At 35.9% G+C, this 227,892-nt stretch overlaps 15 protein-coding genes and 6 long non-coding RNA genes across 34 annotated transcripts; 12 read left to right on the top strand and 9 right to left on the bottom strand.

Annotated features, from left to right (window-relative positions):
• Nucleotides 1–7,328: 7,328 nt before the first annotated feature.
• LOC149690423 (uncharacterized) lies at nt 7,329–10,251 on the top strand. Its single transcript, XR_016383884.1, has 5 exons — nt 7,329–7,588; nt 7,656–8,059; nt 8,142–8,498; nt 8,839–10,078; nt 10,130–10,251. It is a non-coding gene; the product is annotated as an uncharacterized LOC149690423 (long non-coding RNA).
• A 1,845-nt stretch (nt 10,252–12,096) lies between these two features.
• Nucleotides 12,097–15,780, bottom strand: LOC149690422 (uncharacterized). Its single transcript, XM_089869959.1, has one exon. The coding sequence runs from the start codon at nt 15,493–15,495 to the stop codon at nt 12,139–12,141; it is 3,357 nt and encodes a 1,118-aa protein (XP_089726085.1). The 5' UTR covers nt 15,496–15,780; the 3' UTR covers nt 12,097–12,138.
• Nucleotides 15,781–16,196: 416 nt separating this feature from the next.
• Rad1 (Radiation insensitive 1) lies at nt 16,197–17,181 on the top strand. Its single transcript, XM_089869955.1, has one exon. It carries the CDS (start codon nt 16,312–16,314, stop codon nt 17,146–17,148), a length of 837 nt encoding a protein of 278 aa, XP_089726081.1. The 5' UTR covers nt 16,197–16,311; the 3' UTR covers nt 17,149–17,181.
• Nucleotides 17,182–19,146: 1,965 nt separating this feature from the next.
• LOC149690420 (START domain-containing protein 10-like) lies at nt 19,147–26,509 on the bottom strand. Its single transcript, XM_089869957.1, has 7 exons — nt 26,242–26,509; nt 25,519–25,598; nt 25,301–25,448; nt 24,379–24,482; nt 24,165–24,279; nt 23,008–23,060; nt 19,147–22,927 (listed from the first exon to the last, which is right to left on the bottom strand). Exons 1-7 carry the CDS (start codon nt 26,315–26,317, stop codon nt 22,703–22,705), a joined length of 801 nt encoding a protein of 266 aa, XP_089726083.1. The 5' UTR covers nt 26,318–26,509; the 3' UTR covers nt 19,147–22,702.
• Nucleotides 26,510–26,769: 260 nt separating this feature from the next.
• eIF3f1 (eukaryotic translation initiation factor 3 subunit f1) lies at nt 26,770–27,815 on the top strand. Its single transcript, XM_089869956.1, has 2 exons — nt 26,770–26,971; nt 27,125–27,815. The coding sequence occupies exons 1-2, from the start codon at nt 26,792–26,794 to the stop codon at nt 27,761–27,763; spliced, it is 819 nt and encodes a 272-aa protein (XP_089726082.1). The 5' UTR covers nt 26,770–26,791; the 3' UTR covers nt 27,764–27,815.
• Nucleotides 27,816–28,959: 1,144 nt separating this feature from the next.
• RhoGAP15B (RhoGAP_ARAP and RA_ARAPs domain-containing protein RhoGAP15B) lies at nt 28,960–49,375 on the bottom strand. Of its 7 annotated transcripts, none has more exons than XM_089869948.1 (16): nt 49,196–49,375; nt 40,027–40,158; nt 39,849–39,920; nt 33,002–34,281; nt 32,472–32,533; nt 31,821–31,894; nt 31,430–31,752; nt 31,042–31,362; nt 30,823–30,957; nt 30,645–30,750; nt 30,257–30,578; nt 29,931–30,182; nt 29,741–29,860; nt 29,595–29,677; nt 29,461–29,520; nt 28,960–29,355 (listed from the first exon to the last, which is right to left on the bottom strand). In XM_089869948.1, the coding sequence occupies exons 2-16, from the start codon at nt 40,155–40,157 to the stop codon at nt 29,214–29,216; spliced, it is 3,483 nt and encodes a 1,160-aa protein (XP_089726074.1). In that variant the 5' UTR covers nt 40,158; nt 49,196–49,375; the 3' UTR covers nt 28,960–29,213. The 7 variants fall into 7 exon arrangements, with proteins under 7 accessions (XP_089726074.1, XP_089726075.1, XP_089726077.1 ...); XM_089869949.1 differs by lacking the exon at nt 49,196–49,375 and adding an exon at nt 41,925–42,369; XM_089869951.1 differs by lacking the exon at nt 49,196–49,375 and adding an exon at nt 42,035–42,369.
• Nucleotides 45,757–48,895, bottom strand: LOC149690418 (carboxypeptidase Q-like). The gene is made up of 4 exons (XM_089869954.1): nt 47,573–48,895; nt 46,737–46,986; nt 46,505–46,608; nt 45,757–46,439 (listed from the first exon to the last, which is right to left on the bottom strand). The coding sequence occupies exons 1-4, from the start codon at nt 48,194–48,196 to the stop codon at nt 45,870–45,872; spliced, it is 1,548 nt and encodes a 515-aa protein (XP_089726080.1). The 5' UTR covers nt 48,197–48,895; the 3' UTR covers nt 45,757–45,869.
• Nucleotides 49,376–50,104: 729 nt separating the features above from the next.
• LOC149690416 (alpha-tubulin N-acetyltransferase 1-like) lies at nt 50,105–52,934 on the top strand. Of its 2 annotated transcripts, none has more exons than XM_089869945.1 (8): nt 50,105–50,605; nt 50,666–50,714; nt 50,791–50,876; nt 50,944–51,121; nt 51,182–51,344; nt 51,424–51,523; nt 51,602–51,648; nt 52,238–52,934. In XM_089869945.1, the coding sequence occupies exons 1-8, from the start codon at nt 50,343–50,345 to the stop codon at nt 52,366–52,368; spliced, it is 1,017 nt and encodes a 338-aa protein (XP_089726071.1). In that variant the 5' UTR covers nt 50,105–50,342; the 3' UTR covers nt 52,369–52,934. The 2 variants fall into 2 exon arrangements, with proteins under 2 accessions (XP_089726071.1, XP_089726072.1); XM_089869946.1 differs by having other exon boundaries at nt 50,405–50,605; nt 50,680–50,714.
• A 728-nt stretch (nt 52,935–53,662) lies between these two features.
• fwe (calcium channel flower) lies at nt 53,663–61,057 on the bottom strand. 2 transcript variants are annotated; one of them, XM_089869943.1, is made up of 8 exons: nt 60,990–61,057; nt 60,681–60,850; nt 60,532–60,604; nt 60,317–60,442; nt 60,123–60,230; nt 59,472–59,550; nt 59,202–59,225; nt 53,663–56,361 (listed from the first exon to the last, which is right to left on the bottom strand). In XM_089869943.1, the coding sequence occupies exons 2-8, from the start codon at nt 60,781–60,783 to the stop codon at nt 56,185–56,187; spliced, it is 690 nt and encodes a 229-aa protein (XP_089726069.1). In that variant the 5' UTR covers nt 60,784–60,850; nt 60,990–61,057; the 3' UTR covers nt 53,663–56,184. The 2 variants fall into 2 exon arrangements, with proteins under 2 accessions (XP_089726069.1, XP_089726070.1); XM_089869944.1 differs by having other exon boundaries at nt 60,681–60,919; nt 60,990–61,028.
• Nucleotides 61,058–68,756: 7,699 nt separating this feature from the next.
• On the top strand, nt 68,757–71,845 carry Ddc (aromatic-L-amino-acid decarboxylase). The gene is made up of 11 exons (XM_089869942.1): nt 68,757–68,986; nt 69,887–70,000; nt 70,064–70,318; nt 70,379–70,522; nt 70,604–70,670; nt 70,745–70,839; nt 70,909–70,976; nt 71,038–71,128; nt 71,204–71,302; nt 71,379–71,480; nt 71,569–71,845. The coding sequence occupies exons 1-11, from the start codon at nt 68,786–68,788 to the stop codon at nt 71,842–71,844; spliced, it is 1,512 nt and encodes a 503-aa protein (XP_089726068.1). The 5' UTR covers nt 68,757–68,785; the 3' UTR covers nt 71,845.
• A 132-nt stretch (nt 71,846–71,977) lies between these two features.
• LOC149690410 (uncharacterized) lies at nt 71,978–116,467 on the bottom strand. Its single transcript, XM_089869941.1, has 4 exons — nt 111,263–116,467; nt 77,100–77,348; nt 76,143–76,499; nt 71,978–76,038 (listed from the first exon to the last, which is right to left on the bottom strand). The coding sequence occupies exons 1-4, from the start codon at nt 116,337–116,339 to the stop codon at nt 75,002–75,004; spliced, it is 6,720 nt and encodes a 2,239-aa protein (XP_089726067.1). The 5' UTR covers nt 116,340–116,467; the 3' UTR covers nt 71,978–75,001.
• LOC149690413 (uncharacterized) lies at nt 94,001–99,631 on the top strand. The gene is made up of 2 exons (XR_016383731.1): nt 94,001–95,384; nt 96,939–99,631. It is a non-coding gene; the product is annotated as an uncharacterized LOC149690413 (long non-coding RNA).
• Nucleotides 101,196–102,743, bottom strand: LOC149690412 (uncharacterized). Its single transcript, XR_016383730.1, has 2 exons — nt 101,989–102,743; nt 101,196–101,508 (listed from the first exon to the last, which is right to left on the bottom strand). It is a non-coding gene; the product is annotated as an uncharacterized LOC149690412 (long non-coding RNA).
• Nucleotides 104,100–107,422, top strand: LOC149690411 (uncharacterized). 4 transcript variants are annotated; one of them, XR_016383728.1, is made up of 4 exons: nt 104,100–104,818; nt 104,898–105,064; nt 105,184–105,286; nt 105,375–107,422. It is a non-coding gene; the product is annotated as an uncharacterized LOC149690411 (long non-coding RNA). The 4 variants fall into 4 exon arrangements; XR_016383727.1 differs by having other exon boundaries at nt 105,184–107,422; XR_016383729.1 differs by having other exon boundaries at nt 104,898–106,599; nt 106,664–107,422.
• A 4,042-nt stretch (nt 116,468–120,509) lies between the features above and the next one.
• On the top strand, nt 120,510–127,272 carry LOC149690409 (uncharacterized). Of its 3 annotated transcripts, XM_089869939.1 has the most exons (5): nt 120,510–120,827; nt 120,903–121,634; nt 124,531–124,627; nt 124,698–124,814; nt 125,424–127,272. In XM_089869939.1, the coding sequence occupies exons 4-5, from the start codon at nt 124,785–124,787 to the stop codon at nt 125,799–125,801; spliced, it is 408 nt and encodes a 135-aa protein (XP_089726065.1). In that variant the 5' UTR covers nt 120,510–120,827; nt 120,903–121,634; nt 124,531–124,627; nt 124,698–124,784; the 3' UTR covers nt 125,802–127,272. The 3 variants fall into 3 exon arrangements, with proteins under 3 accessions (XP_089726065.1, XP_089726066.1, XP_089726064.1); XM_089869940.1 differs by lacking the exons at nt 120,510–120,827; nt 120,903–121,634 and adding an exon at nt 123,534–123,713 and having other exon boundaries at nt 123,781–124,627; nt 124,715–124,814; XM_089869938.1 differs by lacking the exons at nt 120,510–120,827; nt 120,903–121,634 and adding an exon at nt 123,544–123,713 and having other exon boundaries at nt 123,781–124,627.
• LOC149690408 (uncharacterized) lies at nt 126,251–127,961 on the bottom strand. Its single transcript, XR_016383724.1, has 2 exons — nt 127,314–127,961; nt 126,251–126,669 (listed from the first exon to the last, which is right to left on the bottom strand). It is a non-coding gene; the product is annotated as an uncharacterized LOC149690408 (long non-coding RNA).
• A 1,043-nt stretch (nt 127,962–129,004) lies between these two features.
• LOC149690407 (uncharacterized) lies at nt 129,005–130,255 on the top strand. The gene is made up of 3 exons (XR_016383725.1): nt 129,005–129,077; nt 129,149–129,266; nt 129,884–130,255. It is a non-coding gene; the product is annotated as an uncharacterized LOC149690407 (long non-coding RNA).
• Nucleotides 130,256–133,792: 3,537 nt separating this feature from the next.
• Nucleotides 133,793–152,455, bottom strand: LOC149690406 (nose resistant to fluoxetine protein 6-like). The gene is made up of 15 exons (XM_089870506.1): nt 152,097–152,455; nt 143,285–143,520; nt 142,217–142,331; nt 141,809–141,896; nt 140,317–140,429; nt 138,877–139,050; nt 136,810–136,903; nt 136,655–136,744; nt 136,423–136,588; nt 135,977–136,056; nt 135,797–135,919; nt 135,345–135,465; nt 135,042–135,228; nt 134,836–134,978; nt 133,793–134,594 (listed from the first exon to the last, which is right to left on the bottom strand). Exons 1-15 carry the CDS (start codon nt 152,401–152,403, stop codon nt 134,217–134,219), a joined length of 2,415 nt encoding a protein of 804 aa, XP_089726632.1. The 5' UTR covers nt 152,404–152,455; the 3' UTR covers nt 133,793–134,216.
• A 9,990-nt stretch (nt 152,456–162,445) lies between these two features.
• Nucleotides 162,446–167,293, top strand: LOC149690405 (nose resistant to fluoxetine protein 6-like). Its single transcript, XM_089870505.1, has 14 exons — nt 162,446–162,796; nt 163,021–163,247; nt 163,306–163,420; nt 163,761–163,848; nt 163,915–164,009; nt 164,071–164,247; nt 164,361–164,454; nt 164,687–164,948; nt 165,416–165,495; nt 165,563–165,685; nt 165,747–165,867; nt 166,352–166,541; nt 166,604–166,746; nt 166,829–167,293. The coding sequence occupies exons 1-14, from the start codon at nt 162,502–162,504 to the stop codon at nt 167,039–167,041; spliced, it is 2,223 nt and encodes a 740-aa protein (XP_089726631.1). The 5' UTR covers nt 162,446–162,501; the 3' UTR covers nt 167,042–167,293.
• An 18,629-nt stretch (nt 167,294–185,922) lies between these two features.
• On the top strand, nt 185,923–190,693 carry LOC149690404 (nose resistant to fluoxetine protein 6-like). Its single transcript, XM_089870429.1, has 9 exons — nt 185,923–186,220; nt 186,287–186,543; nt 186,599–186,713; nt 188,253–188,340; nt 189,182–189,282; nt 189,711–189,884; nt 189,947–190,136; nt 190,285–190,453; nt 190,524–190,693. The coding sequence occupies exons 1-9, from the start codon at nt 185,923–185,925 to the stop codon at nt 190,605–190,607; spliced, it is 1,476 nt and encodes a 491-aa protein (XP_089726555.1). The 3' UTR covers nt 190,608–190,693.
• Nucleotides 190,694–221,896: 31,203 nt separating this feature from the next.
• On the top strand, nt 221,897–223,493 carry LOC149690403 (O-acyltransferase like protein-like). The gene is made up of 6 exons (XM_089870428.1): nt 221,897–221,928; nt 222,044–222,209; nt 222,404–222,483; nt 222,561–222,683; nt 222,881–223,001; nt 223,125–223,493. Exons 1-6 carry the CDS (start codon nt 221,897–221,899, stop codon nt 223,404–223,406), a joined length of 804 nt encoding a protein of 267 aa, XP_089726554.1. The 3' UTR covers nt 223,407–223,493.
• Nucleotides 223,494–227,892: the final 4,399 nt, after the last annotated feature.

Genomic DNA, 227,892 nt, shown 5'->3' with positions numbered 1-227,892 from the left:
ATTTATAAATTAATTAAAATAAAATACTTAGACTTAATTGTTCTTAATCAAACTTCAGAAGTTCAACATTCAATAGTTGCTTGATAATTCAAAAGTGTTCCGAACCTTAACTTCGCAGTAGTTTCTGAGTTATTCGATGGAGTGGACCACCAAAAATCCCATGCTTTTTCTATGGGACGCTAAGCCTAAAATCTGTGAATTATTTCTTTAACATTACAGGAGGGTGTGGGTTCTTATCTAGAAGGGCCTACCGGCCCTCTAGAATAAACACAAAGTTTCAAACTGCCTTGCCGTATTCAGTTCAATATCTTCGCAGCCGTGACGTAACCTTAGAAGTCATACATGACCTAATACATCGTTATCCATCGTATAAACTACTAGAAAATAAAAGTAACTTCCGGAGCGAAAGATATACCAGCAAGCATCCGAAACGACGTCAGAACGAACGAAGAAAAATAAAAAAATATTCTGGGATATTTATTCTTTAGTTATCGCTTTATTTGTTCCTCTTTCGCCCTTGGGAAAGAGTGGTAGTGTAACTTGAGCCTCATAAAGTCACGTCACTCGCTCGCGCAGTCTATTTATTTTTTTTATCTCATTCCTTTTCGGATTATACGTACGCCCAAAAAAAGGAATGGATTTGCGTTTACCAATTCCGATTGACTTTATTAGCAGCGACATCCCAACTTGAGTTTGCATTACCAGCGAAACTGCACCCATAGTTGTTTTAGAAACAGCTGCAGAGTTGATACAAATTCCTTGCTATTATTTATGTTTAATCAACATTGATTTTACGCTATATGCCACGTGACGTACATACGAATGTACCAAAAAGTATGGTAGGACCAAAGTATACAGTGTGATGGTTTAATGGGAAATCAATAAATTTTGAGTGCAAATGTAACTTCTATGATATTTTGCCCATATGGTCACCGAAACAAGTTATTATTGATGAGAGTATTTTGCAGATAACCCCTTAAATTTAAAAAAGTAAAATATCTAATTTAATTAAGGGGTCATTCCTAAAACAAAACTTCAATCATAACTTGTAAACAGTAGTCCTTGGGGTAAATTGTCATAGAAGTTACATTTTTGACTCAAAATTGATTGATTTCCCAAAGAACCCACTGTTCTTCGGTCCAACCTTGGAGAAGAGACGTTTATGCTGGAGATAAATTGCAATCATACTCTATAGCGCTAACACGAGAGGGTCCTTCCCATGAATGGCAGTAAAATTTACACATAGTACCCTGGGTTTAGGTTGCGGGCATATTAAACTTTAGGTACCACATAGTTACAGCAAAAATAACTACAATTTACACTTGACTAAGCTAGCAAAATATTTCAAACCAAGAGCTGGTTGCTTGAAAACCATGCCACAATTTTAAAACAACCATGGATGGCCCCCAACAAACCTCTCCAGTATCCCTCCTCCAAGGTCTTCACCCTGCATGAAATTACGTACAGGTCTCCAGTTGTGAAAACTTAGCATGAAACGATGAACTTAACCACCGAGTCGAGTCCACCATCACCCCTGGCCTCACTATAAAGATAGTCCGAACTTTCGATGGATTCGGAACCCTCTCTTTCATATCTTAGAAACCAATCAGCTGGGGAGAAACACGATCCCTGGAAGCTATATAGTATATATATATATATACTCTACATTCGAATAATATAGCTAAAGTAAGATATCGACAATATATACATTGGAAAGGGGATTGGACTCCTTTCCCAGTTCTACTAGAAGTACAGCCGAGCACCATGTAAATCATTCTGTAAGCCTAATTTCATCCTATATTCATCAATTATTCGTATGTATCCCGGATTCCCGAGTATAGCCCTAGTATTTTGTTTCCCTTGGGCGTATTTCGGAGTACAACATTATCTACGCGAGACTGAGCTGAGGTGAGTGAACGAGGAGGTTATATTTCCATACGGTTATTTCAATAACCATCCATATTTATGATTAGGCCAATAACATGTTAGAATAAATGTGTCTGTAGATTGAAGCCAACTTTAGTTAAGGCCAAAAATAAATAACAGAAATAGAGATAATGTGGTGGAAGGAAGACTGTATGATGTTGTTTACAAGAGTAATATCGCCTTCTATCTATTTTTGGTCAACCAATCAGCGCTCTATTTTAATATTAAGTAGCTTTTAAGCTAAGGATCTTTTTCAGTATTGTTTGATCTATTTTAAGTGTTGTATATCAAGAATAGGTTAGCTTTGGTTAGAATTAGTATTAGGTTGACTTAGGCTAAGGTTTGTTTAGGCTTAGTATTAGGTTGATTTAAGCTTAGGTTTGGTTGGGCTTAGTTTTAGGTTGGTTAAAGCTTAGGTTAGGTTTGGTTAGGCTTAGTTTTAGGTTGGTTTAGGCTTAGTTTTAGGTTGGTTTAGGCTTAGTTTTAGGTTGGTTTAGGCTTATTATTAGGTTGAATTATGCTTGGGTTAGATTTGGTTAGGCTTAGTATTATGTTGACTTAGACTTAGGTTAGGTTAGGCTTAGTATTAATTTGACTTATGCTTAGGTTAGGTTAGGTTAGGCTTAGTATTAATTTGACTTATGCCTAGGTTAGGTTTGGTTAGGCTTAGTATTAGTATTAGGTTGACTTATGCTTAGGTTAGGTTTGGTTAGGCTTAGTATTAGTATTAGGTTGACTTATGCTTAGGTTAGGCTTAGTATTAGGTTGACTTATGCTTAGGTTAGGCTTAGTATTAGGTTGACTTATGCTTAGGTTAGGCTTAGTATTAGGTTGACTTATGCTTAGGTTAGGCTTAGTATTAGGTTGACTTATGCTTAGGTTAGGCTTAGTATTAGGTTGACTTATGCTTAGGTTAGGCTTAGTATTAGGTTGACTTATGCTTAGGTTAGGCTTAGTATTAGGTTGACTTATGCTTAGGTTAGGCTTAGTATTAGGTTGACTTATGCTTAGGTTTGGTTTGTTTGGGCATAATATTAAAGTGGCTTAGGCTTAGTTTAGGGTTTCAATTTCAATGGGGGGGGGTCACCTTGCCGTCTTCTAACCCTTTACCCATTCATATCTATCAAGACACACTTTTTCATGTTTTTAATGCTGAACATTGTTGCGTAGAAGACTTAACTTAATTTTTGCTGCATCAAACATTTACTTGAATTAATTTAAAAGCGGGGTAGAAGATCTTCCACAACGGACATGGGCTAAGAAATATTTCGAACAAAACAATTCCCCGCCTAGCGTACAAAAGCATAGGGTGGGGCGCAAGAATGCAATTGGGTGGGCACCATACACTGTCAGTATACATTAAAAATCCTCGACCAGCAAGGTTTCTATCTCAGCGGGATATGGGCCGAGTTGATGTCGGCGGAAGTAACCTAGTATCCGGTCTTTGCGCGGTGCCGAGCGAGCGCCACGCCGTTCTTTAGATTAAAAGATGCCAAAGAAAAGAAAAGCACCAAGATATCCCATCCATACAAGTCTGGCTTGCTCTTTTTAGTTCGTTTCATTTTCAATTTGCAATATTGAACAACGCTAGTTAGTTTACAGTTTTACACGTAAGTTAAAATTGGAATGCGTTGTATATTGATCATGGGACGGATTAAAGTTTGTTCCGGTAAATTTAGTCAATTGGGTCTTAGGCTACGTTTGCATATGCATGAATCTTCGCCAAGTTTGGATCATACTTGTAAACCAGATTATCTCAATTCGATTTCAAAATACAGGCTCATTTTCTTAAAGAGCTACATAGTTGGAACAAAAAGGGTTAGAACTAGATGAACTGATAATTCAAGCATTGAACTAACAATTGTCAAATGAACTGACTGAAATTCTAGCTCCCAATTTTGAAAACTAAACTAAAAAAATCTAAATGAAAACCGTGCAAAGCGAAATGATGATAAACAATAGAGCAATATTCAGGTCGTATCTTATCCATGGGCCATATGGGTCCCACGAACATAAGGTACTAGGGAGGGAGTTCCATTATGGGGCCCAGTGTACTGCCTAGTCCAGGATCACTGTCTGTATTTTAAGATCTTGAGTTGGCCTTGCAATATGGGGGCCATATTTTAAACTAACTAAAATATACTAACGAGATAGCATCCAGATAAACTCAATCAGAACAGAGCTCTAATCCACTTCGTTCAATCTGGCCATGCCCTTGCTGTGCCATCCCTTTATTACACCCACTTTAACGGACAAAAAATACTTATGAAGACGGAAGCCTTGGAATAAGAGGGGGGAGGGGGGTAAGAGCTGGTAATTTATGAGGCCTCTAGATCCATCATTACATGGCCATGGCATCTCTCTATCTCTCTCCCGTCTGGCAAAAGCAACCCATCCACCCAAGTCTTAAGATTGATAGTGAGACATACAAATTAAGGAAGAAGGCCGCTTGCTGAGAGTTTCTTAAGCCTAACACGTAATTAACAGGACAAACTGCCACTCTGCTTCGTAATAGACCTTCCCGCATTGGAAAGTAACGTCTGCTTATCTTGAAACTATTAGCAGAGACGGTTTCTTACGGAAATCTATTCAACGTACATGTCTTTCACTCAGGTTCGATAAGGAATACATTCAGCTAATAAGAATCATTGTATTCCATTTTAATTTCAATGCGTGTTTCGTGGGCCGGGCTTGGGAACTTGCTATCCGTCACGCCTAATAATTCTGACGTCTTTCTTACTGTAATTTCATTGGTTGGTAGCACCGCGAGATGAGACACGCGCCCAGAGAAATAGATTATTCGCCAGGTGAAATTCATCACACATTATGATTAGTCTAGTTCTTCAAACAAAATCCGCCTGGATACGTTGATAAAATGGCTGGTACACAACGATTCCAATTAGCTATATTTATTCCTGGTTCGACGCACTAAACCTCCTTAGGATTAGCATATTTAGTCGACTTTTAGTTAATGAAGCAATACCAAAACTACGTGTCTATAAAGAAGTCCCTATCTTTTTCTTAAATAAAATGAAGATTAGATTACATTTCGTCAATAGGTGTTGGAGGTTAATTTTTCCTGACCTTGTAGATTAATTTAATTTGGGAAATTGAATCAAATTTAAAGTAGTCAATCTATTATTATTTATCAAGTTGTTTGCATAGGTTCTTGAGAGGAGTTAAAATTAAAATAAAAGGATTAAAATTAAAATTAAAAAACAAAGAACTTTTTTCATTATTTCTAAAAATAAACAATTTTTCAAATAAATAAAAACATTTAGTTGAGTGTAGGGGAAGCCAGCATACAGGGGTAAATCCGTAATGTATTTTCTACCCAACGCCTGTAGAAATGTTTTACCCGCAACACACCAAAGCTCAGAGAGAAGCTACCCCACAGGATTCACATTTAAAATTCATATATATATATATATTTTTTTTAATATAATCTTGATTTTTTAACTTCAAGCATTTAGCATCTTTAGAAAGGGAATAAATAGCACCATGAAACATTGAAAGTAATATAAAACTATAGTTATTACAATCCCAAGTGGCAATTCTATGAAACCACCGAAGTTGTTTACCATTTAACTCGATTCTGACAGTTCAATTCTGGGAAAACTAACCGATATTGAGGGCAACAATAGGCCAATTAAGAGATTTACATTACTGGCTTTGAGAGAGTTTATCATTAATTAACATTAATTAACAAAAAGAAAAAAACCAAACTTTAAAAACATTCCTAACAAGATTTCACCAGAAGCAATTTCTGCATTTTACTAATTCATCCTAAACCGCTAATGCATTTACACTTAATTAAAAGTGCTCTTCAAACAAAAGTGATTAAATAGTAATAATCAAACTAGAGTACAATACCGAATAGAATCGAATGAAAAGAATGAAGAAAATTAGATCTACGCCATAAAAGAAACAAAAAGAAAGACGCTAAGTAAAACTTCCATAGAAAATAAATATACGCTTGAATCAACACGGGATCCCTAGCTATAGACTGTTTCCGTAAAACTTGCGTACAAAAATGCAAACAAAACAAAATAGAAAAGAGATATTTGAACTGCAGAGATTTTTCAATTGTCACGTGAATATTGTAAATGAAGCTATGCATGCAATAACTAACGTCATTTTAGTTCAATTGCTTAAATGAAATTTTCAACATTGGTATAAAATAAGATCAAGAAGTGATATCAAGTTTATTAGGGAGAAGGTATACGATGAATAAGTATTGAAGTATTCTCGCGCCATAGTGCCAGTACCCCTTTCAAAATACAAAGGGGGACGTAAAAGGAGGCCGGGCTATTTCGCCTCTCCTCAGTCGAAAAATATGACTGTAATTTTCGTCATTCGCGTCGTGCTGACGTGAGTTTTCAAGAACCAATGAGATGCTGGTTGTAATTTAGAGGCGGGGATTAACTCCGGACTTACGTTTGGACTGAAGATAAAGCTGGAAATGTGGCCAACTTATACCTTCTCCTTAGTAAACTAGATATCACTTGTGAGTTTCATAACAAAAGGGAATAGCTTACGGGATCTATTTTTAAATTGCAGTTAAATATTCATAAGCTAATCAAATCAATTCTTAAAGACAGTACTAAGGGGTCCTCTTCCATTCGACTAAAACTGAAAATTAAGTACCTTTGAATTTTCGTACTGGCCCACAAAAGACGAAACTTTCGTTTCGTATCTAACCCCCCACGAAATGTTCACCGAGTTAGGCCTATCTCTATTCAGACATACGTCTCTCCAGAGACAGTCCAGCGTCAAGTTAATGAGATATTTCATCGAATATCGCGTCTATAGAAAAGTAAGGTTGATTTCAATGCCAAGTTAAGACGGTAGTAATGGGAGGGGACTTAGTAAGAGTAAGGAGCTAGCTTTATTAATTACCCTCAGTATTCATGGCGGCGAACGAGTGTTAATTTCGATTAGGGGCTCCTTCTAAGTGGGGACAAAGGAATAGTGGGCTTTATATACAAGGGCGGACCCGAGGGGACCCCCGAAGCTACACCGAGGTTAGGTTAGAAAAAGATCGCGCCGAGAACTAACTGAAGGAGACGAAAATCTTAGTGGAAGAACCGTGTAACTCAAAAATAACGTACGACCAGTGTGTTGTAAATGTTAATGTTAATGTGGAAACCTCAATAATATCGAGAGTGATACAAGGAAAGCTGCGCGTGAAGTAATTTCCTTGAATTTCTAATATTGACCATCAAGCTAAAATGTGAGGGTCCGTGATGATGTCATTTGAATTATGTTATTTAAATGCAACGGCAATGTTAAAAACTACCAATTATGGCTACGTAATTGAGGTAATTCAGAGAGAGAAGGATGTGGCCTTTAAGGCACTTTACAGGTAGATATTACCAGAAGGGTATAATAGAAGGATAACACCCAGTATCCTATTAAAACTTCAGTTATGTAACATAATTCTTCCCAGGCTCACCCCCTTTTTGTTTGCTCTCCCGCTCATCAAACTTCAGATGGACATCGCACCGTGCTTGGGTGAATTTTATAACTGTTTGGTACTAAATTCTCAGCAGTCAACCCACAAACCTTGATTGTCTTGACGTGTGACAAAAACGCACAAGCACATGCGCCTTGGCAAATACTTAAGCACTAATAGAGTAATGATGAGGGAGCTATTTATCGCGTATGTTTATTTGGTTTAGTAACCTTGCTCCAAATGTAAAATTATGTTACAACTACCCCACTTTTAGGCAAACCTCTCTCGAAAATAAGTATTGTTTACTTAAAACTGTGTGAGGATGAAACTTCGAGTTATGTGCATGTACTCGAGTAAACTCACGACGCTTGGGTCATGACGTCAATGAAGGGATATAATTCAAGCTCCTCCCACACCTGTAAGTATCATCGCGCTACCACAAGAATTCCATGCACTTTTACTCCTTAATTTAATTACTTGGACCGGGAAAGCCCCATCCATGTTTGACCTCGGATAAAGTTCAATAAAACTAAAAGATACAATGTTTTCACACTAAGGTGAGGTAGAGTCTAACCCCTATTCGAAGACAGTCGTGTAAGAGAAATAGAAGAGTTCCAAGGAGAAGGAAGAGTATATATAGAAAAGGATATCTGGTATCAGCTTCCGCCGGAGATAGGGGTAGGGTTCGCCACGCTTACACCCTTCTCACTGGGGTTAGGAGTTGATATTTACGGGCCATTAACTTTTATTACGTATCCAGAAGACGATAGACATTGGGAGAAAAGACCCTGAGGCCAAAAGGCTACGCTAAAAGGGGGGAGGGGGAAGCCGGAAGAGCCCGCTCAAAAACAAAAACACGTTTGTATGGTTAAAAGGGCTCCCAAGTTCAAATCTTATAAGATATCAGATTTTAACCTTTCATGGGGGAACACTAGTAACATAGACTCGTATTCTTGGATAGCTTAGTTGGCCAAGGAGCTCAAAGACTATAGGGGAATGTAGCTCCATCAACATGGATAAATAATGTAATAGAATGAAGAGTGAAGTAAAAGTTGGTCATTTTAGCTGAAGATTCAGTAGCGTTTGTATATAACGCGAGGCCAAGGTTCGAACTCAGGTATTTACTGCCACTATCATAGGTTTATAAGATATGTTCCGTAAGTGTGACTCTACTTATACAAGTTCGTAATGCTAGAGACTTACAGCTCGAGCTAGTTCGAGAACGACAAGCGAGAATTGAAGTCCTACACTCAGTGGTTAATTTTGCAGTCTAACTAAATCTGTACTAAGCCTTTGACAGCGCCTCACCAGGTTTCGCTTTACCTCGAATCTACGACCTAGGTCACATCATGATAAGCTCCAGTTTGTAACCAGTGACCAAACTTATGATAGGAACATATCTTATGAACTTATAAATTCGATATATTTGTTAATTTATGATTCAATTAATTTTCTAGATAAATATTTCTTATTCTGCACTTGGACCCAGTTACACCACGAAATATACTGGTATAGAAAGGGAAAAGACAGAGTCAATGACGCATTTGAAGCCTAATCGCAAACAATGACTTGGAAGAAAAGACACATCCCAGTAAGAGAGAGAGACAGAAAATATCTTTTATAAGGAAGCAAGACGTATTAAGTTTGTCCTCCATTGACATTGGTATCTGCAACAGGAAGTTACACAGAAGAAGCAATATTTTTTTCCTTTACTATATAACCTACATCCCAATCCAATTTTTATCTAACAAGCAAAATAATGAAAAAAAAGGAAAATAATATCCCTTATTTTCTTCCGGGAAACCAATACAGGAGTTAGATCCCAACCAGTTAAAGTTTGCTCAATGGACAGAGTTACGCCCATGTCTTAAATACGCTATGTCTTTGGCAAACTATGGTTGATACTTATGAAGAGGATAAGAATGTCGTGCGTCTGACTCTGTGTAAACACGACATTAAAAGTTTGGCTTTGACTGTTCCTTGTTTACCATTGAAAGTAACTAACTTCCGTTTCATTTCAAGCAATATTGATCATATAGAGAAATAATTTGAGTACCCATTTAGCGTTAACTAACAATTTAACCTTTAAACTTTGAGAAATATTCTAACTATTATTATTTGGTACTCAGTATCTTAACTAATGGGCAAACCAAACTATATTGGGTGTGTGCTTCTAGACTTAGATAACTTCACTAAATACTTAGAAGAAATACCATTTTCTCCCTAATGGAAAGCAAACATAAGTAATTCGACGCCCGCCTGTTTGTTCATTGGATAATCCAAAGTTTATATGATACAACTCCCCTTCAGTTTATATAAAAGATTAACATTACCAGGGACACTTGGAAAGTACAATGGTGGTCGTGCAATAACAACATACTTATTCTTTACCGTTTTAACAGTTGAAAATGGCCACCAAAAACTTCCAATTTACAAACTGTTAACCTAAAGTTAAACACTGCCCTCCCTCTCCACAATGGTTACTTGAGAGAGTTACATAAAACAGTACTACATGTTTTACATATTAACTAACAGAAAATGGCCACAATAGCTTCAAATTTGCAATACAAAAAAAACGAAGGCAATATATGCAAATGTATGGTGCAAACATCACGCCAAAAATTGGTATACTTACAGAGTTCTTTGAAAGGTTCTATGATGATTTATATCATTAAGAGTTCACAGCCTAACAATTAGGTAAATCACTTAATTACCTAACCTAATTAAAAACGAATTATGGAGCAGTAGAATCTTGTAGTCGCGCCGAAACACGCAGATCCACCGGCTCTAATCAGTAATGAGTGATGACCTCAAAAATGGCGGCGCGATTCCCACGTGAAACGGAAATAATCAAAAATGGCGCAAAAAGGGTGAGGGAGGGGTGCTTCGTCTGCTAGAAATCTACCACCATGGAGTGATAGTTCTGGAGACCTGGATAAAAATGGTTTATTCCATGGAAAATTATAGACACGAATTAATTATTATTCATCGTTATTCATAATGGTCGGAAATAAACTTTATGCTATGAAATATTCTTAACCACTACTGTCGCATCAATGAGAATTTTCATAAACGGTATAAATATAAACTTTTGACTGCACTGAGGGCTACATCAAACTATAAGAATAAAACAGCTTAGATAAGGCAAAATAATGGCCCAAAATATATCTAATTTCGATTCCATAACATGCCCATTCCCGAACTTTAGCCTTATAAAACAGCTCTAAATAACTTTAGCTACAGTGCTTTTGGAAATATAGTGAGGCAGCAGATCAACGTCTTTGATTTTATTAGGACCTAGGGGAAGAGCGCGTGGTGTGTCACTTCTCTACAGAAAAATGGTTTGCGATATAAAAGATGAAATCGGTCTTCTTTACGAGAACGCTATTCCGGGATCTAACGGCTGTTTAGAGCACTAAAAATCTTGGACCAAGACGTTTCGATAAACAACCCTAACGAAATTGCCAATAAACGTTTCTCTAGAGAATTTTTTCCTAGCCAGTGACACGATATACCCAAGGCGTTCTCCTCTTAAACCCTTTGAAACCCAGTTTATTTCAGATAGAAGCATACGCTAAAATCAATTTCAAGGAGTTTGGCCTGTTTGGGTCCCTTAAAACAACTTTTTAGATCAAACCCATCCCCAGCTTTATAGGCCATTATCATGCCACATAATGTAAATAAAATAGTTGTCGTAAAAAAAATCTGTGAAGAGAATAATCTCTATCATTAAGATGTTATAGAATGTTTGTAAAGTAACGTTATATTCATCCCTTAAGGCTAAGGTGTTTCTGACTCTCACTACTATATTATTTCTCCATGGTGAACAAAACTATTGTAAAATTAACAGCTTATGTCCTGGTCCGAAATAAACTTTCGAAATTATTTGACAGTTGGGAAATGTTTTGGACAGCGGTTTGATGAGCGAGTTTATCCCGCCAAATTTTAATTTTATGTAATTGTTTATGTATTTAAGTCCGATTTAAGCCTTTTGAAGTTATTCTAATTCTTATCCGATCAAGTAAGGCAAGTGTTAATATAAAAGAAACAATTGACACTTTGAGAAACTGGATTTGTGTGGTGAAGAATAAGCCTAAGCTTAAATGCAACTTTGAACTTTGAAGCCTTCAAATTGAAGGTGGTGTAGAAAGGTATAACAATGACTTGAAAATGAACTCTCACTCAATTGACAACTTGACAACGAAAGTTAATGAAGAAATCGAGGATAAGACAACAATATCTGTGTAGTACCAACCTGCCTCAAGTTGAAGAATTTGTGATAGTGTAGAAAGGTAGAACAATGACTTAGGAATGAACTGTCACTCAGTTGACAACTTGACAACAAACGTTAATGAAGAAACCGAGGATAAGACAATAATATGTGTACCAACAAGCCTCAAGTGAGTCAAGTTGAAGAATTTTATTGGATATTGCTATGGATATGGACATAATGGACACTTTCACAAGGATGAGAAAAAATTTGAAGTTTACAAAGGTTCTGGGTAAGTAAATTATTCGAGTCTTGTTTGTTATGTTAGATATTTTGTTGTCTTCATTATTGGGAATGGATGGGAGTCCAGCAACCATAGAACTGTAATATGTTCACTGCAACCTGTGGATCAACAAATTTTAATCAAATTCTTACATACTTGCACTTGGGTCGTGTTCCCATCCATGGTCCTAAACAATGCATAGTTCATTAATGACAAATCGTGGACTTTACATATGAATATTTATTAAGAAAAATACAATAAACTTTATTTCAACATCTTTGATAAAAACTTAAGTGCTGAATCGTCAACAGTCAGGCTATTTGCATCAAAATAATGATGAAACCTACGTGTTCTCGTTGTCTGACTTTCATGCCGAAAATTTTCAGTGTTGTTTATAATTTTAAGCGCGCTTATATATTCTATTTTCTCGAAATTATTGTTTACGTGTTGGACTGGTATAACTGTAGAACTTATTAGATTCACAGCATTTAAAATGTATGGATCAAATGAGCCATAATTTGTCAGACGAAACTCAGTTTCTGTTTCATTCAAATGTACTGAATCAGTTAAGGCTTCATCTTGGTCGCCAATTACCAAAGCTGCAGTTAAGTCATTTTTGGCTTTCTGGCATGCTGCTTGTTCAAACCAGGATGATATTTCCAAAGACAATCGGTTAGAAGATTGTTCATCTTTGTAGGACTTGTAATCCGTGTAGATTTCTTGATTTGCGCAAAACCCTTGATCCAAATCGGAATAGTTGTCAAAAAACGACGAGAACTGGTCCAATAAGGCTCGAACGAGAGGTTCCTTTTTAAAATCTTTCTTAATATCTTCAGTCTTGACTTCGTTACCATCACCTTCTTCACTAATCCAACTAAAATCCAAAGCATTTTTCTTGGATTTTGTTGTATTTTCAACAATGGTAGTGTTGCCAAAGTCTTTTTTGGGTAATGGCAACCAATTATCTAAGTTTGCGTGTAAGGGGTAGTACCCTTCACTCTTGAAATGTTGTAAACATTGGCAACAATCATCGTAGTCAGAACTAAGGAGAAAATCCAGTACTCCTTTGCGCAATTCCTTATCGAGGCAGTATTTTACAACAGGGGAGTTGAAGTTAACCCCATTTTCCGTTACACTGTTACTATCAGACCAAAACTGAGTTTGGATTAGAGTCTTACGAATATCTTTCTTGCAATAACGAGTTATCAACTTCAAGTCTTCTTTACCGTAATTTAATTTCAAATCTTCAACAATTTTTCTTAAAAACTTGGCGCATTGGTTGGCGGTAATATCCAAATTCAACGTTTCAAAGTTAGAGTTTATGCAACCCATGACAAAGTCCAAACTTCGACTGGCGGTTAAAATAACGGGTTTTTTCGTTGTCTTTATGAAATTATTTACCGAACTCCAAAATCCTTCGTCTTCGTCAAAAACTAAGTCCACGTCGTCAAATAAAATTATGGATGAGCTGGAAAATTTTAGGCCCTCTTGATTTTCACCAACAGGAGTTTCTTCAGTTGCAATTGGATCGGAATCTTCAAGTAATCTAGGCTTTTCGGACTCTTCAATAGATTTGCTGCTGATTTTGGATTTTTTGAGCTCATTTTGTTCTTCAGATAGTTCAAGAACTTTGCTGCTGATTTTGGATGTTTTGAGTTCATTTCTTTCTTCAGACGGTTCAATATCTTTTCTGCTGATTTTGGATGTTTTGAGCTCATTTCTTTCTTCAGACGGTTCAATATCTTTTCTGCTGATTTTGGATTGTTTGAGCTCGTTTTGTTCCTCAGCTGGTTTAAGAACTTTGCTGATTTTGGATTGTTTGAGTTCATTTTGTTCCTCAGCTGGTTTAAGAACTTTACTGATTTTGGATTGTTTGAGTTCATTTTGTTCCTCAGCTGGTCTAAGAACTTTACTGATTTTGGATTGTTTGAGTTCATTTTGTTCCTCAGCTGGTCTAAGAACTTTGGATTGTTTGAGTTCATTTTGTTCCTCAGCTGGTTTAAGAACTTTACTGATTTTGGATTTTTTGAGCTCATTTGGTTCCTCAGATGGTTCAAGAACTTTACTGATTTTGGATTTTTTCATCTCATTCTGTTCCTCAGATGGTTCTAGAACTTTACTGACTTTGGATTTTTTCATCTCATTCTGTTGTGAATTTTTGGATACTTTCGCTTTTTCATCTTGAACTGGTTTCTTATCAACAGATTTCAACCAATTTCTTATGCTGTTTAGTTTCGTTTTTTCAACATGATCCTTAACTTCAGGAACAATTATCTCCGGCTCTTTTTCTTCATTGGGTTGTTGCTTCTTAAAATATGCAGCAATTCCTTTAGGTTTCTCATAGTCAATTTTCTTTGGTCTACCCCTTGGTTTTTTAACAACAACCTCCTCCTCCTTCTCCTGGGATTTTTTGGGATTTTCGACATCTTTTTTCTCTTTCACTTCATGTTTAATTAAGAATCTCGTTAAGGCATTGGATGCTAATCCTTCCACGTGATGTGATTGCGTCGCTTCTTGAAGTTGGCTTATTATTTGCTTACTTCCTCTTACAGATGAGGCGTTAACTTCAAAAACCTTGAACTTGTATTCTTGAGCAAGCGCATAAACGAGGCTCGTTTTCCCAAAACCAGTTGGGCCTGTTATTAAAACGCATCTAATCATTTCGTCATCGATATCACTCCACGCGTATGATGAACAGCTTGATTCGTTATCTTTGGTTGCGGATCGTTGTTTGTTTTTCCATTCCAAAAGCCATGACGCCAAAAACTCGATATTTATATTGTTGCCGATAACTTCAGAAGCTTTTGAAGGTTTATACAATACATTCCATAAAATATTACTAACATTATTTTTATTCTTAGTTATAACTGATTTAGCGTTTCTTTCTACGTTTTCCAAAGAACATTTGTCAAAATTAGAAATTTTAGTTAAGGGAGAATATGTTTTTGAAATTACAGGTTCGTACGTTAAATTATCAATGTAATTAAATGACATATCGCGTTCCCTTACAGTTTCAACGCTTGGTAAACATTGCACGTGATTTGGTAGTAAATTATTATAATAAAGAAAATTATCTTCATTCCATATGGATGGGGTTGGAACAGTCCATACTGATACAGTTTCTTTAACACAATTATTTTTAGCGTTACAATTAACATCTTTAGAGTTTTTGTTAACTTTAGGCTTGGTTTCAATTTCAAAATCAATAAAAACTACCTCGTCGTCATTGTTTTGATTAAGTTTCTTAGACGATTTTGTTTTTCCTACGATTTTGGAGGCGTCTGATTCATTTGTAATAGAAGTTTTTCCTTTCTTTTGATGCTCGCTTGTTGTAACTTTAACTTCTCTTTTCGTTGGTAAAACCTTTGCGTCCTTTGACGGAATAGTAGTTTTCTTTGGCGCCTTCTCTCCCTCATTAGTAAAAGCACCAAAATAATTTCTTCGTCCGTGCTGTCCATCCTTCTTAAGTTTGGTTTTCTTAATTACCGGAACACTCTCTGTCTCTACGGGTTCGCTATTATTTTCTAACTTTCGTTTGGCGATATTTTGTATTCGACTCGATTTTCGTTCGACAGGGATAGTATTATGTTCTTGAGAGACTAATTTAGTCTGTTTCAACATTGTTTTAAGATGATTAAATAAGAATGTTCATTTTTAAGTTAGTTTATTAGAAATTATAACACATGGCACCAGCCTAAAAACGCGCGGGTAACAGGATATTACGAGTTGAGAGCCAAAATAGTTACTTCTCACTAAGTGTGATTGTCTAAGATTACGTACTATTTAACATAAAATAACGTAACGGTTTTAATTAAACAATTAAAATAAGTAACATACGTTTGAGCCACTCCAACGTTTCCCGCCAAATATCCGTGATTTGTTTACGTCGACTGCTTAAATCGTGTCAGTAAAAGGAGTCCGCGGCGCTGACACCAGGCTTGGAAATAAGGTTTATTTCTGAACTAGTCCTCCGGACCAGTGTCTCCTGATGTCTTAAATATGAAACTGGTCCCGGGACCAGTGACCCTTCCCCTAATTATTTTTCTACTGGTCCCAGGACTTGTGGTCGTTCTCTCTTCTAAAAAAATCTCTCTCGGCTTAGGGTTGTATACACAACTGGACTCATGGAGTCGAAATTTATGTTAAAATGAAAATAATTAAAGAGGTCCCCATATCAATTTTTAATAAAAGTAGGAATTAATAAACTAGTCATTGGGACCAGTGACCCTCACGTTTTGAATAAAAAAAGTGGTCCAAGCTATTAATAAACTGGTTTTTGACCTGTAAACCTGTCTTATTTCCTAGCCTGGACACACGTATAAACTCCAATTTCGTCTGCTTATAATTTCGTAAGTGGGTTCAAATTTTGGCGCGACAGTTGCTTTTGTTGACAAATTATCCATTTACTGTTTTTGTAAAGTGAAAAATAATAATAAAATGGCGATAAGGTCAACATTAGAATCGCAAAATACTGAACAAGACGAATATCTATTGATAGCTAAACTTGATAGCACAAAGAATTTGGTTCGTGTCTTACAATCCATTGGATTTAAAGAAAGTGTAACGGTATATGCCAGCGAAAATGGCTTAAAATTTACGGTAGAGGATTCAAAATGCTTGCAAGCTTCAGCATTCATTCAAAAAGAACTGTTTGAAACATTCACATTGAAGGAAGATACAGTTTCATTCAAAATCCCCTTACCAATACTATTGGATTGTTTAAACATCTTTGGTAGTGCCAATGTTCCTAACACCTCAACTGCTTTAAAAATGTGTTACGAAGGTCTTGGACATCCAGTTATACTTTATTTGGAGGAAAGCGGAGTTTTGACTGATTGTCATATTAAAACTCATGACGCGGATGATGTCCTTGATTTTGAGTTTACCGATGAAGCTTGCAAGATTATTATGTTATCCGATGTTCTAAAAGACGCCTGGAGTGATTTGGATCATAGCAGCGAAGTTTTGGAGCTGACCGTATCGCCAAAGAAACCTAATTTTCGCTTGTCAACTTATGGAGCGTATGGAGAGGTTAATATTGAAATTGACAAAGATTCAGATGCAGTTGATTCATTTAAATGTACCCAAACATTGTCAAACAAATACAAGATGTCATTGATGAAGCCATCCCTCAAAGCTTTAAATGTATCCTCAAAAGTTTCCATTAGAACTGACGAAAGAGGAATTTTGTGTATGCAGTTTATGATCAAAACTGATGATCAAAGAACATGCTTTGTTGAATATCTTTGTTTACCAAATGAAGATATTGATTGAATAAAATTGTTTGTTTTGTATTGTAAAACCAAAGTTTATTTTGTAGTATTTATATATAGGGATATAACAATATGGGATAAACCCCTCCTACAAAACGTCACACCTCCTCTTACCCAATCATCTTTACTCCCCCACTACCCTTCTACTTCAGAAAATCCTCCGCATTGTAGATGTAAGTGGGAGGAGCCTTGTTGAACCCCGCCCCTTTTGCTATTTCTCTATTTTCTTCCTTTTCAAAACCCGAATTAGGTCATTAAAATTCACTAATTAGTATTAAATAAACCTTACTAAGTATGAAACCCCTCCCACAAAACGTCATACCTCCTCTTACCCAATCATCTTTACTCCCCCACTTACCTTCTACTTCATAAAATCCTCCACAATGTAGATGTAAGTGGGAGGAGCCTTCTTGAACCCCGCCCATTTTGCTATTTCTCTATTTTCTTCCTTTTCAAAACTTGAATTAGGTCATTAAAATTCACTAATTAGTATTAAATAAACCTTACTAAGTATGAAACCCCTCCCACAAAACGTCATACCTCCTCTTACCCAATCATCTTTACTCCCTCACTATCCTTCTACTTCATAAAAACCTCCGCAGTGTAGATGTAAGGGGAGGAGTCTTCTTTAACCCCGCCCCTTTTGCTCGTTCTCTATTTTCTTCCTTTTCAAACCCCGAATTAGGTCATTAAAGTTCACTAATTAGTATTAAACAAACCTTACTAAGTATTAAATAAGGTAAAATAAAACTTTATTCATTCACAATTAGTATAATATATAAAGTTTATTTTGCAGTATTTAGATGTAGGGAGGTAACAATATGGGATAAACCCCTCCTACAAAACGTCATACTTCCTCTTAACCAATCATCTTTACTCCCCCACTTACCTTCTACTTCATAAAAACCTCCGCATTGTAGATGTAAGTGGGAGGAGCCTTCTTAAACCACGCCCCTTTTACTGCTTCTCTATTTTCTTCCTTTTCAAACCCCGAATTAGGTTATTAAAGTTCACTAATTAGTAATAAATAAACCTTACTAAGTATTGAATAAGGTAAAATAGAACTTTATTCATTCACAATTAGTATAATATATATATATACATTCATAACTTAACATTTACACGTTAACCTTCAAAGTACGAAATAAGATAACACAAACCTATCAATTAAACTTAAAATACTTTACCTTTACACAGCTAGAGATCAACAACCATCGTGTAATATCTCTTTTATAGAAACAGCCTCCGAAGTTAATTTAAAATAATCATAAAAATATAGATTATTTATTTTCTTCGTTCACAATCTTTTTTAGGGGATATTTTTAGGTGGTGAGCTTTCATTATATTGTGCATTTAATTAATTGCCAATTAATTAAGGGACTTTTGTTATTAATTTACGAATATATTTATTATATTGCTTAATTTGCTTCTTGTGCAAAATGGTTGGTTGGGGGAATGTGCTAAAAATGTTTTATTTAAATCTATAACAGATTTTAAATATAATTATTGTCATTAAACAGTTAATTTTATTAATTTATTTTCTTTTCGAATTTATATATATATATATCTATTTTAATACTAAATATTCTACTTATCACCTAGTGAAGGGGTTTTTTATCAACAGGTGGTTTATATTTACTCTATTTGTCAAACATTATTTAATATTTACTTTCCTGTTAATAGAGTTATTTCAATTCGGGGGAAAAAGAGAGATTTTGAGGCGGGGTTTCGCTAGTCCCCGCCTAGGCGCCATATTGTGCGGGCAATTAATCATAGAATTCTTCAGCGGCCCGCAAGTAGGGAGGGTGAAAACCGGCTCCGTTTATTGGCAGGCCCAACTGTGACGTTTCCCCCCTTCAACTGATATAGCTCTATAGATAACAGTTAACTGGTGGGTGTGGCCTAAGTTTAATTTATGCATTTATGAAAACTACTTTTTCCTATTTTATATTTATTTTTTATCTCTGGTTCTCTTCTTTCTCACGTATTTGTGTAATTATTTTTATCTCTGGTTCTCTTCTTTCTCACGTATTTGTGTAATTATTTTAGCTCGTCTGACTCACGTTGTTTTAATTATTTTTTTAATCATTTTCGTAATTAATCTAATTAGTAATTTAATTAAATTGAATTGAATTCAAGACTTGCGATAAACTGAATTGGTTTGGAATGGAATGGAATGGAAGGGTTGATAATAAGAAAATTATATATAAAGGATTAATTGCGATAGGTTTATTTTTTTTTAAAGATAGCATTAATTAATTTAATTTTGATAGATTAATTTGAGCAATTATTTCCTAATCTTTTTGATTTTTAAAAGTTGTTTTTAATTTAACATATTTTTTAATGTATTTTAGATAAAAATGAGAGATATAATAATATTGTTCATGTGAAAAAAATAAACAATACTGTTTAAATTAAAAACTAATACTGAATATACAGTTATGTACAAAGTACAATCAAGAAGCGATATCTAGTTTACTAGGGAGAAGGTATAAATTCGCGCCACATTTCCAGCTTTATCTCCAGTCCAAACGTATAGTAGGTCCGTAGTTAATCCCCGCCTCTAAATTACAACCAGCATCTCATTGGTTCTTTAAAACTCACTTTCAGCGCGACGCGAATGACGAAAATTACAGTCATATTTTCCGACTGAGGAGAGGCTACGAAATAGCCCGGCCTCCTTTTACGTCCCCCCCTTTGTATTTTGAAAGGGGGACTGGGACTATGGCGTGCTAATACTTAGGCATCTTATACCTTCTCCCTAATAAATTAGATATCGCTTCTTGGTACAATACTAGCTTACTTTTACGTTAGATTTAAAATTATTCAGCAACTAACTACATTTATACAGAAATTTGGCAAAGTTTATTATTTAATTATTTTTAAAGAATACTTAATATTTTCTCTAAGCCAAGGAAAGAATTAAAATCTCATGATGTTAAGCGCTATTTGAAGTTTCTGGAATGTATAGTTACTGTTTAGGGAGATTATTACATTGTTATTTGGCCATATCTGCTTTTTTTTTAATTAGGGAACTATAAGGGAATCTATTTTTCCCTAACTCATTTAAACATCGGTGTCAAAATATTTGAATTAAATGATTCACCATGATTTTGGTTCCCTTAAAGCAAATGTCGGCTCCTGTGGTGCCCCTAACATGCTGGGTAATCTTCTACACACCAATTTTAATTCAGGAACCAATCAGAACTCGTTACAGTCGAGGGCGGAGCTAAAACTAGCCTTCCCTAAGCTTAGCGGGCCAATCAACTCCACCCTCGACAATAGAGCTATCTTAGTTGTTATTGTGACGTCAGTGCCTAGGTAAAACGTCGCGGGCTTAGCTTTTGCAGTGGGCGGCACCACCTTGGTTCTATTGGCAAATAGCATGGGTGACGTCACTCTAAGGCAAGGATAGCCGAGACTTGCTTTAAAAATCACCGTTAAATATGAATTCTTGGCTTATAGAAAATGAAATCCTTGTTTAACAAATTAAATTATCGTTAATTTCAACATTTAACAAGTAATAATCGAAATATATTGATTATCTTTATTAATTTTAAAATTTAGTTTTTTAAAAGCTGCAAATGGTATATTAATCAAATGGGCTAATTGATATATACTTTACTAGTTAAAAATGTTCACAATTACTAATTAATTATCAGTTACAAAAATTTAAGAATACGAATTAAGAAAGGCAATTGAATGGAAGATGGTTGGCTGTTTGTTTGTTTGTTTGTTTTTAATTTGTAATTTTTAAAAGCGACGTATGAGGTATATCTGAAATATTTTGGGTCACAGTTGGACTTTTCGTAATTAATTAATTAATTAATTTTTTAATTCCCTTAGGGAAGGAGATTAATTTTAATTGGTTTATTTATTATTTTTTTTAACCTACGCCTCATGTCGTCATATGTTAGGTGGGATAATAAAGTTCATTGTTATATTAGGTATAGTAAAAAAAAAATAAAAAGAAATACTAAATTGGTTTCCAACATAATTAAGAGATTCAAATTTTAAATTTCTAGGCCTCAATAGCTTTAAAAATGGACTAGTTTTTAGTACCGTTGGCCTTTTTTATGATTAAAACATTAAATCCAAATATGAATAAAAGACAGTATAAAGACTAGAAAGAAGCATTACAAAATAATACTGAAGCTCAGAATAAAAGTTATTGTGTCTAAGAAAAGTTTTTTTACCAAGGGAATTTTATGTAAAGCCCCCTTTCTTTTACGCCACCCCAAGGTTCAAATAATAATGTAATGTTTGGGGGTGATCCATAAAGAAAGCACGTCATGTTTGGGGGTAATCTATAAAGAAAACATGTAACGTTTTGGGGGTAATCTATAAAGAAAACGCGTCATGTTTGGGGGTAATCCATAAAGAAAACGCGTAATGTTTGGGGGTAATCTATAAAGCGAACGCGTAATGTTTGGGGGTAATCCATAAACAAAACGCGTCATGTTTGGGGGTAATCCATAAAGAAAACGCGTCGTGTTTGGGGGTAATCCATAAAGAAAACGCGTCGTGTTTGGGGGTAATCCATAAAGAACGCCTGTAATGGGGGTGATCCATAAAGAAAACGCGTAATATTTTGGGGTGATCCATAAAGAAAACCTGTAACGTTTGGGGGTGATCCATAAAGAACGCCTGTAATGTTTGGGGGTTTCCCATAAAGAAAACGCGTAATATTTTGGGGTGATCCATAAAGAAAACGCGTAATATTTTGGGGTGATCCATAAAGAAAACCTGTAACGTTTGGGGGTGATCCATAAAGAACGCCTGTAATGTTTGGGGGTTTCCCATAAAGAAAACGCGTAATATTTTGGGGTGATCCATAAAGAAAACGCGTAATATTTTGGGGTGATCCATAAAGAAAACGCGTAATATTTTGGGGTGATCCATAAAAAAAACGCGTAATATTTTGGGGTGATCCATAAAGAAAACCTGTAACGTTTGGGGTTGATCCATAAAGAACGCCTGTAATGTTTGGGGGGTCATCCACAAAGAACGCCTGTAATGTTTGGGGAGGGGTCATCTATAAAGAACGCCTGTAATGTTTGGGTGGGTCATCCATAAAGAACGCCTGTAATGTTTGGGGGGGGGTCATCCATAAAGAACGCCTGTAATGTTTGGGTGGGTCATCCATAAAGAACGCCTGTAACGCTTGGGGGGGTCATCCATAAAGAACGCCTGTAACGCTTGGGGGGTCATCTATAAAGAACACCTGTAATGTTTGTGGGGGGGGTCCATGCATAAAGAAACCGTTGGGTCTCATAAAAATTCCATTTAAACGTAAAAAAGGGATGACTGCATCATTTGCAGAAATTATTGTAAAATTCGCTATAGTTCTTCACTAAGTGGTTTTGATTTGCTTTTCTATACTACATTAAATTTTCTGCAATGCATCATTTACCACGAAGCCTAATAACATAACAACTACTAGTTACTAAATAAGTGTTGTTGGAAACCAATTTCCGCAAATAACGTAGGTAAATTTAAGGAAGTTGGTATAATTCAACCTCAAACGCTAGTTATATTGCCTAAAAGACGGCCCCTCATACATCATCGTCAAACTCCGTTCCCCCATTAAAAGATTTTTCATCTAAACCACTCTCGTCCAATGATTCGTTGGATGTGCTAAGTTTACTTTGAACGCATTGCGCTAAATTTAATCTAGGGGTGACCATTTGTTCCGGATAGAGCCACGGTTTGATTAGGGGGTTATTTTTTCGTTTCCATGATTCGTAACCCTGACACGCTTTCGATAAACGTTTCACCATCTGTACATACAATTAATAAATAAATAATATGTACAATGTATGTTTACATTGAGGCAGCTGCAGGGTGTTTGTTTACGTACCTTTGGCGCGCAAATTTGAGTTATTTTATTTACAACCCAAGCTGGCAGGGATCCTAAGGTTTGAAAGGAGAATATGATATATTTCTTGTATCATAAGTTTATAAGTGATATGTTCCTTCCATAAGTATGACATTTCCTATACTTCGTAATGCTACTGAGAGACTTGCAGCTCGGTGGTTAATTTTGCAGTCTATCTAGTCCTATCAAAAACGGATTTATGCGAGAAGAACGTTGAACGTAGCAAATTCACTACCCATCCTCGCATACTTTATTGAGAAACTTCGTCTGCTTATATTTTGACTCCACCCACAAATTCTGTATATAACTACTTCTAGAGATCGAATTTGTGGGTGGAGTCAAAATATAAGCAGACGAAGTTTCTCAATAAAGTATGCGAGGATGTTACTAGAGGCTAAAGCTACGATCCGACGTTCTTAGTACATAAATCCGTTTTTGGTCCTATTTAGTCTGTACTAAGCCTTTGAGAGCGCCACCTTACCAGGCATCGCTTTACCCTGAATCTATGACCTACTTCAATCACTTCATGACAAGCTCCAGTTTGTAACCAGCGACAAACTTATGACCAACATTTTTTATGAACTTATGTTGTTTCAGGGATAGATTTAATTTTAGAAGTAGGAATGGAGAACAGAGTAATATGGGCGCGCGTCACAGTCCCGGACCCCTTTCCCCGGGACGGGGGGGTATGAAAAAAGAGGCGGGTCATAGCGACAGAGGTAAAAGGGATTACGTATTTTTCACCATCCCCGTCAGCAACGTCATCAAAACGTATAGTTGAAGTGAGCCAATAGGGAGAGGGCGTTTGTCAGGGAGGGAAAGAACATCCGACGTCATTTTATACCTCTACCTAGGGGAGCGTTTGTAGGCGCGATACTGAAATTCCCCCGTTAGGGGGATGGAATCGAGGTAAGAGATATAAGCCTATGACGTAGCAAGAATGGGTTTGCCCTCTCCCTATAAGATAATTTAAAATTTTCGTTACGTGTTGGAGGGAGGGGATCTATACTGGGTGGTCTATGAGTCTGACTGAAGTAAGTACTAACCAACCGTTCTCCATTCCTACTTCTAAAATTAAATCTATCCCTGGTTGTATGAAATGATTATTTAGATTGAATTTTTCGACGTTATATAATTACCTCTGGGGTCACACTGCGTGACGTAATTGAATTCGCACCCTCTATCACAAGGACGTATCACAAAACCTGTTAAATACGAAATGCCTCGAACAAAGTTTTTCTTTGGTGGCACTGACTGGGAAATACAAATAATTTGACAATGAATGATGTGTCTGTCTGTCTTATATCGACACACCTGCATCTCTATCTCCCCCATGAATATAATAAACTGTACCTCATGGAAAACGGAATGATTTAAGATTAGAAATTCTTTTCCAGTGTCTAACCAGGATCTTTGTAATACAAAATCCCTGTTTTTTAGGGGTGACGGGCATTTAACTGGAAATTTACAAATTAGTTACGTTAATTTTACGTTCCATCAAAAGTATATAGATATAAAAGCAAAAAGTACACTTCATTAACAATTCCCTGCCTTTGGCTGTAGACATAAACTAAGAATCAAACTACAATCCACTCAACCCCCTACACGAACTAACAAATCAGGGAAGAGATTCTTGACGCCATAGGATTAATAGAAAGTAGTACCAAGAAGCGATATCTAGTTTACTAGGGAGAAGGTATAATTATTCGCGCGGCCATAGTCCCAGTCCCCCTTTCAAAATACAAGGGCGGGACGTTAAAGGAAGCCGGGCTATTTCGCTACACACTCCTCTGTCGGAAGATACGTAATTTTCGTCATTCGCGTCGCCCTGACGTGAGTTTTCAAGAACCAATGAGATGCTGGTTGTAATTTAGAGGCGGGGATTAACCCCGGACCTACTATACGTTTGGACTGGAGATAAAGCTAGAAATGTGGCCAATTTATACCTTCTCCCTAGTAAACTAGATATCACTTCTTGGTAGTACGCGATGCTGGCGATCCAAACGTTAATATATGGTACTAGAGCTAGCATCTGCTACTTTTATGAGCCTATTCACGGCTCGTTCCCTGTGCCACGGTTGGGAAGGTAATCATCCGCAGAGGGGAGGGGAGGGATCAACACTATTCTAAGATAAGGAGGGCTTCTCATATTAGGCCTACACGGTATGAGAAAGTTTTTTTAACGAAGTGTACTTTTTGTTTTTATATCTATATACTTTTGGTTCCATTGTATATTTTGATTAGTCATTGATTAGAATTTTTTTTATTCGATTACCTGCGTAGTAGCCAACGTCATTGTTTGGGTTTAAGCAGCCAATGTCGTAACTTTCCAACATGTACGAATCCCACATTTTTCTATAAACAGGGTCCAAAAGAACGTCAAAGAGCAATGGACCTTTGATGTCCTTATAGTGTGACTTGATCTATACATCAGTAAAAAATATTTAACCTAGAAGAATAATATTTAATCGTAATTTATTTTAATTTAATTACTTTAATCATTTTAAATTCCGTCTCCGGAGTAGTTTTTGTCCAAACAAAAGTAGTCGACTTTTGGTATTCTTGTTTCCAACCTTGGGAAAAACCCAAAATTGCAAAAATATCAGATTTGGGAAAAACCCAAAATCTCAAAATATCAGATTTGAGTTTGGTTTAGAATTAAATTTTGAACAAATATGGATTTAGATTGTCTTAAGCTTTCGTTTGAGTACCTACAAGTCATACTTTGAAAATATAATTTTTTAGTGATAAAGCAGTGGTCATCTATGTTCAATTACACAAGGAAATTGGCTCAAGACTAAAGATTAAGCTTATTTATATTATTTTAAGGTATAAATGTAGTAAGATTATAGTAGTACTTTGTGTCCCCCCTCATAAATTAATTAAAGAGATAAATTAAAATAATTAACGCAGATTTTAAATATTACCCCTTCTTCCCCCTCCCGCTCCAGTGTAGCCAAGACGTTATAAATTAAATATTAATTTTTTGTGCAGAAAACTGGTGCCCGAGTTAATTTAAATAATTATTGTTGCTATTTTATGCATTTAATATTGTCCACCAACGTGAAATGCACAATTTATTTATTTTTAATTATGACGCATAGCTTGCTAGTAGTAGTAGAGAGCGCAATTCGAAATTCGAATAAGCAAAAACATGATCACATCATCCCGGTATTCTTACAAAATAGTTATTTTACATTGATCAAAAAAATTTACCTTCATTGACGTCTACTAAGTACTTCAATTTGTTAAAATCTTCATCTTCAGCAACTCTAACATCTCCAATATTCATATTGGTTATTTATTAAGATTAATTTAATTAAATTAAATTTATTTTATCGCATTTGCTTTTTATTGTGCCTACTGGAAAAAGCGTTAAAAAACGGTAGCTATGGAAATATTGCTAAGGCTCTAAACTCCTTTGTGTCAAAGCCCGCACTCAAAGAATAACGGTATTCTGTCGGCTTTTTTTCTTTTGATCATTGACATCAGAATTCCCCTTTCCCCCCCCCCTAGCCCGGCCCCCAGCTGCTAAAATTTGCATAAAGAGGTGAATAACCACGCCTCCACCCACTTTGCTTTTGGCGCCCTCTGTTAAATTTTCTTTAGTCTAAATATAGCCCATTCGATCACGGGCCGATGGACGTATGCTGGTAGAGTTCTATAGAGAGAGAGCAGCTTACGACCGTGCGCGACTGATTTATTGGGCTACGTTTTTATTGCTTCCACGAGTCGCAGTCGGTCATTTCTAGTTTCCAAATTCAAAATGGCGCCGTACCAAGAAGTTAAAGTACATCCTGTTGTATTATTTAGTATTGTTGATTCTTATGAAAGGAGAAATGATGGAGCTGAAAGAGTAATTGGAACTTTATTAGGAGTTCATGAAAAAGGTGGTGTGGAAATTACCAATTGTTTCTGCGTACCACACAATGAATGCGGCGATGAGGTAACTAGCCAAGGCTTAAGTTTATCTTTTCTATTCCCAGTTCCCACACTTCAGAATCCCGATCCTTAATTGCCATGTGGTCGCAATTTAAGAGTTATTAGATCACTTTTCTTGTCTTAAATTGCCTGAAAAGTTGAAAAATGAACGTTTCAGGTCGCTGTCAATATGGAATTTGCCAAAGATATGTACGATCTTCACAGGAAAGTGAACCCAAGTGAAGTCATAGTTGGATGGTACGCTACAGGGGTGGATGTTACGGATCATTCCCTTTTGATTCACGAATACTACAGCCGTGAAGCGAACAACCCCGTTCATTTAACCGTAGACACAAAATTAACGGGACAGATGTTAGGAATTAAAGCTTATTGCAGCACTCATTTTGGAGCTCCGAGAAAGAACATCGGTACAATGTTCACCCCTGTTAAAGTCAACATTGTCAGCTATGAACCAGAGCTTGTTGGATTGAAATTGACTCAACGTACTAGGTTTAATAAGCAAAGGAGTACCGAATGTATTCCAGATTTGGATGAAATTAGCAATGCCACTTTGAAGATGCAAGAGATGCTCGATGTAGTTATTGGCTATGTTGATGAGGTATTGGCTGGAAGAGTTGCCCCTGATAACAATATCGGACGGTTGCTTATGGATATGGTACAGACTGTACCGCAAATGGATGGAGAGGAGTTTAAAGAGATGCTTAATTCAAATATGAAAGATTTGTTGATGGTAGTTTATTTGGCACAGTTGACCAAAACTCAACTTGCTTTACACGAAAAATTAAGTTTACTTTAAATTAAAGATAATCTTATTTGGTATGGCTAATAAATATGGAGGAATCTTGAAATGGACTTGTTTTCTGTGTCTTAACTCACCTACTTCGTAGTTGTGTATTTGAAAGTACTTGTTGTCTGGGATAAATTACTAAAGATTTTGGTTTGAACAATTTATAAACATGGTTCTTAAACTATGTGGACATGATGACCCTAGAGCTAAGGGGGCTGTTTGAGGTCATGTACTGGTTTATGGGATGGATGGTCTTGAAGTACTTTAAATTTTCACATAGTATCGGTCTGACATTGTAATAGGGAGCTAACAATAGGCTAGGGGGAAGAGATAGTCTGACATCACGCAGCCCCTCTCTGGTTGGCATTTTTGCACGTAGAATACTGTTTCCAACCGTTAGGGGGGATGAAACTCCAGCAAGAGATAGAAGGGTGTGACGTTTCAGGGTCGGAACTGTTAGCTCCCTATAGACCTTATGGGTGATATACGCATACTTATAACTTGGGACATAAAACTAGTGTAGAATGAAAGGAGAGGTTGTAGTTCAGGGTTCATACAAACCTGGAAAAATCAGGGATATAAATAGTTGACAAAAACCTCGGGGAAATTTAGAATTTTTAGTAAAATTCAGGGAACTTTGAGTCAAACAGGGGCCGAGTAATTAAGCGAAATTTTCATGAACATACCCCCTCCATAGGATTAACATTACACCCAACTTTGGAGGCTCATAACTATGGTTCTACTAGAGATACCCCCTCCGTAGGATTAACATTACACCCAACTTTGGAGGCTCATAACTATGGTTCTACTAGAGATACCCCCTCCGTAGGATTAACATTACACCCAACTTTGGAGGCTCATAACTATGGTTCTACTAGAGATACCCCCTCCGTAGGATTAACATTACACCCAACTTTGGAGGCTCATAACTATGGTTCTACTAGAGATACCCCCTCCATAGGATTAACATTACACCCAACTTTGGAGGCTCATAACTCTGGTTCTACTAGAGATATGGGGATGTCCTTTGCCCCCCCCCTCGTTAACATTTTCTCCATAGGATACCCCATATACGGGAAAAACCTGGAAAACTCAGGGAAATTAGTTTTCCAAAAGTTGTATGAACCCTGTAGTTGATGCAGAATCAACTGTGGCTTTGAAGAAGTTTGTTTAATTAGTAGTAAATATAAGAACACCACCATTAATTGCAAGATACTTGATTATTTAGTTTTATTGTATGAGGCTCATTACAAAGCTTCATTCACACATTTTAATTCTTCAAACAATGCTAAAAGCAATGCATACTTCTACAACAAAGTAATAATTTTCTTTAAAAAATTTTGGGTAAAATCTGAAGCGATTTAAACAATCGCAAGTATAAATTCATTTCATTAAATCGAGATTTCATTTTTATAAAAAAATTTTTTGGGGGAAAAAAACCATTTGAGTATCACAAAACTTATGATAAAAGATCAGGCATGATGACTACGGGTAATAATCCTTCAGGATGCTTTCCAACTAAGAATGCAGCAATCCATTTATAAAGCTCATCTTCTGATTGAAAGCACATTGTTGATCCAAAATATGGATTGCTTCGAGTTCTGAAAGAAAATTCATGTTTATTTTCAAGCATTTAAAACATCAATATGTTATTATGGTAGAAACACATCTATCATGCAAGTGAAAGTTCTATTAAAATTATTCACCTTTTCACTGGTGTTTCTTGAGAATTCTTTTCCGTCTTAGGAATGAAAGTAATGGCCCATCTGTTTCAAATTAATGAATTTAATAATTAGGAATATTGATTAGTGTAGACTTAAAGGATTTAATTCCGAATTACTTTGTGGGTGTTGATCGTTTTTTCTCTGAACCGATGTACCACACAATATCTTCTATATTCCATTCATTTATCTTGTGAGCATTCTATTTGGAAAAAAAATTACAATTAAGCATTCATTAACTTCAATTTGAATTCGCGCATATTACCTTGGAATTCTTATAACACTTCAATTTGGCACTCGTAAATTCAAAGGAATACTTTTTAAATGACTTATTAGATGAATCAGCGTATGATATTTCACCAAACGCGCTTAATGGTTGAATATTCTATTGAAAGAATGATGTAAAAACATTAACGTCACGTCAGGTTTAATTTCGTAAACTATTATAGACTCACCGATATCATTGGCAAAATGGCATCAAAAACGGAGTTATGCTTTATGCACAAGTAGTTTCCTTTAGATTCTTCAGAACCCCATAATGTCCATGATAGAGTGACGTCCAAGACTGATTCAGTGTGGTGTAATAATCGCTCCAACTCCCCATTACAAACCACTTCCATCAAGACAATCTTCGTTAATGGTTCACGCACATTTCCAAAACTTAACGCGTACTCGCAAACTTCACGTGCTGTTGAACTGGGTGTCAACTAAAGTAAACACCACACAGTGAGATAATTATTAATTAACTTTAAATTTAATTAAATTAAGTTTCTAAACTTACCTTAACGTTGATACAAGTTCCCCAATCTTTACTATAAATATAAATTCCCACTAGTAAATCACCAGCCGGTTTTTGGAAGGTTTTGGCTTCTTTCATCTTTTGCAAGGCCAATTGGATTTTTCGTTCTTTTTCAAGTTCGGCATCCTCGACGTTAAATAATTTCGTGTAATGTGTAATGAGATCAGAAATCGTGTCGGAAGCCCATGTTGTTTCATCGTAATTATGAAAATCCCCATTTAAAGATTTGTATAGTAAAGTTGGCCCAAAAACGGGGGCCAAATTGATAATTGGCATTAAATTAGTATCACTATTTTCTGCAATTCTGAAATTAAAAGATAAACATTTAGTGTTCGAAGATTTGGTTGATTTTCTTTTCTTTTAGACTTACATGCATAGATGACCAATTATTTTTCTAAGCGTCTGGTAGTTAACATCAGGTAGATGACTAAGTAGATGCTCTAAATGACTGATTCGATCGTCTTTGCTTTCTAACACTGCGAATAATGACGTATTGTTAAGATTAACGTGACTTTAAACTGTGCGTGGTCTTAAAGTTGACGACTTACAACTCGTTTCAACCCAAAGTTTGTACAGTTTGTCTGTTAGTAGACATTCGGGTAACGTTCTTAAATAACGTTTTAAAACAGAGGTAACATCATGGGCGCTGTACTCATCAGGGTTTAGATGAACTGCCCAAACATCTTTAAAATTAGTTAATTCATTAGTAATGCAACATTACCTTCTCTCTGCAATTGCACAACAGACAAAAACAAAGGGTCACTCACTCTCTGAAAACTTTTCTAGTAAGTGCTTGACTTTAGTGGATGAACCAGATAGTCTGTAAATACCCTGTAGTGTTGTACCATGAGTGCTGATAAATTTAATGCATTTATCAACCACGACTGGAACATTATCTAATGTTAGATAGTGGTCTTCCAAACGAGCATTAGAAGGCATGGCATATCCTAGCTTTACCGCGCTAAGTATATTATTAGTCAAAGCTCGAAAATCGCTTTGAAAATATAGAATCTGCTGGGGTAATTCCAAGTGAAACGATGGTCCCATTTCTTTGGCTCTTTCACATCGTAACCTAAATGATTCAGTTGCTAAAATGATAATGCGTGGAAACCGATTAGTTTTCGTTCATATACGTTTCTTGTTAAGGAAACTTACGATTTTCGGAAACATTTTGCAAGTTGATTCGTTTGAAAGTGTTTTCTTCAATAACCCATAATGATATCAATCTTTGGTGAACTATTACGTATCCTCTTTGCCAATTTCCGGCTACACCAATTTTAACAAATAAGAGAGCGGCCACTTGAACTCCCTTCAAAGGAAGTGTTCCGGCTCCTTCAACCGCAAATGGTGTCAAGTGGGACGCGAGGTTTTGTAACCAGTCACTTCGTTCTGATGGGACTTTGGTTCCAAGTAGCAAGTTTTTGCCGTCATCAAAGTATATTTTAAAATGCCAAAGTTCAGATACTGGACAGTCCAAACTGTGAAATTTGAGAATTATTGATTATTGTTGAGATATGAATGAGTTTAAAATTAAGGGAAATCGTACTTTGTTATGTTTGTCAATATGACACTAACTCCCATGATATTTTTGGTGAGATAAATAGTTTCTGGACTGTTGGTCTGAAATAGTATAGTTTTAATAAGTGTTGGAAGATACGCCATGTATCAAATAATTGAAATTAAGGTAAAATTAATGATCCGTTAGATTTGAAGTCCAATTTATCATTTTTGTGGGAACAAACTGATAATTTAATCAAAAATCACATTTAATATAGTAAGCCCATTTTAGGAAAGTAACGTTTAACAAATGAAGTTCTGACGAATTTTCTTCGATGTTCAAAAACATTATTATATCATCAATTAGAGATCATTAAATTTCCACGAATAAAAATTTAATTGTATACAATATATAGTAATACCTTGTACACTATATTATACCCAAGGAAGCATTTTAAAAATATCAACAATAATTAGCTGAGGAAATAATATCAACTATATAAATTTATCCTTCAATATTTTTGATAAATGTATGACTGTATTCCGTTTCATAATAAGATAAATTAGTTTAATGAGCACAAGTTCTATACTAAGCTAACACTTTCTCTAATCTAAAGGAATTGAAAGAGGATGCAATTTTTTTTTTCCAATTTCCAAGAGAGGAAGTCATTATTGAGATGATAAAGGGAATAACACTCACCGTAGTATCGCGATAGAAGTTCAAATATCCTTTGCTCAGCGTGACCCATTTCTTGGTAACATCTACCAAAAGATTATTAATAGATTAATAATAAATAACATACGATAAAGGGGTAAAAACTGGCACAGATAGATAGTGTCCAGCTGGAATATTTGATATGCTAGTAAATATTATGAGTAGCATAGTAAATTTTATTACTAAATCAACTTGATGCTAATATTCTCATCTTTCAAATGATTACTTCATGAAATGGACTTTTATTTGATTAAGGAACGGCTGGTTAACGTACTATTGCGCAATAGTATGGCAATAGACAAACTATGACACATGCAATATATTTCGCAGGATTTTCCTTAGTACAAGAAAGTAAATGGCCTTCTACCTAAGGTTACTGTATCTAGTTTTAAATGTCTATCCCTCATCTAAACCCCTATAAAGCGTCCAACAGAACTGCTTGTTTGACGTAGTCCCGTTGTCTCTCTAAGGGTAACTGACGGGTTAAGTAAAGCGTGAAAACGCTTGTCACTTACCCTTATTTGATCCAATCTGATAAACATATCCACTACATTTTATCGAAGAAGTCGTGACCTCGGTCGTCGCTGTTGTCTTCGTTTTAGGAGTTATCTTGTTACCCACAAAGGTGTAAGACCTTAACCATCCACCCGATTGTTCTTCACTCGTAGCGGGCTCAATTTCGTTAGACACTTTCATGGGAACAGTATAATTAATCCAAGTTGAATTGTCTTCACTAGTTGTTGGTAACAACAATTCGGGCGTTATTGTCTTTGATACATTAGTCGGGGTAGTTGATCGACTACGTCCGAAATTGTCCTGATGACTATTAGTTAATGGTACTTGAACATCCAAATTGGTTCTTTTTTCACTTGGTTCCTCATCCGTTGGTCCTAGGTCGTAAATATGTAATTCTTCTAAACGAGACTCCGTTACAACGGTCGTCACTGGAGTTGGCGTATTACAACTACTTCTTTGTATCGGTCTCGACGGTACATCGGGCGGTGAACCAAATATACTTTGAGCTACAGGCGGGGCAGCACGAGCTGGTATAACTGGAGGGTCCTCAACAATCGGAATTGGTATACTACGAGGTGGAATGCTAGGGGGACATTCAGTTTCAATTGGGGGTAACGGAGGTGGTGGGTAAGATGGTGGCAAAGATCCTGGCACGTCGTAAGTGTCATTAGGGTACGCTTCTTCCGAGCTATCGTCGGATAGCGTCGTACTGTTACTAGACGCGATGGATGTACCATACAACGGCGACTTAAAACTCATGGTCTGAAAAATATCCACAAAAGCGCGTTTGTTCGAACCAGGTGTCTCGTAATTACTTGTTATTTTAGCGTCACAAGCTTCGTAAACGTGTTCTAAAGTGGTTTTGTTCTGTTTACGGAAGACAAAGCTACCCGGGTTTTCAGAGTAACGCTCAGTTTTGGTTAAAGATGGGCTGTTTTTCTCTAAGAAACAAATTGAGTCCGTATCATTGTCACGCTTGATCTTGATGGATTGCGTCGATGTCTGACGTTGCGGTACTTGTTCGTTGACTTCCGAGGAATCGCTGCTGCACGTGCTGACCGAATGGCGTCGTTCATCCCCGCTACTGTCGCTCTGTCGACTACCGTAGTATAAAGGGTTGAGAAAACTCGCCGGAACTCTAGTGCTATCGCTGACTTGTTGGCAAGAAACGGCGTGGTGATAAAGGTCTTCTTCCGGTTTGATACTTCCAAAAATCACACCATCCGGTACTGAAGTTTTGGATTTTGATGGAAGTTCCGTTGGATTTGACATTCTACGGCTGTAATTAGAAGAAAAGAAATGGTTATTATTTATATTACGGTGTTAGTAAACCTAAGACACCATATTTCAATCGTGTTTTTTGTGGTTTCTGTTCAAGCATACCTTAGTCTTCTTAACATTTTGAAGCAAAATAATACAATATCTTCAAACAATTCTTGAAAAGCTTCTAAACTATAGTCCTATCATACGATAACTCTTGAACCTCTTCAAAATTTTCACTTCACTATTCAAATTTTCACAAGAAAATGAAGTGCTAAACACATTGAATTTCTGATAAGTTTTTAACTATACGATAATCTCAAAAACTGTTCGAGTTTATAACTTCACAGTTCGTCGACTTACTACGTACAAGTACTTATCAACTTAAGGCTTTGTTCTGGTAGTTTAAAAGACAAGATCTTATAAGGGATATTATTATGTCACTTTTCTAAGCCCCCAAGGAACATCTCGACTGTTCCCCATTGTAGTTCTTGTCGATGTTAGTTCTTGTCGATGTTTGCGACTTACAGACGCGCCTACCACCCAGTATACTAAAAACATCAAAACAACCGTGCTAAAACATGTGAATTTAATCGTGTAAAAACACGTGAATCGATACCGGGGATTTATAAAACCTTTACATAAGGTTGTTTTTCACGTAGGAATAACGTGTCACATGGCGTCAGCTTTTGCAACGACGCACTAAGTCTGTATAATCCCCGGTTTTTCATAACAGCTGTTAAATGTTTTTGGGTTTTAACGTCAATATGGAAAGACATTAAAATCTTTAATGTACTACTATTGCATAACTTAACAAAGGGATTATGGTTTTGGCGTCACTTTGACTATAATACTAGAAAGGTACTGTCATAGTACAATTAAAGTAATATCGTGAAACACGTCATAATGGATTAAGAATTACCCTACAACTGATTAAATTTTTGACATTTCTGTGTTCACGCTTGACTTCTACATCTTCACTATACTTTATATTTAACAATTTATAGCGTATGCGATTCGGTTTAGTAATCTTGCTATAATAAATGTTAATATGACGTTGGGAAGAACCATGTTACAATTACCCCGCTTTGTAGTACACTACTACTACTACTACTACTACACTTCTCTCGAAGAGAAGTATTATATACTTCTGGTAAGAGAAGGCCTGACAACACTGCACTGAAGTTGAAGCTGAGATAAAGGGGGAGGAATTTCTACATCCCCTTTAGTGTAATCGATCTATAATTTTCAATCATAAATATCATACAGTTGTATGGGTTCAGGTTACAATAATTTGTTTTATAAATTTTATGACTCTTTTGGAATGTTTTATTACGTATGGGGAAAGAGTATAAAGTCCAAATATCCCCGGACCGTAATTAAAATATCAAAAGCAGGAACTGAAGATAAGGCATTCTACAAATTACACCGTTACTGTAATTACAATCTTCGTTATCTGATATGGAATAATGCAATTAAGGAACTACTTATTAAAAAAACATTCACAAATCGAACTGGTGACCTATTAATTGATAATTAAATTAGTGACTCATCTAAATTCTAAACGTATGATAAAATGTCCGGGTCTTTTAAGATTCGTTACCTTGTATCGTCTTAAAGTTAATTTACCGGTAATATCGCTGGTAAATTACCATGGTTAAAATGACTAAATTACCGAATCGTTTCGCTGGTAAATTACCTTTTTAAAAATAACTGAATTACCGCATCGCATCGCTACCTCTTATAAATTAATTATACCATTTTTTTAAATTAATATTACTAAGTAATATCCGAAACTGTAGTCAAAGTTAGTCCCTACTTTATAAATCCAGAAATATAACTTATCTTTGGACAATAAAGAAATCAGAGAGTTTCATACGTAACGGGATATTTTCATGCCATATAAAAGAATACAGCTGTCAAACGTGAAATTCAACAAAAAAATTTGTTGTTGTTTATAACCGTCTATTTTTAACTTAAAATTTAGACCATCGATCCAAACATCCTCTTTCACTTAAAACAACACCAAAACTTTCGTATTAAAATAAAGAAAACTAGAACTTACATTTATTAAACAACACAAGAGACTTTCGTATTTTACTCAAAATGTTTTCAAAATTGAAATTAAAATAGAACTTACATTTATTAATATTATCCCATGCATATAAATCATTATCAGAAAACACCACGACTACATTTTTCCCCAACAACTGGTACGGTTGTAATAAACAAGTTATAGTTCTGACTTATAAAATTGACTTTTACCAAAATATCCCAGCTATGACTAAGTATTTGACAACTATCCTAAGCTATTCATGGATTACGCCGAATGTATATGCGTCGATAAAATGGTATGCCCTGTATGAGATCACACGTAAAATAGAATGGCAACCCGAACCCGCAGTCGGGCGTGTAACAATTTTTATCGTGACGTCACTGACACAAACCGGAAACCTTGAATGCTATAACCACGCGCACGTTAAAAACATCCAATGGTTTTCTCTCTTTTTTTATTGTTTCCTTGAAATTTTGAAATTATGGTAATCGTTTAAGTCTGATGGGAAGAAACGAATTTATTCGATACCCTCATGAATATTGCTTAGTTTTATCTGAAGTATAGAGAAGTGTATCACAAAGTGGGTTCTTCCTACCCAACATCAGAACATTTGGAGGGGCAAGGTTACTAAACCGAATCACACGCGATAAATAATTCCCTCATCATTACTCTATTAGCGCTTTTAAAACTATTTAACAAGGCGCATGCATGCACTTGCCGATTAAGTACCACGTCAAGACAATCAAGGTTTGTGGGTTGATTGACTGCCGAGGGTTTAATACCCCAAAACAGTTATAGAATTCACCCTAGCACGGTGCGATACCAAACCCCGCTACCATCTTTGGAGGCCCTTAAAAGTACCTGCACATATAGAGCTACCTCAGAAGCCCTAGTGTGACGTCACCCATACTATTTTGACATAGAACGAAAGCGGTACCAAACATGGTCGCCCACTGCCAAAACTAAGCCCGTGACGTTTTACCTAGGCACTGACGTCATATCTGTGATAGCTCTATTTCAAATTAAGTTTCATCTTTAAACCGTCCATAGCTTCATTATTCATGTTATAATATGAAGCATTCATGATCTATGGATGGTTTCTAAGGATTTTCGGCTTAAATGGTTCGGTTTCTCTCGAGTTGTTTTAGTCAAGTCGAAAAAGGGGGTAGTTAAAACCAACCAGGAGAGAGTTCTCAGATGGCTAGAAGGTTAAAACCACATAATGGCACCTCCCAGCCTTTGATTACATAAAGTTCTATGGGAAATTAACACGGAATGCCACTACTCTACACAAGGAAAGCATACACTAAAATAAAGGAATTTTCTTAAGACTCCGGAATTTATAAATTCAATTTCGATTAAATTACTTCTTCTCACGCGTTCTTGACTTTGAAATTGCAATTGTAATGTTTATGTAGGAACTACTTAAGCGTAGTCCCCCGTGGTGTTGGACACTAATCGAACTATTTTTATATGAAATAAGCCCCTGAAATCGAGAAAAGGTGGTGAAATATCCAGTTACTTTTTAAGCTGCATAACGTTCTATAGAGTAATGGTAGCCCTCTACCTTCGACTGTATTAAGCTTTAAGGGGAAATAACATGAGGTGCTATTAGTCTATAGAATGTTCTTTCCTCAAAATTCGTATACTTCTTTTTAGAGTTCAAGGAAGGTTGCTATTATTGTGCCTTTAGTAAACATGATAATCAATATTAATTATAGTTCAAATTTTCAAGGTGATTTGGGAAAAATTTTTAATCATAAATTTCTGGGAAAATTCTAAGGATGTACTGGTAAATACCCAGAACACAGTTACCATTCTTTTTAGTGAATAAAGGATTAAGTATTATTACCGTTAGGGAATTAAATGGTAACGCTACAAGGATAGAACTAGAAACTTATGCAAGTGACCAAATTAGTTATCTTGTCGGACTCAATTTACGTCACTAATTCGAATTAGTAAGATTTCATTTGTATACTCTAATGGCAGTCAATGCAAACTCAATTATAAAAGGAAAGGCTAGTGGGCTAGAAGCTGCTGTTACTATTTTTTAGAACTGTGATGTAATTTCCGTTTTAACTATTTTTAAATTTCCGGTTTAGTTTTTTAAAAAAAAATAACTCCGGATAAGGGAAGGCAGTTTTTTCTTTTGGAAAAAACACTTTTACACGTATGGGAATTGTAACACAAGGTACAGGGTGATACATTTTATATTTAAAAGTATAATTCTAAAATTTCAGAGTCAACTATTATTACACCATATTTGAAATTTCTTTCGTAGATAGAAATAGAAAGATAGATATAGATGGGTTTTTCCTACATTTTTTTCCCTGCATTTTTTATACAAACCGTGAGAATATCATGTATTCCTTAACTTGGGCCTTCGGGTTCCTTACGTATTAAGGAAATTCAATTTAAAACCGAATATTTGACAAACTTAAAAATAATTAAATTTCCTTCCGATAAAAAGTATTTTTAAACTTTATCAATGCGATAATAAAACAGAAAAATTTCTCGACCTTGTATTAATAAGAAAACTTATTAGCAGCTATAGATACCGTTTTAAATAGGAAACTATTTAAATATAGCCCGAGGTTAATTCAAAAGAATATATATTTTAAGTCTTATAGAAAACGAAAATTAAATCTGGTTTTTGAACTTGGGGTGTTACTTGGGCCAGGGTTCTCTTCTTTTAATATTTACTTAATTTGAATATCTAATTTAAAACTAGGGCAACACGGTATTGCCATTGTTTGAAGCAATTAAACCGTGCAAGTGGGATTTTTTTCTTAAAGAGAAAATGAAATGGCATTTTTTTTTATGTTGCAGGTCTACTGAAAATCGCCTCAAATCAGTAGGCCTAAATTACAGCCCAAACCAAGGAGCAATATTTAAGGATACCAAAGTTCAATCTTCATTATATAGCAGGAGTGTATTAAACCTTTGATTATAGCCATAAATATGGTAATTAAGAATTAAAGATTGCACAAGTACACGTGGTAGGATCTAAAATTCTCAAAATTACGTTTGATTACGAGTGAAACCGAAAATTGTCAGTGTTTTTCCTTCAGTATAACCTAATGATTTCTTACATGTTTCGTACCTATCCTGGAAAACCTGGATAGGGTCAGATATTTTAAAAATGGGGTGGGGGGTGGTCAGGATTTAGTTTGACATATCATATCATGCTTCTAGCAATACTAAACATGGGTCAAGTGTAATTGTGAAGTGGGCTCTAGTAAACACCTTAAAATAGTCAGGGATAACCTGGAGAAGAGGTGGATTTTCAATAAGCCATTTTAGTCCGAACGTTTTTTTTTTTCTAACTCTCATTCTAAACAAGTAATTAATACCTTGACAATATCTCAGTCTGATATAAACACATAATTGACGTATGCGATATTCTTAATTTTAAACGAATTAAAACGGCTACTAAAGGTTAATTATCCCTTTAATGGGGTCAACGCGCCACTTTTAAAACACGACGACCACCTGGCCAAACGACCGATTAGCTAATTTAATTCGCTTACCTTCGATACACAAAATCCTTATCGACGACGTCACGTTGAGATTCATTGGTAAAAGCATGGGGTATACCGAGTCTACATAAAAAATCGATTTAAGATAAAGTTAAATTAATATTTAATCACAAACAAAAACTAATAGCTAATTAATAATTTGTAAAGAATGGAAGAAGAAGCCACGCACCTGTTTTTCTTCAAACTTCGATGTAAAGAGCTGAAAGTTTGAGTTGAAAACAAAGAAACAGCTCTGTTGGGTTTTTTAGTGGTTGGTTTCGGGGGAACTCCAACAGGCCTTCCACTAGAGAACTTATCCATGCTGCAAAGAAGTATAAAATGCGGGAAAAAATGTAGTGTATAAATTGTAAACCTTGGACTGTTTTGAAATTTGAAGAGCGTATGCTGCTATGCTTTTGAACCCCGGCCGTTTTTGTTTAGATAAAAATTATCTGACTAAATAAAAAACCCCGCACCTAATTCGCCAAGCAAGGACTTTTAAATATTTATTTCGTTAATAAGATTTATGATTAATAGTTTGCTATTTTTGCTAAGTTTAGTTAGCTCAATTGCATTCTTGCAAACGAAGTATTGCAGTGTTTGAAGCTTTATTTCTTACGGATTTGTGGGCCTTTTACATTGCTAAAATTCGGTAGAACACTTTTCAAAGTCTATTTTAGTTACCATAAGTTCATAAGATATGTTCCTTCATAAGTTTGTCACTGGTTACAAGCTGGAGCTTGTCATGAAGTGAGGGAGGTAGGTCGTAGATTCGAGGTAAAGCGACGCCTGTTGAGGCGCTGTCAAAGACTAGTACAGACTAAATAGGAGAAGATGGACTGCAAAATTAACCACCGAGTGTAGTACTTCAATTCTCGCTTGTCGTTCTCGAACTAGCTCGAGCTGCAAGTCTCTAGCATTACGAAGTAGTATAGGTAGTGACATACTTATGGAAGGAACATATCTTATAAACTTTGGTTTTACCGATTTTATTTTAAGGTTTGTTTTATATTAAACTTTAGATAAAGCTCACCTGTTATTGGCTGGTTATGCCGCGAATGCGTTAAAATTTGACAAATTAAGACGCGATACAAAACTCTTACATTTTTTAAAGAGAACCATTTGATAAACCGCACGTTTGGGCGACTTGTTCTTACTGCCAGCAAGAGCCAAAAAAAATGCTTACAGGCTTTTGGAGTTCTTCTTCTACCACTATTTTGCCTCCCCCACTACAAACACAGCTTTAAAGAAACTCATTCTTCCCTATGAAGATAGAAGAGAATCTCCCCTACCCTATTGTTAAACAGTTTGGGAGATCCCTGAAACTCTAGGGTAAACTGTCAAGAAATTGGGGGAAATTAAAGAGACAATGAAATCCTTTAATCTTATATAGTTGAAATGTTTGGAAAAATAACTTCACAAACATTAACTAACTACTGGAAAATCTGAAACTTCAGCTATTAGCGTCCAATGCAATATATATACTAAAGAATGTACTTAAAACACCCTTAGAAAAACCGGTTTTTCTAATGTTAATGTAGATCCCTCCAAAGCTGAACTAACTATACATAGTTTTCACTTCAGACTAGGATTAATAACATTTACACCAGGAGGCCACGCAATTCGGTTTTGCACTTTATCCCCAAAGTACCCCGATCTCCATGTGTAAATGTTATTAATCCTCCTTGTCTAAACACTATGTACAATACCATAGAAAACAAAGGCTGTCATAACAAATACCTTCAAAGCCGGCAACGTAAGCAACGTCATAAGATTTATCAAAGCTGCATTATTAATTTTTTTCAAAACAATTAATACAATACAAAAAAAACTACATCCAAACAAAAAACCCTCCTTATACATTAAGAGCAGTATGAAGTCTTATCTAAGAGAGCAATCGCTCTCTCAGAATTCAACAATAATTTTTTAAATTAAATTATAATTGTTGGGTAGTGGCACCTTATGTCGTTTTTACTTAAACTTTAATATAACTAAAGGGAAGAACTGCCACTAGTAAATCTTTTAGCTTAATATTGTACAGATAAACTACCAAAAATAAAGAATAATCCAGTATTATTATCAACTTACATGTAACGAAAAAAACTCCACAAATTTCCACAATTTATTCAACACCGTTTCACAGTCCCTTTTAATGTTTGTCGATTGAGGGGGGCCAAATAGATGAATGAGGCACATACCTGGCCAGTTGTTGAACTAGGTCGGGGACCCGGAGGACTTAAGCTCCCTCCTCCAACAAACAGTAAGCACTTTTTAACAACACGACACTAAACCCGGTCGGTGATGGTCGCGTCTCCGAGGAAGGTACAAATGAAATGAACTGTGTCGAAATAATTCGGAGGAAAAGGATTGTTTCAACAGCAGCAGCAGCGAAACCTTCCTACTGTACAACCTCGCGGTTTGAGGACTAGCTAGACACGATACAATTATTGTTAATTTATTATAAAATACATCAGCGTGTTAAGAGTCGATCTCCGCGCACCCAGTGTCGTTGAGCTTTCTAAACCGTTTTAAAAGATGCGAGTGAGTTTAGCTGCGACGTAGAGAAAAGTTCTCTTTACTTTTGGCCTTATGCCATTGGACGTGTGTAATTTGGGTGGAGGTATAGACGAGTTAAATGTGTACACAAAGATATTTTCCTACCCCCGGGAAGGTTTAAGGGTTAGTAATTAAGAAGTGATGATAAGTTTTTAATAAAAAAAAATTAGGCCTAACTCAAGTTTAAAAACTTGTCGGGATAGAATCTTATTTTTTGTTTTTGTTTTTGTTATGTTTCACTTTTTAGTGAGTAAACTTATGTCTATACATAGTTTACAGGCTAGGAGCATTCATATCATTTACACAGGGAGGCCAAGCTTCAGGTGTTACACAAGGAGGTCTGACTCACTGGATGAGTCTAAATCCAGGTCTCCTTGTGTAATGGTATGAATCCTCCTAGTCTGTAAACAATGTATAAGTTGGACAAAATTAGCGTCGAAGAGTTTTTATTAGAGTTAAGTTTTGTTGCGAAACAAACCCTAGCTCCAAGACTGTAAACTGATTTTGTATTCACATATATTATTGTAATGTTACCCAGGCGTCTTTTGTGTACTTAATCAAATACCTAAGTTAATATTTGCGGTATTATTCATTCGTTAGATTGCAAAAATGGGTTATTTTCCTTACGTAAATTAGTATCACAATTTAATAATTTTCTTAAGCTATCACGTAGAAATATGTAATCTATCTATATCTATATAAATCAAAGTCCTGACTGACAGACTGACTCACAGCTCGAGCTAGTTCGATAGCGACACGAGAATTGACTATACTTGGTTTTGCAGTCCATCTAGGTCCTATTTAGCCTGTACTAAGCCCTTGACAGCAGCGCCTCACCAAGCGTATGTCGCTTTACCTCGAATCTATGACCTACCTCCCTCACTTCATGACAAGCTCCAGTTTCTAAGTTACCAGCGACAAACTTATGGAAGGAACATATCTTATGCATACACATGTCACATGATACCATTCGCGACGATTCTAATTTCGTAGATGACGTTTTTCCCCAAAAATATATGTAATTACCATGCACAATATATGGTAATAATTAGGCAAGTTTACCAAGAACTCCCTGTAAGCGTATACCCAGTTCTATTCCACGATAAAGCCTACGCAGTTAGAAGAAAAAAATTAAAAGAAACATTTAAAACTGAACTAATTACTTTTATCTTAAATTCTCTTCTTACTCTCCCTTCTAACTCTAAGTACTAACGATTCTATTTCAACATCGTGGGTCGTTTAAAACTCATCTTGATAATCTAACTAACAACTGTAATCTCTCAAAAATGAATCCCTTGAAAAAGAAAAAATAAAAAACTAAATAAAACAGAAAAACTCTTTGCAATGAAGTTGATGACTGTTGTTAAAAATTAATCACTATAACGTATGACGGAAATTAAAACTCTAACGACCCTGAACCCTAATATATTTATAAATATTGATATATTAATATTAAAATGTGCCTATTAATCAATCATTTTACTCTACTTTATATACAGGCAGGGATAGATTTAATTTTAGAAGTAGGAATGAAGAACAGAGTAATGTGGGCGCGCGTCAAAGTCCCGGACCCCCTTCCACGGGACGTAGGGGTATGAAAGAAGAGGCGGGTCATAGCGACAGAGGTAAAAGGAATTTCGTATTTTTCGCCGTCCCCGTCAGCAACGTCATCAAACCGTAGTTTAAGTGAGCCAATAAGATAATTTAAACTTTTCGTTACGTATTGAAGGGACGGGCTCTATACTGGGCTATAAGTTGGACTGAAGTAAAGGTTAACCGTTCTCCATTCCTACTTATAAAATTAAATCTATAACTGGTTTAAATTAACTTCTGGGAATATTTTCGTATTTTTTTTTTAAAAAAAACTTTTTTAGTAATCTACTTCCATATAAGAGTTTAGTAACCGATAACTAGAAACGCAACGCGTTTATATTTTTTCCAATAATTGATAATAAAATTGTTTATTATTAATATGTAAGCATCCCTGGATGGTAAATATTATGATTCGAGGAAGGGTTTGTTTCCTAATTTAGATTAAGTCAATCTAACCCGGAAACAAGATGAATGTATTACAAAGGTTTCCCCGCCTTTATTACCGCTTCCAATTGACATTGAACGCGTGTAGAGTGACGAGTTTTTGGATGTCACGAGACGCATCGAGGTACCGCTTTTGTCTTCCGCTTTTCGCAACTACCGCTCAAATTACTAAGCTAGTTTATATATAATTATATAGAAACCGTATATATATTTATAACATAAGCTTATAAGATATGTTTTCCACAAGTATGACACTTCCTGTACTTCGTAATGCTACCTAGAGATTTACAGCTCGAGATAACTAGTTCGAGAACGACGGAAGCGAGAATTGAAGGACTACACTCGGTGGTTAATTTTGCAGGACTTCCATCTAGTTCCTATTTTTAGTCTGTACTAAGCTTGCCTTTGACAGCGCCTCACCAGGCCTCCCTCGCTTTACCTCGAATCTATGACCTACCTCACTCACTTCATGACAAGCTCCAGTTTGTGACCAATGACAAGCTACAGTTTGTAACCAATGACAAGCTACAGTTTGTGACCAATGACAAGCTACAGTTTGTAACCAGTGGCAAACTTATGGAAGGAACATATCTTATGAACTTATGATGTTATAATCCCATCTAGTAGTTTTTATTCAACGACATAAAGGGGCGTTGAACTGAAGTATCTAGCGGATTAATAAATTTTGTGTAACTGATGTCCTTTTGCTGCCAGCACCCAACATTTTATGATAACTAATTGAGCAAGGGGCCCCTCATCTCTTGACTTTTAGAAACACTTTTAGCTCTCAAAAGGATCTTAATGCTAGTGTGGTTTTCAAATTATGAAAGAAAAGAAGAAAATTGTGTGGGTGAGCTGATGTTCATGGTTTTATGGAAAGAACACTAGGAAATTATAAATTGTAGAGAATAGGGTGAATGTTGTTGTGTTTCCTATGGTTTCCTATTTCGGAAGAAGTACTTGTCGTCGCCTTTAAATGGCCCCCTTTTCCTCCTTGATACGTTTAACCATAGCATAAGTTGATAAGATATGTTCCATAAGTTTGTCACTGGTTACTGAGACCTTGTCATGAAGTGAATGAGGTAGGTCATAGATTCGAGGTAAAGCGACGCCTGGTGAGGCGCTGTCAAAGCCGGGCTTAGTACAGACTAAATAGGAAGATGGACTGCAAAATTAACCACCGAGTATAGTCAATTCTCGCTTGTCGTTCTCGAACTAGCTCGAGCTGTAAGTCTCTAACATTCCGAAGCATAGGTGTGTCAGACTTATGGAATATATCATATAAACTTATGGTGTAGGCTGAAAGAATGTTTGCAACAAACAGATGTTGAGTATTTACTTCTTTTAAATATATAATACGTATACATAATTTTTAGGATTACAATGTTAATTAGTAGTAGAATTTGAAAAATAATTTCTTCGTAACTACAATTACATCTATTATCTTGGCAACATATCATTTAAGTCGGCAATGACAAAAGCAGTAGCCGCCCAGAAAGCAGTGCATAAGTCCAACGTGTGAGAATCTTCCACAGTCATGGTATCTCCGTTAGAATGGTGATAGTAGAAGTACTTCTCATTGTCATTGATCAAACTGGCACCAGGAACTCCAGCTTGCATCCATAAGGTCGTATCCGAACCTTCCTCCATGTATTGGATTTGAGAGGAGTTCATGAAAGCGAACTGGTCCACTAAGGTCTTCATGGTACATTTAGCCGCCTCGTTTTTACCAGAGAAAGTCAAACCTCTTGGCGTGAAGGTACCAATGTCAGATTCCATGACTATACTGAAGTTATCGTTCTGAGCGCGATGTCCCGTGAAATAGGCTTGGGCTCCCCATAGTCCTTCCTCTTCACCAGTCCATAGTACGGCTCTCATAGTTCTTTTGGGTCTTAAACCTAATCGGTTCAATATGGACAATGCCCTCCAGGAGATAAAAGCTCCAGCTCCGTCATCCATGGCACCTTGACCTACGTCCCAACTATCCAAGTGACCACTTACCAAGACAACCTATGTTGGTTTTCGTTATGGTAAAAGTTAGAATGTTAAGGCCTGTCGTGTTGAACGCAATTTACTTGTTCAGGGTGGGTTTTTCCATTGATCTCTCCAATGGTGTTACGGGACACAACAGGTGGTAAATTCTGGGCTTCCATCTTTATTTCGATGACGATTTCATCACCTATAGATTAAAAACGTCAGAGATGGATTTTTAACCATGATCTTCAATCTTGAACAACTTCCAGCGTCAACAATTATTTGACCTGTCATAACGTCGTCATTATCGTGAACGACATCGTGTTACAGTACCTCTTTGGTGCATTCTATGCAACATTTCCGCATCTTCCACTGTAATGCAAGCGACAGGTATTTGTGTGACATTATCAGCGTAATCTTGCCATCCTGTATGGGGGCTGTTGATACTATAGGGTGTGACAGATCTGACTAGAGCAGCAATGCCACCGAGTTTAGCTGATTCTTCAGCGGCGTAATCTCTGTATTCCACTGTAACTCCGTAACTTACGAAATCCTCATTGAATACCACAATCTTTCCAGGAACCTTTAAGAGAGTTCGGTGATGTTTAACCATAAATATATATGCTTCTAAATTAACCTTCGTTTGAGTATCACGAGCACAGGCGAAAGTACAATTACAAAGTGACAAAGCAGGGCCTTATAGGTAATCACAGAAGGGGATAATAGAAGAAGGATGACACTCTGTATCCTCTTAATACTTTAGTCGTTTAACATGATTCTACCCAGGCTCACTTCCCCTTTTGTTTGATCTCCTGCTCAACAAACTTCAGATCGACATCGAACCATGGGGTGAATTCTATATCTGTTTGGTACTAAATCCTCAACAATCAACCCACAAGCCTTGATTGTCTTGACGTGGGACAAAAACGCACAAGCGCATGCACCTTGGAAAATAGTTAAGCGCTAATAGAGAATAATGATGGGGAACTATTTATCGCGTACGTGATTCGGTTTAGTAACCTTACTCCAAATGTAAAATGATGTTGGGAATAATCATGTTACAATTACCCCGCTTTGTGAATGGTACACTTCTCTCGAATAAGAGAAGTAATATATCCTTCTGGTACTCATTACAAAGATTATTCGACGTAAAAACTTAATAAACTTACTTCTTTGGCCCTTTTCTTCAATTCATCGAAAGACTTGACGACAATGGCTTTTCCCCTAATACCATTTGGAGGCGTACCTATACTTCCGCCCAAACCCATCATAGCCAAATTTTGTTCTCTAGGTGATACCATTCTCGCTGATTCGTTACCCCTAACCCAATGGGGCACGATAGCGGGTTCGGTATGTACATTTTCCAAACCATACTGATTCATCAAATCAACTGCATAATCAATAGCATTCTCTAGGTTATAAGAACCAGCGATTCTGTTACCAAACTTGTCGATAAACTTAGCGAGTTCGTCGTAGGTTACGCCCTTTTCTGGTCCATTCACGGTGTAATCGAAGATTTTTTTAATTGTATCCGCGTACTTTGTGACTTCGGCGACAATTTTTGGGTCGCATTGGGGCTCATATTGATACGCCACAGATGCAGGACTGGGTGTAACGCTGGGTGACGCGTCAATTTTTATAAATTTAGGGGTTTGGTACGGTGTTGTAATGCCCACTAATACAAAGGACACCAAACAAATGGCCAAAAAAGAAAGTAAAGTCATAAGGGCCATCATGGGGTTAGTAGTTTTGTATTTAAACCAAACTGCAGTGTACGAAGAGCGCTTATACATAGACTTGTGACTATCAGCCTCAAATTTTCAGGTTGTTATCGAGACTATAGTACTATTTGCATGGAAACATCTGTTATCTCAATTTAAGAATTTATTTTCTCTGCCCAAGAATATTTAACAGTTTGCATTTTCCCGCCATTTAGAGGATAAAGTCAATATCCGCATAAGTTTATAAGATAGGTACCATAAGTATGACACCACTTCGTAATGCTTGAGATTTACTGAGAGCTAGTTCGAGAACGACAAGCGAGAATTGACTACACTCGGTGGTTAATTTTGCAGTCCATCTTCCAATTAAGTCTGTACTAAGCCTTTGACAGCGCCTTACGAGAATCTATTACGTTTCACAAATTCACCCACGTCACTTCATGACAAGCTCTCAGTAACCAGTGACGAACTTATAGAACATATCTTATGCTATCACTTCATGAGAGTATTAAGTAAATTCATGCTGTGTATATAAAGCTTTGGCTTTGTTAAATAGGTTCTTGGTGCGCAAGCGCATCAACCTTTTGGAAAAATTCAATAATCAGACACACGGTGAACTGATTAGATACTGAAAGGCTTTTATCTCAGACTACTGCATTTCAAAATAAATTTGGAATATTATATCTCTAAACAACCAGTGTTGAAGATGACTAGACGTGTTTGAAATAGGACAACTTAAATTTGCTTCTGGTTTTGATAATTTTAATGTAAAGCTTAAAATTTTACAGATATCTATGGAAAAATTTTATACGTTACACACACTAACACACACACACAAACAAAACAGACAAACATACATTGACGCGTACAACCACACGTAGATATAAGCAAGAAGTATATGTGTGGTTTAAATTGGCTTTCGCGTCCCCTCAAAATGAAAATCTTTGACCCCCATTTGTCCACCCCCTTTATATATATTATTCCACAAGACTATTTTGCCCATGTCCAAGAATATTCCTGGAAATTCATGGGTTTATCCATCAGATACCCATAAAAAATGCCTAAACTTACCAGTAAAAATCGTGTACTCCTCAATGGTCTTCTCAGTTATCAAATATTTATTGTCACTTTCACAGTAAATCCAAAAGGTTCTTCGAAGCTCACACCATTTAAAGCACCAAAATATAATGTCACCACTTGACCTTGAGCGTAAGAAACGCTCATTAACTCGATCGAGTAATACTAATCCCCCTTAATAGTGTTCTAATGTCTATGCTTCCACCACATAGATATATATACGGGTCTAGATACCCTACTGAATCGGGGGAAAATACGGAGATGACAGCTAGCAGTCGACGCGATTTTCCCGGGGGAAGATACCTAGTGCGCCATCTATCGCTGAATTTTGAAAGCTAAAAAATTGGATAAATAACTTTTGCCAGCGGGCGTGCTGATGCTTTGCAATTGTATTTGGTAGTTATAATGTTATTATTTGGTTTCGAGGTGGTAAACAAACTTTTAATCATACTTATAAAAAGATATTCCTTTCCAGAAGTTGATAAATTATGACAATGTGCGAAAGAACAACTGTTAACCATCTTTAATGCCTTATTTCACTAACATTTCATTAAAAACACTACTTCTTTTACGTAAAAACTATTTATTTCACTTAAGAACATAATTACACGTATAAAGGAGATCAAAAATACGTAAAGCTATTTGAAAAGTTAAGCCTAATTTGAATTTCCCGCTCTTTTCATATTCGAATTTTTCGTTTTTTTGTTTCTTGAAACTCTCAATAGATGGCGTTTGGATCTAATTCCCCCTCCGTAAAGCGTCGACTGCTAGTTCTCACCTCCGCATTTTTTAAAGGGCCTAACAGAGGGGAAGTGTATCTAGACCCGTATATATATATCTATGTTCCACCATTTTTACGCGCCATCTACAGCTAGTGTCATGAACTTTGACATGGGATTCGGAAACTCCGTTTTCCATAGCGGTGCCAGCTGTTAAGTTTGACTTTAATTAATTAGGTTTAGGACCGTATTAAATTAAAGTTAATTATGGCACCACTAACTATTTATATTCCTAAATTAAGATAACAAAGATATTTGAATAGGATAGAAACACCGGGACAACTGTCAAATACTCAGAACGGTTTGACAGTTGCAAAGGCTTAGGTATTGAAACCGCGAACTTTCATTTTTATGGCCTGCACATGGAATTCCCATTTAATATTAATACCATACTAAATGGCGGTACTGGTAATTCAATATTTGTCGTAACAAATACTCTAAATCCTGTTATTTTGGATGAAAATTTCCCTGTCAATGAACAAAACGATCCAAATTACCATAGTAAAGTATTAACCCTAACTGATACAACAAGTCCAAGACCATCTTGCACACGTAATCCAATAACACATAATGTATTTTCATCACCAAATGAGAATGGCATTGTTAAAAAGGAGCAAATTAAGTGGTATGTAAATATACTTGAATATTATTTTGTTATTTTGACAGTACACCTCAAATATTATAGTGATCTCTTATCAGAAGTTATTGATCAAATTGGTGAGGCTTCAGGCAGGGTGAGTTGCAAGGGATTGTGGGGTTTTTATTAGGTCCAAAATTATAAAATCTTGCCCTGCAATTAAAACTTATTAGGCACAATCCCTCAATTTACCTGTTACAACAACTCAAAAGTTGATCATATCAGATCATTTGCTATTTATTATGAAAGATGATGAAAGGTGAAATGGGACTTTAATTAGGTCTTGGGTTAATTATCAGGGTGTTTATAATTATAATTAATTACAGCTCTAACGGAAATGGTAGTGTGGTTGGCATACTTAAATCTGGTAGAAAAAAATTGTTTCTAGTTGATGAAAGGGGGAAACTACATGAAATAAACCCGGTTTGTGTATTGGACTTTTATGTCCATGAATCTCGGCAGAGAAAGGGTTATGGAAAACAACTCTTTGAGGCATTGCTCAAAGTAAAAATATGACAATCAATTCTGAAATATACATTTCATCATGACCTATGACCTTTTTAGGTTGAAAATATTTCACCTAACGATCTGGCTATTGACAGGCCATCTTCAAAGTTTCTGGGGTTTTTACGAAAACATTACAATATGGTGAAAACAATCCCCCAAGCAAACAAATTTGTTATATTTTCAGGGTTTTTTGATAATGTTGTCAATGGGTTGACACCAAGTAATTATATATAAATTTTAATTTTATTTATGTCAATGCCCATTAGGAGTTAATTAAGTATTATTGACAATTTTCTTAGCTCCGTCACCAGTACCCAATCAAAGGCATAGTTTTGCTGGAGTTGGTTGTAGCTCTAATGGTTATAATGGAAGGCCTCATTCTTTAGGGGGGATTGAAAGGTGATAAAGAAAAATGTGATCAGTTTCTACTCTACTTATGATCAAAGCTGACTAATTTTATATTTGCTTCTAATTAAGTTGTTTTGTCTGGAGGACCCCAAAAAGTGAGGAAAATGTATCAAGTGGTGGGTATAAATCTCATATTTTCTAGTATTTTTCCATAGGTGGCGCTAATCAGGGTATCTAGTGATGAGTGGGGCTAATCAGGGTATCTTCTAGTGATGGGTGGGGCTAATCAGGGTGTCTACTAGTGATAGGTGGGGCTAATCAGGTGTCTACTAGTGATGGGTGGAGCTAATCAGGGTGTCTACTAGTGATGGGTGGGGCTAATCAGGGTGTCTACTAGTGATGGGTGGGGCTAATCAGGGTATCTAGTGATGGGTGGGGCTAATCAGGGTATCTAGTGAGGGGTGGGGCTAATCAGGGTATCTAGTGATGGGTGGGGCTAATCAGGGTATCTACTAGTGATGGGTGGGTCTAATCAGGGTATCTACTAGTGATGGGTGGGGCTAATCAGGGTATCTAGTGGTGGGTGGGGCTAATCAGGGTGTCTAGTGATGGGTTTGGCTGATCAGGGTGTCTACTGAAAGGTGGTACTGAGCACCATTTTAAAAAGCGCCATCTATGATTAGAAACAATCCAAACACACATGGTCTTACTCCCAGTTTAAAATACTTAAATTGAAGTTTAACTCTTCTAAAAAATATTTATCAGAAACAGTTCCAACTCGAGATGTGAGAACTGGAAAGAGAATGTCTGTTGATGGCCAAAAACGCAATTCCTCATCATGGAATGTTTTTGGGGTACCGTCACCTGATTATACTCAAGGGCAACCTAAATCTTAGACTGCATTATATAAACATATATACATATACACACACCTTAGTTCTTAGGTCACAAGTTAAAGTTTACTTTAATTAACTTAAATCTAAACTTTTATGTAGTATTAAATGAAAGAACAAGTTTTACGTACCTTTACACTAATTTAGCATTTAAGTTATTAATTATACTGGTTAATATGATTTATTTTTGGCAATGATGTAAGCACGAGTGAATTTATTTTAAAGAGAGTATTTATGAGTTTGTAAGGCCTAGATGGCGCAAGTGAGTTGACTGTTCGAAAAAAGCAAACAAACTTTCAAGGGAATATGAAATTGCTGATGTTCCCTTTAAATTAAAATTAAATGGTTTATTATTTTTCTGGAGAGAAAATTATGAAAGAAAGTAAACCAATGATATTTCAAGAGTGAGGAAACCAAAGATAGTATATTGTTGCTTAAATTAATTAATTAAATTAATTGTTACAGTTATATAGCTAGTGTTTCATAGATCAAATTTAATTAACATATTTTTCGGGACACTTAACTTTACTTTTTGTAGCACAATGTATCAATTAAAAAGTTTAAAACAATGGTGTTCATTCATTTGTATTGTATTTTGTCTGAAATTCCTTGCATTATAAAGCTTCCAACATCGTTAAAGCTAAGGTTCATACAAACCTGGAAAACCTGGAGTTCTGATTGGTTCCTGCATTTGTCAAGGTAATATTTGTGTGTAGGTGATGAACCAGAATGTAAATGGTGACACAGGAGCCAACATTAACTTTAAAGCGAGTATAAACTACTACCGCTAGTTCTTCAAATATATATATATATATATATATATATATATATATATATATATATACTAGCTGTTACCCGCGGCGTCGCTCGCTTGTAATAAGAACTTCCTTAAAAATGATATAAAGAATGGGTAGATTTTACTGATGACTAATATTTTTGTAGCACCCTAGGAGCAAAGGCACTCGGCGTTGCCCGTCAGCCCGTCAGGACATTTTTATTACTTTTTTTTCACTCGGTGTACTAAATGTTTACAAAATCGGTTGAAAAGCGCGGACTTTGTTGCATAGAGAAGATTTTTTACATTTCTGGGCGCCATTTTTTAAGATGGCGGCGGATTGGGGGAAATCTTTCTTAGTACGCGCCTACTATTTATGAGTAACGTTCCTGCAAATTTTCAGCCTTCTATAGGGCAAGCGGTTTGGGCTGGGCGTTGATTATCAGTCAGTCTGTCAGTCAGTCAGGACTTTGATTTATATAGATATAGATATAGATAGATATACACATCTTACAATATATATTCACTCAAAAACATTTATTTCTGATTAGACGCAAAAGAAATTAAATTAAATTACCCTTTTAATACTAATACAATTAATCATTTGCAAGTTTTACAACATCACATTTATTCTTCTGGTTGTTTGTTTTTTTAAAATGTTATATAAGATTTATTCTTTTTGGTTTATTTCATTTTTACAAAATTATAATTATTAATTAAACTAGTTGTCGACGAAGATTAGATTACACAAGTTTATTTATACATATATATCAATTTTTTAATCTCGTTTAATTGGGTTTTTTTTAATTACTACAGTACACAATTAAGAGGACATTTTTTTTTAGCTAGCTACGTTTCAAAACCTTTAAAAGTAGTTTATCGCGTGACTAGATGTATCCCACATTAACTAAGTTGCTTTTATGTTTATTTGTTTATTTGTTTGTTTATTTATGGTTTTATCGTTATAATTAAACCATCAAACACCTCGATCATCTGTCGTCTTTCCCACGTGTTATTGTTTACAAAACCGCCTATAACTCTCATACAACATTTCTCCGTTAATATGTTTTTAATCCCTGTCATTAAACAATTAATCAACTTAGTTAATTGAATTATTTATTTATATAATTATGGAATAATAATTAAGCAGTTAAATATATAGGTTTTGATCATGTTCACACAGTTATGTTTACGCAGGTTTATAAGATATGTTAATTTTAACTTACATTGGGGGGTTTTACGTTGTCCTGAAAATTAGTAACACCAAAAGTGAATAGCCTACTACGTACGTAGTAGCCTATTCACTTTTGGTAACACGATGTGCAAATTATTATACATTAACGTGCAAAAGTGTAAATTAATTATAAAATACCAGTAATGAGTGACTTAATTAAAATTAAAACTAAGCTAAATAAAATTGAGTTAGTATATAATTTTTAACAGTTTAATTAGTTTTTGTATTGAAAGAACTTATTTTACTAATTTAAATTTACTAATTTAAATTCAAGATTTATATCAAACTATAGGTAGATTAAATTCAAAGTTTCAACAATGATATAACAATATTAATAACGTTTATAATATATGCTTGGTTAATAAGTGGTAGCGAATTATTATCAGTACATTTATGTACTATTTCAACAAATTTATTTGAGTAGCTATTAAATTTATATAATTACAAAATTTTATACATAATTCTTAAGACATTATTTTTTAATAGATATGCAGAGTATAAGGGTTCTGTAAAATGGTGATACCTTTAAGGGGTTCTCCCAGAAGCTTGCAGCACCCTCTCTGCCAGTTCTAGGGAAAACACTGCTGGTTCTCTGAAAATTTGCTAGCTCTCAGAAAGATCCTGCTAATTCTCGGAAAAATCCTGCTAATTCTCGGAAAAATCCTGCTAATTCTCGGAAAGATCCTGCTAATTCTCGGAAAAATCCTGCTAATTCTCGGAAAAATCCTGCTAATTCTCGGAAAAATCCTGCTAATTCTCGGAAAAATCCTGCTAATTCTCGGAAAAATCCTGCTAATTCTCGGAAAAATCCTGCTAATTCTCGGAAAAATCCTGCTAATTCTCAGAAAGATCCTGCTAATTCTCGGAAAGATCCTGCTGGCTCTCTAAAAAAACTCTGCCAGCTCACAGAAAAACCCTGCCAGCTCACAGAAAAACCCTGCCAGCTCACAGAAAAACCCTGCCAGCTCACAGAAAAACCCTGCCAGCTCACAGAAAAACCCTGCCAGCTCACAGAAAAACCCTGCTAGCTCACAGAAAAACCCTGTCAGCTCACAGAAAAACCCTGCTAGCTCACAGAAAAACCCTGTCAGCTCACAGAAAAACCCTGCTAGCTCTCTAAAAAAACCCTGCTAGTTCTCCTAAAAATCATGCTAGCTGGCATGATTTTTTCAAGGCTGTTTCACACCTCAAATTATCACCATTTTAACAAAACCCTGTACACTTTCAATACAAAAACTAATAAAAAAATATACTAAAACTGTAAAATCCATTCTAAAAAAATTACTTTTACTAGTAAAAAAGGACTAAAAAGTTAATGTTAACAAACAGTAGGCCTACTTATTTAAATTTAGTTAAATTATTATGCTATGCTTAAATACATACATATATCATCATTAAACTATTAATTAAAGCTCCTGATTTAGTTAATTAAGGCCTATTAACAATCAAGGGTGTGGTTGTCTACACTTCAGGTTAATTAATTATAATTACCTATTAATTTTAATTTATTTGAAGGGAAATAAAGGCGGTGGCGGAATGTTAATTGATCATTATAGTAATAAATTTCTTATTATTAATCACCCCCAAAAATTAATTAGAAAAAATAGGCCTATAAAACATTTTGCATACGAAAATAAGTTTGTATTAATTACCCTAATACTCTTTTTGTTTTTATATATTTTGTTGTTGTTGTTGTTGTTGTTGTTATTTTGGTGTATGAAAGTTACAGATTTGTAACTATTTTGTTTGTTTTTTAATCCAAATGCTAGAAATTTCTGATTGTTGTTATTTTAGGTTACTAGATTTGCTTTTACGATTTTCTATAACCACCCTCTATATCATTGTAGGCAGGTGGAGCTTCCGAGCCACCATAACCTCCTCCACCACCCCCTGCGACATATTGGTTAGCGCTGTTCACAAATTGACCAGGGTTATTCATAAATTGCTGAGTGCCCGCTTGAACTTGGTTTGCCACAAATTGGTTAGCCTAAAAGGGCCGGGTTATTAGTTAAGTCTGTTAATCAAATAGGGGTTATATTTGCAAGACAAATTTAAGTGTGAAAGACATTTCAGCAAATAATATTTAAATGCAAAACTCAGGGGAAACAAAACCAGGAAAACTCTGGGATATTTGTGGGAAAAAAACCAGGTAAATGTATGGGAAGAAACCTGGGAAAAAAACCAGGGAAATGTATGGGAAGAAACCTGGGAAAAAACTCAGGGAAATGTATGGGAAGAAACCTGGGAAAAAACTCAGGGAAATGTATGGGAAGAAACCTGGGAAAAAACTCAGGGAAATGTATGGGAAGAAACATGGGAAAAAACTCAGGGAAATGTATAGGAAGAAACATGGGAAAAACTCAGGGAAATGTATAGGAAGAAACATGGGAAAAAACTCAGGGAAATGTATAGGAAGAAACATGGGAAAAAACTCAGGGAAATGTATGGGAAGAAACATGGGAAAAAACTCAGGGAAATGTATGGGAAGAAACATGGGAAATTTTATGGGGAAGAAACCCGGGAAATTTTAAGGGGAAGAAACCCTGGGAAATTTATGGGGAAGAAACCCTGGGAAATTTATGGGGAAGAAACCCTGGGAAATTTATGGGGAAGAAACCCTGGGAAATTTATGGGGAAGAAACCTGGGAAATTTATGGGGAAGAAACCTGGGAAATTTTAAGGGGAAGAAACCTGGGAAATGTATGGGAAGAAACCCGGGAAATTTTATGGGGAAGAAACCCGGGAAATTTTAAGGGGAAGAAACCTGGGAAATTTTAAGGGGAAGAAACCCTGGGAAATTTATGGGGAAGAAACCCTGGGAAATTTATGGGGAAGAAACCTGGGAAATTTATGGGGAAGAAACCCTGGGAAATTTATGGGGAAGAAACCTGGGAAATTTATGGGGAAGAAACCTGGGAAATTTTAAGGGGAAGAAACCTGGGAAATGTATGGGAAGAAACCTGGGAAATGTATGGGAAGAAACCCGGGAAATTTTATGGGGAAGAAACCCTGGGAAATTTATGGGGAAGAAACCCTGGGAAATTTATGGGGAAGAAACCCTGGGAAATTTATGGGGAAGAAACCCTGGGAAATTTATGGGGAAGAAACCCTGGGAAATTTATGGGGAAGAAACCCTGGGAAATTTATGGGGAAGAAACCCTGGGAAATTTATGGGGAAGAAACCCTGGGAAATTTATGGGGAAGAAACCTGGGAAATTTTAAGGGGAAGAAACCTGGGAAATTTTAAGGGGAAGAAACCCGGGAAATTTTATGGGGAAGAAACCCGGGAAATTTTAAGGGGAAGAAACCCTGGGAAATTTATGGGGAAGAAACCCTGGGAAATTTATGGGGAAGAAACCCTGGGAAATTTATGGGGAAGAAACCCTGGGAAATTTATGGGGAAGAAACCCTGGGAAATTTATGGGGAAGAAACCCTGGGAAATTTATGGGGAAGAAACCCTGGGAAATTTATGGGGAAGAAACCCTGGGAAATTTATGGGGAAGAAACCTGGGAAATTTTAAGGGGAAGAAACCTGGGAAATGTATGGGAAGAAACCCGGGAAATTTTATGGGGAAGAAACCCGGGAAATTTTAAGGGGAAGAAACCCGGGAAATTTTAAGGGGAAGAAACCCTGGGAAATTTATGGGGGAAGAATCCTGGGAAATTTTAAGGGGAAGAAACCCTGGGAAATTTATGGGGAAGAAACCTGGGAAATTTTAAGGGGAAGAAACCTGGGAAATTTTAAGGGGAAGAAACCTGGGAAATGTATGGGAAGAAACCCGGGAAATTTTATGGGGAAGAAACCCGGGAAATTTTAAGGGGAAGAAACCCGGGAAATTTTAAGGGGAAGAAACCCTGGGAAATTTATGGGGAAGAAACCCTGGGAAATTTATGGGGAAGAAACCCTGGGAAATTTATGGGGAAGAAACCCTGGGAAATTTATGGGGAAGAAACCCTGGGAAATTTATGGGGAAGAAACCCTGGGAAATTTATGGGGAAGAAACCCTGGGAAATTTATGGGGAAGAAACCCTGGGAAATTTATGGGGAAGAAACCCTGGGAAATTTATGGGGAAGAAACCCTGGGAAATTTTAAGGGGAAGAAACCCTGGGAAATTTTAAGGGGAAGAAACCCTGGGAAATTTTAAGGGGAAGAAACCTGGGAAATTTTATGGGGAAGAAACCTGGGAAATTTATGGGGGAAGAATCCTGGGAAATTTATGGGGGAAGAATCCTGGGAAATTTGTGGGGGGAAGAAACCTGGGAAATTTATGGGGAAGGAACATGGGATATTTGTGGCAAAGAAACCTGGGAAATTTATGGGGGAAGAAACCTGGGAAATTTATGGGGAAGAAACCTGGGAAATTTATGGGGAATAAACCAGGGAAATTTATGGGGAATAAACCAGGGAAATTTATGGGGAAGAAACCTGGGAAATTTATGGGGAAGAAACCTGGGAAATTTATGGGGAAGAAACCTGGGAAATTTATGGGGAAGAAACCTGGGAAATTTATGGGGGAAGAAACCTGGGAAATTTATGGGGGAAGAAACCTGGGAAATTTATGGGGAAGAAACCTTTTCCTGACTTTTACAAAGATAATAAATTTCCCCAAGTTTCCTTGAATTTTTGGTCTACAATTGATTTCCCTGACATTTCCAGGTTTGTATGAACCCAAATATATAAGGGAAAGTTGGGAAAGACACTGTTATTGCAAATGAGAAGGCTATGATCTATTTCAACCTTAAAAAAGATCATTTAAAAGACCTTTCTAACATTGAAACAGATTCTATAAAACCTTCAGGTTAAAATTAGTAAAATTATTCTCACTTGGTTAGCCACAAACTGATTAGCCTGCGTAAAATCAAAAATTTCCCATTAGATTCATCATAATTAAAAATCAACCTCCCAAATAAAATAAATAAAAAAGTTTTGACTAAAATTATATTAAAACTTTTAAATATTTATTTTTATACAAACATATTGAAAATAAAAATTTCTGGGCTTTTTTTTTAAGGACACTTTAGGAATTATTTAAATCATCGGAAATAATTTAATTAAGATCTTTTAATTTATTCTAAAGAATTTGGTGGCTTATACCTGGGAATTTTGGTTGGCACCACCCCCTATCAAATTTGACGTGCTAGCTGCCCTTGTTCTCATGACTGACAAATCCGCCCTGAAAATAATTAGAAACAATTGTTTTTATTTAAAAAATGATCAATTTAACCGTAAAAATGATCAATTTAACCGTAAAAATGATCAATTTAACCGTAAAAATGATCAATTTAACCGTAAAAATGATCAATTTAACCGTAAAAATGATCAATTTAACCGTAAAAATGATCAATTTAACCGTAAAAATGATCAATTTAACCGTAAAAAAGGATCAATTTAACCGTAAAAATGTGATCAATTTAACCGTAAAAATGTGATCAATTTAACCATAAAAATGTGATCAATTTAACCATAAAAATGTGATCAATTTAACCATAAAAATGTGATCAATTTAACCATAAAAATGTGATCAATTTAACCATAAAAATGTGATCAATTTAACCATAAAAATGTGATCAATTTAACCATAAAAATGTGATCAATTTAACCATAAAAATGTGATCAATTTAACCATAAAAATATGATCCATTTAACCATAAAAATATGATCAATTTAACCATAAAAAATTAAAAATCATCAATTTAACCCATAAAAATAGTCATTAAACACTTAAGATAATCATATTTAACTTACTTCTTTCCTAAAGCCAATACTCCATATAAACTACCAGCAACAAAAATTAGACCCGAGCCAAAAATTGTCGAAAACCCTGGGCATGTTATGATTGGAAGAATAGCCAAGCTGTGACCAAAATAGTAAACAAATCAATAATTGTCAAGGAAACAGAACTAATTTACTTTTAATGTCAATTAGAAATAATTACTTACACCACATAGATTATAGCTCGCATCCACAGAGGTTTTTGATCAAAAAACTTCCCTGGTGCTTGAGCAAAATCTAAAAATGGGCACAGACAAGGGGATTCCACGACTACCACAAAAAGTCCAATACACCTAAAAACAAATGTCAAATACTTGTGCTTTAATTTAATTAACAGGTCTAATTAATTAAATCTTAAAGTTAAATTTAAGATTCTTCTTACATTTGCATTATTCCAGCCAAAAGACAGCTAGGGTAAATGGTAACACAAGCAAATGCTCCCAAACCAATGGCAACTTTATCAAATCAGGAAACTTTTAAGTATTGATCCTTTCTTGAGATATTACTATAGATATCAAATTTGTGACTTACTTATTGGTCCCGCAGTGGCTACAAATTTGACCGTATGTTTTAGCCACCATGGGGAATCATCAGCGGGAGCTGGGGGTTTGTTATCAAGAGGTTGGGGGTCCATTTCTTAACCTTTAGAGGTTTTCTTAAGATCTTTAAAGATTTTTTTTCAACCAAGGCTTAGATCCTTCCTGTAAAGATTTCAGTCCTACCTTCAAAATAAGTATACTTTTTCGCGACTGTCGTTCTTGACTACACCGCTAAAATTATATTAACCCTAATTTGAAGTCTCACATTAATTAAAGTGATTAAAATCCAAGGAAAACTTACGATTTTGCCAAGGATCTGTCCGCGATCACGGGGCCATAAATGACGTATGACGTCGTAAAAATAGACGGGGGTAGTAGGGGGTTTCAGGGATTGTATAATGTAAGCGTCGCCATCTATATTCCGCTATAGAAATTTTAGGCGCAATTCAGAAAAGGCGCGAGTTTTCAAATTTTGGCGGGAACGTGGAACGGTGGATGTTATAAAATTTTCTATTCAATTAAAGTAACCACGTTAACTCGCTAATTTTTTTATTTTTTTGCCTGATTCTTGGAAGAAAGCTTTGGTTTTAGAGGTGGGGCTGCATAGTTTTTCGCCTAGCAGCAAGAGGGTTCCAGGCAGTCTTGGAAATAGCACAGGTCCACAGGTCAAAAACCAGTTTATTAATTGCTCGGACCAGTTTTTTTATTCAAAATCCGGGAGTTACTGGTCCTTGGGACCAGTTTATTAATTGAGAATTTTTATGAAAATTCAGGAGGGACCAGTTTAAAAATTCTAGACATTATAAATTTCTACTCCATGGATATAGTCTCCTAGCCTTGACATTTTCTAATTCTTTCTTTCCTTGCTACAACCACTGCCCACTCGATCACGCTTTGGCTTCACACGCTTTGCTATAGATTATAGAAGCCCCTCCACACAATGTTTTTCCTATGTAAAAGCGCGTGTTGGTAATTTTGAGCTTTTTCGCTCGAAAAATCCAAGGAGCCAGCTTTTAACATGACCGGCTATGGGAGGAACACCGTTATTTTGCCCTAATTTTGAAACTATTGGTGCAAACCTCTTGAAATTTTAAAGAGATGTGAAAAAACAACGTTTGCTATGTTTTGGAAATTTTGAAAAGTTTCCCTTCTTTTTTTTGTATAAATATTAGAACGAAAATTAGCCCTACTTAAAGGGCTTGGTCTTGGAACGGTTTAATAAGTTTCTTCCGTTTCACTTGTTCGAATCTCTTGAAATTTTAGTGAGAGGCACATTGAACGGTTTTAAGTTATGATGCAAAGTTTCGAAGTTTTCAAAGAAACAATTCACTTCCAAAAAATTCATTAAAATTGTGTTTGTGCATAATCCTACAACCTATTTAGTCGCTTAGGGAAATTTTAGGAAAAGGACTATTCGTTTTAAAAGTTCGAAATTTTCCACAATAATTTAAAAACTTTAAATATGCCTTTCACTAAAATTTCAAGAGACTCGAACCAGTGAAGCTGAAAGAAACAAATTTAAACTGTTTGAGACTAAGCCATTAAATTATGGTTCATTTTCGTTTTAATGTTGTTACAAAAAGCTTTGTAAGAGAAAAACTTTGCACAAAAATACCAAACATTATTTTGCAAATCTCATTAAAATTTCAAAAGATTTCAACCAGTATTTTCAAAATTAGGACGGAAATGTTAAGAGTTAACTCTGATTTTTGACATAATTTTGCATCTATAGCCCGATCGAGTGGGCTGTGCGTCAACGAAATACTCCCTTAATTTTTCAATAGGATTAGTAAAAAATAAATTAGGGATAGGGTCACTGGTCCCAAGGACCAGTTTAATATTGTAGACGCTGGGGGTCACTGGTCCCGAGGACTAGTTTCAAAAAAATCCTTATTTCCAAGACTGGTTCCAGGATCGATCCCGGAATGTGGCACCATCAAAACTTGCTGAGGTTAACGGTTAATATAGGCCTAGTGCATTGTCGGTTATCTGTGGCATAGGGGCTAGCCACCTGTAAAAAAGCTAGGCAAAGCTTAGATTATTATGGTGAAAATGGTGCTGTACTTTAGAAAATGTTCCATAACTTTCCATATCAGGTTGATATACATCCTGCATTGTTGGTATCTGTTTTTAGAAGCTGTGAAAGTTCCAGAAGAGGCCTTAATATTGTTTATAAACCAATTATGACTTAAAAGTACCTCATGGCATACCCATTTTAATTGGTCGGCGACATAGCGTTTGGGGAACACTGCTCTAACCCATAAAAGTTAGAAAGGTCAATCTCTTAACCACTCTATTCAGATGATATTTAATCCCAAGAGGTACTACCCCTCTTATATCCCTATCAGCGGTTTTTTTAAGGAAAAGCTTTTAAGAACCTTATAAAGCTCGGTTGCTCCTTTCTTAACATCCCTTCTCTCTCAAGGGAAATCTGACTTCCGGTGGTGAAGATATTATAGTAAAGTAGTCTCCTCAAGTCTTCTATCAGTGTGATCGATGGCGCCCTCTGCCATTGACGGTCTCTCTAACTTCTCCGTTACCATAACTACCAGACTCTTACCATCCTCGTTACCCAGTTACTCCTGTTGCTCGAAACTTTTCTCTCTACATGCCTCCAAAAAGTTGGACAGAAAGATCGAAGGCCATAATAATCTTTCTTATCGCTTTCATAAGGTCGTGGGCTAAGGCTTATCAAGCAAGAACCCTTGAAATAACTATTTATTTAAAGGCAATATGTGCTCATGTCATAGCCCTTGAGTTTTCTTAAAATACTCTGTGACTAAAGTTGGTCCTCATCGCCCAATTACTAGGTCTGTTGACGACACAGCGCTCCCCTTTCGACAGTGTCTATAGTCTGCTACCACGAACTTTCTCGTGACGTCACCCCCCCCCCTATCTCTTCCCTCGGTTTTAGCAACCATATTGGAAGTTGTCAGCTCAGGCCATACAATTTAGACTACCAATATTGACGTCACGTCCCCGTAGCTTCTCCCCTCTCAGTACCACTCTATTACAAGACCAAACAAATAAGCACAAATACTGATCAACTGTTGACCATGTAGTTCTCAGTATCGTGACGATTTCACCCTTTGGGTGACCCATAATGCATTGCATCTTAACGGTTCTTGTTTCACAGACCATGACCCCCGACCTAGAAACGACACCCACATACGTCCTTATACAGTTTCAACTTTGAAATGGCCAACGCACTAGCTTTGCTACCTGGTAATAAAGACGGTAACCCAAGTGCAACGCGTTTATAGGTAAACCTAGATGAACTGCAGAGGAAAGGGATCGTTGCTGGGTAACCGTTTATCCAAGGTATTTCTCGCGTATCTTGGTGCTTTAAAATGTACAGTTACTATCTCTGCATGGCCTTTCTTGACGCTAACGAGTATTCCAATTTATTTCTTGTTTCGAAGTTTAAAACCGAAAGAAAAAGAAATTACAATTATTATGGAATTTTTCTCTAGTTGTCTGAGAGAGATTCGATTTCAAGCAGTAATAGAACCATGGACCAATAAATGCGGGACATGACTCTGGTACTAAGAGAGACACGTTAACTTGTAGAGGCACGCACCTAACGGCAACAAATTAGAAAATTTGAGCTACGTCATATCGGTTACGTGGAATTAAATAACACATATGAGACATACATGACTTCGACGTGAACCTTTTTTGACAGAAATAATTTTTAACCACGGTGATAGAATGCTGATTATTTAATGTTTAAGTGAGGTTAATTTAGTGGGGGGGGCGTTAGTTTTGTAATTCAAATGATTTATTTATTTAATAAACTGATATAAAAATAATTAATCAATCACACGAAAACATTTTTGCATTCACCATTCTGTTTTAACCAGCTTTCTCTGAAAAATTATGAGAGAGTCATGTCCCCTGATAGTACTTTCGTACATGTAGTTTTTATCACCAGTAATTGGGTTCTATGCACTCGTAGAACTGTTCTGAACGTTAAAAGCCGCCTTTCGTAGTAAAGGTTTCGCGTTTTTGTCGTTTTCGGAGCTGTATTGTTTACAGCTCATAAAATCTACGAATTCAGATAGTAAGCTTTTCAATTTCATTCTCTTTTTTAAATTTTATTTTGAGGGGGTCCAAATATTCCGTATTTTAACAGTGTTCTTTATCTTGGAGAGACAAGTTTTGCTTTTCTTATTTTGAAAAATAAAAAAAAATCTAAATGACTTTAAACTAGTTTTGATAATATTTAAGGTATTTTCTTCGGGTCATACGATGTCTAATCTTAAAAACAAACTTCAGTATTATCTTACACGGCAAATGTTTCTACGTGAATTTTCTTTGATAACATTAATTCAAGCAGTCTTTGCTAAGTACCTTTATTCTGCCATTTTAAATTAATTAGTACAGGGTGTTCAAAAAGGTTAATTATAGGATTTTAGTACTGTTTGATGGTTCTATGGGAAGATTTAATTTCTATAACATTTTGCCTAAAGGGCCACAAAAATGAGTTATGATTAGATGCCTTTTTATTAAATTAGGCATTGTCCTGTACAGTTTCTTACTTAATTATAAGGGGGTTCAACTTCACCCTTTATGTAACACCTTGTATACAAAATCCATTTCAATTTCATAATCCCTAATTAATTCGAAATTAATATTAAATTTATCCACCTGTTTAAAGAAATTGTTATTACACCATCGTAAAAACTTTATAAACTAGTTTTGCTCGGAACCAAAATTGAGTTCTATTAAATTCTAAATTTTATAAAGTCTGGTCACTATGTATCCCCCTATCCCTCCCCCATTTTTGACGTAAGTCGCTTTCTCCTCCAATCAAAGGCGCTCGATTATCCCATTTGGCCCCCTTTTACTCTTTGATAGTAAGGGGGAGTTTTTACCGTTTTCCTTCATTCCGACACTATCCGTTTCGTCAGTTAGTTCGCGACCCGAACGAAACAAGACATTGTTATTTATTATATAAGATACACTCATTTGATAAAGGTAAATATATATTTTATTAAACTTGATGGTTTTCCTTGAATGCTTTGGCTAGTTCACCTTCGTATCTTCATTCGTTTGAAGTGTAAACGTGTCTTCATTCGTTTGAAGTGTAAACGTGTCTTCATTCGTTTGAAGTGTAATTGCATCTTTATTCGTTTGAAGTGTAAACGTATCTTCATTCGTTTGAAGTGTAAACGTATCTTCATTTGTTTGAAGTGTAAACGTATCTTCATTCAATTGAAGTGTAAACGTATCTTCATTCAATTGAAGTGTAAACGTATCTTCATTCAATTGAAGTGTAAACGTATCTTCAATCGTTTGAAATGTCATATATTTATGATTTTGTTTAATTGATAATATTCCTTATTGTCTGCGTCTGGGATATGCCCATATATATGTGTGTTGTATATGTGTGTTTTAGGTGTATAAATAGATGGTTTATTTTTTTTTTCTTGTTTTAAACCGCGATCCCTAATTTATTTCTTGGTGAAATTAACGCATATTAATTATTAATCACTTTCTATAAAGATTATATCGCGTCAGGGCGTTCGTTTTTAATAAATAATTTTCAATGTCGAGATTGTCGTATCTATATTGAAGATATCGCTAATAATTTGTTTGATAAGTTTGAGACAATACTGAATGACACATTGTCTTATGAATCTATCTGTTTACGATTAAAATCCCCCTGCTGATATAATAACTAAATATAAATGATAATGCAGCATGGTGTTTTCCAAGAAGGATTTTAAGATTTCAGGGCCAAGTACAGTATGTTCTATGAGTAGTAAATTTTGAGTCGAAAATGTAACTTCTATGAAATTACTAGTTATGAATGATTAGAGTGTTTTACGGACGACTCCTTAAAATTAACATGAGAAACTAAAAGACAATAGTTAGAAGAAGGTTCAATAATGTTCTTAGATTGAAACCTATTGAAGGCTGATTTGTTTTAGTCCTTGTTTCATTGGCAAGTCATTGTTTTAGAGCCCATATCTGCGTAGCTAAATGTTCCTTGATACTTTCCACTCAGTTTGACCCTAAGAACACATCCTTTCGTTTATGGCAGACTTATCAGTAAGACCCTACCAGACGGAAAAAAGATTTGCGGGCGGGTTGGTGTTATGGGGTGAAAAGAGATTTACAGGCGCTTTTAGTGTAATTGAATATAGAGACTAATCACTGGTCGCCGGCGAATGTTTCTACCCTGTATATAGATTAGTTTTTACTTATTCTTTAAAAACAAATTATACTGGTATTGGGCGATTCTTTTTAATAGACTTGTATCGAGATATTGCCAATACGTGTATTATAAATTGTCTTGCCCTATTTTAGAACCAATTATGTCAAATTATATAATGAGGTTTAAACGTAGTATAGTGGAGTCGAACTAGACTATAGAAATGAGTAAAAACTCGAGTTTTGTCGGTCTGGGCCGTATTTAATTTGAATCTAATCGGGTCTCCCTCCGGAGATGTTATGTAATTATTTAAAAAAAAAAAAACTCGTCGATCGAAATTGAAATTTTCTTTGATGAGACCAACTGTTCATTAGCCCTCATGAATTTAGTTGTTGCAATGAGGACATAGTCTGCGACACTTTGGTTAACTTATGTCAAGTGAAATCATTCAGTTATGGTTAGAGATGTTACAGATGTTCATCGGTAATTTATTGCCACTATAAGTTACCGTTTTATAACATGGCGAAGTAAATCTTTTAATTTAATCAGAAGTATATAATACTTCTCTTCGAGATTATCCCCTTCTGTTTTAATCAATTGATCGAAAAATTTCGATTATCGCGTTAATTGAATCGAAAACGTAAAATCGAATTCGAATAATGATAATTATCAACAAAGCCCTGAGGTTGTTTTGTGTAGCACTTACTAACTTAATAATTTCTTAAAAATTCCCCATGTTATGAAAGATTTATTTCAAGGTTAATTACATGTAAAATGTTTCATGATAGATTACCGGGAATTGTTATTGCAAACATTGTGTTATTTTTAGAAGAGGAAAATTAAAATTAATGTGAAATTTCATAGAAACTTCTTGCCTCAACGATTCCGAAATATATGTGATTATTACCTTGGGTTTTCGTAACATTAATTCGATGAATTTCTCCTTTTTCAAAACTGGTTTTAATTCACTTTCAAATACCTTGAAGAGCCTTTTTCTATAGATAAGTAGTTCAAGTTTAAGATTTTGTGGTTTTTTTAAAAAAGGTTATTAGGTAGGATATTGATAATTAAGCCCTTAATTATCTATATAGGCCTAGGAATTTTTAATTTAGAGGGTTTTCTTATATAAGTGTAAAGGTATGGATTTAAAACCTGATATCAATTTGTGACGAAATATTTGGGTTGTTATAGGGGTAGTATTTTTGGCAAATATTTCACTGGAATATTAAACGTTCTTGTTACTTTTTATCTTGGAATCTGTGAATTAATTTGATATTTAATTTTCTCAATGTTTTAAAAAACAATATTTGTTGTGTGTTTTATTTACTATTATTCCGTAAATGTTTTGCATAAAACACGTACAGGTACATCAACAATCGTGTAACGTCAACAGAATAATTACTACCAAGCTTACCAAAACAAAACATTAAAAGTCATCACACGAACATCTAAAGCCAAGTCGCGGGGTTCACATTTAAAACTAAATAGAATTTAGTCAAATATCCGTTTTCTAGTGAAAGAAGAAGTAAATAATACTCACAGAGCCAGGGAATTGTAACATGATTCTTCCCAACATCATTTTACATTTGGGGCATAACTCTATTAGCGCTTACCTATTTGCCAAGGCGCATGCGCTTGTGGATTTTTGTCCCACGTCAAGACAATCAGGGTTTATGGGTGATTGCTGAGGATTTAGTACCAAACAGTTCACCCTAGCACGGTGCGATGCCCATCTGAAGTTTGGTGAGCGGGAGAGCAAACAAAAAGGGGTCTCTCGCCTGGGAAGAATCATGTTTCATAACTAAAGTATTAAGAGGATACAGAGTGTCATCCTTCTTCTATTATCCACTTCTGGTGGAAGTGATTAGCGCTACAAGATTTTAAACCAAAACGAGTTAAGTTTTAAATTTTTACACGTTCCTGTTTAGAAGAACATCATGGACGCTGAAGAATTTCGCAAGTACGGCCGGGAGATGGTCGATCTGGTAGCTGACTATTTGGAGAATATTCGCGACCGTCAAGTTACGTCCAGCGTCAAACCAGGGTACATTTGGGACACTGTTCCCGGTGAGGCTCCAGAAGACGGAGAAAACTTCAGCAACATCATTGAAGATGTTGAGACTGTCGTCATGCCAGGCGTAAGTCAATTACTTTTCATTATGGCAGAGGACTTTAGATCCAAAGCACTTGTGGTATATAGAGGATTTTAGTTCCAATGTACTTGGTATTAGCTCATCCTTAATAATTCTTCCATGCTACTGCTTTGATTTTATGGACGATTTTAAGACTTAAATTTCGAAACAGAGAAGTTCCACTGTTGTTGATAACACGAGAAGATATAAACTTACCTTATGAATTAGTTTACTTATGGTTAACGACCATACCTTTGGCAACGAGCGTCCCAAGCTTTAGAAATTGAGCGGATATTTTAATAAAGCTCATTCTTAGCGGCCGACGACCCGTTAAATTGCTTTCTAAAGCTCTTTACAATCTCTTTCAGTAAAATTATAGCTTGAAAAGGGTTTGAATAGTCTTTTTACACTCTGTCCCTATGGTTTTAGTGTGTGGCATATTGTGTGAAATTATTCAATTACGTGAATCGTGCAAAACAATATTCGGCGCTGGGAATCTTTCTGCAACCCTTTTTACATTACTTATGCTATTGCCCTAGTAGACAGTCACACTGTCAGTAAGATATAACTACAGTAAACCAGCTTTTATTCATGGAGGTATAAGTATTAATTCATAAACACAGGCAACACACTTAAATTATATTCACTTGCCCACAATAATAAACTGTTTATTCAAGGTTACCACTCTTCCTATAAATAATATTTTTTCCTAGATTTTTAAGTCCTTCCTATATTTTCTCCCATAATTTCAAAATAATTCCTATATTCTCCCATAATTTGGTATGGTTTTTATAGTCAGATACTCAAAATTGATAACGAAAAACACTATGAGCTCATTTAAAATTTTCAATGATCACCCTGTGTATGTTTACAAACCCTGCTACCATATTTACCAAATTATTTCAGATGACCCATTGGCACTCCCCACGATTCCACGCCTATTTTCCCACGGCCAATTCCTACCCAGGTATTTTAGGCGACATTTTAAGCGGAGGCTTGGCCTGCATCGGTTTCAGTTGGGTAAGATAGTCGAAACGATCCTGAAATCTATCGACTTCAACATGTACCCAATTTTATCTAAAGGAATCGAGTCCCGCTTGTACCGAACTCGAAATGGTCGTAATGGATTGGTTAGCCAAAATGATGAACTTACCCCGAGTATTCCATTTCTCTTCCGGTGGTGAGGGTGGTGGTGTCATTCAAGGTACCGCCAGCGAAGCCACATTGGTGGCCCTTTTAGCAGCCAGGACAAAGACGATTAAGAAATACAGGGAAAGCCACCCTAGTTGGTCCGAGGCTTTTATAATGGGCAAATTAATTTGTTACACCTCCGCTCAGGTACCCTTTTAAAGCGAACGGACGATGGTCAAGATATTAAATGCCTTATTTAATGTGTAGGCCCATTCGTCCGTAGAACGAGCTGGTATGATTGGCGCCGTCAAGATGGTTATGGTTAAAACGAACGAAGATTTTCAGCTAACTGGGGACGCACTCCAGGAAGCTATTAATGCTGATAAGGAGAAAGGCCTCATACCATTCTTTGTAGGTGTCTCGTCACTTTACTCGCGTATTTCATTAGTTTTATTAAAATTAACCTCAAGTTACATTGTACCAACCATTTAGGTTGTGGGTACACTTGGTACGACTAATACTTGCGCATTTGACAAGATACCAGAGATTGGTGCTGTTTGTAAGTTCTAATGAATTACCTAACCTAAGGTGTTTTTTATATTGGGAGATAAGTATAACGTCTTCACTTTGAAGGTGAGAAAGAGAATATTTGGTTGCATATTGACGCGGCTTACGCTGGAACAGCATTTATCTGCCCTGAATATCAACATTATCTTGAAGGAATTGAAGTAGGTTTAAAACTTTATAGAGTGACCTATTCACAGTGACTTATGACACGATATTGTTACTCTAATTAGAAAGCTGATTCATTCAATTTCAACCCTCATAAATGGATGTTGGTTAACTTTGACTGTTCCGCCATGTGGTACGATTATACTAATACCACGTGGTTTCAAATGATATTTAAAACAATTTTAATGTATTAGGGTGAAGAATCGATATGATTTGGAAGGTTCCTTTAACGTTAACCCCGAATACTTGAAACACGACCAACAAAGTGTTATAACAGATTATAGGGTATTTAAAACTTAAACGAAATTAAGCGCTAACTATTAATTAATTAACTAATATAATTTCGTTAATACGTCAAAGCATTGGCAAATTCCACTTGGCAGACGATTCAGGTCCTTGAAGATGTGGTTCGTAATTCGTTCCTACGGTGTTAGGAAACTACAGGAGCATGTCCGAAAGGTACACGTGATTTTGTGGTGTCTTTCTTTGTCACAAAATACACAAAGCTTAATTAATACGTTTTTTACCAATTCAGCAAATAGCTCAAGCTAACCAATTCGCCATACTTCTAAAGCAAGACCCCAGATTTGAACTTTTCTGTCCCATACAGATGGGTTTAGTTTGTTTCAAACTTAAGGTTAGATTTCTTACTTGACAATTACAGTTGGTTTCTGAAGAAAGGTCTGTCAAAAATGTACAAGTTTGTTTTGGGGTTCCTCATACAGGGCTCCAACGAAGACAACATGGAGTTCTTGAAGACCATTAACGCTAGAAGGAATATCTTCATGTCACCATCCAAAGTCGGCGGTGTTTACTTCCTGCGTTTCGCTGTCTGTTCTAGGTTTACCACTTACGAGGACATAGAAATTTCATGGAAGGAGATTCAAACCGTAGCTAATGAGTTTTTGATTAATAAAGCTAAGACAAAGATAGGAGATGCGAAATTAAACGGCAGCGCTATTACAGCCAATGGCGCTTCACCTAAAGTTAATGGACTTTAAGTATAGCTTATAATTCCTATCCAGGATTGATTCATAATCCTTGCTTATGTCCATCTCCATTACGTTTGTCCAAACCCTCTCCTAATTCAAGTAAGTTCAGAAAGAAATTAATTAATTAACAGTACATACTTAATTTCAATTAAATTAAATTAAATTATTTACAAAATAAACCCAGTGTACATATACTTATATAAATTAAGTGTACTTGTAAAATAATATATTTTTTAAAATATCTATTCTTTTAAGTACTATTTTTTTGAACGAAATTATATATTTTTTAATTAAAATGTTTCTTGTAATTACACACCCTCCCCACCCAAACAAAAACAAAAACAAAGTTGCCAACCAAAAATTGTTTGAAAAAGCGACAGCAATGTTGTGATACTAGCTATATTTTAGAATTAATCGTGGTCACGTGGGTAAAATTGTATTTTCATACAGTGAAATTATTTTTAAAATTAAGACAATTGAATTTTTCAAAGTGTTTTCTTCTTTTCTTTTCTGTAAACTTTACATCGTATTTTTTATTTTTTTACAAAGAATTTAAAATACAACTTAACTTGACAATATTTTTATTTTAACAAATTTTTATTTAGTTAAAAATTAACAATAACGCTTTTTTTAAAATAGGCAAAGGAAGGAGGGAAGGGCGGAACTGTGTTTTAAATATATATATATATTTACCGTAAACATATGACGTGTTTATATATTGTATAGACATAGAACAATCTATATAAATACGTACGTTAAACAACGTATTATAATAAATATTAATATAATGATTATTATAGAGTCATAATTGTTTTTTTGTTTTGTTTTTATTTTGCAGGTTCGTTTATAAAGGGTTGAATTAAAGGTTTAACCAAAAACATAGAGTACAGTAAGTCTAACGTATTGTTATATATAGACTGGAAAGATAAGTTGGAAAAGTTGGCGTCTTGCTTTTGGCAACATCTACGATGTGAGTATTTGTTTTTCCAAGTGCTATCGCACTGTTTTAGCCCACTTTTTGGGGTGGTTCATGGTTGTCAATAGCTACAGGGTGTTTTTGATAGATATGTGGGAAATTATGGGAGGGGGGATGTGTTCTTTCGGAAATTTTGAGTCGAAAATTTTCTATGACATTTTGCCGTCCGGGTTACCTCTATTCACAAGTTAATATTGGAGTATTTTACGGATGACCACTTAAATTTGATCAAGAAACTGAAAGAAGACGGTGCTTGTTAAGTTCAAGGGGTCACCCATAAAACACTTCAATGGTCACATAGAAATTACATTTTCGACTCAAAATTGCCCAAAGAACCTCCTTCATAATTTCTTACGTAACACCCTGTATAATTTAAGTCGCGAAACTGAAGTTAACAATGCAAGGCTAGAGATATGAAATTACCTACTAAACTTTTTACTAGAATGTAAATTAAATGACTGTACTGGTTTGTTTATAATTTGTACTAATTATGTAATAATATTACCGATGGTTCTGAGCGTCAAGAATACTTAAATAAATTACGAATGTGATTGGTAATTTACCTGTAATATACCGCGTAAATTACCATAATAAAGTTACGATACTATTTAAGTCCGTAAATTACAGCACGGATGCTCTTCAGAGTAAACATTTCTACAGGGGCGTATAGGAAATACATGGAGTTGTAAACCCCTAGATGTTGGCTTTAATTATAATTTAACTAATTAAATATTTAACGGAGTATAAATCAAGGACCCATCTCTATGCAAGGCTGAATGAAACTTAATAAATAAATCTTCACCAATAATTGGAGCTTGTATTGTAATCACATCATAAAACCTTTCCAGTCCATATATATTTGGTTGCTTGAACTTCTTGCCACGAACTTTATTTTCTTTTTAATTTATTTAAACACTTAAAAATATTATGTTAATTTTTGTCTTTTAATAGAGAGTATACAGAATTATATAATGTTGAGGTTTATTTATTTTATTTTAATTGTTTGTTTGTTTGTTTTTAAATATGAAAAAGGACACATCCGGTTATGAGATCACTAGAAAAGGAAGGCTGAAAAAGTTTCGTAATCTTCTTCGAAATTTATTTAATTCTTTTTTTTTTTCTTCTCATTTTTCGATTTAATTATTTTTAGTGTTCAAGTTTCATTTGGCACTCCCCTTTATAGGCCTAAATCCCTTCCGCCCCAAAAATCCGTTTGTTTTGCTCCATCACAGGATTATCAAGTGTTTTCTTTTATCTATTATACAATTCTAAAGATCCGGGACCAATTTTTCTCTATTCTGATTGGATGGCTAAACGTATCTTTTAATGAGCACTCAATTTAATTATTCTGTTTTGTTTCCTTATAGTTAATTTTTAAATATACCATAGACGACAGCGAAAAACTAACAGAGACTTTTTCCAGGAAAAAACCATGCAAATATTTTGTCAAGGGTTTAAAGTAATACAGGTCTTTTCTCTCATCTTTCGACATTTTTGGGATTAGATTTGAAATTTTTTATCCTATTCATTTACACATTTACCTAATTTTTTTTTAATTATTTATTTAAAACCGTTCGATTATTTTAAGTAACATTAGCGCTGCGCTGTGTTTTTGCACCTTGCGTACATGTTATTAGTACCAATATCCTTTCGTTTTCCATTGAATTACCTTTTTAATTACATTTAAACACAGTTTTCATTAAGGCTAAAACCATGGATAATCCCAGGCTCAAAAAATTTTAATTTCTTTTTGTTTTTTCAAGGTTTTTAATAGGGAATGTGTTATCGTTATATCTGTTGTTATGTTTATATATTTACGTAAGACTCTCTCGCTTTTGATGGTAAGTGTCTGTTAAGGAAATTGAAATTAGTTTTAAAGTATCCCCAATGATGGGTTGGTTCAGCAATAATTGAATAAGTGCCACGTGGTTAAGTTATAACTGGTGGTAGAAAGGATGATTCTGGTGACGAGTGGTTACCCAAGACACGCCAGTCAAATTCGGTTGATTTGGCAAAAATATTTAGTTTAAATTAAATTGAAGTTTGATTACATTTTTCTTTGCCTCTCGGTCTAAAATCCTCTTTGTCACCAATATCATGCTTTTTTCTGCAAATTTTCTTGTTTTTAAGTGTACAGAGCATTTTATGACGCTGATACCATCGATTAAGGATAAACTTTCAATTCCCCTTTCAGATTATCCACTTCCTTCGCGAACGAGATGCTGTGGTTTTCGAGGAAATTTTCTTAATGATTTCGCCATCGGCCCACGGTAATAAAATGCACATGAACATCTTCCCATTTCGTTTATCAACGGGAAAAATATTGAAAGGTACGAAAGGTTCCTTTTTATCGACGAATTTGATGATTTTCGCGTAGACTTCCGGGTAACTCTCGGACAAATTAACCCCGCGCTCTTCCATCTGCGAGTTGATGACGTCTAAACCCTTTTGTAAGTCCTCGGACGAAACGTCCATTTTGCCATCGATCGGAGGGTCGTTCGTAACGGTACAGATTAAAGTTTGGACTTCGTCTTCCGGTAAGGGTGGGGCCAATCTCATTTTGACACCCCTGACGACGACCTCTCTCTCAATATTGACCGTGACGAGTCCCTCCGGCGTGTTGGTCTGCACCTCGGACATCACCGATATAGCGGCCAGTAAGATGAACTTTCTATCGGTATTGTATTTGTCGCACAGTATCCGAACTTGCCCGAAAACTTCGGGTCCCATTTCTTGGGGCATAAGTTCGGTACGGGGAACGTAGAAAGTTTGTCCTTTCAATGACTCCCAGCCGTTACAGAGATAATCCAAGGCGTCTTCCGCGTTCAGGAATACCAGTTTGACCACCCCGCGACCCCGGGAAAGCAATCCCCGGGTGGCGCATATCGACAAGTGTCTTCGCGAGCAGGGATCCTCGCGTACTTTCATCAATACCTGAGTACACAAATTGGATATTCTAGTACGGGGACATTGGCTTTTGTGGCGCTCGTAATGAGCCTTGCGACATTGACGACTACAATAAAAGGTATAACAATTGGAACAAGTCCGGAATTTGACGCGGGCTTCTTCCGTCGGTAGAGATCGTTTACAGTTGGGTCTTCGACATCGAATCGTGCTGGCGTTTCGAATGGATCCTTGGCGCAGGTCACCCGGGCCTTCGGGTCCGTCTTCGAAGTCTTTTCCCGGGTCCTTCTTGCTTTTTCGTTTGTCCTTTTCTTTCTCGGGAGCTGCTTGTACAAATAACAATTAAATCCGTGTCATTGACATATCTTGCCGATCGAATACTTTAGCGTCGCGTATTCGATTGACAAGACAAGATGACGGTACTCACTGGAGTCATCCATGTTGAGCCTTATGAAACCTTGTTCGTCTTTTTCAATGACAGGACTAGTCAATCGTTCGTCCGCTACTTTCTCTTGTGGCGCGTTTTGAGAACTGCGACATACAGGAAGGTCAGTGAATGAACCCTCGGTCGACTCCTGAGTGACCGGCGTTGGTGGTGGCGTAGCGGGCAGCGTTGGCGTCCGAAGAGCATCAACGGGTTCGGACAAATGCGGCGGCGGAGGAAGAGGATGAGCGGAGGAGGCGGGATAGTAGTTTCGGTACATGGGCGGGAGAGGAATCGGTGGCGAAGGCGGAGCGGGGGGAGGAGAAGGAGAAGCTGGTGGGGGAAATAGTGCTAGATCGTCTGCAAGCGAACCCATTGGAGAAACTTAGCCTTACTATATGTTTAATATAAATTACTTACGTAAGTATATGTACAGAGACAAGTATCGCGTAACGTTCACAACAAGGTCAAACTCCATTTTTGCCAATCATCTCCTTTATACGGCATAAGCAATGCTCGGCCACCTCTTAGTCTTGTCGAGAGCTCCAAATCAAGTTATTTGTAACTAAATTACAAGTGGTCAAACCATTCAGAGCTCTCGATCGGACTGTCTCAATAGCGAACGAGCCCTGGGGTCATGGACATGATTCGCAAAAATTCCTCATGTACACGTAAGACATTAAGACAAGCTTTGTAGCGGTGCCTTCTCTAAGCGAAACCAGACCAGACAGTGCACGGATCATGTGCGTATTGCATGCAACTTGTACTACATTTTGAAAAATCTACCGTGAGGTATTTTTCTAGCTACTGTGCCTAGTATGGTATGATTCTTTCTTGACGTAGGACATTCCAGCTTTTCAGGCTCTTAAGCGGATGGGTAAGGCTACGTCTCTCCAAGGAAAGCGACGCGTTGCGTAGCGTTGCTTTGCCGTGATTTCCGAGCCTGTTTGTTTCTTTTACCTGAATCGTAGTGCAGAGTCTCGGAGTGAGGTTCCTTGAAGGTGACCGTCTTCTCGTGACTCGGACTGGACGACTTAGTTTTCTTGTCCGGAGACGTCGTGGTATCCGGAGCGGTCTTGATCTGAACAGGACTTTCCCTCCTTGAAATGAGTGGACTAGCCGAACGTGACGTACAAGGGATAGCCAAAAGTGAGTCCAATACTTCTTCCATCGATGTGGCTGAGTCACCATCTCCACCTCGACCAGGTACTAACGATCAAAAATGGAATTTTTTGCGGGTTAGGGGGTTAATTGTTAGTCAGAAAGAGAGTTAGTAGGGTACAACTGGACAGGAAGATATTTATTGGTGCGATATTAAAGTATCTACTCTTCCGTTGAAAGCTTTTTGGACCGCTCATAACCTTCAAAATATTTAAAAATCAAAATTAAAAAAATGGAAAATATATTTGATATATAGATCGAAGATTCGTATTGGTGTAACGTGAGAAAGACGTTATCATAATTTATTTATATATAATACAAAAGAGATCTTTCGGGGTGAATTTTGTAGTGACTAGTAAAAAATACCATCTTAGCAACTTAGGAGACTCGTACTACATCGAGGAATAATTGTATTCATTGAAAATTATACCGACTTCAAGCTATACCAAGATGCTAAGAGGGTCTAGTCACTCTAGTGTGCGTAAAACAAAACAAAAAAGTGAAACAAACAAAAATATACAATTATAAAGTGCTTTATTTAAATAAAAAGACAAAAATTTTAAAAAGGGAAAAAACAAAAACCCATAATAATACAAACATAAAGTGCTCTCGTAAAAATTTTAAAATTCTAGTTCTCTAAATTGGCAATTTTTAAGGCATAGTAAAAACTTATATTAGCATATATAACTTATATATTTTAACATTATTTCTAAGCACTTATTTCGCCCCTAACTATATCCTTTAATAGAGAAAGGCACGAAAGGTTTTTTGCACATTCTGTTGTCCTTAAATGAAGCGCGGAAGTTAATCACTAAATCAGCTGCATTAAAATTTCATCTTCACTGTTAATCCCTTTTTAACTTTATACAAGTAAAGATTACGCAAAAGTTGAATTTGATAAGTTTAAATTAATATACTTTTGATACATAATAATTAAATCATAAGTTCATAAGATATGTTCCATAAGTTTGTTTGTCACTGACTTTAGGTCATAGATTCGTGGTAAAGCGACGCCTGGTGAGGCGCTGTCACAGGCGGTTAGTACAGACTAAATAGGAAGATGGACTGCAAATTTAACCGAGTATAGCCTGCAATTCTCGCTTGTCGTTCTCGAACTAGCTCGAGCTGTAAGTCTCTAGCATTACGAACTTGTATAGATAGTGTCATCCTTATGGAACATATCTTATAAACTTATGATTAAACTAAGAGATAAAATCCGAAACGTAATTTCTTTTAAGTGTGGTGTGTGGATTATTCCTGCCCCCTTTATCTTAATAAATCGACCGCCTTGCTCCAACTCAAATGTGGCTTGCCCATGTGGTTACATGCCAAAAGGGATTGCCATCTCTAAACCAGCATGGTCTGCTTAAAAAAAATTGGGAAGCCTTTTTTACCGCAGTTGCGGGGGTGTTTCAGTTCATTTTAATATCGCGGGAGGGCGCTTGTCAGTGAATCTGTAACGGAACGCAGCACATGTTACGTCTTTCGGGGGAACCTAAGAAAATTAAAGCAAACAAAAAAGAAACATAAGGAGAACGATACAAAAATAGCTGAACCTCTTACTGAACTTTCAATATAACCATAAGAATGTAAACAATTTTCACCTTCTCTTTATAGAGATCCTACCTTGCCTTGCCACGTCATGGCGGCACACATAAAAGGGAAACCGAAAATGGTTTATACTAAGTGGCATACTTTATACTTATTGAACTTTATGAGATAATTATTGCATCAAAAACATTTTTTTTTATGTCAGGGATAGATTTAATTTTAGAAGTAGGAATGGAGAACGGTTAGTATTTACTTCAGTCTTACTCATAATGGCCCAGTATAGAGCCCCTCCCTCCAACACGTAACGAAAAGTTTAAATTATCTTATTGGCTCACTTAAAACTAGGTATTGATGACGTTGCTGACTGGCACGGCAAAAAATACGTAATTATTTTTAACCTCTATCGTTATGACGCGTCTCTTCTTTCATACCCACCGGCCCGTGGAAAGGGGTCCGGGACTTTGACGCGCGCCCAGATTACTCTGTTCTCCATTCCTACTTCTAAAATTAAATCTATCCCTGGTTATGTTTAAAAAAAAAAGAGAGAATTTACAAAAGTCCGAGGAAACAGAGTTTGGTGTTTGACCACATTGTTGTCTTAAGACATAAGACTAGACATGATTTCAAACCATACGGAAGAAATAAGTCAGCTGGTGATTTCATTATGAACAAATTATCTTCTATTTGAAATTTAGTTAATCGGTATCAACATAATTCATAACCAGTTTCAAGTATGATAATCCTATATAGTTTAGATTGCTTTTAAAAGCTGAATGTGAAATTCAATATTTTAATTGTTTGAAAAACTCGTTCTTTAACGGCGGTACAGTTACAAAACAATTGCTAAAGCGAAGCTTAATCGTTTCCGCCCACACCCAACATTCCTGGGAAGTAGAGATTTATCTGCTAGTACAACGCCACCCAAAAGACACACGAGCACACTTGTAAGTTGAATTATTGTCACTATTTTTGGCCTGAAAAATCACTTAAGAAAAATGTGTTTTTAAAGGTGTTCCTAAAATAATTTCCCCAAGGTTTTTAAAGCGATCGTGAAATGTATCTATGCATAATTTAAACCTACAATTAACTATAATTAATTAGGAATATAAATTTGGTCTGCTGCTTAAACGGTGCTCCTAAGTACTTGTAAAGAGGCGTGTTGAGTATAAAATAGACCATTTCGATGTAAATAAAAGTGGGTAAAACTTTGCCTAATTCCATCTCGCTTTTTGGCGCCTGCGCTGTAGTAATTTTGTATCACGAGAGAGCATGCGCAGAGACGGATGGCAATGTATGTACCCCCTTGTACGTCACGATACTGAGGGTTGCCTACCCCATTTTTTTACGTCATTATACTTGTTTGGGTAACATTTCACTGCCCATTTAAGAAAACATTTCCAAACCCACGCTCGAATTTAATTCAACCTCAATTTATTTCGTAAGAAGGCAGTAATAGTAGGCGTTTGAAGGTGTATACCCATTGTTTCTCTACAAACCATCCATCCATTCCAATTGATTGTAATTGAATACTTCTAAATTGCGCATCTGCCAGAAAAAGATAACTCTATTAAATAAATAGCCGTGTTAACTCTATGTAGAGAGTTTAATAAATAAAGGTTTAAAAGTCTTATTGATAATGGTATCTCTTGGCTCTAGAAGCAGGAAGTTAAAATTCTCTCAGACCTTTTGTTTTTCTCGAGATTAAAAATCTAAGACTGTCCCGGGTTTCTTAACATCGCGCGTGACGAGCGTAAGAGAAAGAAAAGACATAGTGGTAATTAAAAGGAAGCCTTATATGAATTATCCGCTTAACGGGATGGGTGGATGGGATAACCTAATGAACTTGTCATTCAGTCAAGTTCAAGGTCACGTAATATAATAATTACAAAAGTCGAAGCTTCGCTGCTTGTTAAATGTTATTTATCTTTGTGTACGATACCGAGAAAAGTTAACCCTTCCGTAACTGTAAAATGTTTTTATGAAGTCTTGACGCTTGAGATTTGAGAATCCAATCGAATTTTATGGAAGGTTAGCGATGGAGTTGCACGATTCTATGTCACGTGACCCGGTAGTAATTTATTGTTAATGGAGGGGGGTGAAATCATTGCAGGACCAACTAAAATAGTTCTTAAGGCAAAATAGTGTGATATGTAATTACTGAAAATGTTGATTTGCATAGAGACATTTCGCAAAGACGTTTTCACTAATTTTTATACTATCTCTGACCTTGGAATAATTCCAGACCCAGGGAAGGTTGTTTATTTCTGATCTATCTATCCGCAGTATTTTAACGATCAAATTTTATTAACAAATTCCACTGGGATTTATATAACTTGTCACAAGATTTAAGCCAAGAACTCGTGATTTCCAAAACTTGTTGGCCGTGGTGGATTCGCGATTTACAAATGAAGACGCTACCTGCTTATCACGTATAGAGCATGCGAGGAATATTTGCTGGTTTGTTTTCTTAAGTTTAAACTTTCGAATATATATGTACGTAAAAAGTACGGTTTATTTTAGAAGATCGCCAGGCTACATACATAAGTAGGGGAAGTTTCGTTTTTTTGGCCCATTTTCAAGATAACTTTTCTTAAGGGAATCTCACGGGAAAAACCTACCAAAACTCGGAGGGATATGTACAGGGTGTTGCAAAATTGGTCGTAGAACCGACTGTACTTTGGTCTATGGATGATTTTGAGTTGAAAGTGTTCTATGACGTATTTTGCGTTCGGAGCACAGTTTTCTAGTTATTATTTGAGTGGTTTACCATGGAGAAAACCTCCCAACCTCAGAGAAATATGCACAGGGTTTTCCAAAAACGGTGGTACAGCCAGTTCTTTGAGTGATTTTTAGTCTAAAATGTTCCATGACCTATTTTTCGCCAGAACCACCGATTGCAAGTTATGATTGGAGCGTTATGGCATTGTCTTTCATGCAGTTTCATAAGGGGGTCATCCGTAAAGCAAAATGTCATCGTACACTTACTTCCCATAGCACCCACTGCATTTTGGTCCAACTACCCTTCTTTCACACCCTGTATATATAATATACGCATATACAGTAGCTCTCGGAAGGAATGGTTTCATATAAAAAATTCTGAATGAAACCTTGCAGGCCTCTCTGTAACAGACATACCATTCCTATGAGGTTTCTATCTAGCGTTATGTCTTAAAGAAACTTTTCTTTTGGCTGATCTCTTCTGCCTCGCATTGGTAGATGATGATATTTTTGCCCGAGTTTTGAAGTTTTTCTAAGCTAAGCTAAGCTTCATTTCCACTATAGTTAAACTTGGATGAAATATCATTAAAGTGTCTTTAACTTTATCTTACTTCTAAAACAAACTTGCTTGACCTAGTAGCATATGTTCTTATCTCACTAACAGATCACCATACGTATCTCCATCCAGAACCGATTGTCCTCTACAATGCTGAAACTTGTTTTGTATTGAAGTTGATTTTAACATAAGTTTATAAGATATGTTCCATAAGTATGACCCTTCCAATACTTCGTAATGCTAGAGACTTACAGCTCAAGTTAGTTCGAGAACGACAAGCGAGAATTGATTGGCTACACTCGGTGGTTAATTTTGCAGGACTTCCATCTTCCCCTATTTAGTCTGCATTACCATGGAAGAACTAGGCGAGTAGTTCTTCCATGGCATTACTAAGCCTTTGACAGCGCCTCACCAGGCGTCGCTTTACCTCGAATCTATGACCTACCTCACTCACTTCATGACAAGCTCCAGTTTGTAACCGGTATCAAACTTATAAATGGAACATATCCTCTGAACTTACGATATAATTAAAACAAATTTTTAGTTTAGACACATAGCTGAGTTGAGTTTAGCCTTTGAGAAATATTTCTAGGTTTACGTCCTCTGTCGCATCTCCTGCACTTATTTCCACGTAGCTTTTTCGGTCTTCTTCAAACTAATTTTAACTCTTCACCCTTCTTCTAAAAGGTGAGTCACTCACGCGCCTGCCTCAAGCTCTGCCCTTTTGCTCTAGCTAGCTTGTTTTCATATTTTTATCAAAATTTAAAGACTCGAGTTTATTAAAAGTCTCAGATGTTTTGGAAGGGATCGTGGACTGGTGTCTAAATAAGTCCAGTGACGCGCGAGACAGCTGCTACCACTATACCTATTTTTACATAACTTCATAAATGAAATCTTCCACATTGAAGACACTTCAGAGATATAACGTTTAAGCAGCAATGCATACATCTATTAAGAATAATTGTGTAGGCTGATTTTGTAATAAGAGCAGACTTCTGATAAGAGGTATGACGAATTTTCACCTCTTGCTACTTTGGTGTTGAACCTAGGGCGCGTTCCACCCGACCTCGCGTTGTTACCAAGCAATGAAATCACAGTAAGAATGATAACACGTGACGGATAGTGTTCAAGCCCGGCCCACAAAATCCGCACAGAAGTTAGCATGTTATATATGGGGTTCCAATGGTTCCTGTTGGCTGTATACATTCCTGATTTAAGATTGTGCTACATTTCCTTAAAGCACAGGTGTGCAAACAAATGTATGCAAGGTTTGAACTGTCAAAACTAATTAAGTTTGGTACTAATTTAATAGAACCTTTTCAAAAAGCGGGGTAAACAGAGCCTGGCGTCTTACCAGGCGTCACTTAACAAGAATGTATGACGTATGAAATACGTCAATCCACGACTAGCTAGCTCTTATAGTAACCAGTGTCAAACTTATGGAATATACCTTAAGTTATTTACCAGAAAGACGTACAGTACGTAGGCAATGTTTTTCGAAATCCTTAATACCATAGCATGCCTCATACATTTTAAAAAAACCGTACCTAATCTTATCTATTGACCTTTATTTTTGACCCCATAACATTCCAGACTTCAAAATACCACGAAAACTATAATTTCTTCACTATAAATGCGAATGATTTCGGGGTATCTATCTAGAATCGACCCTAAACTGAAAACCCCTCCATTTGGCTGGGGTTTTCTGGCCCTCGGGGTGTACCAGGGCATCCACGGGGACCTTCCAGGCAAGTCTGCAGTCCTACAGTCTAACATTTTACCATAAAATCGATGGGAGCGTCTTTAGGATTTGTTGGAACCAGGGAGTGGGGCTTTGGGTGGTGGTAGGATGCAGTCAGTCAAGGGAATAACAAATCGAATTTGTTCTATGCTCTGAACTCTGGAAAATGAGGGTTTCACTTTGTCAGGTTAATTTAGGAGAAAATCAGGAAAAAGCGGCAGCCCGTGAAACTGCTTAGTTCGCGCCAAAATGCGCTTTATGCTTATAGGTCAAATATAATTTGGGAAAGGGCGCAATTGGGTGACGTAAAATTATAAACTTATCTTGAAAAAATAAGTTTTGCAAGCATATTACTCCTTGATTAATGTCACCTTGATGCGAAAACTAAATTAAATTTACGTAACAAATTATTAGAACCCATAGTAGTCCTAAGAAAGTTTGAATTACTAAAGGAATCACAGTTAATTTCGTGAGGTCATAATTTTGAACTGGGACATTTTAATTCATTCATTCATTAAGATTAAAAACAAAATTACACAATTGTGAGTATATAGTAGTAGGGTTTAATTTCTTTCTATAATATATAAGATTGAATGCCAATTCAAGAAATAACGTTGTCAGAAATTAATTTAATGTGTTAAAGATAATTTTTGCTAACTCTTTCCAAAAGTTTCTATCATACATCAATCATAATTAACGTCAAAAACAAACAAAATTTTATAACTTAAAACATAAGTTCATAAGATATGCTCCATAAGTTTGTCACTGGTTACAAACTGGGGCTTGTCATGAAGTGAGTGAGGTAGGTCATAGATTTTAGGTAAAGCGACGCCTGGCTTTGGCGCTGTCAAAGGCGGTTAGTACGGACTAAATAGGAAGATAGAGTGCAAAATTAACCACCGAGTGTAGTACTTCAATTCTCGCTTGTCGTTCTCGAACTAGCTCAAGCTGTAGTCTCTAGTATTACGAAGTACATGTTGTGTCGTACTTATGGAACATGTCTTATAAACTTATGCTTAAAATTAAACCTTTTCCAATGCAACGCTGAAGCTTTGCCTTTAAAATTTCAGTCTGGGAAATTATAACCATTTCTCTCTACTACTATTAAGTCCATCCCATATCTCCCCTCTTCAGAATAAGCCTTAACCTCTTGAACTTTGCGGCATTAGCGTGCGAAAAATTCGTCTCGCGTGCGAGTCTCTTGAAGTACAGCGTTTTCCTTTCTTTTATAAGCAGAATCTGGGTTAAGTAGTTATGTATTACGGTCGATCAGATGGTGGGTCCGATCTCTAACAGTGTGACGTTACACAGTCCCTAAGTGTCAATTTGTCCATTTTTATTACACGACTCGTTTCTTGTTTTATTAATGCTGAATTTCAGATATATCCTTATCCCTCTTGAGATTGATGATGAATTACACACCGCGATTGATTGGTGCGGGGGTGTCTTTTGAATCATTCAATGTCACGTCTTGCGCAACGTCGTTAAATTGTACTCAAGGTTTTATTTACGTTTTTAACCCTTTGATTAATTGTTTTTGGAACAAATATGATAGTTGAACGCAAAATATTAGCTCACTAATTATTGAAGTTATTGGGAAGATTTAATCTTAATTATTGCTTCTTGTCAGTGGTTTACCTATTGAGTTGTATCAATAATTAACTAATTAGTATTGTTAAGTTTCTAAATAGCCCATGTAATAAGTAATATCAGAAGGGGATAATGGAAGGGAATTATTATATACTTCTGGGAATATCTAGTGGGATAATGGAAGGGAATTATTATATACTTCTGGGAATATCTAGTGGGATTATTAAGGCTTTAGTAACGTGAACGTTGATATCAAGAACATTGTTGTGTTCTGGACGGTGTAAAACTTAAATGTTATGGGTGTCCAGGTCTTAATGATAGCAACTACCTTCTTTTACTCATAACATCGGGTTTAATATTCGTTATCAGCGCGTACAAGAACGTAAAAGGTCAATAATAGGTCATTTTATTTTTATAAACAAACGTACTGACTTTTGTTTTTCTTATAAATGAGTTTTATTTATGTTAGCACTTGCTTGGCCCAAAATAGTTGTTTTCTTAATGATTCTATTTATTACTTGTGTAGCAAAGTAATTCGGGCTATTTCAAACCAAATTTGTTAAATATTTGATACTGTTAGAACTAACAATACTAATTAAGAAATTCCGGTATTTTGTAAACAAAATTTGCTGAGTACATAATATAACTAACTTAATTTTAGTCAAAATTAATGATTTACAAGCACTAATTCCGGGAAATTAAGATAAATAATATACCAAAATAGAAAATGTTTCTTTTAGATATTTTTATAGGCCTATATAAAATTCTTATTTTGCAATGTTTGCTCTGTAAAAATCTTCTTCTTAAACTAACAACTTCAAATCTAAGTCTCTTTGGCAAACTCTACGGGATTCTTTGCCATGCATTCGTAGATGTAGTATAGGACTGTATAGGGTGGAGTAGGTAAACTTGAAATTGGTTTTAAAATATCTTATAAAACGTGAAGAAAGAATGTTTTTGGCGTGACTTCTTTAATAATCTTTTAAACTCAAAACTATAGCAACGATTCAGTATAAATAGTCTTTAAACTACATTACTATACACGCTTTTAATCTAACAACACAGAACCGTGAACTTTCGAAAGGTTTTTAAACTCTATATATACTGTGTGAAATATGAGTATGCATTCTAAGCTGTCAGAACTTTAGTATTTCCTAGCGTGGAGACGTAATGTACCTATAGTAAAAGCATGGTAAAACGAATAATAATAGAAAAATCACGAGCTAGAATTCCCCCTTCTGAAAGCCATTTAGAGTCTAGACTATATATCGTAAAAGCTAAGCTATATTTTAGTTTTGTTAAAAGAAACTCAAACTGTAAAAACACACTCCCTAACTCTTTATGAAGTTCAAAACAGAAGAAAATAACACTGAATGTATTCTACAGGGCCGGTAGGCCCTTGTAGATATGACTTGATACTCTTTTGTAACGTTAAAGCAAAATTCACATGCTTTTACCATTTTTCCTATGGAGATTAACATGGGGTTTTTCGTGATATTTAGCCACCTCTAACTGAAAAACTAGAGCGAAGTTACTTTTCGGAATACTCTTAATTTAACAATTATGTATGCATGTATGTTTTCATCCATTTCAAGAAGCATAAGTTTATAAGATATGTTCCTTCCTTAAGTTTGTCACTGGTTACAAACTGGAGCTTGTCATGAAGTTAGTGAGGTAGGTCATAGATTCGAGGTAAAGCGAGGGATGCCTGGTGAGGCGCTGTCAAAGGCTTAGTACAGACTAAATAGGACCTAGATGGACTGCAAAATTAACCACCGAATGTAGGACTTCAATTCTCGCTGTAAGTCTCTGGCATTACGATGTATTGGAGTGTCATACTTATGGAACATATCTTATAAACTTATGGTTCATATGTATCTATAAAGGTTACTGTAAACGCTTATCAAAAGGGGTGGGACAGTTTCATCTCCTTTATTGGGTATGTGGACACAAAGACCTAAAATTAATAGTCCTGCACTAAATTTGGATGGTCCGTATTGTTTGAAGCCATATCTTAATTTACGTTTTCGTTGTCCACATACCGATCAATATTCCGTCTTAAGACAACAAAGGAGTCAAACACCCCCGACTTGAAGAAGGTCAATTGATTGATTGGTAATCACTTCCCATCCCAAGCCTCTTTGCTTACAGGGAGTTAAAACTAGTTGCCTAGATGAATCCTAATGTTATGTTTACTTCCGCTTAATTTAATTCCGACTGGGAACTAAAAATAACAATACTTATCAACATATTGTGTTTCTGTTTTCAGTATAATGCCTTTATGTCTAAATATACCCAAGATTAAACAGTAATATAAAATTTAAATATTGCTTTACCATATTTTCAAAATCTTCCCAAAACATCACGACTGCAGTTTGTATTCCATTAGCTAAGCCAATATGGCGCAGTCGTGAGGAATTACCCGAAACGAAGTTACACCTGCGTTCTTTAAATTAACCAGGAAGACCCTCTATTTTTTCTTCTTCAATGTGTGTTTAAATCCTTCATGATGATCTGGGTTTTCAGGGTTACTTAAACCATGAGCTCGTAAGATATGTTCCATAAGTTTGTCACTGGTTACAAACTGGAGCTTGTCAAGAAGTGATTGAAGTAATAGATTCAGGGTAAAGCGACACCTGGTGAGTTGCTGTCAAGGCTTAGTATTCAGACTAAATAGGACCTAGATGGACTGAAAAATTAACCACCGAGTGTAGTCAATTCTCGCATGTCGTTCTCGAACTAATTAAAACTTTTAATTATATAGATTTACTATTTATTTTTATTGTTTATAGCAGAAATATATGCTTTTATTTGGTAACAACTATAGGAAGTGGACAAATGGGGTGAAAATCTCCCTTACTAAGCGTCAGACCCTCACTTAGCCAATCAGGAGCTTTCCCCCAGTAGCCTTTCACTATGTGAAGTTTGCCGCCATTTTGGTGGAGAGGAGAGGAGCCATTTTAAGCCACACCTCACTGGCAGCTACCTATAGTTAAAACATGAACTTGGTAAAGGTTTTAAATAAGTCTTGCTGATCTTGTTAAATGAAAAATTAGAGGCGTCACTGCCGGCCGGCTGGAGGTTATGTCTTTTCTATTCCGCAGTGGATCCTTATGGATTTTTAAAACAGCTAGCTTTTCCAAAAACGAATTCGCCCTTCTACGCCTAATTCATTTTTTAAGCCTTTGTATAAATATAACTTCTCCCCAGCTTTTACGTTGGTTTGTATTTAGGGAAGTAGTATAATTATCGCGCCCCGGAAACCCCCGCCGATGTGGCTGGCAATAGCCGGATGGGTCGGATCAACTCTAGGTTAGAACTAATGGACTATAGTGGGTGTATAAAGTACCTCCAAAGTTTGGACACGCCGAAACCGATTAGAATGGAGAGTGTATTTAACGATTATTGCGTTAGCGGGTGGTTATAAATTGGTTACGGTTGCTTTCATATTTTGAATTGTTAATCAATCTCTTTCGAGATAAAATCCTCAACTTTAAATCGGTATAGCAAATGGCAATTTATAGATAATGTTCTGATTAGGGTTGCCAGTAATTTCTGAGAGCATCTCGGGTTCGGAACTGAGTTATCTATTGAATCGAACAGAACTCCAAGCATTTCAGTCTTGAACTGCACGAGTTCACATTTGGAGATAAAAATCCTCAACTTTAAATAGGGATAGCAAAAGGAATTTATAGATAAAGCGAAAATCAGAGTTGCAAGTCATTTGTGAGTGAAGTTCAAGACAGAAATACTTGCAGTTCGGTTCTATTCAGATTGATAATTCAGTTCCAAACCTGCAGATTGAGATTCTGTCACAAATTTCTGTCAACCATGAAGCTCACGTCGTTTAAGATAAGCAACGACAGAGGAAATTAGTGCACATATCTTTAGACTATTTCTACAGAGAACTGACCTGCATTTTCCATTATCAAGTTTATTTTAATCAATCTTAATAAGTTTCAAAATTAAATTAACATTTCATGATAATTAAAAGTTAAAACAAGTCAAAGAATTAAAAAGAAACAAAAACAAAAAATACAAGGTTCATTTAACAGACCCAGATGATTAACTGATAATACGATCAAATTAAAATTTATATATATAAAAAAAGGAAATCAATTTAGGCTTTAATTAATACTTTTAAAATTAAAAATAAACCGTTCTAATCATTTCGAACAATCTTTTCGAGACGTTGTCCTTTTTTTAAAAGGATCTAGGCCATGTTTCCGTCTGAACTCTCTCCAGATTACAATAAAATCGAGTATAAAAAGACCGGCAGTAATGAAACTCAGCTTCGCCCCGTTCCTACTAGGATTATCTCAACGACAAGTGGTGTGGATGGGGGCAAGCGCACCACACTGTTCTTTCAACGCCTTTTTGAAAATGAAGGCGAACGCGCCTTGCAATTTAGTTAAGAATTCGATTGTGTCGGCCAGCTTAAACCCAAACACCCTCGCACCCTTCCTTTCATAGCTTTTAAAAGACGGCGCGGACAGGATTAACTAGGAGTTTGCTGGCCTAGAACGACCCTCCAGGGAGTTATCTGGGGCGGCACCGCCATGCAAGAATTTAAGGCTTAGCTCTTCGTCTCGTTCTTACTTTAACCCGTTTTTCAATTCGAGCAAAGCTAGTGCAATCCAGAGCTGAACTATGTGTGTTGTACCAAGAAGTGATATCTAGTTTACTAGGGAGAAGGGGTTAAGATGCCTAAGTATTCGCGCGCCATAGTCCCAGTCCCCCTTTCAAAATACAAGGGGGACGTAAAAGGAGGCCGGGCTATTTCGCCTCTACTCAGTCGGAAAATACGTAATTTTCGTCATTCGCGACGCGCTGATGTGAGTTTTCAAGAGCCAATGAGATGCTGGTTGTAATTTAGAGGCGGGGATTAACTCCGGACCTACTATACGTTTGGACTGGAGATAAAGCTAGAAATGTCCCGAATTATTACCTTCTACCTAGTAAACTAGATATCGCTTCTTGGTTGTACTAAAGGCTATCTCCTCGCGGAATTCCAGCATTTGAAGCTAGTGCAACCCAGAACTGCACCGCACTGTATTGTAGTAAACGGAATTGCACTGGATAAAACTGCTCAATAATATTATATTGTTTTGTTGATGGTCCCCGGCCGGTAATTGCGTAAAATTCGGTCTGGTTGTATGCCCTGAGAAATTCCTGGGTTAGTGATATGATTATCAGAGCATTATAAGTTTATAATGAATAATTATCCATAATTAGTTAACTAGTTCCTTCATAAATAGTATACATTTATAATTGTCTCATCGCTGCTCACGAAATTACCTGGGCCTATTTACTGCCAATTGCTAAACGGAGTCGGCGCGGACTTTAAGATGTTGTTAGGTCATTTATAACAGTCAGTTGAGGGACTACGGGGACGGACGTACTGTTTGCACGCAACAACTTTGGGACGAGTTGGGACTTCGTCTATAGCTACCAGACAAAGCTTAGTTAAATTATGAGATTCAATTAAGGTTTTCCTAATGCCAGGCTTAATTGGCGGCTAGGTTCCCTAGATCTAAATATAGAGAGAGTACTATCATGCACAAACAACTAATTGTTATTTGTTTAAGCGATAAGCTGTTTCAAACTTAAAACTAATTCAAAAGAAAATAAAGACAACAACAACATGCACCTTTGAGACTTCAAAATATAATTCAATTGTGAATCTTTTAAAATATTCATTATTTTTAAGATAAAATTAACAATATTAATATTAAATCCCCTAGCTTTTAAACTTCCCACGTAGAGGCACGCGTGTCTGCATCGTCGCGGTTTACCGCCCATAATTGAATTACCCCAGAGGTTAAAGGTTATTATTAAGCACATGGCTTCAGTTAAAAGCCAACGAACTTTACAGAGAGTACACCCATAGAAACGTCTCTGACAGAATAATATTAATGTATTTCTTTTTCTCAATTCGTAACTAGTATTGTAAATGGGGTTAATAAAATGCCTTAACGATGAAAGGTATTAAGTTACGCACGTCTTTAACAGCGACAAAAAAAATCAAAACAAAACTGAACGTTAATATTTCTAGTATGGAAATTTCTCTGTTCTCTCTTTGATGAGACGATGTAGGCCTAGAAGGAAAACAAATTAAGCTCGTTTTTAAAGAACAAGTCTCAGACTAAAGATCGAATTGAATTAAACAGGGTGTTTGTGATAAGTCTGACGTAAATTAAAGGGTGTGTATTTAGGGTTAAACTGAGTGGAAACTTTCATCAAAGAACATTGTTATTTAGTTACGTAGATATGGGCTCACAACGAAGGCTCACAAACATTGATTGTCCCGTAAACAAGGAAATAGTTACACACATGTTTAGTAATTAGCGTTACTTTACCAGCATAGGCACACTTCTACCCATTTAATAATACACTTCTGCTAGATAAAGGTTCAATAACGTTCCTAGATTGATATGTCTTGAGAATTTTGTTGTTTTATTGGTCAATCAATGTTTTGGAGCTCATTTCTAAGTAACTAAATGTTGTAGACCCCCAGTGTTCTTCGATGAAACTTAAAACTGAGTTTGACACCCTTTATTTTATGGCAGACGTAACAGAAAAACCCTGTAGATTTTCCTGAGACAATGCCTTTAAGACTCAGACATAATAACACTAGTCTGCTATAGAAGAAAACGGACATAATTAATTCAAATCTGTATTTTGCAGACGCATATTAGCATAGAAGCTATTCATTCATTCTGTTGAGGATGCAGGAAATCTAGAGCAAAAGTGTGGGTTGATTAAAGCAAGCCACCTTTAGGGCGGTGACGTATGAGTTATTATGAAATAGCTTAATTTTACGCGTCTATATTTGAAGACCGGCGATGTAGCCTTAGAAGCCTCGAGGTTTCTTCCCCTTTATGTGGACGAAAAGGATCAAGTATTCAACCTCAAATATTTGCTTACGTCCACTGATTGGTTTAACGATGAATCTGGGGAATTTAGTGCTTTGCCAAATAATAATCCCTATAGCGGTTTCATTCTAAATATAGAATATAGAGTTCCAAGAAAGAATTTAAAATTTGAATCGATTTCATCGTTTAGTCTATAGTGACAATTTAATGAACTCCCAACTATAGATAATTCAAATTAAATATTGAAACCAAGAAGCGATATCTAGTTTACTAGGGAGAAAGCATAAGATGCCTAAGTATTCGCGCGCCATAGTCCCAGTCCCCCTTTCAAAATACAAGAAGGACGTAAAAGGAGGCCCCGGGCTATTTCGCCTCTCCTCAGTCGGAAAATACTTAATTTTCGTCATTCGCGTCGCCATGCTGACGTGAGTTTAGAGGCGGGGATTAACTCCGGACCTACTATACGTTTGGACTGGAGATAAAGTGAATTTATACCTTCTCCCTAGTAAACTAGATATCGCTTCTTGTTGAAACTCAAATTTAATAAACTCAATTTTAACCGAATTTTACTGAAAAACAAAATACAGGTATAGTTGAACTCTAAGTAACAGTTCAAACAAGTTTATTCTATGCAGGCCTATATTGACAATTTAATGAAGTTCAACTAGATAACTCTAGGTTTTAAATATTTAAATTCAATTTAAACTAAATTCTACTGAACTCTACGGGGTTTTCTTTTTTATTTACAATTTCGTATACAGGTAGTTGAATTCTTCATGTCAACTAAGACTAGGAGACGAGATTTAGAAGACACTCCAAGCTTTTGACAGTGATGTCAGGTGACAGTGTCTGGTGGTTTTTATGCCTGCTAAAATATTAAGATAGACAGCGTACTAAGCGTAGCGAAAAAATTCCCTTATCCAATCTCCAGTAAAACCCGAAAAACCTCAGACATTTTTAAAAAGGTCAACGTTCAAAAATGTCAAGTCGATAATGTCAATTCAATTTTTGAGAAGGTATGTATGTACTGTGTACAACGAGGGGATAACCACTCTTCACCTCAAAACATTTCTACAGCGATTAAGGGATGCATGTTATCAATTTAGCATTGTCAAGGGTAAGCATTTGTACTCTTTAAAACACAGGTATATCGTGAATGAAGATTATTCCGAGTGGCGTGCCCCTCGAAGTACACGGAGATTCCTCGCTGCCTTATCTCGTGGCCCACAAAAGCCAATACATTTCAAAAATTTGGAGAAAAAACAACGAAACTTGACATTTTTTTTAATCGTATCTTCTAAGTCATCTTTTCAACCGCTTTCTAAACTCATTTTATCTTTATGAAAAAATTCCTCGATTTTTACTTTTCTGATAGTTTGGAGATAGTTCCGCAGCTGAGAAAGTTTTAGATTAACTTTTGCTTTTAGGTTAAAAGTGTTGTTAAGCTTATCTATTTTTTTTTGAAAAATACTACCATCCGTATCTTTATATCAATTAAAGTGCAAATGCTTCTTTGGTGTACTTGGAATGTGTAGATCAACTTTTGTTTTAAAGGCAAATGTTTAGCTACATCAACAACGATGGGCTGGCTATTAGTTTCACTTGGTCTGGAGAAGATGTTGATGTTGTTGCTGTAATATTCGTTCGTCTTTTTAAAGGGAGAGTGAAAGGAGGGATTGGTGATATTGTAAGGGAGAGGATTATGATTAGTCTATGACAGTGCATTGCGAATATATTATGCTAATATTAATGAACAATCATTGGTATCTGTATGCCTTTAATGAACACACAAACCCCTCATATCATATTGCTTTATATAAAATGGGAAACATCATACTTTCTTTAAAATTTCTCACACTGAGCATTCTAAGAACCCGAATAACCTTTCTCAACAATGAAAACTTCAGAATTTATGTAGGGAACGCTTCTTAGCCTTACAAACGACGTGGCTCTAATCTGTCCTGTACCATCTTGTTTAAAAATGTCTTTAGCTGAAAATAAAACCTAATCTCTTTCTTCGATGAAACTTTTACTTTTAGAAAGTCCAACTATATAGCCATAGGATATCTATAGTTAAGTATCATCCATGATGAAGGGGAAAAAATGTTTATACCCTAGCGAAAAGTTGCAAAGAAGCAATGGATTCGCAACTTATGGCCGAGGACTAGCTCAGCTGCAACTTAGCAGAAGTCTCAAATCTACCACCAGTCTGGAATGACGGGGTATTCCACTTTTGTTCGAGTTAGATAAGCCCTTTTATCCGACGCTAGTTCATCCCAGTTTCAGTTTGCATCTTAAGAAAACGGGGTCAAAGTTTACCAAGGCTGTCGTTAAGGGATGTAACGTCGATCTACCCCATCTTGGGAATAAAGGGGACCTAGCATTGTTGGCGTTGCATTTTCCTTTGGAAATGAACTAGAAACTATCGTAGCGTACTCCGTCCCGAGTGTCTCGAGTCTTCAACGGTTCGCCAAGATTCATTTTCAAAGAAAGTGAAAGATTCTTCGTGGAGCTGTTGGTGCATGGTTCACATCCATATTGACCCAAGGCGCATGCGCTAACCCATCGTCTGCCCTTGCAAAACTCTTGACTGCGCTCAGTTACTCGGTGTTTTGGAAAATGGATCGATACTCTGGTATCCACTCTGTTAGATTGAATGCAATGCAAGGCCGGAACTTCCCAGGAAGAGCTAAATTACTTAACATATTTCCATTACATTGAATCTCGCCTTCACTCCATTCATCCTTGAAAAGTGGACATAGTTCAGATGCTAGAGAAGGGTGATCTTACACTGTGTGTGTGTTGTTGGAGCTTTAGATTTGGTTCAAGCGGAGTTTGCAAACTCAAGAAAGCTGAGTATCTATGATAAACCTGAAGCAGTCGATGCAAACTAATATTGAACAGGAATATATATACGGCGTTCGATTAATTTTAAACCACTTTTCCTCCTCCAATTTCTCGGATGTGTTTGAAATTCCCTGCTGTTTTGGAAAGATATCGTTTCATTTAAAGGAGTAGCCAACTAAATAGGAACCAAAATAATAAATGGAGAGGTATGTATTTCGAAGTAATAGAGCTTCCAATCGAAATTAAGCGAGTTTAAAAACGTAGATAAGTCAAATTTGACATTTTAATCTTATAGAGTCGCAATTTTTCAGTCTGAACCGTTTATTTGTAATATTATTTCGACTATTTTGAATATCCAAGTTAGGTTTTATAATTTTGATAACTTAAAAATGTCAAAGGTTGTTGGAAATCCGGTACATCGTTTTTAAGACTAGAAGGATTTATACCTTTTACACAAGGAGGCCTGGCTACTTGGAGTGGACATTAATAAGTCTACATTTTTGTCCTCCATGTAGCCTGGAATTCTTGTATGGAATCCTTCTAGTCTTCAAACAATGTATTGTACAGTCGAAACGTTTGTAAGTTTAAGCATAAGTTCGTAAGATGTGTTCACCATAAGTTTGTCACTGGTTACAAACTGGGGTTTGTCATGAAGTGAGGGAGGTAGGTCATAGATTCGAGGTAAAGCGACGTATGGTGAGGCGCTGTCAAAGGCTTAGTACAGACTAAATAGAAATTAAGATGGGCCATGCAAAATTAACCACCGAGTGTAGCCAAATAATTCTTGCTTGTCGTTCTCGAAGTCAAACTAGCTCGAGCTGTAAGTCTCTAGCATTACAAAGTATAGGTAGTGTCATTCTTATGGAACATATCTTATAAACTTATGGTTTAAGAAATATAAAGGGTCAGGAAACTCATTTAAATATCTCAAATTTGACGCGACGCTCGTAAATGTCGTATTTTTAGTTTTTTTACTAAGGTCATTTCGCACCAGATTTTGAATTTCAAGACTCGTTAAATTTTGACAGATTTATTCATTTCAAGTCATAGAAAGTTTTTTTTTTGCCACAAAGTTATTTTTATTTTTTATTTTAAAGAAATCTTTCTTACACTAAGGATAAAAAATTAACCATATTCATATTTAATAAATTATAAGTAGTTATAGTCATAGGTCTAGTTCAAATTTTACTTTATTATTCAAGCACGAAACCCCTTTGAATAAAATATTAATTAAAAGTTTAAAAGGTCACGCCCAACTATGCAATCATAACCTAAAATTAATGGCGATGATTTTTAAAAATATTTTAAAAAATCACGTTCTACTTTCGCTTAATTATAGCTCAGTACAGGTATTTTCCCGCTATATTATTTGCATATGGTGATTGTGTTAATATATTCATATAGTACTAGCATCATTTTGGGTGGTGACTTTTGCAAAAAGAAAAAAAATAATGTACTACACAAATATTTTTCAATCGCTTCGTCATCCGTCTTTTGATAAATAACTATACAAGTTCTTGTTTGAAATTCAAAACGGGTGTCCAAAACAAAAGAGATGCCATACATAAAGCATCCTGTCATAATAATATATAGCTTTAGGATAGGATGTGAAGTTTCCGATCCCATGCGCTATATAATACCGAGGGTCGGACACTTTTACTTCATTTATTGATATTTTTTTTAGGTTTGATAATTTTTATATTTATTTACTATAGATATTTCAATGCTAATTAAAAAGGGATTTATTTTATATATTTTAGCAAGTATCCAACACCTCTTACAATATTTTCACGCGCCAGTGATCACGTGAAATTCGAAACAATAAATAAAGCAAAAATAATAAAAAAAAATGGATTTTTACGGTCTTATCAGATCAAGGTTAACTTTTCGACGAAAATAATTGAAAACCCCCATATTTTGAGGATATCTGCGGTAAATTTCGAATTATGTAAAAGAGTTTTGTTACGTTTTTGGTACCCTACCTTAAAATAAATACTTTTAAATTTTGTTTTAGCAAAATAGGGCATACACTGTATTTTAGAAATTTTGTATTTGTAAAATGTATTTTTAGATCGAGTTCAAAACACAGCTTTGTTTACCTCTGTGTACTTCTTCTAATATATGTTTGTAAACACGACTTTCTAATTTTTTAAGGGATGTTTGTAAACAATGTGTTCCTTACATATAAACAAATTTAAAAACATAACCCGGAAAATTTTAAATCTTTATTAGAGTTGAGATATAGAGGGCATTCCTAGTGTACCGACATGATATTTATAAATCATTGACGTCATTATGTCACGCCTACGTCAAGGGGATTTCATTCTTATACATTTGAGACAATGGTTCCCAGTGTTACTTCTATAACTTCCCGTAATTATTGTAAAAATCCACTAATAATTTTTCAAATGTCACTAGACATTAGACATGTTCAAAATATTGACCCAAATATGACACATTTTTCACGATTCAGGGCTAGACAAAGACAAGTCAAAATTGCAGTCTGGTATTTTTAGAGATAAGAAAATGACCCTTGGGGTCATCTAGCTGGGTCAAGACGTGTTTTTCTGGCCGTCGTTTGATCTAGCAAATAAAAACACGAAAAGTTCGTTCCTCACGTCCAAAGCAATCTAGATCAAATATTAGGGTCCTGTTGTACGATTCTTTTTTCAGTTATAGTTCAGTCAGTAGCCTATTCCACCATAGAGGATATATAATAGAGGAGTAGATAGTTGTTGTATTCAGTTCTCGTTACAGTTTATGGAGCTACATCCGGATGTGTACTCGTTTTCTTGGTAGACACGTAGTTACCATAGTAAAGCTGAAGGCTACAGTGTCTACTCCTCTACTGTATATCCTCTATGATTCCACGAAAATATAACTGTCGTTTTCTTGGTAGACACGTAGTTACCATAGTAAAGCTGAAGGCTACAGTGTCTACTCCTCTACTGTATATCCTCTATGATTCCACGAAAATATAACTGAAGTATACCTGATGATAGTGGCCCACCTAGCCTAAATGGAGCGGCAAAAGTGAAATAGGCGGCTCTTTTGATGTGGACAGAATGAAATTGGTTCGTGCTATGGTCAAGCGGTATCTTTTTCATAGACCTCTTTCATTAGAAGTTTACGTGCCAACTCGTACGTGATTTTAAGTCCACCTAGGTTGTGAAATCAAAGGCAGGCTTTTTCTTGCGTAGGTGTTTTATTGGGATACTCTATTGGTAAGATGCTCGGAAATTCCAAAAAATCGATACTGTTTTTCTTCCGGGGAATTTCATATCTTTCTGTATGTATTGCATCTATCATAAGTTTGTAAGATATGTGAAGCATAAGTTTGTCACTGGTTACAAACTGGAGCTTATCATGAAGTGAGGGAGGTAGGTCATAGATTCGAGGTAAAGCGACGCCTGGTCAGGCGCTGTCAAAGGCTTAGTACAGACGAAATAGGAACTAGATGCAAGTCCTGCAAAATTAACCACCGAGTGTAGGACTTCAATTGTCGCTTGTCGTTCTCGAACTAGCTCGAGCTAAGTGTCTAACATTACGAAGTATAGTTAGTGTCATACTTATGGAAGGAACATATCTTATAAACTTATGATCTACGAAAAGATATACATTTAGGAAAGTTTTCGAGAACTTAAATGGAATGACAAAAGTCATTACAGAGTAAGTATGAGATGAAGTGTGACAGTTCTAAAGAAATAAAAATAGACAATCCGCATATTGCAATTAACGGTTCATTTCCTCTTTAAAAGTATCATCAAAAGTTTAAATTAATTAAATCCTGTTTAGAAAATATTTAATTAAAACATTTAAAAAAAATCCTAAAAACAATTTGAATATTTTTTGACCTTACTCTAATTAATTTAATCTTAAAACCAACCACATCACGCACTAAATTATTATCTAAACTATAATATAAAGTTTTTTTAAAGAAATGTTTATTCAAGGATATATCTCTTTTGATAACTGTTGTACGAGTTGAAAAACTGCCCATTAAAGTAAACAACAAAAATAAACGCCACCCGATAACTTCCTGTTTATTTTTCTGCAACACCCAGAGGGAAACAAATTTATTTTGAAATTCTTCACGTTTGACGGAACACTGCATGGGGACATGCTTTGCAAAAACATCACTCCCAAAACTGTTAGCTAATTAAAATATAAAAATTATTTCAAGTTCTATTTAGTCTCGCTGTAAAAGAGTTACGTAAATATCAACTTTAAATATTTTAAAGGGAAGATGAATGAATTGACCCCATAAATTGTTACCAAATAATTAGGCAAGAAACTGCAGCGTTACAAATTGAGCGGTTTATTTCAAAAATCGTTGCGCTTGTCTACCCAAAAATTTAAACTTTATATCCAAGTGATAATTTATAAAATATCAAGAGAGATACATATTTTTATGTTTTTTGATTTTATGAATAAATTATTATTTTTACCAAAACATTACTCTATTTTATTATATGCATACAGTTTCAAGTTTCCCAAAGCATCAAGAAGTTATATCTAGTTTATTAGAGAGAAGGTATAAATTCGCCACGTTTCCAGCTTTATCTCCAGTCCAAACGTAGGTCCGGAGTTAATCCCCGCCTCTAAATTACAACCAGCATCTCATTGGTTCTTGAAAACTCACGTCAGCACAACGCAAATGACGAAAATTACGTATTTTCCGATAGCCCGGCCTCCTTTTACGTCCCCCCTTGTATTTTAAAAGGGGACTGGGACCATGGCACGCGAACACTTAGGCATCTTATACCTTCTCCCTAGTAAACTAGATATCACTTCTTGAAAACATCTTATGCCTTTCCCCATTTGTACTAATGCATAGAGTAGTTTTATCAGAGTGATAATGATAGTTTTATTTGAATAGAATTGCGTGGTCTCATTAAATATTACTCCAAGCTGGAAGACACCTACCATCCAATGAAAAATTCCATAAATAAATTATTTTTTCCCTGAACTTTTAAAAACCTTTATAAACCAAGACCAAATTGAAAACGAAACCTATTCGTTCCATTGAAACGTTTTTATGGAGTATAGCCCCGAACTTCTTTTGACACGCGGCGAGCAAGCATGGTTTGTGGAGTAAACACGGTGACCGTGAATAGCTTGGAGGTTTCATGAATGATCATTAGAGTATACAAAGTATAGCCTTAATGGTGGTTACGCGAATCGGCTACTAATGAGTTCCGTTCCGGCTACAGGACTGGTTCTACAGGGTGTTTCTGAAAAGTCCATCACAAATTAAGGGGCGTGTTTATGGGACCAAACTGAGCGGAAAGTACCAAAGAACATGGGGTGTACAACATTTTGTTACGGAGATATGGCCTTCCAAACATTCGCCCCTAAAACAAGGAAATATCCAAAAATGAGGAGTAACACTTAAGACCGACTAACCAGCTTGTTTAAAATTACTAGACAATTTCAATAGCCTTTAATCGAACAATTGATTTCTACCTTTACTAATCAGAAGCGTATAAATGAGTAGAAGTATGCCTACGGTGGTAATGTAAAATTAATCCCAAGTGACATGATGTTTCAAGATCTTCCCAGCACCAAGTAAAATGGTTCTGATTGAAGGGACTTTTATTAGCACAGCGTAAACAACGTTATTTTCAGGAATTAGTCCAAATGTCCACGGGCGGCATTACAAAAACGAGGCAGTCTTTCGAATGATACTTGGACATGTTGGAAGATCCCTGGCTTGTTCCTGTTATCTCAAACCGTAAAAAGCTACGCAAATCTTCATCATCACGGACAACACTCTTGTACGTTAGGTATGACCTTGAGAAAACCTAAAAGGACATCTCGAATGTATTTGAAAAACCCATCTCCAATTAAGGGGCGTGTTGTTTGTTTCCAACAGAGTAAACTCGCCCAGAGAACAATTACAATGCAGAGCCACGTTTCGGCGTTAATGGCCCACAAAGGTGGTCCCAAAAACAAGAACAAACTTTAATTTGTTTCGTTCAGTAAGTGTTTCATGTGTCATAGATAAAACGCCATGATTAATGCACGAAGAAAATGAATTTATTGACAAGTTTTAACATTTAATTGCAACTAGTTACAAAAATTGTTCAAAGTGTTCACCACCCGCGTTAAGGCACACATTAGCACGTCTTACAAATGATTCCCTTACACGTTGAAAAATGCCTGGAGTTTCGCGAATTGTTTGACAGCCGTGAATTATTCGTCGACGTAGCTCTTCAACATCGGGCACTTCAGTCTGATAAACTAAGTCTTTCAGGTGGCCCCAAAGAAAGAAATCACAAGGGTTCAGATCGGGTGATCGAGCAGGCCACTCCACAGGTCCACCTCGACCTAACCACCGCAAAGGGAAGGTCGCGTTAAGATAATTTCGGACCGCGATGCTGAAATGTGGTGGTGCACCATCGTGCATGAACCACATTCTGTTTACCAAACCTAAGGGTACGTCTTCGAGTAGTTCCGGTAAATCGTCCCGTAAGAACTGCAAGTAAGCCACACCGTTTAACCTGGGCTCTAGGAAATATGGCCCAATTAAATTGTCACCCACAATACCACACCACACGTTTAATTGGTGACAATTTAATTGGGCCATATTTCCTAGAGCCCAGGTTAAACGGTGTGGCTTACTTGTAGTTCTTACGGGACGATTTACCAGAACTACTCGAAGACGTACCCTTAGGTTTAATAAACAGAATATGGTTCATGCACGATGGTGCACCACCACATTTCAGCATCGCGGTCCGAAAACTTGTCAATAACATTTTCTTTGTGCATTAATCATGGCGTTTTATCTATGACACATGAAACACTTACTGAACGAAACAAATTAAAGTTTGTTCTTTTGTTTGGGACCACCTTTGTGGGCCATTAACGCCGAAACGTGGCTCTGCATTGTAATTGTTCTCTGGGCGAGTTTACTCTGTTGGAAACAAACAACACGCCCCTTAATTGGAGATGGGTTTTTCAAATACATTCGAGATGTCCTTTTAGGTTTTCTCAAGGTCATACCTAACGTACAAGAGTGTTGTCCGTGATGATGAAGATTTGCGTAGCTTTTTACGGTTTGAGATAACAGGAACAAGCCAGGGATCTTCCAACATGTCCAAGTATCATTCGAAAGACTGCCTCGTTTTTGTAATGCCGCCCGTGGACATTTGGACTAATTCCTGAAAATAACGTTGTTTACGCTGTGCTAATAAAAGTCCCTTCAATCAGAACCATTTTACTTGGTGCTGGGAAGATCTTGAAACATCATGTCACTTGGGATTAATTTTACATTACCACCGTAGGCATACTTCTACTCATTTATACGCTTCTGATTAGTAAAGGTAGAAATCAATTGTTCGATTAAAGGCTATTGAAATTGTCTAGTAATTTTAAACAAGCTGGTTAGTCGGTCTTAAGTGTTACTCCTCATTTTTGGATATTTCCTTGTTTTAGGGGCGAATGTTTGGAAGGCCATATCTCCGTAACAAAATGTTGTACACCCCATGTTCTTTGGTACTTTCCGCTCAGTTTGGTCCCATAAACACGCCCCTTAATTTGTGATGGACTTTTCAGAAACACCCTGTATACGTCAGCTCGCGTTGGCAAGTGATTATATAGTGTCATTGGGTCGATAACCCAGGGGCTAAAAGCTAGGGGGACCCTTCCACGCTAGACGTCAACTTTAAATGCGCCAGTGTAGCGTCACGTTCCATAGAAATTTTTACATCCAACATGCAAGGAAGCTTTTGGGACACGTGATATTCTCTATGGTATCAGAAGCGGATAACAGAAGAAGCGTGCCACTTATGTAACATGATTCTTCCCAGGCCATTTTTTTGCCCTCTCGCTCATCAAACTACAGATGGGTAACCATCGTACCTGGGGTGAATTCTATAACTGTTAGTGTTTGGTATACTAAATCCACAGCAATCAACCCACAAACCTTGATTTTCATGACGTGGGACAAAAACGCACAAGTGCATGCGCCTTGGCAAATAGTTTAGCAGCGCTAACAGAGTAATTATGAGGGGGAACTATTTATCGCGTATGTGATTCGGTTTAGTAACCTTGAGTACTCCAAATGTAAATGCTGTTGGGTAGAAAGAATCATGTTACAATTACCCGCCCCGCTTTGTGGATGGTACACTTCTCTCGAAGAGAAGTATTATATACTTTTGATGGTATGTAAGGACACGATATGAATAAATTACTCGCATGCACGAAGTTCCTGTATTAGTTCCGTTTAGGAAATGGGGAATTTTGCATCATGAGGTTTTAGATTATTGTGTCTTGCCTGATACGGTCACTATATCGATCGCGATCTGTTAATATATCCATGTCTAGGGTTGAAACGGCGTTGGGTTACGATGTATTGATTTTGGTTGTGAATTTACTGTTGTTGGAAAAATGATCTTAAAGAAGATACGCCGTGTTTGGGTTATTTATTTATTATGTAACTTAGCACAAAATTTGTTGTTATTTATCCCCTGAAGCTACTCTTGAAGATGTTTATAAGACATTACAAGAAATCAAGATTTATTTCAATCTTAAGTGTCGAAGCAGTCATGCGATAAGGCGATTAAATTTCGATTTTCAACAACGATTATCATTTAAAACCAATATAATAGCTGTAATGTAATTTTCTTTTACTCTCATATTTCCAGCTTTTGAGCCTTCTAAGAAAACCAATGTTAAAGGATATTTTTTATTGTATATTGAGTGAGCACTTTCCTAGCTCGCTTTGGTTTATAAGTAAATATAACTTTCCTTAGGCCTAAGGGTGACTTTTAATTCTCGAATAACAAGTTATTGTACATAAAATATCGTTTTAGAAAACTTAATTTGGATTACACGTCGAAATGTGCATGGTTAAAGGCGATTAGGAAGAAATTTGAGCACAGTTTGTATACCTAACAGCTTTGATAACTGGCTAGGAATTAAGGCATTTTCCAGGACTATTACCTCCCGAATGTTTTAAAGGTTAATTGATGAGGAAATTTCCACTAATTTGACTGACACGACATGTAACCAATCTCATTACCAATTAAAAGAAACCTCGAATTCTATTATCATTAAGGTGCATTCCGTTCCAAAGGGGCACTGATTCTTTCACTCCCCATAAGACAATTTACGACTAACACAAACTGAAACCTTAACCTTGAACCCCCTACCAGGAGACCCGTTGACGTCGACAGACGTATCAATTACCCTGTATGGTGCCATAACCCAAAGGAGACGCAAAATGTCGCGCATAACATCACATTACATTCCTTGGCTTTACCATGGTGGATTCCTCCTCTCAACTTTCCCCTCTAAACTCTTCCTCGCGTGCCATGCCATGCCAGGAGTTTTCCAATAGACGTAATGGTTCTAAATTCGATTTGCGGTAGTGGGTGGATAACTGCTATACGGGGAAAAGAATGGTAGTCGCCCCCTTGAGAGGCAAACAACCCCAAATGATGTCCTCTGTTTGGAAAATGGTATGGATCATTTTTTCCCACTGCGGCTGGGAAAAGTCGACGACAACGCGTTCCTAAGAAGAAAAAGGCCTAAATTTAGGCACTTGGGTTTCAGATGAAAAAAGAACAAAGATGATGACAGTAGTCTGTTGCGCCTGGAATTGTATTTTTCGCCTCATTCTTAAAGGGAAAACCATGTAAGTTAGGCTTAGAAATTGTTATTAGCTTCAATTTTGTGAAGCTTGAAATCATAAGTTCATAAGATGTGTTCCATAGGTTTACTGAGAGCTTCTCATGTAGTGCCGTAGGTCATAGATTCGAGGTAAAGTGATACCTGGTGAGGCGCTATCATAGGCTTAGTACAGACTAAATGGGAAGATGGACTGCAAAACCGATGGAGTGTAGCCAATCAATTCTCACTTGTTCTCGAAGTAGCTCGAAATGTAAGTCTCTAGCATTACGAATACTTATGGAACATAACTTATAAACTTATGATGTTATCTGATCAAATATGGCTTCCATTCGGACATACTTTGTGTCTTCAACTTTATCATGGAACCAGCGACCTTATTGGTGGTTAACCCTACATTTAAAGGCATTAGTGTTGTCTTTTAAATGACTTCACGTCTCATAGATTCTTTCACAAATGGTAGCAATTCTTAGAGGTCAGATTTGGTCTATTCCCGCAATAAATTGAAGGTTTTATAAGATACAATTTAAGTCATTTAAAACATACGCTGTTTTGGATTCCAGTTGGCTTTATTGGCGCATCGATGGCGCGAAAGTCTGGCACGTGGGCCTAGTTTTTCGACGGGGGTGAGATATGTGTGTGTGTGTGGGAAATGCTTTTTGGAACTTTTGTGGGGGGAGTTCGTTTCATCCTGGAGATTCCATAACCACAAGCGATGGTCTAAGCCAATTACGAGCTCAGCTGGAAGTCAAACCTAGAGCTATATACTTCCGTTCCTGGTTGCATTGTACTTAGTTTGTGAAACGACGTACGCAGTTCCAAGGAGGAAACAGGAAATAGGGGGATGGCGTAAAGGATCGGTGGAAGCTTTCTCTATGTCACATTGTCACTTTAGGTGAGTACTGAAGAGCAACTAGGAAATATTACTTTCAGAATGTATTTGATGAAAGTTTCACTAAACTGCAAACTTAGCTTGAAATATGACTCTGTGCAGAAATATATGACCTGCTCTGTGCTGTATGGGGAATGCGAAAGATGGAAGGAGTTGGTATGGGTCGCATGAGAAAACGGGGGTAGCTCCATTGAGTGGTCGGAAAATTGCCTCAACCTCATTTCGTAAACAAAATGATTTGTGACGTGTGTGTCGACCAAATTCAATATGATAAAGATCAAAACGGACATCGTGTAATAGTCCTTTTCGATGTAAATAAAGGGGGTAGGCAACCCTTAGTACCGGGACATAGGGCGTTGATACATTGCCATCCCATCCGTCTCTGCGCATGCACTCTCATGATACAAAATGACTACAGCGCAGGCGCCATAAAGCGACATGGTAGGCGGAGTTTTACCCCCCGTTTCTTTCCCTATGGTCTATTAGGTTATGACTTTTCGAAAGGGCTAATTCTCAACTTCACCAGTGAAAACAACAAAAGGTGAACACTTTTACAGGGAGTCGATAGAAAGAAGTATTAAAATGGAAGTATCCAATCCCTCATAAGTCATTCCATCGAGGGATGTGAAGGAGAACCTTGCGTACAAGTGAATGTCAAAAGTGAAAATTCCCGGATTTTACTGCATATCCATCTCTCATAGGATTTTTGGGGCCGTTCACTCATGATTGAATGTTCCGGCAGGGGGCAAAAAAAATGTTAACCTAACGCGTTACCATGGGATTTGAACCAAACTTGGGAGTTAAGAACATGTGATATGCTAGTACACGTATAGGGATTTTGACGGTTGTTTGGCACCAACACGCTTCCGAAAGAATTTTGCAGTTTCCACAGTGTGGTAAGATTTAAAAATTTGTTGGAATGTGTTGTTTTTGAAAAGAAGTTCGCGTGAAATGTTCTAGATTATGGGGGTTTTGTTTCGGTGCCTTCGAACCAGAGCAACTTTCTGGCAAAACGTGTCTTTTTTTTTGGAAATTCTTTCGTAGAAGGCCTGACGTAATTACAAGTATTGATGTGTCGCGGTTCAATTACATTTCTTTACCCAAACTTCCACCCTTGGAAACTTTAATCCAATGTAACAACCTATTCAGTTTCGGGTCAAAAACTATCTAATTAATTCCCATTTCTGTTGAAAGAGATGCCAACTATTTTAGCATAGAAATTTCTCAATGAATGGTTTCTTCATCATTGATTTATGCTAATTTTTGTTGAGTTTATTCAAGATAAATTGCTTGTGTTACAAGTGTTTTGTGCATAAGATATGTTCCGTAAGGTTGTCACACAAGATGTGTTACATAACTTTGTCACTGGTTACTGAGAGCTTGTCACGAAGTGACGTAGGTGAAACGTCATAGATTCGAGGTAAAGCGACGCCTGGTGAGGCACTGTCAAAGGCTTAGTACAGACAAAATAGGAAGACGGACTTCAAAACCGAATTATGGAACATATAAACTTAAGCATCGCGTGTGAAAATTTACTTTAACATTTATTATGTCTATCAAATCGTGTATAAAAACATACCTTCCATTATATATAAAAAATAAATTTAATCTCTAAACGATAAGATAAACACAATTTACATCTATAAATACGATGTGTTATACCGGATTGTTTGTAATGTAACTTTTAAATTTGATTAAAATAAATACTGTTAAGTCTTATTACTGAGTGTTTTCAATTCAAGACGTCAAGCATATAAGGAATTTCCATTTCGTAGCTAAATTGGCGAACCAAATTAAGTCTTGAATTAATAAGCTTACCAAATTTAATGACGTATTTAACGATGACGCATTTTAATTTTGAACAACGTACTTAATGTATATGGGACATTACAGGCGCAAAGACACTAATTAATCCTTCTCACTTCCCACCCACTTAGTTTAAAAATAAAAACGTGCAGTTTTTCTCAAGGCTGTCAAGATGGAATTTAACTATACACAGCGTGCTATCGCAAAAACCAACCAACGTAATTATCCTCAATTTGAAAAAGTAAGAAAATCTGTGTTTTGTAAAGTATCGTTTTAACAATTGTTATCTTTTTGTATAGACTATACAGTATAGTGTCATATTTCATTTGTATAAATTAAACTAAATTAAATTGGATTAAATTGTTTTACACTTCTCCAAAAGGGGGCTTTACGTTCCTCCACCTAGTCTTATCAGAACTTTGGTAAGCCTAGAGAATATACAGAATAAATTACTAATAGTTCATTTCGAATCAATTCTTGACTATAAAATTGATTCGCAAAAGTCTAACAACACTGTACACTTAAGTACAAACCAGGGATAGATTTAATTTTAGAAGTAGGAATGGAGAACAGAGTAATCTGGGCGCGCGTTAAAGTCCCGGACCCCCTTCCACGGGACGGAGGGGTATGAAAGAAGAGGCGGGTCATAGCGACGGAGGTAAAAAGGAATTGCGTATTTTTCGTCTTCCCAGTCAGTAACGTCATCAAAACGTAGTTTAAGTGAGCCAATAAGATAATTTAAACTTTTCGTTACGTGTTGGAGGGAGGGGCTCCTTACTGGGCTATGAGTCGGACTGAAGCAAATACTAATCGTTCTCTATTCCTACTTTTAAAATTAAATCTATCCCTGGTAGAGTGGTATCTGAGAGTGGATGAATTTTTTTTGACTATCTAAACGTTTTTATAAAACAGAACAGAAAGAAAAAAAAAATCCTATTTTTATTAAAAAGCTTTTATGTTTTGAGCAGAATTAAATCTTCTTTCTATATTAGATTAAGTCCATTAATTATGAAATGCACGATATCAAATCTAGACCGTGGAATCTCTAGAACCGTTGCCAGTACGTGACTTGTGTAAGGGTTTTCCTTCATTGTTAGTAGCATGGCTTGAATGCACGTTGAGACAATGGCCTTATCAATCGATAACGGTATGTTTTAGAAGACTATATGAGAGTCTAGCTCTAATTTACGACGTAAGTTTTCTTCCATCCGGCTTTTGCTAAACAATAAAATAAAAAAAAAAACTGTTCTCTTTTCTTGTGTGCTGAGTCTTTCTAATGGATGATTGAGATTTTGGGATTCTCTCGTTCTGCAACTGAGTCATTTTGCAGTTATCCGATGTCATAAATCTTTCAAAATTAGGTATTGAGATAAATTTGCAAGGTAGACACTATAATAAACCTGAGTAGAGTTCTTATTCTTATATACTAATTATTGTTTATAATTTATTATCATAATTTATCTATAAACCTAATTATAAATTATCCAATTATTAGTTTTATTTATTAATTAATTTTCAGAAAAACTAAACTGTTTTTATCGAAATTTGAGCCAATTAGAATTGACCCGACTGTATTTTTAGGTAACACAATTAATTAAATGTTTTAATCTTTTAAAGTCTTTTTAAATATCAAAAGAAGTGTATTATTTGAAGTAAAAGGTATGTGTTCCAACGATAAAGGTAAATAATTATTGTGTTAGAGAATAATTCATTATATGAGTAATTATTTTTACTCATATAGCAGCTAATTAATGCTTTACCTCTAATTAAAAATAATTTTAATTCATCTTCATCTCGAGTCTTTTTAGACTAAAATTATTTTGATGTTCACAAAAAATATAATAGATACATTCACGTTTGATATTACTAGTTAAATGAACAATTATTCTTTTCTCTAATCATCAAACTCTTAATTGGTATTCAAAATTCATACTAAATTAAAAATTAAATCTTCAGCAATTAAGAAACACGTCGAAAACAAAATTCCTGGCGAAGCATATACCCGTTTAACTGGTTCAAATTTCATTAAAACTATTCCAGTTATTTAATTAGCATTCCTTAATGCGTATGTTTTAAATTTAAAACCTCGCGAACATTCCAAAGTACAGGATTAATCGAAAGTAAGGACTTCGTATAATAGACGTAGGAATATATATAGAGGCGGTGAGAGGCGAAGGTTCCTGACCTAGTTACATTGCGTTACCAAAAGCACTCGAGCAGATGCTTTGAGCCTAATTGAGATTACTAGCGTTCCAATTTTAGGATACTATAATGAATATTGGTTCGATTAAAGGGATGGTAAAATGGAAAAGAAAGTAATTTCATAATTGATTCTTCTACAAATTATAAAACCTATTTGCGTAGTGAAATATTCAGTAAAATTCTCGGAATGATTTTAAATTTAAAATTAGTTTAAAATTTAATATATTTGCACTAGAGCAATTTTTATCAAATCTCGTGCCAAATTTAATTCGACATTTGAGCGTTCCACGAGAAATATTTTCACTCTCCCTTTAAGATAAATATAGACCCGTCTACCCTTTTATCTATACTTGGAAGCGGTCATAAAAGTAACTGCAATTAACAATTAAGCTACAAATTAAATTAATATTTCAGCAAAGTGTTTTACTTCGTTGAATTGACTTATTACTACCAATAGTAATTTCATTTACTATCTAAGCAGAAATTATCGAAAACACTTTATATAAATTGAATTGGAATTCGGGTAAATAATGTTATTGGTTTTTATAAGCCCTTGGTCTAGTTTTATAAATCGATTATAGCGTAAAACAAATTGTTATTAGAAACACTCCATTTTCTACCTGCTACACTACACAAGATAGTGAAAAATTACCCAAACTATACATCTACTTTTTGAACCTTTTCAAGGGTTTTTTCAGCGCCACGTAATAGACGTAGTATATATATAAACTCCCCACTGTTTTGTGGAAAAAATATGAAAAATTATTATACTAAGCAGATGCGATCTTCAAAGTGTCACTCAGTAAACCACTACCTCTTTTAAAACTCTACTTCAGAACAGGATATGCTTCGTTTATATTTAGGAAGCGCTATGGCGTTAGGTAATTCAAGAGGAAATTGGGTATATTATATTTCGGAAGTAATATGATATTTGTGTTTGGGCTGGGTTGTTTTTTTTAAAGGCCTTAGTTTGATCATTTGCATATAGTGTAGCGGGGTTATTGTGTGTCTTCATCGTCAAAACAAAATAGGGTATATAAAGATCTATTTGAAACTAATTAAGTTTTATTAATAAAGGGATTTACATATAAAGGGTAAAATATTTAAATAAAATATAAAATTCTTTTTAAAGGCAAGTACATTGGCGGGAAGTTTTAAAGGTATATATGTAATGTATGTATATATTTATATATTAAAATATCATGCTATTATTATATTTATCATTTTAAAAATAAACGGACGTTTTTAAAGGCATATTAAGACGTATTACAAAAACGTAAAACATTAAAATTCAACATGGTTTTTCATGCAAGGTGCTATTCGACTACACTATAACTACATAACATATATTAAGGCACATTTTAACCAATAAAATTACATATTTTTTTTTTGTAAACATGGAATTATTATCATGCTGGTTTCGTGCAAACTGTTCTTTTTTTTTGGGCCGTTACACATTTTTTTTCCACGATCCGAGGTCAATGGTCAAGGGAGTCTGTTTTTAGAGGGTGATACCGTACCTACAGAATATTCTGGTAGTATCGTACTCACCCAATCTCTCGGAGGTGGAACTACGACTCAGCTCCCCGCAGTTGACCGAGGGCGACCTTTGGTTGGCGTTGCCCTGTCCATTTTCAATTGGTGAACCAGCCTGGCGTTCATCTTCGGATTTACCATCGGGTAGAAGTACCACGGATGTTGTGCGACTGCCCACAAACGACGATTCCATCCAGAAGACTTGTGGCGAGGCCGATGACGAGGATAGTGGCGATTTAAGACTGCCATCCGTGGCCACGGAATCGTCTTCGTTAGCTGGACTCGCGCAAGAACCCTTTAGCCGTTCCAATTTGGGGTCACTGTTGTAGATGCTTTGAATATACGAATAGCGGTCTCGCGACATTTTGCTACCGGCACTGTTACCCGCGTACTCTTCGTCCGGGGGCGCGAACCCGCGGCGTAAGTTGCCAGGGTCGTTTTTTAGATCGTCCGGGGACAAGTCCTCGCGACTGCGGTCTCGCGATTTCCTCCTCCTGCGATGAGGAGCCACGGGCGCGTCCGAGTCGCTTTCCGGAATGTCTTTGGGCTTATGAGGGTCTCCTGGCATCCAGTACTTGGGAAAGGCCCAGGGCGGTTGTTGGAAACTGAGATCGCCCGGACTTCGACCGGGCGAAACTGGTCGACTTCCGGTTTGTGGCGTGGATGGCGCCGGTGAGGGGGACGGGGAAGGAGCTCCTGACCTGGAACTGCACGGTGTTTGGGCGCCTTGAGAGGACGCCACTGCGTGTCTCCATCCAAGATACGGTTGCCGGTAGGAACGGTAAAGAGACCAAGAGGAATTGGCCGGGGTGCTGCTGGTTGAAAGACGAGAACTGCTCCATCTTGATAGAGGGTCGGACGCGGCGCTGACCCCGTACTGAAAACTAGCCGCGTCCCGAGGAGAAGCAGACTCCGCGGACGAAGGAATGCTGTCCCTCGACGATCGCAACGAACTGACGTACCTCCAATCGGGTCTGGTCACTCTTTTCGGAATGATGACGCTGCGAGTGGACGCGTTCGTGACTGAGCCCACACTGGTCAAACTGGTGCAGGACGGGGTACGGAATCCGTCCCATCTCTTTTCGTTCTCCCGTTTTAGAAGGAAACCCTCCTTTGGTTTTTTGCTCCAGTCGGATTGCTTGTACCACTCGGGTAGGGTTAGATTTTGCAATGATCTTTCGAACCTGATTTCATGTTCGGATTTTGATTTTCCATTTTTGCCGTTCTCTCCTGCCGCTTGGTTCTGTCGGAGGCTGTTCTCCGGCGGAATGATGGCGGCTCGGTTATCGTCATCGAGTAAGAAATCCATGCTTTTGGCCCTATCTTCCGGGAGGACGCCATTGGTCTCCTCGTCCTTTCTGGCTGCCGTTCCCCTCTTATCGTTGATCGTTAACATGCTGGAAGCCCTTTCGACACGTTCTCGCTGTTGGTGAAGAAGTCCCGCTATCTCGTAAGCGACCCGCGCTACGGCTTCGTCCAAATCGGTTTCGAGGACCTCACGGGATTGAAAAGTGTCTATATCCGTTTCCAGGAAACCCAAGCTCTTGCTTCTACGACGAAGGTCACGCTCGGGGTCGCGACCAGACCCTTCGTGCGGCTTCTGACGATAAGAAGGCCACGCGATTTCCGCCTCGCGTTTCTCCTTACGACGATATGGCGACGTTCTTAACCCGATTCCTTCGCCGGGCGATGCGGATTTATCCTCCACCGGGGCCCGATCGATGGACCGACTCCCGCGCATCGAATTCTCCACCTCGGCCAACACGTCAGGGGTGCTCGTAGCCAAGCGAACTCTCTCTTCTTGAGTTTCCTCGCAAAATTGCTTTAAACGATCGTGAACGACAGAAGCGGGAGATTCGCTCCTAGAGTTGGAGCTTTTACCGTTTTTCTCGAAATATTGCTTGCGAGCGCTGGCTACTCGGCCCTTGACCCCGAGACCTATTCTGCTGGACGGTAAGGGGGGAAGCGGTGGCTTTCCGTTCATCATTGCGGGTTTCGCGTGAGTCGCCGCTTCGTAACCCGTTATCTTTTCTTTCAATTCTTCCGGGTTAATTTTTGTCGGCGCGATTGACAGCGGTTTATACACGAACGGCTTCCTCGGATGACCATTTAAATTCAAGTGCACGGGCTTGTTTGGCGGGACTGGTGGTTTAACTCCGAAAACTGGTACTACTTCTTCGTACTTGTTGCTTCCGTTACTAATATAACTGTTGCTTAGTATCGGCTTTTTCGGTATGATCGGTTTATTCGAGACGGGACTAGGGGAGGAAGATTCCTTTATACTTCCTGTCCCAGAACTGGTGCTTTCGAAGGACACGTTACGCGCCGGAGAAGACGACATTGGGCTGCGAGACGGGGACCTTAAAATGGGATGTCTACCGTCGGAGGACCCGCTTTCGCTTCTCTTTCGGGGTGGTCTTGAAGGAGGACTCAGCTGCAACGTTTCGCATGTCCTGGCGAGGAAAGGGGAGCACGGAGAAGTCGGTCTGATTTCCAATTCCCGCACGTGGACCGAGATAATCCCTTTGTTATTGGGGGAAGTAGCGGGACTTTGAACTTCCATATCAAAGTTGGTATCTTCGCGTCCCGCTAGTTTCAAGGAGGAAAATGTACTGTATTTACTTTTACTCGGAGAAGCGGTTATCTTTTTGGTAACATCTTTAGGGGTTGACGTCGCTGCCGTCCTATCGATAACGTTCTTATCTTCTTCGGTCGATAATAATTTAGAGAACGGTTCCTTATACAATCTCGAATAAGTCTCGCTGTTGCTTTCGTCGAAACTCAACGACCCTTGAAATTCCGCGTAAACAGAAGAGCTTAACTGCGGGTCGCTGTTGCTTCGATAGAGACTGGGTGTGCTCTTGAAAGAATCGGACGATAAAGAAACTGGTTCGTAACTGACCGGTAAATCAGGAAAACTCTTCTTGGTTAAACGTTGATCCGAAGATGTTTGTTTCAAATCACCAAATTCCTTCGCGCCCCGGAGTAAGAACTTGGAAAATGTTTCAAAGTTGATGGAGGTAGTCGCGACGCTGGTAATATTTAAAGCCGATGGGTCGACGCACGTTTTTTGTTTTTGTTGATAGTGGAGGGGATCTTCTTCTAGGAATCCCGATTCGCAGTCACGCCCGTTCAGGAGGACCTCGCTGTTTCGACTGATCTCTCTCAGGGTATTCTCATCCGAACTCTCTCTCCTCGAATAACGGGGGGAGATCTGCTTCTTCGTAGCTGTAATAACTTCTCTAGCCAATTTTAGTTTCCCTCCGCCAACTAGCGAACTCGGGCCTCTTTCTCTCTTGTCGGACTCGGAAGGGAGAAATTTATTTTCTTCTTTTTCTAGCTTTTCTTCGTCATCGGTGGTAGTAGGCGTCGCGAAGTCTGTCGAGGTTGAGAATTTCTCATCAACAACCCTCTCGGAGCTGTTATATTCAAAACTAGTCGAAGAGTGTGGACGATCATTAATCCCTTCCGTAGATGGCGTTCCTTCTAATGCCTTTGACGCGTCTTCCTTTTGTTTTAACGCCGAAGTATTGTCCTTGGACGTAGTTGTGGCTAAAACGTTCAACAGGCATTCCGTTCTCGTTTGCCTCTCTTCGCTACGCTTCAATAAATTGCGAAGCCTGGCGTCTATCGCGTGGGTGGAATTTATACCTTCGTTTTCGTCAGCCGCCGCAGCACTATTTACTTCTATCGCGTTTAGTACCGTTTCACCGTCATTCGCGGCTCGGGGTTTATCAATGTCAAGCTGTTTAAAATTATCCATATTGGGGTCAATGGCAGAAGAGTCTTTTGGTAATAAGGTACCGTCGTCTTTCTCGGATGGGGCAAAGTTAACAATATCTTCTACTCTCTCCTCGCTCTGAATAAGTAAATTTCCGGTATGGTTCGCCGGCGTGGCTCGATTTACCTGCCAAGAGAGTGACTGTTCGCTTTCCACCTGGACCGATAACCCCAATTGCGCCTGCGCGTTACCTTGGCAACCAATAATGCTTTTATCACGAGGGCTCCCCTCGGGTTGGCAGCTTAAGAGCATGGGATCGGAAACTAGCTTTCCTCCTTTCTTTTCAAAGCCGCAGGAAGCGTCGCTACTGTTAATTCCATTCATTTCATTTACCGGTATCGAATGTTGATGCTGATTCAGTAATCCCAAAGGCTCTAATAGATCGACAAAGTTGGGGTCGCACAACCCTTCCAATATCGTCTTCTCCACAATTTCGTAATCGTTGTACAACTCAATATCATTGACATATTTCACCTCTTTTACCAATTCTTCCTGGTGATTTAAGAATTTGTTTGTTCGAAAGGGTTTAATATCTTCGACGTTCATATTGTTATCGTAAAACTCTTGACATTTACGGTTGTTATCATCAAGCGATAAAGAGTTATCTTCTTTATACTCGTAACTAACCTGAATTTCCTCATGACTTTGTAAACTCAAAGGTTGTATTACGGCGTCCATCTCGACCACTGTAATCCTATCCGGATCGTTTTCAAATTTTTCAGTCGTCCAATCACCATTTCGTTCGGAATCGAACCCCGATTCCGAGTTGGGTGGACTTAGCGAGGCGAAGTTGCCCTCCTCTTCTATGGTTTCCAAACAACCGCTGCTGGGAATCAACAAGTCCTCGCATTGTCTCTGCACGTATAGATGGTGCAACAAAACGCGAGCTTCGTCTTCCGATAACAAATCCGAACCGACATCGGTAGAGTGGACGAAGTTATCAAAATTATCACTGGCTTGACTTTCTCCATCCCACGAAAAAATTCGATTATCGTGAATATCCGATGAGTTATTATCGGACGGATGGGATACTGGGTCCCGCGCTAGAGAATTCATGGTGATGGTTCTTGGCCCGCGGCTACCTCCGATGGTGCCTTTTACGCGTTTGCGTTTGCAAACTGCTCCGGCTACTATCAAAAAGCCGACAAAGATAACAATGATGCCGTAACCATCGAGGGACAAAATCTTTCGCGTTGGCACCCCCTTCAAGTTCTCATCTACGGCCGTTCCGCCGTACACGAGGGCATTCAACAGCCAATAGGCATCCTCGGAAAGAGTGAACCATTTTCCGGTATCAAACGGAATTTCCATGCCTGAGCGAATACGCCGCGGGAACGCTTAATGCATGTGTTGTATTCTTTTTTTCTCTCTCTCTGTTTTGTTTGAGTCTTTTAACCCTAGACTCTCATCACGTCAATATCATCCATATGTATCATTCAGTTCAGAAAATACTTAAAACCGTCTTCTAATTAAATACCACCCGTCACGGAACGGAGTACGTACGTACGTACCACCAACGCGTTGTTTCGTCTCAAGTACCGGTAACCAAGTGAAGAAAATCTTTAGGAAACATCTTTATAAGTTTTTATGAGAAGAAAATAAAATACTGGTTCATTACTATAGTTTTATATATATTTTATCTTTTTATTTTTTAAAAACAAGCGAGATTTATTGTATGAGAGTGAGAGAGGGGCCTAAACTATGAAGTATTAAAGTTGCTCGACCGGGTCTTCGAACTTCCCTTCGCATCTCCTCTTGGGAAGACTGGAAATACCAAACAAGATGGATTACTTAGAGTTAATAGCTCTGTACTCATTTCAGTTACAAAATAACTTATTCCTAGGATGAAATTGGAATTACGTATTTAAAATATGAAATAATGCTAGCAAATATTTTCCCTTGTGGTTTCCACTGCCTAACCTAGGGCCCTAAAATTCCCTAAAGTCCCTATTTTCCTGCAAGACCCTTGGTCTACCCTAAAATCGGTATTGGACCTTAAATCGCCCTATTTTCCATAAAACCGCAGACTGAAAAGCATTTATTTCGCAGTTAGTCAAGTGGAAAACTATTTCCGTGAAGAAGTAACGAAAGCTCGTCAGTCTGAACAAAATTATCTGTGAAAAAAATCGGAAATAACTTGCTATTTTGTTGAAAATCGGAATAAAAAAGATCATACTTCACTTAATACTTAAAACGTGCCAGTTTTAACTTTTTAAGACATTTTTATATATTTAAAATGTCATTTTGTTTTACCAGTGGTTGTCCCTTTTAGGCTCATACTTTCACAATTTTGGTTCCTATTTAACCCTTTTTTATCGTGAGAAGTCCCTTTGTCCCCTATTTATTTATTCTTGAGATAATGGTGGGAACCCTGCTGTACACTGATTACGGATTACTCGTAATCTGCTCGTAATAATTTTTGCACTGTCAGAGGTGGGGCTATTACAGATACCGTGGATACACAGATTACAATCTAACCGAACACTATCTCCGAAGAAAGTATTTTTCAGTGAACTCACACTTCAACTACAAACGACATCAATACAACATCCATCCAAATATCCAGAATGTAACCGCAGGTAAACACTTTATCGTTTTATTTTCGGTTCTAGTTTTTGCGCATTCTTACGATAGAAAAAGTGCCGGTGTTCTCTCCGTAAATAATCTCTTTTCTTTCCCTGATGCTCTCGTTCACGTCTTCACGAGTTTGCTCATCTTTTGTCTCTCAAAGATGGAAGAAGAAACTATGTGTTATTTTCAGAAGCGTAACCGAAACTCCCTTGTCTTATGTTGCGGTTTCCATTGTTTTCAGGCGCGAATTTCCTCGCGGTTTTTTTCTTTTACTTGCAAAACTGTATTATATCCCGTACTGATTTTTATCAGCTATATAGTTTTTCTTTTAGAACGAGGGATTTTTTTAGATGGCCATTGCAATAATATTGTATTTATTTTTCACCATTCATTCATGGTTTAAGATATAGAGCGGAGATGTGTCGCGGTGTGTCACGTTTCTTAACTGGTGGTTTGATAAAGAGAAGTTTCTTATTTTATTTATCCAATTTTCGAATTTGAATTTGAAATTTTTTTAATCGAGCTATTATATATGGGTGTGTGAAAATATCGAATTATAACTTAAAATGTTACAGATGCAAACAATTTGTGCCCAACCCTTTTAAAGAATGGGGAATTTTCTTAGCTATTGTTCGAATTAAACGCGAGCTAAGGGTTTTTTCTTTTATTAAAAATCTGGGACAACTACTTTAAAACCAATTTAATTTTGCATTCGGATATACTTATGATTAAAAATGCAGTCCAGTTAGTTTAATGAACTGGAACTGAAAACTTTCCCTTATTTATAAAATAACTTTTAATTTTTATCAAGTTTTTAATTAAGTTTGTTTATTTATTTGAGAAGTTATTGCGTGGAAGTTTTCTTTATTTCCTGTTCATAAGATACTGATATTTTTTTAAGTTTCTTTGACTATCAAACTTTAGAATGTCAGAACTCTATTATAATAAAGGCGCGTATTAGGAAGATGGACTGCAAAACCAAAGAGAATATATCAAGAGGAGTAGAAACTTAAGAAATAGGGAGCGGCTTTGAATTTGGAGAAACTACTTCCGGGTTGATCACGTGACCGTGTCGTCTACTTAAAAATTATCTTTTGTACGTCAAAGGTCAACCCAGAGATGAACCCTTTGCCACCACCAAAATTAAGCTTTCGACAAAATTTAACCAATAAAAGACGTCGCTGCTAAGCCAATCAACAAATCCATGGCCGGACTTTTCAAAAGCTTTGTTAAAGGCTAAACTTTCAGCTCCTCTTGGTATATTCTCTTTGGCAAATGGGAGTAAGGACAATTCTCGCTTGTCGTTCTCGAAGTAGCTGTCAGTAAGTCTCTAGCATTACGAAGTGTATGTAGTGTCATACTTATAGAACATATCGTATAAACTTATGTTTCAACTCATACCTAGCGTAACCCTTTATAATTTCCAAAGTTTTGAACAAATTTCAGTTTTTTATTGGATTTCATCGCAAACAGTTTACATGTTTACTTATTTGCCATATCATCTGTCATACTAATTAAATTTTTCTGTTTATTTTCAGTATCAATAGAAGAAGCAAAATTCAGAAGTTCCACAGTTATAAAAATATTTTTATTGTAAATTTCGATAAAACAACATGAGTTCGTGATCTAAAGCTTAATTTCAACGCTTAAGCCTACTTTTGAATTTCGCGGACTCGGCTCTACTAATTTGCAAAACTAACAATATTTTCACGAGTTGCAACTAATTTGCAGAACAAACACAATTTTCACGAGTTTGAACTAATTTGCAGAACAAACAAAATTTTCACGAGTTGCAACTAATTTGCAGAACAAGCAAAATTGTCACTAATTTGCAAAATGAGCGAAAGTTCTAAAACCAGACTCGGCTGTACTAATTTGCAAAATGAGCGAAAGTTCTAAAACCAGACTCGGGTGTACTAATTTGCACAATTAACGAAAGTTCTAAAACCAAACTCGGGTGTACTAATTTGCCAAACAATTAAAAGTTCTAATCTCAGATTTGGGGGTACTAATTTGCCAAACAATTGAAAGTACTAAACCCAGATTTGGGGGTACTAATTTGCACAATGAACGAAAGTTCTAAAACCAGACTTGGGTGTACTAATTTGCACAATTAACGAAAGTTCTAAAACTAGACTCGGGTGTACTAAATTGACCAACTATCCAAAGTTTTAAAACCAGACTTGGGTGTACTAATTTGCACAATGAACGAAAGTTCTAAAACCAAACTCGGGTGTACTAAATTTCACAATAAACGAAAGTTCTAAAACCAGATTTAGGGGTACTAATTTGCACAATGAACGAAACTCCTAAAACCAGATTTAGGGGTACTAATTTGCACAATGAACGAAACTCCTAAAACCAGACTTGGGTGTACTAATGTACACAATTAACGAAAGTTCTAAAACCAAACTCGGGTGTACTAATTTGCCAAACAATTGAAAGTTCTAATCTCAGATTTGGGCGTACTAATTTGCCAAACAATTGAAAGTTCTAAACCCAGATTTGGGGGTACTAATTTGCACAATGAACGAAAGTTCTAAAACCAGACTTGGGTGTACTAATTTGCACAATTAACGAAAGTTCTAAAACTAAACTCGGGTGTACTAAATTGACCAACTATCGAAAGTTCTAAAACCAGACTTGGGTGTACTAAATTGACCAACTATCGAAAGTTCTAAAACCAGACTTGGGTGTACTAATTTGCACAATGAACAAAAGTTCTAAAACCAAACTCGGGTGTACTAAATTTCACAATCAACGAAAGTTCTAAAACCAGATTTAGGGGTACTAATTTGCACAATGAACGAAACTCTTAAAACCAGACTTGGGTGTACTAATGTACACAATTAACGAAAGTTCTAAAACCTAACTCGGGTGTACTAATATCCCCAATGAACGAAACTTCAAAAACCACACTCGGCTATACTAATGTGCTTAATGAACGAAACTTCAAAAACCACACTCGGCTGTACTAATTTGAATAATGAACGAAACCTCCAAAACCGGCTCGAGTGTACTAATTTTCACAATTAACGAAATTCTAAAACCAAAATCGGGTGTACTAATTTGCGCAATACGGAAATCTGAGCTTGTCATGAAGTGACGTAGTTCATAGATAGACGCCTAGTGAGGCGATGTCAAAGGCTTAGTACAGAAACAATAGGAAGGCGAGCTGCAAAACCGAGTGTATTCAATTCTCGCGCTGTTCTCGAACTATGTAAGTCAGTAAGTATATGGAATTACGAAGTATGTAGGGTCATACTTATGGAACATATCTTATAAACTTGTGCCTATAAACAGACTCTATGGTTTCTGGCTTGGATATGTCCTTTGCCATATTTCAAAATGGCGCTCAGAAAAATAAAAAAAAGCTGCTGATGAGATAGCATTCATATGAAGCCATTTCTTAATAAATAAATAAATAAAAAGTAAATAAATAATTCAATCGGTGGAAAGCGCAGTAAGCACCCATCGTAAGTTCAACGAATCTTTTTCGTAATTGTGTGAGAATTCGATCGATTCAATTAAATTTGTAGCTACAAATGAGATTTTCTTAAAAGTGCAGTCGTCCGAAACATCTTGTTAAAAAAACCCGTTATATTGAAATCGTGAACGGTGAACGCGTTCTATAACATGTTCGAAATAAAGGTTTCAGAAATGGCGTTACTTTGTACGAAATTTTTCTGAACTTTAAGTAAGCTTTCGTCGCGTACCAACCAACACGCCTTTAAACCCACAAAAATGAAAATCTCTTTTATGAAAGTGAGAAAATAATTTAGTTTTTGAAGATTAATTAAGTTCACGCCTCGATGATTTTCGCAATCATATCACGGTGGTGGCGCTGCAAAAAACCTTCAAATAATTTACCGGAAGAGTTTTATTCATAGCGTGTCATTTGACCTTTCCCGTGACCTTTGAGTACAACACTCCACTAGGGAGTTCAAAATTCGGATCACGGACAAGAGGACGTATAAAACCCAATTCAATTCCTGGAGTCGGACACTTTCCAAATGCATGGGATTTCAAGTACTTGTAAGTTAAAAGTTTTTATGTTTAAAATTTTACTAAAAATATTGAAAGCATTTTTTAATACACATTATATAAACATTTTTTATCGTTAATTAATCCATAAATCCTAAGAAAGGAATACATTGAAGCATAGCCTAAGGTCATAAGATATGTTCCATTATTTTGTCACTGGTTACAAACTGGAGTTTGTCATGAAGTGACGTAGGTCATAGATTAGAGATAAAGCGACACCTAGAGAGGCGCTGTCAAAGGCTTAGTACAGACTAAATAGGAAGATGGATTGCAAAATTAACCGAGTGTAGTCATAGTCAATTCTCGCTTGTCATTCTCGAACTAGCTCTCAGTAGGTCTCTAGCTTTACGACGTATAGGTAGTGTCATACTTATGGAACATGGCTTATAAACTTATGGTATTATGACATTATCAATAGCCAATTTTGAGGAATATAGCTGAAACCGATTCAAAAGTTAATTTGAATAGCGAGAAACGGTTTTTAGAGAGCTAATTATCCACTCGCATCGCAAACTGCAACAGCTGATAATTATACTTTGTGAGCGGCTTGTAAAGAAGTAGCAAAATTTCCAAGGAAATGTTTTCCAAACCGCACAAAGACTATACCAAACCTAACCTATTTTAATTTTAAATCTGCCTCTAAAACTGGTTAGTATCCGATCCCTTTTATTTGCAAAGCCATTCTCAAACTAGCTTTCAAACAATAGCGTATCTTTGTTATGGCTATAGTTTATTTCTAAGTTAGATCTTTCATTGTGTCAAATGAGACGTCACAATAGAGTTAACTTTACTATAAGGTCAATCAGGTTTGAAATAATTGGGTTCTCTCATACGGAGACGCGCTTTATTAGATTTAGATTAGCCCTATTATGCTTATTAATGGCGGGGTCATGAACTCTTAAAATTAGGGTTAGAAGTTTGTTTATTGTTTTAAGATGTCTGTAGGTATTGTTCTAGTTTTCTTATCAAGTGTACTTTGGTTCAATAGTTGTGGGAGTTTGTAATCAGGTTATACACATCATTGTCAATTGAATATTTTACTGTATTATGGGTTCACAGAATACCAGATTGAACTTCACGATCAAGGGTTACGTATTCAAATTCTTCAACAATTTATTCATTTAAAAAATTAAGTGATTATCATTTCAAGGAGACCAGACAAAAATAATGATTTTGTAGGACAAGAAAATAGGTTAAATTGGATAATATAGGACTGAAAGGTCTCATAGATATTTTTGATTTAAACTATCTTAAAAATCTATTAAACCTTTGAATGGACCTTAGCTAATAATGAATTGAACTGAACCGTGGCTAATAATGAACTGAACTGAACAAGTGACCGGTATAAGTCTAGTTGACTAAAATAGACAAGTCTTCGCATATTGTTATGACGATTATTTTTATACCTAAAGCATAGCGCGGCTCCAATGGATCCCCTACAAGGGGACTTTCCTCCTAAAATCTGGGTATGACTTGGCATAGGCTAATGGGCGGGATTTATACATGCACGTATAAATCCCGCCCACAAATGCCTCTAGCTTTGCCAAGCCAAAACTGGAGTTCGTAAGGAAAGTCAACTTATAGGGGATCCACTGGAGCCGCGCTATAGAGTGCTGTCAGAAGCGCCGGTGTGACGTCACCCATGCTGTTTTCCCATAAAGAAAAAACGGTAACTGTCATGGCCGCCCATTGCTAAAGGCAGACTCGGGACGTTTAACCTTGGATCTGACGTCACAACTAACAGCACTCTATGCTTTAACTAACAAAATTATGTTGAAACTTTTGACTAAGTGATAACATAAGTTTATAAGATATGTTCCATAAGTATGAAACTACCAATACTTCGTAATTCTAGAGACTTAATGAGAGCTAGTTCGAGAACGACAAAGCGAGAATTGACTACACTCGTTTTTGCAGTCCATCTTCCCATTTAATCTTCTGTACTAAGCCTTTGACAGTGCCTCACCAGGCATCGCTTTACGAGAATCTGTGACGTTTCACCTACGTCACTTCATCACAAGCTCTCAGTAACCAGTGTCAAACTTATGGAACATATCTTATGAACTCGTGGTAATAATTGAATTTATGGGATATTTTATTAAGTCCAAAAATATAGTATTTTTTTTATGAATTACAGGACCACAGTGTTCCCTATGACTTTACCCGGGTTTAATTATCCAACGTAATCGATTTTGTTTTTAGTGTTAATAAAATTTGGCTATGTAATGATGATATGTCTTAGAATGCGGAAGTTATTTAGGCCTAACCATAAAAATTTCTCGATCTTTCTGTACCCTCATAATTTGACGAGTTCGCGTTCTGAATTTTATGCCACCCTAAAATTCCCCTTTTAATTAAACAAGCAGAGAGGAGAACTCGGTGATTAAACATTTTTATTTCCCAAGTCTTGATTCACGTACAATTATAAGGGTTAACAAACTAAGACAATGTTGTTTTCAAAATTTATCTTTATTTCTTTATTATTTTTAATTAAGAGACTACTAATGTGAATTTATTAACCACAAACAAACTATAATCATCTTCTTGTGTCCTGGTGTGTCTTTTAACTCTTGGATTCAACCTCACGAATAAATATAAGTTGGCTAATGAAACGATGGGTTGACAAAATTCTTGAATCATATTTACCGCGTTAAATAGTAGCAATTTTTCCCTTAGCTACGGTCGACATCTAGTTGTCTTATGTTTCGTAATAATTTGGTTATTTGGTTATTTTTCTTACTGCACTGAACCCACCGAAAAATAGGTGTTCTTGAAAACCCATGTTAACATTATGCAAATTGGGTAGAATAACATGGGAAATCAAGAATGGGTATTTTTCGGTGCAGACCGGTACCTCTAACACCTAACCGGTTTTGTCGACTGCTAGAAACTGTCCTCAGACTTTATGACACGTCATTTCAAGAAGGGTTTGAAATGAAGACTGCTGCGTGCTTCGTTACGCTGCCGAAAATAACCTGGAAAAGGTAAATTATTAAAGTTTTTATTACAATTTTTAATCGTATTTTATGTAAAATGTATGTTAATTATTTCAAGTGAAAATTATCCGTTAGAAATCTGTGAAAATCATGGTAAACGGTGGATTCGTAAATTGCGTCAACGTGGTTAGGCTTAGGTCGGTGGATGAAGGCCAAGGCTTATCATGAACTACTAGTAAGTGATTTCAATTTTTTTTTTTAAATTAAGTATAAGTTCAATAAATATTTTAGCTCTCAACTATTATTGGCAAAATAGCACATGTATTTCAGATTGGTATTGGCAATCATGTCATTTATACTTAAACCCCGGTACAATTCCTGAAAGGCTTAGTCATTAACTAGAAATAATTGAAGCTTTATTTGTTAGGAGAATATTTTCTGGGCATAGATCTGATTATTTATACTTTTAGAGAAGGTTGCGATTTGGCGGCTCATTCAGGGTTTTATGTCAGGATCTCAATAAAGAGTGTAACTATGTGATAGGTAGAAGGTTGGTCATACGCTCCCTTCTCTAAATATGTTACTCGTAGTCAGTATCTTATTTGAAGGCTAAATTTCAAATTTTATTACATCATTTTCCCCGTATGCATCAATTCACCAGGTTAGTTTCAAGTTATAAGTTTTGAAATTTCTTGAATCCTCGATTTTCAAAATCGTAATCAGGATATTAAGCGAGTTTAAGACAAGGGCTAAACCTTATCGTGTTCGGTTCCCGTCCCTGTATTAAGATATTTAGTTTAAAGTTATGCATGTGCCAGATAATGGTAATTTTGTTTTCTTCAAGTGGACTTGTTACGAGGCCATTCTTCAAGTAGACGTGTTACGAGGCCATTCTTCAAGTAGACGTGTTACGAGACCATTCTTCAAGTGGACGTGTTACGAGACCATTCTTCAAGTGGACGTGTTACGAGACCATTCTTCAAGTGGACGTGTTACGAGACCATTCTTCAAGTGGACGTGTTACGAGACCATTCTTCAAGTGGACGTGTTACGAGACCATTCTTCAAGTGGACGTGTTACGAGACCATTCTTCAAGTGGACGTGTTACGAGACCATTCTTCAAGTGGACGTGTTACGAGACCATTCTTCAAGTGTACGTGTTACGAGACCATTCTTCAAGTGGACGTGTTACGAGACCATTCTTCAAGTGGACTATCATTAGAAATCCCATGCTATGGACGAAGTTTCCTGGTTTTGGGGGCTCTACAGCGAGCCCTGTTTAAATTTTATATTTCTCGAGTTTTCCCAGGGACTTGTAAAATTTAAATTCGGCTCGCAAGGCTTACTTTGGGGGTGGTAGCTTAGTTTTAAAAATATAGTTTCGTTACTATGGAAGGTACAAAAACATAAGAAAAACACTTAGGGTAGTATTTTTGACCTTTTTTTCGGTTTTTATTGTAAAATTTTTACATTTTTAATAAATTTTTAATAAATTTTCCTTTTTTGTTTAATTTAATAATATTTTTCCTTTTTTTATTAATATTTGCTTAATGTTTTTATTAAACAAGCTTTAGAAGAGTCGAAAAAAGTAGGCTATCTGTTTAAAAAATTATTTTAGAAAAAAAATTGAACCTTCCCCATTAACGAAAATAATTATGAAAAACAAAGAACGAGGTTTAAGTCAAAATTTATTTCATGAGAAGATAAAAAACTAAGTGTTTACAAAAATTTAACAAGAAAAATTATTAAAGTAATTGGTAAAGTAAAGTTTGAACGTAAAAAAATTTAAAAAAGTGGTTACAAATAAAATTTAACTCAAAAAAAAAACCAAATTAAGTATTTCATGATTAATTTATATTTCATCTTCTAGGAAGGTTCGTTAATCTTCTGGCAGCTTTAAAGTCCTCGGAGAGTGATAGAAAGTCCAAGTTACGTTGATGGGTTCTTGTAGAGTAAAGTCGAGCAAAATGTCAGCTGGAATGATCGTCCGAGGAATTCCCAAGTTCAGCGAAAGTGATTGAAAGCCTCTACTACGAAACACCTCTGAATGACCCGAGACAGCCAAGAAAAAGCGATTAAATCAGCAACATCTATAAATGAAAATATATTAATAACAAATATCAAGCCATTGCCTAATTAAACTTAAAGGGCTACATTAATACCTAGTCAAAACAAAATTTAAAAAAAAAAAAATCCTTAGCAGGCCGCAAACTAAAACTTATCTTTCTAACGTTGTACTTAATAATTAAACACCCGCTTTAGTTTAATCTAAATTAAAATAAGGGCATAAAGCAAACGCTTTCGTTTATACGTAATAATTAAATACCCGCTTTAGTTTAATCTAAATTAAAATAAGGGCATAAAGTAAAATGCTTAGAATCTCTATAGCGATTAGTCCTAGCTCGGAGAAAAAAAATTCAACCTTGTAACTCACGCCGTAAAAATGAGACTTACATTTTAAAAGATTATGGATTTTTATTCAAACTAATTATCAATAATATACCGCCATAAATAAAACTTTATTATCTCCCTCACACGTTCTACGTTAAGCCTTGTCCCACTGATGTACTCAACAACGTGTTTGAAAATTTCCTTACATTGTACTTAATTTCAATAAATAAACGCAATTAACTAACAACTAACATTACCCAAATAATTTGAACTCAAGTATTAAATAAAATAATAAAATGCTAGCTGGATGGCTTTGGATTAATGAAAAAGCTTATACACATACCGCACTAGGCTTACGACCTCGTGTGGATTTCAACGTGACAATGGCGGAACTTCCCAACACCGGCGTAAAACGTGGCTTTCCATCCGAAATTGACTTCGAAAGTGAGGATTACGAGGAGCTCACCAATGAACGAACTTGTCTGGTCGCCGGCGTAGAGAGAAAGAAGAACTGGCCAAGTGGCTTCCGGCTTATATGGCAAATGACGTGGGCCTCACACCATTAGGCCTATCCAATGAGCGCCCCTATCGGGAAATCTATGACCTAGGCCTATATCTTAAACGTACACTAGCAGAATTTCTTCTTGTTTTAGATGTCAGGAAATACGTAACTACGTATATAGCGCCCCTAGCGGAAAATCTATGACCAAGGCCTATATCTTAAACGTACACTAGCAGAATTTCTTCTTGTTTTAGATGTCAGTAAATACGTAACTACGTATATAGCGCCCCTAGCGGAAAATCCATGACCAAGGCCTATATCTTAAACGTACACTAGCAGAATTTCTTCTTGTTTTAGATGTCAGTAAATACGTAACTACGTATATAGCGTCGCTAGCGGAAAATCTATGACCAAGGCCTATATCTTAAACGTACACTAGCAGAATTTCTTCTTGTTTTAGATGTCAGTAAATTTCGTAACTACGTATATAGCGCCCCTAGCGGAAAATCTATGACCAAGGCCTATATCTTAAACGTACACTAGCACAATTTCTTCTTGTTTTACTAAGCCTTTGACAGCGCCTCACCAAGCGTCGCTTTACGAGAATCTGTGATGTTTCACCTACGTCACTTCATCACAAGCTCTCAGTAACCAGTGTCAAACTTATGGAACATAACTTATGAACTTATGGTAATAATTGAATTTATAGGACATTTTATTAAGTCCAAATATATAGTATTTTTTTTTATGAATTAAAGGACCACTGGGTTCCCTATGACTTTACCCGGGTTTAATTGTCCAAAGTAATCGGTTTTGTTTTTAGTGGTAATAAAATTTGGCTATGTAATGCTCATATCTCTTAGAATGGGGAAGTTATGTAGACCTAAAGATAAAGATTTTTCGATCTTTCTGTAACCTCATAATTTGACGAGTTCGCTTTCTGAATTTTATGCCACCCTAGAACTCCTCATTTAATTAAACAAACAGAGAGGAGAACTCGGTGATTAAACATTTTTATTTCCCGAGTCTTGATTCACGTGCAATTATAAGGGTTAACAAACTAAGACAATGTTGTTTTCAAAATTTATCTTTATTTCTTTATTATTTTTAATTAAGAGACTACTAATGTGAATTTATTAACCACAAACAAACTATAATCATCTTCTTGTGTCCTGGTGTGTCTTTTAACTCTTGGATTCAACCTCACGAATAAATATAAGTTGGCTAATGAAACGATGGGCCGACAAAATTCTTGAATCATATTTACCGCGTTAAATAGTAGCAATTTTTCCCTTAGCTACTGTCGACATCTAGTTGACATATGCTTCGTAATAATTTGGTTATTCGGTTATTTTTTTTACTGCACTGAACCCACCGAAAAATAGGTGTTCTTGAAAACCCATGCTAAAATTATGCAAATTGGGTAGAATAACATGTGAAATCAAGAATGGGTATTTTTCGGTGCAGTCCGGTACCTCTAACACTTAACCGGTTTTGTCGACTGCTAGAAGCTGTCCTCAGACTTTATGACACGTCATTTCAAGGAGGGTTTGAAATGAAGACCGCTGCGTGGTTCGTTGCGCTGCCGAAAATAACCTGGATAAGGTAAATTATTAATGTTTTTATTTAAATTTTTATTCGTATTTTATGTAAAAATGTATGTTAATTATTTCAAGTGAAAATTATCCGTTGGAAATCTGTGAAAATCATGGTAAACGGTGGATGCGTTAATTTGCGTCAACGTGGTTAGGCTTAGGTCGGTGGTTGAAGGCCAAGGCTTATCATGAACTACTAGTAAGTGATTTCAATTTTTATTTTAAATTAAGTATAAGTTCGATAAATATTTTAGCTCTCAACTATTATTGGCAAAATAGCACATGTATTTCAGATTGGTATTGGCAATCATGTCATTTATACTTAAACCCCGGTGCAATTCCTGAAAGGCTTAGTCATTAACTAGAAATAATTGAAGCTTTATTTGTTAGGAGAATATTTTCTGGGCATAGATCTGATTATTTATATTTTTAGAGAAGGTTGCGATTTGGCGGCTCATTCAGGGTTTTATGTCAGGATCTCAATAAAGAGTTTGACTATGTGATAGGTAGAACGCTGGTCATACGCGCCCTTCTCTAAAAATGTTATTCGTAGTCAGTGTCTTATTTGAAGGCTTAATTTCAAATTTTATTACATCATTTTCCCCGTATGTATCAATTCACCAGGTTCAGCTATTTAGTTTCAAGTTATAAGTTTTGAAATTTCCTGAATTCTCGATTTTCAAAAACGTAATCAGGATATTAAGCGAGTTTAAGGCAAGGGCTAAACTTTATCGTGTTCGGTTCCCGTCCCTGTATTAAGATATTTAGTTTAAAGTTAAGCATGTGCCAAATAATGGTAATTTTGTTTTCTTCAAGTGGACTTGTTACGAGACCATTCTTCAAGTAGACGTGTTACGAGACCATTCTTCAAGTAGACGTGTTACGAGACCATTCTTCAAGAAGACGTGTTACGAGACCATTCTTCAAGTAGACGTGTTACGAGACCATTCTTCAAGTGGACTATCATTAGAAATCCCATGCTATGGACGAAGTTTCCTGGTTTTGGGGGCTCTACAGCGAGCCCTGTTTAAATTTTATATTTCTCGAGTTTTCCCAGGGACTTGTAAAATTTAAATTCGGCTCGCAAGGCTTACTTTGGGGGTGGTAGCTTAGTTTTAAAAATATAGTTTCGTTACTATGGAAGGTACAAAAACATAAGAAAAACACTTAGGGTAGTATTTTTGACCTTTTTTTCGGTTTTTATTGTAAAATTTTTAATAAATTTTCCTTTTTTTGTTTAATTTAATAATATTTTTCCTTTTTTTATTAATATTTGCTTAATGTTTTTATTAAACAAGCTTTAGAAGAGTCGAAAAAAGTAGGCTATCTGTTTAAAAAATTATTTTAGAAAAAAAATTGAACCTTCCCCATTAACGAAAATAATTATGAAAAACAAAGAACGAGGTTTAAGTCAAAATTTATTTCATGAGAAGATAAAAAAATAAGTGTTTACAAAAATTTAACAAGAAAAATTATTAAAGTAATTGGTAAAATAAAGTTTGAACGTAGAAAAAATTAAATAAAGTGGTTACAAAACTCAAAAAAACCAAATTAAGTATTTCATGATTAATTTATATTTCATCTTCTAGGAAGGTTCGTTAATCTTCTGGCAGCTTTAAAGTCCTCGGAGAGTGATAGAAAGTCCAAGTTACGTTGATGGGTTCTTGTAGAGCAAAGTCAAGCAAAATGTTAGCTGGAATGATCGTCTGAGGAATTCCCAAGTTCAGCGAAAGTGGTTGAAAGCCTCTACTACGAAACACCTCTGAATGACCCGAGATAGCCAAGAAAAATTAGATTAAATCAGCAACATCTATAAATGAAAATATATTAATAACAAATATCAAGTCATTGCCCAATTAAACTTAAAGGGCTACATTAATACCTAGTCAAAACAAAATTTAAAAATAAATTCCTTAGCAGGCCGCAAACTAAAACTTATCTTTCTAACGTTGTACTTAATAATTAAACACCCGCTTTAGTTTAATCTAAATTAAAATAAGGGCATAAAGAAAACGCTTTCGTTTACACGTAATAATTAAATACCCTCTCTAGTTTAATCTAACTTAAAATAAGGGCACTAAGTTAAAGCTTTAATTTATACGTAATAATTAAATACCCGCTTTAGTTTAATCTAAATTGAAATAAGGGCATAAAGAAAACGCTTTCGTTTATACGCAATAATTAAATACCCGCTTTAGTTTAATCTAAATTAAAATAAGGGCATAAAGAAAACGCTTTCGTTTATACGTAATAATTAAATACACGCTTTAGTTTAATCTAAATTAAAATAAGGGCATAAAGTAAAAGCTTAGAATTTCTACAGCGATTAGTCCTAGCTCGGAGAAAAAAATTTCAACCTTATAACTCACGCCGTAAAAATGAGACTTACATTTGAAAAGATTATGGATTTTTATTCAAACTAATTATCAGTAATGTACCGCCATAAATAAAACTTTAGTATCTCCCTCAAGTACTACACGTTCTACGTTAAGCCTTGTCCCACTGATGTACTCAACAACGTGTTTGAAAATTTCCTTACATTGTACTTAATTTCAATAAATAAACACAATTAACTAACAACTAACACTACCCAAATAATTTAAACTCATGGATTAAATAAAATAATAAAATGCTAGCTGGATGGCTTTGGATTAATGAAAAGATACACATACCGTACTAGGCTTACGACCTCGTGTTGATTTCAACGTGACAATGGCGGAACTTCCCAACACCGGCGTAAAACGTGGCTTTCCATCCGAAATTGACTTCGAAAGTGAGGATTACGAGGAGCTCACCAATGAACGAACTTGTCTGGTCGCCGGCGCAGAGAGAAAGAAGAACTGGCCAAGTGGGTTCCGACTTATATGGCAAATTACGTCGTTGGGAACGCTTCGAAGCGTGACGTGGGCCTCACACCATTAGGCCTATCCAATGAGCACCCCTATCGGGAAATCTATGACCTAGGCCTATATCTTAAACGTACACTAGCAGAATTTCTTCTTGTTTTAGATGTCAGTAAATACGTAACTACGTATATAGCGCCCCTAGCGGATATTCTATGACCAAGGCCTATATCTTAAACGTAAACTAGCACAATTTCTTCTTGCTTTAGATGTCAGCAAATACGTAACTACGTATATATCGCCTCTAGCGGAAAATGTACAAACTACTATTTGCTTAATAATTTGTTCTTAAATTATACTATAATACAAATAAGTTTTAAAAAAATTGGTTTTAGCTTTTTCACACAGAAATTTGTTATTTGATTGTCCACAAAGTTAATAAATACCGATATTCGTACAATATTCATGAGTGACTGAAATAATTCACGTATGACTGTTATCAATTTGCTCAAAGTTTATTTATATGATCTCAATATTATACAATATACATCATCATAAGTTTATAAAATATGGAAGTCGGCCTTGAACCTTTTAATAAGTAATATCATAAGTTTATAAGATATGTTCCATAAGTATGACACCACCTACATTTCGTATTGCTAGAGACTTACAGAGATAGTTCAAGAACGATGTTAGAAGAGTCTACACTCGGTTTCGCAGTCCATCTTCCTAATTAGTCTGTACTTAGCCTATGACAGCGCCTACGTCACTTCATGACACGCTCTCGGAAACCAGTGACAATCTTATATCACTTATGAATATTTTATAGTAGCAACGTAGTTTTGCCTGTTTTTATATGGTAGTAGAATGGAAAACAACTATAGGAATATATATGCCATAACTTTATTGTCATGAAAAGCAGTAAATACAAATTCATTCATTCGACGAACAATTATTTAACTTTATTTCTTTTTGAGTATATTTATAACAAATAATTAATTCATGTCTAGCGTTGTTCACTTTTGCATCCACCGCCAAAGATTAAGTGCGTCCTTATGTCCATGTCTACTTTCGCAGAGTTCCCGGATGTTGGATAACCATCGCTGTAAATAAAACGAACACCTAAACCTAATTCATAATTGGTGAACAACGATCAAAAATAGGTTTATCATAGAAAACTGAGTATTTTGGCCCGTCTCCAAGCTAGTAAAGGATATTTTTAAATAATACAACTCCAAGGGACTAGCTCCTCGTTTTTGTCATGGAATCAAGTTTAAAAAGTTGTAACCTAGAGATTACATAGATCACCAACTGAATTCTAAGATCTCCTAGGTAGTTCCGCAAGTTTCTTAGCCTCTATGATGGATTTTATCCATGGTTTATGAGATGCGTTTTTCGATTCTAATATATATTACTCAAGAGCAAGAGTGTATTTTCTTTGAGTATTATCATAAGTTTATAAGATATGTTCCATAAGTATGTCACTACCCATACTTCGTAATGTTAGAGGCTTAATGAGAGCTAGTTCAAGAACGACGTGAGAATTGACTACACTTGGTTTTGCAGTCCATCCTCCTCTTTAGTCTGTACTAAGCCTTTGGCAGGGCCTCACTAGGCGTCGCTTTACGAGAATCTATGACGTTTCACCTACGTCACTTCATGACAAGCTCTCATTAACGAGTGACACACTTATGGAACATATCTTATAAACTTATGGTATTATTATAAAAAGGATGAGAATAAAACACGGTGTACATACTTTAGAGTCCAGGCTATTCTATGGAGTTTAAGCTTGTTGTGACAGGTCCAAGAGTACATCATGTGTTATCACTGATGGGTAACGCTTAAAGAAATGATTTGTTAGAAAAATTTTACATTGGTACAAGCAATCACAACTTTAATTTCAAATTAAAATTAAATTTTTTTTCTCATCAAAGTTAAATCTATATGAAAAGTATTGCTTTTTGTTTTTACGTAACAAACAGTTCAATGATGGGAACATAAAATAATTATATACAATTTTATATATACATATATCTCGCAATAAAAAATATTAATTACCAATACATGTACCAGAAGTAGATTAAGTTATCAAATGCCTTAAGATTGCATCTTAAACTGGGTGGGTTTTAGAATCCTCTGGATGCTAAGAGAGACCTTTGAGAATGTTGAGGATTTTCACAAAATGAAGAAAAATACGGTTGTCTAATGATAACATTAAGTTAATCTACTTCTGCCTAAAAAGGGGAAAATTCAGCCATCTTGGCACTACAAATTTAAAGATTAAAAACCGAACATTCAATCGTTTACATCTTGTAAACAAATGTTCCATTAACGGCACCATCAGGTAACTGAGTTCTTCTACCTTCTCGATGCAAAGGATAGTTGTTACCGTTTTCCATATCAGCCATGTCCCTTCCTGGACTAACCGGAAGTCGGTTATTTGAATAGTAATTGCTGCCGTTGCTGTCATTGCGGGTTTCTTTGGGTTTCTTCATATTCATATCCACGTTACTTTCTTCAATGGCGTTGTTGGTTGCGCCATTAACGTTTCTGGGCTTCTTGGGGGCACCACCACCGCTGAATAACAGTCTCTCGAGTTGGCTGAGAGGAGCATCGAAGAGATGGTACGAAATGAAGGCCAGTCCAAAGGTAGCCACGAGATGACCGAACCACAACCATACCTATAAACATTTAATTGAAATAAATTATTCAAAATACTGAAAATTCATGTAAATTAAGTTTAGTAACTGAATCCCCACTTAGGAACTACAGGACTGTATAGCTAATAACATAAGTTCATAAGATATGTTCCATAAGTTTGTCACTGGTCACTGTGAGCTAATAACAATACTTAAAATATACCACTTTATGTTGTATGAAGGGCTTTTCGGATGTATTTGTATGAAATACGTCAAAACTTACGATTAAGAAATGTTGAGCCTCGATATTGTTACGCAGAACACCTTGATGAACGTAGATGACGAGGAAATGCCACAAGTAGGCCAAAAACGTCAACCGACTGAGTGGAATCCAACCGTTCCAGGAGAGAATTTTGTTGACGGGACCTGTCAAAAAAAGATTGTAAATAATCTCAACCTAGAACAGTTTCTTAAGATTTTAAAAACTACCTCCGTATCCAGTGGCGCAACAATAAGTCACCCAGGCTAAACCAAATCCCCAGATAGCCCTATGAACGGCTGAGAAGATTGTTGACATCAAAACACCAGGGGTTGTGTCACGATTCCATTCGTAGGTTGAAAATAGAACACCGTAATTTCCAGCGAAGGCCAAACACCAACCAATCAGTTGTTTTAGCTAAATGAAATGTTTTTATTCAATTAAACATATATGTACATAACCTGTACTAGTAAGTTTGACTCGCCATCGCGTTCAAACAAGATAGCCTAGTAGAAAATAAATAATTTACTAACAGGAGAGAGTCGCATCACTTTATTACGGGCAAGAATAACTCCAAGGGCCAATCCAATACCGTAAGGTGCCATGTGAGTGTTAGGAACGAAATGAGTCAATCCCCATAATTCAGCCATGTCCCTAGAATCAATTAAGTCACTCACTACATGTACAATGTTTATTCATAAGTTTATAAGATAGGTTCCATAAGTGTGACTCTACTTATACTTCGTAATGCTAGAGACTTACAGCTCGAGCTAGATCGAAAAAAACGACCCGAGTACACACGGTTTTGCAGTCCATCTTCCTACTTAGTCTGTAATAAATCTTTGACAGCGTCTCATCAGGCGTCGGTTTACGAGAATCTATGACGTCTTACCAATGTCACTTCATGAAAGGTCTCAATGAGCAGTGAGAAACTTATGGAACATATATCTTATGAACTTCTTGGAATGTGTCAATCAAAACTTACAGTGGATCCGGATTGGCAATCAACATAGTTGGTGGTAGCTCTTTGAAGTAATTAACAGCACCAGTGATGATTATGGAAGCCAATACAATGAAGGTGTTGAAACCAATACCCATAGCCTGGTTCCTATAAAAATAAACATTGAACATCATGTATGTCTTGAACAGTCCGCTTTCGACATACTTGAATAACAAAAAGAAGAATATGACAGCCACTATGAAGAGTTGCATATCCACAGCGGAATACCATGTATGAGGTAAACACTAAAATAAAACGGTTATTACTTAAGTAAATATAAAAAATCTGTTTATTACGCTAACCAGGGATAAATTTAATTTTAGAAGTAGGAATGGAGAACGGTTAGTATTTACTTCAGTCCGACTCATAGCTCAGTATAGAGCCCCTCCCTCCAACACGTAACGAAAAGTTTAATATATCTTATTGGCTCACTTAAACTACGTTTTGATGACGTTGCTGACGGGGACAGCGAAAACTACGTAATTCCTTTTTACCTCTGTCACTATGACCCTCCGACCCGTGGAAGGGGGTCCGGGACTTTGACGCGCGCCCACATTACTCTGTTCTCCATTCCTACTTCTAAAATTAAATCTATCCCTGTGCTAACTAACCATGTCGCCAGCGTGTAAGAAATTGTTGAAAAACAGAGCATTGGTCCACCAGTTTTTACGACACTTCTCGCTTAAGAAATCGGTCATTTCGTGCCATACAGGTCCGGAACCCAATAGGGGAATTAACTGAGTTGCGGCAATTACCAACATGGTTGACGGCAAAAGTCTAAATATAAAAAGATAATTAGTACATCAATTAAACATTTCATGGCAAATCAATTCTTGAAATAACCTTAGTATCCTTCTAATGAACATGATAATAAGGTTGACGCCCTTGCCAGTGTCATGGTATTTTACAGTCAGATAAGATACCAAAAATCCACTGTAAATAGTAAAACAACGAAGTCAGTAAATTAAATAGTTTAATGTGTGGTTATTTTACTTTACCTGACGAAAAAGAAAGAGTCAACAGCGACTAAACCGTTGATGATGGTTTGATAAACGAAATCGCGTACCCAAAAACGAATGAAAGCAAAGTTTTCTGAGAAAAAATTAATATTAATACACTCAGATTCTTGGTACAGCAATTTCGGGTTACTCGTAATCACTGACAAGTGTATGGCTTCTGATTGACCCCTCGCTATACCACAGAACACAAGTATTTTACGTAAAATTTCTCTTTTCAATTCAATTATTTGAGCGAGTGTCACACTTATTGAAGTTACCAGAAGGGGATAATCGAAGGATGACACTCTGTATCCTCTTAATACTTTAGCTATGTAACATGATACTTCCCAGGCTCAACCTTTTGTTTTCTTTCCTGTTCATCAAACTACAGATGGGCAACGCACCATGGGGTGAATTCTATAACTGTTTGATACTAAATCCTCAGCAATCAACCCACAAACCTTGATTGTCTTGACGTGGGACAAAAACGCACAAGCGCATGCGCCTTGGCAAATAGTTAAGCTCTAATAGAGTATAATGGTGAGGAAACTATTTATCGCGTATGTGCATGATTCGGTTTATAGCGTTTTCCTTTGGGTCCTCGCGGAGCGCTCCCAAGGAGCAATAAAAATGGTAGTAGTAGTTTCCAGCTTCGTTAAAGACTGTTTTTGAAGAATAGGATCTCCTAGTTTTATTCCTCCATGGGAGCGCTCCGCGAGGACCCAAAGGAAAACGCTATTAGTAACCTTGCTCCTGTGCTATCTTGTCTATTAGATAAAAAACATTTAAGCCTATTTTCTTTATAGTTTTTTATCTAATTGAAAATTGTATAAATAGTAAATGATAAATGTAACGAACACACTTTCTGGCATATAGTTCAACAAGAACGGATGTTTTAATAGTAGTCATTACTTAAACTCTAACCACCACTACAAAATACAACAACGGCGACGGATTATTACTTCGAACTCTGCGCGTAACTCCTGACTACTATCGCGTTAGTCGTTCTTGTTCCTGACATTTTAAATGGCGTCAAACATCTCACCAAATGGACATGCAGAAAAAGCAGTCTCGACAATTAAAAAGGGACTGGCTAAAGTAACAGACGGCACCATGAAGATGCGACTGGCGAAGATCTTATTCGCACATAGACGTTCACCAAACGACAATGGACAGACGCCTGCCTCTCTTTTCCTCAAGAGGGAATTGCGCACAAAACTAAACCATCTTCGTCCACCAAGATCTGAACGGACCTAACATCAACGGAACATTCAAACAAGGAGACACTGTTTGGGCTCTTAATTATGGAAAAGGTCCCAAATGGTATGTAGGCACAATTGTTGCACCAATTGGCAACGCCATGATATCTATCAGAACGCCGGCGGGAAACATCAAGCGTCATGTCAACCAAACGAGGCATCGTGGAAATCCAACACCAATCAGCGAGGACAACAAACGGACAAAATCTAGACTTCCCGTTGAAGATTCTTCACGACAAACGACTCTGCTACGATGGCAACGACTGACCAAAATCAGAACACGGTACCGGAGAAGAACTTGCCTTCCAAGACAACTATAACTCCCAGCAAGTCTTCAAGAATTACCCGCAAGCCTACAAGACTTAATTATTCTTGAGGAGGAAATGTGTGGTATCTTGTCTATTAGATAAAAAACATTTAAGCCTATTTTCTTTAGTTTTTTATCTAATTGAAAATTGTATAAATAGAAAGTGGTAAATGTAACAAACACACTTTCTGGCATATAGTTCAACAAGAACGGATGTTTTAATAAACCTTTTTATGATCGACGTAGTAGTCATTATTTAAACTCTAACCACCACTACACAATACAACAGCTCCAAATGTAAATTGATGTCGGGAAGAATCATGTTAAAATTACCCCACTTTGTGCAAGGTACACTTCTCTCGAAGAGAAGTATTATATACTTCTGATGTTACTTATGATAAAACCGCAAAGTCATAAATTAGATATACACAAGGAAATTCGGTGGGAAAATCAACTTTGAGGTTACGAGGTAAATCGAGTATTACTGAACTTTTAACTTACGAATAATTTGTAGATTCATGAACAAATAGGTGTGACCCAAAATGACCCACGTCATGGAGAGGAAACGAACTCCGTGAAGACTTGGAATGTTGTCTTCAATGACATTATCCGTGTTCAGAAGTCGATGAGCGTTGCGAGGAATGGAAAACGCCAAGAAAATTCGATTCAGTCGAGCTAATTTTAAGTAAACATTTTCTAATGAATAACTTGTCAAAAATAATTTAGAGGCATTCAGCTTATAAGTTGTTTTAAATTTTCCTATTGCATGTTCCATAAGTATGACACTACCTATACTTCGTAATGCTAGAGACACTGAGACGTAGTTCGAGAACGACGCGAGAATTAACTATACAGTCCATTTTCCTATTCAATTTGTACTAAACCTTTGATAGTCCTCGCCAGTCGTCGTTTTACCTCGAATTTATGACCTACGTAACTTCATGACACGCTCCAGTTTGTAACCAGTGACAAACTTATGGAACACATCTTATGAACTTATGATTTACTAATATCTGAAACTTCGCAACGTTGTAGCTAAGATATGTTTACATTCTTCCACCACCACAACAACGTTAATCTAAATACTTTCTAGGGTTTAAATTTCTTGGAAGGCGCGAGAAAACGAAGAATTAACATTTTCTTTTAAAATATTAAAAGTATTTTCTGTGTAAGCAATGTAAAACATACATAAAGTTGAAATTTGTGTGTCAAACACTTCCTTGAATATTTGAATACACGACAGCATAATTAACCTCAAAATGAAACAACCAGTTTCAACCTCTCTACCTAAGTGAAAACTTTCATTTAATATTCAACCCTTAATTAAATTATAAAGTGACCAATATTTTAAAATTTAATTTTTATTCAATGAAAAGCCGATTTCTCATAGCTAATACCATAAGCTTATAGGATATGTTCCATAAGTATGACACTACCTATACTTCGTAATGCTAGAGACTTCTAGCTCGAGATAGTTCGAGAACGACAAGTGATTACACTCGGTTAATTTTTCAGGACTTCCATCTTCCTATTTAGTGTGTCTGTACTAAGCCTTTGATATGCAGCGCCCCATTCACCAGGCGTCGCTTTAGCTCGAATCTATGACCTACGTCACTTTATGACAAGCTCCAGTTTGTAACCAGTGACAAACTTATGGAACATATCTTATGATACATACAGTCTAGAAATTCAACTCCCCTCAAGGCTGACATCTAATTATATCCTAACTTCCGTCAAGTTTCAAAAATAAAGTTCCCGACATTTAAAACGACAAAATATATCGGCAACCCTCAACGTATAATTTAAAAATCAATTCTTATCTTTAATTAAACACCTTGAAGGTGCATTATAGTGCCCCGAAGGTATAAAATCTTTATTTGAATGGCGTTCACCTCAATATTTTTTTTTTAATATTAAAATTAAACGGTAATTTTCACTTACTTTGGGCAGCTTCCTTGGGCTCCTTTTCGCCTCTAAATTTCCTTAGAATGTCAGGAACAGTGTCTACTAAAGTACCGGCTAGACACATGACTCCGAAGAACGTAAATAGAATTCTATTCAAATAAGGATTAAGATAAAAAAAATAACAGGAAGTTCATCAAAAATCTCAAAAGACCATATATTGGTTAGCAAGATAATTTAGCATAGTTAAAATATAGCTAATACACGAAAATCGTTCAAAATGTTACGTAATAATGTTAGTTTTCAAGTTTTAAATTGACAAATTGAACATTTTTCATTAAAGCCAGGTTTACACTAGATACATTGAAACCTTTTTTAGACGTTTTGGAAAGGCTTAAACCATTTTTAAAAATAATTATTGCATTTTCTCGTGAAATATCTCTGTTTAACACCAAAATGTTACATTTAATCCTTTGCAAAACGATTTAAAACAGTTTCAAAGTGTCTAATGTAAACGCGGCTTTACAAAACCTAAATATTGTGACGTCACAAGGGAATATTTGTATAGCATCTAAAATAGAGATTATCAACTTTGTAAATTTTATCGTAACTTCCTTATTTATAATCCTATAACAGTTCGATCTAAAAAAGAAATTAAGATCTCTTTTGGATCTTGTTAAACTATTGTAATGACGTCACATACGCAAAACCATTTTAAAATCCTCCCCTTTTATACTGTAGATGCAACTAAAAGTAAGTTTTTCATGATACTTATATTTAAAACTGACAGGATCAACAAATGATTGGAGGGAAACACGCCTTAATTTCTTAGAAGGAAACATTTGAATAATATTATTATTTATATTAGATACAATGGAAAAAGGGGATTGACCTTTTAATTGATGGTAGTTTAAAACCTCGAAATTTATTAAAGCCAAATATGTAATGAGGAAAGAAAATTGTTTTATAGTTTACAAAAACGTGGGTTTAGAATTAAACCGGACAAAGGAACGGGTCGAAGGTTGCGTTATGAAGGAATTTTTTCTGTGTCAAATTTAAGTTTCAGGTAAAGATATTCAGATAATTTTAAAAACCTATTTCATTATGTTAGGGACCACGTTGACAGTCGATACAATGTTCTCTCATAAAGGTTAGCATTGACTTTCAGTTTCTTAATTAAATTTAAGGGGTCATCCCTAAAAATGTAAAATCATAACTCGAAAACAGTGTCCCTTGTGGCAAAATGGAGATAGAAGTTACATTTTCGACTCAAAATTGATTTCCCAAAGAACGCCCCCTTAATTTATGGAAGACCTATCAGAAACATCCTGTATATTATAGAAAGCAAGAAAAATAAATCAAAATAGAAATCTCTTTTTTTTTTTTTAAATTGTCATGATATATGAAATCTCAACTTTTGACTCATCTATAGTTGAGTCTAAAAGTTGAGCGTGTATTAAAGAGATAATTAATTACACTAATGAAATAATAGCATTTGATATGCTTTCAATTAAAAAGTAATTGTACTTACATTATTCCAATCTGAGATCCATTGAAAGTAATCGGTTCTTTAATTTCACATCTTGGAACTGAGGCGTATGTACCGAATCCTTTAGCCACTGCAAACATCAATTAAAATTAAAAATATACAACAAAGAAAACTTAGACCGTTTTCAAAAATCGGGGGCAACAAAGAGTTCAGTGTTTGCATGCCCATCTTGTTGTCTTAAGCTAAACATTTATTGGTATGTGGATATCCAAAGACGTTAGAAAGGACTTCAGTACAGGACTGGTAACTTTGAAGCCCTTTCTACGGTCTTTGGATCTTAACCATAACGCGATGAAGCCCTATCTATACCGTCTTTAGATCTTAACTATAATGTAGTCCACTTTTCCAAAAGTGCCAATTAAAATCAACATTAAAACCAAATTAACTTACAATGACCCACAATAGTACTCATATCATCCCGACTGCATGTTGATGGAACGCAAATTCCAGTTCTCCAAGCCAGAAAGTATGCAAATTGGGCTATTTTTACAGATTCTTCCAAAACCTAAATTAAATAAAAAAAAAGTATCAAATCAATACATTAGGGATAACATCATATCTATTTTTAGAAGAATTTTGGTGGCCAAGACATCAAGAGGAAAGTTCAGGAGTTAACTGTCACGGAGAACCCGAAATTTATACCGCGGTATTTGTTGGGAAAAAAATTAGGTTAACGAATATTACTAGACCCATTAATAAGACCCTGACCAGACTACACCGCGTATACGTCATTTCAAATTTTCCGGGAAAATGTAAACGCATAATTTGAATGATTGATATTTTGTTTTGCTTTTTTTTGCTATTTCCTTTATAAACACCGTTCTTGAATTTTACTATACTATTTATAGCGATTCTTTAAATATGTTTGATCAGAAGTTAAAAAGTTTTGTATGTGACATTTTTTGTATGCTCCAGTCGAGGGGCTGGTCACTCAGTATAATCAGTGTACACGGCTGTACCTTTCACTGTACTGAATTGATTTCGCGTAATCTTTAAAAGCCCAGCCTTTGACAGTGCTAAAATGATTACATATAATCCATAATCGGTGTACAAGATCTTTGAGAGTGATTAGCCCCTCAGCTCCAGTATTCAAAACTCAGTGTAATTATATGGCATTCTTTTGAAAATTTGGATTCTTTATACCGTTTTCTATTGCATGAGAATAGCAATCTGCCACCAAGGAGCACTATGCAAGGAGACCTAGCTGCAATGCAAAACGTTTTATGGAAAACTTAGTTTTCACTCTAATAAAATTACTCCATGGGAGCTACCAACCAAAGTCAAGAATTTAAGATATATTTCACACAGCACGGGAAAATTGTTGACTAGAAGACGGAAACTAGCTGACCCAAATTGAATCTAACCTAACCTAACCCAAACTATTACCATGAGACTATAAATACAATGGAGAGGGGGGGGGTCAGGTATCTGTCAAATCCCCAAAAATGTTTTACTTACAAAGTTGCTTGTGGAGAAGTTTTGGAATGGTCTAATAATCTCATTCATTCGATTGAATCTTTCCCTTTTTGGTACGGGTAATCTCATTTCCACCGTGCAATATTGACCAACCAAAGGAGCATCTCCATAGGAAGTATCTTCTGGTCCGGTGATGTTGAGACATTGGTCGTAAGATCCCAATTGAGCGCTGGTACCAGAGAAAATACCACTTGGAATTTTGCCCGATGCATCAAGCACTGTAATAATCAAAATTATGTTATTAGAAATTTGTAAATAGATAGATAAATTTCAGATTTAATTTTACAATATATAACAAGATTTTAAAACTTCTTTTGAGTAGTTTTCTGAAACGTTAAGATTCAGTTAAAACAATTGCGGACATTACTGAGTTTAAGAAACTGAGCTTAGACGTTTCGCACTATAAATTCGTTAAGTTTGTACAATAGGCGGTTTCTATCTCTGAATCCCCCTCTAATGCAAATTTTTATCAAGTTCAGCAAGAATAAGGTCTTTATGAAATCAAAAAATACTCCGATTTTTTGCCCATTGAAAGATCTCCTACGTTTAGATAACGGTTTTCGGTCAAATTCTTATTAAAATTTCGGTTAGGTGACGACCTAAGATTCGTGTCATAATTTACGTCGCCATATTGATGGTAATCCACCAATATGGCTGCCAAACCGTGGAAAGATTTATATTAAAGGGTGTGACGTACCACTCACCCGAATGATAGGTCTTTTAGAAGCCCAAACGGACGAGGATTTGGTCTTAAATAGTTTATTTATTTTTCTGTTTATTTTCACAATATGTAAACAGTATAAATGTTTTTAATATTTGTTTCAAAGTAAACAACTAAAATATTATAAAATATAAACGTTTATCAGCACGCGTATCTGCATGGGCATATAAGTTTAGATTCTTTATTTTCGATATAAGAACACATGCACTTCCTTACAGGAAATGCTTGCATAAAATTCGGATCCCTCATTATTAAATCATAAGAAGTGTCTACGTTTTTTTATTATTTTTTTTTCGAGAAAGGAGGTTTTTTACGACTTTCGGAAGAAATGTTTTTTGGACCTAGAAAATTGGGGAAATTTTATACTACCTACTTTCGTTAGTTAGTTTTTTGAGGGGCGACTACCTGGGATTATATGTCAAATTTTGCATTATTTATGTCTTCAAACTTAAAAAATCTCTAGTTTGCTAAAATAATTATAGAGGTAACATTGGGAATCATTATCTCATCATTTCTTCTGTAAAACTTCTCTAAAAGTTCGTAACGCTTTCTTCATAAGGGGATACGATACAGCTCCTCCCACATATGTAAGTATCATTGCAGGATATGATAATAATTCCATTTGTCTCCTCTATAATTTACTGGCTAAGCTGAGCTATTTTGCCTTTTTTAGACATTTTTTTATATTTTTAACGTTATTTCCTGGTGCAAATGACACGCGATCGAATCATTGTCTAATAAGTAACGATGAATAGATATAAATATACGCTGTATATAAAATTGACATTTAAGTCATCTCTTCAGGCGTTTCATCTTAAACGATTAATAGACCAAATCGACGACGCTTTATCGATTACATTATGCGTGAATTACAACAGTTTGTCTATTGATATTTTACCTGATGCGTTAATAAAGATGGAGAATAATGATATTGGCATAATTTAAATATGAAACAAATTGCAAATATACAAATTATATTGCAAATAAAATATACCATATGCATCCTTTAAAATAGTTGAAAGTTGAAAATTACTTGCATATAGGTGTTACAGAAATGTGTGTCGCAAATTCAAATGTATTTCAATTTTGAAAGGTTTTTTCCTATTGTTGGTGGTTACATTGCAGTTGTTGGAGGTACTAAGTCATACTTATCGTCAAAATGAATCTAAAACAGCAAGGCTGCTTTGCACTCGAAGCTACAATTAAAACTATAATAATTTAAATAATTATACAAAAACTATGAAATATGCTGTTTGTTTCTCATGATATCATGGTTTTGCACTGCAACGCTTTACAATACAGCCTCTCCGGATGATATCGGTGCAATGTAAAGATTACTGAACAATTTGGATCATTTTATTAGTGACTTATCTTGGAGAGCAAAAACGGTACTAAGCATGACCCAAACTACTGAGAAACAGATCCATGACGTTTCGCTTAATCCCCGATGTCACAAATGAAACTTTTCTATTCAGATCTACTGAGAGGGCTGAAGCTATGGGGATGTGAGGTCAATATTTGTAGTCTAAATTGTATGGCATGAGTTGACAACTTCCAATATGGGCGCCAAAACCATAAGGGTGTGACGTCACGATAAGTTCGTAGTAGCAGACATTAGAAAAATTTTAAAACTTGGGTAAAATTTACATTCCAACAAAATATTTTCTTGGAAAAGAAAAAATGTTTCAAAACACCCAAGTGTTAAACATTTTGGGAGGTTCATTTTAGCAAGCAACGTTTGCTATCGCGTGAATCAAAAAGCGCATTAACCTTCTTAGACCCTCGTAAAGAAAGCCAGCAGCCACTCCTTGCGTGGATTAGAAATATATCCTTAGTTGTAGCCTCCGTAGTCTGAAGGTATACATCATACACCTAATTCTAAGATATAGACTTGACTTTCTCTACTAAAAGTAGGTTGGGTATCTCCCTATCCACGACGCGAGTTTTAAATCCAGGCCAGGAGAGACCCAGTAGCTCTTCCGTCTGCAATTTACCCTAAATACAGGAAGTTGTAAATTGCGGGTACGTGGGACACTTAAAAATCGGAAGAACATTACGATGAAGCTTATCAGTTTAACTTGTTTAGTAAGGATAAAAGAATACACTTAAAAAATAATGGGATCCTTCCCAGTTTTTGTTTTCTGGTTTTTCCCACTTTTGGTGACATACGAAAGTTGGTGCACTTAAATGGGATTGCTAAGCCTGATATTGAAGAGAAATGCGGCCATCGCACGTCTTAAAGTGTGTTCGGACAAACGTCTTTCAACCTTTGCTGACCAATAAAAATTTAATTAATTTTCTTTGTGATTAAAATATCAATAAATTGTTCAGGTTAGTTTTACAGCCAAAGTTGTATCTATTTAGATTAGATGCTATTTGCTACACTGATGTCCAAAGGAATTGCGGCCAAGCACCGATCACGCTTTTTGGCCACACCGTATGATGGATATCTACAAAGAGGCTATTAGTTTAACCTGCCCTGTATTAGTAGTGGTAGTAGTAGTAATAATAGTGCCACAGTCCGCCTTTAGCAGTATCAAATCTTTCGTTCGTCATTTTTAAAAGTCGAGAGAAAATGTAGTGCTTTCTTACAATCGCCATCCAACATTCAATGCACAATCAAAAACGATAAATTGCACGATAAAAATTTCAAGAAATTGTTATGTTGTACAGAGAAGTTGTAATTCAAGTTTTTTTCTTGCATTTTAATAGCAAAGTAAATAAAAACTCACTTGGCCTTACAGTAAAAACTCTGATTATCTTATCAGTAACTGAATATCAAAAGTCACTAATAATTTACAATTAAATTTATGTCAAAATGTGTCAAAAATGCGCATGGTCAACTACACTTCACTTTCGATGGCCACCAACAAGGAAGTAATCGTAAATCGCTTAAAATTTCTAATTTTTTGGGGTTAATCCATCTTCTGTCTAAGTGAAAAATTTATAAAACAATTTTATTACCAGAAGCTGAGTCAGACCTTGAAAATAATGAACAGAAACTAATTTGTGTTTTGTTCTCAGTATACTTAAAAAACTCGAACAATAAAAGAATTAACTAACAGTAATAAAACATCGTTCGCGACACATTATTTTAGTGCCCGTTGACCCCTAGCCTTTAATAAGATTTAACCTTTTAATTAAAATGAAAATTATGTAAATTTAAATTGAACAAAGAACAACGTGTTGTGATTTCTTATGATTTTTAAAACTACATTAACTATAAAATCAGACAACAATTGTAGAAATGGAATGTTAAGAAACGCTAATCCATATGGTACCTTCTGGAACTGATTGTAGTATTATATATAAATCTACCTAAGTTTAAATCAAATTGATCAGCTTATTAAATTTTAGTAGGGAAATTCCACGAGAGCATCATTAAGTAAATTAAAATGGTGCTTGCTAATTGCCTCAATTTTGCCTATTAACTATAAAAAATAATTGAATGAATTAAATATGACGTTGTCACACAGTACAAAATTCCATCAACATGTTTATGGAAGTTAACATTTAAGGCGATATTTTTGTCCGTTAAAGCGGAGGAGTTCAAACTTTTGTTCGTGTTGTAATCATTAATCAATGAAACATAATTTAACTAAACCGTTTCGGCTGTTGTTTGGTATTAATTTCACAGTTTTGTGAAGTCTAATTGACTTAAGCTTTCACGCGTTTAAAGCTAATTAATTCCATGGCACGGTCGTTGGGTAATATTCCGTAAAACGTATCAGAATTCGCCCTTTTAGCCTTGTCAAAAATACAAATATCTATTAAACCGGGTTGACGTCTATAGTGGGAGGTGGAAAGAGAGAAAAATACGATAAATCTTGTCTAATACTTTATTCCAAGCTCGATTTGTTGACAGTTAATTCGCGCAAAATAAAATAATAAAATATGAAAGTAACCTTGAGGGAAAAACATGATCCCAATGATATCTAGGGGTCAACACTCAAAAAAATCACCCAAAGCCTTGAATAACATGAATTGTTGACTGGTTAAGAAATAAATAAGTGAATGAAGCAATTTTCCATGAAAAATAACACATTAATTTAACATTAAAATAGGGTTAATAGTATAACTTAATTATTACGAAAGAGTTCGTATTAAATTGCTTAACGCGTGGGTAGCTCTGCAGTTTAGCGTAAATAATTCTTCCTAATTCTTTGATTATATATTTTAATGACGTACTTAAATTATTGCGCATCTATGAACAAAACGAACAATCGTAAATAGTTTAAATATTTAAAGTTTAATTTGAAGTAAAAAGCTATGATTAACTTGTTGAATTATTATATAAAAGTGGAATATGTCGTTTATTAAAGTGTTTCGAAGCATAATTTAAGACTTTACGAAACCAACTTAATTTTAATATCCCATTTAAACTAAAATTTGCAGAATTTGTAAAAGAAAAGATGAATATTTAGGATAATTTTCGCAATTTGATCCAAATATAATAAATGATAACTTTTTAATTCAAATAGCTACGTTCACACTCGCCTAAAAGCAAATTTATTTTAGTCAGTTTTGAAATTGCAAAACGGCATATTTTCAAGAAAAATAAACAGTATGTAAACAGCTTGTAAGTCAAAGTTGAGCAACTTTAGAACTACATTCCCATATGCTCCTGAACCTCGATTTAAAGACGTACAATCGGGAATAAATACAGCTAAAAGAAATCATTGAGTAGCCATTTTCTCAAAGCATATAAGTGGATTTTATGTTTAAGAGCTAGACTAATCATTATATATGTCTAATTTTACCTCGCGAATAATCAATCTGGCTGCACCTTGCATCTGGCTATCAACAAATGAAATCACAGCTAGAAAGACGTCAAGCGTGACGTAAAATACTCAAGTCCGGCCCACAAAACCCGCATGGAAAAGCATGGGAGATATGAAGGCACAATAATTCCAATTAGCTGTATGTATTCCCAATCGAAACTTAATCAGAACTGAACCAATTTTAATAAACTTTATAGGAAAAAAACCCACCACTCAATTTTAAAAGACGAATATTAGTTAATTTTAGGGGCAAAACATTTAGTACAACTTTCACTATTGAAAAAGGTAAAAATGTTTTAAAGTTGAACGCCCGACAATTTCAGGTTTAAAGATTACACCGCCTTTCCTGTTACCGGATTGATACGTGACAACCTAGATCCTCTTATCGAACTAAATACGACCGCTAATATGCTGCTCAAAATAATCCAGAAAAAATCTAAAACTAACCGAAATAGATAAAAATCTTCGGTATTAAAAATATACTTAATCGCAAACAACACCATTTTATATTTGTAAACTAATAAACTGTATTTATTTTATATCAATTAATGTTATTTCATCTAGATTTATAGTAGTAGAACAATGAGGCCTTATTCAAGAGTAAACGCCATATTTTTTCACTAGAAATCTACACCGTTATGACATCATAACCCAGTCAAACGTTGGGGTTTGTCATAAATTTATTAATTTACGTTTTTTGAATTTATATTCTCTATTTTCAAATAATAAAACTAACGTATTAGGCAAAATTTTAACATTTTAAACTATCAAAAAGTCTTATCTTTAATCAAAGTATAGCAAAAGAAAAACCATTTCAATGAAATCAAAAGTACCAATTCCTAATATCTCTAAAAGGAAATGAAATTAAATTTAAATAAGTCTTTTTCATCGACAATCTTACCCCTTTAGTTTATTATAGATTTCTATCGAAAGATTTCTTTCTTTTTTATTGTCTGAACTACAGAATTGCTATTTTACGTCACATTTTATCCTTATTGTGACTCTAGCGACTACAGTTCGGTTCGGGTAATTTGATAGTTCTTAACTTTCTCGGAAAAATAAATTTTGAATTGGGACAACCGCTTTCTACGTATATTTCGGTATTATAACCACAGCATTTCCTCATCATATTAAGATTCTAGCTTTCTTTTCTTATATAATTATTAAATATCTAATTATAAACGGGAATTTATACCCCGGGTGTTTTTTTCTTACACTCTTTGTTAGAGAGACCAGCAGACTTTGAAAATCGCCGTACTGCTAACGGAAGAATTGGGTATACCAAACATCAGACTTATGAAACTGTTTGCTCGGTTAGATATAAGCAAAAGGCCCTGAAATTTCACTAGAATTGATCAATTATTGGTGTTCACGTCAAATTGGTTGACGTGTCTAGCATTTAAGCTGATTTTTTTAACTCAAAGTTATGCAACTTTTAGGAGTTTTTCCGTAAATGCTGAATTGTTTATCGTTTGTAATTACAGATTCTCCAATTAGATTTTCATTGTTAACTACAGATGAAATTAACTTAAATTAATCTTACTTACTTATAATTTTACACCCTCTCAGTTTCATAGGTCTGTAGTTTAGAATACCGATTTTTACATCGGCAGTATGGCGATTTCCATAAAATATAATTGTGGAATTATAACTGAATATTGAAATACTAACGTTTGCACGAAAGTTAAAGCGTTAATTCATTATTAAGTATTTACATTTAATTATTCTAAAGAGATATGTCGTTTTCATTGTGTGAAAATTCCGAAACACATACTTAACTTTAAAATATTCAAATAGCTAAATATTTAAATTAAGGGTTAGTGTTTTAAAACTTCCAGCATTTAAAGCTAACGAGGAAATTGTCAAAATCCACTCATCACACAGTTGACTTTGAATTCCTTAAGAATGACCTTCAAATTAACCAAATATACTTTCTTCCTGGAGCTCAAAAACGGGGGAATATTAGAATATTAATATTTAATAATTGGCGTAAAATTTCGATTTCAGCTCACGTAGAACCTCATTGTCGCACTTGGGAAGGTACAATCTCTCAATGGATGAATGATTTCCAGCGGAGACAGAAAATAAAAGATCTCTCCCTCTCTTCGTTATCTTTTTAAATTAAGGATGCATGAGTAGAGGAAATGATTAAGATGAAATTGTTGGAACGCAGGAATTAGGGGCTTCCTTAAATTTACTCAATCACGAAAGAGATAGGAATAATTTTTTATATTGCAAGAAGAAAATAACTCGAAATATGAATTAAGAGCCCGGTTTTCTTACTGGATGTATATACCCCAAGGTTGATGGGACGCAGTACCTCGGGGAGAGAAAGGAAATCGAGGGCCCCATCAAGAAGGTACGGGCCCCAGGAAAACTAACCGGATATCCCCCCTCTCTTGACGGCCCTGTCCAGGGTTCGTGGATACAAACGCGTTAGGTAGGATTTCCACGTTACCAGTCCAGGTTTGAATTCTAGCGACTTTGTTATCCAGAGACACTGGATGGTCCGCCTTAAGAACACAAAGTGGTCAAATACCAGACACCATTTTACCCCCAAACATTTGAAAGGGCGCTATGAGACATACAGACGTAAGATTTACTATGTTACTTCAGCTAATGGACTACGACATCTATGATTATTTAGGCACCACCGAACCAAGAAAATATGCAATAGAACACCTAGTTTCTTGGGCTGCTAAGTCTTGTTAGTGGCTGTCAATACTAGGTCTTGTCTTAAGTACGATACTAGAGTAGATGACTAGCCTCATTTTGATTCTGAACACAATAGGGAAAAATCCATAATCAAATAATATTTGTGACTATAACCTTTGAGTGGCTTGGAAGGAAACGAAATGGTTGTTGCTCAAAGGGTATAGAATTATTTCTTCCATGATGTTGATTGAATATTCGTAAAAATGGGTGGGTGTTGATCATTATGGAAAAGTGAATATTGTATTACTTCACGGTTGATGTTTCAATAAATTTTATATAAATCAGATGCATGACGAGCGTTGGAACCTTGTATTATGTAAACAACGCATTTCAAGCAACATTAACTGTTCTCCAAACAAACACGCCCAACTTTAAATTTAGTCATTTTTCATAAATTCCTCACATACTAGTTTGTAAACATAACTACCAACTTAGGGTGACAGAATGTATTTTAATGGAAAGACTCCAATTTGCAACCGGAGTATTTTTAACAACCTCATTGCAAATACAGACCATAATTGGTCAAGTAATTCCCCCAAAATCAACAAGTACTTTAAATAAACCCAAAAACACTTACTTGACAATGCCCATCCTTTCATTTGTCGTACAGCCAACATCATTTTAAAAATAGTTGAACTACACGCTGGTGAAATGTCAACTTCGGAACTGGCCCTGATAATCATGGGTAATACGACCTTCATCCCTTGTTCGACACCCTCTCTCATAATCTTGTCCAAATGCCTCCATTTCTCTAAAACTTGATGATGAGTCGGTTCCGTCGTAATGTCAACAACATCCAACAAATTAGCTCGAACTTGATGGCACGTTACAACCACTGCCAAGATCACCAACACAAACCGAATATAACTACTTAAACCGGACATGGTGGTGCGAGTTGCAGGCGAAACCCGCAAGACTGTCCGTTAGAGAGAACAACGTTTGAATGACCCTCTCTTGAAAAATTTGAAACGGACATTGAAACCCAAGAATGTTTTTTTTTTGGGTCGGTGGTGCTGTAGTGGAATTAACCCTCATGACGTATTATGGGGGTTTAAAAAGGGGGTTTGTGTTCTCTATCTGCTCTATATGGGTCACGTGGATCCTTTCTACGTTAAGGTATCATGACTTGTTACATTAAACTCCGCCTTTCGCGGCTGTAACGGGAATTCCGAAGACTTCTTAGAGGCTCAGGAGAGAAGCGAAGGATCAGAGAAAGTATTTTTAAGATAAGTTTTCCTTCTTCATGTGGGTAGTGCCGTCTAATTGGTTTCCAGGGGGAAATAAGTGGCTATGAAACCAGGGCAAACCAGGTATGGAAGGAGAGAGAAAGAGAGAGAAGAAATACATACACTTTTTGCACGGAGAATGTGTGGATTGTTTGTATCAGATGTAATGTTCTCTATTGAAGATAAGTTTCAACTTGAGATGAGATTTTATTTACTTTTTTTTGTATCAGTATCTGCTGATATTATTAATGAAGCATATATATATATATATATATATAATAGTCTATTAATTTTTTAAGAATTAAATGTTATTTTTAGACCTATTTTTTATCTATTCGAAAAAAAGGAAAATTAAAAATAATTAGGTAAAATTCCTCAAAAAAGTAATACAAAGTTTACAGGCGAGGAGGATTCATACCATTTACACAGGGAGGTCAGGCTTCAGGTGTTACACCAGGAGGCCTGACTCATTGGATGGATCTAAAATCAGGCCTCCTTGTGTAAATGATATGAAAACTTATAGTCTGTAAACTATGTATAGCTCAACTCATCAAATAATTTACATTCAATTGTAATTTAAACGATATACAATAGTAAGTGAGTTTCTAAATAATTCGTACAAATACATAATTTTCAGACTAGGAGAATTTATACCAATTACAATAGGAGACCTGGCTACTTGGCGGACAAAAATAGGACGAATTAGCCTGGAATCCTGGTTTAAATGGTATCAATCCCCCTTGCCTGAAAAATATGTATACAATTGCGTAGACTTCAAAGAAAATTAAAAACTAGCCGACGAAAATTGGCAAAAACAAATCACAAGAAAGTAACTTAGGACGTTTTTAAATACATATTAGACGTAACAAAGTCACCTCAAATTAAAGCCAATTAAAATTCTGCCGCTCAAAGGGTATATAAATGGCATTTTCAAGGTACAAACTATACTTAATCCTACGCACATTACCGTCTAAACCGTACGTGAGCGGGTTTATCGTTAAGCAGGCATTGAATTTATATTTGGGACGAATTTTCTAGTAACTCCACGAGATGATCCCCGGGTACGGTGTTATATTATCGGACAAAATCGTGAAAAAAACATTTTTGTTTTTTTAAATTGCCCGGCTCGCACAAGGAAATTAGAGTATTGAAAGTGTATTTTAAGAGAATGAACAAGTGGGCCCACTATAATTCTCGCGCGTGGAATAACCCGCTCAGGTGTTTTAGGAAAGAAAAACGAAATTAAAATTTATTTTCGTAGAACCCGTTTGTTTTTTATGATTGTATACATTTATATTTTCTAGAATTAAGCTTATAGATAACTAACTTTTGCCTTTAACCCGAACTAGATGGGTAAATTTATACGATATTACGACGCGGGTGTTGAAATATCAGTTAAAATTTGTTTGTTATATCAATTTTCCGAATTTTGCGTTCTTGAAAAAGATTTACAATTTGATAATTTGTCTAATAAATTGTTTTTGTTTTCTAATTATGGTTTTAATTTGTTAAGAAATCGTATATATACAGAGTATTTCTGTTAAGTCTGACATAAATTAAGGGAATGTTCTTTGAGAAATCGATTTTGAGTCGAAAATGTAACTTCAATCTCCATTTTGCCACAAGGGACACTGTTTTCAAGTTAAGATTGATTGGAGTATTTTACGGATGACCCCTTACATTTTATTACGAAACTGAAAGACAGTTAATGCTAGTTTAATTAAGGGGTCATCCCTAAAACACTCAAATCATAACTCGACAAGTGGCCCGAATGGCAGAATGGAGATAGAAGTTGCATTTCCGACTCAAAATCGTGCACCCAAAGAACATCAGCTTATCAGAACACCCTGTATATTTCAGAAATTAGTTTACCTGTTTACTTGTTTGTGTATTTATTCATTAATTTACGAATTTGTCAATTTACGGTTGGTTTCACGGACTCCAAGCCAATAATCCTGCTAAGAACATTCAATTCTATTCTAGACAAGTAACATTTTGGCTTCAAATGACATCAACAAAATAAGCAGGTTTTTTATTGAATTTAAAAGTTGGTAAAATCATCAACACCTTCCATTAAACCACGTGAAACTCCATAGCAGTTAAAAAATTTTCATTTCAGTTGATATCCTCTTTAATAAGACGCATTTATCTATTAAAGAAAATTGTTACGTCATCTAAGATTATACGAGTATTTTACACACAAACGGAGACGGTAATATAGGTAATAGACTGTTAGTTCCAGCTGTTAAATATTGGCACGCTTGGAAACACGTGAAATCGAAAGTCACCGTCGCTTCAAATTTCATTTTGAACAAGATGTGCCCGGCTGGGCACAGAATACTTTTGCACGGCAACTGTCGAATTACTATTATTACTATCAAAAAATGGCCCAGGGATGGACTCATAATATTAGCCACAGCGTACCGAACTTAAAAGGCGTATAGAAAATTTACGTGAATAGCCGTAACTATGCTAAAACGATTACCCGTAATTCTAACGTTAATTTATTTACTTCTATTATTATTCTAATAGTGCAACACAGTAATAAAAGTGAGTGAGTATGCCCTCGTTGCGAATTCTTTAACAGCGCAATCATTCAAATAATTTACTTAAGTTATAATTTTCAAACTTTTTCCTTATTATCTTAAGATGAATTTCGTCCCGAAACATCTTTAATTAAAATAAAACGTGAAAAAAAAATTATTTTCTCGTGTGGAATCGAACTTGCGACCCATGGTTCTGCCGAGCAAAACTCAATATTTCTAACCGATATACCACCTATACCACGCGCCCAGCCTGAGCGCGCTCCCCCGAGAATTTTTTCGGTACCTTTTAATTCGCCGAATGCCTAAGTTTTTTTTTATCTCATTTTAAAAACAGGAATGTTAAAACAGAACATTAATTTTTATTACGTAAGTCAAACAAAACTGATTCAGATTATTTTAAAACATTTTAAAACTAGTATTAATATAGTGCCACATTAAAACAATAATATTCCTATTTCAATTTTATTCCTATTTTTAAAATGGGACTCTATTTTATTCCTATTTTTAAAATGGGACTCTATTTTATTCCTATTTTTAAAATATGACTCTATTTTTTAAATATGACTCTATTTTATTCCTTTTTTTAAATATGACTCTATTTTATTCCTTTTTTTAAATATGACTCTATTTTATTCCTTTTTTTTAAATATGACTCTATTTTATTCCTATTTTTAAAATATGGCTCCATTTTATTCCAATTTTTAAAATGTGGCAATATTTTATTTATATTTTTAAAATTCCTCAATCTCAAAGTTTTGCTGGTTTTAAAAATTCGCGGGGATTTTTGAGATTTGAGGTTTTGAAAAGCGACATCTATGCGTGGTGCCCAAATACACCTTGACTGCCTTCCCTGAGATAGCGCGCTTAGGCCTGTATTAATAATAAATTTACTTTTGTTAAAACTTTAAAACTTAATTTAAGTTAATTTAAGACGAATTTCGTCTCAAAACATCCTTAATTAAAATAAAACCTAAAAAAAAAAAAAAATTCGTCGTGTGGAATCGAACTGCGACCCATGGTTCTGCCGCGCAAAAGAAAACTGCTCTAACCACCATACCACGAGCCTAGTTAACCAGGCCACTATGCGTGGTGACCAAATACACCTTGACTGCCTTCCCTGAGATAGCGCGCTTAGGCCTGTATTAATAATAAATTTACTTTTGTTAAAACTTTAAAACTTTTTCCTCGTTATTTTAAGATGAATTTCGTCTCAAAATATCCTTAATTAAAATAAAACTTAAAAAAAAAAAAATATTTCCTCGTGTGGATTCGAACTGCGAACCATGGTTCTGCCGCGCTAAAGGCAACGGCTCTAACCACCATACCACGAGCGTAGTTGATCAAGTTCATATTCTAGTGGTATTTTTTTATAAAGCTCGCGCATGCGTATCAGATTCTTGGTTACACCATGACGTCAGCAAACCACCGCCGGTATTCCACTGGGGAATTTTTCATCGTTTCCCTCTCGTGGGCCCGTATATTTCAATTGACACCCGAGCGTGCTCGACGGGCTTTAAGTCTTCCGTTTATAAAAATATAACTTTTGAACGCCATCTGGCGTGCAAAAGTAAAAAACCACCGGTGGAGGCCACAATTTTCAGGATGTCGTAGAGTCCGGGATTGTGTATCTATCAACTATACGGTTTTATTCTTAACTAAGTTCATCCAGGCAAAACGAACAATAACTTATCTGGAAAACATTGCAGCTTATAACGATGATTCTTACAAACTATATAAACAGGAAATTAAGTTTTCGGATTTACAAAATTCGTGATTTTCTGAAGGAAATATTGATGTTAATAAATTATAACCATGTGTTTCACATTCTTTACAAATAATAAAACACATGCATGTTTTGGGAAGGGTTCGAGAGGGAGAAAGGGTCCCTCTATCCAACGATATGGAATAGATCAGATCATAAGTTCATAAGATATGTTCAAATAAGTTTGTTATTGGTTAAAAACTGGATCTTGTCATGAAGTGACGTGGGTCATAGATTCCAGGTACAGCGACGCCTGATTTTGGCGCTGTCAAAGGCTTAGTACATAGTAAATAGGAAGATGGAAGTCCTGCAAAATTAACCACCGAGTGTAGGACTTCAATTCTCGCTTGTCGTTCTCGAACTAGCTCGAGCTGTAAGTCTCTAGCATTACGAAGTATAGGTAGGGTCATACTTATGCAACATATCTTGTAAACTTGTGATCAGACCGACACATTTAATTGCCATCTTTTAAGGTTCTCTCAAAATTTTGAGGAATTTACTCCAGTGTAACTCTGTCGTTTTGATTTTTATAAATTTTAAAATATCGAAACTTTAAGTTTAAGGCTTGTTTGTGTCTATTTTTCACAAAGATCGAAATAAAAACTGTAAATATTTAAATTGATACAATAGGTTCAAATACGCGCCTTAAAGATAAATATTTAATTAAAAACTCATACTTAGGAAGTTCAATTGTATAAAAGCTAACATCCTAAATAAGTAGGTGCGCGTATATCCGTTTCCATAAATTTCATGGTCTCATTACCGCGAAGACAATGAGAAATAGAGAAAGGTTTTTCTTTACAATTAGAAAAAAAACTACCGATGAGGATTGAAATTTAGTGTAAAAGGAACATTAGTCATTCTTTCGATTAAGAAAAACTTCTTAACTATAGATAATAGTAACTCAAGTAAATTTGGATCAAATTTTGTCGTTATACAGTATTTCTTTAAAATTAGATATTTGGTTTGAGATAGCACAGCGCTTTGTTAAAAAGATTAATCTTAATATTTCCTGGTCGTTTTTTTTACTTAATTTTAAAAGACATTATTACATTTTATAATTTTGTTGAAATATATATATTTATATATATATTTATATATATATTTATCTTCCTTATTTTCTAAAAAATCTTTTTACTTATTTTGTAGATTGATATGAAAACTTCGATATTTTTAAAAATACAAACTCATTCTTATTGAGATGGTAAAGCTATGTCAAATTAGTAATATTGATTTCCCCGATATTAAGGTAAGATAAATAAAAATATAGTTAACAAAAGCCCGCGGAATAAATTTACACACAGGTGTTCTTGATAAGTCTGTCACCATAAATTAAACGGTATGATTTTAGGGTCAAATTGAGTGAAAAGTTTCATCAAAGAACATGGGGTCTAGAACATTTAGTTACAGAGATATAGTCTAGCTTCCAAACATTGATTGGCCCCTAAACACAAGGAAATATTAACACATGCGCAGTAGTACACATTAGTGTATCAACCTTCAATAGTCTTCAATCTAATCTAAGAACATTATTGAACCTTTATTGAAGCAGAAGTGTATTATTAAATGGGTAGAAGTGTGCCTACGCTGGTAAAATAAAGCCAATTTCTCCACATGTGTTATAAGGACCAAATCAATGTTAGGGAACACATATCTAAATAAGTAAATGTTTTAGACCCCCATGAAACTTTCCACTCAGTTTGACCCAAACAACGCACCCTTTAATTTTTACAGAGTTATCAGAAACACCCTGTATGTCCTAAACCTAAATGGGAGTGTTTGTAATCTTTCTACACGTGATTGCAGATTTTTTGGGGGACTTTGGAAAAATCCCCATTTCAAAATCCAAAAAAAATATTAAACATCGGGAAAATTTTCGAGTTGGCAGTTAATATTCAATTCTGTAATGCCTACATCAAAAAATAAGTATATTTAAAGTTACATAAATATGGGCAGTGACCAATATTGTAATGGATTTAAATTTTTGGTAAAGTTGTAAATCGCACAGTAACTTCCTGTCCCACAATTCAAAAATGTTTTATTTTTTAAAGGAATTTTACAGGAAAGTCGATGTAAAAGCGAGTGGGTTAAATAAACTAATACCTACATCGTGTTAAGTTTATCCCTTTTTCGAGATAAAATATATAAATCTATTTATAGTTTTAAAACCTTAAAAAAAGGCATTTCTTTTTAAGTAAGTTCCATACAAGGAAACAGGCATCCTTTTATAACTGGACCTTTAATGAAAAAGATCTAAGTTTGAGGTTCCGAAATTGTATAAGGAAAAGTTTTGACTTTTTCTTTTTGAATTTCGCTCCAAGGAAAATTATATACTAGTTTTCTTATTGCCATCTATCTTAGAACATTTAGACTATAATTGAGGTACAATTAATTATAATAAGTAAAATTTAAATAATATTATTTAAATATCATTATAATTTGAATTATTGATGAATGTTAATAAAAGAGTTCAAACAGAAATAATAAAGGAAAGAAATTCTAGTAGGACAGATGGCGTCTGAAAACCATTTATACTGTGTTTTTAGCCACATCATATCTATAATAATGGAGATATTAGTTTAGATACCTATGGAGAAGAAGTACTAGTGTTTGTTAGTGACTTTCGACCTTGATATTATGGGTTAAGACTAACATTGATTGGTATGTGGATCCATGCAAAGATGTTTGTTTGATAGGGTTTCAAAGCTACTAGTCCAAAAAATTTGGTCCATATTGTTTGAAGCTATATCTAGCATCTTTAGATTCAAAATACCGGGTGTCTAGTTTTAACAAAACAAGGTGGTCAAACACCAATCTACTTTACCCACCAACGTTAGAAAAAGGTCTACAAGGGTGTGGTAAGGTTAACTGAATATAAGATTAGGTATTTCCAGATGAGAAGTTAACTGTACCAATACCACCGGGGCTGGGCTGCCTTTTTGGGTCATTTCCCTCACGCCAAGAAGCATCGCTAGAAGCAGTAGGAGTCGGCTAGACTAATAATGCGTGTAGTAAACTCGAGCTCCGTCTGGCGTTGTATTTCGGCGCCAGGGAAATAACCTCTTAGGGCGGCCTGTCGCCTGTGTGTTGGTTTTTCTGCAAGTACTTAATGGAATGGTCTAAAATACCATTAAAGGAATGCATTAACTGTCACGAGTTCATTAGAACCAAGGCCACTCATTATTACACAAAACCCTTTTGGTTCCCCGGAACAAAAATATGTTATACTCTAAACCATTCTGTATCTTAACGATTAAGTTCTATCAAAAGCAGGTAGATTAAGTGCTTTTGGTTCTATTTTATTTCTAACATTATTCTACTCACATTTTTTTGCAATTTAATTAAATATGAAGTTAATGATTTTATAGCTATACTACCATTACCTTGAAAATGTCCTTGAAACTTTTGCACAAGAAATAAAAAAGAAAAATCCGAAATTAAATAAGGAGAAAATTTCGTTTAATTTTGATTTTGATTTTTCAAATGAACATGGATCAAAACGGTGCCTTTATAACATAAGTAAATCTGCTGACAAAATATGGAGCCTAAATATTATACTTTGTCGCTCACCTATTAGGCCTACCATTGTTAACGTTATCTCCTCCAACAACGAGTCAACGACCATTAACTTGACGCTTACTCTCTCTCTCTCTCTCTCTCTCTCTCTCTCTCTCTCTCTCTCTCTCTCTCTCTCCATGGGTTTCCCCTTAATTAATTGCAAGAGACGTGTTTCTCTTTTTCTTACCTTCCTCTTTTTCCAGAATTAATGCCACTTAAGACTGTTAACAAATAACGCCAGGAATCTTAACACTTCTCATATATCGTCTGCTAATGCGTAGCTCATTCGATCATGCGTCAGTAAGTCATGATCGAGTGGGCTATGGTAAGAAAAGGAGCTAACGAGATGGTGCCATCTCGACACTGCAGGACGAAATTGACATATTTCGAATTAACCCCGCGAATTATTCTTTTACGTAGTCGTTGACACGTGACTAATTAAGGGAGAAAAGTGACTTCACCGACGTGAACGTAAAATTATGGTTCAGTCTGAATGGACCTTTGAAATAAGACTTTTTCACTGTGCATTTTCATCAAGGGATCTACTCGTGATGTTTAGAATAATTTAAGCACGTTTTAAAAAACGAGATTAAAAGCAATTAAGGTAAACGGGTTTCCCCATTTTTTTCGAAAGATTTTTTGCAGCAACCTTCAAGTGACCGCCGGTGATGCTAAATTTATAGTGTGTACAGGGTGTTTCAAGACATTTTCGCAAAAGTCTGTTAAAGGAGTGGTGAAATAGCTCTTCCAAAGTTCAACATAATTAAGGCACAACATACTGCCAAATGCGATGGTTTCTGTGTCCTTGCAAATACGGCGTCACATGACATCGCTGTAAATTTTTGTTTAGGATGGGTACTCCTATGCTTTTGACCCTTTCTTACGAAGAGTGTGATAGCCTTATGGCACTTTATAATATTTAAATCCTAAACCGGTAACAATGAAGCTTGAAATGGCTGATTTTGAAAATTAAAACATAATGTTTTCGGGTTAAAATTGACGTCAAAATAAATAAAAATTTGAGAACAGAATTCGAAATATGACAATAATTATGTACATTTTGAAAACAATAAATGTTCCTCAAGGAAAAGGAATGATAACGCATTACGCCGAAGTGTCAACACGTATCTTGGCTCGAGGCCAGCCATGAAATTATCGTCGTAGTGTTCAAAATATTTGTTGATATTTACATTTTTGTCTTGAAAGTAAAAGAAGATACCAGGAGGTCACTAAACAAATCCGTCATTGTTGAGTTTTAAAACACCCTGCGTATCTTTTCGAGTTTAACTCTTGCTCTTACACTTGGCATATTAAAATTCAAGTCACTAACTTCTTTTGGAGAAAAACCTTGATACGACAAAAATGTTTAACAGTTCTTCAATTTCGTGCGTCAAAGAAGTAATGAAACCTGTTAAGGAAGACTCCCTAAAACTAGAAATTTTTCTATATTCACTTTACAACTATATATATATGCAATCCTTTACTTTGTCGCAACAGTTTCATAATACCTTAAATTATTTCATATTTAAGATATTACCAAAAATGCCCGTTCTATTACGTATGTTAGCTGATACAGAATTCAAGGGCTATAGTGTTTAAGGGGTTTAGAATGATAAAAAATTCTTGCTGAAAAATACGTTTTTATAAAGAATTTTGTGGCAAGCAACGCCCATAAACTACTATAACTTATTCAATATTTTCATTGGTTGCCATAAAGAGTTACTATGACGTGCCCATGTATCAGAGCTCTGTATGTTTAAGATGGGGGTTGGGTGATAATAAGCAGTTACAACACCAATCAGTAGATCTGCAAAGAATGCATAATTTCATGGCCTTCCCCAAATTATATTAAAAATTTCGGATACATGAACGTTTTTGTTAAAATCGAGAATGTCACCGACGTTTGCACATGTGCTCTTCTTGATTGCGGTTTTCTCGAATAGCCATGTTAATTGCAATCCTCTTCGTAGGATTGAAGTGGACACGATGTCCAATACCACCGAATTGATTCGTAAATGGACCTCTATGCAAAACAAATTCGAAACTACGGTGAAATCAGTTTTAAAGCAAGCTTTACCATTTTTACTTCGGGCTGGTAACGAGGTGGACTTGAGCGAAGAGTGCTTCGAATCTGTAACACAGTTAGCCTTCGGTATTGGACAGTTTAAACCATGGGCATTGAAAAGTAAGTTTGTAGTTTAACAACTCGATAAGTGCTGTTCAAAATGTTGGGGGCGTAGATGTGGACACAAAGATGTTAGATGGACCTTCAAGGTTGCAAGTGCACCAAATTTGGATGGTCCGTAGTGTTTGAAGCTATTTCTTAATTTACGTCTTTGTGGTTGACATAATAATCAATGTGCCATCTTAAGAAACAATGCTTGGTTATATGTTAATCCAATATTTTAGTGGTGGACGCAATGGGTAAGCCAACAAGTGGCATCTTGGATGGAACCTTTACGTCTGTTGGCGCCTACGATCAGTGTTTGAACATTGAAGTTAACCCTAACAGAGAAGGAGGATTCAAGGGGCAGTATTGCTCAGTTACATTGAGACCTCCACTACCACCCAAAGTTCCATTTTATAGAGTTGGAGTTCCTCTTAAAGAACTGCAAAACTTTACAGCAACGAACTTTGTAAATCAAATTTCAAATTTTCATTGAAAATAATTACTAATAAATAGAGTATTTTTAGTTCATGCAACAGCTGAAAACCAGCTCGGGAATTTTTTACACAGCTGGACTTAGATTTGGACTGTGTTTTCCTTCGGCCTGTAGTCAAATTGATTTGCAAAATGTGGCTCAAGCCGGTAAGATCATTATAACTTTGTATTCAGTTAAAATTGATCACAAATCTGGTCTCTAAAGTATACGATATTCCATGGTTATTAGTACATTACTCTACATTTTACCAATTTGTGGCGTCATAATACTGTTCCTATTGATATGTAAATACAAGAAAGTTTTGTTGTCTCCTAATTTAATTAGTTTTAATGTTTTTTCGAAAAATAATATAAAAGGTTAATACCCATAACATTAATTACTGAATCTTTGCCAACTTCTTTGCCAAATTTAATTTTCCTAACACTTAAAGCATTTAATCAAGGAAGTAATTGTATATATTAAAACATCTAAATTATTTAATTATAGTGGCCTCCAGACTTGACATGTTCGCCCGAGTTAGCAATTGCCAAACTAAAGAAACTGTAACCTTGGCAACGGATCAAATCGTAATTATGTAAGTTTAAATACCTTTAGAAAGTTAGATAAAAATCTTTTGAAAATTATTAAAATTTTTTTGAAGATGCGTTATACTGGCCTTTGTAGCTACAGTTTTATTAGCAACAGCATTGAATATTACAAGTTTTGCGAAAACGAAGAATAACAATGATTCTAAAAGTAATTGTTGTTAAATCCTAGCTTTAGATTTAAATTTGTAACGAATAATTAATAATTTCAGATTGTAGCTGGCAACTAATTAGAGCATTTTCAATACCCTACAACACAACTAACCTTTTCAAAACTGATTCCCATCCGGATTATGCTGATTTGCAATGCCTTCACGGTTTGAAGGTCTTTTCGATGAGTTGGGTCATTTTGGGCCACACTTACAACTACGTCAACAAAGGATCCCTAAGTAATTTTGCATATATTTGCAAACTATTAAAAACTATTTTTAAAAAACACAATTATTGCCTTTAACAAAACCCTAAATGTGTTTTTGAATTAACATATTTTTTCTATTTATAGATAATATATATAACGTTCTAAACTATGGCAAAACTATTGGTTTCCAAACCGTCTTAGGTGGTACGTTTTCAGTGGACACCTTTTTCTTTATAAGGTATATTGCAAAATAGACCTTTGCGACGTAAAAAAGGGGGTAGGCAACCCTTAGTATCGGGACATACAAGGGGGTTGATACTTTGCCATCCGTCTCTGCGCACAAAGACTACAGCGCAGGCGCCAAAAAGCCTGATGGAAGGCAAAGTTTTACCCCTCTTAGTTACATCGAAATGGTCTATACTCAAGTATAAAGTAAAATCTAAGAGCATGAAACTATGTTAAATATATAGTGGCGTGCTGTTGTGTAATGCTACAGTGAAGATGGTGAACAAATACGACACCAGAGCTTTCAACATACCAATTTACATCGTTAAGCGAATATGGAGGCTGATACCTTCGGCATTATTAACCGTTGGATTAATTATGCTAACACCCTTGATAGGATCAGGGCCATTTTGGCATGAAAACATGGACATGGAAATCGATGTTTGCCGAAAGAACTGGTGGGCCATCGCCTTGTCAGTTAACAATTACATAAGTCCAGAAAACATGGTAATGATTACGAGTAAAAGAGCATTCCTTCAGAAAAATTAAAGGGAGTAGTTAGTAAATCCTCTATCACACGTGGTAATTAGCTCCAACCATAGAGAAATGAGGTAATGTGGAGTGGAAATTACATTGGGCGACCTGCGGCACTGAAACTCTCCTATTGTATCTTGCACACGCCCCTACCCTTTGGCAGGCGATTGTCAAGTATAAGAACTAGCTCCTATTTTTAAGATAGAGTGGCCGTCCTTTACGATTCCGTACTGTACGACCCTATCTAAACGCTGAGGATGTTGGGAGGACTTCGGTGCCGTAGGAGGGGGTACAGAGGCAACGTTATACGTATGGGGATTCCCCCTCACATCTGTTTAACATGTCGAAACAAAAGTGAATCGGAACAATACATATGCGAGCCAAGGTTTCTACTCCCTTTAAATCGAACTTATTCACTAACGCGTCTAACTTTCACGCAGTGTTTGACGCACACTTGGTACATATCAGCCGAGATGCAACTGTTCTTGTGTTCTTTGTTATTTTTATGGTTATTGTTCAAGTAAGTTCATTCTAGTAACGAAAAATTGTTGTTTTTTTTTAAATCATAACGCGAGAATATTTCACAGAAAAAAAGTGTACGGATTCTTCATGGCAGCTTTCATGATTGTTGTGGGTATGGTGGCTCCTGCTGCCATAGTTTACGGCATGCGTTTCCCCCCTACTATGTTAATATCTTACCCAGACGTCGAGTAAGACTAGTTTTTAACGCAAACCATAGATTCACACAATGCAATGCATCATTTATCGCAGATCCATGACGTTGTTCTGGAAGTACAATTATTTACAACCGTACTCGCATTCGGGATCATACGCCATAGGTTTATTATTGGGCTATTACTTGGCTACAACAAAGTCAATCGAAATATCGAGGGTAACTGAATTAAAAAAATATTCATCCATCCATAATACTATAATCAGAAGTATATAATACTGCTCTTCGAGAAAAGTGTAACAGCACAAAGCGGCTGGGGTAATTGTAACATTATTCTTCCCAACATCATTTTACATTTGGAACTAGGTTACTAAACCGAAACACGTACGAGATAAATAGTTCCCTCATCATTACTCTATTAGCGCTTAACTATTTGCCAAGGCGCATGCGCTTGTGAATTTTTGTCGCACGTCAAGACAATTTAGGTTTGTGGGTTGATGGCTGGGGATTTAGTACCGAACAGTTATAGAATTCACTCCACGGTGCGATGCCCATCTGAAGTTTGATGAGCAGTAGAGCAAACAGTTAGGGTGAGCCTGGGAAGAATCACGTTACAATTACCTCGCATTGTCGTACACTTTTCTCGAAGAGAAGTATTATATACTTAGCTTATGCTTCAAAGTCAATAATTGTTGCATTTCAGTGGATACGGTGTATCGGATGGGTGGTGGCTTTCGGTCTTAGCGCCAGTGTATTGTACAGCCCAGTAATCTGGCACCACGAGACACATATTCCAACTGTAATTGAATCGGTATCATACGCCGCGTTACATCGAATTGGATGGGTTCTAGGAGTTGCCTGGGTTACCCTCATGTGTGCCAGAGGATACGGAGGTAATATATTAAATCATTTGTTACATCCCTGTAAGATGTTTAATTTAACATTTCATAAACAGGTGTCATCAATAGTATCCTATCGTGGAAAGCCTTTCTACCTTTGAGCAGATTAACGTATCTGGTTTACTTGTTGCATTACATTATAGTTTGGTATCAAAGTTCAACTCTGAGGTCAACAATGGATTCTCGTCATGAAATTGCGGTATTTGTTATAGCGTTTTTCAATATTTAAGTTTTTATCATAACTTTTAAGATGTTTATTGTTTTCATTTCTTCTCAAATAGGTTTGCGTCATGTTAGGAAATCTCATGGAAACGTGTTTAGTATCATTTGTAGTTTACATAATCTTCGATTCGCCTCTAAAAGAACTGCAAAGCATTTTATTATCACGATTTATCTCAAATAAGACTAAAAACGTGGAAAACCTTCCAGAAACTAATGGTGCAAAGCCTTCAATTCAAAATGGGAAAATTTACAATAAGAATACGCGTCTTTGATGATGGTCTTAATAGACGCTGTCACGCTTACTACAATTTGTAGATGTTATTGAAAGGCTAAGTGTTTTTAATCATTTTTGATCAAATCCCATAATGGGTTCGGGATTTTTAAGTAAATAACTTTAAAACTATGTGTGTTTCTTATATAAATAAGTATACACTACATATAACTATTGTTTCAAAAATTTGATGTGGACTTTGTTAAAAATATAAAATCTAAATAAGTACATTAAAAACAAACTTTCTGATTATACACTTATTGGATTTCTGATTTCATGATTGCATGGCTATATTGTGAAAAGTGTGATTCCGAATTTCGCGGAATTTTAGGGTGCCCATTTTTTACCTCTTCACTTTTAATCGTTTATTAAAAGATAATATGAGCTATAAAATACACTTTAGAAACATAAATGTATCATCATTAACAACTTCCAGTTTTTATTTTTAAACCGATTTCAACTCCATTTTATTAACTATTATATTCATTAGTATTCAATCTGTCATTATTTAAAGGAAAGTGTCAGGTTTGGATTTTTCTTTTAAGTGGAAATGGCATTTAAAATAATATTTTTTTTTTCAAAATGGAACCAAAATATGAGTGTCATATGGAGTTTCCCTTTAACCTTGATTCATTCCAAACACCCTGTAATTTTAACGTTAAATAATGTAAATAGTTAATTATACTGATTCTACATCCTTTACCTTTAAAGAGAAACTCAATAAATTTTATAATCCTTCCTTGGAAAGGGTAAAGTTTTCAGGGAAGAAGCCCGGTTTCTTAAGAAAAATTAAACACGTTCTAATATGCACGGTCTTTTTGTGGCGTTCAAGTGTTTCTTTAAAACTTAGAAGGCCATTAAAACATCAATCAACCAATCAAACCTTAAATTTTTATAATTTTGATTTAGTCATTAGTTCATAAGATATGTTCCATAAGTTTGGCACTGGTTACTTAGAGCTTGTCATGAAGTGACGTAGGTCATAGATTCGAGGTAAAGCGACGCCTGGTGAGGTGCTGTCAAAGGCTTAGTATTGCAGACTAAATAGTAAGATGGACTTCAAAATCGAGTGTAGTCAATTCTTGCTTGTCGTTCTCAAACTAACCCGAGCTGCAAGTCTCAAGCATTACGAGTATCATTCTTATGGACCATATTTTATAAACTTATGTTGAGTATATATATAAGATTTTTGCTAAAAATCAAGTTAATTTTCGTAAAGGATGACGATTTAAGTATTGTTCAAGTATCAACGTCAGTTATTGTGTAAGAAAGTGTTTGTAACTTTGTGAATTTTCAAAATGGAAATTACGTGTAAGGAGTAGCAATAGATTATAGAAGCTTAAATATCTAAGCCGTTCTGTTAATAAAATATGATTATCGAGGAGTTCAAATATAATGATAGACATCAATAGAAACCCATTACCAAAAGGACGTAACTACCGAGTACAACGCAGTTTTAAAGAAATTAAAGTTGGCAAATTGTCACACGGAAACAATAAAATTTAAAGAGGGCTCCTTTTTCCGTTTTAAGCATTAAGATAAATAGATAATTAAATAACCATTTATGCACCATTATATTTTTTGCAAGCCTGGCACCCTTTTGTACATCAAAATTGGGCTTCTATAAGATAATATTTTAAAGTTTAAATCAAATTGCTTAAACTTAATATAAAAAAAGAGGTTATGGAATGAATTAATTCTCTATTTATTCTTTTGTTATTTGGAATTTAGCCCCAACTCAGTTCAACCACAACGATGCCGCGACAGTATCATCCCAATAAAACCGGTTATAACAAACGCACGTTCACTATTATTTAAAACTATCAATTTAGAATAAAACCTTACGAGGTTTTAGAGACAGTATTGAATGCACCTAGTAAAGGGTTTGCTTTATTACATTCTGAGTTGCGAGAAAGTGTAGTTAAGATCATTTTTTAAAGAGAGATAGAATTCTTTTTTGGAAAAACCTTGATGTGTTACTGTTCCAGTAAGTTGGACATGATCGATTACAAAGTAAATTTCGCGAGTGTGGTGGTTTTCGGTTTGTGATACTTCATGGCTATGACTACATCCTGTGTGGACCGTCACTTGTAAAAGAAGGGTGAAACGCGTGAGCAAAAAAGGTATTTTACGAAATTGTTATTCTCAAGTTTGTTCAAAGTTTGTTTAAATTGTTGGTATTAAATTTAAACAGACTTGAAGTTGTTTTTTTGGAGTAGCACATGCATTGGGCGGATATTAAAATTGTTGTAAAGTTCTAGTTGATTTACAGCTTGGCAAAGGGTGAAAATAGTTAATGAGCAAGGATTTTCAGTTTGGAAAAGGGTGAAAATAATTAATGTGCAAGGGTTTACAGATTGGAAAAGGGTGAAAATAATTAATGTGCATGGGTTTACAGCTTAGAATTGGGTGAGAATAGTTAATGAGAATGATTAACAGCTTGGAAAAGGGTGAAAATACTTAATGAACAAGGATTAAGAGCTCGAAAAGTGTTCATAATAGTTTTTGCATAAGAACATAATAACATTTTCGAATATACCAAATAACTTGTGACTTCAATTCACCCTCCCTTTATCAATTCTAATTTTTCAGTGTCCATGACCATATAATTTTTGCAAAATCAACTATCTGTGTAAAAAGACTAATCGGGTGATGCCTCACTAGGTGCATTATCACGGCCACTTCACTTCTTTTCAAACACGTTATAAAACGTTCAAACTTCAATGGCCTTTAAGATGTTGGCGGGAATAGTGATAATATTGGCTATGGCCAGTTTGACCCAATGTTCAATTATGCAAAAGATTGAAGTGGACATGGTGGACAATACGACCGAATTGGTCGAAAGATGGTACAAGTTTCAAAATCAATTCGAAAGGACTGTGGAAAGCGTTTTGAAACAGGCTTTGCCGTTCATACTGGGGGCCAGTTCCGAAGCAGATCTAAGTGACAAATGCATGGATTCATTGACAAAACTTATCTTCGCAGTGAGGAAAATGAAACCTTGGGCATTGAAAAGTAAGTACTATTTTAATCTGAAATATTTCAGAACTTTATTGTAATTTGCAATTCTCAAAGCCTCACTTAATATTTTAGTAGAAGTAATAAAATTCTTCAATACAGAGGGAATATAGCGCTAATCTCTATAAACAAGAATACATAGAGCTACTAGGAATAAATGTAAAGCCATTTTCTTAACGTATCTAGACGGATTTTGAGGGAAGAGCTATACCTAGCGAATTATCTACATTGCTTCGCGTTGCACCTTGCGCACGAGCCTGACCTCTCGCGTTACTACTAACCAATGAAATTACAGTTAGAAAGACGTCACAATTATGAGGCATGACCGATAGTAAGTGCTCAAACCCGGCCCACAAAACCCGCATAGATATTAAAATGGGAGATATGGCGTCACAATGATTCTTAGAAGCTGTATGTATCACCGCTATTAAGTACTTGTTTGGTCGGTACATTCTTTCCATATGCAACCATAACTCTTTATCATTATTAAATAAATTATTCAAGAAAGTAATATTATTTCCTCCTTGAAAGATTAATGGCGGAGTCGATAAAATGTTTCCTTAAGTTCAAGCATTATACTTTTAACGATATGCATTTTTACACGCATAATACCTAGAATATATGGGTCACGAAAGGGTCAAAGTCATGAAGTTGTATCTCCACAGGATGTCTAAATATAAAATATATGGTGTCGTTAATTCCTATTTAGTATAATAAGGAATTTATTTATATTTGAAATAAGCTGGAATAAAGACCAGTTAAGTTTCACTTCAGTCTGACATGAGCTTATAAGATATGTTCCATAAGTATCTATACTTCGTAATGCTAGAGACTTACAGCTCGAGCTGGTTCAAGAACGACTAGTGAGAATTGATTGTCTACACTCGGTTAATTTTGCAGTCCATCTTCCTATTTAATCTGTACCAAGAATTTGACAGCGCCTTACCAGGTGTCACTTTACTTCGAATCTCTGACCTACCTCACTCACTTCATGACAAGCTCCAGTTTGTAACCAGTGACAAACTTATGGAACATATCTAATGAATTTATGGTCTGACCCATAACCCAACTAAGAGCGCCACCCCTTCACACTTAAGTTAAGTGAAAACACCCGAAGTTATAGGGAAGTTAATCAAATGAAGTATTGGTAACCTTCAACCTCGGTTCTAAGACAAGTTTTTAAACTAGTCATATACATATTTTTATTTATTGATAAATTGATTTATTGCAGCAAAAAATGAAGGATTTTTAAAAATCTATATTTATGTCCTTGGTATATAGTGATTGATTCAATTGGCAAGCCTCCAAGCGGAGTATTGGACGGAAGTTTGACAGCAGTGGGTGCCTTTGACCAATGTTTGGACATAGAAGTTAACCCGGAGAAGGAGGATGGATTCATGGGTCAATACTGCGCTCTTAACCTTCGACCTCCTCTTCCTCCGAAACCGCATTTTTACCGGATGGATCAAGAATTAGAAGCTTTGAGGAATTTCACGCCATCTAATTCTGTAAGACATCCTATAAGTGTCTCGCGGTACATTTTAGGAACTTTCTAATTAATTATGGCATTAATAGTTTGTAGGCGAGATTAAGTCTCAAGCCGCGTCGTTTTATTTGGTGGCGATTAGAGTGGGGGTGTGTGTACCTTCTCATTGTTCGCCAGAAGATGTGCAGAAAATTGGGACAGCAGGTAGGTTAGTTAGCTCAGTTTAAAAGCAAACTTATGGAAGATATCTTATAAACTTATGGTAGTTCCTATTTCTGGTTTTATATTAAATATTAATTTATTTCAGTTGCGGAACAGTTGGGGTTTTTTGCCAGAGTTACTAGTTGTCAAACGAAAGAACCTATGGTTGTAGATGAAAAGCAACTTATCGTCATGTAAGTGTATGAAGTTTTAACAATACAAAAATGTCTTGAAAGCATTGAAAGTGTTTATATATCATAAACGGGCAAGAAATCTTTCAAATGGTTCAATTATTAAATTTTTCTAATTTCAGTTGCGTCATTTTGGTTTTCATCATAACCGTTTTCTCGGCGACTTTAATGCAAGTTTACTTCTACAAGGACACTATTGACATTGGAAAAAACCCTCGTAATATTTTACAGAGATCGGAGTAATACTTTCAAATTAAATTAATCAACTGAATTTATTTAATTGCAGTGTTAAAATGGCAACTGATTAGGTCATTTTCAATTCCTTACAATGTAACAAACGTTTTAGACACCAGAGTGTCACCCGAAGCAGCGCCCCTGCAATGTTTGCATGGAATGAAATTCATATCCATTACTTGGGTACTCCTAGGTCACACTTACCTCTACGTTAACTGGCAATCATTTAGTAAGAGCTCGATTTAATTGCTTAAATAGTAATGAAACTTAAATTAAAATTTTAAAATTCTGATCGGACAAGGTAACCTAAAGAACGCCCAAGAATATGGAAAAGATTTTGCATTCCAAACGATTGTAAATGCTTCTGTTGCGGTGGACACGTTCTTTTTCATAAGGTGCTTACTTAAATATCTGATCGATGAATTTAGCTAAAGGGTTAACAATAACCTATCTCTTGCCAGTGGTGTATTGCTCTGCAATATTACAGTAAAGCTAGTTGCAAAACACGGATCTGCAGCTTATAACGTACCCATTTACATTGCGAGAAGATTATGGAGGCTAATTCCAGCTGCCTTACTAACAGTCGGCATCGTTATTTTGGTACCTATTTTCGGGTCAGGACCCTTTTGGCATGAAGTCATGGACGACATTGTCAGCGTATGTAGAAGAAATTGGTGGGCCATTGCGTTATCAATCAACAATTTCCTACACCCAAGAGAAATGGTACATATCCAACTGTTTAATTAATCCCAATTTGTGTTAATGCTAATTGGAATTCATTTCTGAGGCTAATTATGCAAGCTTATTTTGACCTATATAGTGTCTTCAACAAACATGGTACATAGCCTGCGATCTTCAGCTGTATATTTGTTCACTTTTGTTTTTATGGTTATTTTTCAAGTAAGATTAATTGCAATTTTCAAACTACTCGCCTTAATAGGAATATATACAGCTAACAGGAATAATTTTGACCCCATTTCTCCAACGTTAATTTCTATGCGGGTCTTGTGGGCCGGGCTTGAGAACTTACTATTCGTCACACCTCATCATTCTGGCCAACGTCTTTCTAGCTGTGATTTCATTTTTTGGTAGCAAGACGAGGTCAGGCACGCGCAGAGAGATAGATTATTTTCGAGGTAAAATTCGTCATGTATAATGATTAGTCTAGCTCTTAAAGACAAAACCCGCCTAGATACGTTGAGAAAATGGGTACAAAATAATTCCCATTGGCTGCATGTATTCTTGCCCTTTATAAATGAACCAACTTTGTTTCATATGACAGGAAAAAGGTTTACGGGTATTCAATGGCGGCACTGATGATAGTGATATCAATCATCGCACCGGGCGTCGTCACACTCTATTACAGACACCCTCCCACAATGTTGCTGCCCAACGCGGATATCGAGTAATACAAGTTCTATATCATTTCGATTTCCTTTCAAAATGTTTCTTACAAGGATTTTAAAACACTCCCCGCATGTGGTCTGCATGGGTGTTAAATTAATGGTTTGATCTCTGAGAGGCAGAGCTAATCAGTTAGTATTTTCCCCGCTTGTCTGACATTATTTGAAAATATTAATTTATCATGACTTATAAAACATAATATAGAAATTTAATGCTATATCTCAATGCCAGACAGCCAGCCAGCACTTGTATTGTGTAACATAATCATTGTACCGGAACCGTGTTGAAAGCTACTGACCCTCAAAAATAATAGATGGGGTTAAGACATTCATTTCGTTTGTATAGTATAAGAAAGTTTTATATACAATGATTTCTTTAAATGAGTTTCGTGTGAAGCTAAAAATTTTCTAGTCCGGAATCGCTTAATGTTTTAAGATACAAATGTGCATTTATTTTTCAAGGTTTTCTTGATCTCTATGTCTTTTGTTAAGTCAAAATCAGGCAATTTTAAATGCAATAATTGCTTTTTAAATGTATTATCAAGTCAGAACTATTTTACGTTCATTGCAGTCAACGATTGGAAATGTGGTACAACAATTACTTCTTGCCTTACGCCCATTCGGGTCCTTACGCTTTGGGTCTCTTACTTGGTTACTACTTGGCGAAACACCAGAAGATCACAATACCAATGGTAATTACGACCAATTATCATCAATCTATACCCACTTAAAACCACCCTAATTAATCCGAATTTCTTTTGCAGTGGGTACGGATTTTGGGTTGGACAACCGCTTTCGTATTTAGTACGACAATCTTGTACTCTACGGTCAAATGGAACAGGCCTAATGTTCCAACTGTAGCCGAGTCCGTTGCATACGCGGCATTGCATAGAACAGGATGGGCGCTAAGTATTACATGGCTAACCTTGGTCTGTGCCACGGGTTATGGTGGTAAGTACCACAACTTAACCTTGCCACGCAGTGTAGATTCCGATTTTCATTTGAACGATCTTTTCAGGTGTTATAAACACAATTTTGGCTTGGAAAGCCTTAATCCCGTTTAGTAAATTAACATATTTGATTTACTTACTTCATTTCATCATAATGTGGTCGCAGTCGGCATCACTAAGGTCCACTATCGACGCGAGACATGCCATTGGGGTATGTAGTTAAAGTCCACCTATAAGAAAAATATCCATTTTATAGACCCTTTTCAAACATCGTCTGCCTGATTTAGGGTTAACACGGAACAATGATTGGTATGTGGACACAAAGACAGAAGATAAGGCTTCAACGTTACCAGTCCACCGAATTTGGTTGGTCCCTATTGTTTGAAACCACACCTTAATTTACGATTTGTTGTCCATATACCCATCAATGTTACGTCATAAGAAAACCAGTGGTCAAACACCAGATTCCATTTTACTACCGACTTTTATAACTTCTCAAGAATGTTTTTCTGACTTGGCCATTAGCATTCCAAACTTGCATCCTTCTTCTTTGCGCCCGTGAAGGTGAAGAACGGAAGTTACAAATTTAACCTTAAAGGCTATTCAAGAATATTTAACCAATTTGATTTAATATTTTAATTTCGATCCATATCTGGAATTAAACGAATCTTTGAAATGCTAGTGGCCAAGTCAGAAAAACATTCTTGAGAAGTTTTAAGTCGAATAAAATGTTGGTTTACCTGGAGATAATAACTTGGCCGTATTTTAGATCTCACTTCTTTTTACGGCCAAACAATCTCACTTCTTTTTACGGCCAAACAACTTGGCATATTTTTACAGAGATGTTTTTGTTGGGATTCCATTTTACTTCCGACTTTTATAAAACTTATAATAATATCGAATTACACTTTTGTAGGTATGGATGTTCTTTGGAAACATGTGCATCTCAATTTTAATCTCTTTCCTGGTCAAAATATTTTTCGATTCGCCACTTCAAGAGTTAGAAAAGGTCATACTTACGAGATTAGCGATTAAGAAAGTTAAAAACGTTGACACTACACTCAACGCGAATAAAATTAATGTTGGAGTAAATGACTTATCTATGGACAGTAATGGAAAGGCCGAGTTTAATAATCTAAACAATGGTAATACGGATGCGAAAAACACGCGATTGTAAATGAACTACGCAGACCACATGTATAGATAATCAAGTTAACATGAAATTTTAACACTGACGTTGTAAGTCAATCACGTGCACCTAGCTTTAATCAGTGCTTAGAAATTTCGAACAGCCGTGATGTACAGTACTAGTCAGTAGTTTTCTCCTTGCTCGTGTATTTTAACATGTAAAATGAATCAACTCCAATAAAATCGTCTGCTTAGAAAGTTTTCCTTGGTACTGAAGTGCCCACACCTTACAATCATGAACTAGTTTACATGAAATTCTGACGTAAACTGTGATTTCATTGGTTGGTAGCAACGCGAGGTCCTACACGCGGGCAAGGTTCACGTGCAGTGAGATAGATTATTCGCGAGGTAAAATTTGTCATACATAATTGATTAGGGTCTAGCTCCTCCCACAAATCCATCTAGATACATTGAAAAAATGAATACGCAATTATTCCAATTAAGCCGTATGTATTCCTGCTATAAAAACAAGTCAATTTATGATATTTTAATTTGTTTAATATTTAATCCCGTGACGTCATAGCTTACCATTACTTTGGAAATAATTTAATGATTCGGGTATTTTTTTCTTTAAATTTCAATCAACTTTTAAATCATAAGAAAATTACCAACAAAAATGGTTTTAAAAGTTTAAGGGATGAAATTGTATGAAATTATTATTTACGGAACGAATTTAAGGAAAGTGAAAGGTATAATTCAACGAAAAGAAAAAGTTAATAAAAGATTTATAAACCTAAACAGAAAACCCAAAATATGATTGGTGCATTTTATATAGGGGGGGTGTTTATAAATCGAAATGTGTTTAGTTGCAAAGATGTAATAGAGGAAAAGGCATGGAAAGGAAATACCAATAAGGATACATTCCTTCTCGCTGCATTTCACTATATTACCTGTAAATCATTGGATGAACTGCTACAGATTATTATTCGCTTTCAAGGACATTTAATCAATGTCGAAACACGATATTTTGAAACAACTGACCAACGTAATTGCAATTATAGGCATATTAAACGTTAAAACAAACTGATCTAAAATGTACTAAATCTTACCAAGCTTTCAGTCGAATGTTAACCGGGCTACTTTAAACACTTCTAAGTCATGTTCAAGTTAACGATTTTCGCGAGTTGTTTAATTTCATTGGCGATTTTTCATGTTGGGCATTGTTCATTCTCGAAACCTCAACATATAATAACAGAATCGAACGATACAGTTTTCTTACAAAAATGGCATAATGCCGGGGTCAAAATGAAGGGTTTTATAGAAGCCGGTTTAAAACAAGTCATGCCCATGTTGATAAGGGCTAATAGTGAACTGGATTTGTCATCTAATTGTACCAGTTCCATGTTAACGTTGATAAGAGCGTTACGAAATTTTGAAGTTTGGCCTTTTAGAAGTAAGTTTTTAAATGTCTTAATTAAATTACTTAATTTTCAAATATACTATTTTATAGTTACATTTTAGTAACTTAGTGAGTTAAGGTAGCATGCTATGTACGTTAATAATTGCATACACGATAGCTTTAGTTTAGTTGACTATGTATTATGTAAAATCTTCACATCAGTTTCAGAAGAAGAGGATGTGAGGTTCTTGTGACTCTTTCTAGATCTAAGGCATTTTATTAAAGGGATACTAATGAGCTAGATTTTTTTCATTTTTAATCGAAAGAGCTTTTAAAATAATGGATATATCAATTGGAACCATGTTCCTATCTACAATATTAATGAAGATAAACGCAATTAAGTTTCCGTAATGGACACTACGCGTTAGAGTTCCCCGCAAAGCACTGGGGAGTGCCCCTATTGGACGCCTAGTACCACCTGACAGATTCGTCCAATGCTTCGCGGAGAAGCCTAACGTGTAGTGTCCATTAAACGCCAGTCAATTATTCAATTGAAAGTTTGGTCGCGACCAACTACTAAAATCCTACAAAAGCCTATAAAGATACATTTCAGCGTTCCACAATGGTCACTAACGACCACATTACATATTTTTAGTGATTGATGCATCTGGTAAACCCGGTGATGGTTTCCTAACTGGTTCTACGACTCAGTTCGGAGCCTACGATCAATGTCTAAACATTACGGTTCCTGATACTCGTAATGGAGGAATCAAATTTAGAGGACAATATTGTTCAATCGAGATTAGGTTCCCAATGCCACCGAAACCAAAACATTTGTACAAATTAGGGGAAATAATCAAACCACTCGACCAATATGAAGCGGATAATCCAGTATAAGATTCTTAAATAAAACTTAAATCACCTTTTTTTTAAACAAATTACCTTTCACTTGTAACTATAGCTATTCAGGGAGTTTCCGCAATTCGTTTCATATTTCTATAACTTCGCCTACAGGATGGGAGTATGCGTACCATCGCAGTGCACAGTTGATGATATGCAACAAATTGCAACATCAGGTTAATTGCCATTGAAATTAAAGTCAGGATAAAATAGAACTGACACGGGGAGTCCCGGAGTCTACACTGTTAAAATATAATACTTCGGGAAACTGCATGACGTGTGACACTTGGGTCATGGTGATGTCAATAAATAGATAACAGTTCCTCCCACATCTCTAAGTATGATGCTGACATCGTAACGATTCCCTGTGTCGCTTCTATATTTTTCCCGTAGGATAAAAATAGAGTGTTCACTTTGAGTACTTTAAAATATTCCTAATTACTTATTATTATTTCCGAGTTCAATGCAATGAAAAAACCTGGTTGCTATAATGGACATGGCATGAACACTTTATTTTTTATCTACTGTTTATTGACCCTAATTAATTAATTAATGGTAACATAATTAGTGGCTAGCTTGCTTGAATATAACGCGTACGTTAGAGGCTGCGAAGTTCTTGAAGAAGGATTGAATATGGATTTGGTTCAAATGATAGTAATGTATGTTTTAATGTTTCGAGAAATAAGTTTCGAAATAAAAAATTATATTTAATTTAATTTTTTCATTTCTAAGCGGTATTTTAATTTTATTCGGGGTGGTCGTCTTCACGGCCACGATAATTGATTTTTGGCCGGAAATTATGAACAAATCTAAGAGGAAAACCGACAATCCAAAATGTAAGCGTTTCAAAATAATTTGTCTTGACAATTTTCTCACGTTACAAAAATGCTTACAAATGATTATGGAGGCAAAACTTGTAATTTCATTTTTGAAATATTTTAAAGTTATCAAATTATTTCTAATGATACCAATTTTACGATTCTCAAGCATTCGGAAGGGAATTTCTAGAAGCCTTTTCCGCACGAGCCAATACTAGAAAGCTTCTTCAAACCAAGAATGTTGGCGATGTCAGCATTCTTTCATTACACGGAATAAGAGTTATCTCATTGACTTGGATTATTCTTGGTCATACCTACTTCTTTGTAGACATGCAACTCCTTCGTAAATATAATTTGCAATTTATAATTATCAATGTTGGCAAGTTTAATTAACATTAAGAGAAACACTGGAGTGGTTGAAAGTCTTCCATAGTGTCCACTTCACGACACTATAGCATAAATTTTACTGATCTTAATAGTTTCTCATTAAAACATTGGCAAATAGGAGTACACATACTACTTGTCCTAAATCTTTATTCCATTACACAGAACACTTTGCCAAGGCCCTGCCACTTATCAAATCACTTTCATTCCAAACGGTATTGAACGCGACCCCAAGTGTGGATAGTTTCTTCTTTTTGGGAGGTTTTCTCGTATGTTACTTAACAATTATCAACGTCGAAAAATACGGGACCCAAATCTTGAACATACCAATTTTAATTTTTAGAAGGATATGGAGGTATTGTAAAAAAAATTGCTTAGTTATGATATTGGTGTTAATCTAATTTTCTTAACCTTTACATTAAAGATTACTTCCGAGTACAATGATAGTATTGGGTATGATGATTTGTTTGCCCTTAATTGGTTCCGGTCCTATTTGGAAGGAAAACGTGGGACGCGAAGCCGATTTATGTCGAAAAAAATGGTGGCCAATAGTGATCTTTTTTAATAGTTGGACCGCTCCAGAAGAAATGGTATGACATTGAAACCCGTTTCCTCATTACTATAATAACTAAATATACTACCCATTTTGATCTGCGCAGTGTATGGCTCACACATGGTACATTTCAACATATATGCATTTGTTTCTGTTTTCACTGGTGTATTTATACGTTGCTCTAAGGTAGGAGGTAACATTCATATATGTATGAATTAAGCAATTTGTACAGAGATTAAACACGTGTTTAAATTACTTTCAGGAAACCAAAACTAGGAATAATTTTAAACGTTCTATTTATTTTGACGGGTGTTATAACAACAGGAACAGTAACTTACTTTAAAGATTTACCACCAACTCCTCTAGCAATACATCCAGACAATGTGTAAGTTCAACACCGGAAGTGGATTTGCTTTTGCTCTTATTTAGTTTATGTTTATGTTTTTCAGACAAAGACTCGAAACTGGACAACTAACTCACATCACAACATACGCACACACAAGTTCCTATGGAATCGGGATGGCTCTCGGTCATTTAATTGCAGTTTATCGTGACAAGATTAAGTTCACTAGAGTATATTTATTACACTCCTTATTTTGAATTTAATTGTTTTTTGTTAATTGGCTGAGCGAGAGATTAATAGATCCTTGGGTAAAATAGAGTCTGGTGTTTGTCCACCATGTTATGTTATGAAGGCAACATTGATTGGCATGTGAAAAAACAAAGACAGCAGATTTGACTTCAAACAATTTAGTGGACTGGTAACTCTATATAACGTCTTTGGATACACACAAACAAGATTTTATCCTTTAATCCTATATCAAGTAGACAAAAGGGTCTATTCGATTTTGTCCCCAACTAAGTCGGAACTATATACACCTGAAGTATATAATACTTCTCTTCGAGAGAAGTGTACCACAAAGCGGGGTAAATGTAACATGATTCTTCCCAACATTCTTCCAAAGCAAACAAAATACGTGGGTCTGGGAAGAATCATGTTACATAACTGAAGTATTAGGAGGATGTTGAGTGTCATCCTTCTTCTACTATCCCCTTCTGATACAAGTAAAAGATCGAATTGAAGAAATCAATCTTCATTACGCAAATATAGCTGTTTAAAAAATCCTTTATTTCTCTCGATCGGCCAATTAGTTAATTATTTTACGTCTCTAACTTTGTTTAAATCTATCCAGAAATGGTTGCTAATTGGCTGGGCTCTGGCATTTGCCTGTAACCTCACAATAATATACTCAGTACACATATGGGTACAGAATGGGGATTTTACTGTCGTTGAAGCTGTGGTATACGCATCCTTGTACAGAGTTGGATGGTGTTTGGGTCTGTCATGGGTTGTGACAGTTTGCGCCGTTGGACAAGGAGGTTAAGCCAGAATTAGTTATTACAGCTAGTAAATTGTTAAAATCTAATTTAATTTAATAGGTTTAGTAAACAAATTTCTTTCGGCGAAAATCTTCATACCACTAAGTCGCTTAACGTACATAACGTATTTGGTACATGTACTTCTCATCGAAGCATTCTATGGTAGCATGAGGGCAACTGTAGAAGCCGAGAACATTATTGCTGTAAGCTAAACCCACTTTATTTTTTCAAATTAAGTTAAACACTTGGAAATTGAACGCAAGTTTCTCTATATTTGTACATGTATTTAGGTCTGGTTCTTCATTGCGTTTGTCGTGTTGTCGTTCGGAATCGGAGCCATATGTCGCCTTCTTTTCGAAGCCCCCATTTTAGAGGTGGAAAAGGTTATTCTGGCCAAATTACTATTTAGCAAGATTCAAAGTGTGACAATTGAAAACAACAAAGAAGAGCTTGATACCACATTACCCGTTTGCGAGATTAAAGTCGAAAATAACAAGAATGGGACGAATGGAGTTCATAAAACTGTAGAAAATGGATCAAATGGGGTCCATAAAACTGTAGAAATTGGATCGAATGACGTCACAGTTAGTAAACTATGAATTAGCGGGTCTGATACTGTTTCCTAGACAAATTACACATTGTAAAATTATTAAAAATGAAATATAATTCATATGAAATAAAGATACTTTGAATTGAACTGCGATCGAAATATATTGGCAACATCGCAGTGAAGAACTGTTTGGAACACTCTTTAAGTCTTCAATAAAAACTATGTTTACTTTAATTTCTTCATATTAATTTAACTTAGTGAAATTTTGCGTACAAACAATAATGTACTATGGAAAAAGTAGTCTTATCGATAGACTTCTTCGACGTTGTAAAAAGAGCAACGTTCCTTTATACTTTTGTCAGTGAAAGCAGAAAGGGAATTTGTTACCGGGTTTTTCGATGCTATAGTTCCGTCAAACAGGTCTATCAAAATTAACAGGAATACATACAGATAATTGGAATAATTGTGACCCATATATTCAATATTAATTTCTATGCGGGTTTTGTGGGCCGGGTTTGTTAACTTACTACCCGTCACGCCTCATAATTCTGACGTATTTCTAACCTAATTTCATTCGTTAGTAGCAACGCATGGTCAGGCACACGCGCAATGAGAAATTCGAGGTAAAATTCGTCATACATTATGATTAGTCTAGCTCCTCCCACAATGATTCCTCTTAGCTGATATTAATAAACCAACAGAGAAGAAAACTTAAATGCCTGTGAGACAAATACCTTAGAGTACCGGCTAAGCCCGAAGCCTATAAAAATTGAGGTACATCCGTAGTACTACATATTACTTTATCGAAACTAGGGAACTAACTGGAAAAGTAATCCGATGACGTGATCAGAATTTTTAATGTAGAAACCGTCTGGCTTAATTTACATTCATTATTTCTTTAAGTTAACGCCTCATTTGTTTAAGGATCATGTATTTCTTATCTCACGTACTAAAACTTAAAACCACTGAAAAATTAATATCGGAAACTTGGTACTGTATTATACGTTTCTTGATTCGTTATAGATTTGAGAGAGAAAAACACAATCTTTCGCATAATTACATCGTATTTCCTTGTTCGATTTCGCTCGACTTGAAACAAAAAGGTATAGGTCTACTTCCCATAATTCTTTTTCGGAAATAAAAGGAAATAAAAACACCCTTTACAGGAAGTGTAATTAAATTATTAATTTGGAGGCGTCTCTGGCAGTTTGCTCCAGGTACAAACAATTATTTTACGATGCCAGGGTTGCTTAAACATAATTTAATTTAAATTTAAATGCTTCGTAATAGACCATTTCGATGTAACTATGAGGGAAAGACAGGGGGGTATAACGCTACCTTTCATCTCTCTTTTTGGCGCCTGCGCTGTAGTATTTTGCTATCATGAGAGTGCATGCGCAGAGACGGATGGCAATGTATGCACCCCCTTGTATGTCCATATACTTCGGACCTCTGCCTTCAGTTCCCATCCCCCATGGCATCATTCGCCATAAGATTCACTACCGGATATCTGTACTTCAGCTGCAGTTATGGCTTGACATGGATGGGATAAGACAAACCAAGGAGTTTGTCCATGACTACGCAAAAGAACTGCTTGCCCTCACCAATAATAAAATCAGGCTGATTACCATGCGCTTTTCTTACTGGACACTGTTGGCTTAAAAGACACCTGCTTTTAAAGCAACAGGTGGCTCCATTTTCACCCTAGCATTTTTGCTAATCTTCTGGACACGAATTTTATCTTGCCAAGGGCAGGAACCAATCAGACCTAATGCAATTGGTCCCATTGCTTCTGACCTTTGGCTTAAGTAGCCTTTACCAAGCTTAGCCACTGTGTAGTACAAAAGCCATCTTTAAGTGGTACCAACGGGGTCGCCCTTTGCTTTAATGGACATAGTTGATGACACGTTTTGCAGGTTCTGTCAGAAGGCAGAGGAAACTGCCCTCCCTTTTCACAGTTATTTCATAAATCATTCTTTAATTTTAAATATATTTCCATAAAAAAATACCAGGTTTTGGGTATTCTTATCTTCTTTTTTGACCAATTTTTATTTATTTTTTATCTCACTTAAAAAAAAAAAAAAAAAATACGAGAGGCCCATGGGTATCATTTTCAATTATGACTTCTTAATGTCTTTCCTCCAGTATTATAAACTCGTGATATTCCCGTAAATAACTCTTTAACTCGCGTGACTACTTCCAAAGGAAGTTTACGCATTTATTTTGAACCCTAAACTGTTAACGACCGAAGCAATTTACATGAGAATTGAAGTTATTTTAGTATTCTTTGCACATTCCGGTATTTGAAAGTGAGAGAAAAAAAATAAATGTTGAAGCATTTAAATTTATAATAACAATTTACCATAAGTTTATAAGATATGTTCCAAAAGTATGACACTACCTACACTTCGTAATGCTAGAGACATACAGCTCGAGCTACACTCGGTTAATTTTGCAGGACTTCCATCGGACCAGCTTCCTATTCAGCCTGTACTAAGACTTTGACAGAGCCTCACCTGGTGTCGCTTTACCTCGAATCTATGACCTACGTCACTTCATGACAAGCTCCAGTTTGTAACCAGTGACAAACTTATGGAACATATCTTATGAATTTATGATAAATCCAACACTATTAAAATCAATTAAGGTTGTAATTGACAAAATATTTCAACAATAAAAATATGAGGACATTGTCAAACTGGCAAAAATATCGAACAAACAATAAATTTGTCAACTCATCAGTTTTTGTTTGCGGTTATAGTTATTTAGGCATATTTCCTTTAATATTTTAAATAAAAACTAAATTATTTCGTTTATTTTAAAGGTTTTGGTCGGTTTCTTTCAAAATATACGTTATATTTATATTTATATCGCTTGAACGGTTAAATGTTCCCTTTCTATAACAGGCATGTGAACGCACGCGATTTTTCAATTAAGATATTAATCAAAAGATTTCTTATCTAATTACCGGTAAAATTTTAATTTATAGTCACCCTCCGCTATTAGTTAAAATAATTAGAGAAGTGTGCGTCGTTTAAATCACGACCATAACCATTAACCGTGTTACTTCGGTATAGAAAGGGTTAAAACCATAAGTCGTGATACAGTACACGTAACAACGAAATTTTATACTCGACAAAAGTGATTTAAAAGTCATACTTTTATCACAGAGCTGCTCAAATTTAATCATTAGTTTATAATTCTCCCCCAAACAGGCTGAGAAATAAGGATGTTTTTTAAACTAGCCATTTGACCAGTAGAACCCAAGCACTTCAATTAAATAGATTGGACATTGACCACCTAAAATTGTTAATCTTGGAAAATTTGTAATAAATTAAGTATAGACAAACGACCAGTAGACCCCCACGCATTTAATTTTTAAACTGACCAGCCCAGCTATTTTTTAAAGTGTACATTTGTCCAGGGCCACCGCCAGCAAACTATGTACTATACGACGTTTCAACCTCTCTCAATACAAATATAATTTCACAGATATTATACGCTTGAATGTGTTCATACCTTTCTAAATGAGTACCTCGATCACACCTTTCGGAGTTTCTAAAAATTTACCTTAGCTAACTTATTAAATAATCCGCACCCATATCACAAACACAGGGTATAATATATATATATATATATTTATATATATTTATATATATTTCACTTCCGTAACCTAGAGTAATCCGTTATTAAAAGAGAAAGTATAGTAGTGTAAAAATTGGGGAAGAAAATTACCACAAAATAATACCGAGTCCCCTTTCCCAGAGATCCCAAAAATAGCGACGTAAAACCACAGAGAGGAAAATTAGAAAGTATATTTTGTGTAATGAACCGGTTATCATAAAAACTTAATGTTCATCTTTTAAAGTTAAGATAGATTGAGACAAAAATCTTAGATTTCATAAGCGCCTGGCTAAGTCCAACAAGGACTGTCGCAGCATTACTTAGCTTTTAAGGTGGGATAAGGGAAGTGTGTTTGAAATATATTCCCCTTGTTTTAGTAAAAAAAAAAAAAAAAAAAAGTCACCGGATCGTGAAATACAGACAGATTTAACAGTTAAACAATTTTGAAGGAATTCTCGTTAACTAACCAGGAATTGTTTGCGTGAAATAATTGATTTTGCGAAAGTTTGCAAGAGAAAACTCGGACGTTCATTCGATATCGTACTACGTGACCGAAACGGTTTGTTTTGTTCCATCTGCCATTGGATCTCAGAACTTTATTTCTTCAGTATTATGTTTTAAATTTTTGAAACAATATCACCTTCACTATATCCACTGTTCACCATGGATTTTAGGCCTGCTTTTTTAACTATTTTGTGCGCGTTTTTGTGCGTCTTTCACAACTCAAACGCGTCATTCAATAAAGTGCAACACGTGATAACCGAATCGAACGAAACTGTTTTATTACAAAAATGGAAGCATATGGAACAATTATTTCGGGATGGTGTACAGAATATAATGAAGCAAGTGTTCCCCATGGTGATTAGGTCAAACAGTGAATTGGATTTGACTCCGGAATGCACCGGTGCAATTTTGAAAATGATTAGGGGTATTCAAAATTTGGAACCTTGGGCTTTCTTAAGTGAGTTTCAATTGGTTTAATATTTGTAAATTAAAAATTACAATGAGGTTTAATTGAATTGAATAGTGTTGGATGCGATGGGGAAACCAATGGATGGAATAATGACCGGGTCTGTAAGTGCCTTTGGATCCTATGACCAATGTCTGGATGCCGAAGCACCTGATGGTAAAGGTGGAATAAAGTTCAGGGGTCAATACTGTACCGTAGAATTCAGATTTCCTCTTCCGGAAAAACCCAAACATTTTTACAGAATGCTTGAGGTCATTAAACCCCTCGATAAGTTCAAAACAACCAGTACGGTAAGTTGGCCCATTTATAAATTAAATTAATTTTATTAAATTATTTTCTTCTCATCATTAATTGTTTCAATCTTTGCAGCTAATGAACGAAACTGTGAAATACGCGGCCTATTTCTATTCTTTAGCATTTCGAATCGGCGCATGCGCACCGTCTGAATGTACAGTAAACGATATTCAACAAATTGCGCAATCGAGTAAGTAATCTTGAATTTAATTCCAAGATAGGGGTCACCGTGATCAAACATAACCCATAAAAAAGTGAAGAAATTGACAGGATGTGTGTGTCTATTGACAATATAGTGTGTAACAAACCAATCCAAAATTCAACTCTCAGTTGAGTAAACACGTTAAAAAAGTATTTTATGGGTTATAAAATATTTAGTGGGCATCATCCTTGGGGTCACGTGATTTGAAGTTAAAAATGGTGGAGGTATGTACTCGATGTCGTCATATGATTTCCAAATAATGTCGACGTAAAAAAGGGTGTAGGGTACCTCAGTATCGGGACATACAAGCTAGAGGGTTAATACATTGCCGTCTCTGCGCATTCTCATGATACAAAGAGAATACAGCGCAAGCGCCAAAAAGCGAGATTGAAGGCAGAGTTTTACTCTAGTGACATTTCTATCTTAGCTTCATCGAAGGGGCACAGATGCTAAACGTTTTTACTACCTCAAACCACAATATACTAGTGGCACCCAATGTCATTTCATAATAGACTTTAATACAGTCAAAAGTGACGAGTTGCCCTTAAATGTGAAATTATTATTAAGAAAATTATCTTAAAATTCAAGCGAAAAAGAAATAAGAGTGTAAGAATTTTAAGAATGAACAGGTATACATTTCACCATATTATTTTTAGTAATCAAACAAAATGTAATTTTGTTCACCCAAATATTAGAAAGTTATACAAGGAAAAATGTTATAACCCCGTGGCTTGGTTTTTGTCAAGCGGAACAGTATAAACTTTTGCAACTTTTCTTTCCTCTTTAAATCGGATAATTTCTTATATAACGATATAATTTCTTATCTTAGGGATAACTATCTCCAGGCTTCCATTTCATTTTAAAATTACCCCTTTCTAAAAACAAATAAATAAACATAAATTACAAGGAAATTTAAGTTAAATATGGTTAAATATGTTTGACAGGAAATTAAGCAAAATTTTGCATTATTTGCAGTCAAATATTTGTGGGTGGATTTTAAAAATATACAGGGTAGTACAGGTCACACAAACACTTACCACTTATTTTGAGTAGAATCCCTGTATTACTCGCGAAATTATGTCGTACGTCTTTATTATTTCTAGCTTTAAACACAGTATCATCAAGAAGCGATATCTAATTTACTAGGGAGAAGGTTAAGATGCCTAAGTATTCGCGCGCCATAGTCCCAGTCCCCCATTCAAAATACAAGGGGGACGTAAAAGTAGGCTGTACTATTTCGCCTCTCCTCAGTCGGAAAATACGTAATTTGCGTCATTCGCGTCGCGCTGACGTGAGTTTTCAAGAACCAATGAGATGCTGGTTGTAATTTAGAGGCGGGGATCAACTCCGGACCTACGTTTGGACTGGAGATAAAGCTAGAAATGTGGCTAATTTATTACCTTCTCCCTAGTAAACTAGATATCTCTTCTTGGTATCATACTCTGTGTCGTATGACTGACATTTATCATTCCGTTAATGTTCCCATTTTCAACACAACAACAGTTCATTAAATATTTATTCTTTCAGTTGGCTCCATGGCGGAATTCAATACTCACGTTAAAGGCTGCGAAATTAAAGAACCATTTCACATGGATACAACTCAAATTGCAATTTTGTGAGTGATTAAAAAATCTCCTTTGAATTCAGATAACAACTCAATACGGGGCCCAAAAATTTAGATAACACTTCGTAAATAATTATAACACCTCTATTCAGATCAGATAAAAACTCTCCTAACAAATTCCAAAAGCTTAACTATCCCAGTTAACCATTCAAAACAAATATTAAATAAGTACGTTTAAAAAATATCACAGCATTTCAAGCGTTAAACTTTTAAAAAGCGATTAAGGCTGCGATCCTTGGTGCGAATCAAAATTGGACACTTAACTCTCAACACTTTAGGGTGCTTTTTGTGCATCGTTTCCCCGACCGTTCAAATATTTATTACTAGTAAACATATAATTAATTTTGAATTAAATTACCCAGAAAAAGCGAAACGGAAATCTGTTGTCACGCCCTAAAACGTACAATAATGCTAATGCTAATCCTTCGATTATCACACAGTATTAAATGCGTGACATATTACTTGTATGTGTCTGTCATGCATGAAAAGATACGTCCAATCCAAAGATACTTATAATCTAGACCCTATGATCTCTTGAATGAGAATTGTTTTAATTTATCACGTGGCCAATTTACGCGGTATTTATTGAATGTTAAGGCAATTACAATTACGTAAGAACAGAAGTATATAATACATCTCTTCGAGAGAAGTGTACCTTAAAGCGGGGATTCAGAGTGTCATCCTTCCTCTATTATCCCCTTCTGGTAAAAACTAAGAACCAAGCGCTGAATGAGGAAGAGTTAACATAAAAAGAGCACCGTTTAAACGCCCCACCAAATTAAGCGGACCAAAATGATTAATATTTATTGTCTTTCCTTGTTTCTTCTCGCAGATCTATCTTTGTGTTCTTCGGTGTGATGGTTTTAACAGCGACAATCGTTGATTATCTACCGGAAATATTGAATCAACCAGAAAGGAAACCAGTTTCAAAATGTAAGATTTTGAAAAAGGATAAAATCGTTTTGATAAAATTATATCCTAAATCTATGATTTTCTTAGATTTGTATGATTTCCTATAAACATTTGCAATAACCATTAATGTACTCAACATTCATTAGATAAATAAGAGAGAATCAATATTTGTAAGGAAATAATTCCCAAAATATTGCGAGGTTTTTGAAAATATTTTGGGAGTGGTTAAGCCAAGAACTGTTAATTATCTGTGGACTGACCTAAACAAATGTTAATTCTCTCTGAACTGACCTAAACAATTGCTAATTCTCTCTAGACTGACCTTAACAATTTTTTAATCTCTCTGAACTGACCAAAACAATTGTTTATTCTCTCTGGGCTGATGACCTTAACCTATTGTGCTAATTTCTACAGGATAAATTTTAAAATACTTCTCATTTTGTTTGCAGCTTTTGGAAGACAATTACTTGAAGCCTTTTCCATCAGAGCAAATACTAGGAAATTGCTTCAAACAGAGAGCATCGGAGAAAGCACATTGCCCGCTTTACACGGCTATAGATTCCTCGCAATGACATGGGTCATCCTTGGACATGCCTATCTCTACATCGACTGGCAATTATGGCGTATGCACCAACCATAGTTTCAAATTGAATCTGATTCTAAACTTGCGTTAAAACATTAACAGAACACTTCTCAAAAGCAATTGGCATCGTCACTTCCGTTCCATTCCAAGTCATCACAAACGCCTCTCCTTGCGTTGACAGTTTCTTCTTCTTGAGCGGTTTCTTAGTTTGTTACTTAACGGTGACCAACGTGGATCAGAAAGGTCGCAAGGTTTTCAACATACCCATAGTTATTTTTCGAAGAATTTGGAGGTTCGTTATTGATTGCATGGCATTTTTAATTAGAGCTTTTTAGCACCACGAGTCAGCGATGACCTCCAGAGCAATGAATGGAAATACCGATAAACACATAGATCTAATATTTCAATAGACACTTATTATAAACTTAATTTGGCTGTAGACTATTACCAGCAAGTATGATGATAGTTTGCATGGCAATTCTAATGCCCCTGATTGGTTCTGGACCGCTATGGAAGGAAAATATCGAACTGGAGGCAAGAAATTGCAGGACGAATTGGTGGGTCGTCATGCTGTTTGGTAACAACATTATTTTTCCAACTGATGGAATGGTATGTTGGTTTCTTCGAAATGAATATCATGATTGGGCGTCATTTGCTGATACATTTATCTACTTTATAGTGTTTGCCACATTTATGGTACGTTTCGGCCGACATGCACTTGTTTCTCGTCTCAATGATCTACTTGTACCTGTTGTTCAAGTAAGTACCCGTGTCTAGGCAGTCTTTTACCATCTTGTTAATTTATGAACAATTTCAACCTTGTTTTTAGAAAGCCGAAAATTGGTATCACATTCAACGTATTCTTCATCTTGTCGGGTGTAGTGGCCACGGCGATTGTTACCTACGTGAAAGGCTTGCCGCCAGTGCCTTTATCTGTCAACCCAGATTACTTGTAAGAACAATGAACAAGGCTTAGGTAAATTTTGGCATAGATTCTAAACTAGTTTTGCTTTCCATGAAAGTCAACGTGTTGAAATTGCGTATCTCACATACTTCGCGACACACTCTCACACTCCATCTTACGGAATGGGGCTAATGCTTGGACATTTCCTGGCCAGACATCGTCAGAAAATACATCTACCCAGAGTAATTTCACTGCTTATCACCTAAGCTGAATATCAGAGCTGACAGTTGATGAAACATAATCGTTCTCATCAACATTTACTTTTCTAGTTAACACTTCTAGTCGGATGGGCTCTAGCCATTGTTTGCAACTTGACCATCATCTACGTATCCGACATTTGGTTGCATGATCGTCCACCAACAACCGCTGAGTCGATAGCTTACGCGTCCTTGTACAGGATTGGTTGGTGTCTCGGTTTGTCCTGGCTTGTGACGGTGTGCGTTATAGGGCAAGGAGGTAACTTTCCTGATTCCATGGACAATTTAGTGATACAGAGAATTAGGCCTAACAATATTCTTAACATTCGCAACAGGTCTCGTAAACGATATTCTATCGTGGAAGGCATTCGTTCCACTTAGTAGGTTGACGTTTATTACGTATTTGGTCCATTTATTGGTCATTCAAGGATTCTATAGTGCCCAAAGAAGTGGATTTGAAACCGGAAATCTTCTAGTAGTAAGTGAACTTGTCCATTTTAAACCGAAATGATTTCCGTTCTCACATTGTCTCACATTGCCTTAACATTTTCCATCATTCAGGTCTGGTATTTCTTCGGATTCTTCATGGTGTCCTTTGGTCTGGCGGTCTTTTCAAGGATGCTATTCGAAGCACCTATCTTAGAGGTAGAAAAGTTGATCATGGGTCGCATCTTCGGAGGCAAACGTCACGATGAGGAACGCAACGTTGACAAACTTGAAGAAAATGGAGTGAAACTGGATATGATGGTCGAAAATGGACATTCTAAAAGACGATCAGCTCACAATCATCATAACAATGGAGACGTCACAAGCAATAAAAGACGATCCGCTAACGGGAATGGCGTGACCGATGTCGTTCTTGGTAAATTTCAATCGTCGCGTCATAACGTCGAGTAGCTCAGCTCATTTTGTACAAAGGAGTAAATATTACTATTTTAGTTTACAAATATCTATGTATTACGTTGTTATTTCATGAGTAGAAATGTATGATTTATATTAAATAATAAATTGAAAAAAATTATATTTTAAAGTGTTCATAATGATTATGAATTTAACTTTTAAAATATGTGCAATGTAAATTCATAACTGAACGGAAAGTAGTGTCGCATTTCCATAATTTTCTTTAAAATTACTCTATCATATTTACAATTTGAAAGAAAATCACTATTTTTAAGTGTTTCCTTATAGACAGTCTGAATTTATTATCTTGTAAAGCGCTCACATAATTCTCAATTGTTTCTGCCAAATTATATTTTGAAGTAAAAACTAATTTCTTTAAAAACATTTTACCAGGGGTGAAAACCTCGAGAAAAAATTAACTATCCTTAAATTAAAAATGGCCTTGATTTACAAAAACACACCACTTAATATTCAACGCACGCAAGCTTTTATTTTTGACGTAAAATGTTTTGTTTTCAAATTTTAGAGATTAGAAACATTTTTCCACAACTAGCGTCGACAGTGGATTAACCAAAGTTTGCTGCAATGGATTCACGATTGCGGTTTAACTTAAGATTTGCATTATTGTTATTGATACCCATTGTGCATGGAAACTCGCAGTTCTCGAGTTTAAGTGACAGAATTCGTGAAGAGCAAAGGGTTTACCAAAAATATTTGGACAATGAAAACCAATCGCTGAAAATGTTGAAAACCACGATGGATTCCGCGTTAAAAGAGGCAGTTAGAAAGATGTACACTGACAATGAAGACTTTTCAAAACTGCCTCTGATTTTCAGTGAAGGGTGTATGAATGCGATGTATCTACTCTTAAACGATGTACGAAAGATGAAGATGTGGCCGTTTCTAAGTAAATATTTTAATAAATAAGTAGAAAGCTACGAGAAACTTTCATAATTAACCATTTTAAAAGTAATTTAACACTGTAAACACCAGGAACCTTCGATATTAATCTCTAATTTGAATGTAAGAGAGTTACTAGCAACTTGTCCCCTGTTAGAGATTTCTAATGGTTCTGTCTCATTGGAGATTTACCCTGGTCTTTTAGGGTTTTGTGACGCTGAGGGGTTTTTGTTAAGAGCGTCACTAAGTGCTTTGTTAAATTAACAATGCTCGATGGAGAGCCTTAAATGGAATATTTCTTTTTGATTTTAGTGCTGGAGTCGATGTCACCACTTACGGAGGGCGGAATTATGACGGGCACCTTTTCATTCTATGGAAGCCGAAATCAATGCTTGAAAGTGGAGAGCCCTGTTGCTGCTCAATACTGTCTCTTTCGTATGCAATTACCCTTGCCACCACCATCAAAAAACGGGAGGAAAAACAATATGACTTTCGAATCGGAAGTTATGAAAGAGATTCAAAAATACATCTTTGCTATGTACTCTGAGAAGATAAGTGTTGGAATATGTCTACCATCTACTTGCAATGAAAATGACTTGGATAACCTCGCAAACATAGGTAAGACAGCTAGACAGTTATACCAGGAAATTATAGAGGTGAGACATGCGAGGAATCCGTATCTCCTGAAAGTTCGGGTCATGAATACGTCAATAAAGGGAAAGAATAGAGACTCCTCCATAAGTTTATGAGATAAGATATGTTCCATAAGTAAGACGCTATCTATACTTCGTAATGCTAGAAACTTACAACTCGAGCTAGTTTGAGAGCGACAAAGGAGAATTGACTACACGCCGATCTGTAGTCCATCTTCTTATTTAGCCTGAACTAAACCTTTGACAGCGCCTCACCAGGCGTCGCTTTACCTTGAATCTATGACCTCCCTCACTTCATGACCAGCTCTCAGAGATCAGTGACAAACTTATGGAACATATCTTATGAACGTATGGTATCAACTGCGCGTAATAACAAAACGAGTCATCTCTATAATTTCCTGGTTATTGTCACATGATTTTTAATTAAATGTTTAATATAAAAATAATTTTACTAGTATCTAATTTCACCGGTTTATACGCTGATGCTAGTCAGTGCGAGGTAAAAGAAGGCAAGAAGAAAATGGATGACGTTGAAATATTCATCATGTAATTATAATTATAACGATTTGTAGTTTCAAAGCTATGTGCTAGCGTAGCAAAATTGTTAGGTTTTCGTAAAGTTGTTACGTTTTGAAGTAACTCCCTTACAGGAGTATCTTTTAACATCAATTCGCGAATAAGCCTAATTATGTACAATCTATTTCTTTACAGAGCGGTTTTAGCGGCCATTATTATCTTGAACATAATTTGTACAATCATCGACGAATTGTACGGGCTTTTCATTGGTGAAAAATCAACAGAAAATTGGTTGTATTTTGCGAGAATGTTTTCAATGCGTCGCAACTGGCTCACTTTGTTGAAAACGCGTCCACCGTTAAAAGTACGATCTATGGATTCAATGAATGGAATTAAGTGCATAACATGCGCGTGGATAGTCCTAGCACACAGCTACGTGATGCAAAACCCTTTCTTATTAAGTAAGAGTTTCACTGTTCTTAAGAATTACATGATACCATAAGATATGTTCCATAAGTTTGTCACTGGTTACAATTTGGAGCTTGTCATGAAGTTAGGGAGGTAGGTCATAGATTCGAGGTAAAGCGACGCCTGGTGAGGCGCTGTCAGAGGCTTAATACAGACTAAATCGGAAGATGGACTAGCTCTCAGTAAGTCTCTAGCATTACGAAGTATGGGAAGTGTTATACTTATGGAACATAACTTATAAAATTATGATGATACTATTTTAAATATTTTCTTTCAACCTTAGGAAATGGATCATTTTTCTTCACAGCAAGTAACACTCTTGTTTTCCAAGTCATATTGGGTGGTTTTGTCTCAGTATCATCCTTCATTCTAATATCGTAATTCCCAAATCAAAAATAAAAATCGTTCTTATTTTTATTTGTGTCTCGCGTTTAATATTTTACGTGTTGTTTTATTATTTATTTTCGTTCTAGATCTATTCTGATTTCGTATTCTGTTGTGACAGAAACAGACAAAAGAAAATCATTCAGCTTTTTCAAACTGATAATCTGGAGAATTTGGAGGTTGTTATTAAACATTTTCAGTAATTAATTTAAACTGAACTGAACTTCATAAGTGTATTTTCAGATTGTTACCACCAATTATATTGATCACGGGTCTAACCATCATTATGCCTTTCTTCGCAGCGGAAGGACCAAATTCCTTAGTTAAGGTGGCAGTTGAATTAGGCCGTGAAAATTGGTGGAAGTATTTTCTGTTCGTTTTTAACCTTTTCGGAAATCACGATGTAAGTAAACTAATTAATCTAACAATGTCTAGAGGTTTAATTTCAATTCGCATAAAATTTAGAAGCCTAGCAAGAAAATAATAATGCATTTTTCTTCTAATTTTTTTTTAGTATCTCAGTTATTTATGGTACTTATCGGTTGATTTCCAATGCTTGTTATTTGCAGTTATCTATCTGTATATCTTATATAAGTAAGTATTATCAGGAATAGATTTAATTTTAAAAGTATAGGAATGGAGAACGGTTGGTATTTACTTCAGTCTGACTCATAGCCCAGTAAGGAAAATTTTAAATTATCTCATTGGCTCACTTAAACTACGTTTTGATGACATTGCTGATGGGGGCGGCGAAAAATACGTAATTCCTTTTTGCCTCTGTCGCTATGACCCGCCTCTTCCTTCATACCCCTCCGTCGTCCGTCCCGGGGAAGGGGTCCTGGACTTTGACGCGAACCAAGATTACTCTGTTCTCCATTCCTACTTCTAAAATTAAATCTATCTCTGTTATTATTACTTAAAAGTTTAAGAAGATACTAATATTTTTTATGTGTGTGTTGTAGAAACGAGAAAATAGCTAAAGCGTTGCTAGTAGTAAGTGCCGTATCTTCAATAACAGCGGTCGGGATCGTGACGTACATTAAGAAGTTTCCTCCCACAACAATAATTAACACGGATGACTTTGAGTAATTAAGGATGAGGTTTTAAATCTTACAGAGTTTCAGTATAAGTTGTGTATTTTTGCATATAGCAAAGTTGAACAGTTCTTTACAACGATTTACATGCAACCATACGCCTATTTGAGTGTGTACTGCGTAGGACTATATCTCGGAACGTTTATTGCAAGGACACCAAATGTCAACATATCAACAGTATATTATCTATTTTTATCATTCCAAAGATTATAGTATCTATGCACAATATTAATAACGATTCCTTCGAATTATATCAATACTTTCCCATCAGAAGTGTATAATATTTCTCTTCGAGAGAAGTGTACCATCCACAAAACGGGGGTAATTGTAACATGATTCTTCCCAAAATCATTTTACATTTATTATAGCAAGGTTACTAAACCGAATCACATACACGATAAATAGTTCTCTCATCATTAGACCTACTCGCTTAACTATTTGCCAAGGTCCATGCGCTTGTGAGTTTTTTGTCCCACGTCAAGACAATCAAGGTTTGTGGATTGATTGCTGAGGATTTAGTACCAAACAATTATAGAATTCACCCCACCCCACGGTGTGATGCTCATCTGTAGTTTGATGAGCAGGAGAGCAAACAAAAAGGTGCATGAGCCAGTTAAGAATCGTGTTACATAACTAAAGTATTAATTAGATTACCCCCTTGCAATTAAGTCAGGCTTTTAAAAAACACTATTTTCCTAGTTAATTATCTTCTGATAAGTCAACGAGAAACTGGTTATAATTTACCTAACAGAAAAAGTTTTTGCTTGGATGGTTACTGATGCCATATATGCTTCGAAATTGGGCCCAACTTTGATTTCTGATAATTGCAATTCATAAGTCCAAATACGAAAATATTTAAATATTTTTACCAAAACAGAAACTCGCTTTGCTGGGATGGATACTGTCAATTGGCACAAGTTTCTCTGTGGTATACGGAATAAAGCTATGGAACACCAGTAGTTCAGATATGACGATGACCGAAACGGTCACCTTCGCGTGTTTACATCGAGTTGCTTGGGGACTCAGTGTATCTTGGGTTATACTTTCATCTTTCTACGGTCGGGGAGGTACGTCCTGGACAAGCGTGACGTAGAATCTGCGCACTAGTTATAAACCACCGTGATCTATTTGATAGGTTGGATCAAAGACTTTCTCAGCTGGTCAGGATTCCAACCCTTGGTTAAAATAACGTACGAGATTTACTTGATACACGCTCTGGTTTATATGTGGTTTGGGGGTCAGTTACAGGGGCCTACAGATGCGGCGCATAATGTATATGTAAGTTTTTTTATAATCTTTGCAAAGGCACCAAAAAATATCTGGATTCATATTAATAGGTGGTTCGAGGCATGGCTGTTTTATTGATCTCTCAGATATTGGCGGCGATTGTTTACGTTATGTTTAGTTCACCATTGAATCAGTTACGACAAGTAATTTTTGGTGCAACCCAGGACTCAAGAAATACGAATGGTCGTGAAAGAACACAAAGAAACCGATTGAAACCAGTTCAGTTTTCCATAATTAAATACTGATGAAAAGTTTTATAATGTCTACAAATCGGGGAAAACTTTGAAGTTTGTCTTATTGTAAATGAGTTTCTTTGGATTTTAAAAAATAAAGAAACTTTGATTGAAGATAATTAAGTTTAAATAAAATTAAATACTATAAAGCAACAATAAGTCTATTGTACTTCATACATTCATCGCTCGTAATTAAACTTAAGTCTATTATCAAGAATACCCACAGCATAGGCATCAATGTGTAGCCATTTTAACTCAACATATCTAGAGGGATTTTGTGGGAAGAGGTAGACTTATCACTATGTATGACGAATTTAACATAGCCAATAACCTATATCGCTGAACGTTGCACCTTGCACGCCTGACCACGCGTTGCTTGCTACAAACTAATGAAATCGCAGCTAGAAACACGTCAGTTAGTATTAAGTCCGGTCCGAAAAAACAAGCGTAGAAATTTACATATTAGTTATGGGGGAACTTCCTTCATAATTATTACCTTGCATAATTTTCAATTGTTTCTGCCGAAATATGGCCAAATTTGATTGAAAAATAAAAATTAATTTGATTAAAATCATAATAAACAAGGGTTGAAAACCCTGCGAAAAAAATTTGTCATAAATTTAAAACAACCTTGATTTTATCGGAAAATAATAGAAACTTCAAAATAATTATCACTTAATATTCAACGCGCGTATAAGTTTCCTTTTCTTTAATTTTTCTTTATTTTTGACCAAACATTTTTTGTCTTCAAATTTTTGAGATTCAAAGCATATTTACAAAATTATCGTCGACAGTGGATTAACCAAAGTTTGCTACAATGTTTTCACTTTTGCGGTTTAACTTAACATTTCTATTATTGTTATTGATACCCATTGCGTATGGGGACTCACAGTTCATGAGTTTAAGTGACAGAATACGTGAAGAGCAAAGGGTTTACCAAAAATATTTAGACAATGAAAATAAATCACTGAGAATGTTAAAAACCACGATGGATTCCGCGTTAAAAGAGGCAGTTAAAATGGCTTACGATGTCAAAATGTCTTTGATTTTCAGTGACGGGTGCAAGAATGCGATGCATCAATTCTTTAACGACATACAGAAGATGAAGATGTGGCCGTTTCTAAGTAAATATTTTAATTAGTTAATAGAAAACTATGAGAACCGTTCAATGAAATATTTTTAGTGCTAGATTCTATGGCCCCATTTTCTGAGGGCGGGACTATGTCGGGCACTATTTCGTTTTACGGAAGGCGAAATCAATGCTTGAAAGTGGAGAGCCCTGTTACTGCTCAATACTGCTTTCTACATATGCAATTACCATTACCACCGGTACCAAAACACGGTAGCAAAACGAAGATGGTTTTCGAATCTGAAGTTATGAGTCAGTTTAAAAAATACTACCTCCTTATGTACCTGGGTAAGATAAACTTTGGGATGTGTCTACCATCTACTTGCAACGAAAATGATTTGGACAACATCGCAAACATTGGTAAGACAATTTTACCAGGAAATTATAGTATATCGTGTGTCCACTGCGCAAGCCTAATTATAATCCCATGTGCCCAAGGCAGTCATATGCATTGGGCCTATAGATGGCACTTAACCCGGAACCCCACAAACATACGAGGTCCAGTGTGTACCACATGCCACCTCTATAATTTTCTGGTCATACTCGTGTAATTTTTAATAAAACGTTTAATATCCTCATATTTTACTATAGTTTCTAATTTTACCGGTTTATACGCTGATGCTGGTTCATGCGTTGTAAAAGGAGACAAGAACAAAATGGATGGAGTTGAAATATGCATCATGTAAATATTATTATAACCAACTTATGGCATAACTTTAACAAGACTCAGTACAAGTATAAGACCTTAGGTTGCCTGCCATAAGATCATACAATTTTCACTTGCTCGATGTGTAGTATCGGGACATACAAGGGAGTTTTTCCATCTCACTTTACGGCGTCTGCGCTGTAGGCCTTTTTAATCACGAGATACGCAGAGACAGCAATGTATCAACCCTCTTGTATGTCCCAATACAGAGGGTTGCCTACCTGCTTTTTATACATAGAAATATTCTATCGTATCTTTGAAGGTTTTAAATGGGTACTTTTAATATCAACCCCTGGAAAGGGAAAGCATGGGAAGAATAAACAGTATTTTGCAAGTGTCGTTAAAATTGTGTTGTGTTTTTGATTCGCAAAAGGCAATTACACTTTATTTCGATACAGAGCGGCGTTAGTGGTGATTCTCATTGTGAACGTAGCTTGTACAGCCACTGACGAATTGCACGGGCTATTCGTTGGTGAAATTTCGGGCCCAAGCAGTAAGTTGAATTAACCTTGACTTTAAGTTTGTCATACGATGGAACAAATGGATTTTGCTTTCAACAGGAAAATGGCTGACTTACGTCAGAATGTTTTCAATACGTCGCAATTGGTTCATTTTGTTGAAAATGCGTCAGCCGTTAAACGTGCAATCTCTAGATTCCATGAATGGAATTAAGTACATAACATGCACTTGGATTGTAATTTGCCACAGCTACGTTTATCAAGACATAACCTTTTCAAGTACTTAAAATAATTTTATTATTGCTAAGCAATTTCTAGATATTCCGTTCAATTACCTTAGGAAGTCCTTTCTTTATGGACGACGCAAGGAAAAATCCACTTTTTCAAGCCCTTATGGGTGGCTTTGTCTCTGTGTCAACCTTCATTCTAATATCGTAAGTCCCCAAAACTTTAAAGGATGTACAATGCGTCATGTAGGTCTTAATATTATGATAAAGTAGTGACTGGGCCAGCGTGTCACGTCACTGTAATGCCGATGCCCATTATCAGAGGTGAGATGAGACTAGAAGTACTGAGCTAACCAAATTCTGCACTCGGCGAAAGTGAATATTCTTGATAACACACGAACGGTTGGCCCTCTAGTGGCGGTTTCAGAATTTCCCCTCCAAAACGTGAGACGCTCGCGGTGATAGACGGCCGAACTAGATTCAAACACCCGCGTCCGTGTTTCGCCGCTTTAGGTTGAGGGGAAGGGGGTGGGAAATGTTTTTGGAACTCGACCAATTTTTTTCTCTCTAGCGTAGGCGCGATTGAAGCGGCGTAAAATCCTCAAATTTGTTCACTAATGCCAGGATCTATTACCAATGCTAGAGCCCTTCACTTCTAGTCTCATCTCACTTCTGCCATTATCAAAACGCTGATACTGCTACTCATGCCCAGTAGATCTCTATTTCATGATAGATAAGCTTGAAATAGGCCCCGCCCCTGCTTAACACATTGCACATCCATTTAATATACATGTTATGATTTGAGTGCCGCGTCTCAATCTTATGTTTTTCGTCCTAGATCTATTCTGATTTCGTATTATGTAGTGAAAGAAACAGACAAACGAAAATCATTCAGTTATTACAAACTGATAATCAGGAGAATTTGGAGGTTGTTATTAACACCATTTTCAGTAATTAGTGAAAGCTGAACTGAACTTCATAAGTGTATTTTCAGATTGTTACCACCTATTATATTGATCACGTGTATAACCATCATTATGCCTTTATTCTCATTGGAAGGGCAAAATGAAAATTTCGAATTTCGAAAAATAGTTCAGTTATCCCGCAAACATTGGTGGAAAAACTTTTTGTTCGTTTTTAACTTCTTCGGAAAAGAAATTGTAAATAAACCCAGAAGTATATAATACTTCTCTTCGAGAGAAGTGTAAAAAAAGCGGGGAATTTGTAGCATGATTCTTTCCAACATCTCAGAACATTTGGAGCGAGGTTAATTACTAAACCGAATCACATACGCGATAAATAGTTCCCTCATCATTACTCTATTAGCGTGCTTATGGATTTTTGTCCCACGTCGAGACAATTAAGGTTTGTGGGTTGATTGCTGAGGATTTAGCAGAAAACAGTTATAGAATTCACCCTAGCACGGTGCGATGCTAATCTGAAGTTTGATGAGCGGGAGAGCAAACAAAAAATGTCCGCCTGGGTAGAATCATGTTACAAAACTGAAGTATTGAGAGGATACAGAGTGTCACCCTTCTTCTATTATCCCCTTCTGCTAACACTAAGCAACCATGTTAATATTTTAGTGTTTAAACCATTTGTGGTACGTATCGGTGGATTTCCAATGCACGTTATTTGCAGTTTTATACCTTTACATCTTAAATAAGTAAGTCTTAATTTTTACCTTATACATAGGCCTAATGTTAAAGTCGATATTAAAATTCGATTTTTGAATGTTGTAGAAACAAGAAAATAGCTAACGCGTTGCTAGTAGTTAGTGCCTTAGCTTCAATAACAGCGGTTGGGATCGTGACCTACACCAAGGACCTTCCTCCCACCATGATTATTAACTTGGATGACATCAAGTAAGTGTGGGCAGGGAAGTAGGAATGGAGAACGGTTAGTATTTACTTCAGTCCGACTCATAGCCCCTCCCTCCAATGTGTAACGAAAATTTTAAATTATCTTATTGGCTCACTTAAACTACGTTTAGATGACGTTGCTGACGGGGACGGCAAAAAATACGTTATTTCTTTTTACCTCTGTCACCATGATCCGCCTCTTCTTTCATACCCCTCCGTCCCGGGGAAGAGGGTCCTGGACTTTGACGCACGCTCAGACTATTCTGTTCTCCATTCCTACTTATAAAATTAAATCTATCTCTGGTTTAGACTAGTGTTTTAACCCTGAACTGTTTCAGTTCGGAAAGAGTAATATTCTTAATTTCTATAGAGGAGCTGAAGAGTATCTAACTTACTATTACATTCAGCCATACCTCTACTTGAGTTTGTACTGCGTAGGACTATACATCGGAACGTTCCTTGCAAGGACACCGAATCTCAACATATCAATAGTAAATAGAATTTATTTCTCCATTTTCAGCACCCAATTCGAAGATACATGCCATCAGGATTACATACAGCCATTTTCTCAACGTATTCAGGCGGATTTTGTGGGAAGAGCTAGTTTTACCTAGCGAATAATCTATATCCAGGCGCGTTGAACCTTGCGTTGCTACCAACCAAATGATGAAATTCGAGCTAGAAAGACGTCAGAATTATTAGGCGTGACGTAGTACTCAAGCCCGGCCCACAAAAACCCGCATAGAAATTAACATGAGAGATATGGGGAACAATGTTTCCAATTATCTTTATTTAATCCTGATGCCATAAATTCTTCGAAATTGTGTTTAGCTACTTCTGATAATTGTTTTTTACATTTTACCTAACAGAAACTTGCTGTGCTGGGATGGATACTGTCAATTGGTACAGGTTTGACTGTGGTATACGGAATACATCCATGGAACGCCGGAAGTACAAATTACACGATGACCGAAGCGGTCATCTTCGCGTGTTTACATCGAATAGCTTGGGGACTCAGTGTAGCTTGGGTTGTATTTTGTTCTTTCTATGGTCGGGGAGGTAAGTTCTAGAGATGTGTGACGTAAAATCTCGAGAACTAAATATAAACCACTCTGACCTATTTGATAGGTTGGATCAAGGATTTTCTCAGCTGGTCAGGGTTCCAACCTGTGGTTAAAATATCGTACGAGATTTACGTGATACACGCTCTGGTTTATATTTGGTTTGGAAGACAATTACAGGGGCCCATAGACGCGACTCAAAATGTATATGTAAGTTTTATTATAACTTAATTTAAAAAAATTCAACAAACATCATTTATCGTAAATATATTAACAGGTGTTTCGAGCCATGGCGGTCTTATTTATCAGTCAGATGTTGGCATCAATTGTTTACGTTATGTTAAGTTCACCATTGAATAAGCTACGACAAATCATTTTTGACGAACCCACAGTTATGACAAGTACCAGTGGATTGGTACTTGAAATACAAAAGAATGGTGAAGGAATCAAGAGAAACTGATTGAAGGGCAAGTTCAGTTTTACAGTAAAGGTAATTGAAGCCCTAATTATATCGGGAAAATACCATCAATTATGAAATTAAATTAATTAAATGAATTCAAGGCTAAATGTATTTGGAGAAAATTGAGATGTTTGCCCCTTTTTTAAGATTTAAAATAAAATTAAATTTCAATGGACAATTTAAAATTTATAAAATTTAAGTAATATTACGAAAAAGCACCAAAACAATCATAATTCTATTGTACTACATACATTCCCTTTCGCGTAAACATACGTTTATTAAAAATCGTCGCGTAATTTTTAAATTTACCCCGAAATAACAATTTATTTTCAAATAATAAAATAATTATTTCCTCTTTCTCAAATTTTCCATTGTTTTCCATTAAAAATCACGCCAAAAAGTGATTTTTTTCTTTTTGTATTTCTAAGGGAAAAACCTATTCATAATGTTCCAAGTTGTTTGAAAGGATTACACTATATTGTTTCAGTCGAGGCTACAGTCCTATAGGGGTGTACATTTATGTATTACTACGCCATTGCTTCATCCGTTTTGCAAATTCCCAATGACAAATACGATCAAAACAAAGTATTTACATGTAGTTGTAGCTTGGGTTATGTCGCGAGCAATGCTTCTGAAGAAAAGACATTATATTGCTGTCCTTAATAATTTAGCTTCCACCAATGGCGCACGCATATCCGCTGGAGGGATGAATGCCTTCCATCTTGCTTTTAAACCCCCCCATCCCACATTAACTAGTTTTGAGCAAGAAACGGACTTTACCATCTATGGTCAAGGTATTAGCGCATCGATTTGTCAACAGCTCGATAAAGTTGAAATCTTTAGTGGTTCTTGAAAATTCGAACAGTTTGAACCGGCTTTAAGCGGGTTCTAGTTGTTGGTAATAATGCGTCACTTAATTCGGTTAAGTTTTGGTTTCTTCATACTGTTATGGTTACCTTGCGTATTGGGCGATCAATCAAAACAGGATTTAAATGGAAGGATTTTGGAGGAACAACGCGTATACGAAAAACTACGCCAAACTGAACGAAAAATTCAAGTGTCTATTAAGGAATTGATAGAATCTATGATAAAAAATGCAGCTTCAATGGAGTCTCCAGAAGAGGATAGTGATTCGGAAGAGGATGATGTGAGCCTAGATTGCATGGGTGCATTAGCCAAATTAACAACCGATATACAACGGATGAAAGTTTGGCCTTTTAAAAGTATGAATTAATGTTTTTTTGCATTCTTTTAAGCCAATTTCCTAGGGGTAATTTTGAGCAGGGTACTATACAAAGCCTTCTAAACTTAGTATTAACTTTAATTTTATGCTATTTAGTTCATTGTGAGGTGATAACCACGGTATTATCGTTTAATTTTATAGTACTTGATTCCATGGCACCATTGTCGGAAGGAGGTACTTTGTCAGGAACTTTGGGATATATGGGTAGTATGAGACAATGCTTGAATTTGAAGGCACCCGTCGATGTGCAATATTGCACAATGACTCTTCATTTTCCATTGCCACCAAGAATCAAAGGTCACGCTATGAAAGCGGAACTGGACATCTTTCCCAAAACAAAAGGCGTTTTTCAAAGCGAACTCATGAACGAAACTAAGAAGTACCTACCCTTAATGTATTCAACGCAAATGAAATTGGGAATCTGCGTGCCTTCGTCTTGCAACCAAAATGATTTTGAAATTGCGGCTAGATTTAGTAAGTTGTTTTACTTATGGCAAGTGTTCACACAACGCAATTTTTGCTGAAACATTTCGTCCAGCCGTGCCCTTACAATTTTATGTCTGCAACTGTAATTAACAATTTGATTTGATTTGAATGTGATTCGTTCAGTAAAATGTTTATTCTGAACGAGTCTTTAAATTGTAGAACGCGTATCGAAGTAACTGATGGCCTGTTTACTTTTTCGACAGTAACTAAAGCCACGGGTATGAGTGCGTATACCGGCCCATGCCAAATGAAGCCTGACAATATTGTGCTGGATAACGTACAAATATCAATAATGTAATGTTATAAAAGGTTTTCCTTTTGACTATTTATGAATTAACGTTTATCAATTCGTGTTTTGTCAATCAGAGCTGTACTGGCTTTTATTTTACTGTTGAATGTACTTGGCACAACCGTAGACGAAGTTCATGGAATGCTACAAACCGAAGGCAACTCTTCTGGAGCAAATAGTATAAAGACTCGACTCGTGCTACCTCAAGAGTCAAGTTGAACGAAAGTGAAATTGGAATAACAGAAAATGGGGTGTAACTACGTCAAATGCGTCCCTAGCGAGACTCATGCTTGCGCCCAACCTTAGTTACTCAGACGACAAAAATAAATGGGCCCTTTGGATGCTCGTGACGTGGGGTCTGCGTGAACAGTGAGCATGTATGAGAAGGAGACTCGGAGAGACCAGTCCTCCCCCTTTCAAAACCGGTACTGAGCCGTGTATCAGTGTTCTGCGCACGCGCAACCGTCTTTTTGTATTTACCTTTTTGAATTTTATTCTTAACGAATCACGTGACGCCTGGCTCCTTGGCTGTGCGCCGAGGTAGGTGCGCGTGAGAGAGATATCGGGATGTGCCGTTATAGTTACCTTCTTAGACTTTCCTCCTTATACGTGCTCATTGATTGTGGTCACTACGGAAGGCACAATCTCACTTTCTGTTTTTCTGTATTTGCTTTTGGTTGAACTATGAATGAATGAACTAGGAGTAAATATCTCAGCTTCTTTCTCACAGTGAATTCATAGAGAAGCTAGAGTCAACTCGCAATTGTGAGCATTTCTATACAGCTAATTAATTCAGGTCCCTAATGTACGAGTATTAGAGTTAGATATTCCTAGTTTGTTTGCTCTTGTTTTGAGGAAGGAAGCAACCTCGGACAGAGAGTCAGAAGATGACCCTTTGAACTTTTGATCTTATATTATGAATTTCAACAGAACCTTGGCTGAATTTTGCCAGAATGTTTTCAATACGCCGCAACCTTCGGCGCTTCTTAGCAATTCGGCCGACAGAATCTCTGGATTCTATGAACGGCGTAAGATACATTACAGCGACCTGGATCGTTGTGTGCCACGCTTACATAATATTCAGTGCACCTCTGTTGAGTAAGATCACTTTCCCCAATATCGTAGATTGAAATAGTTTAATCCTTACCATGTTCTTAATCATTTATTTCAGGAAACACTCTGAATCTAAAAAATTTGCAAAAGGACTTTCTCTTGGAAGTAATTAAGAATGGTTTCTTGTCCATATCTACATTTGTCTTAGTTTCGTAGGTTTTTTTAAATGTTCTTAGAAGTATTTTTGGTTTTAGATAAAATTTATCAGCACAATCTTCTCATAGGTCTATTTTGCTTTCGTACGGTGCAGTGAAACAGCTTGACAATAAAACACCTTTCAATTATACTAAAGCGCTAATAAGAAGAATTTGGAGGTTTGAATATTTTGGCATAAATTATAAGTTCAGAAGATATGTTCCATAAGTTTCTCACTGGTTACAAACTGTAGCTTGTCATGAAGTGAAGTAGGTCATAGATTCGAGGTAAAGCGACGCCTGGTGAGGCGCATCTGTCAAAGGCTTAATTAGTACTGACTAAATGGGAAGATTAACTGCAAAACAGAGTGTAGTCAATTCTCGCTTGTAGTTCTCGAACTAGCTCGAGCTGTAAGTCTCTAGCATTACGAAGTATATGAAGTGTCATACTTATGGAACATAACTTATGATAAATATATCACCGTAATTTCAATTACTAATTGATTTTCAGGTTACTACCGTCCTGCGGTCTAATTATTATGATCAGTATACTCATGCCCCTCTTCAGTCAGGAAGGGCCCGTGTCTGAAATCGCAATGTTATCAAACATATGCCGCGAGAGATGGTGGAGGAATATGTTGTTTATCGTTAATTTTTACCCATTGAAAGAGTCAGTAAGTAGAGCTCGGGCTACGTGTGACTCACGCAAAACAGGTCAGGTAAAGTTGGGTTATGTTGAGCTTCGTTAAGTCAATTTTAAAAATTATTTATGTCCGTAATAATAAACAGTTTATTATTTTTAACTTTAATTATAAGTTTTTTACCATGTGCAATTCATCTTATTTTTTACTAAACTCTATTGGTTAAGTCAAGTCAGGTTATATAAACTTTATGAGCCTGTTTTGATTCTCTAATTTTGTGATAAATGTTAAAAGCTATTTTAATTAATCAGTGCAATTCTGAGCAATGGTACATTTCAATGGATATACAACTCTTTGTGATTGGACTTATTTACGTATTTACTCTATCTAAGTAAGTGCGTAAGTTCATAAGATATGTTCCATAGGTTTGTCACTGGTGACTGGAGCTCGTCCTGTGACGTAGATGCAACGTCATAGACGCCTGGTAAAGCGCTGTCAAAGACTAGATAAGAAGATGAACTGCAATTTAACCGAGTGTAGTCTTCAATTCTCGGTTGTCGTTCTCGAACTAGCTCGAGTTGTAAGTCTATATAGCATTACGGAGTATAGGTAGTGTCATACTTATGGAACATATTGTAAGTCTTACTCTACTAAATGATTTTGCTAATCCCGTAATATAATGATCCATAACAACAGAAGCAAGAAGGCAGCCAACATTTTTCTAATCCTGTTGGGATTGGGTTCCATATTGTACATTGGCATCATCACCTACATCAAAGAATACCCTCCAACTGCGATATTTAGCGTCATCGACGTCGAGTAAGTTTACTCTTACCAGGGATAGATTTAATTTTTAGAAGTAGGAATGGAGAACGGTTAGTATTTACTTCAGTCCGACTCATAGCCCCAGTAAAGAGTCCCTCCCTCCAACACGTAACGAAAATTTTAAATTATCTTATTGGCTCACTTAAACTACGTTTTGACGACGTTGCTGACGAGGACGGCAAAAATGCGTAATTCCTTTTTACTTCTGTCGCTATGACCCGCCTCTTCTTTCATACCCCTCCGTCCCGGGGAAGGGGGTCCGGGACTTTGACGCGCGCTCAGACTACTTCTAAAATTAAATCTATTCCTGGTTCCACCTAATCAATGTTTCGCGACTCGATCACGGGCGTTCATTTCTGTTCAGAGCATTGAACCATTTCTATTGCCTTTCTAGAGCAGCCATGAACTTTGTTTCGTTCGTGTACTTCAAACCGTATGTCTACTTAGCAATTTACGCTTTTGGTTTGTACGTTGGAACGTTCATAGCGAGGAGAAAGGCTTTAAAGATTCCAACTGTATGATAGTCTTTACTTCCTCGGCAAATGACGGTTTATCATCAGTTAAAACTGCTAATTTTAATTGTTTTTTATGCAAAAAAAAAGAAATTTGCATTACTTGGCTGGCTGATAGCTACGGCAGTTGCCTTAACAATTGTATACGGTGTAAATCCGTGGAACATTGAACCTAGTTACAGCATGACTGAAGCAGTGTTCTTCGCTTCTTTACATCGAGTATCTTGGGCTGTTTGCGTGTCATGGGTGATATTTAGTAGCGTCTACGGATGCGGTGGTAAGTATAGACCTTTTCGATGTAAAAAAGGCGGTAGGTAACCCTCAGTATCGGGACATACAAGGGAGATGATACATTTCCATCATTGCGAATTGTCATGATACAAAACGCCTAGAGATGGAAGGCAAAGTTTTACCCACCTTAGTTACATCGAAATGGCCTATCCGATTGTATTTGTATTCAAAAAAGGGTGGCATTATAAGACACCAATTGGATTTAGGATGGATCAAAGACATTCTGAGTTGGCCCGGATTCCAGCCTCTGGCTAGAATATCCTTCGAGATATACATCATACACGTTGATGTCTATGTCTGGCACTTAAACCAGCTTCAAGGGCCAATCGATTTTACAAACAAAGTTCTGGTTAGCTACATTTGTCGTTAGTTAAACGGGTTTAAATGTTAGCACCCAAAAAACGTTCTATTATGATCAGAGACTATAGTCAAAAAGAACGTTGCAGCTAAATCAAATTAAAATATTCGTTAGACCTTGGCCAAAATATTGTGGGATTTAATAATTTCTTACGGTTCTTTAAGATTAGCTCTTTTGAAAATCGAATTTCCACTGGATTACGTGGGAAAGAATGGGGTTTTAATATTTTAGTCAAGACTAGAGGGTGCTGACATTTTCACCTGATTCAGACAATGTATCTACTTAATGAACTACATTTTACATTTATTAAAATTAACCAGATATTCCGGGCCTTGGCAATTCTACTGATCAGTCATTTTCTGGCTCTTTTCATTTTCTTAACCTTCAGTACACCGTTAAATCTACTCCGACAAGCCATTCTAGACGCACCAAGAACTAAATCTAAATCATCTCGCTGTGTCACCGCAGCTAACGATGCACCAGTACTTCAAAAAACTGAATAATAAATTGATAAACATGGATGACAGAGATTTGTTGTTCTTTGTCGTACATTGATTACAATTTATATCGACACCTTAGCTCTATTTAACCAACGTGAACTTTGTAATAAAAAACTCATTGTCCATTCAATACTCCATTGTTTCTATTTACTTAATTAACCAAAAAGCCACGGTTAAAAAGTTATTGATGTGCTTAGTTCAATTTAATTAACTGAATTTATCGATCAAGGAACTTCAACGAGTAATGAAATGTCATCTTCTATATCTGATCCCTAAAAACATAAGTTCTTAAGATATGTTCCATAAGATTGTCAAAACTCACGTGTTTTAGCAAGAACCCGTACTTTACAGTTAGGAAGTGATATAACTTTAATTGCACTATTCAATTATGTCATTTAAAAAATGGCCCTGACAATAAACTTAAGCTATGATTAATTTATGACATTGACCCACCTAAACTGTGTCTGTTTCAATGTCAAAGGTCGAAATGACATACATTTCCTTTTATTAATTCTTAACATTCTAGAAAACAATGAAAAATACCACTATTACGATTCTGTCACCCAAAAAAAGACCCTCAATTATTCTCATTCACGCCTCCTTTCAGGAAAGTTACTTTTACCTATCTTAATTATTTTTGATAACATAATTAATACTTAAAGGCATTATAGGTCATGCGTGATAGGGTTGACTTAACGTAGCTAAATCTAAATTCAATACATTTTAAGAATTGCCCCTATGACAGTGGATCTTAATTTCTTTGTACCCCAATGAACGATGTTTAATATCGGTTAGTTAATTTTTGACACACTATATAATTTAAGGAATGAAATTAATATAAAATTTCATTTTAATGGGCCAAATTAAAATAAAACAATAACCGTAACCTTCACATTAATGTAGTTTTCTTAAAACATTTCTGTAAAATCAAGATTTGCCCTTTGACATTGAGTCTTTATTTCTTTGTACTCCACAATGAATGACGTTTATTCTCGGTAGAATAATTTTTGACACTATGTAATTTAAACAAAGAAACTAACTTTAAAATTTAATTTTTTTTTTTCATCGCTTCACCTTTGATTTTCGGTGGTAATGGGCCAATTAGAAAAGGAAAGGAATAAATGCAACCTTTACATAAACTTGGTTTTCTTAAAACATTGCTGTAAAGACAAGATTTAATTTAAAGAAGTCAGGTTAAGGAACAGACACAATAGTAGTGAGGTAAAAACTCGGTTAAGGATGTCTGAATTTTAATAAGAGATGGCACGGAAATTTAAATACTTTTTATGTCTGTAAAAAAATAAAGAAGTAATGAAATTTAAGACCGAGAACCAACAGGAAGGATTGAAGGTGAACTGAAAATCTGAGGTTTTAACTGACCATGCCGATTTCGGTGTACTCGCGATGCAAACCTACGAGATGTTCTAAGCTTACCAAATGTCGTGCAAAGTGGTTCTTGGCTAACTTATAGTAGTCAAAAGTCGTTCTAGGCTAACTTAAAGTAGTTCAAAGTCGTTCTAGGGCAACTTAAAGCAGTTCAGAGTCGTTGTAGACTAACTTAAAGTAGTTCAAAATCGTTCTAGGCAAATAGTTTAAAATCGTTCTAGGCTAACTTAAAGTAGTTCAAAGTCGATCTAGGCTAACTTAAAGTAGTTCAGAGTCGTTCTAGGCTAACTTAAAGTAGTTCAAAGTCTTTCTAGGCTAACTAACACTTGGAACGGAATTCAGTTAGCCTAAACATTTTGAAGCATGATAGACATTGTTAGTTTGATGATCAGTTTTCAGTTCGAGAAAATAAAGAAAACAAAAAAAAAAGCCTTTCGTTTCATCTCGGCTTTTAAATGATCTTAGACAAAATTATAATTATCTAATAACTGTAAAGGGTTAAAAACTACCATTCAAGATATTAACTATCCCCCTAACTATCTAAGACGTGAAGTTAAAGATTTTGATAAGAAATATATAAGAACTGTTAAGAAATGTCAAAATTATGCAACGGAGCTTCGCGATTAAATTATTAAATTGACCATCTCCAAATTTAATAGTATAGTATGTCTAGTCATTTTTTTCTATTACTTTTTTACAATGGGGATGAGGTATTTCCTCGTAGACTTTCATAATATAAGTTGACAATTTCGAGTGGGCCATTTCTTGCAATTCGGTACCTGGGCAAGAACATGGAAACTAAGTATTTCCTAGCGATATTCGCGATTTTAGTATTGAGCTCTTTTCAGCATGTCAGGGGTCAAGAAAGGTTAAGAAGTACGGTTAATGAAGTAACGGAAGAAATCGCCTACCAGAAGCTTTTGAAAATGGAAAAAGGCCTGAAAGATTCAATTAAAACAATGTTTGATCAAGCGCTGTCAAATTTGATGAATTCAAACAGCTCCGTCGTGTTGAGTGGACCTTGCATGGGCTCAATTTTGATGGTAATTGGAGCTTTGAAAAAAATGCGACGATGGCCTTTTGAATGTAAGTGAAAATTTTAATTATACTAGTAGACAAGTAGCACGTGGTGATGTTTCGGTAACTTTTCAAGTCAGGTCCAAAAGTTTTAAATGATAATCACTCTTTTATCGTTTAATTTTAAAGTACTTGATTCCATGGCACCATTTTCGGAAGGGGGTACTTTGTCGGGAAATATGGGGTTCTGGGGAAATATGAGACAATGCTTGAACCTGAAGTCACCTATCGGTGTGCAATATTGCACAATGAGTCTTCAATTTCCATTGCCACCGAAAATCAAAGGTGAAGCCATAAAAATTAATTCGAACGTATTTCCCAAAACACAAGGCGTTTTTGAAAGCGAACTCATGAACGAAACTAAGAAGTACCTACCCTTAATGTATTCAATGCAAATGAATTTGGGAATCTGCTTGCCTTCGTCTTGCAACCAAAATGATTTGGCCATTGCGGCTAAATTTAGTAAGTTGTTTTATATACGCGATTTTTGCTGAAACATTTCGTCCAGCCGTGCCCGTACAATTTTGTATCAGCAACTGTAATTGGTCATTGGTGGGCTTGAATTTACAGTACAGCAAAATGTTTATTCTGAACTCGTATTTAAACTGTAGAACGCGTATGGAAGTAACTGATGGCCTGTTTACTTTTTTCGTTAGTAACTAAAGCCACGGGCATGTATGCAAGTACTGGTAAATGCCAAATGAAGCCTGACAATATTGTACTGGATAACGTACAAATATCCATAATGTAATGTTATAAACGGTTTGCCGTTTGACTAATTACGAATTAACGCTAATCAATTCACGTTTTGTCAATCAGAGCTGTACTCGCTTTAATTTTACTGTTGAATATATTTGGGACAACCGTAGACGAAGTTCATGGAATGCTAGGAGCAGAAGACAATTCTTCTGGAGCAAACAGTATAAAGACTCGTCGCCCGCTACCTCAAGAGTCAAGTTGAACTAATAGGGAAATGGGATTAACAGAAAATGGAGTAGTAATTAGAGCTGGGCGCGGGTGTCTAGCTGTGATTCACTTTGCCTCTAAAACATCATAGAATGCAGTTCAGAGGCTACTGACGGTAGAGTCATGTACGGCTTTTACTGATCCATATGTGAGACGGTATGACCATTCTGCTCTTAAAATAGCGCAGAGCCTAGAATGTAGGTCCCTAAAATCCTAGTTTATTTACGCTTGTTTGAAAGTTAAGTACTTTCATCTGTAATTTTCTACACTTGAGATAGCGGGCATCGTAATATTAATATCATTATTAATTGAGAGTCAGAAGACATATATCTAATTTTATGAACAGAATCTTGGCTGAATTTTGCCAGAATGTTTTCAATACGCCGCAACCTTCAGCGCTTCTTAGCAATTCGACCCTCAGAATCTCTGGATTCTTTGAACGGTATAAAATACATAACAGCGACTTGGATAGTCTTAGCACACGCTTACATATTGGTCGTTTTGCCGCTGATGAGTAAGACCATACATTATTCCCCCCTCCCTATTGTAGGTTGAAATCGCTTAATCTTTACCGCATGTTTATTTCAGGAAATGCTCTGAATCTAAAAAATCTACAAACTGATTTTCTTTTAGAAGTAATTAAGAGCACACACTTGACCTTATCTACCTTTGTTTTAATTTCGTAGGTTTTTAATATTATTAGAAGTAACTTTAATTTTAGATTTAATTTATGAACATAATCTTCTCATAGGTCTATTTTGCTTTCGTACGGGGCATCGAAACAGCTTAACACTAAAACATCTTTCAGTTATACAAAAGTGTTAATACGAAGAATTTGGAGGTTTGTATAATTTGTGTTTCTGAAAGGGTCTGTCAGCAATTCTGGGCAGAGCTTTACGCATGACCCCTTAAATTTAATTAAGAAACTGAAAGACAATGATTTCTATTTTAATTAAAGGGGTCATCCCTAAAAAACTCTTAAAATCATAACTTGTAAACAGTAGACGTATTAGAACATTCGCCCAACGAACACCGCCTCAGACCTTTCAGTAACACCCCAGTTATACAATGCAATAAATTAGTAATTACCACAAATTGATTGGTTTTAGATTATTAATTCCCTGCGGTCTAATGATTATGATCTGTATACTCATGCCCCTGTTCAGTCATGAAGGACCCGTGTCAGAAATCACAGAACAATCGAATAAATGTCGCGAGAAATGGTGGATGAATTTGCTGTTTATCGTTAATTTCCAAGACACGGACGAGGCAGTAAGTATAGAGCGAGTGCGGTGTGTGACTCACAATGGATGCAGGTTAGGCAAAGTTAGGTTATGTTGGGCTTGGTTGAGTCATGTCAGGTAATAGTTAGTGGTTGGGCGAACATTTAATACCCTAATGTTAAAAACTTAGTTAAAACTTGCACGATTTTGTTTCATCAGTGCAATTTTGAACAATGGTACATTTCAATGGATATACAACTCTTTTTCATTGGACTTGTTTACGTATTTACTTTATCTAAGTAAGTGTTGATCTACTAATTAATCTGGCTAATCCTATGATACAATGATTCATATCAAATACGTAACACAAAATTTTCTTCAAAAGAAGTAAAAAGGCAGCTAACATTTTGTTAATCCTGATGGGATTGAGTTCTTTATTGTGCACTGGCATCGTAACCTACTTCAAGGAATTCCCTCCCACTTTGATAATTAGCCTCATCGATGTCGAGTACGTTGGTTTCCACCTAATCAATATTTCGCGACTCGATCACGGGCGTACATTTCAGTTCGGAATATTGAACTATTTCTATTGCATTTTCTAGTTTAGCCAGGGATTTTTTGTCCACATTGTACTTTAAACCGTATGTGTACTTAGGAGTTTACTGTTTTGGTTTGTACGTTGGAACGTTCATAGCGAGCAGAAGATCTTTAAAGATTCCAATTGTATGATAGTCCTCAATTCATCAACAAATTATGGTTTATCGAAGGTTAAAACTGTTCATTATTTTTTATACAAAATAAGAAATATGCATTACTTGGCTGGCTGGTAGCTACGGCAGTTGCCTTAACAATTGTATACGGTGTAAATCCATGGAACGTTGAACCTAATTACAGCATGACTGAAGCCGTGTTCTTCGCTTCTTTACATCGCCTATCTTGGGCAGTGAGTGTGTCATGGGTGATATTTAGTTGCGTCTACGGCTACGGTGGTAAGGGTTCTATTGAAGTTGCATTCCAAAAGGGTATAATTTAAGGCACCAATTGGATTTAGGATGGATCAAAGACTTTCTCAGTTGGCCTGGATTCCAGCCTCTGTCTAGATTTACCTTGGAGTTGTACCTTGTAAACGTGCAAGTCTTTAGCTGGTACTTAAATCAGCTTCAAGGGCCGATTGATTTATCGCACAAAGTTTTGGTTCGTTACTTTTGTCAATAGTTAAACAGGTTTAAATGCTAGCACTTTATAAGGCGTTTTAAGACATAGGGTGCTAACCTTTTCACCTGATTCAGATGGTAAACGGTATCTATACATATTATAATGAATTATACATTTTATGTCATTCATCAGATATTCCAAGCCTTGGCGGTTCTACTTATCAGTCATTTTCTGGCTCTCTTCATTAACTTAACTTTCAGTACACCATTAAATCTACTCCAACAAGTCATTCTATACGCACCAAGAACCAAATCTAAGTCATCTCGCTGTGTCACCGCAACTCGCGATGTACAATTTGTACTTCAAAAAGCTAATTAATACATTGATAATTAGGATGAAAGGGGATTACTCTTTCATTTATTATGATGCTTAATCAGAACAGTATTTGCGTATATTAGCGACTCTGTAAACACAGTTAGCAAATGTCATTCGCGCGAAATAGCGTGTATTAATTGTAATTCATATTCATTAAACATTAAAGTATACATCGAACCTTTTTTCTTTCATTTAACCAAAATGATAAGGACATTTCAAAAATGTTGGAAATGTTCTAAAATTAATGACTAGTGGCATCAAGGTCGAGACGTTTTACCACGTGACCCATGCTGGTTTATTATGAAAATTATCTAATTAACAACTGTTTTCATACTGCAATATTTACAAGTTTCTAATATTGGCATTGGTATGTATTGAATATTGATTTTTTGTTTATTAAAAAATAAAATTATAAGCTTTTTGACATTTTCAAAGAGATAAATGCATGGTCAATCACTTGAAATTATCACTTTTTCTCTAATTTGATTTACTCTATAGTATATCTCCACCGTAGGTTCTTAAAGGCCGACTTCCATCGAAACGAGTTCTAGCGAACTGAAAGCCGAGCATCGAGACTACCAATGGAGCGACCGTGCCGATTTTCGAATCCCCGCTGGGGTAAAAGATGGAAGGGTTCTAGCTAACTGAAAGCCGTGCAATGTGGTTCTAGCGAACTGAAGATACACAATAGAGAATTTCCTTCAGGGGAAAGCAAAAATTCGAGAGGAAATAAATTTAAAAGGATTTTTATTGTTCATCTTCAGTTCGCTAGAACCGCATTGCACGGCTTTCAGTTCGAAAATCGGCAAGGTCGCTTCATTGTTAGTCTCGATGCTCGGTTTTCAGTTCGCTAGAACCCTTTTCGATGGAAGTCGGCCTTTAACTAGTGAAATTGACTTGAATCTTAAAATTTGGTGGTAAGTGGGGGGAATAATGAAAAACATCACTTAAACTGCATGTACAGTTTCATTATAATCATTAATGGACCTATACGTCATTGAAAAAGTTAAAAATAAAAAGTGCACAAATTTCCCTAATGAATTCGTTAAAATTCAGTTATATTCTTTTTTTCTCGTTCTTTTGCATGTATTTCCTTTTAGAGTATTACAATAGTACTGTTAAAGGGTAGATAAACAGTAAAAAACATACTTTAGCAAAGATTTCCGTCATAACACCATGGATATGTACTATAGGTTCACAATAAAATTGTTATAAAATGTCTAAATAAATTATGATTAACTTATTAATATAAAACATCAAAATAACGTGACGTGACATTGGCCTACCTAAAACCTCGTTAAAAATAAACCAATTTAACGTTAATTGTCGTTTTAATATAAATTTCTTTGAAAAACACTTCAAAATTATGACAAATACTGAAAAAAAAAGAATTCTAAATTGTTAGTAGTTATTGTAAGGACGTATTGCGTTTGAAGGTTGGAATAACATAAAATTTCCTTTTGAATTGAAAACAGGAAAAACCCTTTTAAGTCAATGTTCGAATTAAATCGGAGAAAAAACGAGTTATTACCCTGACTTCCATCCTTTTACGGGTAATCTACTGTTTTCCCAAATTCGTTGTATTTTGGAAAACATTGAATAATACCAAAAGAGGATAATAAAAGAAGAAGGATGACACTCTGTATCCTCTTTACTTTAGTTAATGTAACGTGACTCTTCCCAGGTTCATACACCTTTTTGTTTGCTCTCCTGCTAATCAAACCGTGGGAGGGTGAATTCTATAACTGCTTGGTACTAAATCCTCAGCAATCAACCCAGAAACCTTGATTGTCTTGACGTGGGACAAAAAAAAAACACAAGCGCATGCGCCTTGGCAGATAGTTAAGCGCTAATATTTATAGTAATGATGAGGGAACTATTTATCGCACATATGATTCGGTTTAGTAACCTTACTCCAAATGTTTTGATGATGTTGGGTAGGAAGAAGCATGTTACAATTACCCCGCTTTGTGCTCGTACACTTCTCTCGAAGAGAGTATTATATACTTCTCTTAAAACTTTTGCTCCAAATGTTAAGCGATGTTGGGAAAAATCATGTTACAATTACCCCGCCTGCCTTGTGCTCGTACGCTTCTCTCGAAGAGAAGTATTATATACTTCTGCTTCTACTCTTCTGAACTTGGGAAATTAAAATTCTAAACGTTACGTGCATGCGTAAAGGGATTAAATTATCTTTTAAAATTTCAATTTAAATAAAATGAAAGAAAAAACGAATTTCTGCTTTCAAATTAGTATTATTCTAGCAATTGCGTAACAACGCGATGAAAACAACAGTATGTTCTATACACCCAATAGTATTTCTCTGTACTGCTTGATTCGCATTTACAATCTAACTGAAGTAATTGTTTTATATAGTAAGCAGGGATCCGTGTAATTTTAGAAGGAATAATGGAGAACAGAGTAATGTGGTCGCGCATCAAAGTCCCGGATCCCCTTCCCCGGGGATGGGGGGAGGGGCATGAAAGAAGAGGCGGGTCATAACGTCAGAGGTAGAATGGAACTACATATTTTTCGCCGTCCCCGTCAGCAACGGCATCAAAACGTAGTTTAAGCGAGCCAATAAGAAAATTTAATTTTTTTGTTCGTGTTCATGGGAGGGACTCTATAATGGGCATTGAGTCGGCTAGCCGTTCTTCATTCCAGCTTCTAAAATTACATGGATTTATAGTATTTTAAATGCTCAGATTTAAGAAATTATAGTATTGTCATATCGGATGATGTGTTCAAGTTTTCATGGCGTTAGCCTACGAAAAAGGTTTTAATCGTTGCTCATTCTAACACTACATTATGGATGGAATTTCTATATTCGTGCAACCTTTGAATTATTTCATGATAAAACCTTTCCTTAAAATTGAAGAACTTCGAGCGACAAATGACCATCACCGAATTTAATGACAGAGAAATAATTTATTTTTACAAGGTGGACAGCGGATTTCCTCCTAGACTTTAGTCACTTCTATAGACAAATTTCAAAGACTCGCAATTTGTAGTCCGAGCAAGACATCTTTCGGAACATGGGAACTAAATATATCTTCGCGTTATTCGCGATTTTAGTTCTAAACTCTTTTCAACATGTCGCGAGTAAAGAAGGATGGAAGTCACCTATTTCTGAAGAAACCGAAGAAATCGCCTACCAGAAGCTTTTGGCAATGGAAAAAAGCATGAAAGAATCGATTAAAAAAATGGTTGATCAAGCTCTACCCAGTCTGATGAATTCAAACAGCTCCGTTGTGTTGAGTGGACCTTGTATGGGCTCAATCTTGAAGGCAATTGGAGCTTTGAAAAAAATGCGACTATGGCCTTTTTTAAGTAAGTAAATTTTTATATTCACTTTCATCAGAAGTATATAGTACTTCTCTTCGAGAGAAGTGTACGAGCACAAAGCGGGCGGGGTAATTGTAACATGAATCTTCCCAACATCAGAACATACGCGATAAATAGTTCCCTCATCATTACTCTATATTATCGCTTAACTATTTGCCAAGGCGCATGCGCTTGTGCGTTTTTGTGCCGCGTCAAGACAATCAAGGTTTGTGGATTGATTGCTGAGGATTCAGTACCAAACTGTTATAGAATTCACCCTATCACGGTGCGATGCCCATCTGAAGTTTGATGAGCGGGAGAGCAAACAAAAAGGTGCATGAACCTGGGAAGAATCATGTTACATAACTAAAGTATTAAGAGGATACAGAGTGTTATACTTCTTCTATTATCCCCTTCTGCAAAAATGCAGCCAAGTATAAAGGTTTGTCTTTACAGTGTTGGATGCAATAGGTAAACCGTCTGGAGGAACTTTTAGCGGAACAATTTCGGCTTTAGGAAGCTATCACCAATGCATTGACATCGTCATACCTACCCTCAGTAAGACCCGCAAACCGGATGTGGGTCAATACTGTATCATAAAGCTGAAACCAACACTTCCGCCCAGACCCGACGTCATAAAATTGAATGAGAACGTTTTCCCACACATAAATGCCACTTTCAAAACTGAAGTATGTTTTATTTCTTACTAATTTTTCGGTTGACATAATTTAATCTTGTTTAATTTTAGTTAATGACCACATTAAGGGACTCTCTATTTTTGACTTATGACGAACAGTACTTTTGGGGTCTTTGCTTACCGTCTACTTGCACAAAGGACGATCTAAACCAAATATTAGAACCCAGTAAGTTTTCCACCTCAAAGCAGTTCTAACGTTTATTTTTAAACCTAATAGTTTCGTTAAAGGGATAATTAAACTATAAAAGTTACTTTTAAAGGGATAGTTTTAATTTTGACTACCCTAATATTTTACTAGTAATTTAATTACTATTTATTAATTACCAATTATATTAATAGTGTCCGATCAAATGGGATTAGAAGCTTCGATTGGAAGTTGCGAAATTAAGGAGCCAGTTAAAATAGATATAGTACAAATTGCCATTATGTAAGTATTTACTCGATTTTGAAGAGAGTAATCCCATCCGTAATAACAAAAGTTTATAAGTAATGTTCCATAAGTATGTCACTACCTATACCTCGTAATGCTAAAGATAACTAGTTCGAGAACGACGACAAGCGTGAATTGAAGTCCTACACTCGGTGGTTAATTTTGCAGGAATTCCATCTTCCTATTTAGTCTGTACTAAGCTTTTGACAGCGCCTCACCAGGCGTCGCTTTACCTCGAATCTATGATGTTTCACCTACGTCATTTCATGACAAGCTCGAGTTTGTAACCAGTGACAAATTTATGGAACATATCTTATGACCTAATGGTAATAGGTGTACTTGGAAATTGGACGTAATTAGCTCTTCGATATATATCCATAAGCCATCTATACATACGTTATAATTAGGTCGCTTATAAGCAAAGTTAATTAATGGTTTTGAATCATATTTTCAGTTCAGCTATAAGCGCTATTATTTTCTTAAATATTGTGTCGTCTGTCTATCACGAAATTGAGCTTTACAGAAGCAAAATAAACGAAACTAAACCATCAAAAAGTTAGTACACCATATTTTAACAAGCGTTAAAATAATTAACTTGAATATAAACATTCTTTCTCGTCTATTTAGGTCTATTATTCAAGGCGTCTAGTTACTTTTCAATGCGTCAAAATTTCATGGCGCTCATGAACACTAAAGAGGCGGCTCCTGGAACGTTGAGCGCCATGAACGGTATTCGTGTTATAACGATGTCCTGGATCCTATTGTTTCACGCTTATGCATTGAATGATCCTCACTTGTTGAGTAAGGCAACGCAATTAAGTAATATTCGATAAAAAAAATTAACTATTTTTAATCGTCTCTAGGGGAAAATACTCGAGCCCTTGAATATTTTCGAAGTTTTTCTTTTCAATTTATTTTGAATGGTCTTCCAGTTATAACGTTTTTCTTCTTAAGGTAAGCAATACTAAGTATTCAATAGAAATTTTTCTATAGTCGATGTTGAATGAAGACTAATGTTTGATCACAGTCATGGTTTTCTTAAGACAAAGACGTTAGATATGGCTTTAAATAATACGGACCAAATTTGGTGGACTGGTAACATTGGAGCACTATCTAATGTCTTTGAGCCCATAAAAATTTAAACACCTGTATTTAAATTGATTTCTATTTTCCAGCGCGGTTCTAGTAGCGTTCAACGCGGTTAAACGTCATGATTCCGGTAAATCCGTTAACCCTCTGGTATTGCTCTTTCGCCGTATCTTCAGGTAAAATTACTAGTTCATGTGTTCCAATAGGTATCATTGTACGCCCTTAACTCGGACGCTAATTTCTATACGGGTTTTGTGGGCCGGACTTGAGAACTTACATTCCGTGGTCACGCCTTATAACTCTGACGTCTTACTAACTGTAATTTCATTGGTTGGTAGTAACGCGAGGTTATACGTCATGCATAATGATTAGTCTAGCTCTCCGCCTAGATACGTTGAGAAAATGGTTACACAAGGATTCCTTGGTAAACATTAAGAACATGGACAATATATTACGTAAAAATTACGGAATGTAAATAGGGAAAGTTAATTTTCCAATTTGCCAAATAGTGGTAGAGAGTTGGAAACAAAATTGTTGGGTTATAATACTTGATCAATGCAATATTACGAAAATTCATTCGTTTTAGGTTACTGCCATGCCTGCTATTAGCTATCGGAGTGTCTATATTGGGGCCTTTGTCCGGTTCAGGACCTCTTTTCAAAGACAAATTGAATGACAACGCTAATCTGTGCAGACGGTATTGGTGGCGAAACTTGCTATTTATAAGCAATTTTTACGACTTTAGGGATATGGTATGTTTAATTCCGACAACGAAAGGAATCAAGCGAAATATAGTCTAGTGTGAATGGACCTCAACGTTAAAGAAGTTCAGGTCGAAAGAGCTGTGTTTAAACTAGTCTATAATGCTGTCTTAAACTCTCAAATTGACTGACCTTCAAACGCAAATTCCAAACACTTTGACAAAATGTGAATTTAATAATTTCAGTGTGAAAGGTACACTTGGTACCTGACGGTGGACGTACAATGCTTCATCTTTTCTCTCGTCTACATTTTCATTTTATTAAAGTATGAATTAGTTCTCTAAACATTGAACGCGTTTCGAGTATACTCATGTTAATATAGCATTTTCATGCTTATTTTAGAAATGAAGCTACGGCCAAGCTGTTTCTTGTTCTGGCCACGATAGGGTCATGCGCTGCAACAGCCTTTGTGACGTACGCTTACAGCTTCCCTCCAGCCTTTTTAACTATCTTCGTAGATGCGAAGTAATTGTTACCCGTCTTCACACTAGACACTTTGAAATGTATTTGAACCATTTTAGCAAAGTTGAAATATAAAAAAAATTTCATGATAAAATGAAGTTGTGATTTTGAAAAACTCAAGCGTTCAAAATGTTTTCAAAAGTGTCTAGCTTAATTTCTGGTATTTTTCTTTACGCTTCTAATTCATCTTTTCCTGACAGATTTTTCTACAATTATATGAATCAAATTTACATTAAACCGTACATATATTTCGGAGTGTACGCTATTGGATTGTACTTGGGAACTTTCCTAGCAAGAGCGTCCAAAATCCAAATTAACAAGGTATGAAATCTTGTAGAAACTTTAAAAATTTCGAAAATACAAGCAAGGTTTCACAGAAGTGTTTCAAAATTGGCAAACCCGTGGCATAGTTAATACTCTGTTTACTTTTTAATCAATACTTAGATGGTAAACTGTTTGGGATGGATCACGTCATTCGGCGTGGGATTGACAATAGCCTACATAATTTATCCTTGGAACCTGGGTGAACCTTACAGTATTCTGGACGCGATATCGTACGCTTCATTGCACAAACTTGGTTGGGCTCTTTGTCTGGCGTGGGTCATCTTTGCTTGTTTCTCGGGACATGGAGGTAATATGCCAACTGATTCACCTTATTGTTTTCTTATGAAAAGTTTTATTTTTCTGACCACAAATTGTTTTTCTTTTGTAAGGTATCATAAATAGTTTCTTATCGTGGCCCGGATTCCAGCCACTAGCCAATTTATCTTTCGTCGTTTATCTGACGCATGATCACGTGTACAAAGTCTACAATTATTCGCTTCAAGGCCCACAAGACTTCACTCACGTCACCATAGTAAGTAGAGTTAGCAATTCTAGAGGTTTAGTGAGCACATATAAAAAGGAGTATCAAAGAGGGAAGTGGGAAGGTAACTATAACGGAACAGCCCGATATCTCTCTCACGCGCACCTATCTCAGCGCACAGCCGAGGAGCCAGACATCAAGTGATACGGTACCGGTTTTGAAAGAGGGGCTGACATAAAATTTGGTCTCTCCGTTCTTCATTCTCATACGTGCTCACTGTTTATAGTGCCAAAATGTTACAGCGTTTCACAATATAAAAGAGTAGAATCCAACCTTGGAATACATAGAGTTTAACAAAGAGAAAACTGGTTTCTCAGAGGGAAATTTGTCCTTTCCAAGTTTAAATTTTACTTTAAAAGATCTCGTGCGCAATAAAGCTTACTGCACACAAGAAGTGATATCTAGTTTACTAGGGAGAAGGTATAAATTCGCCACATTTCCAGCTTTATCTCCAGTCCAAACGTAGGTCCGGAGTTAATCTCCGCCTCTAAATTACAACCAGCATGTCATTGGTTCTTGAAAGCTCACGTCAGCGCCACGCGAATGACGAAAATTATGAATTTTCCGACTGAGGAGAGGCGAAATAGCCCGGGCTCCTTTTACGCCGCCCCCCCTTGTATTTTGAAAGGGGGACCGGGACTATGGCGCGCGAAAACAAGTCACCTTATACCTTCTCCCTAATAAACTAGATATCAAATCTTGCTGCACATTAGCGCGTTTTAAAGCGTTGCATAATAACAATTAACTTTAAAAATCAAATATTCTAGGTTTTCAACTTTTTCGGTTGTTTGGTCATCTCCCATATAATAGCCGCGTTTGTCAGGATTCTATACGAATATCCTTTCATGCGAATTGACCTAGACACCAGAAAATATATGGAACCAAAATCTAGCACGAGTGGAAAAGGCAGAGCCATGTCTGTTGAACTACATAAAGTCGTCCTGGATCATACGCAAAGCAAATACGACGACGTCGTTGAACTAAACAAAGTAACGGTGAATGGGATTGAATTTTCTAAAGAAAACGGTATTCCAAAGGATAACCCGATGACGATACCAAATGGGATTAGCAACTACGATAATGAACTGATTAAAGATGGTGAGGAGTGTGAGCGCGAAGAAATTTGCGATAAAAAAAGTGAAAAATTGGAAAACGTCTCGGATGAAAATTTGAGTAATGAAAATAATGAGATTCAAATGAATGAAGAAAAAACGAATCGACAAAATAAAGATTAGAGGATAATCAATCCCGAGATTAAATTGTCTTTTATCAATTCGCTAATGATAGAAAAAGGCCGAATTGACCACTAAAAAACTGCAGAAACATTTAAGTTTTATCGGCCTCTGTTATATTAGCTTAAATACTGAGCTAAAGAAACGCGCACTGTCCGTTTCATTTTTATAAATAAACATACAAATATTAAACTTTTTTTCAACTATGCCTAGTTTTGTAAGTTTTCAAGTTTAGATTGCATGAAGAAATATTAAATTAATATGTATGTATATATATTTTTTAAATTGCATGTAGAGCGAAATTCCAAATGTATAATCCAAAAAGGACTTGGTTAATTTTTTCTCATAATTTCAATGCTTAATTTTACACGTCTAGCTTCAGTCGAAGTATGTCAAGTGATATATGTTTAAATAGCTTCTGGCTATTCAATTCAAAGTCATTTGCCGTCTCCACCCATTATGATGACAATTCCTAAGTATTGTAACTTGACACCTAAAATTTACAAGGGTAATCACAAGCACCCATATTTTCTGCCAACTTTTAAGATCATTATATTTCAATTCAAAAACATTTAAATATCAAACAAGCTGGTCCAGCAACCAGAACATTTTGCACACCCAATCAATTTATAGGACATTGGTCCAGTGAGGCAGTGACCCCTATAAGTGTCTCAAAGTTATCTTATTTCCGTCCCTGCTTAAAATAAAACCGACGAAATAAATCACGGCTAGAAAAGGTTGAATTGGGGCGGAAATAACTGAAATACTTCGAGCCTCCTGGAAATTCGCGAGAGCGGAAATAAGCAGAAAACTTGAAATGTATCCAGGGACACTATTCTCTAAAAATTTTAATGATTAAATACCCAAATCCAAATGTAAACATTAGGGTTGGTTCCGTAAGGAGAGAGAGCTTAAAACCCTATTCTTTAATAGCGTTTTCCTTTGGGTCCTCGCGGAGCGCTCCCAAGGAGCAATAAAAATGGTAGTAGTAGTTTCCAGCTTCGTTAAAGACTGTTTTTGAAGAATAGGATCTCCTAGTTTTATTCCTCCATGGGAGCGCTCCGCGAGGACCCACGCTATAACCCAAATCCAAATCGACATTTGAATCTCCCGCCAAACATTTCACCATCTCAAATTATTCTCTTATTTCTTTAACCCAAATCGACATTTGAATCTCCCGCGAAACATTTACCCAAATGTACGTCACTTCCTCTTTCATTGCATAATTTATAAAACTAATTAATTATGAACATTTTTAACCATTTTTGGATATAATCGATTGTAACACACTTGTCATTAAATTTTCAGGGCTTATACTTAGCTTGAAAAATTGATATTTAAATCTAAGTAGGAGATTCAGTTAAGATTTTATGTTCGGCTCTAAAGCCTTAATAACAATGTTTAGTAAATAAATCATTATTAATGATTTATTTACTAATGTTACATTAATCACAATGTTTAGAGCCCGGCATTATCTATCCATTATCCAAGTTATTTTATCTTCATCCATACTCGAAAATTATCCACATAACTCATGCTAAATCGTATTATAATCCACAACTTTGTTTATAAATAATCGGTTATCCACCAATTTGTGGATAATGGATAGATAATGCCGAGCTCTAAACATTAATCATAATGTTTAGTAAATAATACAATTAGTCGCAGTGTATACAAAAATTATACTTAGCTTGAAAAATTGATATTTAAATCTAAGTAGGAAATTCAGTTAAGATTTGATAATTTTCGTTTTATTTGAACTAGTTTCTATATAGGAACTTAAATCAATTGGCCATTTGTATACACCTACCGACAATTGATTTTACTAATCGGGAATCTGTTTATAACATTAAATCGGAACTTCAAGTGTCACAAGACAGTAGATCACAAAAATTATATTTAGCTTGATAAAATAAAATTCAGTTAAGCAAAGGCTTAAACATTGCCGTCGGCAGTCCGCAAGATTCCCGCGTACGCAATATAGGACTCCCGGTCTACTCTACCGTCTACCGTAGAATCTGGCGCGTTTAGACCAGAGATCTATCCTTCGTTTATTCTCAGTATCATCTTAAGCTAAAAATATGAGGTTTTCTACGTACATAATTTACGATACCCCGGATAACGCGCGCGGTCTCTAGAGCCGCGCCAATCTTCCCTTATTTATTCTCAGTATCATCTTAAGCTTAAAATACGAGGTTACTAACCGACACGTCGCGCTCGGGAGCACGCCGCGCTCGGCATTCGAGGGATCAGGCAACTAGCTTCCCATCGTACACCCTCAGAAAGACTTTATTACGGAGCGGCTTTCCCCTCGTCAACGAGAAACGCACGCCGTCCGAGGGATCAGCCAATGGCGTATTCCCCGGGTATTACCTTTTTGGTGGTTTTAATGCCGTAAATTCGGGAGATATGCCTTTAATCCGTTCTAATATTGAAATAAAAACTGTAAAAAGTAATCCCGAGTGTATTTCCGCGTTAAACGGCGTAATACGCTTCCCATCTTACACTCTCAGAAAGACTTTATTACAGAGTGGCTTCTCCCTCGTCAAATTTTCCGTATAGAGAAATATTTTGCAAACGCCATCTATGATGTCGTGTGCAAAATAAAAACGTTTACTTTTATCCGAGGTATCATTATTAAAAGATAATTATTCACATAAAATAATATTAACTCTTTGAAAGCTATATCGACGATGCTAATGATGAGCATGTATGGGTTAGATATTCGAGTGAAGTTGGGCTAGTTGTTATAGTTAGTAATATTTGGATCAGATACATTTACCTAATACATACATTTTTTAATGAAGTGTTTCAATGCAATTGAGTCCCTAGAAGGGTCCAAGGCAATTATACGATTAATTATTAAGGGGTGTTGGTAGCCAGTGACCTCCGGGGCACAGGGCAGTCGGCTCTTTTAGGGTAGGATCACCGACAATTTGTCGCCCAGAAGCTTGGCTTACATGCAGGAGTGCACCATACTCTCAAATAAATTAGAGGGGAAACAGGATCATAGAGACTCGACGGTAATAAAGGAAATGATAAAGGTCAACACTAGATGGAGCCGGAATTTAATAATTTCTCTGCATTTATTTCATTTGGGCTCCATCTTGGATCG

Source organism: Phalangium opilio, unplaced genomic scaffold (genome assembly GCF_054372755.1).
Source record: "Phalangium opilio isolate 3A_F unplaced genomic scaffold, DU_Popi_V2 ptg000031l_1, whole genome shotgun sequence".
Taxonomy (NCBI): Eukaryota; Metazoa; Arthropoda; class Arachnida; order Opiliones; family Phalangiidae; genus Phalangium; species Phalangium opilio.
Note: the sequence above shows the minus strand (reverse complement) of the source record. Positions and strands in the feature narration are given on the sequence as shown.

Excerpts from the sequence above, each read along its gene's own strand:
- Ddc (XM_089869942.1), top strand. The coding sequence starts at position 68,786 with ATGGACGCTGAAGAATTTCGCAAGTACGGCCGGGAGATGGTCGATCTG. Across the intron at positions 70,523-70,603 it reads AAGGCCTCATACCATTCTTT|GTTGTGGGTACACTTGGTAC; the intron begins GTAGGTGTCTCG and ends CCAACCATTTAG. Across the intron at positions 70,671-70,744 it reads ACCAGAGATTGGTGCTGTTT|GTGAGAAAGAGAATATTTGG; the intron begins GTAAGTTCTAAT and ends TTCACTTTGAAG.
- LOC149690422 (XM_089869959.1), bottom strand. The coding sequence starts at position 15,495 with ATGTTGAAACAGACTAAATTAGTCTCTCAAGAACATAATACTATCCCT.
- LOC149690406 (XM_089870506.1), bottom strand. The coding sequence starts at position 152,403 with ATGTCCGGTTTAAGTAGTTATATTCGGTTTGTGTTGGTGATCTTGGCA. Across the intron at positions 140,430-141,808 it reads GGATCTCAGATTGGAATAAT|AATTCTATTTACGTTCTTCG; the intron begins GTAAGTACAATT and ends TTATTTGAATAG. Across the intron at positions 135,466-135,796 it reads ATTGCCAATCCGGATCCACT|GGACATGGCTGAATTATGGG; the intron begins GTAAGTTTTGAT and ends AATTGATTCTAG.
- eIF3f1 (XM_089869956.1), top strand. The coding sequence starts at position 26,792 with ATGGCGCCGTACCAAGAAGTTAAAGTACATCCTGTTGTATTATTTAGT. Across the intron at positions 26,972-27,124 it reads ACAATGAATGCGGCGATGAG|GTCGCTGTCAATATGGAATT; the intron begins GTAACTAGCCAA and ends TGAACGTTTCAG.
- LOC149690418 (XM_089869954.1), bottom strand. The coding sequence starts at position 48,196 with ATGTATAAGCGCTCTTCGTACACTGCAGTTTGGTTTAAATACAAAACT. Across the intron at positions 46,987-47,572 it reads TGAAGAAAAGGGCCAAAGAA|GTTCCTGGAAAGATTGTGGT; the intron begins GTAAGTTTATTA and ends ACTCTCTTAAAG. Across the intron at positions 46,609-46,736 it reads GCATAGAATGCACCAAAGAG|GTGATGAAATCGTCATCGAA; the intron begins GTACTGTAACAC and ends TTTAATCTATAG.
- LOC149690410 (XM_089869941.1), bottom strand. The coding sequence starts at position 116,339 with ATGGAAATTCCGTTTGATACCGGAAAATGGTTCACTCTTTCCGAGGAT. Across the intron at positions 76,500-77,099 it reads GACTCTGCACTACGATTCAG|ACGATCTAGCACTATTTCCC; the intron begins GTAAAAGAAACA and ends GTTCGCTTGCAG. Across the intron at positions 76,039-76,142 it reads GCTCAACATGGATGACTCCA|CTCCCGAGAAAGAAAAGGAC; the intron begins GTGAGTACCGTC and ends TTGTACAAGCAG.
- LOC149690404 (XM_089870429.1), top strand. The coding sequence starts at position 185,923 with ATGGATTTTAGGCCTGCTTTTTTAACTATTTTGTGCGCGTTTTTGTGC. Across the intron at positions 186,714-188,252 it reads TCAACAAATTGCGCAATCGA|TTGGCTCCATGGCGGAATTC; the intron begins GTAAGTAATCTT and ends TTATTCTTTCAG. Across the intron at positions 189,885-189,946 it reads CATCGACTGGCAATTATGGC|AACACTTCTCAAAAGCAATT; the intron begins GTATGCACCAAC and ends AAACATTAACAG.
- LOC149690409 (XM_089869939.1), top strand. The coding sequence starts at position 124,785 with ATGAAGGCCAAGGCTTATCATGAACTACTA. Across the intron at positions 124,815-125,423 it reads AGGCTTATCATGAACTACTA|TGGACTTGTTACGAGGCCAT; the intron begins GTAAGTGATTTC and ends GTTTTCTTCAAG.
- LOC149690405 (XM_089870505.1), top strand. The coding sequence starts at position 162,502 with ATGTCACCGACGTTTGCACATGTGCTCTTCTTGATTGCGGTTTTCTCG. Across the intron at positions 163,248-163,305 it reads ACTTTACAGCAACGAACTTT|TTCATGCAACAGCTGAAAAC; the intron begins GTAAATCAAATT and ends GAGTATTTTTAG. Across the intron at positions 166,542-166,603 it reads GTGTGCCAGAGGATACGGAG|GTGTCATCAATAGTATCCTA; the intron begins GTAATATATTAA and ends TTTCATAAACAG.
- fwe (XM_089869943.1), bottom strand. The coding sequence starts at position 60,783 with ATGGACCCCCAACCTCTTGATAACAAACCCCCAGCTCCCGCTGATGAT. Across the intron at positions 60,605-60,680 it reads AGCCACTGCGGGACCAATAA|TTGCCATTGGTTTGGGAGCA; the intron begins GTAAGTCACAAA and ends GATTTGATAAAG. Across the intron at positions 59,226-59,471 it reads GTGCCAACCAAAATTCCCAG|GCTAATCAGTTTGTGGCTAA; the intron begins GTATAAGCCACC and ends GATTTTACGCAG.
- LOC149690420 (XM_089869957.1), bottom strand. The coding sequence starts at position 26,317 with ATGAATATTGGAGATGTTAGAGTTGCTGAAGATGAAGATTTTAACAAA. Across the intron at positions 25,599-26,241 it reads CTTAGTAGACGTCAATGAAG|GTTGGAAACAAGAATACCAA; the intron begins GTAAATTTTTTT and ends GTTTTTCCCAAG. Across the intron at positions 24,280-24,378 it reads ATCATTCCGTTTTCCATGAG|TCAGTGCCACCAAAGAAAAA; the intron begins GTACAGTTTATT and ends TGTATTTCCCAG.
- RhoGAP15B (XM_089869947.1), bottom strand. Across the intron at positions 34,282-39,848 it reads AAGGATTTTGTGTATCGAAG|CCGTAGAATGTCAAATCCAA; the intron begins GTAAGCGAATTA and ends TTCTAATTACAG. Across the intron at positions 30,183-30,256 it reads GAACTTGTATCAACGTTAAG|TTGACACCCAGTTCAACAGC; the intron begins GTAAGTTTAGAA and ends TGTTTACTTTAG.
- LOC149690403 (XM_089870428.1), top strand. The coding sequence starts at position 221,897 with ATGGACAATATATTACGTAAAAATTACGGAAT. Across the intron at positions 222,210-222,403 it reads TTTACGACTTTAGGGATATG|TGTGAAAGGTACACTTGGTA; the intron begins GTATGTTTAATT and ends TAATAATTTCAG. Across the intron at positions 222,684-222,880 it reads ACTATCTTCGTAGATGCGAA|ATTTTTCTACAATTATATGA; the intron begins GTAATTGTTACC and ends TTTTCCTGACAG.
- Rad1 (XM_089869955.1), top strand. The coding sequence starts at position 16,312 with ATGGCGATAAGGTCAACATTAGAATCGCAAAATACTGAACAAGACGAA.
- LOC149690416 (XM_089869945.1), top strand. The coding sequence starts at position 50,343 with ATGGAATTCCCATTTAATATTAATACCATACTAAATGGCGGTACTGGT. Across the intron at positions 50,606-50,665 it reads AAAAAGGAGCAAATTAAGTG|TGATCTCTTATCAGAAGTTA; the intron begins GTATGTAAATAT and ends CAAATATTATAG. Across the intron at positions 51,345-51,423 it reads TGTCAATGGGTTGACACCAA|CTCCGTCACCAGTACCCAAT; the intron begins GTAATTATATAT and ends CAATTTTCTTAG.